Genomic DNA, 282,495 nt, shown 5'->3' with positions numbered 1-282,495 from the left:
AACAGTCATAGTGTAGCCGTAGCCTCTCTCAGCTTATGTTTTTCTTCAGCCCAAAATGAATCATCCTAACTGTGGACAATGCTTTGCATGCAGGCTGATCTGTTCTGATTAAGATTACAAAGTACATATGTGTATTTAGTCTCCTTTAGAAACCAAAAGATTCCAGGGTTTGAGACGTAGGCTTAGAAGACTGCTATATTGAAAGCCAGATTAGTTTGTAGTTAACATGCAGCCTATTATCATGCCATCATTTTGATTGCTAGACTAACTCTGTCACCTAATTCTAATGACCATCATGAAATTTGTCTAAAAATAATCAAAGTTAATACATAGGCTTTACACTGGAACCATGAAGACTAGAAATTTACTTCTAATACAAAACTAAAGTTGGGAGTCTTATGTAGTCACAGGTCTCCAGAAGCTGAGGTTTTAGGGAGAAAACCCAGATATTGTGATACTTTCAATAAAATGGTGAATCTTGGCAAGGCTACACTTGGGGACATATTATTTCCTTTCTACACTCCTCTGTTGCCTGTCCCTCATATGGAAGTTGGGTCAGGTCCCTATATCATAGAATCATAGAACACTAGAACTGAAAGGAACTTCGAGAGGTTATCAAGTCCAGTCCCCTGCCCTCATGGCAGGACCCAGTACTGTCTAGACCAGTGTTTCTCAACCTTTTTTTGCTCATGGCCCCCTTCTGAGCCTCATTCATCATACACCTCAGAAACTTACTGTGGCCTCCTAATGTTCCATTTTTTCCATTTGACCCCCTAGAAGTAAGGCGTGGCCCCTTGGGGAGCCATATGGCCCACGTTGAGAACCACTGGTCTAGTCCATCCCTGATAGATGTCTATCTAATCTGCTCTTAAATACCTCTAGAGATGGAGATTCTACAACCTCCCTAGGCAACTTATTCCAGTGTTTAACCACCCTGGGTATGTCTACACTACCCCGCTAATGTGAACCAGCGGGGTAATGTATGCATACCGCACTTGCAAATGAAGCCCGGGATTTGAATTTCCCGGGCTTCATTTGCATAAGCCGGGCGCCGCCATTTTTAAATCCCGGCTGGTTCGAACCCCGTGCCACGCGGCTACACGCGGCACGAACTAGGTAGTTCGAACTAGGCTTCCTAGTTCGAACTACTGTTACTCCTCATTCCACAAGGAGCATGAAGCCTAGTTCGAACTACCTAGTTCGTGCCGCGTGTAGCCGCGCGGCACGGGGTTCGAACCAGCCGGGATTTAAAAATGGCGGCGCCCGGCTTATGCAAATGAAGCCCGGGAAATTCAAATCCCGGGCTTCATTTGCAAGTGCGGTATGCCTACATTACCCCGCTACTTCGAACTAGCGGGGTAGTGTAGACATACCCCCTGAGAGTTAGGAAGTTTTTCTTAATGTCCACCCTAAACCTTCCTTGCTGCAGTTTAAGCCCATTGCTTCTTGTCCTATCCTCAGAGGCCAAGAAAATCAATTTTCTCCCTCCTCCTTGTGACACCCTTTTAAATACCTGAAAACCACCATCATATCCCCTCTCAGTCTTCTCCTTTCCAAACTAAACAAGCCCAATTCTTTCAGTCTTTCCTCATAGTTCATGTTCTCTAAACCTTTAATCATTCTTGCTACTCTTCTCTGGACCTTCTCCAATTTCTCCACATCTTTCTTGAAATGTGGTACCCAGAACTGGACGCAATACTCCAACTGAGGCCTGATCAGTGCAGAGTAGAGCGGAAGAATGACTTCTTGTGTCTTGCTCCCAACACATCTGTTAATGCATCCCAGAATCATATTTGCTTTTTTTGCAACAGCGTCACACTGTTGACTCATATTTAGCTTGTGGTCCACTATGACCCCTAGATATGGAGGATAGTTCCCACTAGCAACTTTTACTGCTACTGCAATCACATGGAACTGCCAACAGCAGGCTTCAAGAGCCAACTTCTCCTGTTCTTTTCCTATTGCACATGACTTAGCACAACCAGCCTGGCCTTCTTCATCCTCCCACAATAAGGGAATAGTCCCTCTTACTTCCAGTAGCCTGCAACCTAAAGAAAAAAATGTAACACTTAAAAACTTTTCCCACAACAGGTATCAAAGCTAAAGCCACTGCTAGTGTTCTGCCCAGAACCCTGCCCTGCCCCTCAATGCCCTGTGGGTCCCCCCTTCCCAAGTCTAATATGTTTATGCTTTTATCCCAGTGCCACATCATGGTGTGGTGTTGTGCAGATGTCTGTACTCTAAGCTGTCCAAGGTAATTAAAGTCTAACACAGCCTCTTCCCTACAATTGTTTATAAAACTCAGTCACAGTTAAAGACAGCCAGATTGAATTAGCCCAAACAGACAGCTCTGCTGATATCACCCAAGGACGGCGACAAGATGATCTGTGGTAAACAAAAGGAGGATGGAATTGGAAATGGGATAAAATTGGTGTATGGGAAATGAAGCCTAAATGGGTGGTTGAAATAATGAGGGGATGAGCCACTCCAACTGCCTCCCCATTTCCGGGTCCTTAGAAAAAGAGACCCTGGAAGGAATTGTGATGCCAGGAGCAAGATGGTTGGACTGAAAGGAATGACATCATGGCAGTCACCATCTCCTGGGATCCTGGTTAGCAGTGTCATTTCAGATAAATCCAGAGGCTGGGGGAAAACTGCATAAGCATAAAACTTTATATGTGACTAAATTATATCCTGCAAAATCTCCCCTCCCCCCCCGCATACACCTTCCCAACAAAAAAAGGAAGATTTAATGGAGTACACAGACTTAAGAACAGTCTGGAAGGGGACAACTGCCCCCGCCTTGCTTCACAGCAAATGACACCCCAGAATCTTTTTAGGATCAGGCCAGTGAAGGCCCAATACTATTGGGCCTTCACTGGCCTGATCCTAAAAGGCGTTCTGGTTAGACTGAGCCAGAAAGTGAGACCCAGATGACATAGTCACCTCCACCAGCTTTGGCTATGTCTTGACCAACACCTGGAAAGTGAGACTTGAGTTCCTGGCATCACCCCCTCTCTCGTGTCTTTTTCTTTCCTACCTTATATCTTCTTGTCTATCTTTCTCCTTTTTCCTGCTGTTTATAAAGAGTCTGGCTTAGCCAGCCAAGACAACTGCATCTTTTGCAACATTCCTGTGAGCCTATGCCCAGAGAGGCAGCTCAAAGCACAAAATGGGACAGCTCTGATGCAAGTTTGCCAGGTCTTGGAGTGTCTGATAAAACCATATACTATGCCCATGCTTCTCCACCATGACTAGAGATTGCAATTTAAAACTACAAGTGAGCACCAAATGTGTAAGCTGCATTTTCCATCTTTACTGTTCTTTTCTGTCCTGTGAACAGGCACCAGCTTCCTCCTTTCCTCAGCCCCAGACTCTGCTTCCGCTACACCCTTCTTTCAAGCTCCCACCCCACCTTTCCTCTTCCCACCCCCACTCCACCCAAAGCCCCACCCTGCCCCTTTCCACTAAGTTCTGCCCCCATCCCCAAGCACAACCCATCTCCACTCCTCTCCCTCCCCCCAGCACCTCCTGCACACTGCTGACTGCGGAGAGTGGGAGGCACTGGAAGGAGGAGAAGGAATTGATTGGAGGGGCTGCTGGTGGGCAGGAGGTGTTGGGGGCCTGGGGAGGAGCTGGCAGCCTGTGGATGCTGGGCATCCACTAATTTTTTCTTCTGAGTGCTCCAACCCTGGAGCAGCCATGGAGTTGGTGATTATACACCCCTGCTTTGTGTGCACTTGTCTTCAAGGAAGCAGGATCAAACTTAACCACAGCTCCAGCCTCTCTCAAGTAACATTTTCTCTTTTCCTTCCTGAAAGGAGAATTATTACCATCTTAAGCCCCCTTGAATATACTGTCAAATAGGGGTTTGCTTATATACACTCTACATCTAAAGGGAAAAGCAATAAAGTATATTGTTAAGATGAAAGCCTTACTTAATATTTAACACTTAAAATGTGCTTGCTGTCTGGTTCTTTTTCTGTAAGCATAATGAGATAAAAAAATTTAGTGAGTCATTCACCAGGGAACTAAGCAGGCCAAGATTCCCTGTTTTCTAAACCCTGAACCTTGTTTAACTGATTAGTGCTGTAGTGACAGTGACTCTTTGGATCTATTTACTCCACCAAAATTAACTCAAGAGTGGCAGCCTCTGTATATGCTGCTATTGACCCCAATACCCCTACAGAATTGGGATAACCTCTCCTTTACCATGGTCCTGGCTAGGCTCCATCACTGATTCTACAGTCAACTCTTGTCTTAACTCCCTCTGCAAATGTATGCACCACTTCTGGAGATGTTAATTATTCCCCCAGTCAGTAGAAGGCTACCTCTCCACTACAATAGACAGTTAACTTAAGCTAACTGAATAACATAGCTGGAGTCAATGTACATTAAGCTGAGTTACCGCGGGCTCTACACTGGGAAGGGGTGATGGGAGAAACTCTGCTGTTGACTTCCCTTACTCTTCTCATCTGCAGTAGAGTAACAGGATTGATGGGAGAGCAGTCTGTGGTCAATTTGGTGGGCTTTAACTAAACCCACTAAATTGACCGCCAGTGGGTCAATCTCAGAGAACTGATCCAGGCTTTAGTGTAGTTTCAAAGATGTTGGGGCATGATATGGGGAATAAGGTTCTACTCCAGCTCTTGAGTTGTGTATCCAGCAATGGGCTACCAGGGGCTACATTTGCATGGAATAAGCACCCACCTCCTTGGGTAACGGGGCTGGGTAGAAAGAACCATTAGAATAGTAGCATTGTGATATGGAGGTAGAACAAGAGCTGGCTTTGTAGTAAAAATCTGATTGTTCTCACTGACATTGCATAATATTTGAAAAGACAAAAGCAAATATAGAACTACTATGTTATATTGCACTAATATTTAGAACACACATAGCACTTCACATTCACTATTTTTACAAAACTGGGAAAAAGCATTGTTCCCTGTTTTACAGATGGGGAATTCAGGGCACAGTGAGAGTGAGGAGTGTACTCACAGAATTAAGTGATGACACAATCAGGACTTGAACTCAGCTCTCCTAGTTAGAATCCATTTCACTGGCCCGCTCTGGCATACTTGGCTAAAGGCCAATGGAATGCATTTTAACAAAATATTATGTATATTGCTCACTACCAAGTTCTCCGTTTTTTGTTGTTCCACTTCCATATCCTTTGGAGGTGGGGGAGGACATCCAGGACTAATCATTGAACCTCATACTGGTATGGACATAACTTTCCAAGGGCAGACCTGAAACTTCAGCTCAGCACACTTTTACTTAGAACATAAAGCGCTACTGAAGACGTCACTACTAAGTTAACACAACCTTAAAATGTAAATCCCTTAAACCAGCGTTTCCCAAACTATGGGCCGCGGCCCTCACATGGCTGCCGGTAGGGGAGCAGAGCGGGGCGGGCTGGGAGGAGGTGGTGGTGGCGGCGGCGGCGGCGGCGGGAGGAGGGGGGAGGGAGAACCGGCTGCCGGGAAGAAGGGTTGGAGGTAGCGGCGCTGTCCCGTGCAGATCCGGGTGGGCGGGAGGCAGAGGCAGGGTTGGGGGTAGCGGCGCTGTCCCGTGCAGATCCGGGTGGGCGGGAGGCAGAGGCAGGGTTGGGGGTAGCGGCGCTGTCCCGTGCAGATCCGGGTGGGCGGGAGGCAGAAGCAGGGTTGGAGGCAGCGGCGCTGTCCCGTGCAGATCCGGGTGGGCGGGCGGCAGAGGCAGGGTTGGGGGTAGCGGCGCTGTCCCGTGCAGATCCGGGTGGGCGGGCGGCAGAGGCAGGGTTGGGGGTAGCGGCGCTGTCCCGTGCAGATCCGGGTGGGCGGGAGGCAGAAGCAGGGTTGGAGGCAGCGGCGCTGTCCCGTGCAGATCCGGGTGGGCGGGCGGCAGAGGCAGGGTTGGGGGTAGCGGCGCTGTCCCGTGCAGATCCGGGTGGGCGGGAGGCAGAAGCAGGGTTGGGGGTAGCGGCGCTGTCCCGTGCAGATCCGGGTGGGCGGGCGGCAGAGGCAGGGTTGGGGGTAGCGGCGCTGTCCCGTGCAGATCCGGGTGGTGGCCGGCAGAAGCAGGGTTGGAGGCAGCGGGTCTGTCCCGTGGAGATGCGGGGAAAAAGGGCGAGCGGGCGGCGGAAGCAGGGTTGGGGGTAGCGGGACTGTCCTGCGGGGATGGGGGCGGCTGGCGGGGCAGGGAAGCAGGGTTGGGGGCAGCGGGACTGTCCTGCGGAGATGGGGGGGCAGGCGGGGCAGGGAAGCAGGGTTGGGGGTAGCGGGGCTGTCCCGCGGAGATGGGGGGGCAGGCGGGGCAGGGAAGCAGGGTTGGGGGCAGCGGGACTGTCCTGCGGAGATGGGGGGGCAGGCGGGGCAGGGAAGCAGGGTTGGGGGTAGCGGGGCTGTCCTGCGGAGATGGGGGGGCAGGCGGGGCAGGGAAGCAGGGTTGGGGGCAGCGGGACTGTCCTGCGGAGATGGGGGGGCAGGCGGGGCAGGGAAGCAGGGTTGGGGGTAGCGGGGCTGTCCTGCGGAGATGGGGGGGCAGGCGGGGCAGGGAAGCAGGGTTGGGGGCAGCGGGACTGTCCTGCGGAGATGGGGGGCAGGCGGGGCAGGGAAGCAGGGTTGGGGGTAGCGGGGCTGTCCCGCGGAGATGGGGGCCGCTGGCGGGGCAGGGAAGCAGGGTTGGGGGTAGCGGGGCTGTCCCGCGGAGATGGGGGCGGCTGGCGGGGCAGGAAAGCAGGGTTGGGGGTAGCGGGGCTGTCCCGCGGAGATGGGGGCCGCTGGCGGGGCAGGGAAGCAGGGTTGGGGGTAGCGGGGCTGTCCCGCGGAGATGGGGGGGCAGGCGGGGCAGGGAAGCAGGGTTGGGGGTAGCGGGGCTGTCCCGCGGAGATGGGGGGCAGGCGGGGCAGGGAAGCAGGGTTGGGGGTAGCGGGGCTGTCCCGCGGAGATGGGGGCGGCTGGCGGGGCAGGGAAGCAGGGTTGGGGGTAGCGGGGCTGTCCCGCGGAGATGGGGGGGCAGGCGGGCAGGTGACGGAAGCAGGGTTGGGGGCAGCGGGGTTGTTCAGCAGAAATCGGGGAGGGCAGGCGGCGGAACCAGGGCTGGACGGGGCGCGGAGGGGCTGTCCAGGGGAGAACAGGAGGAAGAGGACGGGAGAACCAGCTGCGGGAAGCAGGGCTGGACGGGGGCAGCTGGGCTTGTTGGGGGGGTTGTTGGGGGAGCAGGGCTGACGGGGGAGATTGGTGGGAGGCGGGGGGGGGGGGGGGACCTTTCCACCGGTGGAAGCAGGGCTGGACGGGGGCAGCTAGTCTTGACTGGGAGATGGGAGGAGAAGGGGGAGGGGGCAGGACTGACCTGGGCACATGCAGACCCTACAGACCCTGGCAGAGGAGTGAGTCTGCCTGGGGGTTCCATTTTATCCCCTCCCCCCACATACCTGCCCTCCAGTAGTTGCGAACTGCCTGGCTGGTAGACACACTCAGGCAGCATGAGAACATCGACCAGCCAGGCAGTTCCCAGCTAAGTGCTGATACACCTAATTATAATAAAACATACCTAATTAGAAAATACCAGGCATTTTATATGTTTGGTAATTTCTCAATTTGTTTCTGAGACAAAATCCTCAAATACCAGATTGTCCGGTACAAAACCAGACACCTGGCAACCCTACCCTTCCTTGCACCCTCCCTCCTAGCCCCAATCTGCTCCTGCTCCTGCCTCCTGCAGTGCCCATGTGGCACCCGGTCCCCCAAACCCTGGCCTGGGCTGGACAGAGGATGAAGCTGGTGAAACACTGAAAATTTATTCATTTTTCATTCTTTTTTTTACGTGTGTTTATATTTTTGGGCTGCAAAAAACAGTACTAAAAAAACCAGGTTCCAACTAAAGTAAAAAGTTTGGGAAACCCTGATTTAGCCAGCTTTCTATCCATCTTACAGTCCATTTATCCACTCCATATTCCCTTAACTTGCTGGCAAGAATATTGTGAGTGACTGTATCAAAAGCTTTGCTAATGCTGGCACTGGGGGCTTTGGGTGGACCAGAAACAACTTATTTGAATATTCATCATTTGCTTAATGAATATGCAAATATGCAAATGAATGTTATTGGTCCTCCAAAAGCTCGTGAATGGATTTACTGGTCCCCGTGCCAAAAAGTTTGGGAACCCCTGCCTTAAACAGTAGAAAGGCCTAAATCCATTGACACAGCTAGCAAATTTCAGGCCCTCCAAAACTGCTATGTTTCATGCTGTTGTATGAGCAGAGGAAATGAAGGTTTTCCACATATGAAGACCCAACTTCACTGTAAAATTACAAATATAAAATCACTTGCAAGACTCTCTAATTCTTATATCACACTTCCCATTTTCAAACATTGTTTAGATCCATGGTGTTCAACTAGTTCTAAAGCAGAAGCCACTATAAAAGCTACTGCTATAGTGAACTAGCCACATTCAACTGGCCAAATAGACACACTCAACTGGCCAAATAGTCACATATGACTAGTGGCTAGCATGTTGGACACCACATATATAGATATTAACCATCCTCCGTGAGGATGGTGATGAGCATTACTATTTAGATGGGGAAACTCTAGGTCTACACTACAGCTTTTTCCGATTTTTTTTCGGAAGAGGCTTTTCCGAAATTTGTCCCATCTATACTGGGCCAAATTTTGGAAAATCCCCTTCTTTTGTAAGATCCCTTCTTCCTCATGGAATGAGGAAGAGAGGGCTTCTGAAAGAGTGCGTTTTCACTTCCACAAAAAAAAAAAAAACAGAAGAACAAATGCGTTCCCTGGACATGACAGAGTTTTTCCAGGATACCTCCGGTATCCTGGAAAAATCCTGCAGTGTAGACGTACCCTCAGGGACTCACTCTGGACTCCATATTAAGCCAGAAAAAAAGTAAACTCTTATGGTGCCAAGTATCACACTGATGCACATGGCCTAAAAATGTGGAGCAGAAAGACACTTGCAAGAAGCACAGGTTCAAATCACACAAGGGTCAATTTAGTCTCTTGTTTTTCTGAGTCATCATGGATAAAGGTCCAGTCCTAAAAATCTTTAAGCTGTGTCTAGACTGGTCAGTTTTTCTGAAAAATCAGCTGCTTTTTCAGAAAAACTTGCCAGCTGTCTACACTGGCTGCTTGAATTTCCGCAAAAACACTGACTTCCTACTGTAAGAAATTAGTGCTTCTTGCGCAAAAGGGCCAGAGTAGACAGCTCAGATTTGTTTTCCGCAAAAAAGCCCCGATCGCGAAAACTGCTTTTGCAGAAAAGCATCCGTGCCAATCTAGATGCTCTTTTCTGAAAATGCTTTTAATGGAAAACTTTTCCGTTAAAAACATTTCCAGAAAATCATGCCAGTCTAGACGTAGCCTTATTGTTTAGCCCAGACCTGAAGAAGAGCTTGGTGGAACTTGAAAGTTTGTCTCTTTCACAAACAGAAGTTGGTTCAAAAAACAATATTTCCTGACTGACCTGGTCTCCCTCATTTATTCAGGGGAGTAATCCTTTTGAAATCAGTGGGAGTAGTCACATGGGTGAGGGTATGCAGGGTCAGACCCAAATCAGAGAACCTGGCAGCTTTACTGTGTGTGATGTTTTCTTCGGAGACTTTGAAAACTGAGATCCTATCTGCTTTGCACAAACAGTAAAGATCTTGTATCTCACTTTCCAAGAATGGGTGGGATGTCCTCTACCATAGCCAACTTCCACCTCTCTCACTAGGCACCAGATGCTTTATTGCATTTCAGTGCTGATTGATTAAGAAATTTTATAAATAGTAAAGCTCTTGGGGATAAATACAGCTCTACAAATGTAAAACATAAGAAAATAAGCCCACTGTTTTCCTATTTTCATTTTAAACACAAGAATTTATTTATAGCTGTTTTTAATTAAAGTCAATTTAAATCTTCAGCTGTTAATTAAAACCCCGACTCACAGATTTTAGAGGAGGCAGGGATATCGCAGATTTGAACAGTCTAAAATACAGTAATAAGATTCCTGGTTCTCTTTTTTAATACAGGTTGAACCTCCCAAATCCAGGACTTTCTGGGCAGGCAATATCCATGGTCCAGCAGGGCCACAAATGTTGCTGGACCAAAGAGCCTCAGAGGCCGGAGCAACCCAGGGACTGGGGAACTCCAGCTGGGCCAAGCAGCATCTGGGGAGCCTTCCCCACTCTGGCCAGGGACCCCACAGCATCAACAGGACCAGACAGTGGCTGGAGAGCCCCCAGCATCAGTGTGGCCAGGCAATGGCCAAAGAGCCCCCCCCAACGTCAGCAGGGCCAGAGGATGGCTGTGGAACCCCTAGCATCAGTGGGGTCATGGAGTAGCCAGGGAGTCCGGGTCCCAGCCAGGGAACCCTTGACTGCTGTGGGGGCTGCTGGCAGCTGGGTTGCTCCAGCCAGGAACCCCGGGAAATGCTTGGTGGCAACGGGGCCAGGAAACCCCTTGGCTGAAGTGGGGCTGATGGAGATGCCCATCCCTGGCTGGGGAACCAACAGAATCCCCATCAGCAGTGGAGCTGCCCCTAGCAGGGATGAGATGTCTGGGTGGTCCCGGCTAGGGAAATCCCAGTGGTAGCAGGGCTGCCAGCAGCTAGGTAGCCCCAGCAGGAGCCCTGGGGAACACCCTGTAGCAGTGGGACTAGCAGCAGCCAAGCAGTCCCCACCAGGAGACCTTGGGGCAGCAGGCAGGCAGCTGAATGGGGAGCTGTGCTGGGCCAGCGTTAGCGGGGCCAGCGGCAGGGCAGGGAGACCCAAAGAGAGGAGCCCAGCAGGGGCAGTCCACAGTGGAGCCTGACCTCCCTTAGTCCGGCAAACTCCCTGGTCCAGGACAGCTCAGGTCCCAAGGATGCCAGACCAGGGAGATACAACCTGTATCTCTTTATCCATTGTTGTGACAGCATAGTTCTTGAAATATTATTTAATATTTCAGTATATTGAGGTTTTTAACTATTGTAGAGAAGGTACATAATGATCAGTAATTTGAAATTTACATAGTGACTTAGGACCACAAGTCCTATTGACTATCTAAGGGTATGTCTACACTACCCTCCTAATTCGAACTAGGAGGGTAATGTAGGCATACTGCACTTGCAAATGAAGCCCGGGATTTGAATTTCCCGGGCTTCATTTGCATAAGCCGGGCGCCGCCATTTTTAAATCCCGACTAGTTCGAACCCCGTGCCGCGCGGCTACACGTGGCACGGAGTAGCTAGTTCAGATTAGTCTTCCTAATCCGAACTAGCTGTACTCCTCGGACGGGGTTCGAACTAGCCAGGATTTAAAAATGGCGGCACCCGGCTTATGCAAATGAAGCCCGGGAAATTCAAATCCCGGGCTTCATTTGCAAGTGCGGTATGCCTACATTACCCCGCTAGTTCGAACTAGCGGGGTAGTGTAGACATACCCTAAGTGATTTAGGTGCTTTTCAAAGTCCCATCCCCTTACTGACGAGGACACTCACTTGTGCCAGCCAAGTCTTCTATACCTAAAGACACAGGTTTATTTTTAGCTTTAAAGTTTAAACCATCTATCATCTACTCTTTTATAATACATGAAAGCAACATGATGTTTGATTACATGTGGGGAAAACTGGTTCACAAACTTGAACTAACTTTGTGAAAGCACCTCTGCTCATGTGAGGAAGTGGTTTTGCCCACAACAGCTCATGATACTATATATATATATATATATGTTATTGTCTAAGGTGCTACAGGACTACTCGTTTTTGTGAAGGCAGTACCACTTTAAAAAAAGCATAAGCTTTGATTATTCACAAACAGAGCTGGAAAAAGGGTGGGGAAATTGTCAGTGAATATTTGTTCAGGTTTCAAAGTGAACTGAAATTGATTTTTTACCTTCCACAAATATTCAATCCCCAGTGACAATTAAAAAGACAGATGTTGGAAGGACAGTCTGATCCTTCCTGCTCAGGACAAGCACATTGTCCAGTGCATGCTGGGGAAACCTTGCCCTACTGTATCTCTTCTACAGGCAGAGGACTGGAGTCTCTCAGGTTCTCAAGACTTGATCCAAAGCCCATTGAGATTATTGCTAACGCTCCCGTTGATGTCTATGTGCTTTGGGTCGTGCCCTAAGTCTAGTACTTTACTCACATACCACGTTCAAGATAATGATTTGTAAATCCTTTTAGTGTGTAATTTTTTTAAATGCATTTTGTGTGTTTCAGAGTTTCTGACATTTCCCAGCTGATTTAGGGCTAGACTCTGCTGTCACTTAAATCATTAGCAGAGCTCCCATTGATTTTAATACTGGCAGGATTTAGCCCTTAGTCAAGAAATGTCTCTTCTCCTTGTCCTGTCTACCAAAGATCTGGCTGGTTCCTCCCAGAGGGTGGAGTCTAAAAAGGGGGTGAGAGCGCTTTTCTCCCAGTGCCAGCCTGGGATATGCAGAGCACACTTCAGCTTTTGGATGGTGCAATCATTCCTATCACTTTGGGCAGCCACTGTTATTTCTTTCTCCAGGTTCTTCCAACTCAGCAGGAATTCAAAGTGAGCTAATTTACCACACTAGGGCATTTGTCTATCCCAAAAACCCTTAATGCTTTTCTAATCATAAGACTTTTAATCTTCTATGAGGTGTTTTGCATGAGTCCTGGTGATCAGAATTATTTTACAATACAGCTTTTGGAGAAAATGGCTGTAAACATCCCTGGTCTGGTAGCCGTGATTGTGTTCTATGTGATAACATTGGCAACTGGGATTTGGGCTGCTTGGAAAATCAAAAAGGAAGAGAAAAATGCCAACCAAAGTGAGATTGCCATAGTGGGAGGCAGAAACATGAACGTTTTTGTGGGATTATTCACCACAACCGGTGAGTTTTTTTCTTAATATTATTTCCTGATCCAGTTTATAATCTATTTTAGATCAGTCAGGGTATGTCTACACTACCCCCTAATTCGAACTAGGGGGGTAGTGTAGACATACCCTCAGAGTTTAAGTTCTGTTTTGTATTCTCCTTATATAATTAACTTAAGAAACTGTTCTCAATCTGTATTTGGTTTCAATTTTTTGCCAAGAGGAACTGTTCTTCTATGTGCCTACTTTAATTTTATTGGCATTCTTGGTAGCACACGATATCATGTAAAAAATCCTCCCTCTTTCATCTCATTATATCCTGGAGGCAATGCCCCGTAGGGATTAAGGTTGGGGACTAAGTATCATGGTTTCTGTTCTTGACTCCATCACAGACCTGCTGTGTGATCTGGGGCAAATCCCTTCACCCATTTATGTCTTACTTTCCTGACCTGGGGAATGGGAACAATATCTTAGCTATCTTTGTGAAGTGTTTTGAGATCTTCACAAGAAAGCTGCAATGTGAATGAGTGTTACTATTCGTATAGTAACAAATGTCTGTTTGCCACTGAAACACACCTGCTTCCCCAACCCAAACTGTTGAACATGCTACTCAGTTCTCACACATAAGGCAGGGGACTGGACTTGATAACCTCTTGAGCTCCCTTCCAGTTCTAGTACTCTGATTCTATGGGGTAGCCATGTTAGTCTGAATTTGCAAAAGCGGTGAGGAGTCCTGTGGCACCTTATAGACTAAACGAAGTGTTGGAGCATAAGCTTTCATCGGCAAAGACCCACTTCGTCAGATGCATCTGATAAAGTAGGTCTTTGCCCACGAAAGCTTATGCTCCACCACTTTGGTTAGTCTATAAAGTGCCACAGGACTCCTCGCCACTTTTGTATGATTCTATGATGTCAACCAGACACTAGAAAAGCCACTTGACTGCACCTCCAGAGTTGGCCAGGATGGAGACATACTTAGTCATTTACATTCTGAAAGCACCTCAATCCTTTCCTCCTCACTAATCCTCCGACTGGTCCCATACTGGTTAAATAAGAGCAGCGCCATATCAGTGACCAACATACATTTCTTACCAAAGAATCTTCCTAATAGTTTAATAGTTCCTAAGTGCCTTGTTGACTAGTGATAGACTTGAGAGCTTTGCTGAACTGAGTGATATTCACTCAGCAGCTCTGAAAACCAGTCAGCCTATTTGGGTGCCTAGAATTAGTGGCCCACATTTTGAAAATTCATTCTGTGACATTATTGCCTTGAAGTTTTTCTACCTTTGCTTTTGTCTCATACACTCTCTCCTCTGGCAAGCAATATTATGAGGGCTCTAAAACAAAGGAAAACCATATGATTTCTTCTTTTTTTTCAATTTCCTCCTATTTTTTCCCCCAGCAACTTGGGTTGGAGGTGGCTACATCAACGGGACTTCTGAGATCGTGTACCTCCCTACACGAGGGCTGGCCTGGGTCCTGGCTCCAGTAGGATACGTTCTCGCTTTTATCATTGGTAAAGACAATAATTTGATTCTTAAACATTTTAATTTCTTAGCAGTTTTTAAAACGGGCAAATGTAGCCTTCTTGTGCAGATACCAAGGTAACAGAAGTCTAACTCAACCAGTGGCATAGAAGTGGTTCTGAAAGTTGGCAAAAGCTGGTAGAGACTGGCACTGACTGGATTGTTCACATTAAAATAATTCTGATCTTCGAAGGAGCCTTCGAGGATCCTGGTAAACTCATAGTTTGGCTTAATGACAACCTGAAAGATTTTAGAAATGGGAGAATATTATTGTTGTTTAAATCACCAACATGTACTGTGATTGGTTAATTTTAATATAATAAGGTTGCTCCCCCTTCTTGGACACTGTTTATTTAGGGCGCTGGTCGGGGTGAATTTTATACCATCATGGTTGCCTCTTCCATCATTTCCTGGGGTTACCCGCAAACTATAGGGGCACCCAGCTTTATTCTGTTCCTAGAGCTCCAGGCATAACCTCATTAATTAAGACCTACACTCTTATCCATTCATGGGCTCAAGATGTAACCTAACACTCTGAAGGTTTGCAGGGTCTTTTCCCAGTCATATCCTTACCCTCTATTTCAGGCATGTCCAAAGTCCGGCCCGCGGGCCAATTGCGGCCCGTATTCCGGTTTAATACGGCCCCACAGGTAATTTGGCAATATCTATCTTTTATGGCCCCCAACGAATCCTTATGTATTGAGATGAATACATTGTAAAATCTCAGTTAGTCAGTTGGTCTAAATCAGTTATAACTATATTTGGACACAACATGTATACTTGGTGTTATGTTTCTGTTCATATTTTTTGAACTTAAAAGTTGACGGACAACCTTTATTACCAATAATATGTAATGTACTTTACAATGTTCCTGACATATATTTCAGCTTCCTGGATTTTTTTTTCATTTGGCCTTCAGATATGAAAGGCAGAGTGATTTAACACCTGTTTAGATTTGTCATCCATGTGATGAAATGAAAAGTATGCCGTTTGCAATAAACTTTGCATAAAATAGTTAATTTGCATTTAATTTTAATGGTTCAAAGAATGTCAGGCAAAATGGTCGGCCCACACGCATGTTCACTACATCAAATCTGGCCCCCTTTGAAAAAAGTTTGGACACCCCTGCTCTATTTATTAACAATCACCAAAACAGAATGCACATACTAAGCATCCAGTGCTCACCACTCTCGATGAGGCAGATGAGTTTTTCTTGCTGGCCAGTCAAGATCAAGTCATAAGGGAACTCCAGCCTCTATACAATATGATTGGCAGGGTTTGAGGGGGCTGCTCAGAGCTTGGGCTGTGCCCTGGAGTTGGTTCCAAAGAACTTCCTTTTGGACCTGTTTATTGAGTGAAACTTGAGGCCTGCTTAGTTGTACCTTAACCAATCATTTTACTGAAGTATTACAAAATAATTCTTTGACCAATCCTAACATATTGTGAAACAATTCTTTACCCAATCATGACTCACCACTTTAGCTAATTTACACCTTGCAAAATTACTTATGGGGCAGACAGAAACCATGCAGATAAATAACAGGAGCATGGACTATATAGGCAAAGCAATAGAGATTTCACAACCATAACTGTTAAGTGATTCTTTGCCACATGGAATACTATTAAACAGTTTTCTTTAAATATCTTAACTGTTTCTTTATCTGGTGATAACAGGTACTATTAGGACAGGGTCTCACTCTCAAAAGCCCAATATGACATTATGTTAATGTAATTTAGAAGGAACATGAGGATGTGACGTTCTCTTCCTGGCTTGTGGCAGCTATTCTCCTGTTAGGGCTGCAAAAAAAAAAACCCCCCTCAGATCTTACTCTGGGGCCTCGGGATCTACCCTGATACATTGGGATATGTCTACACTACCCTCCTAATTCGAGGCGTAACGGTAGTTACTAGGAAGCCTAGTTCGAATTACCTAGTTCGTGCCCCGTGTAGCCACGCGGCACAGGGTTCGAACGAGCGGGGATTTAAAAATGGCGGAGCCCCGCTTATGCAAATGAAGCCCGGGAAATTCAAATCCCGGGCTTCATTTGCAATTGCGGTATGCCTACATTACCCTCCTATTTCAAATTAGGAGGGTAGTGTAGACATACCCTTGGGCTGTCATCCTGATCCTAAAAGGAAGCCAGAGGAGACATGACCAGAGAAAAAACTAGATGAAATTACCACCTCTACCAGCTTTGTCTAAATCCAGAACAAACTGGGTTTTGAGATCTGTGTTCCTGCTATTGTCCACCTTCTTCATATATTATTTGCCCTCTCTATCTTGTCTCTTCTCTGGACTATCTTTCTCATTCTACCATCAGTTGAATAAGAGTCTGGCTTAGCCAGCCAAAACAGCTCTACCCACTGATGTGTGCCTGTAACCAGAGAAGTACCTAACACAATGGTCTTAGTCTGCCTGATGTAGGTGTAAGTGTGCCTGGTCTCAAGGTGACAGATAAGACCATGTGTTGGAGCGGTGTTAATCTAGAAGGGAAGTTTCTTTGTTATTCTTGTCTCTCTCCTTTTGTGTGAGTTTATCTGGTACATGGTATGTATCTTTCGGTGTTGTAGCTGCTTTTCCTTCTTTATCTATGTTTTTAATAAAAGATTGAAAGATGGTGCTTTGGTGTGGTCCTTTCCAGGGGCCCACCACCTAACCATATCCATTCCAGTTCCTTCCTTTAATGCACTAAACATTAAAAAGGCCGTAGATCAGTTTTTAAACTAAGAGATGGGGGAAAGCTGATTGATGTGGAGATGCACGTAAATCGGATGGAGACTTCTCTTAGAGAAGAATCCATTGATAGAGATTCTCTAAGCTGTTGTCAGAAAGAGAGGAGGGGAGAGGACAAACCATGGGCCAGAGCAGACAAACAACTGCATATAAAGGAATCCAATGCATCAGGGAAGAGCAGACAAATAAGCAGTGGCAAATTTTTAACGTGCTTCTACGCAAATGCTAGGAGTCTGACTAATAAGATAGGTGAACTAGAGTACCTCGTATTAAAGGAGGAGATTGACATAATAGGCATGTCTGTGGGACACAATCATACTGGGATATAAAATATATTGAAAGGATAGAGCAGGCCAGATGGGTAGTGGAGTGGCACTGTATGTGAAAGATAATGTAGAATCAAATGTAATAAAAATATTAAATGAATCAACATGTTCCATAGAATCTCTATGGATAGTAATTCCATGCTCCAATAATAAGAAATTAGTAGTAGGGATATATTACCGACCACCTGACCAAGACAGCAATACTGACATTGAAATGCTGAGGGAGATTAGAGATGCTACCAAAATAAAGAACTCTATAATAATGGGGGATTTTAATTATCCCCATATTGACTGGGTACATGTCACCTCAGGAAGAGAAGCAGAGATAAAATTTCTCAATGGCTTAAATGACTGCTTCTTGGAGCAGCTGGTGCAGGAACCCACAAGGGGAGAGGCAATTCTCGATTTAGTCCTGAGTGGAGCGCAGGATCAGGTCCAGGAGATAACCATTACAGGTCCGCTTGGGAATAGTGATCATAATATAATAACATTCAACATTCCTGTGGTGGGAAGAACACCTCAGCAGTCCAGCACTCTGGCATTTAATTTCAAAAAGGGGAATTACACAAAAATGAGGAGGTTAGTTAAACAGAAATTAAAAGGCACAATGACTAGAGCCAAATCCCTGCAAGCTGCATGGAAACTTTTTAAAGACACCATAATAGAGGCCCAACTTAAATGTATACCCCAAATTAAAAAACATAGCAAGAGACCTAAAAAAGAGTCACCGTGGCTTAACCACTATGTAAAAGAAGCATGAGGGACAAAAAGTCATCTTTTAAGAAGTGGAAGTCCAATCCTAGTAAGATAAATAGTAAGGAACATAAACACTGTCAAATCAAGTGTAAAAATCTAATAAGAAAAGCAAAAAAAGATTTTGAGGAACAGCTAGCCAAAAACTCAAAAAGCAATAACAAAATGTTTTTTAAGTACATTAGAAGCAGGAAGCCTGCTAAAAAACCTGTGGGTCCCCTAGACGATCGAGATATAAAAAGAGCAATCAAGGACGATAAAGCCATTGCAGATAAACTAAATGATTTCTTTGCTTCAGTCTTCACGGTTGAGGACTTTCGGGAGATTCCCAAATCTGCACCGTCCTTTGTGGGTGATGAATCTGAGGAACTGTACCAGATTGAAGTGTCATTAGAGGACGTTTTGGAACAAATAGAAAAACTTAATGTTAACAAATCTCCGGGACCGGATGCCATTCATCCAAGGGTTCTAAAAGAACTCAAATGGGAAATTGCTGAACTCTTATCTGTGGTTTGTAACCTATCCTTTAAATCGGCTTCCGTACCTAATGACTGGAAGGTAGCCAATGTGACACTAATATTTAAAAAGGGCTCTAGAGGCGATCCTGGCAATTACAGACCGGTAAGTCTAACATCAGTACTGGGCAAATGAGTCAAAACAATAATAAAGAATAAAATTGAGAGGCACGTAGAAGAACATAATTTGTTGGACAAAAGTCAACATGGTTTCTGTAAAGAGAAATCATGTCTTGCTAATCTATTAGAGTTCTTTGAAGGGGTTAACAAACATGCAGACAAGGGGGATCCAGTAGATATAGTATACTTAGATTTTCAGAAAGCCTTTGACAAGGTCCCTCACCAAAGGCTCTTGTGTAAATTACATGGCCATGGGATAAGAGGGAAGGTCCTTTCTTGGATCAAGAACTGGTTAAAAGACAGGAATCAAAAGGTAGGAATAAATGGTAAATTTTTAGAATGGAGAGGGGTAACTAGTGGTGTCCCCCAAAGGTCAGTCCTGGGACCAATCCTTTTCAACTTATTCATAAATGATCTGGAGAAAGGGGTAAGCAGTGAGGTGGTAAAGTTTGCAGATGATATCAAACTGTTTAGGATAGTCAAGACAGAAGCAGACTGTGAGGTACTCCGAAAAGATCTCACCAAACTAAGTGATAGGGCAACAAAATGGCAAATGAAATTTAATGTGGATAAGTATAAAGTAATGCACATCGGGAAAAATAACCCCAACTATACATACAGTATGATGGAGGCTAATTTGGCTACGACAAATCAGGAAAGAGATCTTGGAGTTATTGTGGATACTTCTCTGAAAACTTCCACACACTGTGCAGTGGCGGTCAAAAAGGCAAATAGGGTGCTAGGAATTATTAAGAAAGGGATAGAAAATAAGACACAGAATATCTTACTGCTCCTGTATAAAACTATGGTACGCCCACATCTTGAATACTGTGTACAGATGTGGTCTCCTCACTTCAAAAAAGATATTTTGGCCTTGGAAAGGGTATGAAGAGAGTTTAAAGTGACTGGGACTTTTCAGTTTAGAAAAGAGGAGACTGAGGGGGGATATGATAGAGGTCTATAAAATCATGAGTGGTGTGGAGAGGGCGGATAAAGAAAAGTTATTTATTAGTTCCCATAATAGAAGAACTAGAGGACACCAAATGAAATTAATGGGTAGCAGGTTTAAAACTAATAAAAGAAAGTTCTTCTTCACACAGCGTGTAGTCAACCTGTGGATCTCCTTGCCAGAGGAGGCTGTGAAGGCTAGGACTATAACAGAGTTTAAAGAGAAGCTAGATAATTTCATGGAGGTTAGGTCCATAAAAGGCTATTAGCCAGGGGATAGAAATGGTGTCCCTGGCCTCTGTTTGTCAGAGGCTGGAGAGGGATGGCAGGAGACAAATCGCTTTATCATTGTCTTCGGTCCACCCTCTCTGGGGCACCTGTTGCTGGCCACTGTTGGCAGACAGGCTACTGGGCTAGATTGACCTTTGGTCTGACCCAGTATGGCCGTTCTTATGTTCCATGGGTGTCTCAGCCAAAGACAGAGGCATGAAGGGGGGCCATAGCAGTCCCTTTGCTGCTGCACAGCTGCCACTCAGGGCAGGAAGGAGCAATTTTCTCTCACCTAAAGCACACACAGAAAGGCTGTGTGGGAGGAGCACTTTCAAACAGCTGGGCCCAGACCCATTGGTAGTGTCATGCCCATGCCTGACCCTCCTGTCCCTTCTTTCCATAGTCTATGGGCTGGCCTGAGCATCCTGGAGGACAACTCCAAAGCTGAAACCCTCAAAGTGGGAGTTACCACTCTGAAGAAGCCTTGAGGAATTCAGTCTCTAGTGGCCTTTTCGACCTCTAGAAAACTCTCCATTAACCATACCCTGTTGACATCCCCACTCTGCTCCAGGCCCCACCCCTAATTCACCCTTTCCCTTCGCCTCTACCCCACCTCTTCCCACCCCTGTTCTGCTCCTGCCACACCCCAATTCCATCTCTTCTCTCAAGCCCTCCCATCCACCTCTTCCTGAGCCTGCTCCACACCCCCATTACACCCCTTTCTCCAAGCCCCTGTCCCTCCTCCTATACCAAGTGCACCCCTTTCCCTCTCCTCCTCCTCCCTCCTGGAGCATCCTGAATGCTGCACTGGGAGGGAGGGCTAGGAAATTATTTGCAGGGATGCCAGAGGGCGAGAGGTGCTAGAGGGAGAGAGGACCTTGATGGGTGTTGAGCACCTGCTAATTTATCCTGTGGGTGCTCCAATCCTGGAGCACCCACAGGTAGGTGTCCATGTTCAAAGATAATTTAAAAGACCTCAGAGTCATTGCCTGGTCCATTTTATTTTGCTTCATGGGTAGTAGGGAGTGGACTCACTATGGTAGCATGCGGCTCTGTAGGGACTCCTGAGGAGCAAAGGGTTGGCACAATCCATTGTGCACCTCCCTGTGGAACTCCTGCTGCTGGTTCATCATCTTCCTCAGCAGCAGTTGCCATTGCATCATGTGAACTTGCTCTCAGGTGATCCATTGCTGCTGGAACTGCTGTTGCTGAGTCACTTGCTGCTGCTGCAGCTCCACTAGACACTTACCCCACTGCTCAGGCTCCATCTTGCTCAGAGTTGTTGAGCTCTATCTCCCTCTGTGTTCCCCCTCCTTCCCTGGGAATCAGGCATAAACTGTCTGCATTCTCCACCATTTGCGGTGGGTGGTAGTCTCTTGAGTCCCCATGGTTTGGATTTCTTCCATGACTAATATTCACATATATCCTCTTAGTACCATTATGGACGATCTAAAAAATTCTGGATTGGAGTCAACTTTAAGCTCTTGTCATGTTCGGTTTCTATGTGTGCACACACACATTCAAACACACACACACACACACACCAATGACTTTCTGAGCTTCTAAACTAGTCTTTCATAGAATCATAGAATCATAGAATAATAGGACTGGAAGGGACCTCGAGAGGTCATCGAGTCCAGCCCCCCGCCCTCAAGGCAGGATCAAGCTCCGTCTACACCATCCCTGACAGATGTCTATCTAACCTGTTCTTAAATATCTCCAGAGAGGGAGATTCCACCACCTCCCTTGGCAATTTATTCCAATATTTGACCACCCTGACAGTTAGGAATTTTTTCCTAATGTCCAATCTAAACCTCCCCTGCTGCACTTTAAGCCCATTACTCCTTGTCCTGTCCTCAGAAACCAAGAGGAACAAATTTTCGCCTTCCTCCTTGTGACACCCTTTTAGATATTTGAAAACCGCTATCATGTCCCCCCTTAATCTTCTTTTTTCCAAACTAAACAAGCCCAGTTCATGAAGCCTGGCTTCATAGGTCATGTTCTCTAGACCTTTAATCATTCTTGTCGCTCTTCTCTGTACCCTTTCCAATTTCTCCACATCTTTCTTGAAATGTGGCGCCCAGAACTGGACACAGTACTCCAGCTGAGGCCTAACTAGTGCAGAGTAGAGCGGCAGAATGACTTCACGAGTTTTGCTTACAACACACCTGTTGATACAACCTAGAATCATATTTGCTTTTTTTGCAACAGCATCACACTGTTGACTCATATTCAACTTGTGGTCCACTATGACCCCTAGATCCCTTTCCGCCATGCTCCTTCCTAGACAGTCGCTTCCCATCTTGTATGTATGGAACTGATTGTTCCTTCCTAAGTGGAGCACTTTGCATTTCTCTTTATTAAACCTCATCCTGTTTACCTCTGACCATTTCTCTAACTTGCTAAGGTCATTTTGAATTATGTCCCTATCCTCCAAAGAAGTCGCAACCCCACCCAGTTTGGTATCATCTGCAAACTTAATAAGAGTACTCTCTATCCCAATATCTACATCATTGATGAAGATATTGAATAGTACGGGTCCCAAAACAGACCCTTGAGGAACTCCACTTGTTATCCCTTTCCAGCAGGATTTAGAACCGTTAACAACAACTCTCTGACTACGGTTATCCAGCCAATTATGCACCCACCTTATCGTGGCCCTATCTAAGTTATATTCATCTCTACTCTGAAGAAAAATCAATGTAATTATGGGCTTATAGTAAAAAAACAACAACTTGGTATAGTGCCCTATGAATGTGTTGGGGGAGGAAAGGAGAAATCATCCAATTTTGTATTAGGAAAATGTTAATGAAAGGATATAATATAATGGATTGTTCTTAGTTTCAATGCTGATGTCCTCTAGAAAGATGGAATAGTTCTGACCAGGAGATAATATATGCATAATTAAATGCATAATTAAAATGCATTAAAATAATAAAACTACCATGCAGTTTGCAGCCACCATATTGTTCACTCTGCCTGTTATATCTCTTTTCCTATCCTTTGTCTTTCTTGTCTATTCAGATTAATTATAAGCTCTTTGAGGCCAGGGCTGTATGGCATCTAGCATCTAGCACAATAGGGTCCCATCCTTTTTTTGTTCTTAGGCTGCTTAAAATAATTCACCTTGCCATTTGGTTTTTGCTAGGGGGCCTCTTCTTTGTAAAGCCAATGCGGTCCAAAAGCTATGTGACAATGATGGACCCCCTCCAAGAAACCTATGGGAACACTATGGGAACCCTTCTCTTTCTTCCAACATTGATAGGAGATGTATTTTGGTTTGCAGCTATACTTTCTGCTTTAGGTAAGTATAAATCTTATACATGCACACATTCAGAACAGACTTCGTTTTCCGCTTGCATCATGTAGCTTTTTTTAGAGTAATTAGTCTCTTGATCCTTATAGTGATTATGCAGATACACAGAGAATGCAACTATTAAGCCATAATAGGGAAATAAGCAAAAAATCTGATAATATTGTGCACAAAAGATGCAACTGTAAGGTGGATTATATGAACTACTGCTGCAGAGTATTTGGACTACTAGTGCAGAAAGAATACTGTAGTGTTTTACTTAATATAAGGGTGGGGTTAATTTTGTTCTATTGTTGGTCAGCAGTTCCCCGAGGGCCAGGGTGACATACATCTGGCTACCTTCATGTTATAACATGTTGTGGCCCCATATGACACATTCAGATGTGGCAGAATTTAAGCGTTCATATTTTTATAAAGTAGATTTGTAGCCCTCATATTTGTGAAGGAAACTTTCAATGTGACTTAGGGCAGGGCAAAATTTCCCCATCAAAACAGTTTTGTTCCCAGTGGAAAATTCAGGGTTCAATTAAACAAAAATGGTGATGGAGAGCGAGAGGAAGAGAGGTAGGGAAAAGGAGGACTGAAAAGGAAGAATGACAAAGGGTCGAAATAGCTCTGATGTTAAAGGTAGAATCCTGTCCCCCTCGGTGATGCTGAATGTGATGATAAGGTACTGAACAAATAATGACAAAAACATTTAGCTACTGCATACTTCCACCCAGTGCAACCCTGCCTTTGACATCAGTAGGAAATCGTTAGTCCAATGTGCCCCTCTCTCAGAGCATGATAATAAAGGGAAATTTGCTTTCTCCTCAAAGTGGCAGCTAGCCCAAGTGTATTACAAGCTGCTGGATTCTGAATGCTACAGCACAGGTGTGGTCCCATGAGGGAGAGAAAAGTGGGGACAAAATGACACAATGGAGAAGCAGAGAGGGGAAAGCAGAGAAACAGCCGTGCTCTTAACACAGTGACATTGGTCATTATCATTAGGAAAGAAAGGGGAAGCTGTGGCAGAAGTCTTAATAAGAAAGAGGAGCTGAGGGAGGACAAAAGAGAGACGAAGACGGAAGATGTGAGAAGGGAACAGAAAAGAAGAGTGACAGAGGGGGATACAAAGTGGACAGCTAAAGAAATGAGAAAGGAGGATTGAGGAGGAAATAGGAGAGACAGAGTGAAAGAGGTGGGAACAGGAGCATAAAGATGAGGAAGCAGATGACAGACAGAAAATGAGAGTGACCAGAGAAAGTGACAAAAAAGGAAATAGAAAAATTGAGATGTAGAAAAGTATTACCTTGGGAGATAGAAAAACGGGAACAGTTTGTTGGCATGTTTTTACCAAGAATACTTAGAAAGAGAGTTTTCAGAGACAAGCAATGAAAATAATTAAGGGCCAGGAAAAAATTACCTGTGAAGAGAGAATGAAAAGATTGTTTACCCCAAAGGGGAAGGGAATAAACAAGGACATGATAAAAGCAAACAAAATTAATGAAAGATCTAAAGAAGGTAGGTCTCATAGACTTTAAGGTAGGTTAAGAACTTCTATTCTCCCTCTCCATAATACAGGAGAAATTGAAATTTCAAGACAACAAATGAAATCCTAATAACAGGAAATACTTTTACCCCATGTGCATTTAAGCTGTGGAACTCATTATCACAAGATATCACTGAGGACCAGAGCTTAACCAGAGTTAGAAAATAATTAGATATGAATATCAAATATATCTAGCGTCATGCTCATAAAGAGATTTTTTCCAAAAAATAAACATTTTGAAAGGATAAGCCTCATACTGCAAGACATTAGTCAGCCTCCAACTGGCAGGGTTAAGGACCTTTCCATATGAGCAAGACATTCCACAATTTCAAGTTTTCTTCCATCTTCCTCTCAAGCATCTGGTATGGTATACTTTGAAGTAGGAATAAGAGATCCTCCGGAAAAGGGCTTTTTTCCGGAGGATCGGGGCCAGTGTAGATGCTCTTTTCTGGCTTTTCTAAAAGCCGGAAAAAAGCGGCGGGCATTTTTATTTCAATGCCGCGGGGGATATTTAAATCCCCCGCGGATTTCCCTATTACGACCTGTGAAATTAACATGCCCCTTTCGGAAAAGGGGCCAGTGTAGATGTAGCCAACATGTATTTGTTTGTTAGCCTCTCAGGGCATGTCTACACAGCAGGGCAAAAGTTGAATTAAGCTAAGCAATTTTAGCTACGTCAATTGCATAGCTTAAGTCAAAATAACTTAATTCAGCTTTTGGTGCTGTGCCCACTGCAGGAAGTCAAAGGAAGAACACTCTTCCTTTGACTTCCCTTACTCCTCATGAAATGAGGGCTACAGGAGTCAAAGTAAGAAGTCCTCCAACTCAACATTATTTTGAAATAAAGGCTTGTAGTGTAGATGCGCTCTTTGTTATTTCGGAATAACGCTGCTGTGCAGACATATCCTAAGGTGCCACAGGACTAATATTTGGTTTTAAAACCCACCATGTTATTTAAAATATATTTTTCAACTATATGATAATTTCTGCTCCATTATTTGCATAAAGACTCCTTGCACTGAGTTTTGGCTTGTACCGGGAGTACTGATTGCAGGGTGTGTGTGTGTGCACGTGTGTATAGGTATAAAGCTGTCTTTCTTTGCAGGGGCTACAATGAGTGTGATCTTGGATATCAGAGGCTATTTAGCAATCATCATTTCAGCATCTACTGTTGTACTCTACACTTTACTGGGAGGACTAAATTCAGTTGCCTACACTGATGTGATACAGCTGGTTTTTATGATGGTCAGCCTGGTAAGACCTATACATTTCTGTGATTTTAAAGTGAAGTGTAGACAAGGTAAAGCCTGGTTAAATAACAATGTAAGTAAAACCCTTAAAAAGTAACCTTTGCTCCACAGGACATTGCATACAGAATGTGAAACAGAGACATAAAACCAATCCCATTTTACCCACCATTCCAGTGCAGCCCTTCTAGAGCAGATGGTGGCAACTGTTTAACAGTATATGCCCACACTACACAATGGTTCGGAGAAAAAGAGAAAGCACCAGCTAAAACTGAAACTAGAGAGAGGATGAATGTAGTTCGATTGTACTAATTGCCCCACTGGGAACTGACCCAGTCACTGGGACTAACACTGCTACTATTGTGAAATTGCCATAAAATCCTTAATGACTATGATATATGGTGACAGACTTAGTTTTACATCCCGGGCAGCTCAGAAACCTTGGAATTTGCCTGGGGGGGAGGGGAAAGGAGCTAATTAATGAATTCTCAGAAAACAGCTGAATCCAAACAGAAGGTAATAGTTCAAGTTCATGCTCCTTTGAGAAAAAGCAGCTGACACACACATAGTTCACAAGATTCTGATGGCTTACATCAATGAAAATCTGGAATAATCCCATTGAAAATAAACCTACTCAGTCCAAAACAGGATTTGGCCTCATACATTTTGGGTGTAACTAAGATCAGAGTCTGACCCACATTCTCAAGCTCCAAGGATCTTTCAGTATGTCTAATTAAGACCAATACTCATGGCTACGTCTAGACTGGCATGATTTTCCGCAAATGCTTTTAACGGAAAAGTTTTCCATTAAAAGCATTTGCGGAAAAGAGCATCTAGATGGGCATGGACGCTTTACCACAAAAGCACTTTTTGCGGAAAAGCATCCGTGCAAATCTAGACGCGCTTTTCCGCAAAAAAGCCCCGATAGCCATTTTCGCGATCGGGGCTTTTTTGCGCAAAACAAATCTGAGCTGTCTACACTGGCCCTTTTGCGCAAAAGCTTTGCTCAAAAGGACTTTTGCCCGAACGGGAGCAGCATAGTATTTCCGCAAGACGCACTGATTTCAGACAGTAGGAAGTCAGTGTTCTTGCGGAAATTTGAGTGGCCAGTGTAGACAGTTGGCAAGTTTTTCCTCAAAAGCAGCTTCTTTTGGTTTACTAAAGGAATTACAAAACAGCATAAATCATACGTAAAAACCTTAATGAGGCTTTGAGCAGAGCACAGGGTAAACAATCATTCTTTTATGAGGCTGTAGTGTTATAGTTTTTAGGTTAATTCCTCAAAAGACCAAATTTTCCAAGTCTTTTCAAGATGTTTCCCCAGACCAGAATGTGCATGAGTGCCAGAAACCACTTTAAAGTCAGAATTTATTAGAAAACAATTATTCTTTCTGCAAGGCTGGAACACTGCTTTTTCTGAATGTCAGCATTAAAACAGCAACAGGTTTCTCAGGCAGTATATTGTTTAGACTCATAAATATCTCAGCACTGCCCCCTCCCTTCAAAACAACATTATACAAAAGTACAGTTTTAAAAAATAAATATATTTAATTACATTTAGGCATTAAAAAAACAAAATTCAGCAAACTCTGATGGGGGGGGACAACACATACATTGGAAAATTTAGAAATGATGTTTTCAGGTACCCAAAGTTAGGTGAACATTTAAAGAAAAGACTAAATAATCCTTGCCCCATGGTGCTTAAAAAACAATTCAATTCCATTAGAACATAGAATCATAGAACCATAGACTGGACGGGACGTCAAGAGTTCCTCTAGTTCAGTGCCCTGCACTCATGGCAGGACTAAGTATTATCTGACCATCCCTGGCAGGTGTCTATCTAACCTGCTCTTAAAAATCTCCAATGATGGAGATGCTACAACCTCCCTCGGAAATTTATTTCAGTGGTTAACCATCCTGACAGTTAGGAAGTTTTGCCTAATGTCCAACCTAAACTTCCCTTGCTGCAATTTATGCCCATTGCTTCTTGTCATATCACCAAAAGTTAGGAAGAACATTTTTTCCCCTCCTCGTTTTAACAGCCTTTTAATATTTGAAAACTGTTATCATGTCCTCTCTCAGTTTTCTCTTTTCTAGACTAAACAAACACAGTTTATTTCAATCTTTCTGCATAAGCCATATTTTCTAGACCTTTAACCATTTTTGCTGTTCTTATCTGTACTTTTTCCAATTTTCCACATCTTTCCTGAAATGTGGCACCCATAACAGGACACAATACTCCAATTGAAGCCTAATCAGTGTGGAGGAGAGTGGAAGAATTACTTCTCGTGTCACACTTACAATACTCCTGCTAATGCATCCCAGAATAATGTTTGCTTTTTTGGCAACAATGTTGACTCATATTTAGCTTGTAGTTCACTATTACCACCTCCCCCGCATCCTGATCCTTTTCTGCAGTACTCCTTCCTAGGCAGTCATTTCCAGAACCTCCCTAGGGAGGAGTGGGGACTGGAACAACCCCCCCACACACTTTCTGCCACAGGCCTTGTCCCCACCCACCCGTGCTCTTCCCTCACCCATTCTTCATTTCCCCTCTTTCCCCAAGCCCCACGCCTGCTTTGTCCCATCCCGCCTCTTTCCACGCCATTCTGTAGTGAAGCAAAGCAACCCAGCTGGGAAATGGCGGAATAGAACAGTCTGGGACTGGGTCGTTCCACTTGCGATGGCTCCTGCTGCTGCTAGTGAGTGCGGGGGTGAATCCAGCTCCTGCTTTTGGAGCCAGCCCCTCCTGGTAATCCCCCAGGCCACCTTGCCCTGTGAGCCCCCCCAAGTGCAGGGCCTGGAGCAGCTGCCCCAAACAGTCCACTGGTTTTTTCCCATTTTGTATGTGTGCAACTAATTGTTCCTTCCTACGTGGAGTATTTTGCATTTGTCCTTATTGAACATCATCGTATTTACTTAAGACCATGTCTCCAGTTTGTCCAGACCATTTTGAATTATAAACCTGTCCTCCAAAGCACTCCCAACTTGGTATAATCTGCAAAATGTGTAATTGTACTTTCGGTGCCATTATCTAGCCATTGCAGTGACTTTACTCATGTGAGTGACCCTATTCATTTCAATTAGAGTTGTGCAGTGCTTAAGTGTTTGTAGGACAGGTGCCTGACGTCCCAGTTCTACACTGAATTCTATATGGTGGGATTGCTGCATCCATATGTAGCTCCAGTGGTCCGCAGGCAGGCACAGGGGTCTACGAAGGGTGTGGGTTTCAGAGCACAGTCCTACAAGCACTAAGAACTTAACGCAGGTGAGCAGTCCAATGGACTAATTCACATACATACAGGCTACGTCTAGACTGGCATGATTTTCCGGAAATGCTGTACACAGCCACAGTGTTTGCAGGATGGAGCCTTTTGTGGACATCCAAAACTATCCCCACAGAATGAGCAGGTGACTGTCAGAATGTTGCATTTGAATTTGTAATGAAGGGGTCTGTAACAGGCTTTTCCTTGAAGTTAGATGGGCTGACCTTAAAAGGCTGAAATTAAAACTGTTTAAATCAAAACCAGTATTCAGTGTTAGCAAATTAGAAACCAATCATGATTACAGCTGTGTGTCCACACTGAATACAACAGCACCACTTACTGGAACTCTGAAAGCTCAGATTCTGGCTTGCTGCACATGTTGCTTAAAATAGCTACTCCCTATTTTAGAGACATAGGTTGTGCCTACACAATCTCTGCTTATGACAAGATTAATAAGAGGGAAGAGGATGCATTCCATATGTAGTAAATAAGACACTAAAACTCACACAACCCCATAGCTCCACCCCAAATCCCTTTCACAGAATGTTCCTTCAAGGCTCAACATGGGAGCAACTCACCAATATTGCAAAATATTAACTCCAGGCAGCCTGACTCCCCTCTCTCTGATGCTGGCTGCATGCCAATGTAACTCCATGGAACTAATTCTGGCATACTATGATGTGAGATGCGATTCCATGGGTTTTGGAGCAGCTAAATTTAGGGCACTGCAGTATGTGTTCTATACTACTCCTGGCTCTAGTTTTTCAGATGTAGCAATAGCATCAGCCAGAATCTGGCATCCGTGTATTTTGTTCAGAGCATTTTACTCTAATATAACAGTCAAAATAGCCACAAGGGAATTCAGGCAGAGAGACCCAGAAAGGCCAAAGTGGGGAACTTTAGGCTTCAGTTTCCTTTTCTTAAATGTTGCAAGCCTGCTACGACCCAAAGGATACACTTTATTTGAACTCTGCAAGGCTTAATTCATGCAGTTCTCCCAACTGCTTTTATGGCACAGCATAGGCCCCCTCTGGTGGCTAGATTAACACCAGTCACTTAACTGGCAGCTCAGGCTAAGGTGACCCAGAAGACCAGCTATAAATTAAACAGCTTCCTTCTAAAGGCTTTAGCCATTTAGGCAAGATTGTTTGTGCTCCCAGAATGGATGCTGAAGGTGGGGTGAGGAAGGAGGCAGCTCCAGGAACCTTTGGGCACCACAAACACACACGCACATAGCTAGAAATACCTGCTGTACATGTGTCCAGAGAATGCAAGTATCACCCACATCTGCACCAGTCTCTCCCAAAGTGGCAGGACGAAGAATGCCTTCACCAAATCTACACCAGCCAGGAGAGATGCTCTGTGCAGGGTGGTGTTCTTGAGGCCCAGAGAGTTTATATTTAACATTACAGTACTTAAACAATTAAAGCACAGTAAACAGATCCTGCTATAAGTGAGAGGATCCTGCCATCAGATCCTTGCTCGGCCCCAGAAATCTGGAGCTCTGCCTTCTAAAAAGGGAGGATGGTCTTTGGTCTCTCCTGCCGAACTCCCGGCGTCCTTACAGTACAATCACAGCAGCTTCTGACAAGGAGGGCACTATATGTAGTGGGGAGACTGACAGACTTGTCGGGCCTGGGGCAAAGTAGTGGGGGAGGGGGCAGCTCTGCACTACTAGAAGGGACAAGACCTTGGGCAGAATGGGTGGGGCTGGGGCAGCCAGACCTCAGCTCAGCTCCGCACCACGCCACCATCTCCCTGAGTCGACCCCCACAGCTGCCTGGAATACACCAGGCAGTGATCTGGTGACAACTGAAAGGGCCCGGAGCTCCAGCCACCAGTGCTACAGTATCACTGGTGGTGGCTTGGAGCACAACTAGTCCTTTTGAATTGCCGGACGCTGGGGCAGTAGCCCCCTCTGCTTCCCCTCCTCCCCTGTCAACAGGCCTGAATGGCTACGTCTACACTGCAGCACTATTTCGGTATCCCTCCAGGCTCACTATTCCGACATCCCTGTCAACCTCATTCCATGAGGAGTAAGGGATGTTTTGGAATAGCGATTTATTTAAAAATAAGTGCAGTGTAGACAGTGACAAATCTTGAAATAAGCTATTTTAAAATTGACTCGAAATAAGCTACACAATTTGCATAGCTCAAATTGCGTAGTTTATTTCAAGCTATGGGTGCAGCGTAGACACAACCCAATAGTGCAACGTAACGGGGAATGTACCAGTAACATTCCTCATAGTTATGTATTCTACGAGGCTTGTGTCTTCGTATCGCCACCTCCCCATGGGCCTTATAGCCAAAATTGAGCTCTTAAAAATTTCAGGCAAAAGTAAATCTTCAGTTGTTAAGTATGTTCAGGACAGCAGCTTCATGTGCCAATGAGAAAGAGGGTCAGGACAATGCTCTCTAATTGAGTCAGTCCCATCCAGATTCTTGAAGGGGCGAGGGAGGAGGGAAGTTCTTCCTATAAACTGAGAATGCTCTCTGGGTTATAACAGTGTTAAGTTACCAGTATCTATTTCAGTAGGAAATAGAGGAAATTGCATCCTCATTGCTTACTCATGCTGGAGACTGCATGATTAATATTTCAGCCTCTGGTTTGTTTGAGTCAAATGGGATTGATTCCCTTTGATTTGCCACTGGCTGTTCCCAGCCCCATAGCAATGTATGCCATCAAGAAGCTGGGGTAAACTGCACAGGATATGACTCCATGGGGTCAGGACTAAGCGAGGCTGTGTCTTAGAACAGAGTATGACACCCAGAGGGCCTGTGCAGCAACCTCTCTGCAGGTTTAGGGAAGAGTCCTCTAACATGCTCCCCAATTTAAGGCAGATTGGTTTGTAGCACCCCAGCAATGCAAAACAACTTCCCACATTATAAAACGAAAAGAACAACGCTCCCATGTGAGCTATATAAAAAGAGCTTTTGAAAACAAGACAGAAGTTTAAATGGAAAGGTTAAACAGGACTAGTTTTTTCTCTTCTCAGCCTCAGTCTACGCACACCAGCACCATCCTTAACATTACATTTGAGAGATTAACGGCAATGTCAGATTTCTGTGAATCCCAAGGTTTGGTGGTGGTATGATAAAGCGGGGAAATTTCAGGTTTATAGGGAAAACAGAGAAGTTACAAATGTTGACTGGTGTACGTTAGCCTTTTTTGCTGATAGCTATTTTCATGCTCAACACAGTGGACTTGTGTGCCATTTGCACTGCTGAACTCTGCAACTGAAAGCATCTATTATACTGCTGTTAATGAATTCTATCAAGTACCATGGATTGGCAAACTGGAAACTGAGTATGTTGGAAGATGGCTAGATGAACTTTTGTATGTGGTAAGATCTTTGTTTTCTCCATCCTTTCCTTCTAATAGTTCTCCTGGAGCAGTGTTTCCTAGTTTTATTTGGCCACAGAACCCCTTTTAAAAAAAACCTCAAGGGAAAACTGGTCAACCAAAAAAAAAAGGGAGGAGGAACTGTCAAGCAAAAAGAAAAAAAACCCACCAGCCCGGCTCTAAGCCTGCACCAGCCGGCAGCCTCTTGAAAATGGTGGTCCCAGGAGACCACCAGGCTCACCCGCCCCAAAGACCAGCTCTGGGAGGAAGAGTGATCGGGTTCTCATGGAACCCTTACTTTCACTTTGCAGAACCCTCGGGTCCTGCGGAGCACTATTTGGGAAACACTGTCCTAGAGTATCAGTAAAAACAAAGCATCTTTCTATAAACCCAATAATAGAGATTGAGCATTACACAGTAGAATAGAGCACAGAAAGACACTTTGGAATTTTAGATTTTTTTATGGATGAATCTTTATCATGGTGCATTAATGTCAAGTGAACCTCACCAAGAGCAAACTGAGTTCAGATGGGCCCCAGAAATCAGGATGTGTATCAGAATTACCTGCACCACTTTGACTGTAGAATTGGACTGTCAATTTTAAGAGAATAGGCATTGCAGAGACATGTAATATACATTCCAGCCAGTTTCTCAACTGGCATAGAACCACTGACATCACTAGAGTTTTACAACAACAGAGAACGTGACTCCTCCCACTAACCAAGCTGAAAGTGCCATTAGAAGAACCTTATTCACCATATTGTTGTCTGGCTACTTTAGATCCTAGACAGAACCTAGAAATGCAAAAGAAAAACTATTAAACATCTACTTCTCTTTCATTTCCAACTTGCCAAAAATGTTTGGTTCAGATTCCCTTGAAGGCACCAGACAAAGGTTGTGTTTGTTCTTATTTTGCCAGACCATTTCTCCTGTACTCACTCATTCAACAGCAGGAGTGAATGTGCCAAGGAATCATAGAATTGGAAGGGACTTTAATAGGTCATCAAGTCCAGTCCCCTGCACTGATGGCAGAACTAAGCTGCATCTAGATCATCCCTGACCGATGTTTGTCTAACCTGCTCTTAAATTTCTCTATTGATGGAGATTCCATGGCCAACCCAGGCAATTGATTCTAGTACTTAACCATCCTGCTAGTTAGGAAGTTTTTCCTAATGTCCAACTTAAACTTTCTTTGCTGCAATATAAGCCCATTGCTTTTTGTCCTATCACCAGTAGTTAAGGAGAATATTTTTTCTCCCTCCTCCTTGTAACACTCTTTTAGGGTATGTCTACACTAGCTCAGTAGTTAGAGCTAGGTAGGCAAATGAGGGCAACCGGAGTTGCAAATGAAGCCCGGGATTTAAATATGGCGGAACGAGGAGTAACGGTAGTTCGAATTAGAGATCCTAATTCGAACTACCTACTCTGTGCCGTGTGTAGCCGTGGGCACGGAGTTTGGACTAAGGGGGATTTTAAAATGGCAGCACCTGGGAAGATGCAAATGAAGCCCGGGATATTTAAATCCCGGGCTTCATTTGCCTACCTAGCTCGAACTACCAAGCTAGTGTAGACATACCCTTAGATATTAGCAAACTGCTAACATGTCCCTTCTCAGTCTTCTCTTTTCCAAACTAAACAAACAAGGGCTTATCATTAATTTGAACCTGGAATCACTCAGACCGAAACCAAGATTAATTCCCCTAAACCAATGAGCCAGAATGAAACAGGTGTAAGAAATAAGAAGCAATAATAACACTGAATGATGAACAGGGCTGTGACTTTTGTCCAGCCTCAGCCCATCCTTCTCCAGACAGTTTATTATCCTCAGCTCATGTTTAAATCTTGAATATAAGGTCTTTGGGAGTAGAGCCAGTCTTATTTGTCCTGTGTACTAGGTGCTGTAAAAATAATAAATGATAAATGACAACAGAGGAGTTCTGATGCCAGATACTCTCTGTGGTTGGCAAAGAAACTCCTGATCTTTTTCCCACAAAGACAATGGAACCAGGGCAGTTCTGCTACCGAATGGAGGAAGCCCCACCACAGATGCCCAGTTTTTCAGGGGATCTTTCCTACCTGTAATGGAACGGAATGGGGTAGGAGGGAGGCAAGCCAACAGAGGAATGGAAACCAGGATAATGGATCTGTGACTCTACAGTTCTACAACCATCCTCCCTGCAAAAGGACAGAGTGACAGCCAGAGGGAATATTACAGCCTCAAGACTGCAGTAGCAGCAGTAACCTCTGCTATTGTCTGGACTCAGGGAGGAACTGCCTTCATCAGAATAGCATTTGTCATGAATCAGAAGTGTTGTCAGGGCTGTTCCCCTCTCTGGCAGTCAAGTGCAGAAGGTGGAGGCCTGAAAGAGACCTTAAACACCTTGCCTTTATAGGCTTCTGATAAAAAAAAACCTCCCCAAGGTCACAGATTCCCTGGCTTCCACCAACAAGTATAAAAACAAACAAACAAAAAAAACCTTCTTCTGAAATCCAGGAAGAAGTGCTTGAACATCTTCCAGAGGGATACGCCCCCAAGCTCTTTTACCACAAGAGAGCTTAAAGAAAAACAGAAAACAAAATGCAATCTCTGATAGATGACCTCTTAGTTTTGGGCACACATACACAAACCTCCTGCTACTTTCCACGATGCAAGAATCAAATCATCCCCTTAAAAAAGGTGATTGTTACTAACAAAACAAAAAGATATACTTAATAAAGCATACTTGGTTACTAGGTGTTACAGAGCAACTGAGAAAAAAAAACTAAAACACAGAGAAACAGTATCTCTGGGTGCAGCTTAGATATAGTGAATGGGGAGCTGGGGAAGCACATGGAGAAGTTTAACCAAACAAAAACCAAAGAACAATAACATGGTTGTGACTAAATATACATTTCTCTATCTACTCTCGAGCTGTACTGATGCATACTATCAGGTCCAGTCCATTTCATAGAATCATAGAATACTAGGACTGGAAGGGACCTCAAGAGGTCATCGAGTCCAGTCCCCTGCCCTCATGGCAGGACCAAATACTGTCTAGACCATCCCTGATAGACATTTATCTAACCTACTCTTAAATATCTCCAGAGATGGATATTCCACAACCTCCCTAGGTAATTTATTCCAGTGTTTGAATACCCTGACAGTTAGGAAGTTTTTCCTAATGTCCAACCTAAACCTCCTTTGCTGCAGTTTAAGCCCATTGGCTTCTTGTTCTATCCTCAGAGGCCAAGATGAACAAGTTTTCTCCTTCCTCCTTATGACAGCCTTTTAGATACCTGAAAACTATTATCATGTCCCCCCTCAATCTTCTCTTTTCTAAACTAAACAAACACAATTCTTTCAGCCTTCCTTCATAGGTCATGTTCTCTAGACCTTTAATCATTCTTGTTGCTCTTCTCTGGACTCCCTCCAATTTCTCCACATCCTTCTTGAAATGCGGTGCCCAGAACTGGACACAATACTCCAACTGAGGCCTAACTAGTGCAGAGAAGAGCGGAAGAATGACTTCTCGTGTCTTGCTCACAAACACACCTGCTAATGCATCCCAGAATCATGTTTGCTTTTTTGCAACAGCATCACACTGCTGACTAATGTTCAGCTTGTGGTCTACTATAATCCCTAGATCCCTTTCTGCCGTACGCCTTCCTAGACAGTCGCTTCCCATTCTGTATTTCCATGCCCAATATTCCTTGTAGGCATGGTAGTCTGTCTGATTTAATTCGGCTTCTCCCAGCTTGTAGCTTAAGCTCACACAAAGGAAAAAAGCAGGCAAGTATACCTTTCAATTTAAATTTCAACACCATCTGCCATTGGCTATCCTGGCTTCCTACCAACACCCCCTAGCTACCTGAGTTTAATCCTTTAGTCACCGAATGCTGGCCAGCACTCCTCCTATCCATCACTAGTGTCATTTCAGAAAACTTCAGGGGAGAGGGGGAGAAGTTGTGTCAGCATGTAAAACATAATCTGTGATTATATTATGTCCTACAAAGTTGGGAGGGTGGGGGATAAAGAGAGGAAGACATAATGTAGCATATAGAGCTATGAAAATTCTGGTGCAGGAGAAGACAAATGAAGGTCTATCACAAATGATACTTCAGCCCTTTATATTGATGTATGACTTATTTTAGTCGTTTGCCTTCATTTCAGGCTCTTGGAAGTATTGCATGGCAGATCTATTTCCAAAGAGTTCTCGCAGCTTCCTCATCCAGACAAGCAAGGCTCACTTCTTATTTTGCAGGGTTTGGATGTGTTTTCATGGTCATTCCATCTGTTCTTATTGGTGCAGTAGCTGTCTCTACAGGTAACACGAAAGTTGTTTCTTTCCATTAATATCCTAATGGAGATTCCACCGCCTCCTGAGCTAACCCATTCCAGTGCTTTACCATCCTCCTAGGGAAATAGTTTTTCCTACTATCCAACCTAGACCTCTTCCACTGTAACTTGAGACCATTGTTCCCTGTTCTGTCATCTGTCACCACTGAGATCAGCTTTTCTCCATCCTCTTTGGAACCCCCCTTCAGGAAGTTGAAGGCTGCTACCAAATCCCCCCTCACTCTCCTCTTCTGTAGACTAAATAAACACAAATCCTTTAGCCTCTCCTCATAAGTCATGCACTCCAGCCGCTAATAATTTTTGTTGCCCTCTACTGGACTCTCTTCAGTGTATCCACATATTTTCTGTAATGGGAGGCTCAGAACTGAATGCAATACTCTAGGGCTACGTCTACACTGGCATGATTTTCCGAAAATGCTTTTAACGGAAAAGTTTTCCATTAAAAGCATTTTCGGAAAAGTCACGTCTAGATTGGCAGGCTGCTTTTCCGCAAAAGCACTTTTTGCGGAAAAGCGTCCGTGGCCAATCTAGACGCGGTTTTCTGCAAAAAAGCCTCGATAGCCATTTTTGCGATCGGGGCTTTTTTGCGGAAAACAGTACTATGCTGTCTACACTGGTCCTTTTGCGCAAAAGTATTTCGGAAAAAGACTTTTGCCCAAACGGGAGCAGCATAGTATTTCCGGAAAAGCACTGATGATTTTACATGAGATTGTCAGTGCTTTTCCAGAAATTCAAGCGGCCCATGTAGACAGCTGGCAAGTTTTTCCGCAAAATCACATGATTTTGCGGAAAAACTTGCCAGTCTAGACACAGTCTAGATGTGGCCTCACCAGTGCTGAATAAAGGGGAATAATCACTTCCCTAGGTCTGCTGGCAATGCTCTTACTAATGCACCCCAATATGCCATTAGCTTTGTTGACTACAAGGCCACACTGTTGACTCATAAATGTAAGTGTGCACAGCCACTAAACATCTGTGGCTGGCCCAGATCAGCTGATTTGGGCTCATGAGGCTTAGGCTGTGAATCTAAAACTTACTGTGTAGGCATTCCGGTTTGGGCTGCAGCCCAGGCTCTAGGACCATACAAGGGGGAGAGTATCTCAGACTCTAGGCTCCACGCTAACCTCCAACATCTACAAACCACTTTTGAGCTCCACAGCCTGAGCCCATTGAGTCTGAATCAGCTGACTTGGGTCAGCCATAGTTGGACCAGCCACAGCCATGCTGCAGGTCTTTTATTCCCATGTAGATATATGTACCCTAAGCTGGTGTGCACTGTATTAAAATCACTGCTCTGCTTTACTCTTTTCCAGACGCTTCCTACTTTGCCTCATCTCCTCTTAGACCTTCTGAAATGTCTTAAGCAAACAACTTTGCAGCCTCCCTCTCAAGAGAAAATCATCTTGATCCAGCCCCTGAAGAAGCTCCCCTAAGCTTATGCTTGCCTGGACTTTCTATCCACTCAGGAAAGCATTACAGATATCCCTAAGAACCATTCAAAATCCATGAGTCATGCTCCAACAATCACAGGACTAGTTTAAGAATCATGAGTTTTTTTAAAAAGATTTCTTTGTCTTCTGATTTCTTAACCTTATGGCTTAGGTCACATTTTCAAACTTTGTTCCATGATGATATGGGCTAGAATTGAACCTTAGTTTTTAAATGAAAGTTGAGTTTCCACATGAAGCTGGGGCTTCAAGAAAACCACCCACAAGAATCACAGGAACTGGCCACACTGTGAAAGGCTGCCTCTTGTAGTCTGTTACTTTCCCATCATGCATGCAACCAGGCCTACAGCTCCCAGAATGTCTGGCAACTGTAGTCTAGAATGGACTCACAGCTTCCATTAAAGTGGGGATGGGGAACATGAGGCTCAGGGGCCAGATGTGGCCCCCAGCTTGCCTGGATTTGGCCCCAAGGCTCTGGGCTCTCCCTCAGCATTGGAGAGCCCATGCTAGTGTTCCAGCCCTGCCCCGCCATCCCCACCATCTCTCCGCAGGGCTAGAGCACACAAAATCTACTAGCCTGGGTCCCCCTAGGCTCTGATGTGAGGGGAATATGGAGAATGTCTTTCTCTTTCTCAGTTGGGGGTCGCTTCAGTGAGGGTTGTTGTTTTTTGGAGTTGTTTTTTAGAATCTCACTTGTGTGCAGCCCTTGACTAATGTTTCTGTGGGTCAGTGGCCCCTGACCCAAAAAGGGTTCCTCACTCCTGCCTTAAAGGGACAACCAATCCTGCTATGCTAAGTCTCAGAATTCCTCCTACCCCTAAGCTTTCCATTCTAGAAGATATATTTTCCTCATTAGTTTTCCAGTTATGGTTAAATAGGCAATGTCCTAGTACAAAGGTCCTGGTATTGCTTGTATATAATGAGGGCTAGATCTTCAACTGGTGTAAATCTTTGTAACTCACACCAATTTACAATAGCTGAAGAACTGCCACTCACTTTTTGTGCCACGAGATCAGAAAAAAAGTAAGCTCATTGCAATATTAGGCTTACAGATTAACAGTAACAGAGATTCAAAACTTCAATGTGGCCAATGCTCATGCCCAGAATAGTACTCAAGGTGCTACCTCAGCAAGATAAACTGTAAGAACCTTAAAAAATCTGAGCTTTATTCCCAGTTTTCTCCTGGGTAGTCGTGGACAAATCACTTACTCCCCATGCCTCAGTTTCCCACCTGAAAAATTGGGATATTAGTATTTCTCTACCTCAGAATGATATTGGGATTGGTGAAGTGCTCATGTAACTCACACACCAAGGCTATGTCTACAATCACGGCTTCTTGCGCGAGAAATATGCAAATGAGGCTAAGCGTGAAATATCGCCAAGCCTCATTTGCATACCTAATGAGCCACCATTTTTGCAGAAGAGGCTCTTGCGCCAGAAGGAGCTGTCTACACTGCCCCTTCCTGTGCAAGAAAAACCCTCTTGTGCAATGCCGCTACACTGATTATTTTCAGGAATAATGGCATTGCGCAAGAGGGTTTTTCTTGCGCAAGAAGGGGCAGTGTAGACAGCTCCTTCTGGCACAAGAGCCTCTTCTGCAAATGTATGTAAATGAGGCTAGGCGATATTCCATGCTTAGCCTCATTTGCATATCTCTCCTGAAAGAAGCCACGAGTGTAGACATATTCCTAGTGTGGTTACTGAGCAATGCAAGTGGTACCTAGCCCACAGCAACAGTTAAGCCTAAGAGATGTCTACAGCATGTGTTGTGAGCCAGCTGGCTTTTAGCTCAGTGAGTAGAGGCTCTTATATTCCACTTTAGAGGTCCCAGGTTCAAATCTGCCCGATGGCAATTACACTCAGATACTACATTGATAAGGCCTCAGTATCTATATAAAAAAGTGTTTCTCAAAGTGGTCCACAGACCCTTTCTGAGAAAGCTGCTACTGGGTCGCTCTAGTTTGTTCACTTACCAGCGCCATAGTCTCAGAGCCTCATGGCTCCCATTGGCTGAGGTTCTCTGTTTGCAGCCAAGAGGAGCTGCAGGAAGTGGTGTGGCCCAAGCCGCTGCTTCCCACAGGCTCCCCTTGGCAGCAAATGGGAGCCACGAGGCTCCATGGCTGTGGAGCCGATAAATAAACAAACTGGAGCAGCCCAGTAACTGCTTTCTCAGAGTTGGTCCATGGACTAGGGATGTTAAATTGATTAATCGAATAGTCCAGTAACTTCATGAATTCTTATTGGTTAGTTAACTATTCTATAGTCCCCAAGAGCAGGGCCGGTAGCCAGTGTACTCAGGCCCCACTCCTGAGGAGTTCCCTGCCACTCTGTGCTGCTGCCTCTGATACAGGGACAGCAGTGCAGGGTTGCAGCAGCCCCTGTTTAGGGCCGGTCTGAGCTCCCAGACCCAGCACGAGCCGGATCTGAGCCAAGCTGCTTGCCCACCCAGCTCCTCACACACTTTAAATGCAGAGCTGCAGCAGGGTCAGTCCCAGACCTGTTGCAAGCCAGCAGTGAGCTGGGCTACTGGCCAGACTGCTATCAATTTACTGGCAGGGGATGTGGGGTGGAAATACATGTTGTTTATAGCATTAACCTATATGTTTTTGCTTATCGGTTAATTGGTTAACTGACTACACTATTACATGCCTACCACGGACCACTTTGAGAAACACTGATACAAAACAGTGCCATATAGACAAAAGCTGTCATATCCCTTCTTCTGCTTGTACATCCCCCAAATTGCACTGACTTTTGTTCATTAACTAACTGATTTGGTGAAGTTCTTGTTTTATTACTTTACAAACATCTTCCTTCTATGCTGTGCTTTGAATTATCCCCTCCCCAGATGTATGTTCTGGTGTTTTTCAAGGTTGAATTTCTTTTCTTTTCTTTTCAACATTTTCATAACCCCAAACCACAGACCTCAAACCATACTGAAGCTTAGAATGTTTTGGTAGATTTCAGACAAGTTAGAGCTATTAAAAAGCCCAGGAATGCTCTCAATGCTCCTAATGATCTTTTCCTTCAGTGTTATTGATTGTTTCAGGGAAAAGAAATATGCCTTACTGCACCTTGCAACAAATAAATTTTTTAAAAAAAGGTCAGGATCCGTGTGGAATCTACTGTTAGCTATTTCAACACAGAAGACAGTAAAGGAATGAAAAATTAACAGAGCAAATCCAAAACTCCCTGTTAATTAACATTCTTTTCTTTTGTTAAGACTGGAATCAGACAAGCTATGGTCTGCCAACCCCTAATGAAAGAGGAGAGTCCAGCATGATATTACCCATTGTTCTGCAGTATCTTTGCCCAACATATGTTTCCGTTGCTGGCTTAGGAGCCATTGCTGCTGCTGTCATGTCTTCTGCAGATTCGGCCCTTCTATCAGCCAGCTCCATGCTAGCACACAACATCTACAGAAAAATTCTTAGGAAAAAGGTAAGGAGTCTCTGTGAGCCTCTGACACTATGAATCACATGAGGAAAGCTATGGGATATTTTTAAACTACTCCCCCGTATATTCTCAGGAGATATCTTGAGGGGAATGTTGCTGTAAATTGCTGTCATTGGGCTCTAGAAATGGGTTGGAATTGCTACAGAGGGTAAACTTTGAACTAGTAATTTAGTAAATGACAAGGCTGTGCTTCTATTTCATAGTTCAAATGAAGTCAAAAGAACAGCAAAAAGCCTTTGGGCAAAGCACTTCAAAGCACTCATGCAGCATATTAGAGAGCAGAAGGTGCTTTTTGGCTCCTCTCTGATTACTGTTCCATTTGTTAAAGAGGTTTTGTTTCATTATTAATGACTTCAGAAAGAGAAACCTGGCCTTCCAAACAGACTTCAGATGCTCTTCTGTGACACAGAGGAGGCAAGAAAATTTAAATATTGGAACTAAAACAAGTGACAGAGAAGTTTTCTAGCTGCGGATAGCATGCCAGTGGTGGTGACATGATTTATCTATAAAGCTTGTAAATCATGCTGATATCCTGCTAGTTTAGAGGTAGACTGTAAAGGTAAGCCAGTATATTGAATTTCTTGGGGTATGTACTTTGTTGTTTGATGTCTTGAGATTTTCATTTAAACTCTGGCAAATACATTGTGTTATAACAAAGAAAATACTTAGGAGGCCAAGATTAATACACAAGGTGACTAAATCCTGGAAATCTCTCTATATATTAAAGAAATTTTTTTCTTTGGGACGACAGAGTGATCTCATCATGTCACTTTGCATCCTGCAGCCCCTCCCCCCTCAGTCACCCTGCCTCCTCCTTTCCTTCTTCCTCCCTGCTGCTAACCCAGCATGGATTGGCAACTATGGCTCCCCAGCAGCAGCAGCACTGAAGGTAAGTGGCTGCTGCTGCTGGTGGGTTTGGGGGTGGAAGAGGAAGAAAATTGCAGGGCAGCATGAGGCCCACTGGAGAGGCCCACTAGAGGGGGGGACCGGATTGGGGGACACACTGTCATGTGAGCTGGGGCCGGGGCTAGCTGTACCTCCAGCAGCTGCCATGTAGCGGCTGTCTGAGTTTTACATTGTGGTCCTCCAGCCTGGGCTTCACACACATACATCCTGGTGGGCCAGGAAAAGAGTGAGGGGCTGGAGAAAGCAAGGAGCCTGGGCCTCACCCCCCTCCCTCACAGCGGCCAGGGGAGGAAGGTGAAGGGTCTGGAGAGAGTGAGGAGTCCAGGCCTCGTCCCCCTCCCTCCTGGCAGATGTGGGGAAGGCAAAGGGCTAGGGAGAGTGTGGGGCCTGGGCCTCACCCTCCTCCCTCCCAGCAGCTGAGAGGAGGGCAAGGAGCCCAGGAGAGTGCAGGGCCTCAGCCTCACCCCCACCCAACCCAATGGCCAGGAGGAGGGCGAGGGACCTGGGCCTGGAGGGGAGAGCATGGGGCTTGGTACAGCTGGAGAGTGGGGTGGGGGAAGCTGGAGCTGGAGCAGCAGGGGAGGAGGAGCTGTGAGCCACAAGACCGCCCCCCTCACAGATAGAGAGAGAAAGCCAATTAGGGTTGCCAGATGGTTTAACCAAAAATACTGAACACCCCCCACTCTCCCCCCAAAAAAAACACCAGGGAAAAAATTCTGTCGAGAAAAAAAAGGGGAGACCAAAGTTGCAGAGCAAAAAATTTTTAAAATTTAAAAATTTGGCTGTCCGCCATCTTGTCTCCCTGCTCCGGGCTGAACAGCTCCCCTGTGGAACCTGGTAAGCACCTGGGATTTTCGCCTTCTGGCCGGAAAAATATCATTTTAGGGGTTCGGTATTTTCTGAATTTTTTTTTACCAGACAGGAGGCAAAAATACCGGCCTGTCCGGGTCAATACCAGACACCTGACAAGCCTAAGGTCAGTTCAGCCTTGGCCCAACCCCCCTTGGCCAGAGGGAGAGAGCTGGGCCAGCGGCAGTCTCAGGCCAGCTCAATCCCCCAGCGGCCAGGTGGGAGAGCCCAGGCTGATGTGGCTTCGGGGGGGAGGGGCGGTGGCTGGGGTGGAGAGCCCGGGCAGGCCAGGACTGCCACACCTCGGCCTGGCTCTCCCTAGTGGCCGGGGGGAGGGAGCTGGGGCTACCTACCCCTAGAGCGGGGGAGGGGCTGGCACCACCCCCTATTTCATATTATCAATCTAATTTGTTTAAGATGTATATTTAGGTCTTCAATAACCAGGCTCACCTACGAGGGAGACAAAGGGGGCAGTTGCCCTAGGGTCTGGCAATTCAAAGCGGCCTGGGACTCCCAGCTGACTCATGCAAGTGAGCACTTGCTCACAAAAGTAGTCACACTGAAGTCAGAGTCAATATCTTGAACTGCTAAAATCAAGAGATTGCATGGGACTCTCAAGTTTATTTGTAAACAAAAGTTTTTAGTTCTCCTGGTTACAGAGAACAGTTTGAAAATGTGCAATACATATTGAAGGGTAGAGCATGAGAATGCAAATAAAAAAACATTTTTTTAAGATCTCATGATTTTTAAGTCAGTTTTGTGATTTTGGGAGCCTGATACGTGATTTTTCAAAGCTTAGCGTTGGTAATTGTGTCTGCCAAGGCAAGTACAACCATATTTGGGGTCTGTAATGCTCCACTGAAGTCAGTAGCGAAACTCACCAGGATATTAAATTTGGCCCAAATCATCACTTCCATAGAAGGGTGGGGATGAAAACTGTATGGATCCCTCACTTGAGGAAGTTCTATTTCAAAGAGCAGAACATCGAAGTGCACTACAGAACAGCTATGGAAGTCCAGGAGCCTTACTACGCTACAGAGTGTTTGCAGGCATGGGGACTGACACTGCAGCAATTGATACAGCGGGGATTGAGTTAGTGGGCTTAGTGAAGACCATAGAGCACTCTCCAGTCAACTGTGTTACTCTATCAGAACGAGAAGAGTAAGAAAGTCAACAGGAGAGCACCTCCTATCAATATAGCACGTTGTACATACCATTGATTTACCGTGGCAGGATAAACAAGTCCTATGCCTGCAAACACTCGGCTGTGTAGACAGGCTCCAGGACTCCCTTAGCTGTTCTGTGGCACACTTTGATGGACTGCTGTTTGAAATACCCACTTTAAAGGGTGCATCTGCACAGCATGGCTTAACTCTAAATATGCTGTGTAAATTGAGCAACGTCAATTGTGTAGTTTATTTCGAAATTGGGAGCGTCTAAACAGCACTTATTTTGAAATAGAACACTCTTCCTCTGACTTCCCTTACTCCTCGTACAATGAGGGTTACAGGAGTCAGAGTAAGAAGACCTCCAGCTTGACAGTCTTTTGACATTATTTCAAAATAACTGCCTGCTGTGTAGACACGGACTAAGTTATTTTGAAATAACACTAATTACAGGCAGTCCCCGGGTTACGTACAAGATAGGGACTATAGGTTTGTTCTTAAGTTGAATTTGTATGTAAGTCGGAACTGGCTCCAGATTCAGCTGCTGCCACTGAAACTGACCAGGGGCTGACTACAGGAAGCCAGAGGCAGAGTTGCTCTGCCCCCAGCTTCCTGGAATCAGCCTGATCAGTTTCAACAGCTGCTGAATCTGGAGTCAGGGACAGAACAGCTGGGGCGCTGCCCGGTAGGTTCCCACAGGACCAACCCGGCAGCACCCCAGCTGCTCTACCCGAGGCGTCCCGCAACAAAAGCCTGGTCTGCTGGGGGGGGGCGCAGCAGACCAGGGAGACCCGAGCAAAGCCGCACAGGCGGAGGGACCCCGCTGCCTGTGCGGCTTTGCTCCTGTCTCCCTGGGGTGCTGGGGGGAGTCCCCCCAGCAGACCAGGGAGACCCGAGCAAAGCCACACAGGCGGAGGGACCCTGCTGCCCGTGAGTCCCCCCCAGCACACCAGGGAGACCCGAGCAAAGCTGCACAGGCGGAGGGACCCCACTGCCCGTGTGGCTTTGCTCCTTTGCCCCCAAGCAAAGCCGCACAGGCAGCGGGATGCCGCCTATGCGGCTTTGCTCCTGTCCCCCTGGTCTGCTGGGGGGGTCCAGCAAAACCGCTGGACCCACCCAGCAGACCAGGGACACCCGAGCAAAGCCGCCCAGGAGCAAAGCCGCCCAGGCAGCGGGACCAGGGGAACAGGAGCAAAGCCGCTCAAGCGGGGGGGGGTCCCACTGCCTGGGCGGCTTTGCTCCGGGGCAAACGAGCACAGCCGCCCAGGTGGCGGCTTTGCTCGGGTGTCCCTGGTCTGCTGGGGGGATCCAGCGGCTTTGCTGGACCCCCCCAGCAGACCAGGGAGACCGGGAGAAGCTTTTCTCGCCCTGGAGGACACGGGTGGCGACCCATCGCCCGTGAGCTCCGGGGCGAGAAAAGCCCCGTTCGTAAGTGCGGATCTGACATAAGTCGGATCCGTGTAAGTCGAGGACTGCCTGTATTTCAAAATAATGTTGCTGTGTAGACATACCTTAAGTGATGTACTGGCCTCAATCATTAATCAAAAGTACAGCTAATAAAGCTTCCCCTTTATTTTAAAGACCTGAGGTCTGAGCTTTAGTGCTGAAAGTCCTGAGTTCAAACACTATTGGCAAAGTGGGAGTTGTTACACAAGCACTACTGCTCACTGTTATAACAAACATCTGTTCATAAACCCTGACTTTTGTAACCTTGAGATCTAATTCAGATAGAGGTTAAAAATGAGCCAATGATGATTTCTACAATAATACAATAATCTCTGAACTTACAGGCTACAGAGAAAGAAGTTGTCTGTATAATGAGAGTCTCCATGGTGGTGTTTGGGACAGCAGCCGCAGGCCTGGCTTTCCTTTCTAACTCTGTGTATGACCTGTGGTTCCTGAGTGGGGAGCTGGTCTATGCCCTTCTCTTTCCCCAGCTCTGCTGCGTCCTCTTCATTCCCAACACCAACACATACGGCTCAGCTGCTGGATTCTTCTTCGGGTTCCTGTTAAGGCTGCTGGCAGGGGAGTCTTCCCTGAAAATTCCTCCTGTTATCCACTACCCAGGCTGCTCCCTTGTGGACGGGGTCTACGTTCAGCTGTTCCCATTTAAAACCTTCACCATGCTTCTCACTTTGGGGACTATCGTTGTTGTTTCATACCTGGTGGCGTTTTTGTTTAAGAGAAAAGTGCTCCCTCGCAGATGGGATATTTGCAGCATAATGAAAGAAAGTGAGGCCCCTGTTCCACTTCCTGATATAGAGGAACAAATAGGCTTGCAAATAAATATAGTTTATATTAATCCTATTGAAATACATACTTAATACTGTGTATTTCATAATGCGGGCCAAGTTATTTCTCATTACATGCCAAATTATTTGTTATTGTTGATGATTTAAAATATCCACCTAAAAAGCTGGATGCTTTTTTGCATAACATTGTTTCTTTCATTATACAGAAATGTTTTGTTATTATAAGACTGAATATATGTAATGAAACTGAACCTAAACCCCAACGCCAAACATGTCCACATCTGGGGAGAGTTTGCGATGTAGATCTGAACTTTGGGACCGGTCTCTGTCTTTATAACAGATTGAACCAAATCAGGTGAGCCAAGGGAATACATTTAAAACTAATAAAATCATTTAATTTTTTCACAACCATAGAATTATCTTAAGGAATCGCTGCCACAAACCATCCCCAAGGCTACAAGCTATAAAAAAATTCAGAGAATTAGAAGTTTATAAAGTTAATGAAAGAAATGTGCAGGTCCCTTAAGTAGGATTTTCTTTAAAGAAGGCCATAAATCAACCACCAGACAGCGGGAACAAAGGGGGCAACTGCCCCAGGTCTGGCAATTCAAAAGGGCCCAGGACTCCTAGTTGCTGCTGCTGCTGCTAATGCATCAGCAGTGGTGGCTGGAGCCCCAGGCTCTTTAAATTGATGCCAGAGCACCAGGCAACACACTGGCTACATCTACACTGGCATGATTTTCCGGAAATGCTTTTAACGGAAAAGTTTTCTGTTAAAAGCATTTTCGGAAAAGCACGTCTAGATTGGCAGGATGCTTTTCGGCAAAAGCACTTTTTGCGGAAAAGCGTCCGTGGCCAATCTAGACGCGGTTTCCTGCAAAAAAGCCCCAATCGCCATTTTCGCGATCGGGGCTTTTTTGTGGAAAACAGAACTATGCTGTCTACACTGGCCCTTTTGCACAAAAGTCTTTCGGAAAAAGACTTTTGCCTGAACGGGAGCAGCATAGTATTTCCGGAAAAGCACTGATGATTTTACATGAGGTTGTCAGTGCTTTTCCGGAAATTCAAGTGGCCAGTGTAGACAGCTGGCAAGTTTTTCCCCAAAATCAGATGATTTTGCGGATTAACTTGCCAGTCTAGACACAGCCACTGAGTGGCTATGAGGGTTAGCTAAGGAAGAGAGTGGTGCAGTGTGGGGCTAAACTGAGGGCTGGCTGCTCCAGCCCCACCCATTCTACCTGAGGCTCCGCCCGTTCCGGGAGCACAACGTTGGCTCCCCCGCCTCCTGGCCCAGGGGCCTGGCAAAGCAGTTGGCCCCCCTGTCAAACAGTAACTGATGGGAGTTGATAATGCTATTTCACAGATGTCCATTATGGGATTTTTTACACTTCCTCTCACAAATCTGGTGCTGGCCTTTGTTAGAGATGGGGAACCCTGGTCTCTATGGGCCTCAGCTGTGAGCCCATACCACAATTCTATGTTACCATATGAAAAGCATGTAAAAAGTGGAGCCAAAACAGGCACATGAAGAATATTTTGAAGAGCAGGGATTGTATCCTTTCAGTAAAAATGAGCAGAAGGCTGTCATAGGAGCGATCGCAGCTGCCACCATGTACATTGACAGCCTGAGATTAGTCATTGCTCTTGAGTTTTAAATCAGGCTTGCTGACTGCCTTGGAATGAGTGGCAGTGGTCAATCCATCAGGCCTGCTTGGAATCAGCTGTGCTCATCAGTTGCCCAGAGACCGAGCAGCATCTGCAATTCCTTGTTCCAAACAATGGGGCTCAAATGTCTCAGTTGATTGACCTTCTAAAAGGTTGGCATTATGATTTAGAGACAGGCAAAATAGTCAAGCAATATGTGTGAAATGGCAGTGTAATTAATGCCAGGCAACTGTGGTCTGAATCTCCTCAGTTGAGCCACCTTTTTTAGGCTGTGTTCATGCAACTATTTGGCATATGAATGGCATCATCTTGAAGGAGCCCAGTTTCTAGTTCAGGTTCTGAGAGACCACAAACACTTGGAGAACCTTTGTACATCCTGACACCTAAACCAGCACCAGATCCACTGGTCCCTTTTCTTCACCTGATTCAATTTCATTATGACACATCACTAGGGGTGAGAAACAGAAAATCAGATGCTCTGTCCCAAAAGGATGAACTTGCTGAGTCACACTTGGTACAACCATGGTTACACCTCCTTACGAAAAAGAGGGAGTTAAGATGATTGACAAGCAGGAATAGAGGACAATGAAGTAAATAGCAGTAGCCAAATACAAAATAGCCACTGTAGAGCTGCAGTTGCTTTTCCCTGCCAAATGTAAAGGGCCAACCCAAGAAAGGAAGGCTGAGAAAAGAAAGTCCTTATAAAAGTGCAGTTATGCAGTTGGGAGAGGGGGAATTAGCAGGGATTAGGAAATTCGATTCCTTAGGAAATGAGAAAAGGCTGCTGTATTATACACCTCCCAAATTCCTTGGCCATATGAAATGTGTGACTATTAAACTTTGGTACAAAGAAAAAATGATGTGGCAACATATCCTTGCTGGAGCTGGGACTCTAGTGGGATGCTAGTTGTCGACAGTGTCAGTCAGTAGCACAGTCATGTACTTTTAATTTTATAAATTGAATTTTTGCCCCATTATTGGCCCACTGATTGATACTTACACTTCTATGTAAAAAACAACCTTTGGCCTCTGATGAAGAGCTGTCTTTGGATGTGTTTGTGCTGGGTGAGCATATCAAGCAAAGAAGTCAATTCTCACCTGCAGGTGCACCATTACTGCTCCTCACTTATTTTCACACCAGCCACCACTCATACTCCTTGGCACTGAAGAAGGCATGGGAGCCTACCTGGGTATCGTGGCTGCATAATGTCATGCTTGTCTTGATTTTATTAACAATTCTCTCAAAAAAAGTTTAAGTTGAACAATTAAATAATCAAATCAGGAAATTGCAAAGCTAAGGATGTATAGGTAACATTAATGATGCCCCCTTTTGTACATACATTATCCTACCATGATGAATAACAAGCTTACACCTCATGTTTCAAATAATGCAAAACTGTGTTTAATCCTAGGAATCCCTGAGCTGGGCTGAGCAAATTAAGAAGTAGAGCTGGGCAGGGATGGTATCCCTATCCTCTGTTTGCCAGAAGATAGGAATGGGTGACATGGGATGAATCACTTGATGATAACTGTTCTCTTCATTTCTTCTGGGGCACCTGGCACTGGCCACTGTTGGAAGACAGAGGTTACTGGGCTAGATGGACCTTTGGTCTGACCCAGTATGGCCGTTCTTATGTTGCTTTTTGTTCTTTTAATTTTCTCCAGCAGTGGTATCTGAGACACTATCCGCACTGATGCTGGAGAAAAGCACAATGGGAGTTCATACATCCAGTTGCTGGTCAGGATGCCTGTTTAGAGCTGTTCTTCTTCTAAGGGGGAAAGCCTGTAGCTGTTTTGGAGACTAACTTATACCTGTCGCCATTATCAGCTAGTATATGACTTCACAGGCCTTCAGCCCAGCATTCCTAGCAGGGGTGCTGATACTATTTGTACAGTGGGGGTGCTGAGAGCCACTAAACCAAACTGTCACACTGTATATAACGAAAACCACTTCAAGGAGGTGGTGCCACAGCACCCCTAGCACCAGAACCTAAGGACCCAGGTACACTTATTCTGGGTGGTGCTCCTGCCAGTTTGGGTTAGTTTGCTGCTGGGTATGTGTCGGGAAACTTGCACTGCTGTGGCCTATGCTGATCACCTGTTCTGTGATCAGAGGAATTCAGTCTCTATGGCTGGAATGTCAATCTGCCTTTCGTGAGTATTAAACTCTACAAGAAAAAGAAAATACAAACGAGAACACAAGACTACGTCTGGCCCAGTTCTGGAAACCCTTCATTCATGCAGGTGATCCCATCCGAGTCAATGCAATGACTTGTGAGAGAAAGGAGGGATTATTCTGCCACTCAGTAAGGAGTCCCTGACACACACACACACCCACACCCACAGTCAAAGTGAAAAAGGGTGGCAGTATGGTGCCCTAAGTGATGGGGGTGTTTACAGGTTCCAGGCAGCCGCAAATGTGTAGTAAGCTTAATTTCAGTATAGAAAAGCTCATTTGGATTGTTGTTACTGGTTGAATTACCATAGCACATAGAAGCAGAGTAGGAGCCCATTGCGCTAGATGCTGTACATAGGGGGAAAAAAGACAGACTCTCACTCAAGGAGCTTACAAGCTAAATAACTCATGAACTGCTTTCTTATTAATTTCTGGAGAAAGGGGAAACAAGGACCCAGGAGTGATGAAGACTTACGGCAGATCTACACTATGGGACAATGTCAACCCAAAATATGCAACTCTAGATAGGTGAATACCTTGGCTGGAGTCAACATACCTTAGGTCAGATTACCACAGGGTCTCCACTGCAGGGAGTCAACTGGGGAAACCCTCCTGTTCATTTTCCTTACACTTCCCATTCTGGTGGAGTACCAGAGTTGAGGAGAGAGCAATCTGTAGTTGATTTAGCAGGTCTTTACTTAGACTCGTGAAATTGACCCCAGGGATCAATCGCCGCAGTGCCAATCTCCCAGCGGTAAGTAGAGATGTGCCCTGAGGCATGAAGAGCAGTCACTCATCTCTGTGGCAGAAGGTGTGCTGGAAATTGGGTGGTTCTGCTGAACTCTTTAATCATTCATGCATGGAGGAACAGAGAGGCTCTTGTATGGCCTTGCTCATGTAATTTACATTACTCTGTGAGTTTCTGCACGCTACAGTGAAACAAGCTGGTGCACCTAGAAATAAAAGGGGTGGCAACCTCAACAGAGATTTATCTCTGGAGGTTCTCCAAGGGGAGTTGCATTAAAGGGTGACTGAATCTAGGGCTTAGATGGGGTGGAGAGCAGAGTTAGAGATATGTCAGGACATTACTCTCCTGATAGTCCGTTTCCCTGCCACTGTGATGTATTTCCTCCCAGACAAAGGAACTGGCACAAACTCTACCCTGATCTAATTCCACTGATGTCAGCAGAGTTCCACCAGGGATGAGTGTGGCCCAGTTCTAAAGTGGCGATGGTGAAATAGTGCATAGTAGAGGAGCCGCATTGCTGGCTCCTCTGTAGAACAGCCAATTAGATGCTCATTTCCTGGCTGAGTTACAGCATAGCTCTGTATAGTAGTTTCCCTTCTCATTGCCGCCCTCAGCCAATTGCATCTTAAATCAATACTAGAGGCTCACAGGGTGTGAGCTGTGGAAGAAGCCTGTCGCATATGTGAGTGCTTTGTGTGCAGCCACCAGACCAACCTCAGGCTCCGGCCGAGACAAAGAGAGCGAGAGAACTGGTTTAGTCAGAGCATGCAACTAGCTGAACTGGGTCTGCCCTAAGACCAGTGGCAGCAACCCAGGAGAAGAATGAAAGCAGCCTGATAGCTCCGAGCCAGGCAGACCCTTACAGTCTGTCATGCTGGCCCAGATACCCTGGGTTTGCTTTTCTCTCTAATGAGGTCTCTACAGGGCTGCAGAAGACAAGACATCATACTGGGGATTGTGACCCTCTGCCTGACTGCTGGGTGGGCTCTGCAGAGTAAGTGTCCTGGATGAATTTAATCTGTTTGCTTTGTGCTCTCCCCAACTTCTCTTTCCCTCACCTTCCCTTCTTTTTCCCACTTCCTTTTACTTGTCCCATTCTCTTTCTTTTCCCCTTTCCTCCTTCCCTTTACCCCTCTCTCCTTTCTCTCTGTCTCTGCCAATCTTTGCTTCTGGTCACTCTCAACCCTTTGAGCTGTGTATAAACAGCACAGTTCCTAAATCCTTGAGAGTAGGGGAATGCCTGTGTTGTGGCATATACACCTCCAGACTTGGATGCCACACAGTGGACATGTCTACACTGCAATTAAACTCTGCAGGTAGCCCATGCCAGCTGATTCAGGCTCATGGCACCCAGGTTAAGGGGATGTTTAATTGTAGTGTTGGCATTTCAACTGAGGCTGGACTCTGGGACCCCACAATGGGTGAGGGCAGCTTGAGGAGTAAGTCTACACAGTGCTTGTCCTTAGAAAAGTAGCCAAGGCTGTTCTGACAGCACTTTTCATTCACACGACTGGAGTTTGTGTGTTGTGGGGAATGATATCTACTTTGCTGCTCTTTGCCCAGATGGAGAGAGCACATGCATACAGTAGTGACCCAGCAACACTGGAAACAGGTGTGATTCCTCCCTCTCCAAGCCCCGCACTAAGAAAGGGAAGGCATCTACTAATCCTATTTTCCCTTTATTTTTAAATAAAAGAGAGGCAACAGGAACATTTAGTGCAAACAAACCAAGGCTCAGAGCTCAATTGAGAAATATGACAGTTATCCAAAAGCTAAAATGAGACTTAAAAACACCGAGGGTACATTAAAGAGAGTCATCTGAGCTCATCCCGGATGCAGTACAGTCAGTGAAAATAAATCAGAGGCTGAAAGTGCATATGCCACAACACAGGTATGTATTTTAATCTGGTGTTTCCTGTGTTACTTCCAGTGAGGGGATTAATAGAAGCAGCCAGGATAAACAGAGAGAACATTCAAATTGTAGTTAGGAGTGTCTGCCTCTGACAATGACTAGCTGTGAAACTCTGGGCACTTCACTTAACAGTCCTTTAATTTGCACATTTGTAAAGGTTAAATGTAGCCATAAGCCCTTTGGTAATATTACTAATGGTCAATAACATTTCAAAAGGTTTTTCCTGCACAATGTCCAGATATATGCTCTCATAGCTGCCAGCTTTTCTATAAACTCTTAGTCTTCAGTATGCTGTAAATTTATGTAGCCATGTTATAGTCCAATATATGGTATATTAGTTTCAAGTTTGAATTTCTGCAGATTGAATAATTTGTAGTCCTGCATTTGTAGCTGCAGGAGATAGAGATCCTATTATACGAACAATGGTGTCTTACTATCAGCTCAATCTATTCTTACTAATGTATTGGAGGGATTTTTAATTATTCTCTGCAGCTCAGCTCATGTACTCACAGAATCATCTTGCAGTCATTCACCAGAAAATGGATTAGGGTGTAATGTTTGCTTTTGAGGCTGTAGCAATTCTGTTTGGATTGGGCAGGTTCAAGAGTTCCAAGCTGATTGCATGTTACAATATATTTATATGTTTACTTTTCAGATTGCCAGACTGACTAGGTATATTAGACAAAGATTTTAAAATGTTTGCAATTAATTTTATGGCAGAAAATTCAGTCAAAAAATGCATTCTATGAAAGGAGTATATTTACCTTGCAATTACCATGTTTGGGAGCATACCGTGCGTTTATCGAAGCAAATCCCTTTAAAAAGTAAGGTAAAAGGAAAACATTTGCCATGCACCACAACACATAGACTAAAATGCAGCAATAGAAAATTGATCTTTTAACCACTTTTTTCATGGCACCTAATCTTTTATGGGTAAAAAGTGAAATTGACCCATGTGTAAAGGGGCCTATGAGGAAGGCCTATGTGAGGAGAGCCTTGTATACCCAGAGCAAATGTACATTGTAACACTGCCTTTGTGGTTTTCCCAGTTTACATTGTAACACCGGAAATTCTTGATGATTCCAGATCAAATGTGTTCAGTAAACAAATTCAAAACTGGACCTTTAGCCTTAGCATTGATCTTACAAACCTGTGATCTGAGAATTAAACTGTTTTTAGCATTTTCCACATCACCACCAGTAATAATGATTCCACAGGCAAACACAAGATTGATAGGCCTTGCAGGCATAGCTGAGAGTGGAGGTTGCTGGCAGTTGAACCCATTTATTTTCTTATGTTGGGAGGGGAAATGGAATGTTAAAAGTACATTTTTTCAATTGAGAATTTTATTCTTCTTGTATTTGCTTTTGCTTTGTGATCTCTCCACAAAGCTCCAAACACAGTCCTAAATACAGTTGGGCTACATCTATACTGCAGACTTCTTCCACAGGAAGGCCATTCTTGCACAAAAACTTGCGGAGCGTCTACACTGAACACGCATTCTTGCGCAGATAAATGTACAGTAAAGCAAGAAGGCAATGTGGACGGGCAACAGGTTTCTTCCGCAAGAAACCACTATGGCTAAAATTGCCATCAGAGCTTTCTTGTGCAAGAGAGCATCCACATTGCCATGGATGCTTGTGCGCAAAAACACATCTCTTGTGCAAAAGCACATGGCAATGTGGACATGCTCTTGCGTGATAATTTTTGTGCAGAAACTCTTGTGCAAAACAGCTGTAGCACAAGAAAACTGCAGTGTAGACGTAACCTCAGTCTTTTCTGTAGAGGTCATTTACATTCACTGAAAGGTACCTTTATGCTGCCCTAGTGGCATAAAGTGGCTCTCGTGTAGCTAGGGTTGGGATTTCAGTGTTTTCAAGGGTGTAAATATTTGCACATTTGTATTTTTTTCAACTGAGCATAGCAAAAAGGGCCATGAAAAGGATTTAAAGGAGAGGTGGTCACCAAGAGTTCCTCCGGAAAAGATGTTCTAGTAACAACACAAAAGTTATGATTTATTCTTCCCGGTGTTTTGGGTCAATAACTGAGGATTTCAGTCTCCACACATCCTTCACCAGCACTGTTTTTACTATTATTTGCATACCAAATGTCTGATTTTCAGATTACAGCTGTTTCATCCAAATGTGCTTGCAAAAAAAAGTGCATGCACAATTACTGTGCTTACCCATATAAATCTGGTATTTGTACGTTCAATGGGCCTATTTGATTATAGCTGGGCAAGGTGTGTGCACAACTTCCTGATTTGATCCCACAATCCTGGCAACTGTGTGTGCTTTTGGATTCACCACTGTCATTGAAAATCAAGCCCTAAACCTCTATGCAAATTAGACATAATTACCTGTAAATTATAAGTCTGATAAATAATTGGCTGCCTTTATGTAGTTTATATATTGCTGTTATCTCAAATTATTCATTACACTTTATAATAGTAATGTATAAACAATTTGATAGTAGTGCTTCTGTAGACCTGAAAACATTGTGGGTCACTTGCTAAGTAAGTGTGCACTTAAATCCACAACCATACTTGCTCTTTTGGCCCATGCAATTAACTTACACAGCAAGTTACCCCAGCAATGATAAGTCATTTTTCTATTAAATGCAAGGTTTTAGAGTAAAACCTGTGAAATAATTGTAATTGCCTGTGAAATATGAATGATGTGTATTTATTTGTATTGTTCTATGGCATGAAGTAAATGGTCCAGTTTCATACAATTATATTTATGTTCAGTGTACGTGATCATACTAGTTATACCACTTGGTAGAATTGGCATATCAGAAAGACAAAAAATGGGTGTCTGATATTTGTAATTGGGACAGGACTTTGGAAATTTCAAGAGTGACATTCAGATTTTTAGTTTCAAGAGCCTAGCAAGTATGCTGTAATATGTTCACATTGTAAGGTACTGACTTTCAGTAGAGTGGGGAGGGCTAATGTTGCCCACAGAGCGTGTGGTGTATAGCTATTGGGCTAGTATCCCTTTAACTATCTGGTGAGCATTATTGTGGCTCTTATTGTTGTATGTGTTTCAGAAGCCACCACAGTCCTGTCAGCACAGCAGTATGTATATGTAGCTATGCTTTGCATGTTTGATATATTTAAAAAGCACAGTAAGTTAAACCCCTAGTGCCCATGGGGTTCCTTCCTATAAATTATTGGTAAAGAGTAGGAGACATAACAGAGTGGATAAGGGACTTGCCATTATGATAAATGGGTGATTGCTGTTAAACTCCTTTGGTAGAGTTGAGTGTTTGGGAGCTGAAGAAACAGAGTTTTAATTCAAGGTGAGTAAGTAATTGTGTCAGTTTAAAAAGCTTTTTCTTGGAATCTCCTGGGTTTCATTATTCTTGTGTGTATTTCTCTGTATCTACAGATAGGTACTTCTAAGTGCTGCAGACAGGTGATAGTTGCTATTTTAACTTTGCAGTTTCAGCCAAAGAATATTTTATTCTTCACTTTTTTCAAACTTTATTAATACAAAGCTGTCCATCCAATGCTCCAGACAAATGTGCAATGCTTAACAATTACACAATAATGAACAGGAGCAATGAAGAGAAAAGTAAGTCTCAGGCAAAGCAGGAAATTGAATGTGGTCTTCTACATGGCAAGTGAGTGCCGCAACCCTAGGCTATTTGTGGGGGATGTGGATATGAATCACCTCGCTCTCTTTCCAATGCAAAATAGGATTTTTATTTTTGAAATGTCACAGGATGGGAAAACTTTTTCCTTCTCCACTTTAGTCAGTGTCTCTTTGTAAGTGATCATAGTCTGACTGTACTAATGGAGTCAGAACTACATTCTGACAGCATCCTCTTGATTTGCCGTTGCACAAAGAACAGACACCATTGTCACAATGAAACTATTTTCAATTCACAGAAATTTCCCCATATTATCATTTATAAAGAACAACTGTAGGAAAGTACTTTTCAGCAGTCTGTGGAACGCTGCTAGGAGATCTGCAAAGCCTGTTTGGTACAAGACAAGGGCTACGTCTACACTGGCCCCTTTTCCGGAAGGGGCATGTAAATTTCACCAGTCGTCGTAGGGAAATCCGCGGGGGATTTAAATATCCCCCGCGGCATTTAAATAAAAATGTCTGCCGCTTTTTCCCGGCTTTTAAAAAAGCCGGAAAAGAGCGTCTACACTGGCCCCGATCCTCCGGAAAAAGTGCCCTTTTCCGGAGGGTCTTATTCCTACTTCAAAGTAGGAATAAGAGCCTCTGGAAAAGGGCGCTTTTTCCGGAGGATCGGGGCCAGTCTAGACGCTCTTTTCCGGCTTTTTTAAAAGCCGGAAAAAAGCGGCGGACATTTTTATTTAAATGCCGCGGGGGATATTTAAATCCCCCGCGGATTTCCCTACGACGACTGGTGAAATTTACATGCCCCTTCCGGAAAAGGGGCCAGTGTAGACGTAGCCAAGATGTTTGGCATCTATCTGCCCTTGGTGGGGGCATGTCCTGTTTACTGCAACCCAGTCCAGGTCCACTTTAGGACTTCCATAAGATTTTTTTTAATCTCAACCATCAGTTGGTTTACTTAATATTTTCTTGATATTACTTTGCATATAAACAGAGGCCAGCTATGAGAGAGGAAGCATGGCCTGATGGTTATGGCACCAGCTTGAGACATGGGAGTCTCTGATTCAGCTCTCTGCCCCACCAGTGGCTTCCTATCTGAGTTGTTTAGTTTCTTAGTTCCCCATCTGTACAATGGGGATATTAGCACTGCACTTCTTCCCAGAGATGTGGTGAGGATAAATGCATTAACGCTTATGAAGTGCTCAGCTTCCTTAGTGATGGGGCCCATGTACGAACCACAGATAGCTACCTCAAGGGTTGAATGGGAGGGCTATGAAAGGTGGCATCCCCAAGTGATGTCTCTAATTCAGAAAGTGTCCCACTGTGTGAAAAAGATTCAAAGCCATGGCTCTGCAGGGTATATTTTATGTATGATGACAGTACGTATATTAAATAGCTGATGGCACAACACACAGATGTTGGGATCAAAGCTCACTTTGCTAGGGAATATATAAGAGCCACACCCATTCTGTCTTTTGTGTTCTCTACCGACGCATTCAGTTTTATTACAGCTGGAGTTGAGACAGATTTGCAATGTCTCCTAGCAAATGCTGTACGTGGGCATGACATTCCTGTGGAAATATGTTTCACTTCTGCAAGAATTCTAAGCTAATCCAACAATAAATAGAGTTAATATCATTAATCATGCTGAATTCTTTCACTTTTCTCCTGTAAATAAAGCACATTGCTGTAGGACTTTAATTGCAAACATTTCTTCTTGTAAGTATTACTAGCAGGTCCGGGTTAAAGGATTTTGAGGCCATTGCACTATGGAAATTGTATTTACATGGCAATTGCCTGTCTAGGCAAAACTGCAGTGTGCTGCTCATCTCCTTCTGTTCCCTAGAACACAGGTTCTCAACTAAGGGGGTGCACCCCGCTAGGGGCAGCATTTGACTTTCTGGTGGAGTGTGGCAAGCCTTCTGATAGCTTGGCAGCTATGAAAGAAGTGAAAGGTCCCAGCGCCAGGTCCCAGCGTCACTCATGGGTTTGGCCTGATCACATCGCCACTATGACAGGCAGCAGGGCCAACTCAGAATGAGAGGTATTGCATGTGGGGTCACAGCACCACTCAGGTGTTGGGGGGTGGATGTGCCATGGTCAGTGGCCCCTATGGAAAGAGATCTGTGCAAGGCCACTGAGTGTACATTGGTCAATCTAGGCCTGAATCCTGGCACATTTTTAAAATGTAGGCCCAGATTCTGAACAGTGACTTGTAATTTGGGGTGATCTGAGACAATTCTGCTTAGCTGCAAGGGAAGATAAGTACACAGGTGTCTTGGATAGTTTTTAAAATCTCAGTCTCTATCTGTTTACTCATTTGGGCTCTGCCGTGTCAACCAAAGTTTGTTATTCCTAACAGAGGGACAAATCCTGGCCCCACTGAAGCTAATGAGAGCTAGGGTTGTCATATTTCAGGTTCCCAAAAATGAGGACACGTGGGAGGAGGGTGGGGGAAGAAAGCTGGGAGTGTACAGTCAGCAGTGCAGGAAGGTACCAGTGATGGGGGTACTTACTGGAGGTGGGGGGAAGTGTTGCTCCCTGTCATGGTGGCAGGGCAGCTGGCCCAAGCCCAGGATGCAGTAAAAGCTATCAGTTAGCGACACCGTGTGGGACCCCCTTCCCAGGGGTGGTAACTGGAAGGTTAGATCCGCCATTGTGGCTTGCCGGAGAATGGACCAATCAGTTGTGGATGCATGGGAAGGCCCAATCAGGCAGTGAACCAATCATGGCTCTCTCTGATGTGCAGCTAATCTACTCTGCAGAAAATCCAGATTCCGCTTATTTGAAAACCACTCCAGAATTGAGAGAGCATGCTCAAAAAAGGCTTTGCCCGGAAACCAAGACATATAGTCACTCTGAATGGAGGTCACACACACATACTGCCCTGGTAGAGCTGGCTGGGCACTCCCCAGACTGCTGTGTTTGTGGCCTACTTTCCTGGGCATTCTGTTTTGCAAGTTGCCTGAGTTGAACAGAATCCAGGCATTGCTCCTTGCTGGGGTCTTTAGGTACACTACCTGGGTGCAGATCACCTGTCTAGCACCCCCTCCTGAGAGCTGAGACCACCCAGTCTCACTGCTTAGCCCTTTGACTAATGCTGATCCCTCCAGGTCCCCGGTAATTTAAGCCACACTCCTGTTGCGTGTGTTCTCTGGTTACTCAGGTGTACAATTCTTCAGGACATGTCCTGGGAGAGGCATAAGGATCTTGTGCAAAACAGGGGAGTTGTGCAAAAAAAAGTCCACACTGCTTCTTTTTGCGCAAAAACCTCTTGCACAAAAAGAAATGGCCCCAGAGCCACCAGGCTCTCAGCTCCTTGGCCAGCACCGGGGCTGCTGGGGCTCCTCTGCCCCAAGGCTGCCAGACACCACTGCCCCAGAGCTGCCGGGGCTTTCCTGCTCTGGGGCCACCAGGGCTCAGCTATCTCAGGGCCATTGGGGCTCAACTGTTCTGGGGCCATCAGAGCTCCATGGCCAACCATGGGCTTCTTCCCTGGGCCACTGGAGCTCCATGGCCAGCCCCAGGTCTTCTGGCACTCCATGGCCCTGAGGCTGCAAGGGCGCCATTTCGGGGGAAGGGGGCAGCAGCCATGTGCTCCGGGACGCGGCTTGCTTTTTATCCCGTTCCCTGGACGCTGAAGGAGTGAGGGGCGGGGGTGTGCTTGCATTCTGTGCATTCCTCTCACACCTGGCTGCCAGCCAGGTGTGAGAGAAATGCACGTACTTCCCCCCTCTCCCATAGGCTGTGTCTACACTGGCCACTTATTCCAGAAAATCAGCTGCTTTTCCCGAATAACTTGCCAGCTGTCTACACTGGCCCCTTGAATTTTCAGAAAAGCACTGATGATCTACTGTAAAATCATCAGTGCTTTTCTGGAAAGCTGCTCCCATTCAGGCAAAAGTCCTTTTCCGGAAAACTGTTCTGGAAAAGGGCCAGTGTAGACAGCACAGATTTCTTTTCCGCAAAAAAGCCTCGATTGCGAAAATGATGATCAGGGCTTTTTTGCGGAAAAGCGCATCTACATTGGCACGGATGCTTTTCCGGAAAAAGTGCTTTTCCTGAAAAGCATCCTGCCAATGTAGACGCGCTTTTTCTGGAAATACTTATAACGGAAAACTGTTCCATTTTAAGCATTTCTGGAAAAGGGTGCCAGTGTAGACGTAGCCTTAGTGTCCGGGGAATGGGATGAAAAGCAAGCTGTGACCTGGAGCGCATGGCTGCTGCACTCACTACCCTCCTGAAATGGCGCCCTGGCGAGGCTGCCCCAGGCTCTGGACTCTGTTGCTACAAGCCGGGGCTCTCTTGTGCAGCAACATCCGTGGTCCTGACAGACCACGGATGTTGCTGGACCAGAGAGTCTTAGATCAGAGAGGCTCAACCTGTAGATGGTTAAAATACATGAAATGTGTTCCTAATTTTACTTTCTCATGTCAGCGTTTGCTGTAGTTGCCACTGGGATGTGATTTGATCATGATTGATAGGAGAAATGCCACTGTAATAACAGATGGAAGGAGAGGTGATGCATGAAAATTTCTGAATTAAGGTGTGATGTACACTCTGAAAATCCCAAGAAGTCCTGCTATAGCTGATTCTGTGTTTATGGAGAGGAAGGGTGGGTCAGTGTTAGCCTGTGACACTTGGGACACTCGGGTCCAATTTCCTCCTCTACCCCAGGCTTTCTTTGTGACCTTGGATAAGTCACTTAGTTTTTCAATGCCCCATCTGTAAAGTGGAATAATTTCACTTCCTTACCTCACCAGGGTGTTTTGAGAAAACTACCATAATGGGGCCTTGTTAGTACCTAAGATAGATAAACTGAAAACAAACCAGGAAACAAAAACAACAGCTACTCTGTCCATACTTTTAAATGCAGTCGGACAATATTTAAAAATGTATATATTGAAAGGCAAGATTCCTAAAAGCTAATAGCGACTTTGGCTTGCCAACTCGAGACACCTTTCTGCCTGGGATCCAGCTTTGAGGATGCTGAGTGAGCATCCATACTTAGGCCACACAAAGGTGTCCCCAGTTGAGCATTCAGAGATTGAAGTACACAAAGTCGCTAGTCAGTTAAGAAAATCTGTACCTCTGTTCCTTGTACCATAAAGAAAAAAAAATGCTACTGTTTAAGCCTGGCATTAGCCTAAAATCTGATCTGTTCCTACCAATTAGCCATTGTTATGCTGATCACTCTAAGGTAGGAACTGCCATCGCTGTAAGTCAGGTTCACTGTATAACTGCATCAACACTCACTGCCAACCCTCATTTGTTTTGCAGCACAACAAGGAGTGTCTTTACTTGTCCCACAACCCAATATAAACGCCTCAGTGACACAAAATATTCTCCTCTCTGTTGAATATTCTTGCAAAGGGATAGCCACCGTTGAGTGGAAGCATGTGTCCAGCTGGGGCACCAACAAAATTGTGGAGTGGAAACCAGGGAGTTATACTAACATATCCAGAAGTTACAAAGAGCGAGTGAATACTTATGAAAACGGCTCTATACAGCTTCTGAATGTAGGCGTGAGAGACGCTGGTTATTATGTTGTCACCATAACGGAAGACTTGGGAACCAATGTCTACGGCACCATTATATTAAGTGTTTATGGTATGAACTAGTCAGTAGTTATTTTATTCTACCATTGAAATGTACATGTGCGCTCATGACCAACTTCATCATGTTATGTTTTTCCCCCCTCAGAGATTATCTATGAAGACTTACATTTTGTAGCTGTCTTCTTTGCATTTCTCACTGCTGTGTCTGCAGTTTTAGTGTGCTTCATGTGGTTCTGTAATAAATCTGTGCATCTATTCCAGAATAAGAGACACAAGCTTACAGGTAACTTTCTGTGCATGGACATCATCATGGAAGGTGGTTTCCATGCCTAAATTAAGAACATTGGTCCACTTGTGATTTGGTCCTGGGAGGTGCTGACTTCAATGAGAGTTATTGATCCTCAAGATCAAGCCTCTGCTATAGACCTATTAAAATTGCTAGCTTTTGTTAAAAAGTCCTACTTATAATTAGAAAGCACTGGGAAATGTATTATAGGGAACAACTCTGAATTGGTGGGGAGACCATCAGGCAACCTCCTGGATGTACTAGCTGGGTAACAGCCAAGATGATATGTTACTGGCTTATGCTACAGAGAATAAGCTTTCTTTATCCAGATCCTTTCCAATCCTTCACAAGTTTCAGGCTCTCAACCATCTTCCTTCTCAATACAGACTTTCCAGTAGCTTCTTCCTGTTAGTAAAAAGTCTGTATTTTTGCTTGACAGGACACAATTTAAACCTTTCTATTGTGACCAAGCAGGAAAAAAAATAAAACTTTTACCAGACAAGTGTAATCCAGAGGCACTGAGACCATTGACAAAGTACAGTGAAGGCTGCTCTGCAGCCTTCATTGAGAGCCAGTTGATGTTTAGCTCATGCAATAAAGGAACATGGCTTTAGCCCCTAACGTCAGAGGTTTAGTCCCTCCTGTGGACTCCATTGGCTTTACATAGGTAAAGATCACTTAAGTATCTCAGGCTGTGTAAACTAAATCATCTTTTCTAAAAAACTCTGCTGAAGACAATGAGTTGTCAAGGGGATGAATTTGGGGTTCAGTAGGTCTTTTCCCTCTCTTACTTATATGCCTGTAAGACCCCAAAAAGTTTTCATGAATACATGGCATAATATTTCTGTGACTTCTGTTACAGATGTAAACATTTTCAGAGTGGGCACTGATTATACATTGCACAGCTTTCCCTAAGAGAACATTTACTCAGCCTTTTAGTGGAGGGTCATTTTGTACAAGACATAGTTCATGGGCACAGATGCAGACAGTAGGATATTCGACGCAACAACAAAACAGAGTCTATTGTACTAGATCCAGCTAATGATCCATCAGCTTCAGTAACCCCAAGGGCATTGTCTAACTCAGGGGCACACAAGTATAACGGGCTTTGCCGGAAGACGCAATGCAAATGAAATGAGGATTAGCATTTTCTTGCATTTAATTTGCATAATCTCTTCCAATTCATTTTTGCACAAAAACAAGCAGTGTGGACGTTTAAATTTTGTGCAAAAAACCCTTTTTGTGCAAGATCCTTAAACCTCCCCGGGACATGAATAGGCGCTGCAATGACTGTGCTTGGGGTGGAGGCAGTGTGTCGTCTCCCCTTCCCCTGGCATGTGGCCCTAGCACTTACCAAGATCTTGGTGTGGTCTCCCAATCTAAAATTATTGCCCACCCCTGCTCTAAATAGAGCACAGTGCTGAGAGTTCCCTCATTTTCCCCATCAAAGCATTTGCAATCTTCTGCTATTTTTGCTGGGAGTCCTGAATTCAGAAATTTGCTCAGAGAAGGTCTCCACCTCGGAAACTCACCAGTGTGATGTTCCACCAGAATCAGGGTTTTGTGAACTTCAGAGAAAAGTGCAACCTTTCTCTGTCTGGCCAACTTGGGAATGAATGCTGGTGTCCAGTCAGTCACAACAGCTTACTGGTCTTCTCTTTGAAGTAACTGGTATCACTTATGTTTTAAATATGGTGAAGGACAATGTATGTGGTTAACTGAAATATTTTTAAATACCTTTACTAAATTTTTAAAAACCATTTACAACCCCCCCCCCCCAGTGTCATCATATCTGAGCAAGTTTGTACTAATGTCAAAAGGTTGAAAGGGGCTCTGATACTAAAATTAGGTGAATTGTTAATTTTGGAATGTTGGTCTTTAATTGATTTTCAGATCAATAACTTTATCTTTTTATTTGCAGCAAGAACAGCTGAGGAGATTGAATTGCAAACCATTGAGTGTTAGCCAAAAACTGTTTAATACCAAATAACATTTCTACCTCAAGAGAAAATAATGGTAAAGGCAAGGGAGGGAACCAACAAAAGGTAAAGTTTTTATACAATCTTTTTTAACATGACTGAAAGAGAAACTTTCTGACTTTCCAATAAGACAAACGTCAACTGAAGAGGGAATCAGAACAGTCCCTATGAAGGCTCCTGGAAGTCTGAAGATTTCAGTTCTAACATTTACGCTGGACAAGGTCAAAGTGTACAGAATGCTTACTATGTTAAGCATGAGGACTATTTATAGGCTCTATAATAAGATCGATAGCCTGCATCACTGTCTTTCAAAAAAGAACCAAACCAGCCATATTATTTTGGCTACATAATTATGGTTAATACAAAGAGGACATGATCAGGGTCTTAACAGACACTTCTGTTTTGCTAACGAGGACCCATCTAGTGCAAGTTTCCCATCAAAAAAAGGCAGCAGACCAGACAGCAACGTTGTTCAATTATACATTACTGTATTTATTATTCATTTTTTAAATATAAAGGACAATATACCATAATACTGCACGTTATACTGCTATCTTCAGAAAAAAAATTGCTGAAGCTTCTGAAGATTATTATACTTCATCATGAGACAGAAAAGTGAATGGGAGACAATGACCAGGAGGTTGAAATTCACTCCGGGTCTTTGATTGTTTACATTGTTCCATGATATTAATGTAACTTAACATTTTTACTGTAAGTTAAACAATGAACAATGCAAAGGTACAGAAGATGACAGTCAATCAATAGACTGTGTTTAGAACAGTCAGAAAATGTAAAGATTCTGGGGGGGTGTGGGGGGGTTATCGAAAAGTGACCTAGACCTTAATTAAATGAATTAACGAATTCTGGTCTGTATCTGCGTGCTGCACTTAAGGTTACTTTCAGTCCTCTGGGTGGAATAATGTTGGCTTTTTGAAACAGAAAGCATTACAGTTTGTTTATTTAACAAAGTTTAAAAGCATTAAGCTCTAAATTATCTGTTTTTTGTAAAAAGAGAAGAATACTATGAAATAAACCTTGAAAATTAGACACACTGGATCAATTTGTATCTGAAGTGACATCTATAATCTTAAATACTTTTCTGATCCTTATTATCATAGGAACAAAGCGCCGCATGTTCTTTAATGTATTTATCCGCACAACACTCCTGTGAGGTTGGGAAGCGCTATCACTGCCATTTTATGGATTGAAAAATCAGTGGAAAAAAGGCGCTTTTGAAAATCCCAGGGGGCACCGATCAGTTTCGAAAATCACCTATATACCTTTATAAATCAGGCCTTAAGTAACTTGCCCAAGATCACATAGGAGGGTTGTGGTAGAAAAAGGATTTTAGCCCAGCATTTGAAAGAACTAGATTCATGTTCTAACCACTATACAATCTTTTCTTTTATGTTTGCTTTTATCTTAATATAACTCCCAAAAGAATGTTATAAGTTTCAGGGGAGTGGCTGTGGTCTGCAGAAATAGTACCTGAAACATGTGAAAGAATGCATTCAAAAATGTAGCCTGCTAAGCAACTTAGAAAGCAAAAGTCATTTTGTAACATTATATAGTCCTGTCACCTAGGTTCCCAATTTTCCCAACCAGATGGACTGGACACTATTGCCAAACTGTTTGGTCAGGAAAGTTGGCAACGCTACACTCTCTAAATCCAGACTTGTCCTTATGCTGTGTGGCAGACCTTCAAGCAGCCCCCTAGTGTAATAGAAAGATTGCAGAAGATTCAGGAAGTGGGAATTTTCTCTCTCAGTGTTGAATCAACATGCCAGCATAGTTCTCCTCCCCACTTCATGCTACTTGACATGCCAATTTTGAGATGAACTTTAAGTCTACCCACATGCAGCCATGAAAAATTGCATGGCATTTTCTGTTACCACAGGAAAGGGAGAGGGTAGCTTCACTGTTCTAATCACATGCTAATTCAGATACGGTTAATTGCATTTTAACTGCTGCCTGAAGTTTCAACTGGACTTAGTATTCATCACTTGCTGTTGTGCTTCACTGCATTTCACTAATGAATAATGTGATTCCTAATTTTCCTGAGAGCAGTAATGTCGCACCTTATTATCTATAAAGCAAGAGCCACAGAAGACAATCACTACTGAAGCTTTCACTATTTGTTACTTTAAGGACCTATTTCACAAATATATTCGCATAATCCATACGGGGAAAAAATCACAAGCTCAACAAAATACAAAATGTACATGCATGATATAACTGCTCTACATTTCCGTGTTGATGACATTCCCAAGGCCCCTTCTAAGTAGAGAAGACCAAACCAGGAATAGTTAGAAACTGGACTGCAAATTGTAACCAACAAGAAAGTAACGGTGCCATAAAAGGAAAATACAGATAAACTTGATTCAACTACCTGTGTATGGCAGATTATATTGCATTAATTTCTTCACTGACAACCACTGAGTACATGCCATCTCCAGGGGGCATCATTTCCCTTATCTGCTACAGGAAAGTGTATGAATGTGGACATGCACTTATTACATCAGAGATCTCCTGAAAATGAGAAACATGCCAGAAATTTATTCTTTCAGACAATATCATACATTGGGAAACTCTGTAACTCAGAGGCCACAAATGGCCCAAAAAAGAATTGAATTTTGGTATGTTTGTATAGCATCCTTCCTCAAAAAGTGCTTTACAGTGACTATGTATACATACAGTATAATATTGATACTGTTACAGGGCACAGAACAAGCTACAGTTTTTGTTGTGCAAACATTTTGATTATTTTTGTGGCTTTATCCTTAATGATTTAAGCCGGGGTTCTCAAACTTTGTCATACCGTGACCCCGCTCTAAGTTGCTGCAACCTCACTCTAAGTTGCTTGCAATCCCCCAGAGGGGTCAAGACCCACAGTTTGAGAAATGCGGATTTAAGCCTTTAATGTGAAACTGACCACTTCAGGATCGAAGTGTGTATAGTACTGATGCTGGACATGAGCAAACAAAACTTAAGGGACTTGCATTAGGATACAGGAAATACCAAAATATCATCTCATTGACTGATACTTGCTCCCTAAACAATTTCAAGAAATATTCAACAAATGAATATATGTACAGTAATGCACTATCAAAGGCTATTTAGCATCTGTATCTTTGAGTTACTTCCTCTTAGCATTTTTTAGTATTGTATTTAAATAGGACAATCTGAAGATTTAAAATGCATTATAACAGCATGAAAATGTCTCACTATTTATGATAGTTACTTTTTGCATTTCTTTCAGTTTGATTAATGAAATATTGATTTCATGTCTCTCTCCTCAACTATTCAATTTTGCTTACAGGTGCTAGCCGTCCACTTCCAGATACTAATGCATTAGCTGGATATTGCAACAGGCGAGTTCCAAACAGCAGAGGAATATTTAAAAAATAGTTGCAGTAGTTTATAAAGACAGTAGCATATTTACTGTTACCTTACAAGAAATCTACATTTTAATCCAAATTTAACCTGTATCTTCCTTTATGGAGAGACTCTTTTGTTTTATAAATCTTTTTTTCCCCACATGTACCATCATTGCAAGTAAGGTTTAGCAAAGCTAAACCACCTGGAATTACATCTCACATGCTACTGGTGAAATAATTGAGATATTTATAGCTTTTTGTTTCAATAGTTGGGAGCAATGTTTCCTCTAATCTTTTCCATCCAGGTGTGGATTTTTTTTCATCCATGCACATAATAAAATTTTTGTGTGTACTGAGGTCTGTGCACCATTCGTAGAAACAAAAACCTAGATGTGGGCACTCTGCTAATCAACTGGGTCACATTTACATCTCTCCAGAGTGGCCGCACAAGCACACAGCTTGTAGGGAGTACTGGCGAGGGGTGGGCGGGTGATTTCAGTTGATATATACTAACATGGCTACCCCAGCACATTAGCTGCAAGATTTACTTAGAATATTTCAACCTATGTCTAAGCAATTACGAAACCTTCCATTAAAATGTCCATTTCTAGTAGACTGCTTTGAAAAATCTCAACCTTAATGACTGAATTGCCTATCACTGTGCGGTTAGCTATTAGAAGGAAAGACTACCAAAATTTTCATATTTGGGTGTCTGAAATTAGGTACTTAGCACTGTGATGGGTTTAGTCACAGAGATCTCCTGAGACAGTCACTTCATGGACTGATCATGCCACTGAGCCTGCCTACCTGCCCTCTGAAGTGCCCCACACCCTGTCCTGCTGAGCCAAAACCTCAGGCCTCCTACAGCAAAGACACAGAGGTAAGGGCACAGCCCACAGCAGAGTGACACGGACTAAGGGCAGTTCAACTCTGGAATGGCTCAGCCACAGGAACTTAACACAGCACGCAGGTGCACAGCCCCAGTGGAACCAGAATCCCATCTAAATCTATCTTACTCAGCATAAAAGTTTTATAGAGAGCATGCTCATGAGTTGTTTGTTCACTCTTTTTACTAAGGAAAGAGATGCACAGCTATTGTCTCTGCCAACTGCAGTTATTTACTTCAAGTTAGTAAACAAAAGTGATTTTATTAGATACGAAAAGTAAAATTTAAGTGGTTGCAAGTGATAAATTACTAAGCAAAATAAAAACAACACACACTAGGTGAGCTTAATACATTAAGAAACTTGTTACATGCAATATCTTACCCTAATAGTAGTTCTAATTAATCTTTTCTCACAAGCTAAGCAGCTTCTAGCTTGGGCACAATCCTACTCCCTCTTGTTTTTAATGTTCCCAGTAGTGATCTGGGTGGTAAGCCAAGAGTGTCTTGGACTACGTCTAGATTGGCGTGATTTTCCACAATGCTTTTAATGGAAAAGTTTTTCCGTTAAAAGCATTTGCGGAAAAGAGCATCTAGATTGGCACGGACGCTTTTGCGCAAAAGCGTCCGTGCCAATCTAGACGCAGTTTTGCGCAAGGAAGCCCCGATTGCCATTTTTACCATCGGGTCTTTTTTGTGCAAAACAGTACTGAGCTGTCTACACTGGCCCTCTTGCGCAAAAGCATTTGCGCAAGAGGGCTTTTTCCTGAACGGGAGCAGCATAGTATTTGCGGAAGAACACTGACAATCTTACATCAGATCGTCAGTGTTCTTGCGCAAATTCAAGTGGCCAGTGTAGATAGCTGGCAAGTTTTTCCACAAAAGCAACTGCTTTTGCGGAAAAACTTGCCAGTCTAGACACAGCCTTGGTGTCTGGCAACTGCCAACCCCCTATTGTTTGATTCCCTGCCTATAAATAGATTTTGCCCCAGACAGAAATCCTTTGGCTATGTCTATGCTGCCCTCATTTTGCACAAAAAATATGCAAATGAGGCAAAGCATGGAATATTGCCACACCTCATTTGCATAATTAATGAGGCTCCGTTTTTGCGCAAGAGGCTTTTGCGCAAAAAGGAGCCATGTAGACAGAGCCTTCGCCGCATTTGCATATTTTTTGCGCAAAAAACCTCTTTTGTGCAAGTCATTCTTTTGCATTTTTTCCAGGCAGAATGGCTCTTGCACAAGAAGAGGGGTTTTGCGCAAAAAGATACGCAAATGAGGAAAAGGCTCCATCTACACGGCTCCTTTTTGCGCAAGCCTCTTGTGCCAAAAAAGAGCCTAATTAATTATGCAAATGAGGCACAGCGATATTCCACGCATCGCCTCACTTGCTTATTATTTGCACAAAATGGGGGCAGTGTAGACATAGCCATCATATTTAGTTTCAATCCTTTCCCTTCTCATAGAAAAGTGTGGCATCCAACATGGGTCCCAGCATCAGGAGACCTGACCACATGTCTTGGCAGGCCCGACCACAGTCCAGGCTTACAGGAAGAACAAGGCTATTCACAGATCATTGCCAGGAGTACCAGGCCATTAAGTTCATTAAGTGCCACTAATGGCCTTCATTAAACACATCTAGATACATAAAATTTATACAGGTTGGGCCTCCCTAATCCAGCACCCTCAGGATCTGACCAGTCCTAGAAGAGGGATTTTTGACAGGCTAGAGAAGGTCATTTCTGGCCCCCCAACCACCACCCACCCCAGCTCTGGTCCAGCCTCACCCCACTCCCAGCAGTCCTGCCATCGGGTTCCCAGCACTGCTCCGGCCAGCCTCATTGCCCTGCCTGCCCGCAGGGCTTCCAGCCACCAGCCCTCCATTAGCAAGGCTTCCAATCACTAGCCTTCCAGCCACTAGGTCCTAGAACATCCATGGTTCTGCCAGATCACGAAAGGTGCCAGACCAGAGAGTCCCAGTTAAGAGAGGTTCAATATGTTATTCATATTTCTTAAGTGCAGGACCTGTGACTAGAAAAGTCATTGTTCAGAATCTATCTGACCATGACTGATTTATGGTAATCCTTGAATGAAATCTGCTAGTTGTATCAATTTATCCAGATCACAAACTGTAACTAGGTACATGAGGGACACAATATGAATGCCTATTCATAGTCCCAGTGCAAAGAACTGGGACTAAGCCAATAATTTATAACAAACAAACTGTTAGACTTTTTGCTCTGTTTGGTAGAATGTGAACAGATTGAGGTCTGAAGTTATTCTTCAGTGTTGCTTTAGCTTTGCTATGGGGGAATATGAAAGAGGTAGCATCTCACTGCCCTGCACCAAGAGCTTATGAAGAACAGGATGAGGAATAAATACAGGAATGATATATGCACACAAATAGAATATATACATTCAGTAGATTACAAGCTTTTCAGTGACAAGTTACATGCCACATTTTGCGTAAAGCATATTAAAGTTAGGCACACTCCATAAAGGACATGGAGATGGAACATCACAAGCATTTGTGAAACTAAGGCTGCAGGGAACTCCCATTGATATCTCTGAAAACTCAGCATTTTTGGACAGACTCTTATTAAGGTGTCTAAGCATGGATTTAGGAACCTCTAACTTTGGAAACCCTATCACCAGACTCACTCAATGCCAGGGGTGCCTCCTCCTGGTCACGCTAGAGATTATCTTTCAGGTGCTGCACATGCCTTTGGTCTCTACACCCTTCATTCTCTCACCCTGCAGCCCATCTTGCTCCAGGAGCTGCAATTTCTTCTTCATGACTTGGTCTATGGACAGGTCTCTATGGGTACGTCTAGACTACAGGCTTTTGTTGACAGAGGTTTTGTCGACAGATACTATCAAAAAAGCTTCTGTCGACAAAGAGCGTCTAGACTACATCCAGTTCTGTTGACAAAGCAAGCCGCTTTGTTGACATGAGAGTGTAGACGCAAAGGACAGTGTAGATGCAATAACGCTTTCTGTCGACAGAACTCTGTCGACAAAAAGCATTATTCCTCGTAGAATGAGGTTTACCGCCGTTGACAAAACTGCCGAGTTCTGTCGATGTTATGTCGACAGAACTCGGCGGTAGTGTAGACGAGATATAGGTTTGTCGACAAAAGTCCACTTTTGTTGACAAAACCCTGTAGTCTAGACACACCCTATGATTCCTTCCCTCCCTTCTGCGGAATCAAAGGGTACGTCTATACTACAGGCTTTTGTCGACAGATACAAAGAGTGTCTAGACTACAGCCAGTTCTGTCAACAAAGCAAGCTGCTTTTTCAACAGAAAGTCTAGATGCTCTCTTTTGAAAAAGTAGTGTGGACGCAATAGCACCTTTTCTTGACAGAACTCTGTTGACAAAGGCGTTATTCCTCGTAGACTGAGGTTTACTGCCATCAACAAAACTGCCGCGTTCTGTCAACTTACCATCGACAGAACTCGGCGGTAGTGTAGATGCAGGTATAGTTTTGCCGACAAAAGTCTAAACACACCCAAAGTCTCTTGGGGCAAACTATCCCAGGCACTGTGCTCTCCACTGCTAGTCTGTGCCACTTCCCAGTGGCTGGTAGGGAAACCCCAACCTGCTCTTTACTCCAGGTTCCAGTGCAGGAATCCTTTGAACAGCACAAGATGACTCTCCTAAACCTTACTGCTTTTCCCCAGAGCCTTTCCTGCCTATCCGCCCCCTTTACTCTGGGCTTGCCAACAAACTGTAGACCACACATCTTAGTCCCAAACCTACCTCCCTTCACCTAAGGACTGCAGGGAAGTAGTCTCCTGTCAGCCCCTTCTGCCTGGCTCCCGCTACAGATGCAGCCCGGGCAGTTAATTGGCCCACCTAGCCACTGTAAAATATTCAGACCTCATGTGGGATGTGATCTAGGCTCTCAAGTTGGCTCCTGCATGAGGAAGGCGGAATAAGGGACCACCTGGAGGTGGGGTGGGGAAAAGGGCATTCTCCTGGGGTGCAGCAGTTTGGGGGTTTGAGACCTACCTCTCCTGGGAGCAGCTAGACAGCCAATACTGGCTGCACCGGGGTTGGAGCTGGCTCCTGTATTAGGAAGGCAGGATAAGGGACATGCTTAAGGGAGGGAAGTGAGCTGGATTCCGGAATGGCTTAGGGGAAAAGGTAATTGCCTAGTAGAACTGTGGGTGGTGGGTTCAAGTCTAGCCTCCCCTCTCCTAGAAGCAGCTCTCCTGGAACACAGGCACTCACTAATGGATCTAAAAGTATATTTTTTCACAGCAATTTCAAAAGGCCCCTGGAGAGAGAAACTACAGAAATGGGTTTCATTTACAAGTCTGACACCTTCCTTGAACAGAGGTTTAAACAAAGACTTGCCCTGGATATACTGCTACTTTCCACATCTTGGTGGACATAAAATGCTAAGCACCAGGTACTTAGAATACTTGCAGCCCATTCTATTAGCCTCATTGAGCATGGACACACTAATTGACATTTTTTCTTCTCTCTCTCCCCATCCTCTTTCTCTGTTCTATATTTGCAACCTGGACCCCTTTTACTCCATGCATCTGAAGAAGTAGGTTGTTCCTACAAAAGCTCATGATATCACCTACATGTTTTGTTAGTCTTTAAGGTGCTGCAGGACTATTAGCTATTTAAGTTTTTTTCAGTTTTACCACTAGAAGATAACTGAAATAGTCACTATTACCGCAGAAGTAATATGGTCTAATCCAGTGGTCACCAACCAGATGAGCTTGGAGCCTCCAAGAGGTGGTCCTGATTGGCTTGGCCAAGAGGCTATCAAGTGACAGCACGTCAGCTGCCCCTTCCCCTACTGCTGCCCATCTCCTGACCTAAGCTACCTCTCCCCCTAGGGAGCCTCCTGCTTTCTGGACAGGGCAGAGGAGGGAGAGAAGGGGCACTGATGTCAAGATGCCCCCTTTCCCACTCTGTATCCTTTCTCCACCAAGCAGAGAGGAGGCAAAACAGGACTTGGGATGGAGTTTGCTGGCTGCTTTTGGGAGTGGTGCAGGGCCAGGGCAGGGGTGAGCCTGCCTTAGCCTCACTGCACCACCACCCAAAAGCCACCCGAGGTTAACAGAGCTCAGCTGTAGCCTACATCCCAAACTCCTACCTCAGTCATGAACCCCCTCCTGCAACCCAAGCACCTGCCCTAACCCCATGCACCCCTGAATCCAAACACCCTCTCAGAGCCTGCACCTCGAACCTCCTCTGGCATCCCAACTGCCTGCTCCAAGATCAGCTCAGAACCTCTCACACTCCAGGTCCCTTAATCCAAGACCAGAGCCTGCACCCCACTCCTCTGCCCCAGCCTGATGAAAGTGAGTGAGGATGGAGTGATTCATAGGAGGTACAAATTTATACGAAGGATAAATACCAAAACAAACCACTAGCAATTCAATCTCAGGCAAGATAGATAAGCTTTATCTTTAGTTATGATGCAAACTAATGTACATTTCAATCTCACCCAGAAATGGTGCCTTATTCTTTCCTGTTTGGTTGTAGTGTCACTCAAATCACCCCAAAAAGTTAGCATGACTGAACATGTTACCCAAAGTATCTGCAATGGCAAAGCAGACAAGAACTGCAAACAAAATGACAAGAGATGTTTATCACAACAGTTCCCATTTTCAGCCTTGTCTGGGATTTGCACAATGAGTCCATATAAACAAATTCAGTTTAGAAGAGGGAACTTCTTGTATCTGGCTTCTGATCTAAATATAGAGAAACCCCTTCTTTTTGCCTTCGTTTGGGTGGCAGGGAAGAGGAAAAAAAAGCAAGATCCAAATCACACCTAGGTAGGTTTATTCTAGTTCAAAGACTTGATCCATGATTACTGGTGATAGAAAATTTGCCAGAAAGGCACTAAAGAACATTAATATTATCTGCATTAAAAAGATGCACTTGTTCACACCTTCCGGGTGAACAAACTTCGTTTCTCTTAAACCATTAGAGGAAATGATGTCCAGAAGCCACACCAAAGTAGGATCCAGACCCTCCAATTTGAGGGCACATGTCAGAGACTCACTCCATAAGGATGACCTGAATTATAACTCCTATGAGGCTTTAATAATTCATTACAGGCTTCACTGTCTCTGTCATTGTCTATTTCCATCCAAAAAAATCCACTAATAGTCAGAAGGGGCAAGTCACGGAACATGCTATGGATATTAGGACACCTCCCACAAATGCTCAGTGATAGCATAATATATGCTCTCTAAAGACCAAAATCATCATTTTGCAGAAGAGCTTACAGGCAGTCTTCTAAGGAAAACTGCAATGAGAACAGAGGTTTTTCCATTCAGGAATAAACAGGCTGTTGAGCTGGGAAAAATAGGACAGCCAGTTGGATCTGAATCGCTCAAATATTACCAGATTACAGTTCGTTACCTGGTGTGTCTTTAGAAATTTGTTCATATAAATTAGTCAGGTGTTCTCTCAGTTACTGTCAGTAATCAACAGCAAAGGCAATTTTAGGCATCTTCAATAAAGAGCAGTCTTCAGAACTATATCCCAGCATCACAACATTTTAAGCTACAAAAATAAGATTTTATTTTAATGTCATTTTAAAACTTTCATTGAAAGGGGCATTTAAAAAGATCGTATTTATTTCACATAGCAAGTAACAGTTCTGACAATCACACTGGATACATCTCTATAAAGAGCTGCAAAAGTGAACACTTTTGCACTATTTTCACGTATCTCCGAGGTTGTTTCCCTTTGTTGTGCTGATCGATACCACTACAAAAGAGTGGCAATCCCATGTCCTTGTTAGTATAATGTCAGGCTATTAGCATGGAGTTAGGGCAGCCATGAGGAGCTCCATTTTATATACAAAATTTCGTCCTTCCATTTTATTCCACTGAACTTCCTTGAATGGCCCACGAAGATGGTTCCATTTACTATCTTGTAGCACATCACTTTTCGGGAGGTCTTTGCATTGGCACCGTGGAAACTGCACCATAACTTTGCTGCCACTTTCAGGACCATTACGTACTGCAATGAGCAGAAAATACATAAATAAAAACCCTTTCAGGTTTTTTAATCCATCTTAATAAATACCCCTATGTGCAGTATACTAGCCATACATTTTTCCTTTAGTTACCATATGGAAATTTATTAAACAAGACAAATAATTAAAATATTGTTACTTCTAATGAAGTCTTCTGGCTTGTTCTCAAGGTTTCACATTTCCCCTGAATGTTTTTATTGCTCTTTTGCACATTTTCCTGCTCAGAGCAAACCAAAAGTCAATTGTATTCAGAAAAATTAAAAGAGCACCGGAATCTTAAAACGATTCTCATTCAGCTTTATCCCAAGTCTGTATCTTAGGAACTTAGGTATTTATGTGCCTTCTCAAGAAGATGATTTGACAGATTACACTGTAAGAGTGTACTCATCTTTTAAGAGAGACAATTACAAAGTCCTACAACATTTTTGTTACATGTACTATCAGAGAAATATTTGCATTTCTTTTTTAGCTCTATCTGATGTAGTGAAGGGGCCAAAGCTTTTCAGTGTTGCATTATCAGTGTATGTGGAAGCACAAAGGCTAGGAATAATGAATTTTAATGGCCTCATTATGTGTAATGCAAAGTTACTTTATTTAATTTCATTGCACATAGTAAAACATATCTTAAATATGCAATAATCTATTTCTCTTGTATTTATTACAGAACAAATCAGTATTTTTTAAAAAGGCTTTAAGCCAAAGTGACGAGGAGTCCTGTGGCACCTTATAGACTAACAGATTTATTGGAGCATAAGCTTTCGTGGGCGAAGACCCACTTCGTCAGATGCTTTAAGCAAATTACCCCACGTACTAAACAGCAATGAGTAGCAGACTTGATTGAATTAGTACTTTCCATAGATGTCAATTCCACACAAGAAAAAAAAAAAAAGCTTGTTTATAAAATACTTCATTATATAATAAAGCCATATAGAATCAATCCTTGAGCGTTTTAAGTGCTAGAAAAATCTATAGTTTTCATACCTTTCTATTATAATCATACAAAATTCTACCTGAAATAGCATAGTCTCCACTTGGTGATGCCACAGTTATTGCTGATGCATTGCCAATACTCTCTACTGGTCCCAGACCCACATGATTACTGAAACTTAACACATGCCATCCCATCACTTTAGCCAGCTGCTGAACTGCATGTACTTGATGTTGTGACATCTGAAAGATAACAGAAGATTAGGTTTTTTGTTTATGATCATTTCTTATTGTTCTTGTTCCTATTCTTTTTTCCTGGCCTATATTAGTAAATAAAAAAAATGACTTCCCCTCAATTACCCTCCTCTGCCCCATTTCAGAAGAATTGGTCATTTTATGAAGATACCTCAATGCATACAATAGAAAGTAGAAATCTGCCTTCGTACGTGCCTGTTACTAGCTCATATTGGGGGAGGGGGAGATAAAGATAGATAGATAGATGTATATCTTGTATACACTGACTATCAAACTGTAAGTCTTTAAATGTACTAGGGCCCTGCTTGCTATGCTCGCCACCCCCCTTCTCCAGGGGTCGGCAGCCCCAGCTTTCCCATGGTCCCCCGGGAGGGCCAGGTCCAAGTGTAGCAGCCCTGGCCTGTCCTGGCTTTCCCCACTCCAGCCAGTCTGTCTGTGTGTGCGTGGGGGGGAAGAAGAGTTGGATCACACTGAGGCTGGCCCAGCTCTCTCCCATCCGGCCACCAGGGGGTGGGGCTGGGTTAAGAACAGGGTTGGCCCAGTCCTCTTGGTTTGGCAGGGAGTGGGGAGGAAGTGTAGTACCTAGCACTCTCCATCTGGCCATGAGGGGGAGGCTACATGGCTCCGGCCCCCGGCTGGCCAGGGGCGCTTCTCCCGCTTCCCACGGCAGCACGCACCGCCCGAGCAGCTGGAGTCAGCGCTATGGGGACTTTACTCCACTGCTGCCTTCCTGCGCGGGGGAAGGGGGAAGTCTTGGACAGTGTCAGCCCCAAATGCTCGGGCAGCACACACCTTGATCCTCCGCTCCCCACGGCAGCACACACGACCAGAGCAGCCAGAGCTGGCGCAGTCCCGGACCCCCACCTCCTGCCCTGTGCGCAGGAAGGCAGCAGGGGAACAAAGTCCACAGCACGTGACGGACCGGCGTTTTAGGTACCACGTGAGCTGTTGGGGGAGGTAGGGGAGAATAGCCGGTCCGTCACATGCCGTGGACTTTGTTCCCCTGCTGCTTCCGGGCACTGGCACACAGCTGCAGAACTTGCCCCCGCTCCGCAGGAAGCCCATGCTACCTCCGTTGTCAGTGGAGGTAGCATCAGCGAGTCGTTCATCTTGGGGGCAGTGCCGGTGAGCACAGGGGAGCCAGAGGCCATTGGGGGGAGGAGCAGGGGTGGCTTTGTGAGCTGCACTTTACAGGGGAGGGTGAAGGGAGGGGGGAAGCGAGCTGCATGCGGCTCGCAAGCTGCCCACCCCGATTTAGTTATTAGAAACAAGGAGAAGCCAATGCCATGTAACCAGCCAGGTTTAGTGATGCTAATTAAGGGCATGTTAGCTATTAAGAACTCCACTCTTGATGGGATTTGGCTAGGACAAGTTTGTTTTGCACGAAAATATCTTGGCGTCTCACATGGCTCTCACCAAGTAAGTAGCATCTTATGATCAAGAAAAACATCATGCTTGTTAGATCTGAAGGCTCACATGGTGAGTAGCATAAACTTTGCAGTTAAATGTATATAAATGAACTTCTTTGTTAGTTGTCTGAATTCAAATCCATCTAGCTAAAATGTTATACAGTTCCCATAGTTAAACACAGTCCCATACATAAAACATTTATGAAGAATTTGGTCAATCACAATTTAACCTGCAAAGTGTTGGGAAACTAACACAGCGAGGCACAGGCTATCCAATAAGTTTCTGGACTGCATTGGAGACAACTTTCTGTTTCAGAAGGTTGAAAAAGCTACCAGAGGAGAAGCTGTTCTGGATTTGGTTTTAACAAATAGGGAGGAACTAGTTGAGAACTTGAAAGTGGAAGACAGTATAGGGGACAGTGATCACGAAATAATAGAGTTCATGATCTTAAGGAAAGGTAGAAGGGAGACCAGCACAATTGAGGTAATGGATTTCAGGAAGGCAGATTTTGATAAGCTCAGAGAACTTGTAGGTAAGGTCCCATGGGAAGCAAGACTGAAGGGAAAAACAACTGAGGAGAGTTGGAAGTATTTCAAAGGGACGTTGTTAAGGGCCCAAAAGCAAACAATTCCGCTGTGTAGGAAAGATAGAAAATATGGCAAAAGACCAGCTTGGCTTAACAAGGAGATCTTGCATGATCTCAAAATAAAAAAGGAGTCATATAAAAAATGGAAACTAGGACAACTAACAAAGGATGAATATAGGCAAGCAACACGGGAATGCAGGGGCAAGATTAGAAAGGCAAAGGCACAAAATGAGATCAAACTAGCTACAGGCATAAAGGGAAACAAGAAGACCTTTTATAAATACATTAAAAGCAAGAGGAAGACCAAGGACAGGGTAGGCCCACTGCTTAGTCAGGAGGGAGAAGCAGTAACAGGGAACTTGGAAATGGCGGAGATGCTCAATGACTTCTTTGTTTCGGTCTTCACCGAGAAGTCTGGAGGTGTGCCTAACGTAGTGAATACAAGCAGAGAGAGGGTAAGTTTAGAAGATAGGATACACAAAGAACAAGTTAAAAATCACTTAGGAAACTTAGATGTCAGCAAGTCACCAGGTCCTGATGAAATGCATCCCAGGATACTCAAGGAGCTGATAGAGGAGGTATCTGAGCCTTTAGCTATGATCTTTGAAAAATCATGGCAGACAGGGGAGATTCCAGAAGACTGGAAAAGGGCAAATATTGTGCCCATCTATAAAAAGGGGAATAAGAACAACCCAGGAAACTACAGACCGGTCAGTTTAACGTCTGTCCCAGGGAAGATAATGGAGCAGGTAATTAAGGAAATCCTATGCAAACACTTGGAAGGTAATAAAGTGATAGGGAATAGCCAGCATGGGTTTGTGAAGAACAAGTCATGCCAAACTAATCTGATAGCTTTCTTTGATAAGATAACGAGCCTTGTGGATAAGGGAGAAGCGGTGGATGTTATATACCTAGACTTTAGTAAGGCATTTGATACGGTCTCGCATGATATTCTTATTGATAAACTAGGCAAATATAACTTAGATAGGGCCACGATAAGGTGGTTGCATAATTGGCTGGATAACCGTAGTCAGAGAGTTGTTGTTAACGGTTCTAAATCCTGCTGGAAAGGGATAACAAGTGGAGTTCCTCAAGGGTCTGTTTTGGGACCCGTACTGTTCAATATCTTCATCAACGATGTAGATATTGGGATAGAGAGTACGCTTATTAAGTTTGCAGATGATACCAAACTGGGTGGGGTTGCAACTTCTTTGGAGGATAGGGACATAATTCAAAATGACCGTAGCAAGTTAGAGAAATGGTCAGAGGTAAACAGGATGAAGTTTAATAAAGAGAAATGCAAAGTGCTCCACTTAGGAAGGAACAATCAGTTCCATACATACAAGATGGGAAGCGACTGTCTAGGAAGGAGCATGGCGGAAAGGGATCTAGGGGTCATAGTGGACCACGAGTTGAATATGAGTCAACAGTGTGATGCTGTTGCAAAAAAAGCAAATATGATTCTAGGTTGTATCAACAGGTGTGTTGTAAGCAAAACTCGTGAAGTCATTCTGCCGCTCTACTCTGCACTAGTTAGGCCTCAGCTGGAGTACTGTGTCCAGTTCTGGGCGCCACATTTCAAGAAAGATGTGGAGAAATTGGAAAGGGTACAGAGAAGAGCGACAAGAATGATTAAAGGTTTAGAGAACATGACCTATGAAGCCAGGCTTCATGAACTGGGCTTGTTTAGTTTGGAAAAAAGAAGATTAAGGGGGGACATGATAGCGGTTTTCAAATATCTAAAAGGGTGTCACAAGGAGGAAGGCGAAAATTTGTTCCTCTTGGTTTCTGAGGACAGGACAAGGAGTAATGGGCTTAAAGTGCAGCAGGGGAGGTTTAGATTGGACATTAGGAAAAAATTCCTAACTGTCAGGGTGGTCAAATATTGGAATAAATTGCCAAGGGAGGTGGTGGAATCTCCCTCTCTGGAGATATTTAAGAACAGGTTAGATAGACATCTGTCAGGGATGGTGTAGACGGAGCTTGATCCAGCCTTGAGGGTGGGGGGCTGGACTCGATGACCTCTCGAGGTCCCTTCCAGTCCTATTATTCTATGATTCTATGATTCTAAGTGACTGATATTCTTGTCTGCACATGTAGAATTTCTACCTAGTTTCTGTATCTTTCAGACTTAAACATCATTTTTTTCAAATACAATCATGATACTTATTACTGTTCATCACAATTACCAACAACACAAACACATGCAAGTAAAAAAAAATAAATCAACCCTGAACATGAGTTTACCTGAGAGAGAAGGAAATCCTGTAATTCTTGTTCTTGATGAGACAATGTAATAACTCTTCCATCTCTGTGCACTATCCTGATCTGTTCAACTCCAATGTTCAGCTGTAGCTGAATGGATCTTTTAAAACAAGAATATAGAATCTGTACTTCTACTGAAAAATTATCTGGAAGTTGGCAGTTCACTATGTTAATAAAAGTTCCTAATTAAAAAGAGGTCACTTTTAAGAGAATCTTACACGCATGTGCTAAAGAGCAATCCATAAAGAAGCTACCATGTTGACACTCCCATGATCTTGATTAGAACAATAGGGAAAACACCTTCTATCTGAATGAACAACAAAGCATGAACCTTGTTAGAAGTGGTAATATAGTATTTAGGCCTGCTCATTAGCCTGACATAGAACTTTGGGTTACGTTTGCCTGCTTGACTCTTGACATTATATCTTTAACATAGGTGAACAAGGAACAAAGAGAGTGTGTGTTGCTTCTGCATACAAGATAAGGAGTTTTGTATAATGAGAAAAAATAAGACAGAGCAAAACTGTTATATGATAGGAGTTTGATATATGACTGCCACAACTCCTATCTCAAGATAAGGTCAAGCAACCAGCTGGGAGGAGCGAAGGGAACTGGGGGGAGGGGGGGGGGGGGCTGGGGGAAGAGATAAGGTATAAAAACAATAAAACCAAAGAAAAGGTGGCCTTGGCCAGTGCAAAACCTCACTCCCTGCTCCTCCCATGGGGTAACAAAAGAGGTGGTACCAAAGCCCAGATTCAAAATCCTCCAAAACAGACTATGATCATCAATTGTAAGGGATGGTACAAGGGGCAAGCACTACAGGTATAAATTAAGCTTGTTAAAAAGGAAGAGATTGGGGTGAAGGGGGGGGGAAAGGAAAGTTCTATAGGTATAAACAGCTGGGATTATGCTTATTTGGGAACCCCAATAAATATTGCATTGCCTGCACGTTGGACTTTGGCCTTCCGCTTGCTTGACAAGAAGCAAGAGAGAGCGCAGGGGAGCCCTAACGAACCTTTAAATGTTTCTTGGTAAGTTGCTTATAAAGTATTTTGGTTAGCTAAGATCAGAGATGCAAGTGACATAACATGTATCCTCTCTCCCCCAGCCAACTCTGTTCTTGTCAACATTAATCCCATTCTAGCTAGTAGAGTCCTGTTCTCTGAAGCGCTCCAGGAGCATAAAATCTCAAACAGCAATTCTCTGTCAGATTAAAAGACCAAAACCTGCAGAGGGTGAAGATTAGGTACAAACGACATGGGACTCATCTATGATCTCAATAAATTCATGATCACCCAGTGCAGCACAGAACTGTGGCTTTAACGAGTACGGCATCAGGAATCAAAGGAACTAAACCAGAGTATAATTCTTGATTATTTCACTGCAAGTTTATGTGTAGACATTTAATTCTAAAATACGAATCTCTATTTTGATGCAAGTCTGAGAATAAACACCTGTATTACAGAACTAAATCTCTACACGCAGAATTATACTGAAATAATTGAAGGAGTAAATTACAAGTGATCATTTTAGTTCCAGATTCCCTATTGACAACCCTATAGATTAACAAAGTAGCAGCTCTTGGTTCAGAAATCTAGCAGTTTCTCCAGCCCACTAATGTGGAAATAGAGGAAAGTGTTTTTAGACACTTTTAGTAATGGAGGCCCAACATTTGACTCTTTGCCTAAAGGAATGCTGTTGGTCACCTGAAAAAAAGGAAAAAGGTAATATCTATTTACAAAATTCCTACATTAATGTAACAGTTTTGCTACAGAAGGTAGAGAGCTTTTTAACTTTTGGGGTTCTCTTCTGAAAGCTGTTTGGGCAGAGTGTTGCTTTTAAATCAAGCTCATCTCAATTTATGGAAAATTTAATTTTCTCTTATTCTCTGCAAATACAGGAATATTCCATACCCGAACATACACAGCAAACACACAAATACTGGGCTCATGTTGATCAGCCTGAAGTTGGATTGGATCAAGTACAACATAATATTGTATGCACACAGGCACCCTAGCTACCTTAATAGTTGTCTCAGAGAATACAGATTGGACCTCCCTGGTCCAGAACCCTTGGGACCTGAACGGTCCCGGACCAGTGAGTTTGTCCGACCAGGGGAGGGGTCAGGTCTCCACTGCAGACTGCCCTGCTCTGTGCTCCTCTCCTTGGGGCTCCCTGCCCTGCCAGTGGCTCTGCTAAATGCTGGCCCGGTATAGCTCCCCACTCAGCTGCCCAGGATCTCCTGGGGTTCCTAGTGGAGAGGGGGGGAGCCGGAGGAGAAGAAAGCCCTGCTTGGCTGCTGCCAGCCCCACTGCTGCAGGGTGAGCCCCAGCGCGGAACCCTGGGGAAATCTGGTTACTGCTGTACCTGCTGCCACTGTAGCTTCCCCAGCCATGGCCATCTGGACACACTGCCCTGCTGGCTAGGGATTCTATGGATTGCTTGGCCAGGTTGCCCATCTCCATCAGGCCCACTTCAACCAGAGGGTTCCCTGGTCATGCTGCCACCAGGGATTTCCTGGGGTTTCTGGCATAGTTCCCTGTAGGCTGCGTGTTTGAGTGGCCACGCAGGAAAAATTTAAGACCCACACATCTTGTTAGCAGAACCGTGCAGCAGCATGCCTGCAGCCCTGCACTAATGAGGTACTTCTTGCAGAGAGCTCCTGATGCTATATCTGGAAGTGGGAAAAGATGGGCTTGATGGGGGGAAATAGAGGTGGGGGAGAGTGGAAGCGGCTTTAAAAAAAGCTTTGGCAGGTGGCCAGACAGCTCTGTGTCCCCTTTTCCCTCCCCTCCTCTCCCTCTTCCCTCTCTTGGGCAGCCACATGTTTTGCTGGGCTGCTTTAATAAAAAGCCTTTGCTGCTCCCTCCCCTTTCTCCCCCGGTAACTCCAGTTGCTTGCCTTCTGTTCAGAGTACAAGGCAGGAAGCACCCATAAAAGAGCGCAATCCACATCTAAGAAGGACTGTGCTAACATGGTGCTACAATGCTGAAGCTTGCTGTCCACCCATGTTTTTCAGACACTGCTTAGGTGCAGAAAAAAATAAATAAATGAAAATATGCAAAGGATTTCATGCCTCAATATTTTCACAGAACTGAATTACACCAGCTTTGAAGAATGAAAGATCTATAATATGTAAACAACTGAAATATTAAAAAACCCTGTTTCCTAGATAATAGGGAACAATATGCGGACAAAAAGTGTTCAGAAATGAGCCCATTAAATAACAATCTTTAATTTTAAGCATAAAGTATAACAACTATTTCATGTACGGATACTAATAATAAAATATTTTGTTTGCTATATCAAGAAGCTGGACAATTTTGTTTTGTGCCTCAAAAGAACAGCTACTGAACATTTTGCAGTATTATTTTTTTTTATTTCATATTAAATAAATAGGCATGTACCTTGTTAGCTATCCCTTGTTTAAGTATTTTTTTCTTCTATAATGTTTAAAAAAAATATCTTAGCTGTTTGTTAGTAACTGGTGGGTACCATGGTAGCACACTTCTGCAAAAGCTCACGACCTCAATATTGGTGCACATAACAAAACTCACTCTGCTCATGGATGGAGGGAACACTGGTTCCTGGCCCAGGCCACCTGGCTGCCAATAGCTGGTCACGTGGCTCCATTAATGCCAGGGGTTTCCTGGCCATCCTGACCCCGCTGACACTAGGGGTTCCCCGGCCTGGGGTGGGCCTCCCTGGCCACTGCCTGGTTCCATTAATGCCATGGGTTCCCTGGCCAGGGCAGGAGCTCCCCAGATGCCACCTGGTCCAGCTGGGCCTCCCCAGCCCCTGTATTGCTCTGGCCTCTGGGGCTCTTTGGTCCAGCAACATCTGTGGTCCTCCTAGACCATGGATGTTGCTAGACCAGAGAGTCTGGATTTAGGAGGTTCAACCTGTATTTCAGTTTTCAAACTTACTTGCATATTTGTTCATAACCTTGGGAAGTTATGAGAACTTTGACACTGGATTCATAAACATCATTTATGTTTGACCAGTGGGCCTGAATCTGTGGATCCTCAATACGACTAGCGAGACTGTCAATGGTTCGAGCAGTTCTAAAAGAAACAAAAGAGTAAAACCATAAAGCTCATGATACCATCTACATGTTGTGTTAATCTTTAAGGTGCTGCTAGACTTCATTGTTTTTTAAGTTTTTCCAGTCATCTAGTTAGTGTGCCACCATCTTTTCTCCAAATAAAGACAGGGTAGAGAGAATGTAGCAGTTTGATCTAGCTGGTACTGTACAGTACATTTTTTAAATAACTTTATTTTACAAACTAAGTTTAAGGACACCTAAAGCTACATATATTTGCATTAGAAGGTGAACAGTTTGGGCACACACAAGAAAACAAAACTGTTTTGGTGCCAGAATTGCAAAAGGACGTGTCGCATCTGCTTAAAAGATATACTTTACATGAATTCCTCAAAGATAGTCTTGAATATATATTATGCAGCATACAGATCAACTATGTATGTCTCCACACTTTACTGAGGAAAGTACTATAAAAGATGGAAGCAGTGCTTTTGTTAACGCAGAGACAACTACCTCTGTATTACAAGCATCACGTAGAGCAGTGGTGAGCAAACTGTGGCCTGCAGGCCACATGTGGCACACCAGAGTTCTGTGTGTGACCCATGAAACATTCTGTTTACCGTTGCCTATATGCAGGGTTGGGCGATTCTGCTGGTATCTGTCCGCGTAGGCTTCCCCTCCCCCCCCCCCCCAATCGGTATCACTAAAGTGACATGCACCTATAAAGCAAGGGCATGTGAAGGGAGGTGCATGCTGACTGCATACAACATTGACTGAAAGAACTGTGCACTTCCTCTGCATCCAATCAAAGTGCTGCTGTGGTTCAATCAGCACACCCCACAAATTCTAGGTATGCAAGAGCAGTCAGTCTCCCAGGGTAGGGTAGTTTGCTGTCTCAGTTATAACAATCTTGAGGTCCAGTGAGATGAAGGAGGGCTACTCATTAACAACTCGCTAGCCTAGGTTGCCCATCATTGCTATAGGTGTATTTTAAGGGCAAGTATTGAACTTTCTGTGTTTGTATTCCATGGGTGTCACTGTGGGAGAGAGAGTTATTCATTCCTAATATTCAAGATTAAATAAGTCTCTGGAACAAAAGTAGTAAGTTTTGGGAACATTCTCAAAAATTAATTCAGTCTGTATGGAACACAGGACTATGCAGCACTTTAAAGACTAACAAGATGGTTTATTAGGTGATGAGCTTTCGTGGGCCAGGCCCACTTCCTCAGAACAAATTGTGGAAGAAAATTGGCACGACCATATATATCAAAGGGATACAATACAAAAAAGTGAACACACACAAAAAGGACAAATCAGATTTCAGAACAGAGAGGGAATGAGGGGGGAAGGTTAATGTCTGTGAGCTAATGATATTAGAGGTGTTTACCCATTACAAAGATAGCTTCCCCAATAAACACAATTATCACCTCTAATATCATTAGCTCACAGACATTAACCTTCCCCCCTCATTCCCTCTCTGTTCTGAAATCTGATTTGTCCTTTTTGTGTGTGTTCACTTTTTTGTATTGTATCCCTTTGATATATATGGTCGTGCCAATTTTCTTCCACAATTTGATCTGAGGAAGTGGGTCTGGCTTACGAAAGTTCGTCACCTAATAAACCATCTTTTTAGTCTTTAAAGTGCTTCATAGTCCTGTCTTTTGTTTCAGCTAGACCAGACTAACACGGCTACATCTCTATTACTATTCTGAACACATGAGTGTTAGTTTTTACTATGGCTTTATCAAGAATAGCTTGGATACATACCTGCGCCTCAGAAAGATGTGTTTTGCCTGTTTAATGATCTTTTCCAGAAGCCCTTCATTTGGTTGTAAGGAGCTGATGTCATTTTTATCAAAAGCCTGAGGTCCTGCCATTCTCATTCTCTTATGGCCAAATGGTGCACTAGCTGGATGTGGCATCATTGTAGAGCTTAAAGTTTGCTTGTGGAACTGCAACAAACAATAGTTGTTATAAGAGATGACTGCAAGAAAAACCAACAAATGTCAAGCATGCTCTTCTAATACATCATTGGTTAGCTATATAATACACTGCTTCATGTTTTAAAACAGAGATGGGGAACCTTTTTTGGCTGGGGGCCACTGACCCACTTGAAAAAAAAAATCAGTTGGGGCAGTGTTCCCTGGAAGCTGTGCACTTCTGTGGTTGCTTAGCAGAGATTCAAATACTGCCTAGCCAATCAGCAGAGTGCCCACAGTTAGTTTTTTTGTTTCTATTGGTGGGGCACATTTGCACGTGCCTCGGTGCACATAAAAAGTTTATTCCGCACATGGATGGAAAAGATTAGAGGCAATATTAGTTAGAAACCACTCAAGTGAGAAGCAAAAATAAAAACAAAACCCAACATAAAACCAAGTCTCACTGACATGGCTCCCAACGGGGATTAGGGACTCTGCTCATGCTCCATCCCCAGAGGAGGCAACGGCTCAATTCTTCTCCATGCAGTAGGGTGAGCCAGCACTCACTCTGTATCCCCGGTGGGGTGCCAAGGCTTAGGGCTTCCCCCTTAAGAAGGCCAGCCGGCACATGTGCTCCAGCCAGGCAGAGGTGTCGAAGCTCAGAGACTGGCTGCGCTGCAGGTGAAAGCCCTGAGCCTCGCCATGGGATAGTTCCAAGCCAGCCAGAGACCAGATATGGCCCATGGGCTGTAGGTTCCCCACCCTGGTTTTAAAAGGACAATATTAAAAAGATCATATTTTGGCAAAGAAGTGCTGCATGCTATTTTAACACATATAATCACAGTAAGAAAAGCTGACATGTATTCTTTTATTTCTCCAGTTTTACTGTGTGCATTCACCAGCACTTTATGTACAGTAAGTTTTATATTTCCCTGTGTAGTCTGCTCCTCTGTTTATGTGGTTCTTTTGCACAACAAGGAAGAGAAAACTAAAGGGTGTTGCATTATGCATCGAGAATATTTACACTAATTCTGAGATGCAGAAGGAAATGAGAGATAGACCAGTTGAAAGTCTCTGGATAAAGTTTAAGAGGGAGAAAAAAAAAAAAAGGAGTGACATCAGGAAGGAGGAGGAGGAAGAGGCATTTCTAGAACAAAAATCCAAACCTATTAAATGGGCAGGGCAGAGGACAACCATTTTAGATTTGATTCTGAAGAAAACAGAAAAGGATGCGATACAAAGATGGGAGTGTGACGACAGTGCCAATTAAATCAGAGAGATGTGGCTTATCTCCAACAATGATGAGAAGGCTAGAGTACCTGAATGAGAAATTACCTATTGTAACATGAGAACCATTCCATGCATCTATTTAAACCTTGTTTCAGGATGTCAAATTTGCATGTGAATTCCTACTCAGCATTTTTTGTTTTTGAAGATTTTTTGGCCTGAGAATGGCAACTTGCAAGTCAGAAATTGTGTGTCCAGCAAGGTTAAAATGTGTGCCTGGTTGTGTGCCTCAGTTTCTCTGGGCACTGCACGAATACCTACATGATGATGGGAATTATGGCGTGATAGCCTCCCCCACATACCCAATGATTGATGCCTTTTGTAACCAAAACCCTGAAGGAGTGTGACCATGTGACACCTACTTCTATGGAAGCAGGACAAAAGCAGGAGGAGGGGGCTGGGACTGGCTTGCTGGGTGTGTGAGCTAGTCTTGGTTGGCTTGGGGTTCAGGGTAGGGATCACGGGCCTAGGCTCTGAGCCCCCTCTCCCCAAGATGGATTGTACTGACTGCTTCTGGTTACCGTGCTGAAAAGACTGTCCTATATTGTATCCCTGTTGACTATTAAACCTTCCCTTCTATCTACTGGCTGACAGCTACATCTGACTGTGGATGGGGTGCAGGGCCTCATGACTCCCCCACACTGATGACAGGGCGCACAGCTCCAACCACAACACAGCTTCTTCTAATAAATCAAGAATGTATAGTAAATCTTCAGAATAGTGAAAAAGAGGAGTGAGACTGACCTCAAAGACTCACAATTATGGTAAGTAACTGTTCTTTCTACGTTAAGCATTGTCTTTACGAACTATTCTCCTGAAATGAGCATCCAACTTAGAGGCTACATCTAAAAGTTAGGGATGTTAAATCGGTAAGCATAAGGCTTACTACTATGCTTACCAGTTAACTAGTCCTTGTCAGTGGACACTGGCATCGGTGGCCAGCCACGCCAAGCCGGATCAGCTCCGGTGGGGCTGGGCAGTAGGACCTAAGTTAAAATGGTTAACTGGGTAAGTGCTATCGTTTAACCAGTGAAGCTCTGTAACATCCCTGCAGGGAACAATATCCCATGAATGTTCAAGTGGAATTCCTGATATTAGCTTTCCACATCTACACAATGGAGGCATTTCTTAGACATGCAACAGACATGCCTTATACAGGTGGACAGAAAATCACTGGCCACTGGTGTTATGACATAATGGGACTATGAATGGGAAATAAGAGAACTTCAACGTTCAAATAAAAATGAATTACCTCTCTAATCAGCTGATGCAAATTGTGTTCCAGAACATAGAGATGATCTTCTGGACTCTGTTTTTCAGAAGCAGCTTTTTGGGATTTTTTATCATTAGAAGAGTGACACAAAGAAATAGACAACTGCAAACCTGCATAAAGCAAAATAACTTTCAACTTTTTCATGCTAATAAGTAGAAGTGAGACAGGGCAACTTATTCTTTTTTCTCTTATCCCCTTTCAAAATCATCAGCTTCTCAATCAATGCTGTTTCAGAGAAATTCAAAAAAAAGTCAGACTATGGAAACCAGAAAAGAAAATCTGATTATTCTGCAAATTTGTAATTCAAGCTAATTAATAAATATAATTCCTTATCAAGTAAAGAAAAGGAAAAGTCTCCTAAGAGTTAGACCTGTAGCATACTGGTAAATAAATAATTCTCATATCACCCAGTTCACCATTCATTATTGTTTGACGCAATCCAAAAAAACCTTAGGAAGGTGGAAGTCAAGATCACCCTCAGCAGGGGTGCAGGATTCCCTGGCAACTTTGAGGACAGAGCAAGGGTGGGGAACCTAAGACCCAAGGTCTGCATCTGGCCCCAGCTTGCCTGCACCGAGCCCCTGAAGCTCAGGGCTCTCCACCCAGTATTAGGGAGCCTGTGCTGGCACTCCAGCCCCCTCCCCCGCAGCCCACCCAGGGGGCTGGAGCACAAAATCTACTAGCCTGGGTTCCCTTAGGCACTGGTATGCAAGGGGAACATGGGGAGTATCTTTCTGCCTCTCAGTCAAGGGCTACATTAGCAAGAGGTTGGGTTTTTTTTGCGCTTATCACCTGTGTGCGACCCCCAACTGATCGCTTTCAGAATCCCCATATTGTTCGAGTAGCCTGACTGTAGGATATTAGACTTAGCTCTATTCAAGTACTTACTACAAATCAGCCAGAAGTTTTATAGTTTCCATGCACTGGAGAAGATTGCTAAAGAGCCTCAAAGTCCTATTTCCGTAACATGGTGCACTAGACTACCAACACTTTTGTTGTTAGTACTGCTGCTATTGAAATAAGTGCATCATGTGAATAGTTTTTAAAAAAAGCATTTTAGTCAGAAATGATCAGATTCAGAATGTGGTTTTCAGGGAAGCTGCACCTTTAATCCTATTCTTCATTTGGTAAAAATAAATTAACAAGGAGTCAATTGATCTTGCATAAACATCATACAAATCAAAGTTTAAGTCCGGATTAAAACAGACAATTCTGTGGATTTCATGTTCCATGACAAGAGTCTCTCAAGGTTTCTTACCTGGAAAAGGCTGGGAAATTATCTGGTTTTTCACAACAATGTGAGGGATTTGTGATTTAATTTGAACAGCTTCTCGAGACAGCTGAGCAAATATTTCTTTACATAAGAGAACATTTTGTGCAGCTTCAAGTTTTGTCTGCCAATGTGGAGCACCTGAAAAACATGAACCATACAAATTTTCAAAGAAACAATAAACAGCAACCTATTTTATTAATTCAGATGTCAGCTGTTAGAGAATGACTAAGGCACCAGGTGACCACTGTGAGGAAAATCTAGCCTACTGTTCCCACCTGAACCGAGCCTTGTTATAATATCTCCATTATGTGAATCAACACAAACCCCTACTGAATTGTAATCAAACTTACATGTGCACATTAACTATCTGTATTGCACTAGTACCTACATGGATTTGCTACACAGTGCAGGGCACTGAATGAACAGTTAAGATGACAGTCTGTACCTCAAAGAGATTTCAAACTGAGAAAGTATTTTCAAAACAGTACCTTGAGATTTGCAAAATTAACCCATGCACTTAAACACATAGTGTTTTTGAAAGTCAATTATTAATTTAGAACCCAAAATTTAGGCTCCTATTTTTAAAAATTGTTGGCCAGAGTACCAAATTAAGGCTTTGTCATAAACACAAAGATTGACACGAGACCAAATTAGTGATCTATCTAGTGCAGCATTCTTCAGAAGGTGAAGAATCTCTGTAATGAACACTTGTGGCATAATGTGTAAACAAGTGAAGTTCCTTTCTAAGCCTAAAACTGACTTCTGAAGCAGGAGGTCTCATGTCATAGTTTGAAATTGTGAAGGTCATTATTCACAAGAACATCTAGTCTTTTTAAAATCCTGCTTAATTTTTGGATTCACTGATATCTTATGATAAATTCCCCAGATTCCATAAATGTTATAAAAACATTTCCTCTTACCAGTTTTTAATATATCATCTTTCATTTGGACTGGATGTTATCCTGTGCTTGTATTAGAAGAAAGGGTAACTAGGAGCATCCAATTCACATGATCTACACCACTATCATTTCAATTATATCCTCACTAGACTTAATTCCCAATGCTTTCACACTCTCCTTGCCTCAAATACTTCTTATTGCTCACTTAAAATGCCATGCCTTAAAACATTTAAATCTCAGAAATATGCAAGAATATTCAAGCTGACACTTCAGTTGTCATCAAACAGCTTCTCCCCCATGCACTGACATCAGATCATTCAGGACTTTAAAGTGACATTAACACCATTAATATGCAGCAAATGCAGACCTTAGAGAACTGGAGTAATATGCCCCTTTTATCCAACATTACTAAATAAATGGGCAGCTACTACTGAACAGGTGCACAGAATATAAATTTCCATTTTAGAAAGAACTGAGTAACTTGCAATGTCAATATTTATTACATAAACTATAACTCCAACTTCACTCCTTGAAGACTATTTCATGTAGTTCTCGTTAATCTTTTTGCGCTTCTTCCTGGGCTTAATCCATAAGAAATACAGAAGACTGATGGAATACATTTTGTGTTTCTAATGTATAGATATCATCTAAACACTACATTTACACTAGAACCACAATCTTGTGTGTGTGAAATCATGACTTGTTCTTCATAAACATCACTTTTTTTAACACGCCTTTACATTCCAACACTTTTAATGCATTGTAAATTGCTTTGCAGTCGTTTAAAGGACAAGATTAAAGTAATGCACTGCACCTATCGTAATTTTGAGACATTCAATATTATGAGCTTCTCAACCCCAACTTAATTCGTAAAATACGGGTTGTCCAGTTCATGGAAATAAATGTCACAACCTTGCTCTTAACAGTTTCTTAAATAATTCTGTAAGTGCTCTGAACTGACATCACATTTCAATCCAAATTTTGTCTTGAAATAGAATATTAAATAAAAGGGTTATTAATAATAATTCAGTTTAGGTAAAAACGTAGTTACTCAACTCCATGAACTACAAAAGGCAGTTGATGCACTTCTTTCTCCTTGTTGCTCCTCTCCATCAAAAGCACAAATTAAGAATGTTAAGGACTAGTTGACTATCCACTAAGCAAATGGTCAGCTGTGTGGCGGCTGCCTCTTTGAAACACTTCCTCGGCATTTCAAAGGGGCAGCACTGTGGAGCCTGGGATCAGCTGACTCTGGGTTCTGTGCAGTATTTCCCCAGAAATTCCATTGACTACTTGACTAATCAATTAACCGCAGTTTAGTATCCTTAGCACAAATATCGTCTTAGTTCATCCTGTTGCATTCTTGGAATATTTAAATACATAAAAGTAAAATTTGAGAAAAAGGTTTAAACTGAACCCATATTAAGTGATTTTTCAATTAACCTTGAGTTATATGGTTGACTCTCTTCCTAAAGTTGTTAAAAATGATTTGTTTATTTTAGAAACTAAGTATGTGCATTAGTGGTATTGAAGGAATTTTAATGCCTTCAACAGCAACATATCCATATGTATCTTTTGAAGGGGTTACAAAATGAGGTTTTCAAATGTATTTATCTAAAGAATTTCAGTTGAATCAAGAATGAGAAAATTATTTCCCCTTTGATTATTTTCCGATGCTACTCAAGTTTTTTTCCCATAATATATTATTCCCCAACTTAATGTTAAATGCAGACTCAATCCTTAGGCCTGCAACTTAAAAAATGGAGTATAGCTATACCTGGTTTTGATTTTGGCAGAGGTCTTTTAAAAAGATTAACTGTGCCAAGGTCACCTATGTCTGGAGCTTGCTTTTGAATAGAAACCTGTATAAAAGAAAATGAAAAACAATGTTACTTGTCATGTAATTGGAATACAGAACACAAAAATAGTACAGAAACTATACAACACGTTTGCCAAACCTTTATATAAGCTGATCCTTCTAAATCACTTGGAATCTGAACATCCAAAGGACAGTAATCCTCTGGTATCTTCTTATCCAGATCAATATCTGTGTTCTTTATCACTTCAAATGTGCCATGATGAGGGAAGAGGGACCCTAAAAGGGAAACAGAAAATATTATGAAAACATCTGAAAAATGTCATGAGACAATGTTTTCGTGGATTAGAAGTCTTCTTATCTTTTCATCATACAAAAGATAGACTAGCATTGAACTTTCCCCCAATGAACAATTCAGTAAAATGTCTTCTCCACACTGCAGAACTGTCAACTGAAGAGGCTCTACACATTAATATTAAGAAATGCAGTAGAACAATATGATCTAGGCAATATGGTTTCCATTTTTTTTTCTGGACATGGGGAGTGAAGGAGGTAAGAAAGACTGAGAAGGAAGTTATCGGTTTAAAATGTTATGGTACCTGTGATTTTTCCAATAAGGGATACTGCACCTGAATATTTACTCCCAACTCAAAAATGAGAATGTTTCCACATAATGTTTAAAATTCTAATTTAGGTTAAACAAATCCAATGCACAGATTTTTTAGATGGTACAATAAAGTGGTTCTTCCATATTGCAGTGGTGATGCTTCATTCCCTCTTAGGCTGCGAACACTTACAAAAAGGCTTACCTTCAATCATGTGCAAACATTTCAACATGGACTATGTATGTGTGGAGTTCATCACTTGCTTAACAGAAACATTAGGACAATATAACCTTGTATGAACAACCACAAAACCAACTACCTTTTTTGTAGACACACAACTCTTTCCCAGGCTATAGAATCTTGTACCGTATATTCCGGCGTACAAGACGACCTCTGAAGTTAAAAAACATCCCCCAAAAATCGGGGGTTGTCTTGTACGCCGGATGCCCCGCCGCCGGAGCCCCTCCGCGGCTTTGAAAGCCTCGGGGGAAGCCGGCGGCGGGGCATCCCAGGCGCGCATGGGCTGCCCGCCCGCCGGAGCCCCTCCGCGGCTTTGAAAGCCTCGGGGGAAGCCGGCGGCGGGGCATCCCAGGCGCGCATAGGCTGCCCCCCCGCCGGAGCTCCTCCGCGGCTTTGAAAGCCTCGGGGGAAACCGGCGGGGGGGGCATCCCAGGCGCTCCTGGCGGCTTTGCTCCCGGTGCCTCTGGTCTGCTGGGGACCATCTCCAGCAGACCAGGGACACCGGGAGCAAAGGAGGCGGCGGGGCGCTGGGGTATAAGATGAAACCCTATCTTTTAATTAAAAAGATGGGGGTCGTCTTATACGCCCAGTCGCCCTATACGCCGGAAAATACGGTATGTTTTATTCAATAATATAATCTTATTAATACTGTATAAACCACATTTTAGTACTGTGAAGTCTGTACTTTGCAATATGGGGATTGTATATCAATTCAGAAAATAAAAAAATGACCAATATCTATTTTTTAAATTACAGAACAAATCTACATAATAGAAATACAAGATGAACAAGAACTACTATTCACCTAACGCACCCCAATGCAGGATTGTTCATTAAGAGTACCTTTTCTAGTGCTCTGAATAGTCTACTTTCCATGTACCAAAAGTGGTGCAATTTTATCATTATCTTTGAGATCTCAATACCATAGAATACTAGAACTGGAAGGGACATTGCAAGGTCATCAAGTTCAGTCCCCTACTCTTATGGCAGAGCCAAGCACCATCTAGAATAGATCATCTCTGATAGATGTCCCTCCGACCTGCTTTTAAATAAATAATAATATCAGGAAGTTTCTCTTGGCATTAAATGTCAGTTCTCCTTTTCCTAATTGCTTCACAGAACTCTCAATAGTATTTTGCCACTGCAAATCATTCCTTTCCAACTTTGGCATTTATAATTACTTATCAAAAATTCTGTAGTGAAATATAAGATTCATCCTTGATAACTGGTGACCTGCCATACCTGCACTTCTGTAGCTCAGGTCCCCAAGGATTTTGTCTCCCACTTTCCTCAGTTTCCAGTGCTGTCTCAATCTCAAGAGCTCAGAGTTGAAATCTCGTTGTCGCTTATTTTCCTGGTTTTCTGCAACCGATTTGGATAACCTTTCTGCTCCTTTCAACAGGATTTGGGCTGCTCCAGCTAGTGATTTCTTCTTTGAAATTAACTGTAAAGTTTGAGGGTTCTGGAAATAGGAAAATAAATTCCAGTTTTACACTGTTTAAAAATATATGTTTAATTTTTAAACAAATCTTCTGAGTTATAATTATTGGAAATGGATAGTGACTAAAAATCATCAGCTGAGCTAGTCAGTAACTTAATTTGAAATTAGTTTCATCTGCAGTTATCACATTACTGTGACTGGCGCACCTGTTAGCTGCCTCAAGCAGACACATCATTGAAACTGATGTTCTCTCCCCTAGAAATAGTCCTTCCAGTTCAAAGACAAGATACTGTGGCAGGACAGCATGAGGAGGCTTGCCCAAGGCTATCCCTGTTTTGTGGCTATGTAAGAAGTTTAATAGGATCTTCCGTATTAAATTATTGGTAGATATTTATCAATAAGGTTTGTACCTGCTTTGGGGGAAGTGGATCCTGCACAACTGGATCCAGAGTCATGAATTTTTTATCCTTGACAATGCTGAGAACATCATAGAGCACACACATCTCAGTCAAGGCACTTCTTAAGTTGTTCCTCACTGAATCCCAAGGCCAAAGGGATGGTTGAAACTTTACCAACCCTAAAGCACAAAAACAAAACAAAGGTTTATAGGAGCATTTAGCATATAGAGTGTTTATACTAGACTGGTCCTTAACCTGAAGGCAAAGCATAAACAGTCTGGAAATAATCTGAAAGTGTGCATATAAAATTTATATTTTATGTATGTAGGTCTGAGTATGTTAAATGTTCTCTGTGCCAAAGCCAGAAAAAATAAGAGTCTGTTATAGCCCCAGCAAAAGAGATATAGCTCTTCAGTTCCAGCAGCAGCAGCACATGCTTTTTATTTTGGGGTCTGCAGTGACCAAGCCAAGTCATTTAAGTGGGAGCTTGTTCAAGATCTGAACTGCTTCCAATGCATGGATCAGGTTACACGCTATCAGCCGGCTCGTAGAGACTACGGCAATGACAGGTCACCCAAGCTCGGGTTTTAAGCACCGTGATGGTTTTCTCAGCTACTGAGGGAGGCTACAACGGGGCGGGGGCTGGAACATGGCCCCCAACCTGGTTAAGTGATTTCAGGCGGCCCCCTCGCTAAGGGTCGAACTAGCGCGATGCTCAGCGGGGGCGGCCGCTGGGATCTGGCGCTGCCTCCCTGGAGGCTGGGTCCCAGTAGGGGGCGTTCAACGGGGGGAGGGGGGGGCTCTTCGCTGCCCCCCATCGTTCTCTCTCTCACCCTCCTCATCCTCGGCGTCCCCGGGCGCGATCCAGTCGCGAGGCTGCGCCCCCGGCGGCGGCGGCTCGTCCTCCTCGGAGCCGGAGCCCTGGCTGAAGTCGATGCGCTGCGCCAGGCGCGCCAGGTTCTGGGACATGGAGAGCGGCTGCAGGTAGGTCTCGCTGCCGTCCAGCCCCACCTCCTGCACCTGCTTCTCGCTCGCCGACTCGATGCTGATCCGCACCGCCGGCGCCCCCGACATCTTCCCGGCGCCGCGGGGAGCGCGCAGCCCAAGCGACCCTGACAGGCCCCGCCGAGCCTGCGCTCAAACACTACGGGTAGCAGCCTGGGACACAGCCCGTAGGGGCGTGGCCCTGGGAGCTCGGCTGTTTCCGGAGAGCTCGGCTCCGGGTGGGCGGGGCAGGGGGCGGGGCTAGACGCAGCTGACTGGGGCGGGCGCCCCGCACTCTCCTCCCGCGTTCGCTCCTTTTCCCATGAGAAATCCACGTCCCAGCGCTTATGGACTTGCTGCCCCTGCGCCGCAGGGTCGGGGAGCCCGCGCTAGTTGTGCTGACGGGACCCGGGCTGTGGGTTGGCCTTCTCACATCCCTCCCGCCCCAGGCAGCTGGGGGAGGGGGGGGAATCCATGCGGGCAGCAAGCAGCCCTCTCCAGGGCCATGAAGAAGCAACAATCTCCCCCTCCTCCTTCTGCCTGAGCCTCATAAGTGAGGGGCCCCAGCTGGTTTAACAAAAAATACTGAACTTCCTCCCCCCCCCCCCAAAAAAAAATCAGGAAAAAATTCTGTTGAGTAAAAAAGGAAAACGTGGGAGACTAAAGTTGTTGAGCCCAAAAACCCCAGCATGGCCCCTTTAAGAAATGTTTTGCTTTTGAGGTTTTTTTGGCCTTAACAAGCTGCCCCCCATTTTGCCTCCCTGCACCAGGCCGGACAGCTCCCCTGCGGAACCTGGTAAGCACCAGGGACCATCCCCTCCTGGCCAGGAAAAAAAAAAAAAAATCAGAAAATACCAGACATTTTAGCAAAATGCAGGACAATGTAGCACTTTAAAGACTAACAAGATGGTTATTAGATGATGAGCTTTCGTGGGCCAGACCCACTTCCTCAGACATTTTAGGTGTTCAGTATTTTGTGAAATTTTTTACCAGACAGGAGGCAAAAATACCGGCCTGTCCGGGTCAATACCTGGCAACTCCACACTTAAGCACCTTTGCTAAAGAGCTGCTGGTGTAGCTCTAAACTGAACTCCGCTCTCACACCTCAAGAAGAACTCTGCATATAGCTTGGCTCTTACCCATGCTCCCTGCGCATAGAAGGGAATCTGTGTCACAAAGCACCTGAGACCAGCCCATCTTCACTCCCCCCGGCCGGATTACACTGCTCAGAGTGGGTGGGGGTCAGGCCCTGTGTAGCTACTACCAAGAGCCACCAAGCTGGGAATGACAGGGGAAGCAGCAGAACCTGCTCTGCAAAGCAGAGGCAGACCCCAGGGCGCAATGGCAGGGGGAAGGGCAACCATTGGGAACTCTGAACTCAGGCAGTAGGCACAGGTAGGAAGGTGACTCCCCCATAACCAGGTCTTTGGGTGGCCTAGTGGGAAGAAGCAGAAATTCCACCCTAGTCAGTTTTGGCTGAGAGCCCAAGGAAGGCACCTAAACACAAAGCACCTGCAGGCTTCTCTTCCAGACTACAGCTGCACAGCATGCTTGAACAGCGCCCAGGAGCACGTACAGGGCTTCTCCCCCCCCCCCCCAAGGTGTCACTCCTACATCAGACACAAGGGAATGCAACCTGCTGAGGGCTCCCAGGGCCTATCACGGCCCTGCTTCCCCAGCCACTCCCCCCCCCCTCCCTTCGAGCGCCCAGCTGGAAAAGCAGAAAATGCCAGACATTGCACGTCGGGTATTTTCTGAATTTTTTTTTACTGGACAGAAGGCACAAAAATGGACTGTCCAGTTGAGTATCGGACACCTGGCAACCCTAGGCTCATTTTCACCTTGCCTGGCAGAGCCGTGAGACTCCTACCACAGTAGGAGGAGCCCTAGTTAAGCCACCCCAAGCATGAGCCTCACTACACAAACCAATCCAGTATGCTGGCTAGCCCAAGCTAAACCCCTAATGGCTTCAAGGGCAGGCAGAAAAAGGGTAAGAATACAGGCTGGGGGCAGGGAGGGTTAGTCACTTTGGGCCTTTTATACCAATGGCACATGTCAAAGGAACCATACTAAGGATGTTACGGCCTAATCCAACTATCCAATAAGCAAAAGCTTATCAGATAGAGGCAGGACAGGGGCAGGGAAGGGGGTACTTCAAAGGGGCAGCGTTGCACAGCTGATCCCTGGGCTCAGCTGTATGGCGCTGCCTTTGAAATGCCATAAGAACATAATAAGAACATTAGAAGATCAATAAGATCGGCCATACTGGGTCAGACCAAAGGTCCATCTAGCCCAGTATCCTGTCTACCGACAGTGGCCAGCGCCAGGTGCCCCCAGTGAGGGTGGACCAAAGACAATGATCAAGTGATTTGTCTCCTGCCATCCTTCTCCAGCCTCTGACAGAGGCCAGGGACACCATTTCTAACCCCTGGCTAATAGCCTTTTATGGACTTAACCTCCATGAAATTATCTAGCTTCTCTTTAAACTCTGTTATAGTCCTAGCCTTCACAGCCTCCTCTGGCAAGGAGTTCCACAGGTTGACTACGTGCTGTGTGAAGAACTTTCTTTTATTAGTTTTAAACCTGCTACCCATTAATTTAATTTGGTGTCCTCTAATTCTTCTATTATGGGAACTAATAAATACCTTTTCTTTATTGGCCCTCTCCACACCACTCATGATTTTATAGACCTCTATCATATCCCTCCTCAGTCTCCTCTTTTCTAAACTGAGAAGTCCCAGTTGCTTTAACCTTTCTTCATATGGGACCCGTTCCAAACCCCTAATCATTTTAGTTGCCCTTTTCTGAACCCTTTCCAAGGCCCAAATACCTTTTTTGAGGTGAGGAGACCACATGTGTACACAGTATTTCAAAACAGCGCAGCAAAGAGCTGACCCTGCGTTCCATGAGGTGCTGCTCCTTTGAAACACTGAGGTGCTGTGTCTAAGGGGCAGTGCCACATGGAGCTCAGGGTCAGCAGGGGGGCCTCAGCTGATCCCAGGTTCCCGGAAAATGCCATGCAGAACCTGCCATGGGCTCCGCATGACATTTCAAAGCAGCAGCGCTGCATGGAGCCCAGGTGAGTGGGAGACTGAGTCCCCTGCTGGCCCCAGGGTGCATGAGGGCACTTCCGCTTTGAAATGCGCAAGAGCCCCCATTGGGGACTCTTGTACATTTCAAAGCCTGCATGTCAATTGTAGCCCAGAGTCAGCGGGACTTCCTGCTGGCCCTGGGCTGCACACAGAGTTCTGCATTCCTCCTTTGAAATGTACAAGAGCCCCAATAGGGGCTCTTGTACATTTCAAAGGAGGAATGCAGAAGTACCTATCAACTAGTTGAGTAATCAATGGAAATTCCATTGGCTACTCGATTAGTAAATTACTCACTATTTAACAACCTTAACCCATATGTGGTTATCGCTCCTTCAGCACAGGAGTTAATGCTACACAAAACAGCATTCAATAGAGGCTGCTGCAGGTTTGCTAAAAGATTGTCCACAATTTCTGCTTGAGTGTTTCATCATCTCTCTTTTCAAGTACCTGTGCTATTCCAAGGCCCAGAACATATGTTCTGTATTTTCTTTATATTTCAATTAATGCACCATATGTGTGTTCTACTATATGCATTGCTGTCCATATCAATGGCAGGCTGGAGAGTAGCTGGCTTTAAGGCATATGTATGTTAGTGGTTTATACATATGTCATTTTCAGCACGTAGCTAGGATAAGTCTTGTTATATTTTTTTATTCACAGCTGAGATATCCACTTGACAGCAAGTAAGAGTTTTAATTCAGTAAAACTTTGTTGGCAGGACCAGTGATATTTATATCACTGTGTAAGGGGAAAAGATGCTGCCAAAATGCTCCTGTACTTCATCTTTCAAAACTAGAAACAAACAAGGTGTGATCTATCCGCCTCATTTAACTCCCCTGACTTCAATAAAATTATTCCTGATTAAGACTGGTATGAGAAAAGAATTGAGTACACATGACATAACAGTAACATGAACATTTAGAATCCTAGAAATAGTCCTATGCTTGTTAAGTAGCTAGCTAGCTCCTAAGCACCAGTAACAATAAGCGAAGTCCCTCCTTAAGATGCATTTCCATACCTGTAGGTCCTCTCATGCTCTACAATTTCAATGAGTGTAGTTAGTAAGGATGTAAAATCCTGGTTAAATGTCAGGTTGACCTAACATTTAACAACTAAGTAGAATCCAGCATAGGGCACCTACCCCTAACCCCTCTCTGGGGCTGGCTGCCGGCTCCAGCCTGGCACTGGGGCAGGGGCTGGCTCTGGCTCTGTGGGCTTGCAGCCCTTATGTGGGGCCTGCCGCTGCTGCTGGCTCCCAGCCCCCACCGGAGCAGTCCCTGTCTGTGGGGCACCTGGGCCTGATGTGGACAGACACTCCATTTAGAGTGATGCTTATCAGTTAATCTTTCATATCCTTACCAATTACTAAAGATTCTTGAGTAGCATCTCTTTTCCTCCATTTACAATGTGAAGGTCCTCATTAATTCAGTGATGGCTTTCTATAGCTAGTTACAATTGCTTACTAATATCTGTCTCAAGAAATCAAAATGGAACAAAATAAATCATTAATACAAAGTATTTGGCTAAAATATAGATGCAATTAAATCTGTTTGAAATATTTATCTGAATTCAATCTCAACTTTGAATACCTTTCCTTTAAAAAAAAACACTAATACTGAAATAATTGCCACCTTTTCATATGTTCTTGATATCAATTAAAGGAATGATCAAATCCAAAGATTTCATTTAAAAAAATTAATTGCTATCCTTATACTCCAAACTAAGTATGCATTTGTGGATTTAATCTCTTCCAATCATATGAGATTCCTTGGGTCTATCAATACGAAAGACAAGTTCTGCAGGCAAAAAATATCCCAGATACTGCACACTATCTGGTGTGGTGTCATTATGGTAGTGTCCTCCTTCACCATGGTGACTGAAACAATGGGTGTGCTCCACACGCAGATCAAATCCCTACGACAGAGACAACATATTATAGGAGCACAATTTTTTTTCGAGTAATTCTTCAGTATTTTGCAGTTAATATTGTACTTATCTTCCATGGATCTGAATGTTTTGCAGACAATATGGAGTAACTTGTTACTATCTTTATTTTACAGATTGGTAAACTGAGGCAGAGAGAGTGCTCACCTGAGGCCACAGTGAGTCAGTGATAGAGGTAGGGATAAAGTCTAGAAATGCTGACTCCCAGTTCTGAGATCAAATTTTCTGAAGCCAGGCTCTATTATTTGTGTTGAGGTAGCATTTATAGGCCCGCAAAGATTAGGGCCCCATTGTGCCACTTCACAAAACAAAAGAAAACAAAACAAAAAAACCCAACCCCCACAAAAATACTGTCCCTGGCCCAATTCTGTGGGTAACAGATGGTTACTGACGGGAGAAAGCATAGGTAATAAAATAATCAAGTTAGTGTATAAGCATTTGGCTCTGCACAGTAGCTGCCTAAATGCAGAAGTTCCTTTTGGTGCAATGCTATTTGCTTTTTAGAGATCTAATACAGGATTATATTGCAAAAGTATTAACATGATTAAACCTAATAGTTAGGTTGGTGGCAAGCTCAGACTACTACCTATTAGGCAAAATGCATCGATTTTATTATCAATTATTTGTTTCACCATAATACCTAGGATCCCTCAACACCAGGACTCCACTGTGCTAGACACAGTACCACATGTTTTATAGTGCAGCCAAATTTTGTCTGTTTTCCTTCATGTTGCGTTTTATCACTCTCAAATTGTGAGCTCCCTGGGACACAATTTTTTTTGTAAATAAATTGTGCTTAACACGACAGGTCCTGTTTCTTGATTTCTCTGGGGACTAATTTAATACAAATAATAAGGAACAATCATTACAAACACAGTACCTACATGTAAGATGCTTTCCTTGTGAATATTCCATTAACAGCTACTGATATAGATCCACTCCTACAGTATTCATCACTGGCTTTTGGAAATCTATATGCAATTGAGCACTGGGCCCAAAGGCTGTCAAATACAGACCCAATGGAATAAAAGTTGTCAAGTATCCCGAAATAGCTATCCTGCGTCTTAACAGCAAGCCCGTTATTTCAGGCTTGCTATTCTGATGTCCCTGTAAACCTCATTCCACAAGGAGTAAGGGACATTTGGAATAGCGGGTTATTTCAAAAGTTATGAAATAAACCATTTTGATATAAGATACACAATTTGCATAGCTCAAATGACAGATCTTATTTGGCCTATGGTGCAGTGTAGACGTACCTTGTATGTCCAATTAATGCAAGTTGTTCTGGTTGTTTTGGGATGCAGACACCTATACACTAAGAACTGCACTAGAAACAACCATTTCATTCTTGAAATTGAACATACATCAGCATTCAGTCGTTACTGACCTAGGTTTAATTCAGACCAGTGAAAAGCTTAATTATATTCTGTTACCAATTGCCTAAGCCACCAATTCCAACACCATTCAAATACTTTAATATAAACTACAAATAAATCCCGTTCTTGAACAGAAAAACCATCAATAAATCTGAGACAATCATGACAAGCCAAGTTACAGACAAAAATTACACTTACTGGATCTCTGGAAACTAGTACTGGCTGACAAATCAATGGAGCCTTCATTTCAAAAAATTTGAGCCAATTATTCACTTCCTCATCTGTGTTTAAAGGACAGGCAGAAAATTCTGGGGGCTATAAAACACATTATCAGGTGAATGAAGATACTGGGACGTATACTTTTCTCTAAGTTACTTGCCTTCACTAGCCCTAAATTCTTTTCTGTTCCCCATTTCTCCTTAACCAATAAAAGCATTACTCACAACTGTTTGTTTATTCAGAAACGTAAGTGATTACACCCATGGCTGACTCCATTGCCATTCCTCAGGTACCAAATGGGGAATTCTTAGACTCGGTAACCTGTATGCTCGGGGTAAATTTATCCTCTCCTGTTGGGATCAGAACAGCTAAGTTTGAACACAGTCGAGAATAACAGGATTCTCGCATGTTCTTGTCAATTGATGTAGACAGTTTTTTGCTGAAAACAACATTAGCCAAACTGTAATTACAACTGAAAGGAATATCAAGCTGGATCATGTTTTATTTATCCTTATCCATTTCAGTCATGGAAATCATAACAGAACCTTGATAGTAGTAAGTGTTGTGAACTGTGTTCCCAATGTGAATACAGCTAAAGGCATACATATCTGACACACATATGTTTCAGAAGAGTTAGTGTAAGTGTTTTTCCTACTAGAAGATTTACCCCGGTCCAAACCCAGGCAATATGGGGTAAGGCCACGCGCCCTGGCTGCTGGATTTGTGCTGGTTCTGGCTGGGGGGAGAGGGACTAGGGGGAGGAGGGAGTGGGACACACACCAACTGCTGGCTTTGCCCTGGGGCCAGTCTGCGGGTCAAGTGGGGTGCTCGCCCCGGGTGCATTTTAATCAAAATGGGGCGCAAAGACTCAGTAGGTAAAAATAATACACTGCAAAAGTAAAGGTAAACGTGCTAACCTAAGGGGAGGGGGCACATACCGGTAATTAATATTTTGCCCCAGGTACAAAAATACCTAGTTACGGTGCTGACAGCCTGAGATGGAGGGGGCCGCGTACCCCAGCCATCAGCTATGTCCCAGTGTGGGGGAGGGGCCACAGAGGCCAACTGCCAGCACTCCCCAGAGCCAGTCAGGGAGTGAGGGGATGGGACCGCACAAGCCTCCCACTGGCTCTTTCCAGGACACAGGGAGGGGGAGTGTAGGCCTCCTGTTGGTGCGCCCCAGGTTTGGCCTGGGAGTGATGGGGGCTGTGCTGGCTGCTGACTGGCACTCCCCAGCCAAGGTATCAGCTGCTGCCAGACAGTGGCATCCCTCTGAGATGCTTGCTGCCTCGCTGTGGTCATTCCACAGTCTAACTCCCTCCTACCAGACCCTTTCCTTTCCATTGTATTAGAAACAATCGAATTGCAGGCACATCCCATTGTTCTGGCATAACCAAATCCTGACCTTGCTTTAAGTTAGGATAAGAGGAAGATGTACACCAAATTTGGTGGTCCTAGCTTTTACTGTTCAGGAGGAGTTCTTGAACAAACAGACTTACACACAGACAGATGCACATTTCTAAAATATATAGCTATAGATAGGATTCTCTGTTACTTAAAAAACAAACAAACAAACAAACAAACAAACAATTAAAATTACTAGAGATGGCAAATGTCTTTGTTTTACACAGTATTCTATTGAGGAAACACGCAGACAAGTCCTTATGCTTCCCAATTTATTTCTACAGCTTCATTGCCTCAACAAAAGAGGAATCTTAGGGTCAAGTGATCTACAGTTTTGGTGTTTAAGCAGAATAGTGCTCTATCTGAACTGTCCTGAATGTTTGTTAGAAAAATAAAGAGGCTGAATCAAGAAAAACTTACCATGATATGAATCTTTGCTTTCCCCTTTTGAATGACAAACGTACCTCCCATCCCAACTGGTTTATCTCCGTAGTGTTTTTCTATAATTTGTCTCATGCAGGTCACAAAGTTACACTGCCCAGTTCTTTTATTAGCCTTCACTTCAATGACCTGAAGAGTAGACATACATTTATTATGCCTATCACATGCTGCAATGTTCTGCAAATGTCTATTATTTACATCATATATTTAAAAGAAAAAGAACACCCTTAGTCCTGTAGCACCTTATCCTCCTACATCACGTATTTCACAGCTGCTATGAAACACTCTCAAACTTTCATCCTATAATCTTTAAAGGTTCTCACAAGTGTTGTTTCCTTTGCATTATTAAATATTCAATAAGTTGTTCTGTGCATGTGAGAATGTATTTGCTTTTTTGATTACCTTTATTTAGTCACACAATTGAAACAGAGGTGTAAGCTTACCTCTCAGAGCCAATCAACAGGCTTCAATCGTGTCATAAAGGAACCCTCTCTTTAAAGATAAGAACAATGTTCAATTTTCATGCACCATACAGTTCTTGTTTTTCTGTGGAAACATCTAGTGCCAGGTGTGTTGAGTGAGATGCTTGTCCATCAGGAACTGAACTAAGACCACAAACCCCAATTTACGTAAGTCAGTAAAGAATCAGATGACAATAACGTTCAGTCATTATCAACCTGGGATAGATTACAATGGGTGATTCAAGAGTGAAAGTTTCCATATCCCAGTCCCAATACCTGGGGAATCCATTCCCCTCACATCAACTTCATTGTCTTGTGTAGGACATTCTCTCTCAAGTGATTTTGGCATTAATATTAACCATCAGTACTTCCTGAAAGAAAAGGCAGGCCTGAAACAAAGAAATTTAACTTTAGCTGTCACCTACTGAAGTGAAATTTTATTCAAATATTCACCTTGCCAGGTTGGCCCAGACTGGCATACAGGTTGGCCAGCAGTCCAAATTCACAGTCACTATATTTGTCACTGTACTTCTCCAGCAGGCAACCTCCATCTGCAGGGTTAATCTGAGCGACATAACTCGCATTTACAGCAGGTTTTTGTTCACTCTCAGCTTGAACAACTGGGATAAACTGAAAAGAAGAGCACAGGAAATTGATAAGTTAGTCAGCTGACTTGTTACTAGGTAGATAACATTCCAAGTTAGTGCCCAATCCTGAGAAGAACTACACTAGAAGTTTCACCTCTCAGGATCAGGTCCATATAGATTAGCAAGATGCAAAACTATTTTAATGGAAAATTCTCAATGTAAAATGTACTAAGTGTGAAACACATGCATTAAGAAACTTTATTTAGTGTTTTGGATCCAACACACACACACACACGCACACACGCACACACGCACACAGGTAGTCCCCGACTTACGTGGATCCGGCTTATGTCGGATCCGCAGTTACGAACGGGGCTGCCCCGGAGTACACGGATTGCGGGACCTCGCGGTCCCGCCGCCCATGTACTCAGGGCGAGAAAAGCTGCTGCTCCGCGTCTCTCTGGTCTGCAGACCAGGAAGCCGCGGAGGAAAGCTGCGGAGGGGCTCGGGCAGCGGGGCAGCCCAGGCGCTGCCGGCTTCCCCGAGGCTTTGCAAAGCCGCAGGGGAAGCCGGCAGCGGGACAGCCCAGACGCCCCGCGGCTGTCCTGCTGCCGGCGTCCTCAGAGGCTTTGCTCCCAGTCTCCCTGGTCTCCAGCAGACCAGGGAGACGGGGAGCAAAGCCGCGGAGGACCCAGGCGGTGGGACCGCGGTGCGTCTCGGTCCGCCGCCCGCATCTTCCTGGTCTGCTGGGGTGGGGGGGGGGCGCAGCTAGTACGCCCCCACCCAGCAGACTAGGCTTTTCTCTGGATGCCTGTGGCAGAGCAGCTGAGGCTCTGCTGCTCTGGTCCTGATTCAGCCACTGCTGGTCAGTTTCAGCAGCAGCTGAATCAGGACGCCTGGGGCAGAGCAGATGGGGTGCTGCTCTGGTCTGAGCTGCTCTGGTCCTGATTCAGCCACTGCTGGTCAGTTTCAGCAGCAGCTGAATCAGGACACCTGGGGCAGAGCAGATGGGGTGCTGCTGGGTTGGTCCAGTAGCGCCGAGGAGCGGCGCTACTGGAGCAACCCAGCAGCACCCCAGCTGCTCTGCCCCAGGCGTCCTGATTTAGCCGCTGCTGAAACTGACCAGCGCTGACTACAGGAAGCCCGAGGCAGAGTTGCTCTGCCCCGGGCTTCCTGGAATCAGCTGCTGATCAGTTTCAGCAGCAGCTGACTTGGGGACGCTTGGGGTTCTTAAGTTGATTCTGTATGTAAGTCAGAACTGGCGGTCAGTTTCAGCAGCGGCTGAATCTGGACGCCAGTTCCGACTTACATACAGATTCAACTTAAGAACAAACCTACAGTCCCTATCTTGTACGTAACTCGGGAACTGCCTGTGTGTGTACACACACACACACACACACACACACACACACACACACTAAAACTCTGATGGTCCGGCATCTGACGGTCCGGCACCATCAGGAACCCGGAAGTGCTCCGGGCAGCCGGACCATTGGAGCTGCTCTGCCCCCAGCTTCTCTGATTCAGCCGCTGCTAAAACTGACCGGCTGCTGAATCGGGGAAGCCGGGGGCAGAACAGCTGTAGTGCTGCCCAGTAGGACCCGTAGCACTGCCCCTCAGGGCTGCGGGACCAACCCGGCAGCACCCCAGCTGTCCCTGATTCAGCCGCTGCTGAAACTGACCAGCAGCGGCTGAATCAGGGACTCCTGGGGCAGAGCCGGACTATCGGAAGGGGGGCTATGAGGGGGTCTGGGGTAGCATCCCCCACCCCACCCCACCCCAGACCCCTCATAGCCCCCACTTCTGATAATCTGGCACCTTTAGGTCCCTGGGGGTGCCGGATTATCAGATATGCCGGACTATCAGAAGTTTACTGTATATAACAGAACACTAATTTCTCAATTAATTATTTCTTAATGATGCAACCAATTTAATATATCACAGCAGGAGGCCCAGCTTAGTGATGCTGATCAGCAGTAAGCATTCAGCTTCTGTTATAAAGCACTGAAATGAAAAAGTTTTCAGGTGGCATTTTCAAAACTGCAGAGTTAGACCCAATTTTGAGTGTTCTTAAAAATATCCTCCATGTTGTAGTGAAACAAGGTCTATAATAATTTAAATGGGTAATTTAACTACTTTAAAACAAAATATTTTCCTTTTTTAAAAAATAATAAAAATGTACAGCAATTTTGAAAGTCTCCGAGATACCACATTTACTGCTAAGAGCTACATTTTCTCACTCCTACTGTGTATCAAGCTGTTAAGATGCCACCTTTCAATTAATTTAGTTTTCTTCTTTGTATTTCAGGCACCCGTTAGAAAAAAACTGCTCCCCAGTAAAAAGTTTGGCCAGGCCACTCTTGCTATAGTGGTCCGCAGTACTCCTTGGGAGAAACTGGCCGCACCCTTCCAGCATACCATTGCCTTTAGAAAAGGGAAGGTGTGAAAAGGGGAAGATAGCCTTGGACTCTCCTACCCATCACCTTGGCATGAGAACTGCGGGGCTTACCTGGTCGCATGAAACCTGCACAGTTTCGGCCCAGCCCCTATGACACAGACCCCCACTTGGTGACCGTTGGGCCATATATGGTAATATGCAAGCATGAGAAAGCGATGTGCAGACTTGGGGATAAATACCCATTGCACAGTTCGCTCGAGGAGGTCTTCGCAACACACGTACCACCATGCGTGTGCCTTCCCGTATACTCCAAAGCGCTGCCGGCCTGATCAACTGACCAGCCACCTCCCCCGACTCTCGGGCGTAACCAAGGCCTTCGCAACCGAACCGATAGCTTTGAAATGTTCCACGTGCTGTGTAAGTTGGTATGTATGATTTGATTTTCCTTGTTGTATAGCTTAGTGTTATAGTTATTTTGGTAGTACATAGAGTTTGTAGTTATCGCTGTTATTAGTATAGTTTGATATCTTTAGAGTAGAGACTATTGCCCTTGCTGTTCCCATCCTTATATTTCTGATGCATTCAACTAGAAATCGTAGAATATAATAAATATTGTAAATTCATTACTGACATGGTCAATTAAAAATCTTAGAATAAATACTATATTCATCACTGTCATAAATAAATATCTTTTATTTACTAAAACAGTCCACCTGTTATTTACTAAAACAGTCCTTCCCCCCTTGGGTATGCATCATCGGACCTGTGGTTCTCGCGGCAGCACCTAAGAATATGTTTAGACATGTACTCTTCTTTGTAATTAGACATGGCAATTAGAACACTGGAGTTTTCCACTCACCTCAAATAAAAGTTGCTTTCTCTAACTATTTCAACACGTAGGCAAGATGACCTAAATATTTTTTTAAACTTCTGATCCCTACCTGACCTTAAATTTTAAGTCTTAACAAAATAGAATCATAGAATCATAGAATAATAGGACTGGAAGGGACCTCGAGAGGTCATCGAGTCCAGCCCCCCGCCCTCAAGGCAGGATCAAGCTCCGTCTACACCATCCCTGACAGATGTCTATCTAACCTGTTCTTAAATATCTCCAGAGAGGGAGATTCCACCACCTCCCTTGGCAATTTATTCCAATATTTGACCACCCTGACAGTTAGGAATTTTTTCCTAATGTCCAATCTAAACCTCCCCTGCTGCACTTTAAGCCCATTACTCCTTGTCCTGTTCTCAGAAACCAAGAGGAACAAATTTTCGCCTTCCTCCTTGTGACACCCTTTTAGATATTTGAAAACCGCTATCATGTCCCCCCTTAATCTTCTTTTTTCCAAACTAAACAAGCCCAGTTCATGAAGCCTGGCTTCATAGGTCATGTTCTCTAGACCTTTAATCATTCTTGTCGCTCTTCTCTGTACCCTTTCCAATTTCTCCACATCTTTCTTGAAATGTGGCGCCCAGAACTGGACACAGTACTCCAGCTGAGGCCTAACTAGTGCAGAGTAGAGCGGCAGAATGACTTCACGAGTTTTGCTTACAACACACCTGTTGATACAACCTAGAATCATATTTGCTTTTTTTTGCAACAGCATCACACTGTTATATAATAATAGCATCTTGAATGATAACATATTTTTGTCTCTTGTGAGATTTAAAATGAGGACTAACACTGGGTATTTTAAAGACACCATTCAACAATTTGGTGTGTCTTTTTTTTTTTTTTGCATATTTTTCATCTTCTCTAGTATTAAAAATGTGACCAGATAATAACAAATGTCAATATGGCAACAGCTAGAGCAGAGGTGGGCAAACTTTTTGACCTGAGGTCCACATCTCAGTATGGAAATTGTAGGTGGGCCAGGAATGTTCACAAATTGGTGATTGGGGCACAGAAGGGGCTACAGCTGGGGGTGCAAGGTCTGGGCATGGCAATATGCTAATCTGTGCTTCATTTGCATAGGCGTTTGCGCAAGAGGGATGCAGTGTAGATGTAGCCTTAGTTACAATTCATGTTAAGTTTTTTATCATGGCTTTGGTATGTTATCTTTAGTACAATGCAATTTCTTGTTACTCAAGGCCATGACGTACAACTTTGCCTAGAAACCTGTGGTATGAATGTGAAATATGAATGAGAAATACCCAACGAAAAAGGCAGTTTAGGATCCGTGACCTTTTAAGGCAAACGAAGACCCTGCAAGCAGATAAATTAACTGAGAAGTGGCCAGAAAATCTCTCTCTCTTGGACAAGATTTAACATCACAGCAGAAACCTGCGACCAGCCCAGAGAAGTAAAGCCTCCTGCAGATCCGAAGGGATCTCCTAAGGAACATGGAGGAGTCTCCTGGAAGCTGACACCTAGCTAGCACTCCAGCCAGTGAAATCAAAAGTAATCTTCACTGCACTTGCAGCTTGCCTCCAAACTGCCAGTATGAATGTGATATATATGTAAGAGTACCACTTTACTCTTAAGAATCTGTACCAATAAACAACCCCCAAAACAATACTGCTCCAGCCCACCCTTTGTCCAGGTTTGTTCCTCAGCAGGTCTGAGGAAGAGCAACAATTACCTAAGTAATAAGCACCTCCTGGGACACCTCCTCTTTATTTTGGTTGTAAAGTGTCATTAACTTATGGTGTCACATACAAATAATACTTGACCATTTAATTTTTTTGAGAACTGCTGTGTATTTATACATACTTACAGACCTCAGCATTTACTCCAAGAATCTTAGAGGACCCCGCTCCAGCTCCCAGAATGAAAGCTCCTGGCAACTCTATTTGCTTGGCAACAGTGTTCAAATCATAAACCTATAAAAGAAAGAGACATCCATTCACATGTATACCAGGGATGGGTAGCTTCTCAGGAGCATCCCTCTAAAATTTTATCTGTGTACCTGAAGTATATTAGGACATATTAGGTATATTTACTACCTTGTAACTCATCTCAGCTACATCCCCTGCCATGAGTGGCTGGTATCCTAGGAAGGAGAAGGCATTGCTTTCCTAAACTGCCTGACCTGTCCTCACCCATGCTTAGCCTTGTACCATGCCTGCTGGTCAGCTCTCTGGAGCGCTGAGGTTTGAGCAGGCTGGAGCTATACTGCCGCTGGCTCTCCTGAGCTCTGGGGCAGGTTGGAGCTGCACTGCCCGCTGGCTCTCTGGGACAGGTTGGGGCCATGCCTCCCGCTGGTTCTCTAAAGCTCCAGAGCAGGCCAGGGCTAAGCCATCCGCTGGTTCCCCAGAGCTCCGGGGTGAGGCAGACTGGGGCTGTGCCATCTGCTAGCTCTCCAGGGCCTCGAAAAGGTTGGGGGTGGGGGCGCTACTCTGGGGCAGGGAGGGGGCAAGGGCCAGCAGCCACATTGAAGGAGTGGGGGAGTATGGGAGAGGAAGCTGGATAGGGGCCACCAGGCCACAATGTGGAGGAAGCATGGGGTCTGGGACTGGGGGTGGGGTTGCCTCCCCAAGCCATAGGGTCACCCACCTCCCATATCCACTGCAATTTCTTGATGATTTTATCCAAATATCATTATTTTATTTGCACAAATTGATTTGAATACAATCCTCAAATCCAAACACCATTGACATCTGGTCAAGTTCAAGGTTAATGGCTTGGGCACATCATGCACTGATTTGTGGGATTACAGGATCTTCTTGCACAAGCCTGTCCTGTGTAAGAGCCAAATTACTGATCTTCATGCTAAAGACATTTTTAAAGCAAGAATGCAAATATCCTTAAATAAGGTCACTCAGAATCAGATTCCGGCAGGCCCAATGCTCTGCCAAAAGAAAATACATTTACAAGTATGAATGTGAACTTTACTTTGACCTATGCCAGCACCATACCCAAGCACCCGAGAGTCTGCTTTTACAAATAGTTATAATCAGCATGGAGTGCATGGCTAGATACCAGGGATGGGTAGTATACAATACATACAAATACAGACCATACCCCTAGCCTCAGGTAATTCCCTCCAACATCCCTTGGTGTCTGCTGTCACTGACAGCTTTTGAAGAAACAGTCACACAGGTGAGGATTTGGTCCATGCTTTCAGAATGCCAAACTATTTTTGCAAGTGGAATCTAGAAGCATTCATCAGTCTGTGTTTGCCAGCATACTATTTTAGATTGTGGCTACAGTCAGTGATTCTCAGATTGAGACCACAATGTGTCTCCTGTGGCTCCGCAGCACATATTAAAACACTGTGATTTAATTATTAACCTAAGTTAAACCAATCCAGAAACTTTTACTATGTTATTAACCAATAGTAGTTGATAAAACAATAGTACTTGGTTAGTCATTTTGCTGTAAGAATAATATATACTAAATATTTCCTGTAATTACTGTTTCAATATGATTATATAGCACTATAGTAAATGAAACAATTAATTCACATAACTGTGACTCTTTAGGGTAATATTAATCAATTATTTGTCTCATGAATCATTAATGTCTGAGTATCATTGCTACATACAGTGTTCCCTGTAAACCCAGAAAAGATTCAGGGGTCACCCAGCTGATTAGCAGAGTAGGTGGCCACCCACAGCAAGTAGCATGTGTTCCTACTGGTGATGCATATCTGCATATGCCTCAGGATGGAAAAAATTAGAGGGAACATTGGGTACATAGGCTTCTTTCTTTGGCAAGTGCACTAAAAAGCCAGGATTATAAATTAACTCACTTTATCCTTTTGTACAAGAGGCACAAGGTAAGGAACACCTCCCACATCCACTATTCTAGGCTTCCCGCAGAGTCCTGGAACAAGAACAAAGCAAGTTAGCTTCTCAGGAGCATCCCTCTAAAATTTTATCTGTGTACCTGAAGTATATTAGGACAAAGAAGTTGTTCTTCAAAAGCTTCCTTTAAGTTTCTAGGAAGTATTTTAAATCATAAGTTTTTTCTGTGTGTTAAGATATATTTAAGTTTTCCAAAAACCTAAAAAGCCATTTAAAGTAGGTCTGAATTGGAAGAAAAATGTATGGGTTCAATTCTTAAAGCTAGCCATGCTGTTTCAAAAGTAGTACTGTGCTATAGGCACACAAACACACACAAAGGCTACCAGGCAACCATCGAGGAACACCAGTGTCCAATGAGGCATAGTTTGTAGTGTCATCATGCAAAGACAGCAGAAGGTACAGATACAGTGATGGAAGTTAAAGCAACTGGGACCAAGCTTGTTATTAGAATGAGGTTGAGTAGCAAGACAGTATTTGGCACATACATAGCCCCTTCCATCTGAGGATGTTAAAACCCTTAGCAGACAGTGGTGAGTTTAGCCTGTAAGTTTAACTTGTTTTACAGATGAGAAACAGTGATATGGAACGCGTGAATGACATGCCTTAAATCAGGTCACATCAAGCTAGTGACAGAGTCGGTCGGGTGCAGCTCTCCTACCTCTCAGCCTTAAAGCTTATCCACAAGATCACCCTTCTTCTGTCACCATCTTCGAGAGTTTCAATTATCAAATACTGGCAGAGTCATAACTTACCATTAGAATGGTATATTACCTTTAACAGGAAAGTTGAAAGGATCACGAGTCAAATCAGGGCAGTCTACTACCGACACCTGGACGTCAGCAAAGTTCTCCTTAAGTCCATCCTGCAGGACTAGAATAAAGTAAAAACCATGTGTTAGTGAGAAATTGAAGTTTGGTGAGTAATACACCATATGACACATAGAATCATAGAATCATAGAATAATAGGACTGGAAGGAACCTCGAGAGGTCATCGAGTCCAGCCCCCCGCCCTCAAGGCAGGACCAAGCTCCACCTACACCATCCCTGACAGATGTCTATCTAACCTGTTCTTAAATATCTCCAGAGAGGGAGATTCCACCACCTCCCTTGGCAATTTATTCCAATATTTGACCACCCTGACAGTTAGGAATTTTTTCCTAATGTCCAATCTAAACCTCCCCTGCTGCACTTTAAGCCCATTACTCCTTGTCCTGTCCTCAGAAACCAAGAGGAACAAATTTTCGCCTTCCTCCTTGTGACACCCTTTTAGATATTTGAAAACCGCTATCATGTCCCCCCTTAATCTTCTTTTTTCCAAACTAAACAAGCCCAGTTCATGAAGCCTGGCTTCATAGGTCATGTTCTCTAGACCTTTAATCATTCTTGTCGCTCTTCTCTGTACCCTTTCCAATTTCTCCACATCTTTCTTGAAATGTGGCGCCCAGAACTGGACACAGTACTCCAGCTGAGGCCTAACTAGTGCAGAGTAGAGCGGCAGAATGACTTCACGAGTTTTGCTTACAACACACCTGTTGATACAACCTAGAATCATATTTGCTTTTTTTGCAACAGCATCACACTGTTGACTCATATTCAACTTGTGGTCCACTATGACCCCTAGATCCCTTTCCGCCATGCTCCTTCCTAGACAGTCGCTTCCCATCTTGTATGTATGGAACTGATTGTTCCTTCCTAAGTGGAGCACTTTGCATTTCTCTTTATTAAACCTCATCCTGTTTACCTCTGACCATTTCTCTAACTTGCTAAGGTCATTTTGAATTATGTCCCTATCCTCCAAAGAAGTCGCAACCCCACCCAGTTTGGTATCATCTGCAAACTTAATAAGAGTACTCTCTATCCCAATATCTACATCATTGATGAAGATATTGAATAGATATTGGGATAGAGATATTGGGATGTACTTTAAGATGCTGATTCAGCATGATACATAAGCATGTATGTCACTTCAAGCACATGAGGAATAGGGATGTTAAATTTTGATTAACTGAATGGGATTTCCATCGACTATTTGATTATCTGATAAGAATTAGTGCGTTCGGCTTTTGAAATGTACAAGAGCCTCAGCAGAGGCTCTTGGGCATTTTAAAGGTTGAAATGCTGCGTGTAGCCCGAGGCCAGGAGGGAGTCCCGCTGATCCTGGGCTCTGCCTTGAAATATTCAAGACCCCCCCAGTGGGGACTCTTGTACGTTTCAAAGTTGGAACACCGCAAGGACTCTTGCTGCAAAGGACTCCTTACTGAGGCTTTTGTACATTTCAAAGGTAGCCACCGCTATGCCCCTGCCCCCTTCCACAGAGCTGGAGCTGGGGGAGGGAGGGGCGGATGGAGAACCAGTTTTTATGACGGCTTCTTCCAGCATCCTCTTCTCTTCCCTCCCTTGCTGCCTCTTTTTGATAGAGGCAGCAAGAGGGGGAGGGGGCAATGACTAGTCAATTAGGGTATGTCTACACTACCACCCTACTTCGAACTAGGGTGGTTAACGTAGGCAACCGAAGTTGCAAATGAAGCCCGGGATTTGAATTTACCGGGCGCCGCCATTTTTAAATCCCCGCTAGTTCGGACTCCGTGCCCGCGGCTACATGCGGCACGAACTAGGTAGTTCGGATTAGGCTTCCTATTCCGAACTACCGTTACTCCTCGTTCCACTATCCAATGTGTCGACTATCCAATAAGCTTTTGCTTATCGGATAGTCAACTAGTCGCTTACATCCCTAATGAGGAATTCCGTTAACATATATGAGGCTACTAGCTAGCTCAAAAGTTACACATATATGCTAAATGCCTCACTGAATCAGGGTTTCAGAGAATCCTTCAAACCCTTCTCTGCTATCCTGACATCTTTCTTAAAGACAGAATTTTCTATTTTTTTTCTTTAAAAAAAAAAGCCAAGATTTTTGGAAGGAGGCCTTAAACTAGGCTCTTAAATGAATCCACACTTAGACACCTGCCTCATGTTCAAAAGTACCACACAACCTACAAATAGATATCACAGGACAACAGTTTTCCCCTCATTGTGACTTGAGATGAATTCAAACTAGTGGGTAGAGGAGATGGGGGGGGGGGGGCGAGAGAAGAACAACACTTTTTTTGGTCAGATGTCTGAACAAGATACCCCTCCTATACAGAGCAGAGGGAAGAAATATTGCCAAACAACTCTTGATATAATATTTCATTTTGTTTCATTAACATTTGGTCAAAAGTAAAAGTAAAACAAAGTCACTAGAAAACAAATCCCATAGCAATGGACTGTTCCACCAAAGTAAAAGCAAGAATGATTCTGGCTTTTATGGCATATCTACATGTGCAGCACTGCATCTGGTGAAAACACTTTATAACGATGAGAGAGTGTTCTCCTGTCAGCATAATAAAACCACCTCTGTGACCAGCAGAAATGTGTCAGCAGGAAAAGCTCTCCCATTATGGACAATGGTGTGTTGATGTAACTCATGTCATTGGGGTGGTATTCAAGGTCAAAGTTAACCCATTCCTGGAGTTTGGCTTCACTGATACCTTCTACAGCAGAAGATAAAATGTAACCCATGTTTTCTCCTTAAATCAGGCTGTTTTTAGAGCTTCCTGAAGGATTTCCCTGTCTCTGCTCCTTATCCCCCTGTTCACAGATTCATACCCACCTCTCTTCTGGCCTGGTAGAGTTAAAGCCATTTGCCATAATGAGTCTGCACAATATAGTTAGCAGTAATATGTAATTGGATCAGTAAGGAGGCTCTGAAAGATCTCCACTGAGTCATTCCCCAAAGGCTGATGGGGAGGAAGTGGGGGAAAGCAAGAAAAAGCTTTTGATATTAGGGCCCAGCTATGAAGGAAGAAGAAATTGTTTTCTACTCTACTCCTGCTGCTGATGTAGGAACAAACTCATCCTGCTCACTCCATCATGGTGCTCTCTAATTGCTCCACCCATCTCAATCCGAACCCAATCCTATTGTACCACCTCACCACTCCCTGCCCAGCACTCAGCAATATGGACAGCACTGGTCCAAGAGGCTGTGAGCCTCAGATCTGGGGTCTGAATACGCCCTCTGGCTTGTCTGGATATGGTCCCTGAGGCTAAGGGCCCCCACCCAGCATTGGAAAGCCAGTGCTGGCGCTCCAGCCCCCTCTGCCCCACTGTGGGGCAGAAGCACACAATCTACTAGCCTGGGCTCCCCTAGGCTCTGGTGTGTGAGTGGAATGCGGGGAGTGTCTTTTTCCTTCTCAGTCAGGGGCCATATCTGAGAGGCAAGTTTTTTTGGTTCTCACTTGTGTGCAGCCCCTGACTGATTTTTCTGTGGTAGCAGCTCTCAACTCAAAGAAGGTTCCCCACACTTACTTAGCGGGTAAAAGTAGTACTCCAACTCAGTTAAGGGTTTTTGCCAAGATCTCTATCTTGCAATCTTTTGAAGCTGCAAAGTAATGTGGGACGTGAGTGGTCTAGCAAGAAACTACAGGTAGATTTTGTATTCGAGTTGGAAGAAAACAACTGAGAACCATTGTTATAAGGGATAATAACCCTGCAAAGGAAGAGCTCTGTATTTGTATTATCATTTTATTTTGTTTGTGCAGCTTGGGTTTCAAGGTTGGGCATGTTCTATAAATCTGAAAGAGACATTAAATAAGTACACTGAATTTACTGTTGGGTTCTAACATCAAATGGGGACCACTCCCAGCTAATGAGTTACAGGATCTGTTAGCTGACATCAGAATGTACCTTGGATTTTACTGGGAGAGAAAGTGATGCTGGCTGGGGGCAGAGAGGCTCTCCAACTGCACAAAGAACCTCACACAAGAAATGCAAAATTTTAAAAGCCTGGCAGGAAGTTTGAAAACGCAGCATGCCTTTAGCTCAAACTCAGGTTACAGTAGGTTTGAGACTCAGCCTAAATATTTTGCACGGCTCTTATCAACAGGCACAAGTTTCAATCAATAGAAGGCCAAAACCCCAAAAAACACCCCAAACCCCACCACTACCTTAAATCAAGAGCATCATTCTCCCAACCCTTCTCCACTGGATGTAGTTTAACATGCTGATAGCAGAAGCACTTAGTGTGGTCTGCTAAGTGCTTTGATACTAGAGCTAAGTGAATAATTCTTTTCATTTCAGGCAGCAAATTGAAATATCTAGAATGAAAACTGGTACACATCCAAAACATTCAGTGAGACAGCGGTCCACTTATAACCTTTAGCCCAGTGGCTATAGTACTTACCTCACAAGTGGGCAAATCCCCACACTGGAATCTAGACTTTAATTCAATTTTCCCTCCTCCCAGGTCCTAAACAAGCCTTCCCAGGCCCATACACAGGAATTTCTGTAGGGGAGCTGTGAGCCATGGGAAGGACTGGTGGCTGACCTGCCCCCATGACCCAGCCCCAACTCCACCCTTGCTCCTGGGTGGGAAGTCAGCCCCGGCCTTCCCCTAGCTGGCTGGCTGGAGCACAAGGTAGGGAGGCTGGGGCCACCCACCACTCCTGCCTCACACTTACTTGGAGAACCATTAGGGGGTGCACTTGCACCCTTCGCACCCCCACTGCTGCCCCATGTACGGGCCTGCTTTCATTAATTTCCTGTCTCCCAAACCAGTGACTTAATTAAGAGGCTACAGCGTTGTTCTGCTGTCTTTGTACAATTACTTAATATTCATTGGGCCAAAGGGGAACAGCTTCAATAGGAAAGATTATGAACATCCCACTCCAAAACAATCTGTAGCCTAGTGGCCAGGATACTTCCCCTAGCAGAAGGGACTGAGTTCAAGTCCCTGCTCTGCGTTGGGGACTCAATCCTGTGGTCACTTGTTTGGAAACTAAGTGTCCAATCATTGGGCTGAAGGTTATAAATGGGATGGATGCAAAGACACAGTTTGCTAGTTTAGAATAATTAAAATAGGAAAAACTTTACAAGGTCAAATATAACCTCTGCCCAGTTCTATTTAAGGATGAAGAACACAATACAAAATTTTAAGTTATTTGTTATTTCTTATTGCAACAAAAATTGTATTACTTACCTCTAGAAAGCTCCTCTAGACTTGGGACATGAAGAGCAAACTTCTCAACTTTGGCCATTTTCTATTTCTTTCAGCAAACTGGACAACTGATTTATAAATTCTGTGCTGAAGAGATCAGAGTACACCAGGTCCTGAGACTAACTGATCTGATAAGCAGATTGGTTTATGATTAAAAGACGGCTTGCACAGTTGCATCTTAATTTTTCATATGTAACATTTTTTTCTAATTTTCATTAAGAATACATAATCTAGATTAGACTGACCTTCTTGCTTCAAGTGACAGATTGTGACTATCACATATGTGTTTATAATGCAAATTTCCTCATGTGTTTTGGAATGACAACACACAGAGCATGCAGTTCTAGACAGGATAATGGCTTGAGCCCCAAGCCTGAAACTGGCTTGTGCAATCAGACCCCTGACTTTAACTCTGCATTTGTGCAGGTATTATAAGATTGAGACTTTATTTTCCTATGAAAGCTGAGCTTTAGGAGCTCAATTAGGCAGTCTTCCCCCTGCAGGCTCCTTTTCCTTCCCTACCACAACAGAAGTATTGGCTCAGTGAGAGGTCCAGTTTGATCTCTGGGCAGGCATGAGACCAAGATTCTCCATCCCCTTCCTTCCCCCAAAAATAGAGAACAGAGGTTGCAGTTTTTCTGTTGACAGACATCAGCAGGCATGAGGTACCTTGCCCACAGAAGCCTGGTATAAAACAATTGTCTTGTTAGCAACTACCTGAAGCTAATGTAACCCCCTTTTTCCTCCCCGGGGTTACTCAGGAGCAGGTCACACTCACAGGTGTCCCTGGGTGCCTGATGCTCTTGACATAAAAGGAGATCCTGAGTACCCCAGTGGTGATGTTGTTTAGTTGGGGAAAACCTATCCACCCCCTTGCTGCTGTCCCTTACTCATAAAGGGCATATAATGATGGTGCCTCCACCTGGCTGGCCCTGTAACACACTCACTGGTGTGCCTTGGGAACCTCCAGGAATAAACTTATTCCAACAATAAACTGGATCTAACTCCAGAACAACAATTACAAATCATAAATAATATACATCTAATAGATTGCATTAGAATGAACAACTTTTACTTACCTTAAAGAAACAGGATTTAACAAATTAACAGTGAATAACATCAATTAACAAAGTACACAGAAGTAAAAGGAACTTATCTGGCTGCCATTTGCACTGCCAATATTTATCCCACCCCAGAGTGTGCACACCCCTGGACTCAGAGTCCCAGACTCTTGCTTGTGTGGGCACGCTTGAAGAACTGCAGCTGTAATGGAGATTCTCTGTAGGTAGGGTGTATGTGGGTCCAAGTTATGTAGCAGCTATGGTTCACTGGGTTGAATTCTCTGCCTCTCTTTAAACCCAGAGTTAGTCTGTATCTCTGAGGTCTGTCCCAGGCAGCATTTTCCCAAAGATGCCCAGTTACTCACAGTCTCTTCCTGTGTGCTGGATGTAAAGTAGCTTCTAGCCACAAGTACAGCCCAAGTCACCTCTAGGGCAATCAGAAGCAACCTGCTAGATCCCAGTTCCAAAGGCTAGATCACTGTCCCAGTCTGTAACTATAACATAACTCCTGAATTGGATCAAACTCCTCCACAGCAGCCTGGCTCCCTTTCTGCTCCAAAACCAGAGGGAAGCATCCACAAACTGCTGAGTCTTCCTCCACACGCATGGAGAGACTCCGGATCTCCAAAACAAAAGTCACTTCCTTCCTATTTTTCCCCAGGGCTCATGGGAATTGTAGTCTGTGAGGCTAGATTGCAGCACACAGGGTCTTCCCAGAAAATAAGCTGAGGCACCTTTAGTAAGGGGACTACACTAAGTTTTCAAAAGTGTTGCTCACAGTTCACATGGGGAAAGTAGCCATAGTTTAGTCAGCTCTACAACAGACCACGATCAGGTGATTGAAGCAGGCCACCAGCAAGAACTGGTTAGCATTCAGCTCATAAGTCAATAACATCAATCATTAACTCTGTAGTAACATCTGTCCTTTTGCCCACAAAACAGAAAAAAAGTACCAGGTATTCATAGAGCTTGGAAAAAGTCTACTTGCCTGCTCGCCAACATGGAAGTTTTTCCCAGTAAATATAAGAGCATTAGCCATCCATTTCTGCACAAGTTTTAATTTATTTTTCCCCTGGTCTTTATGATTACCAACATTACTTTTCAAAAGTGAGTTCCACTGAAACTACAGCACAGGGGTATAGCAAAGATCAGGAAGAGGAGAGATTATCATACTTTATGCCAACAATTTCCCAAGGAAAAACCTGCTCACATAAGGGCTGATCCAAAGTTTAGTGAAGTCAATGAAAGACTCTCACTGGCTTTATTGGGCTTTTTAGATCACATGACTTTTCACACAGCACAAGGAAATCAGAAGGAAGCAGAATAGTGATTCTCCACCACCCACATGAAAAAAATATATTCTTCACCTAAACAGAAATAGCAAAACTAAAGCCACTCGCTTTTTTCAGGTTTTTTTTTTCCTGATCAGTGCTTCAGTAACCAAGCCGTTCTGGAGATGACTAGCTGAGGCAGCACAACTGTTATAAGCCGGATATATCTGACTGGCTGGGCTTTTGCTGAGAAGCCAGTTGAAATGTTTTTCTTCCCTATGCTGCAGAAAACAACTGAGGAGTTGTATCTCTTTTAGCTGACACATGATGACTACCTTACTTTCTCAGGTTGGCTGCTGCCAGCTCAATAATTATTAGAGTTGATAAGTAGCATAATACAAAACCAGGAAGGCACTCAGCATGTAAAAATACGTAGCTTGTGTTTGAAGTGGTGGACGGAGAGGAACTCAGTGGCAGAAAGAAAAAAGTGTGTGGGTGGGTGGGTGGGTGGTGGTGGTGGTGGTTAGTCTGAGCAATTAACCAAGAAGATGGCTTTGATATTTTGAATGGACTTGGGAGGCAAGATGGAATTTATCAAGGATAGAAAGCAGGGTGGGGCAAAAGGCAAGACAGTGACAGGCATGGACAAGAGCTGTAGCAGTGTGGATTGAGAAACTGAGGGCAGATCTCAGAAATGTAGGATTCAGTGAGGTGCAGAAGTATTATTGGGAGATGGCAACACTGAAGGAGAGTACATTAGTAATCTGCATGTTCACAGGACTTCATGAAGATGATCAGCTGGGGGAGAGTAGGAACAGAAGAAACAGGTGTTGGAGGGAGTGACATGCTATGTGAAATTGTCTTATGTATACAAATATGCATAGCTCAAAGATGCTTTGGACAAAATACCTCATGTAATGTCTTAATCTGCTGGGTCTGCATATCTTATTTTGGTGTATGTATCACTCTTGTATGTAAAGCTAGAAATGCGAAGTATGGAATGATTTGTTTTTAAATGTGCAAATGAAAGCCATCAAGGGTATTTCCAGTGCTGGGATACTTTAATGACGGGGTGATCAACTTAACGATTTGAGAACAGCCTTCTTTGTTCAACAAGTCTAAGTAGTGGCTGGTTTTAGGAAGACATGTAACCACCCCAATGGGTAGGGTCTGATCAGGTAATTTTCCATGGATTGTGGGAGAGAGAACAAAAAGTTCTGCATAAATTGGAATCAATAAAACAATGGGAAGTTATCTGTCCCTTTGTCTTTGGCTGGCATGGCATGCTCAAGGGCAGTGTTTCCCAAATAGTGTTCCGGGGAATGCCAGCGTTCCGCGAAGTGAAAATAAGGGTTCTGTGAGAAAATTCCATTACAATAACATGTTATTATTTTAAAAAATAATTAATATTAAGCATTTATGAATTTTATTGATAACAATTTTCATTTGTGTTGATCTCATGACCTTGTTTAGCATTTGTTTATTATTATCCTTACTTATTTGTGGTCTACTTATTCAGTTCCATATATAAGACTGCTATTAGAGGTTCCACAAAATTCTTTTGAGTTTAAAAGGGTTCCGTGGCCAAATAAAATTGGGAAACACTGCTCAAGGGAATAGCTGAGGACTCAGAGAGAAAAAAAGATCTTCTCTGGCTTGAGGATTTGCCCCAAACAACACAGTTTTAGGGTAAGCTTTGCAATAAAGCTTTAGTGTGTTAAAACTAGCTATGCATTTTCTTTTATTTTAAATTTGTAATTTACTTTGCTCTGTCTGCTTTCACTTGCAACCACTTAAATCATCTTTGTACTTAATAAAAATTACTTTTATTTACTATCAAGCCCAGTGTAAATAATTGTTACTTGGAGGGGGGCCATCAGTGTGTACATCATCCTTTCATTGTTAAAGCGGGTTTACCTGAACATGCTTTCAACATGTGAGAACTCACACAGTACAAGACTGATTTATTTGGGGGTACTGCTCCCATTTGGGAGTTCGTTTCCTAGGTTCTGTGTCTGCATTCTCCCAAAGTTGAAGTGATTCAATGTCTGCATTGCTCCTGGGGGCAGGGTGATTTTAGCCTATGGCAGTGGTCTCCAACCTTTTTACACCGAAGATCACTTTTTAAACCTCAGAACAGGCGAAGATCTACTGCCCCGCCCCTTCCTTGAAGCCCTGCCCTCTCTATTCTCCTCCTGTCCATCACTTGCTATCCCCAGCCCTTACTTACACACTCTGATAAACACTTTATTTTTAAATTATGCGATATATAAAATTAAAATCACGTGTTTATAGTTATGAAATAAATGGTCTGTTTTTTATTCATGCTATTTAAATCTAAAATGAAGCATTTATAATTATACATTTTGTGGGGACAGAGTTCTGCGGCTGGGGGCAGGGGAGAGAGAACAGGGTGCTGGAAGGGCAGAGGACAAGGTTATGCAGTAGGGAACAGGGTGCCAGTGGGGACAGAGTTCGGGGAGTGGGGATGGGAATGGGAACAGGGGAATGGGGACAGAGTTCTGTAGCTGGGGACAGGGGAATGGGGATAGAGTTCGGGGAGTGGGGACGGGCGTGGAGACAGAGTTCTGTAGCTGGGGACAGGGGAGTGGAGTCTGGGGAGCGGGGACAGGGTGCCAGTGGCAGCAGAGTCACCTGCATCTGCCTCCTCTCAGGATTCTCTCTCCCTCCCCCCACCCCCGCGGGAAGCCAGCACATGCCTCCTCCGGGCCCCCTGCGGCGCAGGGAAACCCCGAGCGTACCTGCCCCGGGGCTAACCCCCGCCTCCCGCAGCAGGGCCTAACCCCCGCAGGAGCCTGCCTCGGGGGGAACCCCCCCCCATTCCGCGGCGGGGCCAAACCCCCGCAGGAGCCTGCCTCGGGGGTAACCCCCCCATTCCGCGGTGGGGCCAACCCCCCGCAGGAGCCTGCACCAGGGGCAACCCCCACCCCTCCCACGGCGGAGCCAAACCCCCCTTCTGCGGCCCGGCCCCTCCCCTCCCACAGCGCGACCAACCTCTGCAGGCACCTGCCCTGGGGCCAAACTCCCCTCCCACGGCGCAGCGCGGCCAACCCCCCTCCTGCAGCATAGCCAACCCCCGCGGGACTGGCTTGGGGAGTCTCTGTGTTAGACATTTACTATGAAGAGGGATAGGGGGAAAAATATCCTGGTTCTTATTTCCAGGGCAGTGATTCTCCAAAGCAAAATACAAAACTCTGAAACACACAGTTCTATTTTACCTTTTTGCTTGCATTCTCTGTATCTCAGCACAGTCACTGATGTGTCGCAAATCATAGATAGACAACTTTGCCAAGGAGCAATAGGATAGTAAATGTAATTTTTTCATAACCATGTCAGTACAGGATTAACAGAAATCCCCAAATGTCAAAAATTTTCTATAACATTAACATATATGCTTACAATTTCAGTAATTTTTAGGACAGATTGAAACCTCTCTAATCCGGCACCCTCGGGATCTAGGGTTGCCAGATGGTCTCCCAAAAAATACCGAACACGCAGGCTAAAAATTTGTTGAGAAAAAACCAAAAACACTGCCACGAACATACATGCTGTGTTTAATACTTATCTTTATTATAAACAATCTTATAAACAGTTTTCATCCTATACTCTATAAACAGTTTTCATCCTATACCATCTCTATGTCAAGAGGCTTAGAAGTAATAGTGCAAATGTGTATGCTATTTTCATTGTTTTCTATTCCTCTAAAGCTAAGGCTATAGGGGTACGTCTACACTACTAAGCTAATTCGAACTAACGGATCCAGACTAAAAAACTAGTTCGAATTAGCGTTTTGCTATTTCGAACTAGCATGTCCACATTAAGTGGACCCTGAACCGGGCTTAAAGATGGCCGGAAGCAGTGCCGGCAGGGCATCAGAGAAGGACTTAGAGCATGGAGATGCTTTCTCAGGCTAGCTGAGGGCTGTGCTTAAAGGGTCCCGACCCCCACCCCAGACAGACAGTTCTCAGGGGTGCCCCGCTTGCAAAGCAGTCCTGGCTTGGAGTGCCTGGAGTACCCACACTGGGCACATCACACCACTCGGCCATCAGCCCGGCTGCACTTGCCGCAGGCTGCCATCTGGGGAGAGGGGGCAATTGGGAGGCTGCAGGAGAGCTTCCACCCCCAGAAGACCGCAGAGCCAGCCCAGTCCTCCCCATCGGGGGCTCGTGCCCCATTCCTCCCTCACCTCATAGACTCATAGACTTTAAGGTCAGAAGGGACCATTATGATCATCTAGTCTGACCCCCTGCACAGTGCAGGCCACAGAATCTCAACCACCCCTCTTAGAATAATCCTCTCACCTATATCAAAGATATTGAAGCATTCAAATACTTTGAAGGACCCAACATGCAGAGAGTCCTTCAGCTGTGATCTGTGCCCAATGCTACAGAGGAAGGCGAAAAACCTCCAGGGCCTCTGCCAATCTACCCTGGAGGAAAATTCCTTCCCGACCCCAAATATGGCAATCAGCTAAACCCTGAGCATGTGGGCAAGACTCACCAGCCAGACACCCAGAAAGTTCCCTATAGCAACTCCTATCATCCCTCCATTGACCTATTTCCAACTGATAATGAATGGTCAATTAGTTACCAAGATCCTGTTATTTCATCCAACCATCCCCTTATCATAGAATCATAGAACTGGAAGAGACCCCAGAAGGTCATCAAGTCCAGCCCCCCGCTCTAGGCAGGACCAATCCCATCTAAATCAACCCGGCCAGGGCTTTGTCAAGCCGAGACTTAAATACCTCTAGGGATGGAGACTCCCTCCTTCCACTTACCCCTCTCTAGCCCCTCTTCTTGATGTACAAAATAAAGGACACGTGTCTTCCAAAATGGAATCTGTCTTTATTGAATAAAACTGGGGGAGACCGGGAAAAGGAGGTGGGAGAGGGGAAGAGAGAGAGTGGGTGAGGGGAGGGCAACTACAATGATGAGGGGTTTGGAACAGGTCCCATATGAAGAGAAGCTAAAGAGACTGGGACTTTTCAGCTTAGAAAAGAGGAGATGGAGGGGGGACAGGATAGAGGTCTCTAAAAGCAGGAGTGGGGTGGAGAGGGTGCATACAGAAAAGTTCTTCATTAGTTCCCATACTAGAAGGACTAGGGGACACCAAAGGAAAGGAATGGGTAGCAGGCTTCAAACTAGTAACAGAAAGTTGTTCTTCACAAAGCAAAGAGTCAACCTGTGGAACTCCTTGCTGCAGGAGGCTGTGAAGGCTACAACTAGAACAGAGTTTAAAGGGAAGTGAGATAAAGTGATGGAGGTTGGGTCCATGGAGTGCTTTTAGCCAGGGGGTAGGAGTGGTGTCCCTGCCCCAAGTTTGTGGAAGGCTGGAGAGGGATGACACGAGACAAATGGCTTGGTCATTGTTTCGGTCCGTCCCCTCCAGGGTCCCTAGGGTTGGCCGCTGTCGGCAGACAGGCTACTGGGCTAGATGGACCTTTGGTCTGACCCAGGATGGCCATTGTAAGCTCAGGGCTCAGGGTCGGGGGTCTCAGTGGACCACCTTGATTTTCATGCACACCTGCTCCCGGGTGGCCAGATTGGCAGCTCTCCTGCCCTAGACGGCCACTGTCTTGTGCCTAGTGCGGAGATCGTGGACGAGGTCCATGATGTCCGCCCTAGCCCAGGTGGGTGCCCGCTTCTTGCGGTCCCGGGCAAGCTCCCGGGAGCCGCCAGCCTGGTCCCGGGAAGAGGGGGAGGGCTGGGGGGCATCGGGTGGGTGGTTCGAGCCGTGCCAGGTGCATGGTCTGCTAGCTGGGTGCTGGCAGGCTTGCACCTGGCACGGACACCGTAGCCAGCCCGTGCCCCTTTAAGGGGTCCGGGGCCGGGAGGGGGGCATAGAGTTTCCCTGGTGTTGGCCAGAGTGGCCACCAGGGAAACCTGGGGAGGGCTAGCCTCCCACTAGTTCGAATTAAGGGGCTACACACCCCTTAATTCGAACTAGTAAGTTCGAACTAGGCTTAATCCTCGTGGAATGAGGATTACCTAGTTCGAACTAAGCGCTCCGTTAGTTCGAATTAAATTCTAACTAACGGAGCGCTAGTGTAGCGCCTATGAAAGTTAGTTCGAACTAACATCCGTTAGTTCGAATTAACTTTCTAGTGTAGACATACCCTAGAAGAATTTATAAGAACTCCTTTTTACACCCTGCAGCTGAAATGATTCTAGAGAACTTCCAGCGACAATGGTGCCATGCCTCCCAGCCACTCCCCCCGCCCCCGCTAGGCTTCTGACATGCCCAGAGCGGCGATCGTGGTCCCACCTCGCAGCTGTGACTCCCAGGCTGGGAGGCGGGGCCATGATTTGCACTGGGAGCCTGTGATTTTGCAGAAGCCTGGCAGGGTCAGGGGCGGATGGGAGTCCCAGCCACTCCCCCTGCCCCTGCCAGACTTCTGCGCAATCAGAGGCTCCTAGCGCCGATCGTGGCCCCGCCTTCCAGCCGTTCCCTCCACCCCCGCCAGGCTTCTGCGCAAGCACAGGCAGGGTGGAGGAAACTTCACGCACTCCCCTCACCCCCAGGCCCTAATTGGCCTTAGGGCGGGGAGCAGCAGGGTATCCCTGGGCCGGATCCAGCCCGCGGAGGCTCTTTTGCCCACCCCTGCTGTACATACATAAGAATGGCCCTCATGGTTCAGAGCAATGGTCCATTTTAGTCCAGCATCCTGTCTTCTGACAGTGACTAATGCCAGGTGCTTCAAAGGAAAGGAAGAAAGCAAGTTATCAAGCGATGCACCCTGTTTTCCCCATTCCCAGCTTCTGACAAATAGAAGTTAGGGACACTTCAGAGCATGGTTTTTCATTCCTGCCCAGCCTAGCTAATAGCCACCGATGAACCTATTCTCCATGAACTTGCCTCGTTCTTTTTTGAACCCTGTTATAGTCTTGGTTTTTACAGCAGCCCCTGGAAACAATTTTCACAGGTTGACTGTGCATTGTGTGAGGCAATACTGTCTTTAGTTTGTTTTAAACCTGCTGCCTATTAATTTTGTTTGGTAATTGTCAAAGGGCCGACTCAACACCATGTGCTTCCAGTCGGTAGCCATGGGAATTAGTTCATCAACTCACTGGATGCCTCCCTCTAGCCGGTGTCTCCCTGTGTTCTCGCTTTTCTCTCTAGTCCAGAGCCGCGCAATTCTTCAACTACAGTGTCCTCTTCAGGACACTGCCCTCCAGGACACCAGTGCTCCTAAGCTGGGGGTATGTGTTTATCCAGTTTTGCACTCCAGGATCCTCTCCTCCCTAGGGGCAGCCAGTTCTCCACCCAGGGAACTCCCAGCTATCTCCCCTCTGGCTGCCGGGGGGCTGGGCTGGGCTGGGCTGGGCTGAGCAGAGGCTGGCCTGGCCCTTTCCCTCTGGGAGCAGGGAAGGAGAAGGGGGTATGGCACCCGGCCCTGTCTCTCTGGCAGTGATGGGGGAGACCACAGGACTCTGGCCGCAAAGGGGAAGGCCATGCAGCTCCCATGTGCCCCTTCCTCCCAGACCACTAGCAACGCTGCATATGTTCTGCGCACCCACCTTGCCCCACCCAGCCCCCGCGAGGCTGCATGGCTCCCGCATGTCCCCTCCCTTACCTGAGCCCCCATGAGGCTGTGAGGCTTCCCCGCACCCTTACCTCACACCCCCTCCCCTACCTTCCACCACCCAAGCCCCCGCAAGGCTGTGAGGCTCCCTCATTACCCCCTCCAAGCCCCTGATAGGTTGCACAGCTCCTGCACCCCCCTTTCCTGTGACTCCTGCACTCCCCCCATTCATGTGCCCGAGAGGTTGCATGGCTCCCATGCATCCCCAGCCCCTCTTCCAAGTCTCCCATGTGCCCCCTCCCCCACCCAAGCCCCCAAGGCTCTTGCGTGCTCCCTTCCCCCACCCAAATCTACCCCCCCCCCCCGGCTCCCATGTGCCTCTCCTTCCCCATCCAGGACAGCGGAGGAGCTACGCGGTTCAGTTTAAATTCTGGCAGCTCCCACCCACGTGGTGGCTGCTGGAGGTTACGCTCAGGGCCGGACGGAGGCATGGGCAAGCCGGGCAGCTGCCCAGGGTGCCAACCGATGGGGGGCGCCTGATGGCAGCTGTAAGGGGCGCGTGGCGTCCCTTACAGCTGCCATCAGGAGCCGTGCGCCCGGCTCCCGCAGTGCTGGCCCCGTGGCGCCGACTAGCAGCGCCCTGCCCCCCACAGCTGCAGGGCCCTGCACCGCCCGGTGCACGCGCCAGCAGCGCTGGCTGGGCCAGGCTGGGTAGCGCATGCACCGTGCACCCCGGGCTGTGCGCTAGCGGCTGTGACTGGCCCATGCATTCGCCAAGTGCCCCGGGGGCGGGCCCTGGGCTGCACACCAGCAGCCGTGGCTGGCGTGCGCAAGCGCCCTGCACCTGGGGGCAGCACCGTGCTCCCAGGCTAAGGGTGCCAAAAGGGCTTGGGCCGGCCCTGGTTACACTCAGGGGCCGGCGTCATGTGGGGAAAGAGTTAACCACTGGCCCGTGTGGCATGGAGCTGATAGGATCATGGAGGGCGGGACGACACAAAGTAGAGCAGCCATGCGACCTCTCTCCGGAGCACTGGGGAGGAGGGAAGCCGCATGCCCCCAGTGCCATGCAGCTCGCGGCTCCCATTGCCTCAGGCCTCGCGGGGGCAAGTTGGAGTATGGGGGAGGCTGCATGGCTTGTGGCTCCCATGGAGCATGCGGGGGAGGGGGAGCCGGGCATGCGGGATGACTTCACTCTGTTGTCCCGCAGGAAAATCCTTTTGAAAGTATAATAAGATAAGATGTCGAAATAACTGCTTGTGTGCTTGTGTTATGGGAAGGAGTAAATAACATTTCCTTATTTACTTTCTCCATACCAGCTGTGATTCAATACATCTTTATCATATCCCCTTAATCATCTTTTCTAAACTAAAAACTCCCAGTCTTATTAATCTCTCCTCATAGAGAAGCTGTTGCAAACCCTAATCATTTTTGTTGCCCTTTTCTGTACCTTTTCCACTTCCAGTATTTCCTTTTTTACTAAGTCAGAATGACCACATTTCCATAACAGTATTCAAGTGTAGGCATTCCATGGATTTATATAGAGGTGATGAGTTATCTTCTGTCTTATTATTTATCCCTTTCCTAATGATTTCCAACATTGTTAGATTTTTGACTGCTGCTGCACGTTGAGTAGATATTGTCAGATAACTATCCACAATATACAGGTCTATGTAGCACTTTAAGACTAACAAGATGGTTTATTAGATGATGAGCTTTCGTGGGCCAGACCCACTCATCATCTAATAAACCATCATCTAATAAGCTCATCATCTAATAAACCATCTTGTTAGTCTTTAAAGTGCTACATAGACCTGTATTTTGTTTCAGCTACACCAGACTAACACGGCTACATTTCTACCATTATCCACAATATAGGGATGTTAAAAATCTGTTAATTGAATAGTAGAGTAACCTCCTGAAATTTTATCGGTTAGTTGACTATTTTATAGTCCCCTGGGGCAGGGCCAGCAGTGCTGGGTGCCAGGTGGGAGCTGGTCTGCAAAGGGAGCCAGTTTAAAAAACAGATCCCCTCACAGACCGGCTGCCTGTTGCCCTGTGCTGCTGCTTCTGAGAAAGAGGCAGCAGCATGGGTCTCAGCTTCTGGACCGGTGTGAGCCAGAACTGAGCTGCCTCCCGATCTAGCTCTTAATACACTTGAAATGCAGAGCTGAAATGGGGATAGGTCCTAGACCCATGGCAAGCCAGGACTGAGCCAGGCTGCTGGCCAGCCTGTTAAAAAATTTACTAGCAGGGAGAGGGAAATGCATGTAGTCTATAGCATTAACCGATAAGCTTTTGCTTATCGGTTAATTGACTATACCAGTGGTCACCAACCTTGGAGCCTCTGACAGGTGATCTCGACTTGTTTGGCCATGAGGCTGTCAAGTGCAGCACTTCAGCTGCCCCTCCCCCCACTGCTGAGCACCTCCTGCTCTTTGCCTTCGAGCTTTTTTCTTTTCCCACCCTGTGTATTCTATCTCCAGCGAATGGATGTGGAGGGCACAGAAGGGTTTGGGATGGACAGAATTTTCTGGCTGCTTTTGAGAATGGTGCGGGGCCAGGCAGGGGTGAGCCTGCCTTTAGCCCCATTGCAACACCACACAGGAGCCACCTGTGGTAAGCAGTTTCCAGCTGGAGCCTACATCCTGAATCCCTCTCCCAGTCACGTACCCTCTCCTACACCCCATCCCCTGCCTCAGCTCAGAGTCCTTTTCACACTCCAAATCCATATGATCAATGCCTGCACCCCAACTCTCTGCCCCTGCCTGATAAAAGGGAGGAATAATGGGGGAGGGAGGGAGCTGGAGCAGGGCCTTGGAGAAGGGGAATGAAGGAGGCGGGACAAAAGTATTTGGGTTTGAGGTAGATCCTGGATTGCACTTCAATTCAAAAAGTGATCTCATCCTTTAAAAGACTGGAAACCACTGGACTATACTATTACATCCCACCACCAGAGGCATGTAGTCTAGACGTACCCTTAGAATGAGAAGGGTAGCCCTGTTCATCTGAATCTGCATAAACAACCAGAAATCCTCTGGCACCTTATAAACTAACAGATTTATTAGAGCACAAGCATTTGTAGCCCTTCTGCCGGGTAGGCCTGGCAGGAACCAGGGCTGGGTTCAATATCTTGGGGTCAATCTCACAAAGAACCGGCTCGAGCCCCCACCCAGTGATCTGGGAAATTCACGCACCCCTGGGCGCCTCTGAGAGGCAATGCTTCCCCACTCGCAAGCACTGAGTCTGAGTGTAGGAAAAGAACATTTAATGAAACAGAGGAAGAATTCATACGGCATTAGCTTGGGGAAAACACCACAAACAGAGTTCATAACCCAAACATGAGCCCCCACCCCGGCCAAGATTCGCCCGAAGTCCACCGACTCCCCAAAAGTCTCTGTCCCCACAAGTCTCTGTGCCACCCAGAGCCCCAAAGTTCACCCGCAGGGTTTCACCTCCCAACCTGGGTAGAAATGGGGGTGGGGAGATAGATAGGGGGCACCTTATACGAAAACTCCGCTACGCTTCACCAGCTGTCTCGTCCCACACCTCTGGACGCTCCGCTGGGCACCTGTCGCCACTTCTCGCCTGCTGCCGCTCCACGCCACGCCACTGGTCGCCGCTCCTCGCCTGCCGCCGCTCCATGCCACGCCGCTAATGGCCGCTCCTCGCCTGCCGCCGCGCCACGCCACTGATGGCTGCTCTTCGCCTGCCGCCGCGCCACGCCACGCCGCTAGTCGCCGCTCCTCGCCTGCTGCCACTCTACTGGTTGCAGTAGGTCTGGCTCTCAGCCAAACCAGTGATTTCAGCTTAGTGATTTCAACTCTCAGCCAAACCAGTGATTTCAGCTCTCAAATGAATCCAGCTTTCACTGGACTAGCAAACAAAAAGACTCCTCAGGGAGTCTGCTTTAGGTCTGTCCTTAAAACAAAGGGGGAAAGGTGCAGGCTGGGCCAGTCTTATAGCTCACACCTGGTAGGTGTGAAGCAGGCTGACACAAGTCCTTTAACCCTTTCCCCCAGCTCTGTCCACTCAACTCTGGAAGGGGGGAGGCTTGTTCTTCCGAGACCTCTTACCATGATGGTGGTGTCTCTCCTGCAAGCACTGGTGGCATGTTTTACAGTTCCCACATTTAGGGGTAGCATGATTAGTGACCCCCACAACAGTCCCAAATTATATACAATTCTCCACATTCCATTCCAACACTGACCCTCCATCAGCCCTGGCTGAATGGAATTTACATAGCCACACCTTGGATTCTCTCCTGAGCAGTATTTACATGTCAACAGTTAACAGTTAATTACCTTGTAGAGCTAAACAACTGTAGTGGGCACACCCACCCCTCCTTTCAGCTGGCTGACAGCAAGCAGCAGTTCAGCCCCTGCTTACACATTCATGGGCAAAAGTGGGTCTTTTAGCCACAAAAACTTGTACTCTAATAAATCTGTTAGTCTAAAAGGTGCCACAGGCCTTCTCCTTATTAGCCCATTTTCTGTAAGCATGGCTTTGGGACCTCCCTCTGCAGTCTATCAGTTTGGTTTGGGTAATTGCAATAATGTTAAAATTAAATGAGTACACTAGCAAGAAATTGTTTTATTTCACTAACTACAAATTTTCTGTTTTCATTTAAAAAAAATTTTAAACAGTCAAAAAATTGCAAAGTGCAAACGTGGAAAAGCCAAGAAAAAAGAGGGGTCGGCCAAACAGTTTTTTGCTTGGGGTGGAAAAAAACAAAGAGCCGGCCCTGACCGCCAAGGCTCTCCCCTGCGAGCGAGCTCCCAGTACTAGTCCCCCTCCTAGCCCCACACAAAATGGCGCTTCCTTCCCGCCCGCAGTCCAGAGGCGCGTTTTTATCTCCCCTCCCACAGACACTGCGTAAGTAACTAGCGCACGCAGCTAATTCCTACAGCTACCAGCCCCTGACACTACACCGGCCAATCACGGCCCGTCTTAGTTACCATTGGCCAATAGGCACGGCGATGCCACCATAGGGGCGTTCCCACCTGCAAACCTTCTCATTGGCTCGCGCCCAATCATAGCCATGAATTGATCCAGCGACTCACCTCCCAAGCGCATGCGTATTGTAAGTTATCTGTCCTAAACCCGCGAGAGGTGACTTCGCGCGTTTTCCTTAGCCACTGGCTAGCGATTGGAGCTACAGCGGATGTGACGACATGGACCCGGACCCAGTGACCGGAAGGAGCCCTTTGAAACGACGGAGGCTGGTGCGCGGCGGGCAGGTGAGGTTGGTAGCAGGGTTGCGGCGGGGCCTTTGCAGTGGCTACGGGGCAGGGAGCTCCCCGCAGATTCGCCCAGCCGTGCCCGGCTCCCTGGTGCTGTTGCGGCGGCAGGCGGGCGTGGGACGTCCCGTTTGGCTTGGCGCGGTGCCGCCGCCCTGGATCCCCTCTCCCCTTGAAAGCTTTATGCGTGTGCCCGGGGCTAGGGGCGGCCGTGCCGGGCGCCTGGCGCCCTCTGTTGAGGGGCTGCTCTGTCTGAAGCGAGAGCCGGCCCAAGCTAGGGGCTGACTGGGCGATAGGCCCGGGCGCCCGATTCTATGGGGCGCCACGCGGTGCGGCCGGGCGGGGCCGCGCATGCGCCGCGCGCCTGGGCCTGAGTTTGCAAGAATGAGCCGCGCGCGCCCGAGGCGGGCCGCGCATGCGCCGCGCGCCTGGAGCTGAGGTTGCAAGAATGGCTTGGGCCGGCTCTGTGTGAAGCCCGCTTGACGGGAAGGCAAGGCGCTAACTCCTCCACGTCCCTCCATTTGCAGAGTCTGCTTGTCCTTTGAGCCCTGATCCTGAGAGGAGACGGAGAGGTAGGTGGAGGCGGAGTCATGGGGTAAAGCTGTGTGTGGCTGCTAGTCTGTAACAAACGTTTGGGAGTGCTCCCCTCCATGCCTTCCTACCTGCCCTAACTACCTTGCACTCCTTGTCCACTAGTGACCTCAGAGTCAAAAAGGCCAATGTAGAGTGGCAGGTTTAGTGGCTTTTGTGATAAATAGGGCTGTCAAGCAATTAAAAAAAACAAATCAGAATCAGTTATACTATTAATGAGGGCATATATAAGCATGGCTATACTGGGTCAGATCAAAGGTCCATCTAGCCCAGTATCCTGACTTCTCAGAGTTTCCAATGCCAAATGCTCCAGGGAGAGTGAACAAAAACAGTCATTTGACAGGTTTTCCATACTACTTATAATTTTTATTGCCCCTTTCTGAACTCTTTCCAATGTTTGCCAATACATCTTTTTTTAGATAAGGCGACCGCATCTGCACACAGTATTCAAGATATGGGTGTACGCTGACTTATATGGGTGTACGCTGATTTATACAGAGGCAATAAAAATATTCTCAGTCCCTTTTTTTAATGATTCCTTATGTTCTGGGTTTTTTTTTTTTTTTTTTTGACTGACGCTGCATGTTGAGTGGATGTTTTCAGAGAACTATCCATAATGACTCCCAAGATCTCTCTCGAGTGCTTATAGCTAAATTTGTCCCCATCATTTTGTATGTTTAGTTTATTTTTCCAGTGTGTGTTACTTTGCATTCATCAATATTAAATTTCATTTGCCATTTTGTTGCTGAACCATCTACTTTACTTTTAATTATCTTGAGCAGTTTTGTGTCCTCTGCAAATTTAGCCACCTGTTTACTCCTTTCTCCAGATGATTTATAAATAGGTTAAATAGGATTGGTCCCAGTACTAACATATGGGGGACACCACTAGTTATCTCTGTCCATTCTGAAAACTGACCATTTATTCCTACCCTTTGTTTCCTGTCTTTTAACTAGTTATCAGTCCATGAGGACCTGCTCTCTCATCCCATGACAACTTACTTTACTTACAAGCCTTTTGTGAGGGACCATGTCAAAGGCTTTCTGGAAATAAGTACACCATATCCACTGGATCCCCCTTGTCCACATTCTTGTTGATCCCCTCAAAGAACTCTAGTCAATTAGTAAGGCATGATTTCCCTTTACAAAAATAATGTTGACTTTTCCCCCCAACAAATTACGTTCATCTACGTGTCTGACAATTCTATTCTTTCCTATAGTTTGAACTGATTTGCCCAGTTCTGACATTAAATTTACTCGTCTGAGATTGCCAGGATCGCCTCTAGAGCCCTTTTTAAATATTGGCATCAAATTAGTTATCGTCTAGTCATTAGGTACAGAAGATGATTTAAGGATAGGTTACAAACTGTTGGGTGAATTCCATCTGGTCTCACTGACTTAAGTTTATCAGTTTATTCCAAAACCACCTCTAATGACATCTCAGTCTGGGACAATTCCTCAGATTTGTCACCAGAAAGAATGGTTCAGGTTTGGAAATCTCTCTAACATCCTCAGCTGTGAAGACCAAAGCCAAGAATTAGTTTAGTTTCCTCCGTAATGACCTTATCAACTTTGAGTGCTCCTTTAGCATTTCAATCATCCAGCGGCCCGACTGGTTCTTTAGCAGGCTTCCTGATTTTCTTAAAAAATATTTGGTTGTTACTTTGAGTTTTTTTGGCTAGCTGTTCTTCATACTTTTTTGGCTTTTCTTATAATATTTTTACACTTAATTTGACAGAGTCTATGCTCCTTACTATCTTTCTCACTAGGATTTAACTTCTACTTTTTAAACAATGCCTCTTTATCTCTTGCTGCTTCTTTTACTTGGTTAAGCCACAGTGGTACTTTTTTTTTCTTACTGTGTTTTTATTTTTTGGGGTATACATTTAAGTTAGGTCTCTATTTTAGGGTCTTTGAAAAGTTTCCGTGCAGATTGCAGGGATTTTACTTTTGGCGGTGTACCTTTTAGTTTCTATTTAACCTCCTCATTTTTGTGTAGTTTTCCTTTCTGAAATTAAATGCCTCGGTGTTGGGCTGCTGTGTTGTTTTTCCCTCCACAGGGAAGTAAAATTTTATTACATTGTCACTATTTTCAAACGGACCCGTTATATTTACTACTTGGACCAGATCCCGTGCTCCACTTAGGACTAAATCAAGAACCTCTCCTTTTGAGGGTTCCAGAACCAGCTGCTCCATATTTTTGGATATTTCTACATTGTCAGACTTCAATTAGAACAGAATTCAAAGTGTACAGGGCTCATTTTGCAAATATTTGTAATCAAAATAAAATGTAAATAAATAAAAAATATTTTTCCATTTATCCTATAAGTACTGTAGTGCAGTCTCTTTATCATGAAAATTGAACTTACAAATGAAGAATTTTTTTACAAAAACTGCATTAAAAAATAAAACAAATTTAAAACTTTAGAACCTACAACTCGATTGAATCTTACTACTTATTTAGCCAATCTCTCAGATACATAATTTAGTTATGTTTGTGGGAAATAGTGCTGCTTCTTTCTCATTAACATTGTCGCATGAAAATAAGAATATGCATTTAAATAGAACTATTATAGTCAGTGCTGCAACTTACATGCCAGATGTGCTCTAGAGAATGTTTCTTTATGCTTCAGCCAACATTCCAGAGTACATGGATCCATGCTACGGATGGGGTTTACTCAGTGATCCAGAGCAGACCAATGCCTGTTCATTTTTATCATCGGAGTAAACTGCAACCAACAGAAGGCTGATTTTCTTTTTTGATCATTTGGATTCTATAGTTTCTGCATTGGAGTGTTGCTCTTAACTTCTTAAAGCCTTTTCACACCTCATCCCTTTCAGATTTTGGACAGCATTTAAGATTCTTAAACCTTAGGTCGAGTGCTATAGCTATTTTTAGAAGTCTTGCATTGGTACTTTAATTGTTTTTTGTCAAATCTGCAGTGAAAGTATTCTTAAAGCATGTGTTGGGTCATTATCCCAGATTTCTGTCTCATGTAATATATGTCAGACTGTGGATAAAACAACACAGGAGATCTAGAGTTCTCCCCCAAGAAGTTGAGGCACAAATTTAATTAAGGCATTTTTGTAAGGAGCTTCATCAATATGGAATTATGTCCTCTGAAATGGTGGCCAAAGCATGAAGGGGCATACAAATGTTTAGCATATATGGCACTTAAATACCTTGCAACATTGGCTACAGAAGTACCATGCAAATGCCTATTCTCACTTTCAGGTGACATTGTGTGGATTTGTAGGCTCGTTACATGTTGTTTTTTAGTCCAGTTTTGTAACCCCTAAAAAGCGTAAGATACATTTTTACAAAAAAGAGATTGCACTACAGTACTTGTATGTGGTGATTTGAAAAATACTGTTCTTTTTGTGATAGGTTTGGTCAGAATGGTCTCCTTGAGACAGTCACCTGATGGGTTGATCATCACAGAGCCTGTGTACCTGCCCTCTGGGGTGCCACACCACCTTGTCCTGCTGAGTCATACGGGGTCAGATCAAAGGTCCATCTAGCCCAGAAAAAGCACAGAGGTGGAGTTACAGAGCAGCTCAGCTCTGGGATGACTCAGTCACAGGGACTAGGGATGTTAAAATGCTTTTAATTAAGCAACTGAAAATTTTAGTAGTTTCACATGGGCGGCAGTCAGCTCCTCGGGAGCCAGTGCAAGTAGGGACCCAGTGTTTAAGCCAACTCCCCGTGTGTACTGAGAACCTGCATATAACCGTGAAGGTTAACTGATGAGCCTAAGCTTATTGATTAACCATGTATGCAGTTACACTTTCACATCCCTGCACAAAACCCGCATGCACAGACTCTATGGGAGTAGGACTTCCAAAAAAATCCATCGTATTCTGCATAAACGTTTTATACAGAACTAACACAAGTTTTTCATTCCCTTTATTAATGGAAGAGAGAGATGCACAACTGTTGTACTACCCCAAGTAATAATTAAAAATGATTTTTTTAAATAAAAAGTAAATTTTAAGTGGTTGCAAGTGATATCCAATCGATTGAAGTAAGTTACTAAGCTATATAAAACAAAGCACACCAGCTAAGTTTAATACTCTATGAAACTTGTTACATGCAGTTTCTTACTCTAACAGTATTTTTAATCATCTTTTTCACAAGCCAGGCAGCCTTCTAGTTTGGGCGCTCTGTTCAATCTTAGGTGTTTCTAGCAGTCACCTTGGAAGTAAGCAGGGGAGTCTTTTGTGTCTGGCAACTGCAAACTCCTCTATTATCTGGTTCCCTTCTAATAAATAGATTTTTCCCAAGGGTCAAAACCCTTAAATAGAGCTTAGAGACCAACAAAAATGTAGAGCTGGGCAGAGGCTAGTTATCAGGTCAAATCTAGCCTCTGTCCAGCTCTATTTAAGGATGAAGAACATGATACAATGTTACCTTCCCCCCCACCTCCTCTCCTCCATTCCCCTTCTGTTCTGAAATTTGGTTTGTCCTTTTCATGTGTTCATTTTTTTTAAATTTGTATTCTTTGGTATATATGGTTGTGACAATTTTCTTCCACTATTTGATCTGAGGAAGTGGGTCTGGCCCACGAAAGCTCATCACCTATTAAACCATCTTGTTAGTCTTTAAAGTGCTACATTGTCCTGTTTTTTGTTTCATGATACAATGTGTTCATCCTTAAAGCAGTGAGTTTCCGTGGGTACAACCCACTTCAGATGAATGTTGCAGTTATTTGACTGAAGGTGAAATAACCTCCATTAAGCATTATACCCTTCACAGTCGAAAGCTGATGATGATTTTGAACTGTAATAGGGATGTAAGCAACTAACGGACTAATGATGAGCGAAAGCTTATCAGATAGTTAGACACACGAGTTGACTATCAGAGGCAGCAAGGGTGGGGAAGAGGAGAGGGAGCTGGCTTAAAAGCCGGTTCCCTCCATCTCCATGGGAGGGAGGCAAGGGCACACTGGCTGTATTCCACCTTTGAAATGTACAAGAGTCTCTGCTGGGGCTCCTGTACATTTAAAAGTGGAAGTGCTGCATGGAGCTCCGGATCAGCGGAGGACTCCCAGTTGGGCCCAGGCTCTATGCAGCTTTTCAATCTTTGAAATGCACCAAGAGCCCCTACTGGGCTCTTGCTACTTTTCAAAGTGGAAGCACTCTTATTGACTAATTGAATAGTTGATGGAAAATATTGACTATTCAATAAGTTAATAAATGTAATTTCAGAATCCCTAAACTGTAATACAAAATAGCTTGATGTTAAAAGAAGAAAACTAGGATACTGAGCAAGCCTTTTGAATGGGCATGTTTTTCCTGAATTGGTTCTTGGATAAAGAAATGTCCTCAAGGCAACTTAATTGTAGTACCAGTGCTCTCAAAAAAACACAACCACCTGGTGATTGTCCTTAACAGTATTTTCTTCTAAGTGTGTGCATATTTTTTTTTATTTTAGAACAAATTGAAAGATCAATGGCTGATACTGATGAAGCCAAGACTTCAGCTTGTGATCACTTTGAAGATTCTCAAGACTTAATGTATATCCCCAAAAAGTCTAATATGCACCAACATGGAACTGCAAGGAATTTATATTCAGGCTTTTCACAGAAAGATTCTAGATGTGAAAAACCTTCACAGAAATCCTACACTGGTGGTAGGTCTTCCAAAGATTTCAACCACTTGACCGCTGTCCCGACCAATGGCTTGCTGAATGACAGTGATTCAGAGAGGTGAGTGTTTGGTTTTTTTCCCTCCCCCTCTTAAGCGACTTGTCTAAAACAGACTATGAATGCCCTACATTTCTTAAGATCCTGAAGTCAGTTGTATGAGACAGTACATAGTTGAAGGCAAGTTATTCTGCTTGCTTATGTTTAGGTCAGTGATGGGCAACTTAGGCTAGTGAGTAAGTTGCATGAGTGGGCCTCAAGATTGTTGTAACCAAGATGGCTTTCTGGGCTAGGGTAGCTTAATACATAGGGAGTCAGGGATGGTAATAGTATCTTGGCTGCTTAGGTTGGACCACAGCTCCCACCCTACATTCCACTTGTGGCACAGAGGCTCTAGGCAGTTGTAATGCATGGTCAGTTGGATACTGGCAGCATGTATCTAGTGTCCAGGGAACCCTTACACTGGGGAGAATGTCTGTGCACAAACAAATGGCACATTGCTCCAGGTTGGCATTCAGCTGCACTGCTGTCCCATCCACTCCCAACAGTGCCCTGTGCACTCTCTTTTTGTGTATAAAAGCCCCACACGTCTCCATCCATTGTGGCATGTAGGTGCCATCCAAGAACACAATTCCCTTAATGGGACACATTCTTCATGCCCGCCCCTCTCTCTACCCCTCTCCCCCCCACCTCTCCTGGGCTTTGGAACGGGACTGTGGCCAACTAATTTCACAAGTCACAAAAGCAGGCTCATATCTGCACAGACTCTTGATGCTACCTTGTCTCTGGAAACGGCTTGGTATGCTAGGGAGCAAGTAATATATGGGATCCCTGAAGCTGGCTGGAAGTGGGGAATTTGCTTTTTGCCTGTGCACCAATAGGGAAGTGCAGTTGTGGTTATTTTCCCCCTTATCTTAAGGTGGCTCACTAACATTTGAGAACCTCAGTGCTAGAGTTAGCAAACAGCTTGGCTTCCATTTCAAGTAGGCATGAATTACAGCAAGTTGGTAATGCAATTTCCAATCAGTATGAAGTGAAATGTAGTATACAGGCTTTCCAAGGAAGGATTTCTTATGTGACCCTAGCCAAGTTGGACCCGCTCTTTGTACTTAAGTTTTCCATCCGTATTACATTTTCCTGCCTCTCGGTGGCAGGGAGGCTTCATGCACATCTAGATCTTTGACATCTTTTCATATTCTTTATGAATATGAACATATGGGTGGCCATACTGGACTCAGTGGACCACACCAGATGTGTCAGAGGGAATAAGCAGAACAGGACAGTTATGAAATGATCCCTCCTGTTCAGTCCCAGCTTTCTGAATATTTGTAGTTTTTATCTACTACACTTTTGAGAATAGAACTCAGTGAATTTTTCAATAAGGAATCGTGTATCATTTGTAGCCACTTTTCTGCCGTGCTGCCTTGTGGTTTCACCTGAAATTTAGAGGCATGCTTACTGATCTCGTGCATTATGGATTTCTAATGCATGCATTAGTGAAGTAACCAAGTCCTGCTTGATTACTTTTTTAAAAAACCTGCTCACCGTGAACTCTTATCATGGTACTAGAAGTTAACTTTGACTACAATATTCTCCCAGTATTAAACAATGTGTGTGAAATTAATCAAAACATTAACTGTGCCTTCAAAAAAGTTAACCATTTACTCTTTTTTATTATTATTATTATAGTGCTCTTTCTGATTCTACGAGCAGCTTGTTCCAGCTGGAATGTAACACAACTCAAAGTGCAACAAGGCATTTGGTAAAGTCTCCAGCAAATACGCTACAAGCAGACATTTCAGTTGTCTCCTCTCTAGATCCTAGGTCTCAGAGTAAATTGGCTACATCCCCAGAGCAACCAAGTCCTGCACTCAATTTGAAAGCAAGTTTTGACTGTCATGAGAGGAGAGAGTATAAAACACAAGCACATCAAAGAGGTAAACGAAAAAAGAGGTACAAGAGCACAGGAAAGCCTGTAGGGAGACCACCACTAACTGCCACACGAGAAGAGCAGGAAAGAAGACTTCTAGACAGAGGCTTTCAATTTCCTTTTGTGGAAAGAGAATATGGAAGGAAACATCCCCCCATGAAAATGATTTTGGCATATGAGGCAAGTTGTGTGTTTTTTTGTTTTTTTTTTTTTAAATTTGGAGTGGTTTCTAGAGGAAGAACAAATTTTCAGTCTTGGCAAAGGAATATTGAAATGGCAGATGTCACAAGGATATCTATTGTGCTTTTGCACTTCTCCACTAATTTTGGTCAGAGTACAGTGATTTCACACTTTGAGTACAACCTAAGATTGCTGTCCAGTAATCTGCATATATACTGTAAATTAGTGCATATAACCCATGGGTTATATACATTTTTACAAACCCTGACCCGCGCTCTCCCGCCCTCCCCCCTTGTCTGCAGTGTATACTCGTCCGCAGGGTATACACATTTATTTTTACTCACCTGGGGGTGAGTGCGCCTGCGTGGGAACTGGGGGGGGGGGGGGGGGTGCGAGTGTGGTTCCCTTCCCGCAGGCAGGCTAAGTCTCCCCCCCCTCCCCCCCCCCCCCCCCGCTCCTAGAAGTGTCTCTCCTCTCCTCTCCTTCCTCCTCTCCTCCCTCCCCCCCCCCCCCCCCCCCGGCACAGTTTAAAATACAAGGTAAAACCAAGTCTTGTATACCCTGCAGGCTATTCACGTGCACGGGGTTTACAAGATTTTTTTTTTACTCAATCGGGGAAAACCGCGGGTTGTGTACACTAATTTACGGTAACTTATTATACTAAATGCTTGAAACTGATCCGCTATATAGCACATTTTAAAACTACAGTAATTACTCGTTTAACACTTCCGATAATCCGGTGTACCGGGAATTACTATAAAGTGGCTGTTACGGGTCTGCCCGGACCCGCACTGCGTCTGGTGGGGGGTGGGCAGCGGGGAACGGCGTGGCAAGCAGCGAACCCTCCACTGCTTTGCAGGGAGGCGTGGGAAGCCCCGCGCAGCCTCTGGCAACAGGCCGGCTGAGGAAACGGAGCCGCCGGCCTGCAAGTGGGGGCAGAGGAGAGGGGGCGAGGCATCTGGGGAGTCCGTTGCTGGCAGCTGCGCGGGGCTTCCCCCGCCTCCCTGCAGTGCGGCGGAGGGTTCGCCACTTGCCGTGCCATTCCCTGCCGACCCCCCTTCGCCGGACGCAGTACGGGTCGCAGCAGACCCATCACAGGGGCATACTCCCAACCAAATACCCTTCCCTCTCCTCTCCTTCCCTTCCCCAGAGCCAAACACCTCTTCTCCCTGCTGTAACCCAGTCCCCTTTCTCTCCCAACCTTATGCCCCAGGCCCAAGGCAGGGCTGGCTGCTAGCAAGTGCAGGCTGGAGCACACATGCGGCTCTCAGCAGTCCGGCTGAGAGAGCGGCTGACTAGAGCACTTCCAAGTTCCAGTTGATGCCAGACAACTGGATGCCGGACAGTTGTTGTTTTACTGTACAGTAGGTTGTCTAATGTTGACGTTGACGATTCAGCACCAACAGAAAATTGACTTCGACACCACCACTTGAAACACAACCTCCACCTTTCCCATTATTTTCAGTGGGAAAATTGACCCCACATAACACGTTTTCGCTTAGCATGATCATTTCTGAAACATATCTAAATGAGGAATTGCTGTATGCTGAAGGGTCTTTTTTATAGTAAATCTTAAATAAACAATATGCATATTATAACAAATCCGTTTTTCTTAGGAAGCAGCTTTACAAGGGTTTTTCCAGTATGTCAGTACGCTCAAATGTGAAGAACATCTAAAAAAGGCTTTAGAAAAAATGAGTGCTAGTGACGATTTAGAAAACGAATGTTTGGCGATGCGGAATCACAAATATGTAGATGATGAAGGACCGATTTCTCCTATTCAAGAGACAAAGTAAGATCACACTTAAATACTCTGGGAAATTAGGACATTTGCTGTCTATCTTCCTTATTTGGCATCAAAGTTTGTAGCTAGAGCAATGAGGGACATCTGCATGTTACATACTTATTTGGAAAATGTGTCCTTACACTTCCCTGCTGCAGATATATTGCATCATCCCACAGGTCAGGAATGGAGTAATTTGGCTAAGCTAGCACTTCTAAGTCAGGTAGAAAGATTGTGGCTAAGGATGTTGTAAGCGAGTAGTCGAATACCTGATAAGTAGGGGTGGAAAACTTTTTTTTTTTATTTAATCAGTGGCTGACCCCCAGGCAAGTAGATTTTGTGTGCTCCAGCCCTATGGTGGGATAGAATCATAGAACACTAGAACTAGAAGGGACCTTGAGAGGTCATAGTGCAGTCCCCTGCCCTCATGGCAGGACCAAGTGGGGGGGGAGCTGAGCCTCAGGGGCTGGATCCAGGCAAGCCAGGGGCTGCAGGTTTCCCATCTCTGTAATACTCCAGACTTACAGAGTAGTCATGTCGACGACTCCTCCCCTGCTGCTTCTGTATTGGAGGCAGCAAGCGGGGAGAGCTGGTGCTGGGAAGAGCAGGCTTGAGACAGGTTCCCCCTGTTGACTCGTCTAAGTGCAGCTTTGCCCCCATCACCCCTCGCGCTGCTGCCTCAAAGAGGAACCTTCCCTCACCTCCCCCTTCCCCTCCATGGACAAGGGCTGCTGGACCCAGCACAAACTGGGACTGAGCAAGCCTGGCTCATGCTGGGTCCGGGACCTACTTGTGCAGAGTTGTAGTTGGGGTAGCTCCCGGAGCACATTCTTCAGTTAACTAATCGTGTAGTTGATACTTTTTTTTTTATTGACCACATGATTAGTCAAATAACTGATTAAGGTCCATAAGTTGTGGCCAAACTGGGCATTCAGTTCAAGTTGTCTGCATTTCATTGTGGAGCTAGACCAAGGGTAGGGAATTTTTTTGGGTTAGGGATGATGGACCTACAGAAAAATCACTTGGGGGCTGCACACAAGTGAGAAGTGCCTCCCCCCCCCCAACCCTTATTGATGTCGCCCATGACTGAGAAGAAGACACTTGCCATGTTCTCCTCGCACACTAGGGCTTGGAGGCGGGAACAGGCTAGTAGATGGTGTTGTGTTCTCAAACCCTGGGGGGGCTGGATCCAGGCAAGCCTCAGGGGCCTGAGGTTCCCCATCCCTGAGCTTAGACAATCATCCACTGTGCATGTTTCTATCAGACTTGGTCTATGAACTTTAAACTCTGGTAACTTAGATTTTTACAGTTTAAATTTAGATTGGGAATTGCTAAAAGTAATTGTTTTGGAGAAACCTGAATAGTGGTGGCTTGGTGTGGACAGAATCCCTGTGTGAGGGGAAGCCTAGATCTAACCACAGCCTTAAAAAGGGGAGAGGGGAAGGCAAGGGCCAATGCACATGGTGAGCTGGCTTAAAAGATGGTTCTCTGTGTGCACTCCTCCTCTTCCCCCCCCCCCCACACATGTAAATCTGTAACTGTTGAAGTTTATAGCTGTTACATGTTTTACCAAAAAAACACATTTTAACATCTGTAGTCGCAAGAGAATTCCATTTAGAGAAGTGCAAAGCTGAGTAGAAAACTTTCTGCAGACTGTTCTGCACAAGTAATGAGAACCAGAGAGCATGTAACTCTGCATGTTAAATATTCTTGGATAGAAGTTACAACTATCGCTTGCACGTGTTGCTCATCTGTAGCAAACTCAATCCTCTCACCTTGTTTGGCCCATGTTTGGCTTCCTCTGTTCTCTAATACAGCTCTAACCGCTCTGTTCTCCTCAGTATGTCATTTGGCTCTTCTTCATGGTGGCTCTATCCACTTTCTCATATCCACTCTGAAGGCCTTCTCAATAGAGATGTAAGTGAGTAGTCGAGTAATCGACTGCTCCCTTCCCCCTCTCCCATCTTGCTTGCCTCGCTGTTCTTAATACATTTTAAAGGTCCAGGACTCAGGATGAGCTGGGACTGCTTAGTCCTAGCACACAGTGGGTCATGGACCTATCACTCTGCAGATTACTTCCCCTTAGTGACTAATCGTGTAGTCGATGCAATTTGTATTGACTCTACACAATTAGCCAAATACCTGCTCCTCAGTATCCTTACTTCTCAACCTGATCCTTCCTGAATATCCTAATCTTCGTAATATCATTGAAAGCTTGTTCTGTATGGCTTCTAATTGTTGTGGGAAGTTTCACTTGAAATCAGACTTTGCCAGGAGTGACATCCTTATGTAGGTGCAAGTACTAATAATACCTAGTGAAATGCAACGTATTTATGGTGGTAAAAATCAGACCACTTTGAGTCTTTGTATTTTGTTACTACATAAGTAATCCGTGTCACTTTTTATTTCAGTGATGATGACCACAACTTGGATCCCGATCAAGAAGATCTTGGTGCCAAAATAGTTGTAAGTAAGCCTTAGTTGACTTGACTCTCCTGTAGCACTCTAAAGCAGGTATACCAAATGAATAATCAATCAGAATTAAACATTTTTGGATTAAATATTTTTCCTGGAACTAGACTGTGGACTACTGTATATACCATATCTGAGCCTGCTTCATGACACAAAGAATTTTGTTGGTCTTTTATGGGGTGACAGACAATCCCTAATTGAGAAATACAGGTATGAGAATTATTAATGGGTAGGTGTTGACAGATGCAGAATGTTTCCCAAAACTACTTGCAAAATCTCGCTCCAGATCTTGTCTTTATAATTGGCTCTTACTCTGATCCATTTTTATATTTTCTATTCGCTTAGGACAACAGCTGTTTCATATTAAGCAGAAAACTTCCAAGTAAGAAAAAATCCAAGACAAAAGCGAAACCTGCAAAACTGAGCAGAGGAAATGGAGATGGAGAGGAAGAAGATTCTGCTGATGTGCCTGGGTCTGTGTAGGAAGTGCTACACAGATCAGAAAACTCTTACATCACGGAAACCCAAAAATTCTGGTTACTGCAACCCTGATTCGGACGCTACGTATCTTCATATGTGGCGGCAGGCATTTACTTCAAACAAACTGTTCAGCATTCACCTTGAACGTTCAGTTATTGCAAGTGATTGACTTACAACCAAGATGTTGTTAGAAGTATAATTGCACTGTTTTTTGGGTGAGTTACAATTTTATCTGTAGACACTGTCAAAAAGTCAATGTTTCAATAAAAACACAGTAATAAAGGAGCTGTTCTTCGTACTGAGCAAAGTAAAACCTCAAAAGCTTTCTATCTGTAGAAAAGGAAAATAAAATGTCAAATTAACGTACCTAAATTGGTTCAGAGATTAATACAGCCTTTTGTCACCCTCCCGGTAGCTTTTTAAAAAGTCTGAACAGCTTTCTGCCTCCATGGAAAACAGTAATAAAATTTGAAATGTGTTAACAAACTTAATGCAAGTGATACACAGCACGTCGCTTTCAGAAGCATTTTGTTCTTTTGTTTTTGTCCATCTTGGACAGAAACAGAACTTTGTGCTAATAATAATGGCTCTTTTGCAACCCACAACTCATAACCAATATGAGTTGTGCTACTTGTAAGAGTGAACAGTAACTGAACACATGGTTACAATATTCTCTATTCAGCATATCTGTCTTTCACTTATCTTTATGAAGTCTTAATCTTCCATGCCTCTGTCCAAATTTTAAGCTAAATGTCAATTATGGAACACAAAATGAATACAAAAACATGCTCCGTGATGATGGATCTACCAAATGTTTAAGGTGTGGAAATGTCATCTCTTAAACTGTGGAATAAATTGGGGTTCCTGAGTGTGTTTTGCACAATGTCAAAGCAGCACTGCAATCTCTCCAGTCCTCCCCGTGCAGCAGCAGTTTGCTTGCTGCTGTGTTCTTAGGGCAGAACATAAGCATTCCAATTATTTGTTCTTGGAGTCACTCAGATTCTTCCCAGAGCTTTGAAAGAGGACAGGGCTCATGCCTGCAGGTCTGCAGAAATCCTAAAACACTGAGCAGATCCATCAGGGTAGGTATGGTGGGATACTGGCAGAGGCTAGTTGTCTCAAATGGCTTTTTGTCAACAATAAAAGGGGGGGGGGAGAGACATCAACAGGTGTGTTGTAAGCAAAACTCGTGAAGTCATTCTGCCGCTCTACTCTGCACTAGTTAGGCCTCAGCTGGAGTACTGTGTCCAGTTCTGGGCGCCACATTTCAAGAAAGATGTGGAGAAATTGGAAAGGGTACAGAGAAGAGCGACAAGAATGATTAAAGGTTTAGAGAACATGACATATGAAGCCAGGCTTCAAGAACTGGGCTTGTTTAGTTTGGAAAAAAGATTAAGGGGGGACATGATAGCGGTTTTCAAATATCTAAAAGGGTGTCACAAGGAGGAAGGAGAAAATTTGTTCCTCTTGGTTTCTGAGGACAGGACAAGGAGTAATGGGCTTAAAGTGCAGCAGGGGAGGTTTAGATTGGACATTAGGAAAAAATTCCTAACTGTCAGGGTGATCAAATATTGGAATAAATTGCCAAGGGAGGTGGTGGAATCATCCTCGCCGGAGATATTTAAGAACAGGTTAGATAGACATCTGTCAGGGATGGTGTAGATGGAGCTTGGTCCTGCCTTGAGGGCGGGGGGCTGGACTCGATGACCTCTTGAGGTCCCTTCCAGTCCTATTATTCTATGATTCTATGAACCACATGAGCAAGCCATTAAGAACAAAAATAAATCAGTTCTGTCCCGTAGGTTTTTCCTCTTCCTTTGGCGCTCAAAATAGCACAACTTGTGGCTTGCTTTTTAACTACTGAATTGAAGTATCTGTAAAATGAAACTGCAAGACCGATTGTAGTATCAAGCTTGCGTCAAGAGTGATCTGAGAACTGCTTAACTTCTTTTTAGGCATGAACTTGGCATACCCCTCCCTCAGCATTGTTTGAAAAATGACCCACTGGATCTGGCAATGGAGTTGTTGTTGGGTAAGGTTTTGCAGTTGCTTTTTATTGTACTTGAGCCACCTGATTTCACATTGCAGTTCACATGATGAATTTATCTGTTCAACTGCTGGATGATTCACAAATGAACTAAATTCTAATTCTGAAGAGAACTGTTTAAAAACAGCTTATTTACAACACTGCTATTGGTTAGAGAAATATTACTCTTTAATACAGAAAACCTGAGACTTCATTTGATTTTTACCTCTGCATTTTAGTTCAATTCGAATAGTTTTGGAGAGAAGGAAACATCTTGAGTTACTGCTGCTTCAAGAGGGTAAGTCGTTCCTTTCTTTGTATTCCTTTTTCCTAATAGTCTTTTAATAAATTGAAACCATAGCTGAATTGCTGTTCAAAAAGATACAAATGGCATGTATTGCAATCTTGTTCTCTTTTTATTTGGTGGGAGGAAGTTGAGTAACTGAAGTAGACTGAAAGCTTCAGAGAAATGACTTATTGAAATTCATCGGTCTGAGATGGGACTTGCCCTTGGAATTCATGAGCACAGTAGGGTTGTTAAAAAGCAGATAATCCTGTAACAGCTGAAAATTGCAGGGCAGCAGCTGGCTTAGGCTGTTGTATCTATCTGAGCTAGCAGGGTGGGCATCTGTGTGTAACCATTAATAGATACCCAAGCTTATTGGTTAATCGGTTAACCACTGCAATGGTTATACTTGTACATCCCTAGTGATAGTTGCATGAAGCTACAATATCTTGGTATCTGGAATTTGTTCTCATGCTGCTGTGCTTGTCCAACTTGATGTTTGACTTTGCTAAAAATTTACTTGGTAAACTTAGTATTCTGAAATCTTTGTCTTCTCCTGCTCATCTCAGACTAATAGCTTACCTGTCAATAACTATATCTAACAGTACAGAGTTAAGGAAATCCCCTATGACCGTGGTCACCAACAGGTAGATCGCGATCTACTGGTCGATCGCGAGGCCTCGACCAGTCGCTCGCGAGGCGTCCTGTCTGCCCTGCCCCCATTTTCCTCCCACCCCCGAGAAGCCCTACTACCTACCTCAAGTGAAAATGGAGATAGTGTCGGCTTCCCGGGGATGGACAGAAGTCCCGCAGTTTAGCGACACTTCCAGCGATTCCAGAAGTGCGGTAGCTGCTCTGCCGGTGTACTGCGGAAGGGAGCATTGGCTCCCTGCACCGCACAGGAGGGGTGAGTCTGCCCCATGGGAGGCGTGCAGGGGGTTTCCCAGCACGCGTGCGCGGGGGGGGGGGGGGGAGGGTGGCACCGGGACAAGCGCGTGCGGGGCTTCTCCGCACAGGGAGGGGTCGGCCCTCTGGGCAGGTGTGTACGCGGGGCTTCCCTGCATGGTGGGGTGGGGCATTTGGTGCTGGGGCAGGCATGTGCACGCGGGGTTTCCCCACGTGGGGGGGCGGGGTGTCGGCCCCTTGGGCAGGCGCGAGCGGAGCTTCCCTGTGCCACATGGGGTCGGCCCTGGGACAGGCATGCACTGTTTTCCCGGGGGAGGGGGGAGGAATCCTGGGAGGAGGGAGATGTAGGGGACTCTCTGCCTCCACTGGCCCCCCACTCCCCAGCCCCCCACTCTCCAGCCAGAGAATGCTGTCCCCAGCCACAGAATGCTGTCCTCACTCCCGTCCCCACTGGCACTCTGTCCCCTGCTGCAGAACCCTGTCCTGTGCCCTCACAGCACCCTGTTCGCTCTCCCCTGCCCACAGCTGCAGACATTTGGCCTGTCTAGATGGGATCAAATGTCAGAAAAACCTTTTTTTGGAAGCCCCCTTATTCCTCGTGGAAGGAGGAATACAGGGGCTATAGAAAGAGCATGTTTGCTCTTCCTCTAAAAAAAGCAAAAGAACAAATGTGTCCCTGGATGCAGAAGAGTTTTTCCGGATATCTCTGGAGTCCTGAAAAAACTCCTGTAGACAGATGGAGGGTTGGGGGTACTAAGCAAGCCATAGGTTTGTGGCTTTATGGGTGTGGGAATTTGGGTTAGGGTATGTGAGGGGCTCAAGGCAGGGGGTTCCAGTGTATGATAGGCTTAGATCTAGAGTGGGGGAGAGGGCGTGCAGGAGTGTTCTGAGTCAGTGGTCACTGACCCACAGAAAAGTCAGTTGAGGGCCACACAAGTGAGATGAATAGCTTTTTCTGAAATAACTTTGCAGTGTAGACACAGCCTGTGACCAAGGGATTTGAATTACATCTGCATCAAAAAAACTGCAGTGAGACTGACTAGAATGAGGGTGGGAAATAATTTTTGGGCCTGGCTGGCCTGGAATGGGTGGTGCCTAATTTGGAAGGGGCGGGGCCAGAATACTTTGGGGGAGCGACAGGGCCTCTGTGGGTTGGATCCGGTCATTTTGCCCAACCCTGGACTAGATGAATTCAGACCACGAATTGTTGTGAACTTATTATCGATGTAGAAGGATGTCTTCATCACAAGTCCCACTTAAGTCAAGGAGTTTTGAAGTGGGTGGCTGAATTTTTTGTCAGCTTGTAAGTCACAGCTGTCAGTAGTGTTTGCAGTCAAAATGTTGTGTGGTGGAGGAGCTTGGTGCTGTAGTGAGGATGGATGATAGGGAAGAAGAAGTTGTGGGATGCATGGCACCCCAATGTGGTCGCCCCTAATGGTGCTTGTCAGGTTCTACAGCAACCTAAGGCTGTGTCTAGACTACATGGCTCCATCGACAGAGCCATGTAGATGAGGGTTGTAGGCAAAAGGAAATGAAGGGGTGATTTAAATAATCACCGCTATATTTAAATTTACATGGCTGCCGCGCTGAGCCGACAAACAGCTGATCAGCTGTTTGTTGGCTCAGCGCGGCAGCCATGTAAATTTAAATGAAGCGGCGATTATTTAAATCGCCCCTTCATTTCCCTTTGCCCAATAAACAAATCTACATGGCTCGGTTGACGGAGCCATGTAGTGTAGACGTACCCTAAATGAATACTAATTCCTACCAAACCACATCTTCCTGTCCTAAAAACACCTCGGAAATTTAATACAAAAAACTTGACAGAGTGGTGGTATGTCACCCCTTGCAGAATGGTGAGTTGATTTAAAACTTCTGAAAATCAGGAAATAAAATGGTTTCTCATTTCCTCGCATCCTTCATTCTGTTTTTTTCAGCAATCCCCCAGTTGTGCCATGAATATTCATAACTGCATTCTCTTCTCCTCCTCTCCCTCCCCCAGGTCTTGAATTTTGCTTAACTCCTTGTTCTGCATTGGGACTATATGCCACCGAGCAATTCTAACTTTGCACTAATGTAGTCTCTCGATACAACTGAAATGCAGACTTTTAGCTGAAATAAATACTGCCAAATGTATAACCAATTAATTACAATCAGCTGTATTTGAACAGTGTATACATAATCCTACTTTCAACAAAAGTGAGACATCCCAAGGAGTATTGTTTTGTAGTTTGTGTTGCCAGCACATGTCTGGTTTTTGTTTTTTGTTGTGGACAAAAACTTGGAGTAAGTGCTAAGAATAAACCCTTCTCTTGCAACCCACAGCTCATCAATATGTGAGCTGTGCTACTTCTGAGAAGAGACAATCTTTGAATATGCTTTACAGTAGAACAGAATTTCTATGAACTGGATAACTCTGCCTGCATCAAGTTCTGTCTAAATATCTAACAAAGGTTTAACTTGTTTTATTGGGAAGCTGGTGAAATACTATTGACGTTAAATATGGAAGTGACAACGCTTTTTGTAAGTCATAGCTGAAAAATGTATGAGCTCTGTATCAGTTTTTTTATAAAGATTTCATTTGATATTCTGATTGCAGAGAACCTGACCTGGGTGCTGTCACTGAAAGGAAGATGATCTTCATACTGAGGGTATGTACTGAGGAAACGTGCGTGTCTTGTACTCAGGAAGGAAACTAAAGAAAATAGCTATATCAAGGGAGGGTAGGTCCGTTAAGGATCATGCTCAAGCCCTTACTTAACTGGACTTAAAGCTGCATTTTAGTTGAAGCAGAATTAAATCCTTATTTTGAAAGGATGCAGTGTCTTACTACAGTCTCTGAGAGAGGGTGGTTTCACTCAAGTAGGTGTCAGCTAATTGTCCCACATTCCACGTGCAATGCATTTCTGCAAACTAGGGTTCTTTCCACTGATGCTAATTTGTATACCATGCCCTACAATGCCTTCTCACAGCCAAGGAGAAAACTGAGGGCTGTGGAGTTGACCAAATATTTTGCCAACTTCAAAATTAGTTTGTCCCCCAATTTGTTTTTAAATGCTAGAATCATTCAACGTATTATGTTACTTCCATTTTTATCAAGGTACTTGCAGTTAATCTTAAATTTTTTTTCTGACCTGGAGTAACTTTAGGCCTGACTAGTTAATAAAAACTGGTTTTGGGTTGAAGCTTCTTATTGAAAACCTTCTTTCTACATCTGTATAGATACATTGAACTAGCTCCCTCTTCATGTACAACCAGCACAAACAATTTCCAAGATGGCAGACTTTCTGCAGAGGTGCAAAGAGTACACAGGCCTTTTTTCTTGTGCAAAGACAGTCTTGTGAAGCTTGGGGAATCAGGCCGGCGGAAGAGTGAAGACTAATTTAGTTGGATAGTTTGATTTTTTTTTTTTCACTGACTACCTTGTATAAAAGGGAGAAGAATCTTGGCTTGTTGGGTGAAACTGCCTCGTTTACACACTAAGAATAGGCACAATTATTTGTTTGTGTCTGAATTGAGCAACGTGGCTACAGAAGTAACAGGTTATGCTTCCATCTCTGTAAAATGAACTACAGTGGTGACAATGAGACCTGTAACAATTTCCTTAAGTTCTTCATCTAACAGAGTAAATTCAAGTAGAGGTCCTGGAAAGCAGTCTGCTAAGTTTAGCCATGTAAATTCTGTAAGAAATTCAGGTACAGGTTAATATCTAATAAATATGGTGCAGCATGTGTATTCTCAAATTCAAGAACTGCAGCTTGGAACTAATGTAAATGGGTAATTGCGAACCACATCCTCCTACTTAATGCAAATTGAGTAATAAGATTACAACCCCTGGCCTCTCTAATTTAAATTCACCACTTAGTTGACATTTGAGTAACAAATGAATTTTCTCATTTTCAGGGAGTCAAAATAACTGGAACATTGGGTCACAAACCATGCTTTTGTGTCTAGGTAAGAAGTGCTGATGTGACTCCTCAAATGAATGGTTAGTACCCTAAAGTGCCACACTACTTTATTAAAAGATAGCTGCAGTGGCACAGGAGCCAAGCAAACAGAGCTGTAAACAGGGGAGTTTGAGTGGGAGTTTTGTTGGAGGGGCAGTGTGCTGGGAGAGAAGCTGAGCCCTGATTAGGGGGCGGAGCTTCTCTGATTAGGGGTCCTATAAAGGTAGCCTTCTAGTCAGGCAGTAGCACAGATAGCTGTAGCGGCACAGAAGCCAAGAAAACAGAGCTTTAAACAGGGGAGTTTGAGTGGGAGTTTGCAAAGGGAGTTTGGATTGTGGGACTTGTTTGGAGTTTGTTTTTGCTGTGGAGAGGGTGTTTTGGTTTGTTTTTGTGTTCACCGGACTAATAGGATTTTGGTGAGAAAGTAGATAAAACACAGAGGCATTAGTGGCCATGGCCCAAGTAGTAGAGAACACAAGGAGGATGATTGGATGTGGTAGCTGCAGTATGTACATGATTCTGGAGGGGGTACCTGAAAGGAGTTTTGTTTGCATGAAGTGCCGCCTGATAGAGCTGATGGAAGAAAAGATCCAAGGACTGGAGATGCAGGTGGAAACTCTGATCGAGTTTAGAAGGAGGTTTGAGGTAGATGATGGGGCAAAGGCATGACGTGGCTGAAGGGGAAAGCTTAGTTGAGCCAGATATGCAGATGGAAGCAGGATCAAGGGCCTCAGAGGGGGGACTGCTGGGCGAAGAAAATGGACAATGGAAACATGTGACTCAGAGGACCAGGCGGAGGAAAAGATGGGTCAGTGAAGGAAAAATAGAGCTCAAGAACAGGTACGTGGAGCTGGAAAATGTAGAAGGGGTACAGCAGGTAGATAATGAAGATGGAAGGGTAAGGAAGAAGAGAAGAGTGGCTAGTCCCATAGATAAAGGGGAAGACTTAATGGAGACAACACCAATAATGAGCATTAGGATTACAAGGGAAAATAGGAATGGCAAGGACTTGCAGCCAGAGGAAGCTAGAGCTAGACCAGAGAATTGCACTATCACTAAGAAAAGGCAGGTCTATGTGATTGGGGACTCCTTATTGAGAAGAATAGATAGGCCTGTAACCAGAGCTGATCCAGAGAATAGAAGGGTGTGCTGTCTGCCAGGTGCTAAGATAAGAGATGTGGAACTGAGGTTGAAGAGAATTATTAAGGGAGCAGGAAGGAATCCATTGATCATCCTTCATGTAGGAACAAATGATACGGCTAGATTCTCCCTGGAACGAATTAAGGGAGACTATGCTAGGCTGGGGAGGATGCTCAAGGAAATTGAGGCTCAGGTGATCTTTAGTGGGATTCTGCCTGTTCCTAGAGAAGGGCAACTAAGATGTGACAGGATTATGATGATCAATAGATGGCTTAGGGGCAGTGGTGCTATAAGGAGGGCTTTGGGATGTATGGTCACTGGGAGGCATTTATGGACAGAGGACTGTTCTCTGGAGATGGACTTCACCTAAGTAGGGAGGGAAATAGACTTCTAGGATGGAGGCTGGCTCAACTTATTGAGAGCTTTAAACTAGGAATTTGGGGGAGACGGTTGGGAGATGCCCAGGTAATCTCTACGCCAGATTTTAACACTGAGAGGGAGGAAAACGAAGTAAGAAAGGCTATAGCTGGGGGTAGGAGAATGAACATGAGGAAGGGTGGGGTGGATACTAGTCTAATAGGTCATATTGGAGGTATAACATCCGTGCCAAATTGGGTAAAGAATGTGAATGAGGCCAAACAGCAAAAATTAAGATGTTTGTACACCAATGCGAGGAGCCTAGGTAACAAAAAGGAGGAACTAGAGCTATTGGTCCAGGAAGTGAAACCAGATAATATAGGAATAACAGAAACATGGTGGAATACTAGGCATGACTAGAGTACAGGTATTGAAGGGTATGTGCTGTTTAGGGAAGACAGAAATAAGGGTAAAGGTGGTGGAGTCGCATTGTATATCAAAGATGAGGTAGATTGTAAAGAAATAAAAAGTGATGGAATGGAGAAGACAGAGTCCGTTTGGGCAAAAATCACATTGGGGAAGAAAACTATCAGATCCTCCCCTGGGATAGTGCTTGGGGTGTGTTATAGACCACCAGGATCCAATTTGGATATGGATAGAGACCTCTTTAATGTTTTTAATGAAGTAAATACTCATGGAAACTGCGTAATCATGGGAGATTTCAACTTTCCAGATATAGACTGGAGAACAAGTGCTAGTAATAATAATAGGGCTCAGATTTTCCTAGATGTGATAGCTGATGAATTCCTGCATCAAGTAGTTGCTGAACCAACAAGGGGGGATGCTATTTTAGATTTGGTTTTGGTGAGTAGCGAGGACCTCATAGATGAAATGGTTGTAGGAGACAACCTTGACTCGAGTGATCATGAACTAATTCAGTTTAAATTAAATGGAAGGATAAACAAAAATAAATCTGAGACTAGGGTTTTTGATTTCAAAAGGGCTTACTTTAGTAAATTAAGGAAATTAGTTAGGGAAGTTGATTCAGCTAAAGAAATTATGGATCTTCAAGTGGAGGAGGCCTGGAATTATTTTAAGTTAAAGTTGCAGAAGCTGTCGGAAGCCTGTATCCCTAGAAAAGGGAAAAAATTTATAGGCAGGTGTGTTAGACCAAGCTGGATGAGCAAGCATCTCAGAGGTGATTAAGAAAAAGCAGAAAGCATATAAGGAGTGGAAAATGGGAGGGATCAGTAAAGAAAGCTACCTTATTGAGGTTCGAGCATGTAGGGATAAAGTGAGCGAGGCTAAAAGTCAGGTAGAGTTGGACCTTGCAAAGGGAATTAAAACTAATAGTAAAAGGTTTTATACCCATATAAATAGGAAAAAAACAAAAAAAGAAGTAGGACCGCTAATTACTAAGGATGGAGTGGAGGTTAAGGATAATCTAGGAATGGCCCAATATTTGAACAAATAATTTGCTTCAGTCTTTAATGAGGCTAATGAAGAGCTTAGGGATAATGGTAAGTTAACAAATGGGACTAAAGATAAGGAGGTAGATATTACCATATCCGAGGTAAAAGCCAAACTTGAACAGCTTAATGGGAGTAAATCAGGGGGCCCAGATAATCTTCATCTAAGAATATTAAAGGAACTGGCACATGAACTTGCAAGTCCATTAGCAAACAATTTTTAATAAATCTCTAAACTCAGCCATTTGACTGGAGAATTGCTAATATAGTTCAGATTTTTAAGAAAGGGGAAAAAAAGCGACCCGGGTAACTATAGGCCTGTTAGTTTGACATCTGTAATATGTAAGATCCTGGAAAAAAATTTGAAGGAGAAAGTAGTTAGAGACATTGAGGCTAATGGCAATTGGGACAAATTACAACATGGCTTTACAAAAGGTAGATCGTGCCAAACCAACCTGATCTCCTTTTTTGAGAAAGTAACAGATTTTTTAGATAAAGGAAATGCAGTGGATCTAATCTACCTCGACTTTAGTAAGGCATTTGATACAGTACCACATGGGGAATTATTGGTTAAATTGGAAAAGATAGGGATTAATATGAAAGTTGAGAGGTAGATAAGCAACTGGTTAAGGGGGAGACTACAGCGGGTCATATTGAAAGGTGAACTGTCAGGTTGGAGGAAGGTTAATAGCGGAGTTCCTCAGGGATCAGTTTTGGGGCCAATTTTATTTAATCTTTTTTATTGCTGATCTTGGCACCAAAAGTGGAAGTGTCCAAATAAAATTTGCGGATGACACAAAGTTGGGAGCTATTGCCAATTCAGAAAAGGATCGGGATATCATACAGGAAGATCTGGATGATCTTGTAAATTGCAGTGATAGCAACAGGATGAAATTTAATAGTGAGAAGTGTAAGGTTATGCATTTAGGGATTAATAACAAGAATTTTAGTTAAGCTGGGGACACATCAGTTGGAAGTAACGGAGGAGGAGAAGGACCTCGGAGTCCTGATTGATTATAGAATGACTGAGCTGCCATTGTGACATGACTGTGAAAAAGGCTAATATGATCTTGGGATGTATTAGGCGAGGTATTTCCAGTAGGGATAAGGAGGGGTTAGTACCATTATACAAGGCATTGGTGAGACCCCATTTGGAATACTGTGTGCAGTTCTGGTGTCCCATGTTTAAGAAGGATGAATTCAAACTGGAACAGGTACAAAGAAGGGCCACTAGGATGATCCGAGGAATGGAAAAACTGTCTTATGAGGGGAGACTCAGGGAGCTTGGCTTGTTTACTTTAACCAAAAGAAGGCTATGGGGAGACATGATTGCACATTTTAAATATATTAGAGGGATAAATACCAGGGAGGGAGAGGAATTATTTAAGTTTAATACCAATGTGGACACAAGAACAAATGGATATAAGCTGGCTAATAGGCAGTTTAGACTTGAGATTAGACGAAGGTTTCTAACCATTAGAGGAGTGAGGTTCTGGAACGGCCTTCCAAGGGAAGTAGTGGGGGCAAAAGATCTATCTGGTTTCAAGATTAAACTAGATGGGTTTATGAAGGGGGTGGTTTGATGAGATAACATGATCTTGGTAACTAATTGACCATTCATTATCAATGGAGGGATGATAGGAGTTACTATAGAGAACTTTCTGGGTGTCTGGCTGATGAGTCTTGCCCACATGCTCAGGGTTTAGCTGATCGCCATATTTGGGGTTGGGAAGGAATTTTCCTCCAGGGTAGATTGGCAGAGGCTCTGGAGGTTTTTCACCTTCCTCTGTAGCATGGGGTACAGATCACAGCTTGAGGATTCTCTGCATCTTGGGGTCTTCAGAGTATTTGAAGGCTTCAATATCTGAGATATAGGTGAGAGGATTATTCTAGGAGGGGTGGGTGAGATTTTGTGGCCTGCACTGTGCAGGGGGTCAGACTAGATGATCATAATGGTCCCTTCTGACCTTTAAAGTCTATGAGTAAAAGTGTGCATGCCATAGGATTAGATTGTGCCAGGGTGTGTGTGCAGCCTCAGATTACAATCTGCACTGTTTGTTGGAAAGTAAAATGCTTCATATTGCAGATTGTACATGGGGCTGTATTCCATTTGTTATTGAAGAGCCATGTAAAACTCACTGTTAATTAGGCCTATTAAACTTGCCACCGGACTTTTTTGGTGCAAGAAGAATACAAGCTTTACTCTCACTTAACTGGCAGCTATTTCTATACTGGTAGAAATAGGTGGAGATGGTATTTCATAAACAAATAATAAACACTTGTTCTGCTCCAGAATGTAGAGACAATGTCGAGGAACTGTTATGATGATTGGCAAAATGTTCAACTGCTCTGAAAAAGAGTGACTGATGACAGCCTTTCTGAACATATTAGTTCTGTGGCTCTTATCCAGCTTGCTCTATTTTAGGGACATGCTCTTGATTGGATGGATTAAGGGTCAGTGGTAGTATCAGATTAAAGGGAAAATGTGTTAGAATCAGAACTATGTTTATTGACACTTTCTGTTTATGGCAGGGTTTTTTTTAAACTTGGCATGAGTGATTTTTCTTCCCTTCCCCAAGGAGAAGACCTGTGATTCTGGAAATGTATGCTGGTATAACCCCATCGTTAAAAAATTGCTGCTTCAAGTATGTTTATTTTTCTGTGGCTATAAAAGTGACCTCTCTTTAGGTGGAGCACACATTTAGAAAGGAAGGCGAGGGGCTACAAAAAAAGCTTCCTCCTCAGGAAATGAGAAGCTGGCCTGCTCATAAGGTAGGAAGTTTTACCCCACCCTCTTTTTAATTATTTTATCACTTATTTACACCCTGCATTTTTTGGCTTTTGTTCTTAGAGAACTTTTTTCTGTCACTTTCTCAATTTGAGACGCATTTCAATCTTAGTAAGTAGTAGTTTAATTTGGTGATAGAATGAATGCTTAGTTTGAGTGCTTTCTCTGCACATGAGTGAAGTTTTGGGTGCTGTGTAGACTTAGTCAGATGAAGACTTTATATCAAATGACGGGAAAAGATCAGAAATGGAAAGAGGCCTTTCTGTTGAAGTTACTCTTCAGAATATCTTATACTAGCAAATATCAGAGGGGTAGCCGTGTTAGTCTGAATCTGCAAAAGCGACGAGGAGTCCTGTGGCACCTTATAGACTAACTGAAGTGTAGGAGCATAAGCTTTCGTGGGCAAAGACCCACTTCGTCAGATGCATGTAGTGGAAATTTCCAGAGGCAGGAATAAATATGCAGGCCAGGATCAGGCTGGAGATGACCAGGTGGATCCAATCAAGGAGGATGAGGCCCACTTCTAGCAGCTGATCTGGAGGTGTGAATTCCAAGAGAGCAGAAGCTGCTTTTGTAGCTTCTGCTCTCTTGGAATTCACACCTCCAGATCAGCTGCTAGAAGTGGGCCTCATCCTCCTTGATTGGATCCACCTGGTCATCTCCAGCCTGATCCTGGCCTGCATATTTATTCCTGCCTCTGGAAATTTCCACTACATGCATCTGACGAAGTGGGTCTTTGCCCACGAAAGCTTATGCTCCTACACTTCAGTTAGTCTATAAGGTGCCACAGGACTCCTTGTCGCTTATACTAGCAAAGTTTGTCCTATATGGATAATTGCAGAAGCTGTAATGGGAAAGGATCCAATATTTATTACAATACAACTGTTGAGGTCTATCCCGATGGAGCCTGTCCTATAGGTTCATATCGTTGGAAATGCCTCATAGAGCAAACCTGTGGTTTCGCTTTACCCATTGAACTATTTGTTAGCTCTTTGGGATAAAACTGCAAGACAGATTTTAATTGTATGTGTGTGTGTGTGTATGTGTATGTGTGTATGTAACTTTCTATGCTTCGACACTAAGCAAAACATTTTCTGTCCTGTAGGCACTAGCTTACCTAACGCTCAACATGGATTGAAAACCTTGTCAGAACGGGAAAATTGCTGGGTATGATTTAGTGAGTGACTTGTGCTGTGCTTGGACTTTGAGATTCAGCAAGTTAATTTCAGTTTCCCCTGTAGCTGAAACTAAAACTAGGTTCTTATGTTCTCTTACTGCAGCTTCAGAAACCGTGAAATCAATTCTTCACCCAGGCTTTGCTGGTGAAACTTGAGTGTTCTTCTAAAAATGGTTTCTAACTTTCATGGTTGCAAAGACGAGACATATCTACATTGTCAGACAATTTGAAACCATAGTTTTGAGGTGTCAATTTCCTGGGCTGCTAATTCAGAAATGAAAATAAGCAACATTAATGAGTTTACTAAACGTTAGCAGAATGAGTATTTCAGACTTAACTTTCTATGACCACTGCCCAAACCCTCATCTTCTGAAGTGTGGTAAACACCAAGATAAAAAATATACAACATATTGAAAATAGAGTGGAGGAAGCATGAAATCCATGTCAAGTAACATGTATTTTCATTGAATCGGAAACAGTTGCTACAGAAGTTCCAGTTCCTTGTGCTGGAGTGTTGCAGAATCCAGGGATCTTGTCTCAGAACCACTGCAGATTGTAGTGACTTAACAGTAGCTAGTTTTAGTTGGTGTCTAACTACTTCTATTATAATTCATAGAAGTTGTTGTTACAAATACTACTGTAACTGCACTGCAAGGTATCTGCATCCAACAGCACTCTTCTGATGGGATGTTCAAAACACAGTGCTATAGCAATTCAGCATTTGGCATCGTTGGTTTTCATGCTGCTGTGTGCTTGTGAAACCTGGTATTACTGTTGACACAAACTTGAGTTATGCTTAGGAATAGAATTTATCCACGTTTAGCTTCCATACAATATAAGAGCCCTCTACAGCTGGTCAGTAAATGCACCATTAACTGTTTTTCTTTTTAAAGGGGACTTAATTCCGCTACTACGCAGACCACATTTCATTGTGATGAAAGAGTAGTTGGAAAGACAGTATCATGACACGAACTCGTTTGGCAGGTAATAGATTTAAAACAGCTGAAATACTTAACTTTCAATTTGGAAAGTATATAATTGGAAACAACTCAGTATGAAAACTCAAAACGCAACAGATTTTAAGAATGTCTGATGTGAAGAAACTGCAATCAAAGGGCTAGAATAAAATAGAAATTCTGCTATGGTGTGCTCTAAGCATCAACGACAAGGCAGTCCTCTAATTGGGCAAAATAATCACATAATTTTGGATTGTTACCTATATCTGAAATTAGAATAATTCTTACATATGTGTTGTTAATTAGTGCCTCTAACTGTGAAGATTAAATAAACTGGTGTCTGCAGGATGGCTGTTCTGGTACACATCTGGGCTTAGCTTCATTTTTAGAGCTTTAAGGTGCCATCCACATTATCGTGGGACAACTCTGGCCTTTTCCGCCACAGGTTTTATGGAATCTGGTTTAATCAGTGGTCATTACCAAGGATACTAGGAAATGCCATTTCTGGTGTGCTGTGGACATGACCATAAAGTAACTCCATCAGATTTTGGCACAGCTACTTTCGTGGCACTAAATCTGTTGGAAACAATATGAGATCAAAGAGCACTTTCAAATCACAATTCCTGTTTTGTGTAAATACTTGGCGAATCTTTTTTTATGTAGGTTTGTTCTGTTCAGAATAGTCAGATTGCAGCAGAAGCTTATCTAAATGAGCTTAAAACCATCTTTCAGACAAAAATCCCTGACTATGGAATACTTCTAATGAAGTAAAAACAGATCTTTATCTGAAGCTCCTCAGTCATCTGAAGAGCAGTTTATCCCAGGACTCTTGCATTTAAATGTAACTGAAGAAAACTGCCTCTGAGTAGTGTTGTTGCCGCCCACCCTCCCCCTGTTTATATTATATCTCTCCCTTAGCTGTATTTTATCACTTTATACTAACCAAATTGTCAACTCTTTAAACCCTTAGGGTGTGTCTAGACTACTTAGTTTTGTTGACAAAAGTGGACTTTTGTCGACAAAACTATACGAGCGTCTACACTACTGCTGAGTTCTGTCGACATAACGTCAACAGAACTCAGCAGTTTTGTTGACGCTGGTATACCTCATTTTACGAGGCATAACACCTTCTGTCGACAGAGTTCTGTCGATAGAAGGTGTTATTGCCTGTAGGGTTGCATCTAGACTACAGAACTCATTGTGTCTGGACGCTCTTTGTCGACAGATACTGTCGACAAAACCCGGTAGTCTAGACGTACCCTTAGTGTCTGACAGTCACTGACACACATTCCAAATGAAGACCAGGAAGTGATTTGGATATGGAAAACTCTCAAACTATATTTTTCCTGGAACTAGACTGTGGACTTCTGTATATGCCATCTCTGAGTCGGCTTCATGACACAAAGAATTTTGTTGGTCTTTAATGGGGTTACAGACAATCCTTAATAGAGAATTATGGGTATGAGAATTATTAATGGTTACGTGTTGGCAGGTGCATAATGATGTTTCCCAAAACTACTTGCGAAATCTCGCTCCAGATCTTGTCTTTATAATTGGCTCTTACTCTGATCCATTTTTAAATCTTCTATTCACTTAAGACCGTGGTCACCAACCAGTAGATCGTGATCTACCGGTAGATCTCAGGGGCTCTAAGAGTAGCTCTTGAGCCGTCTCTGAACTGTGCACCTGCGCAGTACATTAACATTAGATTTCCTCATTTAATGTAGGCGGGGCTTCAAGGAAGGGGCGGGGCAGTAGATCTTCGCTTGTTCTGAGACTTAAAAAGTGATCTTGTGTGTGTAAAGGTTGGAGACCACTGACTTAGGACAACAGCTGTTTCATATTAAACAGAAAACTTCCAAGTAAGGAAAAAATCCAAGACAAAAGCGAAACCTGCAAAACTGAGCAGAGGAAATGGAGATGGAGAGGAAGAAGATTCTGCTGATGTGCCTGGGTCTGTGTAGGAAGTGCTACACAGATCAGAAAACTCTTACATCACGGAAACCCAAAAATTCTGGTTACTGCAACCCTGATTCGGACGCTACGTATCTTCATATGTGGCGGCAGGCATTTACTTCAAACAAACTGTTCAGCATTCACCTTGAACGTTCAGTTATTGCAAGTGATTGACTTACAACCAAGATGTTGTTAGAAGTATAATTGCACTGTTTTTTGGGTGAGTTACAATTTTATCTGTAGACACTGTCAAAAAGTCAATGTTTCAATAAAAACACAGTAATAAAGGAGCTGTTCTTCGTACTGAGCAAAGTAAAACCTCAAAAGCTTTCTATCTGTAGAAAAGGAAAATAAAATGTCAAATTAACGTACCTAAATTGGTTCAGAGATTAATACAGCCTTTTGTCACCCTCCCGGTAGCTTTTTAAAAAGTCTGAACAGCTTTCTGCCTCCATGGAAAACAGTAATAAAATTTGAAATGTGTTAACAAACTTAATGCAAGTGATACACAGCACGTCGCTTTCAGAAGCATTTTGTTCTTTTGTTTTTGTCCATCTTGGACAGAAACAGAACTTTGTGCTAATAATAATGGCTCTTTTGCAACCCACAACTCATAACCAATATGAGTTGTGCTACTTGTAAGAGTGAACAGTAACTGAACACATGGTTACAATATTCTCTATTCAGCATATCTGTCTTTCACTTATCTTTATGAAGTCTTAATCTTCCATGCCTCTGTCCAAATTTTAAGCTAAATGTCAATTATGGAACACAAAATGAATACAAAAACATGCTCCGTGATGATGGATCTACCAAATGTTTAAGGTGTGGAAATGTCATCTCTTAAACTGTGGAATAAATTGGGGTTCCTGAGTGTGTTTTGCACAATGTCAAAGCAGCACTGCAATCTCTCCAGTCCTCCCCGTGCAGCAGCAGTTTGCTTGCTGCTGTGTTCTTAGGGCAGAACATGAGCATTCCAATTATTTGTTCTTGGAGTCACTCAGATTCTTCCCAGAGCTTTGAAAGAGGACAGGGCTCATGCCTGCAGGTCTGCAGAAATCCTAAAACACTGAGCAGATCCATCAGGGTAGGTATGGTGGGATACTGGCAGAGGCTAGTTGTCTCAAATGGCTTTTTGTCAACATTAAATGGGGGGAGGGAGAGACATCTTAGAGCTGGAAGATTTTTGTCACCAAAGCTGAATGTCTTTCCCAATCAAGTCCTATTGCAGCGTAAATGCTCACTGTTTTGCGGATAAAAGGGAATTTTTGGCAACGCTGCCAGTATAGTCTAGGCCTAAATTAATAAATTGTTTATAGTGATGGTCAGAATTCCCAGTCTGGAGTGAGAATATACAAACAAATCACTATCCCACAGCAAACATAATTCCATATGGAGACAGGGATGAGAACTGTGCACTGAAAATCATCTCATTGTGTTGAACCTTAGCAAGTTAGAGAAATGGTCAGAGGTAAACAGGATGAGGTTTAATAAAGAGAAATGCAAAGTGCTCCACTTAGGAAGGAACAATCAGTTCCATACATACAAGATGGGAAGCGACTGTCTAGGAAGGAGCATGGCGGAAAGGGATCTAGGAGTCATAGTGGACCACAAGTTGAATATGAGTCAACAGTGTGATGCTGTTGCAAAAAAAGCAAATATGATTCTAGGTTGTATCAACAGGTGTGTTGTAAGCAAAACTCGTGAAGTCATTCTGCCGCTCTACTCTGCACTAGTTAGGCCTCAGCTGGAGTACTGTGTCCAGTTCTGGGCGCCACATTTCAAGAAAGATGTGGAGAAATTGGAAAGGGTACAGAGAAGAGCGACAAGAATGATTAAAGGTTTAGAGAACATGACCTATGAAGCCAGGCTTCATGAACTGGGCTTGTTTAGTTTGGAAAAAAGAAGATTAAGGGGGGACATGATAGCGGTTTTCAAATATCTAAAAGGGTGTCACAAGGAGGAAGGAGAAAATTTGTTCCTCTTGGTTTCTGAGGACAGGACAAGGAGTAATGGGCTTAAAGTGCAGCAGGGGTGGTTTAGATTGGACATTAGGAAAAAATTCCTAACTGTCAGGGTGGTCAAATATTGGAATAAATTGCCAAGGGAGGTGGTGGAATCTCCCTCTCTGGAGATATTTAAGAACAGGTTAGATAGACATCTGTCAGGGATGGTGTAGATGGAGCTTGATCCTGCCTTGAGGGCGGGGGGCTGGACTCGATGACCTCTTGAAGTCCCTTCCAGTCCTATTATTCTATGATTCTATGAACCACATGAGCAAGCCATTAAAAACAAAAATAAATCAGTTCTGTCCCGTAGGTTTTTCCTCTTCCTTTGGCGCTCAAAATAACACAACTTGTGGCTTGCTTTTTAACTACTGAATTGAAGTATCTGTAAAATGAAACTGCAAGACCGATTGTAGTATCAAGCTTGCGTCAAGAGTGATCTGAGAACTGCTAAACTTCTTTTTAGGCATGAACTTGGCATACCCCTCCCTCAGCATTGTTTGAAAAATGACCCACTGGATCTGGCAATGGAGTTGTTGTTGGGTAAGGTTTTGCAGTTGCTTTTTATTGTACTTGAGCCACCTGATTTCACATTGCAGTTCACATGATGAATTTATCTGTTCAACTGCTGGATGATTCACAAATGAACTAAATTCTAATTCTGAAGAGAACTGTTTAAAAACAGCTTATTTACAACACTGCTATTGGTTAGAGAAATATTACTCTTTAATACAGAAAACCTGAGACTTCATTTGATTTTTACCTCTGCATTTTAGTTCAATTCGAATAGTTTTGGAGAGAAGGAAACATCTTGAGTTACTGCTGCTTCAAGAGGGTAAGTCGTTCCTTTCTTTGTATTCCTTTTTCCTAATAGTCTTTTAATAAATTGAAACCATAGCTGAATTGCTGTTCAAAAGGTACAAATGGCATGTATTGCAATCTTGTTCTCTTTTTATTTGGTGGGAGGAAGTTGAGTAACTGAAGTAGACTGAAAGCTTCAGAGAAATGACTTATTGAAATTCATCGGTCTGAGATGGGACTTGCCCTTGGAATTCATGAGCACAGTAGGGTTGTTAAAAAGCAGATAATCCTGTAACAGCTGAAAATTGCAGGGCAGCAGCTGGCTTAGGCTGTTGTATCTATCTGAGCTAGCAGGGTGGGCATCTGTGTGTAACCATTAATAGATACCCAAGCTTATTGGTTAATCGGTTAACCACTGCAATGGTTATACTTGTACATCCCTAGTGATAGTTGCATGAAGCTACAATATCTTGGTATCTGGAATTTGTTCTCATGCTGCTGTGCTTGTCCAACTTGATGTTTGACTTTGCTAAAAATTTACTTGGTAAACTTAGTATTCTGAAATCTTTGTCTTCTCCTGCTCACCTCAGACTAATAGCTTACCTGTCAATAACTATATCTAACTGTACAGAGTTAAGGAAATCCCCTATGACAACTCTGTTCCTGTTGCTTTGTCCCTCCTCTCCCTAGCCTAGGAAAGGGGCTAGAAACCCACGCTTCATCCCCTGCAGGCCAGATACTGTGGTTGGGCAGTGCCAGTGTAGGTAAGTTAATCATGACCCTTGTTCTGAGGTTGACGGTCAACTAAGCATGCTGATACTAGAGGCGTTAGATTTCTGTTTAAGCTGGTGTATTTCAGGAGGGTGCAAAGGTTGGTGACCTGAATTTGGACCCCTTTGGGCCAAGGGTTCTGGTGCTAAACCCTGGAGAAAAAAATAGTTCCTTTAGAAATATCTAGGGGGCCTTTTGCCGATAGCTTTTCTATAGATGTGACGTGTGCATCATAATTTCCTCATCTTGGGTAAAACTCACACTAATACAGTGGTCTCCAACCTTTTTACACCCAAGATCGCTTTTTAAATGTCAAAAGAAGCCAATATCTACCACCCCATCTTTCCCCCAAGACCCCACCCCTTCCTTGAAGCCCTGCCCTTTATATTCTCCTTCTCTCCATCACTTTCTATCCCCAGCCCTTATACACTCTACACTGCTGCTTTTTTTCTGATTCTTCTGTAGGAGGAGGTTTTTCCAACATTTGGCCTGTCTAGATGGGATCAAATGTCAGAAAAACCTTCTTTCGGAAGCCCCCTTATTTCTCGTGGAAGAAGGAATACAGGGGTTACCGAATGAGCATGTTTGCTCTTCCACTAAATAAAGCGGAAGAACAAATGTGTCCCTGGATACAGAAGAGTTTTTCCGGATATCTCTGGAATCCTGAAAAAACTACTTCAGTCTAGCTGTACCCTCACTGAGTTGAGACAGGATGTGTGGGCTCTGAGGTGGGAATGAGGGATTTGGATGTGGGAAGGGGTGAGAGGTGCAAGCTCTGGGAGCAATTTGCATGCAGGAGGAGGTGAAGGGGATGCTGGCTTGCGGAGGGGGCTCCAGGCTGGGGAGTGTTGAGGTCAGGTGGAGGGTTGGGGGCACTAAGCAAGCCATAGGCTTGTGGCTTTGAGGGTGCAGGAATTTGGGTTAGAGTATGTGAGGGGCTCAAGGCAGGGGGTTCCAGTGTATGATAGGCTCAGATCTAGAGTGGGGGAGAGGGCGTGCAGGAGTGTTCTGAGTCAGTGGTCACTGACCCACAGAAAAGTCAGTTGAGGGCCACACAAGTGAGATGAATAGCTTTTTCTGAAATAACTTTGCTGTGTAGACATAGCCTCAGTGACCAAGGGATTTGAATTACATCTGCATCAAAAAAACTACAGTGAGACTGACTAGAATCAGGGTGGGAAATAATTTTTGGGCCTGGCTGGCCTGGAATCCGTGGTGCCTAATTTGGAAGGGGCGGGGCCAGAATACTTTGGGGGAGCGACAGGGCCTCTGTGGATTGGATCTGGCCATTTTGCCCAACCCTGGACTAGATGAATTCAGACCACAAATTGTTGTGAACTTATTATCGATGTAGAAGGATGTCTTCATCACAAGTCCCACTTAAGTCAAGGAGTTTTGAAGTGGGTGGCTGAATTTTTTGTCAGCTTGTAAGTCACAGCTGTCAGTAGTGTTTGCAGTCAAAATGTTGTGTGGTAGAGGAGCTTGGTGCTGCATTGAGCATGGATGATAGGGAAGGAGAAGATGTTGTGGGATGCATGGCACCCCAATGCGGTTGCCCCTGATGGTGCAACCTAAATGAATACTAATTCCTACCAAACCACATCTTCCTGTCCTAAAAACACCTCGGAAATTCAATACAAAAAACTTGACAGAGTGGTGGTATGTCATCCCTTGCAGAATGGTGAGTTGATTAAAACTTCTGAAAATCAGGAAATAAAATGGTTTCACATTTCCTCGCATCCTTCATTCTGCTTTTTCAGCAATGCCCCAGTTGTGGCATGAATATTCATAATTGCATTCTCTTCTCCTCCTCTCCCTCCCCCAGGTCTTGAATTTTGCTTAACTCCTTGTTCTGCATTGGGACAATATGCCACCGAGCAATTCTAACAATGTAGTCTCTCGATACAACTGAAATGCAGACTTGTAGTTGAAATAAATACTGCCAAATGTATAACCAATTAATTACAATCAGCTGTATTTGAACAGTGTATACATAATCCTACTTTCAACAAAAGTGAGACATCCAAGTTTGTGTTGCCAGCACATCTCTGGTTTTTGTTTTTTGTTGTGGACAAAAACTTGGAGTAAGTGCTAAGAATAAACCCTTCTCTTGCAACCCACAGCTCATCAATATGTGAGCTGTGCTACTTCTGAGAAGGGACAATCTTTGAATATGCTTTACAGTAGAACAGAATTTCTATGAACTAGATAACTCTGCCTGCATCAAGTTCTGTCTAAATATCTAACAAAGGTTTAACTTGTTTTATTTGGAAGCTGGTGAAATACTATTGGCATTAATTATGGAAGTGACAACGCTTATTGTAAGTCGTAGCCATGTAAATTCTATAAGATTCTATAAGAAATTCAGGTACAGGTTAATATCTAATAAATATGGTGCAGCATGTATATTCGCAAATTCAACAAGGGGATTACAAAAACAGCAGCCATTCATGCAACTTTCTAGGAAATGGGGCTTATTGTATTTGGGATGCTTTCTGGAGTCCTGTTGCATGATTTGAAGAAGTTTGATAGCAAGATTTGTTTCTAGGAACTGGATCTCCTGTACCTTCAAAAGATTTGATAATGCATTTTGCACTGTTTAGCTGTTTATTCCAGGATACCGTATTTTCCGGTGTATAAGGCGACTGGGCGTATAAGACGACCCCTTAATTTATTAGTTAAAAGATAGGTTTTCGTCTTATACTCACCGTTTAAGACTACCCCCCCTTAAGAGGCCAACTGGCAGCGCCCCAGCGCCCCTCCGCCTCCCCGGCTTTGCTCCCGGTGTCCTTGGTCTGCTGGAGACGGTCCCCAGCAGATAAGAGGCACCGGGAGCAAAGCCGAAGCGGCGGCGGGGTGCCGCGCCTCTGAGGCTTTGCCAGAGCAAAGCCTCAGAAGCGCGGCACCCCGCCGCCGCTTCGGCTTTGCTCCCGGTGCCTCTTATCTGCTGGGGACCGACTCCAGCAGATCAGGGACATCGGGAGCAAAGCCTCTGAGGACGCCGGCAGCGGGGCAGCCCAGGCGTGCCTGGGCTGCCCCGCTACCGGAGCCCCTCCGCGTCTTTGCTCCGCGTCTTCCTGGTCTCCAGACCAGGGAGACGCGGAGCAGCTTTTCTCGCCCTGGAGTACACGGGCAGTCTGTGTCCTCCGGGGCGAGAAAAGCCCCAGCGTATAAGACGACCCCCGATTTTTGGGGGATGTTTTTTAGCATAAAAAGTCATCTTATACGCCGGAAAATACGGTACTAGGGGGGCAAGATTTATGAGGTAATCTTTTTTGGACCAACTTGGTGGTTGGTGATGAGACAGAGTTCCATGTAAGCTTAAAAGCTTGTCTTTCATCAGTAGCTAAGTTTAGTGGGCAAAGAAATCTCTTATCTAATTGCTTAATGTCAGCATTTGAACTGCAGCTTGGAACTAATGTAAATGGGTAATTGCGAACCACATCCTCCTACTTAATGCAAATTGATTAATAAGATTACAACCCCTGGCCTCTCTAAATTTACCACTTAGCTGACATTTGAGTAACAAATGAATTTTCTCATTTTCAGGGAGTCAAAATAACTGGAACATTGGGTCACAAATCATGCTTTTGTGTCTAGGTAAGAAGTGCTGATGTGACTCCTCAAATGAATGGTTAGTATCCTAAAGTGCCACACTACTTTATTAAAAGTGTGCATGCCAAAGGATTAGATTGTGCCAGGGTGTGTGTGCAGCCTCAGATTACAATCTGCACTGTTTGTTGGAAAGGAAAATGCTTCATATTGCAGATTGTACATGGAGCTGTATTCCATTTGTTTTTGAAGAGCCATGTAAAACTCACTGTTAATTAGGCCTATTAAACTTGTCATCGGACTTTTTTGGTGCAAGAAGAATACAAGCTTTACTCTCACTTAACTGGCAGCTATTTCTATACTGGTAGAAATAGGTGGAGATGGTGTTTCATAAACAAATAATAAACACTTGTTCTGCTCCAGAATGTAGAGACAATGTCGAGGAACTGTTATGATGATTGGCAAAATGTTCAACTGCTCTGAAAAAGAGTGACTGATGACAGCCTTTCTGAACATATTAGTTCTGTGGCTCTTATCCAGCTTGCTCTATTTTAGGGACATGCTCTTGATTGGTGGCTTAAGGGTGTGTTAGAATCAGAACTATGTTTGTGGCATGAGTGATTCCCCTCCTCCCCCCAAAAAAGACGACCTGTGCTTCTTGAAATGTATGCTGGTACAACCCAATTGTTAAAAAATGGCTGCTTCAAATATGTTTATTTTTCTGTGGCTATAAAAGTGACCTCTTTAGGTGGAGCACACATTTAGAAAGGAAGGCGAGGGGTTACAAAAAAGCTTCCTCCTCCAGAAATGAGAAGCTGGCCTGCTCATAAGGTAGGAAGTTTTACCCCACCCTCTTTTTAATTATTTTATCACTTATTTACAACCTGCATTTTTTGGCTTTTGTTCTGAGAGAACTTTTTTCTGTCACTTTCTCAATTTGAGACGCATTTCAATCTTAGTAAGAAGTAGTTTAATTTGGTGATAGAATGAATGCTTAGTTTGAGTGCTTTCTCTGCACATGAGTGAAGTTTTGGGTGCTGTGTAGACTTAGATGAAGACTTTATATCAAATGACGGGAAAAGATCAGAAATGGAAAGAGGCCTTTCTGTTGAAGTTACTCTTCAGGATATCTTACACTAGCAAAGTTTGTCCTATATGGATAATTGCAGAAGCTGTAGTGGGAAAGGATCCAATATTTATTACAATACAACTGTTGAGGTCTATCCCGATGGAGCCTGTCCTATAGGTTCATATCGTTGGAAATGCCTCATAGAGCAAACCTGTGGTTTCGCTTTACCCATTGACCTATTTGTTAGCTCTTTGGGATAAAACTGCAAGACAGATTTTAATTGTATGTGTATGTGTAACTTTCTATGCTTCGACACTAAGCAAAACATTTTCTGTCCTGTAGGCACTAGCTTATCTAACGCTCAACATGGATTGAAAACCTTGTCAGAACGGAAAAATTGCTGGGTATGATTTAGTGAGTGACTTGTGCTGTGCTTGGACTTTATGAGATTCAGCAAGTTAATTTCAGTTTCCCCTGTAGCTGAAACTAAAACTCGGTTCTTATGTTCTCTTACTGCAGCTTCAGAAACCGTGAAATCAATTCTTCACCCAGGCTTTGCTGGTGAAACTTGAGTGTTCTTCTAAAAATGGTTTCTAACTTTCATGGTTGCAAAGACGAGACATATCTACATTGTCAGACAATTTGAAACCATAGTTTTGAGGTGTCAATTTCCTGGGCTGCTAATTCAGAAATGAAAATAAGCAACATTAATGAGTTTACTAAACGTTAGCAGAATGAGTATTTCAGACTTAACTTTCTATGACCACTGCCCAAACCCTCATCTTCTGAAGTGTGGTAAACACCAAGATAAAAAATATACAACATATTGAAAATAGAGTGGAGGAAGCATGAAATCTATGTCAAGTAACATGTATTTTCATTAAATCGGAAACAGTTGCTACAGAAGTTCCAGTTCCTTGTGCTGGAGTGTTGCAGAATCCAGGGATCTTGTCTCAGAACCACTGCAGATTGTAGTGACTTAACAGTAGCTAGTTTTAGTTGGTGTCTAACTACTTCTATTATAATTCATAGAAGTTGTTGTTACAAATACTACTGTAACTGCACTGCAAGGTATCTGCATCCAACAGCACTCTTCTGATGGGATGTTCAAAACACAGTGCTATAGCAATTCAGCATTTGGCATCGTTGGTTTTCATGCTGCTGTGTGCTTGTGAAACCTGGTATTACTGTTGACACAAACTTGAGTTATGCTTAGGAATAGAATTTATCCACGTTTAGATTCCATACAATATAAGAGCCCTCTACAGCTGGTCAGTAAATGCACCATTAACTGTTTTTCTTTTTAAAGGGGACTTAATTCCGCTACTACGCAGACCACATTTCATTGTGACGAAAGAGTAGTTGGAAAGACAGTATCATGACACCAACTCGTTTGGCAGGTAATAGATTTAAAACAGCTGAAATACTTAACTTTCAATTTGGAAAGTATATAATTGGATACAATTCAGTATGAAAACTCAAAACGCAACAGATTTTGAGAATGTCTGATGTGCAGAAACTGCAATCAAAGGGCTAGAATAAAATAGAAATTCTGCTATGGTGTGCTCTAAGCATCAAAGACAAAAGCCAGTCCTCTAATTGGGCAAAATAATCGCTTAATTTTGGATTGTTACCTATATCTGAAATTTAGAATAATTCTTACATATGTGTTTTTTAATTAGTGCCTCTAACTGTGAAGATTAAATAAACTGGTGTCTGCAGGATGGCTGTTCTGGTACACATCTGGGCTTAGCTTCATTTTTAGAGCTTTAAGGTGCTATCTACACCATTGTGTGACAACTCTTGCCTTTTCTGCCACATGTTTTAAATGCTCAAGTATTACTTAGGAATCTGGTTTAATCAGTGGTCATTACCAAGGATACTAGGAAATGCCATTTCTGGTGTGCTGTGGACATGACCATAAAGTAACTCCATCAGATTTTGGCACAGCTACTTTAGTGGCACTAAATCTGTTGGAAACAATATGAGATATGAGCACTTTCAAATCACAATTCCTGTTTTGTGTAAATACTTGGCGAATCTTTTTTTATGTAGGTTTGTTCTGTTCAGAATAGTCAGATTGCAGCAGAAGCTTATGTAAATGAGCTTAAAACCATCTTTCAGACAAAAATCCCTGACTATGGAATATTTCTAATGAAGTAAAAACAGATCTTTATCTGAAGCTCCTCAGTCATCTGAAGAGCAGTTTATCCCAGGACTCTTGCATTTAAATGTAACTGAAGAAAACTGCCTCTGAGTAGTGTTGTTGCCGCCCACCCTCCCGCCGTTTATATTAAGGCATCTCTCCCTTAGCTGTATTTTATTACTTTATACTAACCAAATTGTCAACTCTTTAAACCCTTAGTGTCTGACAGTCACTGACACACATTCCAAATGAAGACCAGGAAGTGACTTGGATATGGAAAACTCTTGAGCTATATTGCAGAGGTAATAATGCATGTCAGCAATTCTGATAACCAACAGTAGGTCTATGCTTAAGGTCATTTCAAAGAGGGTTTGCATGGCTGTGAAACCAGCAGCTCTTAACGCAATGACCTAATATTGAAATCCTCTGCAGGATGCCACAAGCACTCAGTGTGCTCTGTGGCCTATTCCTGAGGAGATATAAGTAATGTAGCCAGGCTATTGATTTAGTGGCACACCCCTTCCTCTTCCACTTCAACATTATAGATCCAATGTGACTGCCAATTCATGGGAAAATATTTGTGCTAGTTTCAGAACTGAATTTCTTCAACCAAGTTTCTGTCTTCAGAACTGGAAGAAACAGTTTAAACAAACTTTAAAATATAATGGAAAGTGGCTTCTGGTGTACATTACTTCAGTTGGCCCTTTTGTCTTTAAGTCCCAGCTGCGCATCCTGTTTTTGGAGCAATCTGTGGAACCTAAAAACCTTGGAAGCTCACCTGGATTAATTTATTTCACATACTTTGCAATTTCAGTGGCTGATCTCTCAACCAAAAGCCAGCTCTGGGTAACCTAGCCATATACTTTCACTGAAGCAAAAGCAGATTTGTATGAAAACGTGTAGATGGTGAGGTTTCAAATATCCACTAATCATTGATTGTGGGAACCTCAAACATGTAGTAGCACCATGGTGAGGCACTGGGAAAGAATATATCTCGTAATTTGACCTCCCTACTTCCAGCACCGGGGCTGTAGTGACTTCTTGAGTAAGCTATATTGAGCCATCCTTTATTCAAGAAGAGTTTCCGTACTTGTCCTCCCTTGTCTTCTATCACAGTTTTACATAGCTTGCCATCAGAATTAGCCTTCTTAAACAGCCGTCACTTAGGCATATAATATTCCTTCATGCTTGATACACCACTACCTACAGTTGCTTTTTAAGAGCGGGTCAACTTTTAAATCACAGCCACTCAATAGGCTGAGTGCAGACCAAATCAGATGCTCTTGAATGGACCCCAAAATCTTATTTACCACTACTGGCTTATTTTGTCTGGAGTGTTTCACATATATTCTCCCACTAACAGTGTTCATTCAACCTACAGTAAACTTCTGATAATCTGGCACCTTTAGGACCCAGGGGGTGCTGGATCATCAGATATGCCGGACTATCAGAAGGGGGAGCTATGATGGGTCTGGGGTGGGTTGGGGGCCGTGCCACCCCAGATCCCTCATAGCCCCCCTTCCAATAGTCCGGTTCCGCCCCAGGCGTCCCCGATTCAGCAGCTGCCGTAGAACCGCCCCTCCGTGCTGTAGGACCAACCCAGCAGCACCCCGGCTGCTCTGCCGCAGGCGTCCCTGAGTTAGCTACTGGTCAGTTTCAGCAGCCGCTGAATCAGAGCAGCTCCAATTGTCCGGCTGTCCCAAGACTTCTGGGTTCCTGATGGTGCCGGACCAATGGAGTTTTACTGTATTTAGTCCATTTCTGATTCCATAAGTATTTTCACCAACCAGCTGCACTGGATAGACTTGATGAGTCTTCCCTGCAACACTGCAGAGGGTGACAGAATTTAAATTCTATTGTATAGATTTAGGACTCAAAGGATGCCTCGTTTACCTGTCACTAACTTGTCTGGAATTAAGCATGCTCCCAGACTAATAAATGTAATGCTTTATTATAGGAAGTAAGTGTAACTTAAGTCTTACATGGTTAATAGTGTATAATAGCTGACATGACTAATTATATATACTGATAGAATACTAACTTGGTATCTTCTGCCTGTTAGATCACCAAACTCAGCAATGCTTCCTGAAGAATATATGCTTAATTTTTTAGGTCTGAGACACCTCCCTAAGCCATGGACAATCTTAATGTCTTGAGATTGCATCTCTTCACTGGATGCTACCCATCACATTTTTTTTAAACCTCATATTTTGGAGGATTTAATAGAATGAGTCAACTTCCAGTTGACAGGAAACTTCAGGATGAACTGCTGCTATATGGACTTGGTTCAGGTGAATGTTGTGAGCCCTGAACTATGATCCTGAAATGTATTTGTGAATAAATGAGAATCATTCAATAAATTACTGTGTGCAAACTGTGGTGTCTCTTATTCAGTGTAGGCACTAAAATGTGAAATGAGTTCTTTAAAATGAAGCATTTGGCCTATCTGCTACCTTCCTTTATTGTTGATCTAGTATTGAGTAAGGCAGCTGTGTGCAGTTAAAAAAATTGCTTACAGGTTAGTCCCTGCATATATACATACATCTCCTCAGATTTTGGAGAATCGCAGCTTTCATTGGCTGTGAAATGCTGTTCACAGTTAATGCAAGCAGTGGGAAGTGTTGCAGATGGCAATTCCCAGCCAGTGTGAGCAGTGATCCTCCAATACTTGTGGAGGTAAACATGGAGGTGGGGGTCCTGCCAGGAGCTAACTCTGCAGATGGGATCCAATTTGATTTGAGTTTGTAGATAAGAGCTGATTTGTGTGGACTTAGCTCAAGCAGCAACTTGCTGAGCTGGGGGAAGAACTATTAGCTTGAACTAAAGATGCTGCATCTTCCATATATTAATGAAGATGACTTTTCAAAATAAGTTGTGTATTTTAATATGAAGCTTTGAATCACACACACAGGAATGTAAGTTGTAAAATGGGATGTTAATGAAACACCCATTTTAACTCCCCATTTTTTCCTGCAGTGTTCATTTGTAAAAATGTTCTGTTGTAAAAAGCTGACCCACTTGTTACTTGTTAGACAAATGTGTTCCACCATATTAGCTCTGAATAATTGGTGAGGAAAAACGTAGTTTGAATGCCTCATGTTAGAATGGAACAGAAGATACATTGATCAAGCAACACTGAGGAAAATTTAACATTAATCCAGCTGAGAGTAGTTCACTCTAGCACTAATTCATTGCAAAACACATTGTAGCTTAAAGACTTACTGCATTTACATCTTAAATGTGGTCTTAGGTAAGTTTCTAACTGGACTTATGGTAGTCTGAGGCTAAAAGCTTTCTAATCCAGCCCTTTTGAAAGTGAAGCAAGTTGTGTTGAGGAAAAGGCTGTAGAATGGACTTTCACAGGTCCAACTTCGTATAATGAGTTGTCTTGCTCTACATAAACTTACAGCATTTTCCTGGAAATAGCTTTCTCCCTTATGTCTAGTTTATTCTAAGGTTCCTTCTCAAAGTCAAGCTGTTTGCTTCAGGGTATTTAGATCACTGGGACAGCAATTGTACATTAGCAAAATTAATTGTAATTGCATGTTCTGCAGAGGTTGAATATAAAGTGTGATGTAGACAGGCAGCTTAAGGTATAATCTCCATTTTGCTAGAAGGAAAATGGCTTACGAAGTTCATAGACTGTCACTAGAGCCTTAACATGTTAAACAGCTGTCAGGAATGGTCCAGTTATTACTTGGGTGTAGATTGCATGACCACTCAGTCCCTACTACAGTGGTCACCAACCAGTAGATCGGAATCTACTGATAGATCTTGGAGCCTCTGACAGGTGATCTTTACTGATTTGGCAAAGAGGCTATTAAGTGCTGGCATTTCAATTGCCCCTCCCACACTGCTGTGCAGGGAAGGGAGAAGAGGGGGTACTGATGTCAAGGGGCCCCTTTCCAACCCTGTGTCCTATCTCCACAGAGCAGAGAGGGGGCACAGCAGGACTTGGGATGGAGTTTTCTGGCTGCTTTTAGGAGTGGGTCAGGGTCAGGGCAGGGAGGAGCCTGCTTTAGCCTCACTGCATCCCCACCCAGGAGCCACCTGAGGTAAGGAGTGTCCAATCGAGCCCACATCCTGAAACCCTACCCCAGTCATAAACTCCCGGCTCCTCCCCCAGCCCCAAGCACCCCTGCATCCAAACACCCTCCCAGAGCCTACACCTAGAACCCCCTCTGATAACCCCAACTGCCTGCCCCATGCTCAGCTCAGAGCCCCTCACATTCCAAATCCCTTAATCCAAGACCACAGCTTGCATCCCTAACCCATTGCCCCTGCCTGGTGAAAGTGAGGGAGGATGAGAGAATGGACGGAGCAGGGGCGGGGTCACAGAGGAGGCAGGGCCAGGGTATTTGAGTTTGAGGTAGATCTTCGATTGCACTTCACTTTTTTTAATTTATCTGAAACTTAAAGGGTGGAGACCACTGCTCTACTATTTTTACACTTCCATGATTCTGTGCCAGAAATGCAGCCTAAGTAACTGCAGCACTTAATATAAGGCTGGCAGCTGTCACCCACAAGTGCACATGAACACACCTATCATTAATTTTTAGCAATGCAGCTGCTGCTGACACTTAATGGAGGGTAGAGGCATATTGCTCTCCTACTGTCCTTCAAAGTGGGTCACAGGTGCCACAGCTACTCTCCCTTCCCAAAGGAAGGGCTGCTAACTGGGTTTAACTGTAAAACTAAGTGGCACAATCAGTAGCTTGCCATGTTTCCATGTGGAGCCTGTTTGATCCCTTCAAAAGGGCTGGCCAGGGAAGGACAGGGCCCTGCAGCACAGGGCTGGGTGACATCACAAGGCTTTGTTGCAGCACTCCCCAGCTTATTGGCCTGGGGAGGTGGTGACTTATGTGTCATCACAATGGTCAGGATAGGGTAAATCACAGATTTGGTGTGGCCTAACTGTAGGACTTTACTACCTGTGGAAAATTCAGGCCCATCTAGGTGAGTACAGGGAGAAATCTTTTCTTGCAGTCTGGCACTTGAAATAGTGAATGGATGATATTGCAACCACTGTTAGAAGTTCTGGCCAGTGCATGGTGAAGGGTGCATTCAGGTTAAATGAAAGTACTAGACTGACAAATAGGCTGTGGGAAATACCAATCCAGGCCTAATGAGCATTTCTGCAAACATAGGGCTAAAATGGGAGAAATGGTTTCTACCTGTAGTCACACAGGGAATGGGGCCTGCCTCTGTGACTCAAAACACTACCGCTGTGTCTACACTGCATAGAACTCTTGTGCTAAAGAGTTTTTGCACAAGCTCACGCCAGTGTAGACGTAGCCTACTTGTTGCTAAACTGTTCTAGAAGAACAATGGGATTCCTTCCACAGGGCAAGCCTCTGGGAAGGTCTCTATTTTGTTTTAAATCCTTATCACTGAAGGATTATTGCTGCAAACTGAAGCTGTAAAGCAGAGGTGGGGGAGCCTGTTGAGTCAGCAGCCTATGACCCTTAGAAAAATCAAGGAGCACAACCAAGCAAAAAAAACCCACCATCACTGACCTGACAATACCTCTTCCCCTCCCTCCCCCCAAAACAGCCCTCTCAGATGTGGCCCTCAGCTCCAAAGTATGAAAAAAGACACCTTCCTTCCATGAAGCATCAGCCCTGGGCAGAGGAGGTTAGATTTTTTTGTGGGCTCTAAAATGAGGGACTGAGTGTGGTGGAGGGTGCTGCTGGGGAGTTGATAGAGGTGCAGGATCTGGGCAGAATGTAAGAGGTGGGAGTGCAGAGTCCAGAGGAGAGTGAGGGTGGGTGTGAAGTCTGGGAGGGTGGATGCAAGTGCAGTGTGAAGTCTGGGAGGGAGGAGATGGGGGGTGCCTATCTGACTCTGCATGTTGTGCTCTCTGTAGCACCCAGAGCCACGTGCTCCCCTTGCTAGGTGGAGCGCCCAGGCTGAATGTGGCCTGCAACTTGCCAAGATCAGGCCCAGGTGGCTTGGAATCTCCCCTCTGCCCCCACCTCAAAGTGGGGAACTGGTGCTCACCCCCCAGCTGCACCACTGGTGAGTGGGTGGGAAGCATCTCCGAATAAGGCAAGCCACAGACCACAGGTTTCTCACTCTTCCTGTAAACAAAGAACAGAATGATCCAGCCAAGCGGTGGCCATACCCAAAACAAGGTTTAAGCTGGCATCACTGCTACAAGGCTTAACCAAGAACTCTTCGATTGTATGATTTGATTCTTTAACGATTTTAACATTCATCCTTTCTTTGTGTCCTATAACCCTTTAGGCTATGTCTATACTCACAGCTTCTTGTGTGAAATATGCAAATGAGACTAAGCATGGAATATTGCCAAGCCTCATTTGCATATCTAATGAGCCACAATTTTTGCAGAAGAGGCTCTTGTGCCAGAAGGAGCTATCTACACTGCCCCTTCTTATGCAAGAAAAACCCTCTTGCGCAATGCAGCTACGCTGATTATTTTCAGGAGTAACAGCATTGCATAAGAGGGGTTTTCTTGCACAAGAAGGGGCAGTGTAGACAGCTCCTGGCACAAGAGCCTCTTATGCAAAAATGGCAGCTCATTAGGTATGAGGCTTGGCCTAATTTTCATATTTATTGCGCAAGATGCCGCAAGTGTAGACATAGCCTTAGATTCTAAATGATGGTCATGGCATGATTTTTGTACAAGAGAGGAGTTCTAAATTGACCTGGGAACACAGCTGGTCCTTTGGTATCAGAAGAATTTTTTTGTGATGATTGGTGTTCATAATCTAGTTTCATCCATTTCAGGAGTGTTGTGGGTGGTGATACAGGAGAACTGGAGTGTGAGAGGGAATTGCTTGTATGACTTCATTAGCCAAAGTGGTGAACCAAGAGTTCTGTGAATGGGTTGGTGTGCCTTATAGTAGAGGAACCTGAGCCACTCGCTTTCTAAGCAGCTCACTGTGAACTGACCCTCAATCTCCCTCCAAGTCCCTTGTTATACCCCTACCCATTTTGCTAGAAGACTGAGCCCATGTAGAGAAGGTAAGAGCCTGAGAGGTTTGGTATCTCTGCAGCCTGATCCACGTGGTGCTGGACACATTGACAGTATAGAAAACACTAGTTTTAGGAGAGAATTTTTTCCCTTACAATCACTGGGAACATTGGGTTTCTATGGTTCGGTTTCCCTTTTCCCTGCTTCCCCCTTATTAGTGGCCCCCGGGGGACTGCAGTTTAGCCCTTGTTTATGGAAACCATAAAAAAGAGTTAGGGCAGGGGAAGTGCTTTGACCATGATTCCCACTGGTGACTGGAAGCCATCCTTTGGGCTATCTGGGGAGGAACTCTTATGCTTCCCAGCCCTCTGAGTCTTAATGCTGATTGGCTGAGCTTGAGGCTTAAGCTCTCCTCTTTCTACTTCCATCAGTTTCATCTTACCATCTAGGGCAGTGGTCTCCAACCTTTTTACACCCAAGATCACTTTGTAAATGACAGAACAAACCAAGATCTACCTGCCCCCCGTTCCTCTCTATTCTCCTCCTCCTCCATCACTTGCTCTCCCCTACCCTTATACTGCTGCTTTCCCCCCCCCAGTTCTTTTGTAGGAAGAGGTTTTTCCAACATTTGACCTGTTTAGACTGGACCAAGTATCAGAAAAAAATTCTTCTTTTGGAAGCCCCCTTATTCCTCGTGGAAAGAGGAATACAGGGGTGACCAAAAGATCATGTTTGCTCTTCCACTAAAAAAAGCAGAAGAACAAATGCATCCCTGGATGCAGATGAGTTTTTCTGGAAAAACTCCTGCAGTCTAGCCTTACCCTGGCTGGGTTGAGGGAGGATGTGTGGGCTCTGGGGTGGAAATGAAGGATTTGGGTGTGGGAATGGGTGAGAGATGCAAGCTCTGGGAGGAAATCTGGATGCAGGAGGAGGTAGAGAAAAGGATGCTGGGTCGGGGAGGGAGCTTCAGGCTGGGCAGTGTTGGGGTCAGATATTGGGTTAGGGTACTAAGCAAGCCACAGGCTTGTGGATATGAGGGTGCAGGAATTTGGGTTGGGGTATGTGACGGGCTCAGGGCAGGGGGTTCCAGTGTATGATAGGTTCAGATCAAGTGTTATGATGCTGTGGGCAGATGGGGGCTTGGCTCCAATTGGGAGTTTGTTGGCCAGGCTTCATTTTTAAATAAAATACTGTGTCAAACGCAAAGGCTGTGTCTACATTGGCACGATTTTGTGCAAAAGCGCCCGCTTTTACGCAAAAACATGCTGCCTGTTTACACTGGTGGGGAGTTCTTGCACAAGAACACTGACGTTCTAATGTGTGAAATCAGTGCTTCTTGTGCAAGAACTCTGATGCTACCGCTCAGGAAAAAGCCCTCTTGCACAACTGTTCTTGCGCAGGAGGCCAGTGTAGACAGGAAACATGAATTTATTGCGCAAGAAAGCCTGATAGCTAAAATGGCCATCGGAGCTTTCTTGCGCAAGAGAGCGTCTACACTGGCACGGATGCTTTTGCGCAAAAGCACATCTCTTGCACAAAAGCACATGCCAGTGTAGACGCGCTCTTGAGCAAATACTTTAACGCAAAAACTCTTGCGCTAAAAGTATTTACGCAAAATCTTGCCAATGTAGCTGTAGCCAAAAAGTTTCTGCATTGTCTTTATTTATGAGAAGGGCAGGGAATCTGTTTTGAGTCAGGGATCGCTAACCCACAGAAAAAGTCAGTTGGGGCCACACAAGTGAGATGCAAAATAAAAACTCCAAAACACCCACAAGCCTCACTAATGTGGCCCCAAGGGACATGGTATTGGGGAAGGGTGCCAGAGGGTACTGGGACAGGGTGCCAATGGGTGCTGGGGCAAGGGCCAGTGGAAAGGGACAGGGTGCTGGGCAGGGCAGGATGCCAGCGGGGGCAGGGAGCAGAGTGTTGGCTTGAGCAGGGAATCCTCAGCATGCGCCTTCCCCCCCTACCCAGAGGAGGAAAGTTCCGGTAAGAGCCTCCTTCCAGGACTTCTCCCCTCTCCCCCGCAAAGGAGGAAAGCCCCAGTGCACATTTCCCCCCAGGGACTCTCCCCCCCCAGCACATGCTTCCACACAGGACTCCTACCTCCTCCCCCACTGAGGGGGGGAGCCCCGGTGCATGCCTCCCTTCCTCTTCCCCCTCCCCGGAGGGAAGCCCTAGTGCACGCTTCCCCCCAGCACACGCTTCCACAGGGACTCTTTCCTCCTCCCCAGCGCACACTTCCCCTCCAGACTCCTACCTCCTCCCCCGCAGAGGAGGGGAGCCCTGGTGTACGCCTCCCCACCCTAGGACTCCTACCTCCTCCCAGTGCACGCTTCCCCCTGGGACTCCTCCCTCCACTTCCGGGCCCAAGCTTGCCCTCAGGACTCCCCTGCTCTGTGGGGGAGGAGGTAGGAGTCCTGGTGTGCGCCTCTCCTCCCCTCCACCTCAGTATGCGTCTTTCTCCGGGACTCCTACCTCCTCCTGGCGCACCACAGACCTGGAGGAGGGGAGCAGGCAGCGCACTTCTGGAAACCCCAGGAGTGGCACGCAGCTGCCGGACTACCCTCACCCCGCGGGAAGCCGGCACTACCTCAATTTTCAGAGGTAGGTAGTGGGGCTTCTTCGGAGTGGAGGGAATTGGGGGGCCCCGAACGCCTCGCGATCAACTGGTCGAGCCCTCCCGATCGACCAGTAAATCACAATTGACAGATTGGTGACCACGGATCTAGAGACTTCAGCAGGATGTGGGTCTGCTCCTGCCCCCAAGAGCCTCTCTTTGTCACCGAGTCCACATGGCCTAGGTGTTTGACAGCCTAGATAAGGCAGCTGATAGTTTCTTTCCCTTCAAATTAGATCCCATATCTTGCCTGGCCAGACACCCCTGAAAGGAACAAGCAACCCCATGACATTCCTCCATTGACCTTCAGTTGTCCATGTGGACAACAGGAGCTGTTTAGCTAAGGTTTTCACTTGGTGCCCATCACCACTGAATCTGAGGGCAAAGTGTCAGTGTCATTTACCACATGGGAAGTAGAGATTTTAGGTATCAAGTAATAGAATAGTTGAGTAACTACATAAAATATCGGGGGGATGCCAGGCAGCAACTGGTCCATGAAAGGAGCGAATTTAAAAACCAGATTCCCATGCAGATTTACTACCTGCTGCCCCATGCTGCTGCACCTAATACAGAGGAAGCAGCATGGGGTGGCAGCAGCTCCTGTGTGCAGGGGATCTGAGCTCCCCACAGACTGAGGCTGCTGCAGGGCAGGGGGGAGGCTGTCCATGGGATGCAGAGTAGCCTCTGTTTTCAGGGAGCGGTTACCTCGGAGACTTCAAGTAAACTAGAGATTATGGCCAATTTGGTGGATTAATAAGGGTAAAGGGAATGTCTCTGTCAGAAGCCAGATTCGGCCTGGTATAACATATCTATCACCACTAGGTTCAACTAATCCCAGAATAAAACAGACAGGTGTGTTCAGGACTAAACCATGTACCGTATTTTCCGGCGTATAGGGCGACTGGGCGTATAAGACGACCCCCTATCTTTTTAATTAAAAGATAGGGTTTCATCTTATACCCCAGCGCCCTTCTGCCTCCTTTGCTCCCGGTGTCCCTGGTCTGCTGGAGATGGTCTGCTCCCGGTGCCTCTGGTCTGCTGGGGACCATCTCCAGCAGACCAGAGGCACCGGGAGCAAAGCCGCCAGGAGCGCCTGGGCTCCCCCCCGCTGGAGCCCCTCCGCGGCTTTGAAAGCCTCGGGGGAAGCCGGTGGGGGGGGGCATCCCAGGCGCGCATGGGCTGCCCGCCCGCCGGAGCCCCTCCGCGGCTTTGAAAGCCTCGGGGGAAGCCGGCGGGGGGGCATCCCAGGCGCGCATGGGCTCCCCGCCCGCCGGAGCCCCTCCGCGGCTTTGAAAGCCTCGGGGGAAGCCGGCGGGGGGGCATCCCAGGCGCGCATGGGCTCCCCCCCCGCCGGAGCTCCTCCGCGGCTTTGAAAGCCTCGGGGGAAGCCGGCGGGGGGGCATCCCAGGCGCGCATGGGCTCCCCCCCGCCGGAGCCCCTCCGCGGCTTTGAAAGCCTCGGGGGAAGCCGGCGGGGGAGCATCCCAGGCGCGCATGGGCTCCCCCCCGCCGGAGCCCCTCCGCGGCTTTGAAAGCCTCGGGGGAAGCCGGCGGGGGAGCATCCCAGGCGCGCATGGGCTCCCCCCCGCCGGAGCCCCTCCGCGGCTTTGAAAGCCTCGGGGGAAGCCGGCGGGGGGGTATCCCAGGCGCGCATGGGCTCCCCCCCCCGCCGGAGGAAGTGAGAACCACTAAAGTTCTCCTCAAGATAGGGTTATAAAGGGTTTAAGGCAGGAAAACTTGGATAGCATGCTGAGTGCAAATATAGGGGACATGCAAAATTCAGCGTGCTGAGTGCACCTGTTGACTGCGTGCGCATCTGAAAAGGTGGAGTGCACAAGTTTAGGGAGGAGTGCAAAGGTTCTCCTCAGGCTGTTTTGGCGGGAAAACCTAACTGTCAAGGGAAAAAAAATGGAACCCAACATAACCTCCATTTTATATCTTAGGTCAGGGTAACAAAGCCTGGACCCTCCATGGACAGAGGCTGCTATGTTGCAGCAGCTGCTCCTGCCCCCCACCTCTGCAGAGGGATGAGCAGGTGGCACTGCGGAGCCAGTACTGGGGGAACTAGCTTTTAAACCAGCCCCCCTCCCCAGCTCTCCCCACCTTGCTCCCTCTAATACAGAGGCAGCAAGGGAGGGAAATGCGAGTAGTCAAGATTAACCGATAAGCCTAGGCTTATTGGTTAATCATATACTCAACTATTCATTTACATCCCTAGTGTGAAGACAATTTCCCTTCTTAACAAAAGCTTGACTTTTTTGTTTTAATTCAATCTAAGGCAGCATGAATGTTGGCAAACAGGGGGTTGTTTCCTCTAGTACTAGTAGAGTTCTAGTACTAGTAGAGTAGATACAATCCCCTTACTATGGGCTCAGTCTTAGTCAAATGTGTTTGGTAGCAGTTTAGTAAGGGGAATAAGCTACATCAGTGTAAGGTACTTTTATGAAGATACTATCAAGGGAAGGGGTGGTTTCTCCACCTCTTGATGTCTTCCACTAAAGACAGAAAGCTGTTCTGGAATATACTTTGATCCAAACCTCACTACTGCACCAGACAGGAAGCCTATGATGTGCAGTGGCATCAGATTCAATGATCAAATGGTCTCTTCTGGCATTAAGTCTATACATCTACATAAAACTGAGTATGGCACATTGAGCAGCTTTTGATGTCTTCATGAGCAGACTGTCTTACTTGCACCTGCTGTCATTGACTCAAGTCACTGTCTCTCAACTTCCTTTGACCAATAAGTTGAGGTGCTGCAAAAGGCCTTTGTGATGTGTCTGTCACATCCACTCCTCTCTTGCAAGGCTTAATGTCCTGCTCTTGGGCCAGCCCCTTTGGATGTCTGAGCTGCTCCCATATTGGACACTGCTTGGACAGCCCCAGGAAGCTGGTCCCAGGCACTAGCCCGGAGCAGCAGGAGCATCTGCAGGAATACCCCTTGGCACCTATATTTTAGGGGTATTTTTAGTGAGTCATGGACAGAACACAGGCTGCTACTTTTTTATTGCCATGACCTCTCCATGACTTTCACTAAATCACAAGACGCCAAGAGAAACCTGGCAGTTTTCTTAGAAAGTTTGTTCCTGTAGTTAGTCATCTAAAAATCTAAGTTAACTTTGAATGTCTGGCTTCATCAAGACAGTCCTATAGTACTTGTTGTTTTCTTTTCAGGGAAGTGTGGTTAAGCATAGCTCCCCTACAGCCTTTCCAGAGTATACTGTTTACCATTCTGTATCACAGGACTCAAGTTTCAGTAAAACACAGTTGGTAAGATTTTCAAAACCAAGAGGCATTAAAGAGTCTAAGTTGAAAATTTCAAAGATAAAAATGGCAGCTTAATTCCCATTGAAATTAACAGTAATAGGCCTAACCACCATTTCCATTTTTGAAATATTCTCCCCTGAAGTGTCATTGAAAGGGTGTTTGCATCCATCATTTTAAATCAATAGGGACTACGCAAATGCGAAAATTGCATCCTTTGATTTTCCAATAAAATAGACACTTGCACATAAATCCCAGGTTTCATTACAAAACTTTATTAAAAAGATTCACCTTACTCTTCACTTTTAAGTGCAGACCTTCCTCAATTAAAAAAGCTTTTGTACAATAATCTAGAGCTGGTTAATCTGAGTCATAATACAAGTAGAAATGGAGTTTAAACTGGCAGACTAAATCTGCAATTAGGGAAGCTTGGGTAGTGGTTATCACTCAAATCTTGGGAATACACTCTAGGTTGCTACATTATTTAAATTATCAATTTTTCACCTATATAAAAACTCAGTACATTAGTTACATAATGGTATTGCTTAATGTGACTCTGGCCTTCTGATACGTTTCTTGGATTGACCTGAGAAAGGAGTCAAGCACTTCTTTTATTCCCAGAAGTCTCTTAAAGGATCTGGTGTTCAAGGAGTCTTTTTGGCTCGTAGTTTTTCCAATGTTTTCTGTAAGCAAAAACAGATGCTTAAGTATCTAGCAAATTGATTTAGATTTGAAGTTCCTAAATAACAGTTGTATGAATAAGTTAAAAGCTTAATAGGGAAGGCATTAAGATTCAATGCAGTATTGAATACATGCCACTACAGCAGATTGGATTAGGCAGACAATGAGATATTTAAAAAATGGTATTCAGAATGCTCAAATACATCAGTGTATATTGGCACCAGGCAATATTATGTAAATAATGGAACAAGCACAGTAAATATTATTATTATTCCCCATTCCAGAAAGTCAGGAAGTACATGCTCTAATTCAGGGGTGGGCAATAATTTTCATTGGGGGCCACACTAAGATTTTGATAAGTGATCAAGGGCTGCAGTTCTATGGAGGACATGGGGGTCAGGGATGGTGGATGGGGTGCAGGAGAGGGAGTTATGATTAAAGATAGAATCATAGAATAATAGGACTGGAAGGGACCTCAAGAGGTCATCGAGTCCAGCCCCCCGCCCTCAAGGCAGGGCCAAGCTCCGTCTACACCATCCCTGACAGATGTCTATCCAACCTGTTCTTAAATATCTCCAGAGAGGGAGATTCCACCACCTCCCTTGGCAATTTATTCCAATATTTGACCACCCTGACAGTTAGGAATTTTTTCCTAATGTCCAATCTAAACCTCCCCTGCTGCACTTTAAGCCCATTACTCCTTGTCCTGTCCTCAGAAACCAAGAGGAACAAATTTTCGCCTTCCTCCTTGTGACACCCTTTTAGATATTTGAAAACCGCTATCATGTCCCCCCTTAATCTTCTTTTTTCCAAACTAAACAAGCCCAGTTCATGAAGCCTGGCTTCATAGGTCATGTTCTCTAAACCTTTAATCATTCTTGTCGCTCTTCTCTGCACCCTTTCCAATTTCTCCACATCTTTCTTGAAATGTGACGCCCGGAACTGGACACAGTACTCCAGCTGAGGCCTTACTAGTGCAGAGTAGAGCGGCAGAATGACTTCACGAGTTTTGCTTACAACACACCTGTTGATACAACCTAGAATCATATTTGCTTTTTTTGCAACAGCATCACACTGTTGACTCATATTCAACTTGTGGTCCACTATGACCCCTAGATCCCTTTCCGCCATGCTCCTTCCTAGACAGTCGCTTCCCATCTTGTATGTATGGAACTGATTGTTCCTTCCTAAGTGGAGCACTTTGCATTTCTCTTTATTAAACCTCATCCTGTTTACCTCTGACCATTTCTCTAACTTGCTAAGGTCATTTTGAATTATGTCCCTATCCTCCAAAGAAGTTGCATCCCCACCCAGTTTGGTATCATCTGCAAACTTAATAAGCGTACTCTCTATCCCAATATCTACGTCATTGATGAAGATATTGAACAGTACGGGTCCCAAAACAGACCCTTGAGGAACTCCACTTGTTATCCCTTTCCAGCAGGATTTAGAACCGTTAACAACAACTCTCTGACTACCGTTATCCAGCCAATTATGCACCCACCTTATCGTGGCCCTATCTTAGTTATATTTGCCTAGTTTATCAATAAGAATATCATGCGAGACCGTATCAAATGCCTTACTAAAGTCTAGGTATATGACATCCACCGCTTCTCCCTTATCCACAAGGCTCGTTATCCTATCAAAGAAAGCTATCAGATTAGTTTGGCATGACTTGTTCTTCACAAACCCATGCTGGCTATTCCCTATCACTTTATTACCTTCCAAGTGTTTGCATATGATTTCCTTAATTACCTGCTCCATTATCTTCCCTGGGACAGACGTTAAACTGACAGGTCTGTAGTTTCCTGGGTTGGTTTTATTCCCCTTTTTATAGATGGGCACAATATTTGCCCTTTTCCAGTCTTCCATGATTTTTCAAAGATCATAGCTAAAGGCTCAGATACCTCCTATCAGCTCCTTGAGTATCCTGGGATGCATTTAATCAGGACCTGGTGACTTGCTGACATCTAACTTTCCTAAGTGCTTTTTAACTTGTTCTTTGTGTATCCTATCTTCTAAACTTACCCTCTCTCTGCTTGTATTCACTACGTTAGGCACACCTCCAGACTTCTCGGTGAAGACCGAAACAGATGTTAAAGACTAGTCGACTATCTGATAAGCAAATGCTTATCGGATAGTCAGTCAACTAATTAACCCCCCAGCAACAAAGGAGGGGGGAAGAGTGGGCACTTCAAAGGGCAGCGCCACACAGCTGCAGCACTGCCCCCTGGTTCAGCTGTGAGGTGCTGCCCCTTTTTGCATTTTGAAGAGGCAGCGCCACCTGGAGCCAGGGGTCAGCTGGTCTGTTGTGCATAGTATCCCTGAGCTGTCCAAATCAAAAACCACAACACATCACTTTACACTTGCAATTCTATTTTTTACTTTTGTTAAGAAAAAATAACATGATTACATGGTCTGGTCTCAGCCTGGACTAAAGCCAATTAATAGTAAGGCCAGTGCCAGAAAACATGTTCTGAAGGCACAGAGGTTCCTGGAATGCACAGGTTACTCTTTGCTAGTTTTCATGCCTTGGAAAACGTGGGGCATTCATCTTCCACCATTTCAGTGGACTGCATTCCAATGAAGGGCAAGGCTCCCTGAAGTAATTATCTAGTTCATTTTCCACAGTATTGTCCTCATCAGTATCCTTTTCAGTGTAACCTTCACCTAGAAAAGTGGTTCCCAAACTTTTCGGCATCACGCCCCCTTTTTGAAAAACCCTCAGACACCCCCCACCCCCCCAGCACAGCAAAACTTGCTGGGGGGGGGGGGGGGAGGAGGAGAGGGAGAAAAAAAAGGAACTGACTGGGGCAGCAAAACTTGATGGGGGAGGGTGGGCTGGGTTGCATTGCCCCTCCCCCCAGGGGGGCACGCCCCTCAGTTTGGGAACCCATGACTTAGAAGCATCAGCATGCCACTTGTCTTTTTCTTTGGCGCTGGCTTTGTTGGCTGATCTGGCTCAGCACCTCTCAGTTCAGCCCCAACACTTGGAAGTTCCTCTGTTTCCAGTCCTAATGCAAGTTCAAACTTTGCCTTGGTAGCATCCTCGACAGCAGATGAAAGAAACTGCATGTACTTATGGCATGGTCCTAACAAGGAGGCAATAAGTACCAGTTAGGCAGTTATGTTAGGGTCACTGGGTGTCATGCAAAGCTCCAGAGAGGGACCAACATCATTTCTGAAGGTATTGACAATTTTATTCTCAGAAACAGAATCACTTTTCAGGTGAGTGTGGAGAAGACTGTTGCAAATTGTGTAAATATTTGAAATTGACTCTGTTCAGCAGACATGACAGTCATGTAGTAAGATGAAGGCCTAAAACAAAGCAGGCTGGCCCCTGCTTATAGAACGTAGCATGAACAGGGCTGAGAGCAAAACACCAATTGGTCCAGGTATAGAACAGGAATTGGTACTGGTCATAACTTGAAAGTACATGGTACCACCAGCTCATTAAAAAAGACCTTGGTAAACACTCCCCACAGATTATCAAGTTTGGTACTTATCAAACAACTTATCAAACTTGGCTACTTTTGGGTGACCTTTCACTAGAATGACAATTGGCTAACTCAAAAGCCATGCTCCTACCAAATTGAGTCCCTACTCTAAAATCACGAAGCTACTCGAACTTCTTAAAGAAAAGGTAACTAGGGTTTTAACATGTCAAAATGATATTTTCCTCTAGTCTCATTCTCAGAAACAGCTGAAAGGTTTTGACTGACAAGTTAATTTTTTTTTTGTTTAGCAAGAGGGTTACACCAGAAAATGAACAATTTCAGCCAAACAGTTATTATAAGCAATTGAAAATGGGTGTCTTATAATAGAAAATCTCAGACAACCTTAACTGATGGTACTACCAACTATGCTTACAATATTTTCAAAAGTTGCTGCAAGTAGTTATTCAAAACGTAAGATCCAAATCTTCAGATGAACTCCAGTTTTTAGCAATACTATGTAGATAGCAGGCTCATCAAAAAAAGGGACTGCACAGATTAGATTGTTCAGTACAATTAGAACTGCTCAAAACAACAGGCATTAAAATAGGGAAATGCTAGGCCAAGAGGTTGAAGATACTTTACCACATGCAGTTACCTTTTGAAACTCTTTGGCCTTTTCCCTGTTTTTAGCATAGGTTTCTTGTCTTGATTTCTCTTCCTTTCTGCTTTTCACTTCAGCTAGTTGATTATAAAGTCTGCCAAACAATAAAAAATGTGTTTATTTCAATTGTAACAACTCAAACAGACCACAGAAAGGGAAAAAGAGTTTGACACTGACTATGTCAAAACTCTTTTCACTAACTTTAACAGAAATAATTTATAATTACGGATAGCGAATGAGCTCAGATGCAGCAACAGTTAGGTCTTGGCCTAACTTTCCCTAGCACGAGAGTTGTTTTGCCATTTTTTTCCCTCTTACATAGATCAGATTAAATAAAGCTACTGCTAGCTAGATAAAAGGTTATGTTTTGTTCATGGAATATGTTGCATTAGATTTTTGGTACAAGGAAAAGTTAGTGTAATAAACGTACAGCCTTGTAATGCTAAAAGTAATGTTTACTGGGAAAATTAAGGACCACATGACAACTGTATAAACAGAAAAAGTTGTGTAAATTGAAGCTTACACATGCATACTGTGTGCATTACAGAACAGTGGCATAGCCAGATTGGGACAGGTAGGTGGGCAATGATGTCGGGGGGAGGGAGGGGGGGGGGGAGAGGGAGGGAGGAAATAAGAGTGATGCCGCCCTCCCCCAAGCTGGCCTTGGAAGAGGGGGAGGGATAGATGATCTGCCCTGGGGTGCTATAAGAATGTGCCCCTCCCAATCCCCACCCATTTTGCCCTCCTTGCTCCGCCTCCCTGACAGGAGGGCCTGGCAGGCAGGGTCAGTACATTGGGACTTGCCCTGATCTGCATGCTGGCGGGAGGGAGGTTAGGTTCCAGGAGTTTGCCCTGGTCTGTGCACCTGGTGCTCCTACTTGGGAGCGGGGTCAGGGCATGGAGGCTTGAAAGCCCACAACCCCGCTTCCTAGCAGGAGCATGAGGTGAGTGGAACAAGGCAAGCCCCCAAACCGTCTCCCCTGGTCCAGCTGGAGCACCAGCTGGAGAAGGGCAAGCCCCTGCGCGCCAGTGGGAGCAGACAGAGGACTAGGGGCAGCTGGGCCTGTATGTTAAGTGGGTGGGCCCTGACCCATTCCTGGGTATATCCCTGTTACATAAGAACACTTAGTGCTGACTGGAGAATAATTAAATTCATATATATGTAACAAAGACAAGTATAAGAGTGCAAGTGAAGGGATAGAGGTAGCACCAAACTGGAGAAATACTTGAGCGGAAACTGGAGGGAGGAAGTAGCCTGACAGATCAGACCAGGGATTGGAGGTGGCGATGTAACCTATAGAACTAACCTGCTTCCTTGCCTATAGATATATACATTTATTATTGCCTTATGGTTTTGATTATAGGTTTATTATAATCAGGGCTTGCTGAGCTGCAGCGAGACCCGCTTGCCAGCCGCGCTGTCCGGCGATCTGCACATGCGCAGATCGTCCGAACCTGGCTCTTCCGAGTTGTAATCTACTCGCCATGGGCAAGTAGATTACATAGATTGTCGAGCCCTGATTATAATGAGTTACAGTAGGTTTATACTGGCAGCTTGGCTGTAACACAAGAGACTTACAGGCCACTTCCTAAAAACTGAGTTAAGGCAAAGTTAGTATTTTTGTCTGGGAGCTTTCATCCAGATAGTACAGTTAACTCACATATATTCGGGGTCTTTCACCTAGATAGATGGCGGTAAGATAGAGCAGTGTTTCTCAACTTTTTAAAATAAAGTACCCCCCTTTTAAAAACAAAATTATAAGTACCTCCAGAGCCAGGCACGCTCAGGTCCCCCGCTCTAACCCACTGCCCCTTCCCCAGAGCCAGGCACAGGAAATACGGTAACCCTACCTTTGAAGGCCCTGCTTCCGCCGCCCGGCCCTGCCTTGGTGGCTTTCTGCAGGGAGCAAGTGGCCCACCAGTGCCAGGCTCACTGTGTATGGCTGTGCACTCCCATCCCATCCCAGCGCCCCTCTAGCATGGCGCTCGGGGGCAACCCTCCCCCCCGCCACTACATCACTGATCCGGGGGGGCAGGGGCGGTTCTTTTTGTGCAAAGCTTATTGTGCCACTTCACCGCCTTTTAGCTCCTCTCCGCAGAGCCACGGCAAGGGGCAACGGGGATAAGTTGTACTGAGCTGCTGGCGGGGGTGGGAGTAATGCATGTCTCCAGGTTCAGTCACCCTCCCTGCTGAAGCACCTCGGGGAGGCTGCCGGAGAGGAAACGAACTAGGAGAGGTGGCCGTGGAAGTGATTTTTTTTCCTTCCCACTCAAACCTGCCCCTCAATTTGGAACTGCCCTGGGTCTCACAGGAGCCGCCCCAGCCTGTGAGTCTGATGTTATAGATTCCCACTGTGGAAGGAAAAGCAGTAAACTGTGGGTTAAAAAGGTGGCCATGTTGCGTTGTTGCTAGATCATGAGGGAGGTCTTGCAGACCCTCAACCACATCTTCAAATTTGCTGCTTAGAGGATTGAGTAGTTGGTGGGTGGCCCTGGTTACGGCACCTCCTCCGAAGTCGTTGTTTCAGCCTGGTGTCTTCATAGGGCCTCTCTGGTCGGTTGTATTGTCCATATGTGTTATATGGGATGTACCATCTGCCTTTGTAATGCGTGTGTACAGCCCAACATGTGAAGTGTGGTTTTTGAATTCTTACTGTTGTGGAGCATTTCATCTGTAGAAGCGGCAAATAATTTTTGCTTGTCAAATGACAAGTCTTCTACTTCGGGCTGAAGTTCTCTGGGGAACTCCGGATAACTGTAGCCAGAAGTTATGCACATCACTACCACCATAGCTGTAGTTCTGGCTGCAGTGTCAGCAACATCCACTGGAGTCTGAAGAGTGGTGCGAGCCATCGCCTGGCCTTCATGGACTTTCGCTTTCAAGATAGGTCTTTTGGACTCAGGAAGATGTGGTATCAGTTCTAACTTCAAATAACTGTCGAAATCATGATTTGCTATGAGAGCAGAATAATTTGATACTCTTAGTTGTAGGGTGGAAGAGGAGTATATTTTCTTGCCAAATAAGTCTAGCTTTTTAAGGTCCTTGTCTGTGTTGCCAGTCCTTTGCTCTTTGCTGTGCCGATTCGACAACTAAAGAGTTTGCTTGTGGATGTGTAAACAGAAAGTCAAGTTTGCTTGTGGATGTGTAAACATTGTCTTTTGGTGGAACGAAGTACTTTGTCAATCTTCTTATTAGTTGGTTGAATGGATGTGGGTGTCTTCCACAGATCCTCTGAAGTTTCCATGATTGCCTCGTCTATTAGTAGGGCAATCTTGCTATGTAATGTAGGATGCAGGTTCTTTAGCAGGTGGTGTTGTTTCTTTTGTACTTCTTGGAGGGAGACATGTTGACTTGTTGCTACTCTTTTGAATAATTCTTGAAATTGTTTGAGGTCATCAATCGCTAGGGTATCTGATGGTATAATCAAGTTGTCTTGTTGGGCACTTAGATTGTCAGAGTGTGTGATATTTATTGAGTGAATGTCTGATTTGTTGTCTGAAATTTGTTCCTCCTCCTCTGCGTGTGTTCCAGGAGGTAGGGCCCTGTGGCTGAGGCAGGCTCCTTCAGGATGGTGTGGAGTGGACTGAGGACCAGTGTCTATATGGGTCCCAGCGATCCCAGGCCCCCATTGTGGTGGGTAAGGTGGGGGTAGATAAGGCCAGTAGGAGTGCCATGGGCTTTGTTGTGGTCCAGCCCTATAGTAGTAAGAGCGAGACCTCCTTGGCGATGCGTACCTCAAAGAATATATCACGTGCCGGTAATCATCAGGTAAGGAAGCACATTGAAAGGACATTGGAGATATAGACCTGGGAGGGGACTCTCTTGCTAAAGACCTCCCAGGTGAGCAGTCAGTGGGAGGCAGGCATGAATGCTGTTGCCGGCTGCGAGTGTCAGATGCTGCCTGGGGCTGTTCTGTAGCAGCCTCATCAGGATGTTTCTCACTGTCTGCTGCCGGTGGCAGTGTGGAGATCTGGGGCGCAGTTGTAGCCAGTGCCGGCTTAGATGTATGGGGTTTCTTGTGTTGTGGTGCTGAGGCTTTAAGCGGTGCCGCCGCTTTCAGTGGTGCCAGAGCTTTCAATAGTGCCACAGTTTGAAGCAGTGCCAGCCGGGTGTTTAGAGTGTTCCTGGGACCGCTTGGAAGCAGTGCACACTGGTCCCGGTGCGGAATGCGAGGATCTTCCCACTGCTTTATTAGCAGGGGTCCTCGTACTGCCATGCGTCTCTCCCCTGCTTTTCAGGGAGGAGGAAGTAGGAGAGAGAGTGAAGGTGAGGCTCTCTGCCTTGTTACAGCTTTGGGTGGCAGGGGGGAGGGTGTGCGTGTTCCTGCTGCGGTTTCCCGTGTTCCTCTGTAGGCTGTAGAGTCTTTTCAAACAAAATCATCCTCAGGCGGAGGTATGCCTGGAATGAGGTGAGGGGGAAATCTCGCTCCCCTGGGGTACAGAGCCCCCAGAAGGGTCCGAGGCTGGAGGTCAAATCAGTGAGGCAGGAAAGAAACCTAAAAGAGAAAACTTTATGATGCATGCATGCAGGCTGTCACTTCCAAGAGTGAAGCAGCCCTGACACACAGATTCAGGGAATCTTTATACAGTATGCTTAGACAGTTCAGTTGTGGATTGTTCTTCTTTAACATATCAAAGTCTCAGCAGAAGTACTCTGAGACTTCTGTTCACCCCAGGAGTGCTAGAAGTAAGTTTTTACAGTACACAAAGCCACATGAGAACTTGAGTGGAGGAGTCTACAAGGCAAACTGTGACAAAGATAAGGGTTTACATGACAAATTGTGACAGACTAGGAGTATCCATGAATTTGAGATGGGAGGCATTGTAAGGGTCTTGATTAGAGCTAATTTGATTTCTCTCTGTTACAGGGAGAGAGGCCTGGAAAACTTTTTAACCCTTACAGCAGTTTTCTTTCAGAGAGTTTTGATTTCCTGCACAGTCCCCCCTTTAGACACAACTGGAGTTATTTGATTTTCCCCACAATTCCCCCCTTTAATACTCCTATTGGAGTATTACTCAAAGTTTATTCTGGACATTCTTAGGTATTCTTCTTTTTGCTGGGATGAATTCTTATCTTAGAGGAAGGTTTTCTTTATCTGCTGGGTAAATGACCCTTTGCCCATTCCCTGGATTTAACCTTACTTTACGATAGCAGGTATTTTCTGGGATCCACCCAGATCTTTACCAGTGCCAAATTTGTTTTCAAAACATAAGGGAAACATAGTCCCTGATGGATGTAATGCTTGAGTTAGGGGAATTCCTGAGGCAATCAGGTTTTTTTATGCCAAATTTGCCTGTTCCCCCCCCATGACTATGTACTTCTGGCACAGTGTTATCATTCTGGGCATCTACCCACTCCCGCTCTCCTGTAGAGTACTGACTACCAGTAGATCTGAATTTTAGGGGTCTGGTCCACAGGGAGGCAGGAGTTGGGATAAACTGTAATGGTAAAAGGCCTTCAGAGCCTATTATAAGCTGTTCACATATCCAACAGTCACTTGTATTGGTGAGGGACACAACCTTTTGCAGGGCTTCCCAAAAAGGGTGGGGAAAGTTATATACTAAGGCTATTCTGACTACTAAAAGAAGGAAAACAATCCTCATCCTAGTATAGTATCTTAAATTTCTAAAGTAGAAAGGATAATAATAATATAGTAATTATCTAGCAACTAGCAAAGCAGTCTTTTAACTAAACTTAATCAGTTAGTATTGTTTGGCTTGCCTCTGCAGGCACTCTTCGAGATTTCGTAGTCTCTTAGTTCACTCAATACTGGAATGGATTTCCCTTTGTGAGAGCTACAGGGCTCCAGGCTCACCTGTAGGTCTTTGCTGGTACAGTCCTACCTCTCAGGTTGTACCTCGAAGCTCCTGGTGGAGGCCGGTTTGGTAACAGTCTGGTTTGAGAGTCTGCCGCCTCGGTCCGCTGAACCTCGTCCTCAGGTGATTCCTCCAGGGAGGGGTCCTGGGTGACGGGGTCAATCAGCTCTGTTGGATCTGCAGTTCGGCATACATGACTTGCGTGGATCCACGAGGGGCGCTCCTTCACCTTTACTGCTGTGTGGGTGATGAGCAGCGATTGGAACGGTCCTTTCCACCGGGCTGTCAGGGAATTCTTTTTGCGATGTTCCTTCACGAACACGTAGTCGCCTGGTTGGATGTTGTGGCATGGCACATCAGTAGGTGCTGGGAGGGCTTCCTTTACCTGCAGGTGCAAGCTCTCCTAACCGTCATTTTATGTCTAGATTTCTTCTTTCTGTGTGGCTGCTAGCCTGTGGGCCTCCTGCAACATTAAACTGCTTACAAATCACACATGAATTAGATATTCTTGAGACAGCTTCTAGGTGCATGCCTGGGGCGTACCATTGTTTTGGGATTTGTGAGGCCACCCCCCTTTTGCTCATGTGTGTCATTTGATGAGACACCTGAGCAAGCTGCCGTGTGAGAGATTTTTGGGGCGACTGGGCGGCCATCAGGTGCACCCATTATCCCAGCTGGGGATAAGGAGCAGCCTGCTTTCTCCCAAAGGTTTTTCTCTGCAGGTTGAGCAGCTTGCTATAGTTCTATCAGGTCCTGCAAAGAAACAGGGAGAGAAAGAGAGACCAGAATCTGAAAGGGAGCCAGAGGTCCATGTGCTGCTGCACGTCTGGCTACTGCATCAGCATTCCCATTACCCAGAGAAACAGGATCAGTGGCACCTGTGTGGGCCGGGCAATGGGTAATAGAAAGGGATGTGGGTAGCTGAATAGCATCAAGGAGTTGGGAGATAAGGGGACCATGTGAGATAGCAGAGCCAGAAGAGGTAAGGAAACCTCGTTGTTTCCAAATTTGTCCTGTGGCATGACAGAGAAAGCATAGTTTGAATCAGTATAAATGGCAGCAGACTGTCCGGAAGCTAAAAGGCAAGCACGAATTAAAGCGATAAGCTCAGCAGCCTGAGCTGATTTGATTCCTGGAAGAGAAAAAAACCTCTAAAACATTATTATCTGAGACCACTGCATATCCAGCTTTTTAGTTTACCAACTGCATTTCTTTTACATGAGCTATCAGTATACAATACAAGAACTGCATTTTCCAGCAGTTGACTACCAAATCTTGGGGAGGCTTTACACAGTGCTCAAGCAATTCTTCACAGTTATGGGTATGTGCTTTACCATTAGAGGGTAAAGGAGAAAAAGTAGCTGGGTTAAGTACATTACATCTTTGAATTACCACATTTGGGGAAGAGAGGATAACATTCTCATACAGGGTTTGTCTCTGAACAGATATGTGCTGGGTGCGGTATCACTGTAAGAGAGCAGAGACAGCATGAGGGACCTGTAAGATAATGCTGTGGCCTAATGTGACAGGTTGGGCCTTTTTAAAGTAATTCAGCAGCAGCTGCAACTGCCCTCAGACAAAGTGGGAACCCACGGGCTACTGAGTCCAGTGTTGCAGAAAAATAAGCTACTGGACGAGGTGTGGGCCCAAGGGGCTGACAGAGAACTCCAGCTGCAATTCCATCCTGTTCATGACAAAACAGAGTAAAAGGCTTGCTATAATTAGGTAAGCCTAGAACAGGTGGCTCTGAGAGAAGAGTTTTAAGGTAAAGGAAAGCAGATTCACATTCTGGGGACCAGGTCACTGGGTCAGGAGCTAAGATTAAGAGTAGAATAGTAAGGGGTTTGGTGAGTTCAGAAAAGTTAGGAATCCATTGTCTGCAATATCCTGCTGCACCCAGAAATTTGTATACCTGACTTTGGTGAAAGGGTGAGGAATGAAAAAAATTTGAGATTCGCTCAGGTGTTAACTGGCGGCCATCTCCTAAAAGTAAATGTTCCAAGTACTGAACTCTTTGTTTTACAAATTGCAATTTGGCTTTGGAAGCCTTGTGACCCTTTTTAGCAAGACACTTTAACACATAGAGGTATCAGTTTTACATCTTTCCTCAGTTTTACTAGCAATTAACACATCATTAACATACTGAACTAACACAGAACTGCAGGGAAGAGAGAGAGAATTAAGGTCAGCTTTTTAAAAACTGAGAAAACAGAGTAGGGCTTTTACAATAACTTTACAAAAACATGTCCAGGTTAATTGATGACCCTGAAAGGAAAAGGCAAAGAGAAACTGGGAATTCTTATGCACTGGAATAGAAAAGAAGGCAGAACATAAATCTATTACAGAAAACCAGGTTAGGTACTACTGGAAATCTAGGGATTACAAACTTATTAATGGCTCTTAAGTCTTCTACAAATCTATAGATTTGCTTTTTCACAGGTAGTATAGGTGTATTACATGGTGAAGTTGTATAAACAAGTATCCCTTTTTCAAGGAGGGAAGAGATTACAGGCTTAATGCCCTCTTGTGCCTCCCTAGCCAATGGATACTGGAGTACCCTTGGGAAAGGCTTGTTGTGTCTGTATGTTGTTTGCACTGGTGTTGCAGAGGCTAGCAACCCCACTTCATTCACAATGGGCTGCCCACAATGTCTCTGGGACTTCTGAGAGGTCCAGGAGGGGTGTATGTCCTGAGGTCTCATCAGATTCCTCTGAGAGTAGTAATGCCATCAAATTTGGAGCCTGATAGGGGGGAAGGTCAACAAATATCCCTTCCTCTCTACAGAGAAGGTTTGCACCCAATTTACACAACAAGTCACGTCCCATAAGGTTTACAAGAGAACAGGGAGATAACAGGAAAGAATGTTCAGCTGACAAGGGTCCAAAGCGGGTTGGGGGTGCAGATGGCACATCTGGGGAATCAAGCTGTTTCTTTAGAGTAGCCAATTCTTGCTGCAGCTTTTCAATAGAATCTTTTTTTCTAGCCATAATGCTCTGATTTTTTTTTACTGCCACATCCTCCCAGAGGCACCAATATTCCATCTGGTTAGGATGTTTTTCCTCGAGGAAAACTCTAAGATAAGCAAGTTCTAGTTGTCATTTATTCTGGGAATTCCCCTGAGTATAGCCATTCCAAATGCTCAATAATTCCTTAAGTCTCCTTAGTTTCAAACCTGCAGGCAATACCTAGCTGACTGATCATCTGAGACAAGGGAGTCCCAGGCTGTGAGAAACCTTTTCCCTCAGTAGGAGACAGACTTGAGGGAGCAATCTTATCCATTTTAGCACTGTCTTGTCCAAGGACAGCGCAGGAGCCCAACAGTACTACCCTCTCCAAGGATAGTACAGGCGTCCAGCAACACTACCCTCTCCAAGGATAGTGTGGGAGTCCACACAAACTGTCAGCTTCACTCACACTCCTTATGTGCCGGGGGAAACTGCCCTTGCTTTCAGCAGCTGTGCAGTGACACTGACAGCACTGGTGCGGCTGCAGTTCCCCTCCGGACTTCACTCACTCAAAACCATGTGCTTGGACTCGCCACCAATCAGTCAGAAACAACAACAACAACAACAAAATCCAACCCCTATTTGGCTATACCCAGTGTTTTCATTTTAAGTTTCCCTCAAGCCTCTTAACAAAAAAATTTTAAGTAAAAGATGACTCTTACCGCCAGCCGGTCCAGCTGGTGACGAGAACAGGGAGGCGGACTGGGGGATTTTAAATGGATCCCTTACCCTCCAGATGCGCGCTGTAGTCCGTTCCCATTCCCCGTCATCAGCCTTTCCAACTGGAGTTCCAAGCCATCCCACCCCTGACACCAAATTGAGGGGGAAATCTCGCTCCCCTGGGGTACAGAGCCCCCAGAAGGGTCCGAGGCTGGAGGTCAAATCAGTGAGGCAGGAAAGAAACCTAAAAGAGAAAACTTTATGATGCATGCATGCAGGCTGTCACTTCCAAGAGTGAAGCAGCCCTGACACACAGATTCAGGGAATCTTTATACAGTATGCTTAGACAGTTCAGTTGTGGATTGTTCTTCTTTAACATATCAAAGTCTCAGCAGAAGTACTCTGAGACTTCTGTTCACCCCAGGAGTGCTAGAAGTAAGTTTTTACAGTACACAAAGCCACATGAGAACTTGAGTGGAGGAGTCTACAAGGCAAACTGTGACAAAGATAAGGGTTTACATGACAAATTGTGACAGACTAGGAGTATCCATGAATTTGAGATGGGAGGCATTGTAAGGGTCTTGATTAGAGCTAATTTGATTTCTCTCTGTTACAGGGAGAGAGGCCTGGAAAACTTTTTAACCCTTACAGCAGTTTTCTTTCAGAGAGTTTTGATTTCCTGCACAGTCCCCCCTTTAGACACAACTGGAGTTATTTGATTTTCCCCACAGAGGCATACCTGGGAGGTTGACAAATGCCTTTGATGTTGACTGCAGAGCATCCAGACTACTGAGCTGAGCCGACAAACAGCGGATTGGCTCAGTACGGCAGCCATGTAAATTTAAATGAAGCGGCGATTAATTAAATTGCCACTTCATTTTCCTATGCCGGGTAGTCTAATCTACATGCCTCTGTCACTAGAGGCATGTAGTCTAGACGTACCCCTAGTGTGGAGCACCCACGGGGACACTACACAAAGAACAACTTAGCAGGTACATTGTTATTTAGAAAAACCCAAAATAACTGGTTGAGACCAGACTGAATAACTGAGTAGGACAGAAACAATAAATGTGATAGACAACCACAAAAGGCCCATGGTAACAAACTGACATATATAATAAGTTGAGATCAATGATATACAGACCTATTGGAAAAAGATACTTTATTAGTAAGGGGAGGAAATACAAATAAAGAAAAAAGAACACACCCCCTACAGAATATACATCAAACATAGCATCAGAGTAACATATGATAAAAGTGGCATCCCAGCCTAGGTATTGTAGTAGGAGATGCAGTCCTTAGGGAAGTGCCAGAATGATGGCCGCAGGTGATGATGAAGATGATGGCTAACACTTCAGGTTATTCTAGAAGGAATAATGTGAGTATATGTATAGAAATATAGATGTACATTCCCTATTTATCTTAGGGAATTGGGTGGTTTGTGACTGTGCTAAATGTATGAAGAGACTATATTTGAAAATATAGAATAGTTCCTATAGTGCAGTGTTTACCAACCAGCAGATCGGGATCTACTGGTAGATCTTGAAGCCTCTGACAGCTGATCCTGACTGGTTTGGCCAAGAGGCTATCGAGGTGCTGGCACTTCAACTGCCTCTCCCGCCTATTTCTGTGCACCTCCTGCCCTTTGCCTTGGAGCTGCCTCCCCCCACCTCCGAGAGCCTCCTGCTCGCTGTGCAGGGCAGGGGAGGAAGAAAAGGGGTGCTGATGTCAAGATGCCCCCTCTTCCACCCTGTATCCTATCTCCACAGAGCAGGACAAGGGGGAATAGGATTTGGGAGGGAGTTTGCTGGCTGCTTTTGGGATGGTACCACAATCCAGGAGCTACCTGAGGTAAGAGGTGCCCAGTTGGAGCCCACATCTTGAAACCCTACCCGTGTCACGATCCCCCTTCTGCACCCCCAGTCCCTACCCTAGCCCTAAGTTCCCAGTATCCAAACATTCTCCCAGAGCCTGCACCTAGAACGCCCCGACACCCCAACTGCCTGCCCCAAGCTCAGCTCAGAGCCCCCTCTCACACTCCAAATCCTTTAATCCAAGACCAGAGAATGCAACCCAATCCGCTATCCCAGCCTGGTGAAAGGGAGGGAGGGAAGATGGAGTGAGCAGGGGCAGGGCCTTGGAGAAGGGGCATGAAGGAGGCAGTGTAAGGGGGTATTTGGGTTTGAGGTAGATCTTGGCTTGCACTTAAATTCAAAAGTGATCTCATGCTTGAAAAGGCTGGAGACAACTGCTATAGTGTGTGTGTTCCATTTGTACACTTCAGGGTTCCCAACCATAGAAAAACTGCATACCGGGCCTGATCCTGGGACAAAGGACCTGTCAACCCTAAAGGTGGTAACTGGAAATTCATAAGCAATCTTTGATCAGGCAACAGTGATGATCACCATAAAATACAGGAGAACTTCTTGGTAGCTCAGAATTTGGTAACTTGGGTCTCTATTTTATCTTACTCATCATCTATACCTGAAGTTTTATAAATAAAGGTGAAAATGATTAAGCCTGAATTGGATAGATTCAGACTCAGATTTTAAGGTCAGAAGAGACCAGCATGATCTTCTAGTCAGAACTACTGAGCCATTAGAAGCCACAAAACCGTGCCCCCTTTCCCCTGTAATAGGCCCATGACTGAGTTACTGAAGTCCTCAAAACCTGATGTCAAGACTTCCAGTTACGGGGAAGCTACCATTTACTCTAGGTCATTTGCTGGTTTGAACTATGTCCCACATTGCGGAAGGCAGCAAAAAAATCCCAGTGTCTCTGGCAATCAGGCACAAAGACAAATTCCTTCTTTATACCAGTTTCCTACCACGCAACTCCCAACAACAAAAAGCACAAAACCTTTTTCTCATGAGTCTCCATGAGAATTCATTTAATTTTTGTCTACGGGTCTGGGAAATAAATAAGAGATTAATCTAGATAACCACTGCTAAAATTAAGGCTCTATATTACTGCAAGTAGTATTATTTCAGAAACAGAAGTAGTTTACATTAGTCTAATTTATCCTAACTATATTCACACAATACCTTAAAGTGCGCTGCTGTATTTCAACATCATCAGACCTTTTCTCCTCTGGAGAGCAAACTTTCACTTCCCCCACTTTCTTCAACTGATTGACAACTGTACCTTTGTATTAAACAAAATAGTCTTTAAAACTTTAAAAATGAAACTAGGAGGCCAAAGATCAGATCATACAGATCAGTGACAATGAAGTAAATAGTGGAAGTATGCACTATATAATTTTTAGCAGGACAAGTTTATGCCTTCTACAAAATTGTTTTTCATGATTGACAGATATCAGTTTAAAAAAAAAAGCCCAATGAACACTAGTCTCAAAAGGTAGTAAGATCTGAAACAAAAACAACAGAGATTAAATCACATTTCCTATTTCAGAGAAAACAAGTTTGAAAAACAAAAGGCTGGCAGAATGGATTCTATGGGGCAGACTTTCTTCTTTTGAGATCCAGGCAGGGAAAAAATGTGAAAACCCTGTGACAGAATATCCTAATCTTCAAGAGCAAAGATCCAAGAACAACAGAATCCATCCTGTTTTACAGAATAATTACAGGAAGAATCCATAATGCTTTATTCTACTTCCAAATGAAACGTACCAGAAGTAGGAGAATGCTCCTTCAGCATATGAAATCTTTTAGCCTTTTCCCTTTGAAACAACATATCTTGAGGTTTTTCAGAGTGTCTCTCTTTATTTTTTATTTCTTCCACTCTTTTAGAGGACTTCTGGATAAAGTTTTTTTTTCTCTTTAAAAACGATTCTTGTAAAGTACACGGTGTGGATGTGAACTCTAACAACATGACTGTGAAGGAGGAGGAAAGGTCAGTCTCAGCACTTCTGATTTTATCACTGATAAGATAATCACCTGCAGAAACCTATTAATATAGATAACCATCCTAAAAATGAGCTTTACTATTTTCATGGATTGAACCAGGTTGGAGAATTAAGAAATTTACTAAAACAGTAATTCAGATGTACAGTTCCTACATTTATAATAAAGCTAACCATCACGTATATATAACTGTATATTTTCTACATCTGTTATTACATCTTATTATAAACACTAGGGTCCAAACTACAAACACTCAAAAGCACCAGGCAGAGTTTGTCCAATTCCGTCTTTCATACTGCTTATAGTTCTAATACCTAGCTTGTCAGAGGATACTTATTTTAATAATTACCCAAAGTGTACTAGACACCCTTCATTAGAGGACTACACGATTAACTGATAAACCTGGGATTATTAGCTAATCCTGCTTACTACACACATTCCCACCCTCTCTCTCGTTGCCTCTGTGCCCCCTCTTTGCTGCTGTCCATGTGCTGGCTCTGTGAACCCACCTGCTTCCACTTGCAGCCTCCTACAGAGGGTGAAGGGGGCAGGAGGGGAGGCTGCCTATTAGAGGCAGCAGCATGCGGGTAGAGTCGGGGCGGTGGCAGGGGAGGCTGCTCTGGCATCCCATGGAGAGAGCTCCCCATGGACAGGGGCTGCTGCTGTGCAAAAGCTTCTGTCCATGGGGCACTTGGACACCTCCCCCTCAAGACAGAGGTTGCTGCCACCCTGCGCTGCTGTCTCTATATCAGAAGCAGCAGTGCGGGGCAGCAGCCAGTCTGTGCAGGAAGCCGATTTTTAAACCAGCTCCCCTTGCAGACCATCTCCCGCCTGCTACTCTGTGCTACTGCCTCTGACAGAGAGGCAGTAGTGCGAGGTGGCAGGGGACTCCCCGGGAGTGGAGCTGGAAGCGGAGCAAGGAGTGCACTGACTGCCAGTCCTGCTTCCAGGGACTATCTAATAGTTCTGTAACTGCTAAAATTTGATGCAGTTACACAACTAGGGATGTAAAAGAGTAGTCAAATACTCTTATTGGGTAGTAAAAGCCCAGGCTTATCGCGTAGTCGAGTTGACTATATCAGAGGCATCAAGGGGGGCAGGGAAGCAGGAGCTGGTGCTGGGGGAGCCAGCTTAAAAGCTGGTTCTCCACAGCATCGTCCCCGTGGTATGGGGAAGAAAGGGGCATGGGAGGCAGAGCCACAGCATGGGAGCTAGTGCGAGTCAGGACTGAAACTCGCGCCAGGTGCAAACCTACTCTCACTCTGCAGTTTAATGAGTAGGAGCTGGACTGCCTGCATGCCCAGCTCCTACTACGTTTAAACTGCAGAGCTGCAGTGGCCCGTTACTGACTAATCATGTGCTGGATACAAATTATATCAAGTAAACGATTACTCATTTACTTGATACTTGACATCCTTGTACATGAAAGGTAGGGATGTTAGATAGTGTGTGATTGAATGTACAGAAGTTACACACGAGTACCTGCAGATTGGTGTAACAGAGACTGATCCTCATTAGGAGTCTGAGCTATTGCAGAGCAGTCAGGAAGCATGGAAACCGAGTTATCTGCTTCTGGGTTTAAAGGCAAAAATTCTCTCCCCTGTTCCAAGACAGAAGAATGGATTGGTAAAATGTACTTAGAACACGCATCTATTTTAGTGAAGTAATATTAATGCAGCTCTATTTTTGTCAAAGAGCAAACAATTAAGGAGTGAATGGAATTACATCTTTCATTATTAGCACAGATGCAAGAAAAATTATTTAGCACACAACAGCCAGGCTCTTGGCACTAAAAGCCATTTTATTAAATAAAATTAACAAAAAAGCTGTGCCTTCCCCACGAAGTTCAAATTTCTTATTTTTGCTTTTAGGACTCTGCAGTTTCCCCTCATTTACTTTGCTTTTCTTCCTGTTTGCTTTTCTTCCTGTTCCATCTCTAGCTCCCTTATGCTATCTCAGAGTATGTCTAGACTACATCCCTCTGTCGCCAGAGGGATGTAAATTAGACATACCAACATTGAAAATGAAGCGGGGATTTAAATATCCTGCGCTTCATTTGAATAAAAATGGCCGCCACATTTTGCCAAGTCAGCATTTTGTCTGCAAAAAGCAGCTGTCAAGACAGGGATTGGGCGACAAAGAAAGCCTTTGTTGGCCGATCCTGTAAACCTCGTTTTATGAGGCATAAGGGATCAGTTAACAAAGGCTTTCTTTGTCGCCCGATCCGTCTTGACAGCCGCTTTTTGCAGACAAAATGCTGACCCGGCAAAACGCGGCGACCATTTTTATTCAAATCAAGCCTGGAATATTTAAATCCCCGCTTCATTTGCAATGTCGGTATGTCTAATTTACATCCCTCTGGCGACAGAGGGATGTAGTCTAGACATACCCTCACACAGTTTTTTCTCCTTCTATTCTCAGATGTTATTTCACAATGCTGCCACAACTGCCTATTTCTCAAACTCTTCCAGAATCTAATTGCTTCTTGAAAGCCACCTTCATGACCCAGGAGCTATGCCCTTCGTAACTGAATTATTGTCACAATTCCTGGAATAAGGATATTAATTTGAATGTAGGTGACCTTCTATACAAGTGCTCCTTTATAATACTAGCTGGCACCAACTATACTGCCATCATCCACATAGTCTTGAGACAAGGTATCTTCTTTGAATAAATTACCTTCTTATCATCCACTGTCAGAATGGTTTAATCCTAACTGGCATTATTTGTCGAGTTTGGCAATGGCAAGGGACAATTTGTGGGCAACATATGAGCATCTGATAAGGACAGAATGATGTAGGTCAAAGAAAACCCAACTTTATCATTAGCATCCTCATGGACATTTTGAGAGCTATTGAAAAATCCTGAGGGTAGAACAGTTGCTACAGTAGCTCAAATCATTTTGTTTCCTACATTAGACTAAGACAGCCTGAAGTCAGAACTGAAACAGCATACTCACGCCAATTGGTTTAATCATTCACTACCCACAGGCATTTGAGGACCTCATTCATTTAATCTGAGCAAAAAAGAGACACCAAAGGATACTACAAGTTCAAATATCAGAGGGGTAGCCGTGTTAGTCTGCACGCATCTGATGAAGTGGGTCTTTGCCCACAAAAGCTTATGCTCCAACACTTCAGTTAGTCTATAAGGTGCCACAGGACTCCTCGCCACTTTTACAGGTTCAAACACTCTTAACAGGGATTCTCTGGTCCAGCAATGTTTTCGGCATGGATGCTGCAAGACCAGAGAGTCCCGGTGAAGGGCCAGCAGTAAGGATCCCTGTGGGGCCGACAGTGCAGTGGGCTGTCTAGCGCATGGCACTGCCTGGGGGAGCCCCAGTGCCAGTCTGCCTGGCAGAGTCAAGACAGCGAAGGCTGCCCAGCAGGTCGACAGGGCCAGCAGGATGTGGGGAGCTGGCTGGGAGGCCAGCGGCCAGTGGCAGGAATCCAAAAATGACCTCTTCTGGTACAGCAAAATCCCTTATCTGGGACCAGTCGGGTCCCGAGGGTGCCAGAGACAGGAAGGTACAACCTATATAATAGAAGACTACAGCAGTAATGCAATTCGCCCACCTTCTTCTGTCTACCTGAGAACTGCAGATAACTCTGAAGCATGCATCTATCCAATACCGGGATTCCCTTTCTCTAGTAAGATAAAAGGATTTTTGCTTTTCCCATCAAGTCGTCCAGGAATGGGTTACTGCTTAGCCTTAATATTAATGTCAGGACATTTCTGTTCCCCTGACAATTTGAACTTTGGAGTACTCCATCTCAACTGAGCTACAGAGGTCTAAGTGAAGGAAACGAAATGAGTTTCAGTTCTCTGCATTAGTCCAATCTACCAGCTTTGGCATTACCACTGAAGGGCTCAAACATCTGCAAATCAGAAAAACTCAAAACATGCTAAAGATCTGAAATACTATTATATCCTTTAAAATGTTTAAGTTTCTTCTTATACTTACTAAATCAAAAAATATCAGCAGTACCAGGCTCAAAATGATTAGAGAATCAAGATTTACCTCAGAACAACTTTTAAGTTCAGTCTGACCAGAATATGCCAGACTATCCAACTTTTTTTTTCTTTTTTTCTCTTGGCTAATGTGTTCACAGTCTGATTCTGCAATACTGACGTCATTTGAGCTTAACAGCGTCAGTTCAGGTTCTTCCATAATACCTTGCCCTGACTCTGTCTCCTAGAAAACACAGAAGACAGCATTAAGGTAAAAATCAGTATTTCTTGAACAGCAACATTTGTTAGCCTGCCAAAAGAAAAGGGCTGTTCAACATATAGATAAGAAAATCTGCTCCACGCAGTGAAAGAAATACCTCAGACAAAATGGTCTCCCCACTTTTTTAAATATAGTCAGAACTCCAAAGGAAACCAATCCAACTTAAATATTTATTTGCCATTGTACAAAGCCTCCCTTCCACACCTCTCCTAAACTGGAACGTAAGTTACATAAGAACGGCCTTACTGAGTCAGACAAAGTTTCATCTTCTGATAGTGGCCAATGCCAGGTGCCCCAGAGAGAATGAACAGAACAGGTAATGATTAAGTAATCCATTACCAGCCCTGATAAGCAGTGGCTAGAGATCCCATCCCTGCCCATCCTGGCTAATATCTATTGATGGGATGATTCTTCATGAATGTATCTAGTTCTTTTTTAACCTGTTAAAGTTTTTGCCTTTACAACCTTCTTTGGCAGGAAGTTCTACAGGTTGACTGTGTGTTGTGTGAAGAAATACTTCCTTTGTTTGTTTTAAACATGCTGTTTATTAATTTGTTTTTGATGACCTCTAGTTCTTGTGTTATAAAGACTAAATAACATTTCCTTATTTACTTTCTCTGAATCAGTCATGATTTTATAGACCTCTATCATATCTCTCCTTAGTTGTTTCTTTTCCAAACTGAAAAGTCCCCGTTTTATTAATCTCTCCTCATAAGGCAGCTGTCATTACCCCCTAATAATTTTGTTGCCCTTTTCTGAACCTTTTCCAAGTCCACTATTCGTTTTTGAGATGAGGGGACCACATTTATACAGTATTCAAGATGTGGGCGTGCTATGGATAAGATGCAATAAGATATTTTCTGTATTATGTATCCCTTTCTTAAAGATTCCTAACACTGTTTGTTTTGACTGCCATTGTACATTGAGTGGATGTTTTCAGAGAAATATCCACAATAACCCCAAGATCTGTCTCTTGAGTGTGGTAATAGCTAATTCAGATATCATTTTATTATATATTTGGGATTATGTTTTCCAATATATATTTGCATTTATCAACACTGAATTGTATCTGCCACTTCGTTGCCTAATCACTCAGTTTTGTGAGATCCCTTTGAAGCTCTTTGTTTCAGTCACATCCCGAAAGCTAGTTTTTGGAAAACAAAAGTAGTTTTTGTTTGATCCTTATGGGAACAACATTTATAGCACAGCTTTGTTATTTTCTTACAATACTAAATTAAACATTTTAACTGTATCACCCTTTACCATAATTGCTAATCCCTTCTCAATTAAAATCTAGATCTAAAATGACTAGGATCAGTATAATTTCAGATTAAATTATACAAGTTTTGAGAAGTCAAACACTAAAACTGTAAAGTGAACTTTGTAAAATTTTCAAATGACAGTCTAAAGAAGTTTGAAACAACTGGCTGAAATCTGCATGGCATTTAACTTGCTAACAATTACTTTGTGAAATCTTTACTTTACTCACCCAGACTGGCACACGACTTTGTGAAGTATGAGAGCCTGAACTTATTGTAATCACTGAATGAGAATTTTGATTTTGGGGTGTTTCTGGCAAACAATTTTGCAGTACAGCTACTTGCGAAGGGCTGCCCAAAATTTTTGACTCCATTTCTGTAGGCATTCTAGAGGATATCTGTACTTCTAGAATGCTTTGCTCTTCATTCAATATATTTATACTGCATTGCGAATGGTCCCCTTCTACAATCCTATTTGCTTCATTTCTAAGAACTGGGGTTTCAGTAAGCTGAGTGTGCTTAGTGGATGCCACAACAGGTAATTCTTCAAAGCACAAGTTCTTTTCTCTCAGTTCCACAACTTCTTTTACTGAACGTTCAGTCAAGAGAATCTCATTTTCTGTAGCCTGTGTTGTAATTAGTTGGTGAAATGAATCCTGTTCTGCCAGTGAACTTGAAGTTGGACTCTGCAGATTTTCTACTGAAGACTGAAGATTAGTGTTCTCTATATTTCTCATTAGCTCCTCATACTGGTCTCCAACAAGTGAAATGTAGGCCCCATTCTGTGATTTTTTAATTTTAGAATTTTGTTCAGATACAATGCAAAGACCTGTGGGTTGTTCAGTACTCTGGCTGTGCTCATTCAGGGTAGATTCCAAGTGAAGAGGGTGAAAAGATTCTTCAGAACCTGCTAGAAAAACCAGACTATCAGAAAAGTCTAACTACACACTATTTTCAAAAAGAAGCCATAGTGTAGAAAGTAGCTATTTATGCATTTCAACAGAGAGTTAAGACAAGCATAGTAAAATAGCCATAATGTTTTAAATACAGTAATTTAATTCCAGTACATAATGTTCACATGTATTAATATATTATGGTGTTTTATGTCAATATGGTGTATCAGAATTAAATTCTTTCTACATAGCCAAATATCCAAATAGTATTAAACATGAAAGTACAATTTAAAAATACTTGTTACATAAGTATGTTATACAGAAGAATTTTGGTTTCTTTTAAACACTATCTCTAATAGCTTTATATATTTCTTGACATAGTAACATGTCTTTTTCCCTGAATGTTTAGAACCATACCCTCCACTGGTATAAACTGGCACAGCACCACTGAAGTCAAGGAAGCTGCACTGATTTATACCAAGCAGAGAATTTGGCCTTTGGAGGCCATTATTAATGAGAAATCCTTAGCATTTAGGCCTCTCAAAAGAAAAAAAATATTGGTGCTGTATACATTAACAGATGAAAGCATCCAAATCAGAACAGGGCCTGAAGTTTTCCATAAAGACCAATTACAGCAGGTGGGTTACTCCCATTTCAATTTCCCTTAAGATCTGTACACACAAAACAGATTATATTTAGGGGGCATTTAGATATTACAACAATGGAATTATGTCTCATAAGGGTTTTTTATTCTATTTTTTTTAACTGAGAATATTTGGAAGTTAACAGAAACATTCTTTCAAATCCGTGTCTCAAAGTGGTAACGTTAAGACATAACTGATAAACAGATTCACATCATACAAACAGATTTTGTGATACGCAGATGACGTTCAAAATATTTCCTTATAGCCAAATCCTGCAAGCCTTTACACAAGCAAAATATCTATAGTTTTACTTGTACAAGGAGTCATCTCACAGTGAACAGAAATAGCAAAAAAACTGAAGGTCACAGGAAAAACTAATACTTTCAGATTAGTCATTGATTAAAAAGAGACTTCAGATAATAGATTAAAAATTGATCAGCTTTAAAAATGGCCACAGTAATGCAGGTCACAATTTTATTTGTTGTATTTTCAGTACTTTGAAATAATTGGTTTTGGAGAGAGAGACTTTATTAGAATTAAACAAAATTAATGATTTAAGCTAAAATTACAAAATTTAAATTCAATCCTTCAATAATTTCATTATGTCTAGCTATTGAGCATCATACATTCTGCATCTGGAGCTCTGTAATACCTAAAGACAGCAAGGTTAGACAGACAGTATGGATGTCCACAGCTTTTAAAGTGAACAGTATATTTTTCCTATTGTTTGAGAGCACTGTATCAGTAAATAAGCAATGCACATTACAGAGTGGCCTGAATATAAAAATTACATATTTCCTTTGAGAACATATGTACCAAAGTCAGTGAATTTTAATCACTGGGAAGGCAAAGAACTGAACTGTGCAATTCCTGGGAATATTACCCAAAGCAGAAAAACTGAAAAAACTCATCTGTGGACCCTCTGCTGTTTAACAATACTATGTGGGCACAGAATAAACAACTGAGCTATGACATTATAAAAAGATGGCGTATATAACTAACAGCTAGCACTGTCACACTAACTTCAAAAGAACAATTGCAGGTGACCAAACTACAAATATTAGTGTTTAGACATTAAAAACAGATCCATACCTAGAGTAACATGTTCCTTAATTGATTCCTCTGCTTGTGATGTAGTATTGTTTAGCTTGTTTCTATTGAGACAAGAATGCAGATTGTAACTTGTTTTCAAGCTAGAGGTTGTGGCTTGAGGAAATTCAGGCGTGTCTTGACTTTGAGTTGAGATGGCTAAACTCTTGTGGCATAAGAATCACAGTAAAGAGTTTTGTTATTGATCATGATTAAATATTCTCAGAAATAAGAGAAAAATTGCAACAGTAATTTTTAACTTTTCTTTCCATCACAAATAGCAAATTATTTAGCTATGAACTGCACTGTCAATTTTAGATAAAAACACAAACTGCCCATTATATATCCTATAAATGTCAAAAGATTAAGTTTCTAATCACAAAACACTGTAACCTTATATAAACCGCATGGCAAAACATTCCCATATTTCAAAACTTTGTGTAATACCTTGCTGAAGTCTCTGCTGTCTTGAGAAATCCTATGCTGAAAAAGGGATGAGGTGGTACCATAGTCAGGACTTGGTTCCAAAGGCTGAAAAAGCTGACGTTGAAAGTTAGGGAAATGTCTTTCCATATCAGAAAAACTGAGTCCAACTGCGGGAGCTTTTAAAAAAAAAAAAAAAAAGTGGAAAATTTATTATTTAAAAAAAAATCAAACCTGGCATCTATACCTCAGGTGCTATAAAGGTAATGCATAAAACTTAAATGTATAAGTATATAAATAGTTTTTGCAAAGTAGTTTGTGTTAAAACAGGCTGCGTATATCACTGTCTCTCTGAAGTGATGCATGTACATACCATATCAATAGAAACTGTGCTGAGTCAACTGAAAGTAAAAACTTAGATTGTTTTCAAGTACTCCAGGACGGTGACAAACTAAAATGCTGAAGTTAAACACTTGGTAGTAATGAGGGATGTAAGCAACTAGTCAACTACCCGATAAGCAAATGCTTATCGAGTAGTAGAGTGGCTAGTTGCTCCCCTTTCACTCTCCCTGCTGCCTCCATCAGAGAGAAGGATCAGGGGGATGGAGAGAGTGGGAAGGAGCACAAGCCAGTGGAGGGGAAAGCCAGTTTAAAAGCCACTAAAGGCATGTTCTTGTTAAACTCCTTTGCACGGTATATTTTTAGGTCTTGTATTCAGTCTCCATATTCTAAACAGGTTATTATTACCATGGAAAGATGTACTCTTTTCAGGTAACCAGTTCCAATCTTTTGTGTATTTGTCTATGATCTGCTGAATTTGACTTCTGTTAGAGATAAAATTCTCTTCTGCAGACAGATGACATTCAGAAACTTCAGAAGAATTCTCATGCCTCTGCTGAGCAGTGGTAGGTGTTGAAGCTGAAGAGTCCCAAGGGCTGCTTGCTGTTTCTCTCAATATCCTATCCTCTGCACTATTGGAAGACAATCCTGGAAGATAATTCATAAGTCTATAACACCCAGTTTTGAAAATAAGCTAATGAAGTGAACTTGTCTGAAAAAATTTGTGAGACAGCATAAAACCCTGAAACAATGTAAACTGAAGATTTTTTTTAAAACAATTGTCTGCTATCACAATTCTTTCACATGCAAAACTTAATCAGCAATTTATATTAATCTACATAATGCTTGATGAAGCTTGGTAACTTTAAAGAACCAAACACACTCTCTCAGGTACATAGATGCTGTGGCACTGTGGGCCATCTGAGAGACTCTCAGTTTTTTAATGTATCCTTTATGTAGTGGTGTCAGTTTGCTATTTAAAAAAAAAACCACAAACGTCAAATATTTTGAACAATTTTAATCAGAAAACTATATTCAAAAAGAGTAAAAGAATGCTATGTCTCATAATGCTAACTCAATAGTCACATCCATATCCCTGTTTTGTATTTACTAACCTATCATATCCTGAATATTCAGGAAAATATCTGAAGTATATTGTTCACATTCACATTAACTCAAGACTGTGAAATTTCTTCCCCAAAAGAGATTTCCTCAGAAAATTATGTACATACTTACTGTGTGCTGATTAGCAACATCTGAAATGTTAAACATTTTTGTTCTGAATAAACATCAGTTGCCATTTGCCAAAACTACCATTGCTGTAGTTAACATACTACAGTAAAACTCCATTAGTCCGGCATCCAATGCTCCAGGACTCCTGATGGTCCAGCACCATCAGGAACCCGGAAGTGCTGGGGCAGCCGGACAGGCTTCCCCCATTCAGCTGCTGCTGAAACTGACCAGCAGCTCAATCGGGGAAGCCGGGAGCAGAGCAGCTGGGGTGCTGCAGGGTTGGTCTCATAGCGCTGCCCCTTGGGGCTGCGGGACCAACCCGGCAGCACCCCAGCTGCTCTGCCCCAGGGGTCCTCGATTCAGCTGCTGCTGAAACAGATCAGCAGCTGATTCCAGGAAGCCCAGGGCAGAGCAGCTCTGCCCCGGGCTTCCTGGAATCAGCCGCTGATCTGTTTCAGCAGCGGCTGAATCGGGGACCGCTGGGGCAGAGCAGCTGGGGTCCTGCCGGGTTGGTCCCGCAGCCCCGAGGGGCAGCGCTATGGGATCAACCGGGCGGTACCCCAGCTGCTCTGTCCCAGACGTCCCCAAGAGCAGCTGGAATGCTGCTGGGTTGGTGCCATAGCGCCGCCCCTTGACACTGCGGGACCAACCCGCAGCTGCTCTATTGCAGGCATCTGCGATTCAGCTGCTGCTGAAACTCACCAGCAGCAGCTGAATCAGGGGCGCCTGAGGCAGAGCCAGACTATCGTAAGGGGGGGCTATGAGGGGTCTGGGGTGGCATCCCCTCCCACCCCACTCCAGACCCCTCATAGCCCCCCCTTCTGATAGTCCGGCATATCTGATAATCTGGCACCCCCTGGGTCCTAAAGGTGCCGGATTATCGGAAGTTTACTGTAATATGTTTAGCTTAATAGATTTGAAAACAAAATAAAGCGACAGCCTTAGAACAGGCATTATGAGTGTTTATGCTCTATTTCAGAGGGCAAAACTAACAAGGCTTAAGTCAAGTTTCACATTAATCTTCTTTTAAAAGACCTCACTAATGTTAGAGTATTAGATTCATTTTCCTTTACAACATTGTAAATAAAATCCAGTTAATCAAAAATATTTACCAGTATTAGCAGGGCTTAAATCTAACTTTTCACTGGGTAAAAAACTGCCACTAGAAATTGTTGTTGAAGACAAATAACCAACGACTGCCTCTCGTTCCTGCAGAGCAAAGCTGGTTGACCATCCTTTAGAAAGTGTTACCTAGGGTCAAGAAAATATGTCTGTATGCAGTGCTACAGTCCAGACAAACAAAAATTAAAATACAAACACTTAATTTTGAGCTCAGTTCAAGTGTAGAAACCTTCATGATTTGAACAGTCAGGCAAAACGAAGGTTCATCATTGCTCAGTAGAAAAATCTCACACACACGCTCAGTAGAAAAATCACACACACACACACACACACACACACACACACCCCTCTACCCCATATTGCTTCCCAGAACTGTACGGAGATCATACACCATGTAAATCAGGTAATCTACTGGTGCTCAGATTTGGCTATTTCTCATCATAGATCTGCTTGAGTAACAACAGTGCAGATCTCAGAGGAATGTAAGTGCAGTATAGGAAAGCATGTTTATTTTATAGATGACTTGCAGAGTTAGACTCATGGGTTTGAGCCTTTTTTGGTTCTGTGTTTCATATACATGAATTAAAAGGGACAAATTATTTGAATAGTTCAAAGACTTTGCTGCTGTCTTTTTAAAGTGTTAAAAAAACAGGTTTCAATGACAAAATTAGGGCTGTCAAGAAATTAAAAAAATTAATTGCGCGATTAATTGTGTATGCTGCCCTTTTGAAGCGCTGCCACAACGTTCCAAAGGGGCAGTGCTGAAGAAGCCTGGGATCAGCTGGAGTCCTCAGCTGACCCCAGGCCACGTTGTGCTGCCCCTTTGAAATGCCTGAGTGGCACTTCAAAGGGGCAGTGCCACACAGCTGACCCCAAGCACTGCCCCTTTGAAATGCTGCGGTGCATCAAAGGGGCAGCTCTGCTCAGAGCCCGGGGTCAGATGGGGACTCCAGCTGATCCCAGGCTCCTATTGTGCTGCCCCTTGGAAACGCCCTGGCAGCGCTTCAAAGAGGGCAGCGCTGCTGAAACACCTGCAATTAACGAATTACAAAAATTAACATGTTAACTGTGTTCTCTGTTAACTGTAGGTGTTAATGCGTGTTGACAGCCCTACTAAAAATCCTCTATATTCACACTACTTCTCCAGTAGTCTATGAAAACTTTCAGAAAATAAATAATAAACAAGACCTGAAATTCTACTGAAAAAGGAGCAAAAATGTATGCATGTTTTATACATCATAAAGCAACAAAATTATGGCATAAATAACTCCTTCCTTGCACATAACACTTTGTACCTTCAATTTCATATTTAAAATTAATAAGAAAGGTTTAAGAAATAATAAGTCAATAGAATTTAAGTTAGTATAGTTATTTTAAAGACATGATACATGAATTTCTAATATAACTAACCGTACTATCAGGTATACATGATGGCCCAGAATCTGTAATTACTCCCCTTCCACCATCAGCAGCACAAACTGGTAAATCTTGACTCATGACAACAGACTCCTTGGGGAAGGCTAAATACAAAAAATATTGCAAAAGTAAATCAAGACCAGGGAACAGCTACAAATCCAATATTACCAAATTTTAACACTAGATGGCTACAATACATTAGTCTTGCTGCCACAGTTCCTATAGAACAAGGCTATTCAACTATGGAAGCCCTGGGAGCCACAATGATACTTACAGCACATGCGGAGGGTGACAACTTAAGTGTGGTTGCATGTACATGCAAATATATATATATGGATATATATGTGCAAAAACCTTTTCACACTGATAGGCATGAACACACAACATACAGGCCCCAGTTAAGTCAGTTCTGCTGATAATAAAATGCAATATTTACTCATTTCCACCCATGTGACAGCACTTTTGATGAGCAATGACAGTCCAGGAATTTAACTACTAAAACACATATCAACCCAAATTGCACCATAAATCCAAACTGCATCGTGGGCCGCAAACAAACAGGCTGCAGGCCGCATGTGGCCTATAGGCCACATTTTGAATAGCCCTGCTATAGAACTTGTTTATTTGTGTCCATGTCTACTACTTCTTTATCACTTTTAAAAGACTATCTGCTCTACTGTGTTACTTTCAAGAACAGTAACTGCACTGATAAATACAGGGTGGGTTTTCTTAGCTGGCTTTTTCACCGGTTGCTAGGGATATGTTCTCTTCTGCAAAATATTATCTGAAGAACTTAATCAGCGGGGGAATCAGCAGGGGAAGTGTACCATCAAGAGTGAGAAGAAAAAAACCGTTACCCCCTTGGGGTATGTAGAGGTCTTCCAGGGAGTACCTCAACTCATCTAGAGATTTGTCTAGTTTCAGAAAAGGCGACATGAAAAATATTAGCAAAGTTAGTACAAACTAAAATTTCATTTTTTTATTAAATGGTAAAAATAAGAAAGGAAGCAACTTTTCAACAACAGTGTACTGTGACACTTCCATGTTTATGTCTGATTTTGTAAGCTAGTAGCTTTACGTGAAGCAAAATGTGGGGGGATATACATGACAAATAAGCCTCTTGAAAAAGATGGCAGGCTGGAAAGGTTGATAACCACTGAATTAAAAGATCAAGAGCTCTCCATTTAAGGCCTACTAGTGAACAGACTCTCAGCTCACCTCCTATATCTCTACAGTAAGAAGCGGATGATAAATGTTGGTGGAGTAATAAATAATAGGGAAAAGGCAGTAATACAAAGTCATCTGAAACGCCTGGTAATCTGGGCTCATTTAAAAAAAATGTGATAATGTAGCCAAATGCAAAGTTCTACATGTAGGAACAAGGCGTGCATGCAAGATCTATAGAATGAAGGAATATATTCTAAAAAAGCAGTGACTCTGAAACAGGATTTAGGGGTCAATAGGAGTTCCCAGTGTGATGCTGTAGCAGAAAGGACTAATGCAATTCTTTGATAATTAAACAGAGAAACAGTAATGAGATGATTTTACCTCTGTTTATAGCACTGAGGAGACAGATACTGAAAGACAGTGTACAATTTTCATGTCCATATTTTCAACTAGATGTTGAAAAATTGAACAGGGTACAGAAATGAGCCACAAAAATTATTCAATGTGCCTTACAGTGAGATATGAGTTCAAACTACTTAGTTCATGAAAAAGAGAGACATGATTTGATCACAGTGTATCTGTGCCCTTTACAAAGAGAAAACACCAGGTGCTGAAGAGTTCTTCAATCTAGCAAAGAAATGCATAATAAAAAAAAGGCTTAGAGCCAAAGCCAGACAAATTCAAACTAGGAGCCAGGCAAAAACAATTTTAACAGTGATGGCAATTATCCATAGGAACAAACACCAAGGAAAAGGATAGGAGTCTTCCTCTTGAGATCTTCAAATTAAGACAGGATGCTTTTATAGATAGCATGCTTTAACTAAACACAAGTTATGCTCTGCCCCCTACTCAATGTGCTCTTGTGGGGGCTAGGCTCCCAAAACTGGAATTTTCTGGTCCAGCAACATCCATGGTACAGCAGGACCACAGATGTTCCTTCATCAGAGAACCCCAGTAGCTTATTGGCAGGAAGGCAATTCAGGAGGGGCCACGCTGAAGCAGTGGGAGGGGGCAGGAGCTGGCAGCAGCCCCCGACAGCCTGCAGCACTGGGACCGGGTCAGGGCAGTCCCTGACAGTGCAGGATCAGGCCGGCGACAACTTGTGGAAACGGGACCAAGGCTGGGTCTGGCAGTAGCCCCCAGTAGCGTGGGGCTAGAGCCCTGGACAGCCCACAGAAGCGAGGCCATAGTCTGTGGGCTGCCACAGGGCAGGAGCCAAGGCTCTCGGCAGCCCGCAGCAGAGGGTCCCTGTCTGGGGCTGGAGGAAGCCCCAAGAGCATGGGGCCTGAGCCCTGGACAACCCATGGAAGTGGGGCCAGAGCCCGCAGGCTGCTGCGGGGCTGGATCTGGAGCCTGAGCCCTTGGCAGTCTGACCAGAGCCAGCCCCCGGCAGACTGTGATACCATGGGGCGGGAGCCCCATATGGCAGCGTGGGCTTCTGGAGCTTGGTAGGTGGTCCAGCTGGTGCAGCACAAGCGGGGTCAGCGATACAGCAAGGATTGGAGGGAGTCCTTCCTCCCATATCTGGCAAAGTTGGTGCCTGGGGGCTATGGCCAGGACCCATCTCTACTCCAGCAAATTCCCTGGAGGGTGCTGGATCAGAGATGCCCAACCTGAAGTAATGTTAATATCACAAGAATAAGCATGCATAACAATGAATAAATCTTTCACATACTGAGCAAAATTAATTGCTGATCTCAGAGTCAAAGAGAAATTTATCTTGAACTCATTGCTTAGTTATAGTACTAGAATTAAGAACAGTATGTAGAAGATGGCAACAGAAATTTTAAGAGCACTAGTTTAATTGATTTAACTCACTCAAGAACCAATGGTCTCCCACACCCTCTGGCATCTTCAAAGGATTCTTATATTCCAATATGCTGACTATTTCACTGTAGCAATGAATTCAAGTACTTTTGCAAAATTAAAGCTAGATTACATCTTATTTATTTACTGGAAGTACTGCTGACATGAACTAGGGCAGGGACCCATTTTAGGTCAGGGGCCTTTGAAGCAAAGACAACCAACCAACCAACCAACCAACCCGTGGCCCCAGACTGAGAAAGAGAAAAACATTCCCCACTGGAGATGTTAAATTGAGGTTCATTGACTAGTCAAGTAGTCAATGGAACTTCCATGGTGCTTCAGCATTTTAAAGGGGCAAGTGCCGCACATGGATCAGCTGTGCAGTGGCTGTCCCGGGGTTTCAAAGAAGCAGCACCGCACAGCTGATCCAGGCTCAGCTGTGTGGCTCTGCCGCTTTGAAGTACCACTCCCCACCCCTTTGTTGTCTCTATCTCAGAGGTGTGGAAGCAGGCTCTTTGCTGGCCAGGCCTCTTGTGCGTATTGCCATCCAAGCAAAAGGTCAACTTCCCCTTGATGAAAACCCTTACACTATGTAACTTAAGGGTCAGCGACGAACAGGAACCAAAACCAGACATAAAAAGTTCATGTAAAGTTCATGCTGGTTGTGCTGACTGTGCCATGCCCGATAAGGCAGAAAAGGAAAAACAGGAAACCATCTCACCCCCTTACTCCTGTCACTTATCAGACAGGGTCTGCTAGCCTATCACAAAAAGCGCGCAAAAGCTCTCTATAAAACAGCTTCCCCTCCTGTATCAAATTGAGGAATCCCGAATAAACATTGGATGGCGGAATATGAGCCAGGTCCGAGGACTGATCACCCGAGGGCCACCTCCCGCTCACCGAACCAAACGAGTTCCTGTAGAGCGTAACGTATACCAAACATAACGAATACCAAATATGTTGTTGTTGTAGTTTGTGTGTCTGTTAAATGTAAGTATTGTTATCTGAAATTGTTTAGAGGTATTGTTAAGTAGTAGTGTTAAAAGTTTTAGATAAATGATTAGTCTTATAAGTAAGACTGATGTAAATGTAAGTGTTAATAAACCCTAGTCCCTTGTTAACAACTATTGGGATTTAGAGAAACCTCAAGGAATTTTCTTCACTGTATTGCATTTTGCTTATTGGACATTCTAATAATTATTTGGTGCCTACGTATGTAAGAAATTGATAAAATCATAATTTATACGTAGAAGTCCTTTAATAAAAGTTTAAAAGATATTTAGTAATAGTTTGCCTGTTCCTGCGCCTTCCTGGGACTAGCCACATTTCCGAGCCTTTTACTTTAAACCACAAGAGGCAGCAAGGGGGGGGAAGAGGAGAGAATCGACTAGTCAACATCCCTATTCCCCACATTCCCCTCACACATCAGAGCCTAGAGCGGCCTAGGCTAGTAGATTGTGTGCCCCAACCCCAGAGAGGGAAATAGGGGAGGCTGCCAAGGGGCTGCAGTGCCATTTGCAGGGTCCCCAATGCTTGGGGACCAGATTCAGGCAAGCCAGGGGGCACAACACCTTTCATAAACTAATAATAAGAATTTGAATTAACATTTCCAAGACAATACCATGTTTCAAGCAAGGTTCCTAAACTGAACACCAATGTGACAATGCAACCTGCAATAATGCCTCTCTGTGCAGGTATTTCGGATTAAAGTGGATAGCTAAGCAAAATTGGTCCCTGACAAGAAACAATGTTCGGTTAGCAGCTCTGATAGGAATGTGAATGTGGATGTAAAATAATCACATCTGGAACAACGTTAACAGAATTGTTTGGAATTGGGAGGTGACCAGAAGAATATGGAATGGTGCTTAATGCTGAAAAATTTAAGACATTTTTATATAAAATCTAGTTACTACTTTAAATCAAAATACTTTACAAAAACACAACTATTTATAAATATCTATACCATAAAAACACAGAATTGGATGACCTCTCAAGGTTCCTTTAAGTCCCTGCAGTCATGGCGGGGCTGAGCACCCTCTAGTCAGACCATTCCTGACAAGTGTTAGTCTAACAGTACTTGCTCTTAAAATCTCCAAAGATGGAGATTCAACAACCTACCGAGGCAATTTATCAGGCTTACCTACCCTGACAAAGTTTTTCCTAATGTACACCTTAAACCTGCTTTGCTACAATTTAAGTCCATTGCTTCTTGCCTTACCAGGAGTTAAGGAGGATAATTATTCCTCCCTCATCCTTGTAACACCCTTTTAGGATACGTGAAAGCTGTTAAGTCCCCTCTTAGTCTACTAGTCTTCTCTTTTCCAGGCTAAAACCCCCCAATTCTTTCAATCTTGCCTCAGAAGTCATGTTTTCTATACCTGTAGTCATTTTTGTTGCTATTCTCTGGATCTTCTCCAATTTCTCCACATCTTTCCTGACATGTGGTGCCCAGAACTGGACACAATATGCCATGAGAAGCCCAATTAGAGCAGAGAGGAAGAATTGCTTCTCATGTCTTGCTTATAAGCACTCTTGCAAATGAAACCCAGAATTATGTTTGCTTTTTCTGCAAGTGTCACACTGTTGACTGATATTTACTTCTGGTCCACTATGTTCCCTAAATCCCCTTCTGCAATACTCCCTCCTAGATAGCCACTTACCATTTTGTACGTGTTAAACTGATTATTCCTTCCTAAATGGAGTATTTTGCATTTGTCCTTACTGAATTTCATCCTACTTATCTTCAAGCATTTCTCTAGTTTGTCCACATCATTTTTTAATTTTAATCTTATCCTCCCAAAGCACCAGAACCTCCCTCTCCAGCATAGTATCATCCATAAAACTTAGTAAGTGTACTTTCTATGCCATTACTGAAATCACTGATGAAGATACTGAACAGAACTGAACCCAGAACAGTTCAGGCAACAGTTATCCAACGCGTTATGCACCCACTTTATAACAGCACCATGTAGGTTGCCTAGCCTAGTTTGTTAAGGAAGTCATGCAAGACTGTATCAAAAGCCTTAATAAAGTCTAGATATACCACATCTACTGTTTTCCCTTTATACACAAGGCTTGTTACCCTGCCAAAGAAAACTACAGTAAAACTCCAATTGTCCGGCATCCAGTGGTCCGGCACTCCTGATAGTCCAGCACCAACTGGAACCAGGAAGTGCTATGGCCAGCCTGACAACTGGAGCTGCTCTGCCTCTGGCTTCCCCAAGTCTGGTCAGTTTCAGCAGCGGCTGACCTGGGAAAGCCGGGGGCAGAGCAGCTGGAGTGCTGCCGCGTTGGTCCCGCAGCGCCGACCCTCACCTGAGCGGCGCTGTGGGACAAACCTGGCAGCACTCCAGCTGCTCTGCCTCCGGCTTCCCCAAGTCAGCCGCTGCTGAAACTGACCAGCGGCTAACTTGGGAAAGCCGGGGGCAGAGCAGCTGGGGTGCTGCCAGGTTGGTCCCGCAGCACCGCCCTCTCCCATGCTGCTCAGTTCCCTGACAACCCCTTCCTGCTGCCGATCTCTCATAGCCCCCCTTCCGGTACTCCGGCGTATCTGATAATCCGGCACCCCTTGGGTCCTAAAGGTGCCGGATTATTGAAAGTTTACTGTATCAAATTGGTTTAACTGTTACAATTTGTTCTTTAAAAGTGGATGTTGACTAATACTTATCTTATTACCGCCTACATATTTGCAAATGGATTCTTTAATTATTTGCTCCATTATCTTTCCAGGTATCAAATTTAAACTTACGGGTATATAACTTCCTGGGTTGGCTTTATTTCCCTTTTTATAGATGAACACTATTGATATGTCTACACTACGGGATAAGATCGAATTTAGATATGCAACTTCAGGTACGCAATTGATGTAGCTGAAGTTGAAGTACCTTAATTCGACTTTTGGCACTGTCCACGCTACTGGAAATCAAAGAGAGCCCTTTGACAGCCCTTACTCCTTGTGGAAGCAGGACTACCGGCATCAACTTGAGTGCTAGTCTCAGTTTGAATTAGCGGGTCTTCACTAGACCCGCTAATTCAAACCCTGGAAGATAGACAGCAGCAGCTTCAATCTTCTCTGTAGTGTAGACGTAACTTATATTTGACCTTCTGGAATCTTTCCTGGGTTCCATGATTTTGCAGAGATAATACCCAATGGCTCAGACACCTCCTTAGTCAACTCTTTGAGTGTTGTAGGATGCATTTCATCAGGCTCTGGTGACTCAGATACCTAACTTGTTCTTTCCCTACTTTAGCTTCTGAACCTAACCCATTTTCATTGGCATATACTATATTAGTTGTTCCCTCATCACCAACCTCCTTGATAAAAACAAACAAGTTATTAAGCATGTCTGTCATTTCCACATTTTCTGTTGTTTTTTTCTCTTCATTGACTAACCACGTACAAATTCAGATTTTTATGTAAAGTGACTATAGTCAAAATCTAAATAAAACCAGAGTTATTCAAAGGAAAATATTATATGGCTGGCCAGGATACCAAACTCAGTTTTGAAATTCAGGACCAAAAGGATGAAAGCATCTAAGACTACAATTAAAAGAGGCGCAGAGGGGAAAAAGCTGCACAATATATTGTTCTTCAATAATTACCACCCATTCCACAAGTTGTTTAGTTTTGTGAGACATCACCATAATATAGGGGAATAAATAAGAAAAGCTCTCAAATATAATCTGTAAGAGTGATTATTCCATTTACATATATGTGGAATTAAGCTTCAGTGGCTTTATATTTACACATGCAATGTGTGTATATGAAACCTCTGATAATTGCATCAGACCCACTGTACATCTTCTAACAAATCAGTTCAGACATAGTTCAAGTGCTGTATATTTCACATATTAAAATGATAATTGCATATACCTTTAAAAAAGATGGAGTGTCTTACCTGGGCCATGTGAACTACCTGCATCCACCATCAGTCCTTCATGCCATGAATTAATTAGCCCAGTATTGTATTTTGGGTTATCATTAGAACCTTGTTCTTTGCAATTTGTGATGGGTAAGTCTCTTTCTTCATGAACAGATTCATTGTTGCACACGCCAGACACTAGCTCTTCCGCAGATGAAATGAGAGAAGCTTCTTCACCAACTGAATCTGTTTTATCTGAATTTGTAAATGTTTTTATTTACTAATGGTAAGAGGTAATGTTTCAGCTTTCATAAAAAGACATGCTGCATTGAATTGTGCATATTGTACTACAGAAATACAGTAATGAATTTATAAACTGTTCCATTTCAATTGAACTGTACAAGCACACGCTAAAATGCATTTAATTTAAAATGATACTGTGAACTTGAACGCAAGTCAGTTTAAAAAAAAATAAAACTAATTTACTGAGTCCCTCTGTCCATTTGTGGGGTTTTAGAACCAGGTTTCCATACTTTTGAAAGACGTAAGCAATTAAGGACGCTCTCTCACTTTCAAGGGAAACAACAGTGAAATGGACTTGTCTACAATGTGCTGTCAAATGTTCAAAATATTATTTCCTATCAAAAACGTATGACTGGAAAGGACCTTGAGAGATCATCAGCCTAGTTCCCTACACTGTGGAAAGACCAGGCATTACATGTGTCAAAAGATGATTCTAGGTTTATTTAACTTGTTCTTAAAAAGCTCAATGATGGAAATTCCACAACATCCAAAGGTGAATTGTTCCACTGTACCCCTACAGTTTTTCCTAAGGTCTAACCTAACTCTACCCTACTGCAAAAGTAAAGCCTATTTGTCCAGTAGGCTAGGCTGGGGAAGGGACAGCCTTTCCAAACTGCCAGGCATGACCCTGGGAGGGGTATACAAATAACCAAGTCCTTGAAATTAAACTGCATGCAATTTGCCTTTTAAGTCTGTATGTAGATTGTAATTGATTCAAGGAAGGGAATAGTTAACTAGTTATAAATACTACAGCATATTTTTTGCTACTATATAAATAATAATATCTGAACCTCCAAGCTACAGCTGAGACCACTAATTCATCCTCAACTATCTCAAAGTCTTATAGGAAAGCAATGTCTAGGCTGCATGCTTCTTGCGCAAGAAGCTTTTTGCAGAAGAGACCTCCTGCAAAAACTTCTTGCGCAAGAGTGTGTCCACACTGCAAAAGCTCATCAGAAAGGGATATGCTTTTGTGCAAGAGAGCGTGCAGACTGCATGGATACTCTCTCGCAAGAAAGATCTAATTGCCATTAACAGAATGGCCACTAGGGCACCGGTGCGTCTTTCGATAGGCTGTTTTTGCGCAAAAAACCTGTTTCCTGTCCCCACACACCTTTTTGCGCAAGAACTCTTACACAAAAAGGAGTTATTTCCTCATAGAAAGAGGAATACTTATGTCACAAAACCCCTCTGTTCTACTGATTAACTGTAAATTTTCTTGCATAAAAACGCGCTTGAAGAGTGGACACTCCGTGAGTTTTTGTGCAAAATCTCTGCAGTGTAGACATAGCCAAAAATGCTAATTTCTTACTTCAAAAATTGTATTTCAGGCAAAACAGAATATCTAGTTAGGGATGGTTTTTTTTTTTTTTTTTTTTTTTTAACCTGTAAAAGAAATTTTGCCACTCGTTGGTGTATCTAGCTCTGGTATTACACTTAGTTCATGTTGTTCCAAATCTAGCCCTAACTTGATTTTAGCTGGAGGTGGTTTTGAAGTTTGCCATCGCTGTTCTCTTCTCAGAATTCTTTGAGACTCTTCTGTAATATAAAAAGAATGTTCTGCAGTTTATATTTTTGCAACATACTATAAGCAGTTAAAGATTCAATTTAAGGGAAAGGAAAAAAAAATAGTGAGCAGCAGTATTATAATATAAATGTCCTCACCAATTTGCTCAGCTTGATTGATGCTTTGCGAAAGCAATCTATTTTTGACATAGTTGTTCATATCACAACAATTAACTTCTTGAGATTTACTTTCTGCATCTTTGAAAGGGTAAGTCGTCAGACTGAAATGGTCAGAATTATGTGTTTCTGTCATCTTTCTGTATGTGACAGATTCTTCTGTCTTAAAAAAAGAAGTAACAGTGGCTAAAGATTATTTTCACACCCATTTTACTAAAATTCTATTTTTCCTATGTGTCTCATACACTATACATGAGCTCTTTCCAGAAGAACCAAAAGCGCAAATCAGCAAAACACCTAAACACGTGAATACTTGTTAGCAGTTAATTAGTTGCATATTTAAATATTTCGTTCACTTGGGCCAGAATATTCTGTTTCTTGCTGGATCAAGTCCTGAAATGATATTTCTATTTACTTCTCAGTTACTAATGGTAGGAATTTTAGTTCTCTAAAGACTGCAAAAATGAAAGGCAGAGAGCCAAAGCAGCATGAAGGGAATCTTTGCGATGCCTACTATTCTCGACCAGTTGAAATAAAACAAGGCAAAGATGTTTTGGTATATCCAGCTTCCATAGAGAGACTCGCTTAACCCAATGATACTGTGGACTATACTGGACAGAGCTGAGCAAACAACAAAGTTTTGGTTCACTGTCTGAACCAAAACATGTAGAAAAAGAGTTCATTTGGAAACCAAAACTGAATTTATTTTAGATTCTTTCTTAAACAAAACGGCTATGTCTAGACTGGCATGATTTTCTGCAAATGCTTTTAACGGAAAAGTTTTTCCGTTAAAAGCATTTGTGGAAAAGAGCGTCTAGATTGGCACGGACGCTTTTGTGCAAAAGCACTTTTTGCAGAAAAGCGTCCGTGCTAATCTAGACGCTGTTTTTTTGCGCAAGAAAGCCCCGATCGTCATTTTCACCATCGGGGCTTTTTTGCGCAAAACAGTTTTTAGCTGTCTACACCGGCCCTCTTGCGCAAAAGCATTTGCGCAAGAGGGTTTTTTCCCCGAGCAGGGGCAGCATAGTATTTGCGGAAGAACACTGACAATCTTACATTAGATCGTTAGTGTTCTTGTGGAAATTCATTCATAATTGGAAAGCACGACTGCTGTTCAGAAATAATTTAACAAAACAAAAATCAGATAAGAAATTTAAAAATCAATTTTCCCTGTTTACAGATTTAAAACCAATCTGTGCTTTTTATGAGTTAGTTATCTGACAGAAGTGTTTATTAGACCTTTGGGCTACGTCTAGACTGGCATGATTTTCCGCAAATGCTTTTAACGGAAAAGTTTTCTGTTAAAAGCATTTGCGGAAAAGAGCGTCTAGATTGGCATAGACCCTTTTCCGCAAAAGCACTTTTTGCGGAAAAGTGTCTGTGCCAATCTAGACGCTGTTTTTTTGCGCAAGAAAGCCCCGATGGTCATTTTCGCGATCGGGGTTTTTTTTGCGCAAAACAGTTTTTAGCTGTCTACACTGGCCCTCTTGCGCAAAAGCATTTGCGCAAGAGGGCTTTTGCCCGAACGGGAGCAGCATAGCATTTCCTCAAGAAGCACTGATTTCAGACAGAAGGAAGTCAGTGTTCTTGCAGAAATTCAAGCGGCCAGTGTAGATAGCTGGCCAGTGTAGACTGTTGCTTTTGCAGAAAAACTTGCCAGTCTAGACGCAGCCTTAATGCTAGAGCCACCATTTAAAGACGGTAAAGATAAACAAAAATGCCTGTAAATATTCCAAAAACTAACTCCTTCCATGAATACAACATTCAGAGTTCCGGCTAGAGACAAGATTAGCACAATTTCTGTGCTATTTGACAGGGAGAGGCTCTTGTGGCTCATCTAAGAGAACCAATGATTGCAGATCACAAAAGGTCACAGTTCTCTAGTTTGAACGTCAGTTTCCGGAAAGGACAAATGCGTACCCTCAAAGTCTGCATACTACATGGTGAAATCTGCTAACTGACAAAGTTCACTCTCTAGCCTGGACACCTACTAGCGGACAACTCATATTACATTTACAAAACATACCCGCTTACTAAGAAAATCCTGCAAAGCTTCCTGTTGTTTCTGCATCTGTTCCTTTAATTTAGCCTGCTTATGTAAAAGCAATTCTTCCTGCAGTCTCTGCCTAGAAAGAAGAGCATCTCTTTGTACATCCAGTTGTTCTTGCAGTTCTTTCAAATGATCTTGCTGAGCTTGGATGCTCTCTGAAGAAGCCAGTACTTTTGCTCTCAACTTTAATATATTGGAATAATTTAACAAAGATGCACCTCCACTTTTGGGCGCAAAAGACTCTTGGCTTGCCCCAGTCTCAGATTCATCAGGAGATAATGAAGTAAGGTGTTGAAAAAATTGGGGGATAGACTGTTCAAAGGTTGTCTTTATGCTGCTCTTTGCAGGTACCTGCCGGTATTCTGAAGAATCAAATGAGGCAGTCTGAGCTATTGGAGGCCCCTCTGCTGCTAGCATATCAAGTGTGGTAAGATGAGACTGTTTTTGTGTTTCCCTCTCTCTTGGTGAGTTTAGCATTTCTTGAGACATTACTGACTTTTTATCAAGGTACAGGGTTCCTGAAGGCTCAGATGGCTCTTCTGTGGGCAAAGCTGATGTGACCTGTTTTATCTGTGCCTCTGTTTTCATCATACCTGAAGTATCTTGTGAGGTCATCATGACTGACCCTGGAAGTTCTCTCATCTGATTATTAGAAGTACCCAACATTTCCATCTGTTCTTGGGAAGGGTAACTCTGTTGGGGCAACTGAAATTGCCTTTGATCCAACTGAGACACATCTATAGGTCGTAACTGTCCAGGAGAGCCCATAATATGCCTTTGCTCATCATCTCTCTGTTCAAATGGTTTTTCTAACACAAAATGTGTTCTTGGATGTGTGGTTAATGGCTGAGCATATTCTTGTACTTGAACTTGTACAGATGACTGACTAGCTGATGGATGATCTTTATGAAGTACTGCAGGGCCATGCATTTGTAAAACTGATTCATGGGTAGTAGGTTTTAAGTTAACAAATCTTGACTGCAATGTAACTGCAGAGCTTAATGGCATAGAAATAGACGGATATCTTTGCTTCAACTTATTCTGATATTCCTGCAACTGTTTTCTGGCTTCTTCAACTGACTGTTTGTGCAATCTAAACAGAACAAAAACATTTATTCCCTGTGTAGCATGAAGACAGTTTTCATTATTCAAACAGCCTTCAATTACACAATCCACCCAAGATGCTAATGTTACATGCGGAAGATACCTGTTTTGCTGTAGAAGACATCGTTGATAGTTATGAATCATCTGTATATGATTTTCCTCTTTAAAACTGCTAGTTTCAGGCACCACAGTAGTTTCAGTCTAACAGGAAAAAAATCGTTTAAGTGGGAAAATTCAAACATGTATAAACATGTTAAATAAGATGAATACTAAGCAGCAAGTTCTCACTCTCTCTCAAAGCAGCAGAAGCCATTCTGTACTAGTGTACGTTTGGAATCTATAAAATTTTAGCCTGAGGCTGCGGAGATGGAGTGCAGTTCCGAGAACAGTTGGCCTAAGGCTACATTTTCTCCTGCCAGACTGATATTATATTCTAGCGCATACTGTAGATTTCAGATTTAATGATGCCAACAGTGATCTGCAGCTTATTTCAGAGAGGTACAAGAATCCAGCCACAGACTAGGGGACCAATCATCCAAGATGGCTCCATGTAAAAGGAGACTAGGGGCCTAGAAAGATGGCGCCTCAAGATAAGTTATGAGCAACAATTAAACCATACACTCTCCATATTCTCACTTATGTAACTGTCCTTCAGAAGTGATGCTAGGGGCTTCTGTGTAATCAAAAAGGCAGGGTTTTTGTAAAGAACAGTTTCCCTTTCCCCATGCATTAATGATATGGCTCACAGCACAAATCATAGAATCATAGGCTGGACGAGATCTCAGGAGGTCGAGTCCAACTCCCTGCCCAAAGCAGGACCAATCCTAACTAATTCATCCCAGCCAAAGCTTTGTTAAGCTTGGACTTAGAAACCTCTAGGGATGGAGATTCTACCACCTCCCCAGGTAACCCACTCCAGTATTTCACCATCCTCCTTGTTAAATGGTTTTTCCTAGTGCTTTTTTTGTGATGGTACTGCCCACGCAGTACCAGCACCTCCAGTCAGAGCTTACTTGGAAAGAACGGAACGTGTTTGGGTTTTTTTTGCTCAACCTTTCCCCTAGAGTACCAGCACCTTTTTTAACAAAACAAAACAAGCACTGTTTTTTCCCCTAATATCCAATCTAGACTGCCCCCCCACACTGCAACTTGAAACCATTGCTCCTCATTCTGTCATGTCACTACTGAGAACAGACTCTCCCCATCCTCTTTGGAACCTTCCTTCAGGTAGCAAAAGATTGCTATCAAATCCCCCATACTCTTCTCTTCTGCAGACTAAACAAACCCAAATCCCTCAGCCTCTCCTCATAGGCAGGGCTCGACGATTGCAGCGAAAGCCACTCGCCAGCCCCGCACTGCGTATGCCCCGCATTGTGCATGCGCGTGCTGGCGGCGGCGAACGGGGCACAGGGCTGAAATCTACTCGCCCATAGTGAGTAGATTCAATACTTTGTCGAGCTATGCTCAGAGGTCATGCACTTTAACCCCCTAATTTTCATTGCCCTTCACTGGACTCTCCAATGCACCCACATCCTTTCTGTAATGGGGGCCTGAAATTGGACACAATACTCCAAATGTGGCCTCACCAGTGCTGAATCAAGGGGAATAATCACTTCTCTAGATATGCTGGCAATGGCCCTCCTAATGCTCCCTAATATGCCACTATCCCTCTTGGTCACAAGGGCATACTGTTGACTCATATCCAGCTTCTCATTTACTGTAATCCCTAGGACCTTTTTTGCCGAACTGCTGTTTAGCCAGTCGGACCCCAGCCTGTAACAGTGCTTTGGATTCCTCTGTCCCAAGTGCAGGACTCTGAACTTGTCCTTTTTGAACCTCATTAGATTTCTTTTGGCTCAATCCTCCAATTTGTCTAGGTCACGCTGGACCCTACTCCTACTCTCCAACATACGTACCTCTCCCCCTAGCTTAGTGTCATCTGCAAACTTGGTGAGGGTGCAATCCATCCCCTCATCCAGGTCATTAATAAAGATGTTGAATAAAACCCTAGAACCCACCCTTGGGGCACACTGCTTAATACCGACTGCCAACCAGACATTGAGCTGTTGATTATTACCCATTGAGTCAAACAATCAGCTATATGACCTGAGGTTTTGTGCATAATTTTTTTCTAGACCATATGATAAATGTCCTAAAATCCCAAAGAAATAATCTAATACCCAAAGTCTGTGCATGTCAAGTAAATCACTGTTTACACATTAGCACAATTGCATTTTGGAGCTAGGAAACCGTGCCTCCTGGCACACAACTTGAAAATAAAGTTTAAACAATTACTTCAGTTTAGTAATGGCAATCAGCTCTCTGAATTTTGATAAAGTGTTCTTACTTTACCTTGTGTTCCATTTGCCTATGTTGATTCACAAGCAGATCAGGACTCAGCTGTGAGTCTTGAGCTATCGCCTCTTGTTCTTTTTTCTTTATTTCCTCCTGGTGAGCCTGCATTTGGACCTTCAGAAACTCTGCCTCCAACTGTATTCTCTTTTCTTCAATTTGTTTCAGCAAAATTAGCTGCTGCTGTTTTTGTTGCTCTATTTGCTGTAGCTATCAGAGACATACTACAGTGATTTTCCAGAATTAAATGACAGAACCATAAGACAGTTAATTCTTACATCCTAAATAGGCAATCTCTATTGCACAAGACCTCTAAAAGTAGCCTCAAAGTTTACAGTATAGTTTTACTTGATTTTGACTAGAGAACAGATTCTTGTGTGTGGTGGTTGCTTACATAAAATTTCACTGCACAGAACTATATTACATATTGCTTACAACAGTTGCTATTAAATTAATACAATTAATAAAATATAAGTGTTTTATTCATTTCAGTTCTATTGGCGATTTGGGAGAGGGCAGTGTCCCCATTGCGGAACTAAATTCAGAACAAGTACTTTGCTGTTGTATAGTGCTTTTCATCAAAGATTGTCTACACCCTGCTAACATTAGTTTAAGTCTCATAATACCTTTGAAGTAGCTAAATGGTGCACAGCATAAATTGCACTTCAAATTCCTAGAGAGGAAAAATAAGCTACTAGGAGGGATTTGTGTTATGCACCAGTCACTGTAGTACCTAAGCATGATAACGGTTCAAAATCCTTTGGAATAGGTAATGAAGAATACAGGATCTATTTGAAATTGTTGCCAGGCCACAAGATTTTTAATGACCACTGTCACATTCTAGACCAGTGAAGGGCTGCATCACCATCAACTGCTCTGCAAGTGTAGGCACCTCACAATGCTTTGCTGTTATAGCTCACAAACAACATAGAAATCACACCCTGAATATCTGTGTATAGCTGCAGTTCCAGTCCAGCGATTCTGACCCCTGCAGTCTATCAGCAAAATACATGGCATGTTCAGACTTCAGCAGCCTTGGTTACTACTGACAGGATGGCTCCAATACACTCCCCATTCTGAATTTTCCAAGCATGTGTAATCTGCACTTCTGAGTCCTCTCTTTGGCAGTTTAGATATTTCCCTATCAGGGGTCAATATGCAAGAATTCACTACTCTAACAGTTCAATTCAAACACAACAATGGATTTGTTCTGATTAAAAAAATAAAATAAGATTATGTAACTACAAAGAGAGATTTTTAAAGGAGTACAAGTATAGGGTATTCAAGTCATCAATTGTTACAAAAGAACTAAAGATAAATCTGTTTAAAGATATGAAATCTTAAATAACACTTGGTTCTAGGTAAAACTCTTATCACGTGTTGTTACTGCTGACCAAATTCTTAGGTCAGGACTGCCCCCTTCCCTAAGACAAAAGGAAAAAATATGTAGCACTTTAAAGACTAACAAGATCGTTTATTAGGTGATTCTGTCTGTGAAAGTTTTTTCATATGGCTGATGGATTTCCATTCCAAATGGCTAAATGTAGTTGCATGTTGAAAAGTAATAGAGAGGTAGCTGTATCAGTCTGATCTTGGTAAAACAAAAGGAAAAAATATGTAGCACTTGAAAGACTAACAATATAGTTTTTTAGGTGATCACCTAAAAAACTATATTGTTAGTCTTTCAAGTGCTACATATTTTTCCCTTTCGTTTTACCAAAATCAGATGGACATGGCTACCTCTCTATTACCCTTCTCTAATGGCTGGCTTCTTTGTCACCTTAGGTGAAAGAGATAGACACAGAGAGATAACCTTGTGTGCTTTTGCCTCTCACCACTTAGTAGTCCAATCACCCTTTGAAATCAATTTTCAAGAGTGTTACACCTCTAAATAAAATTCCTTGTAGCTATGGAATCTCCTGATGAAAGATATTCCATGTTGTTGTTTGCTAGAATGGAGATTGATATGTTCCTGCTCTTCTTGCTTGACAAAGAATGTTCACTTGATCAATGACTGCCCATCAATTTTGATGACTCCTGGCAGCAGGAGTCAGTTTTTCCTTTGTCTTTTAGAAACCAGTTCACATATAAGGTGAACACACATTCCTTTGTTTAGAACAGGCATGTTTAACAATTTTTGCCTACTCAAGGCTGTATGGGTTTGAACATGTACAGTCATCATCACATGGGGGAATTCCTAACTTTACATGTAACATTGTTAATACCTCCCAAGGCATGTTTTGAACAAAGATTATTACTAGTGTATATGATGTGAATACAGGGACACTTTCCAGACCGACAGAATGTGGTATATAAGTTATACCTATCACATTTATCAGCTTCTGTACCAGATACCTGGAAGATAGCTAACGTGACAAATTTCTGAACTAGGATCTGGAGGGGATTGTGGCAATTACAGGTGAACAGGTTGAAACCATAGTAAAAAACAGAATAAATCAGACAAACAATGTTAGGGAAGAGTTGACAGTTTTTTGTAAGGGGATATCAGGCCTCACAAATCTCTTAAAATTCTTTGAGAGGGCAAATAAACGTGTGGACAAGGATGATCCAGTAGATACAGCAACTTAAGATTTTCAAAAATCATTTACAAGATCCCTCTCCTGAAGCCTCTTCAGCAAAGTAAGCAGCCATGGGATAAGAGGGAAGGTTTTAGGTACCCAATGAATCAGTCACTGATTAAAAGACAAGAAGCAAAGGGTAGTTTTCTAGAGTGGAGGTAAATATTGGTGTTCTCCAGGGATCTGTATTGGGACTGTGTTGTTTAACATCTTCATAAATGATCTGGAAAAGGGCTAATCAGTGAGGTGGCACAGTTGGCAGATCGAAAATTACTCTAGATTTTTAAGTTCAAAACATTACAAAGGGATTTCATAAAACGTGGTGACTGGGCAACAAATTAGCAGATGTAATCCAATGTTGATAAATGCAAAGTAACGTACACTAGAAAACAATCACAATTTTCAGAGGCTGTCAAAAAAGCTGACAATGTAAGGAACCATTAGGAAATGGACAGATAAAATGACAGAAAATATAATGGCAAACTATGAATCCATAGTACATCCACACCCTGAATACTGCATGTAGTTCTGGTCGATCCAGCTCACAAAAGATATATTACAACAGGAAGAGGTTTAAAAAAAAGGGGGGGGGCAACAAAAATGAGTGGGAATATGAACCACTTCCATATGAGTAGAGATTAAAAGGACTGAAACTGTTCATCTTAGAAAAAAGATGAAAAAGAGGGATGGAGAATATGAGAGGGATCTGTAAAACCATGAATGGTGTGAAGAAAGGGACTAAGTGTTATTTACCCTTTCATATTACACCAGAAGCAAGGGTCATCCAATGAATTATGTAGCAGGTTTAAAAGCCAAACATAAGCAAGTGCTTTTTCACATAACACACATTCAACCTACAGAACTTGCTGCCAGAGGATGTTGAAGTCCAAAAGTTTAACTGGATTAAAAAGAATCAGATAAGCTCACAGCAGATAGATCAATCAATGTCTGTTAATCAAGATGGCCACAGAAAATCCTATGCCCTGGGCATCCCAAAACCTTGGACTGCAAGAAGCTGGGACTAAACAACAAGGGGACAATATTGCTTGATAAATTGTTCTGTTCCTTGCATTTCCTCTGAAACTTTTAGCACTGGCCACCAGTGTTCCCTCTAATCTACGTGGGAGCACAGCCCCACCTAGTCAGAGGCTCAGGGCTGCATGCATGGAGCTGACTGACTGGGCAGGGCTGATTAGTAAAAGCACATTTTAAAAGATCCGGAAAAAATACCTGTTTTTGTCTCTCTACTTCCATTCTTGATTTGGTTGCTTGTTCCTGAGGATGGATTAGGACTGAATTTCCAGCTATAACAGTATGCTTCATTTCTAGAGATTCTGAAAAATACATACAGTAAAACTCCAATACAGGCAGTCCCCAGGTAACGTACAAGATAGGGACTGTAGTTTGTTCTTAAGTTGAATTTGTATGTAAGTTGGAACTGGTACATATTGTAGGGGAAACTCTAGCCAAACATTTCTCCAGAGCTCAGTTTTATTCTCCCACACCTCACTCCCCTCAGTCCTTTATTCTCAAGCTGAGGTGTCTGCTGAGAAAAGCCGCTCTGCGTCTCCCTGGTCTGCTGGGGGCGGCGCTAGCTTTGCGTCTCCCTCATCTGCTGGGGGGAAGCAGCTAGTGTGGTGTTGCCTCACTCCGTTTGTGAGTAGGGATCCGATGTAAGTCGGATCCATGTAACCCGGGGACTGCCTGTAGTTCGGCACCTCCGATACGCCAGCATCAAAATGGCAAGCGCTCCCGGCCAGCTGACTGAAAAGCTAGATGTTCAGCGCACATGCAGTCTGTACCAGAGCATAATGTTGGGGTGGAGGGGCTGGGGGGGGGCGGCAGGGGGATCAGGTTACAGTAGGGAGAAGTTTTGCTAGAGGGAAGGGGAAAGGGGGAGGGGGGGATTAGGTCCTGGCCAGATGACTGAAAAGCCATGCAGCTGTACCGGGACCTCCTAATATTCTGGCATATCCAATAATCCGGCACCACCTAGGTCTCAAAGTGAGTGTGTGAGAGTGTGTGAGTGTGTACGCGCAACAGGTAGCATTCATGAATAATACTCCTATCAGAACTTGCCAGTACACTGTACTGGCCAGAACACCGAACTCATAACTAAATTAGTACTTACAAATATGATAGGATCAACCCAATGTGTTAAGCCAAGGGCAACTTTCCCTAATTGAGTCTAAGGAAAACACCCTCGAGCCTCACTGGCTCTTGAGAAGGTGGGAAGCAGTACTTCCCACCCAGATATCCCTGGATCTTGTGGAGGGTCCCACTTTTATACTGGTTGTAGTTTAAACAGCAATCTCTAAGATGAAGAGCGGTTCCCCTCTCCCCTTTCCCCCAAATGTGCAAACATGCAACCACTGACATTTTCAGCAGTTACATAATTACGTGAATAAATGCATTTAACTAAGGATGTGATAGTGTATATGACTAAACGATTAACCAATGAACCTGGGCTCATCAGTTAACCGTCAGTTACATGCAAGGCCTTCCCCCCCACCCTGTAGCTGACTCTCTATCAGAGGCAGCAGCATGGGGGGAGGAAGAGCAAATGGGAGCTGGCACTCGCGGGGAGCTGGCTTTTAGCAGGGGAAGAGGGGAGGAGGCTTTGTGGGAGCCAGTGTCAGTGGGGAGATGGCTTAAAACCCAGCTCCTATGGAGTCGCCTCCCCCTGTGAATAAACATGTAACAGCTGTGACATTTTCAGCAGTTACACGTTTACAAAAAATTAAAAAGTTTTAAAACACCCCTAATTTTAACATTCCTAAGTACCACTAACTCTCAGTATTAATGAGTAAGTTTCCTGTCCCCTTCTAGCAACTGTATTGCTCACAACTCACAAATAAAGTAATAAATCACCACACACAGATATGCCTTAATAATAAAGCCATCCCCAGAATGTTAACAATGGCATTACAGCAAATGCATTCACAAGTATAATTAAAATTTATTATGTTAAAAGTTACTTAATACATTAAATAATTCAAATACTTGTGACTGAACTGCCTAATAGTTAGACTCTTAAGAACCAATCACATGCACTATTCCAGTGACATCCCAGAAGCAAAAAGGAGATAAACAAATGGCTACAAAATAATTACAAAACAAGCAATAATCCCAATCTGTTTCATGTTAAAGGTAATTCAAAAGATATTGAATCCAGATTCAGGAACAGGTGTCCTTTTTATTTATTGGTACTTAGTATAAAGCATGTCAAGATACAAGGAGTCCTGTGGCACCTTATAGACTAACTGAAGTGTAGGAGCATAAGCTTTCGTGGGCAAGACCCACTTCCTCAGATGCAGGTAGTGGAAATTTCCAGAGGCAGGAATAAATATGCAGGCCAGGATCAGGCTGGAGATGACGAGGTGGATCCAATCAAGGAGGATGAGGCCCACTTCTAGCAGCTGATCTGGAGGTGTGAATTCCAAGAGAGCAGAAGCTGCTTTTGTAGTTAGCAAGCCATTCACAGTCTTTGTTTAATCCAGAGTTGATTGTGTCAAACTTAAAGATGAACTGTAGCTCAGCAGTTTCTCTTTGAAGTCTGGTCCTGAAGTTTTTTTGCTGCAGGATGGCTACTTTTAGATCTGCAATTGTGTGTCCAGGAAGACTGAAGTGTTCCCCTACAGGTTTTTGTATGTTGCCATTCCTAATATCAGATTTGTGTCCATTGATTCTTTTACGTAGGGACTGTCCAGTTTGGCCGATGTATATAGCAGTGGGGCATTGTTGGCACATGATGGCATATATTACGTTGGTAGATGTGCAGGAGAATGTACCAGTGACGGTATGGCTGATCTGGTTAGGTCCTGTGATGGTGTTGCTGGTGTATATATGTGGGCAGACTTGGCACCGAGGTTTGTTGCAAGGATTGGTTCCTGAGTTCGAGTTATTATGGTGCGGTGTGTAGTTGCTGGTGAGAATATGCTTCAGGTTGGCGGGTTGTCTGTGGGCAAGGACCGGCCTACCTCCCAAGGCCTGTGAAAGCGAGGGATCATTGTCCAGGATGGGTTGTAGATCACTAATGATGCGTTGGAGAGGTTTTAGCTGGGGACTGTAAGTGATGGCCAGTGGTGTTCTGTTGGTTTCTTTCTTGGGCTTGTCCCGTAGCAGGAGGCTTCTGGGTACATGTCTGGCTCTCTCAATCTGTCTCCTCACTTCCTCGTGTGGGTATCGCAGTTTACAGAATGCTTGTTGAAGGTCTTGTAGGTGTAGGTCTCTGTCTGAGGGGTTGGAGCATATGCGGTTGTACCTCAGTGCTTGGCTGTAAACAATGGATCGTGTGGTATGTCCGGGATGGAAACTGGAGGCATGCAGGTAAGTATAGCGGTCGGTAGGTTTTCGGTATAGGGTGGTATTGATATGACCGTCACTTATTTGTATCGTGGTGTCCAGGAAATGGACCTCCCGGGTAGATTGGTCCATGCTGAGGTTGATGGTGGGGTGGAAGCTGTTGAAATCATGGTGAAATTCTTCCAGAGTCTCCTTCCCGTGGGTCCAGATGATGATGTCATCGATGTAGCGTAGGTAGAGAAGGGGTGTAAGTGGACGAGAGCTGAGGAAGCGTTGTTCTAGGTCAGCCATAAAAATGTTGGCGTATTGTGGGGCCATGTGGGTGCCCATAGCAGTGCCACTGGTCTGGAGGTATGTGTTGTCACCAAATCTGAAATAGTTGTGTGTGAGGATAAATTCACAGAGTTCAGCCACCAGTTGTGCTGTGGCATCATCAGGAATGCTGTTCCTGACAGCTTGTACTCCATCTGCATGTGGGATGTTTGTGTAGAGAGCCTCTAGATCCATGGTGGCGAGGATGGTGTTTTCTGGAAGATCACCTATGCATTGTAGTTTTCTCAGGAAATCCGTAGTGTCACGAAGGTAACTGGGAGTGCTGGTGGCGTAGGGTCTGAGCAGAGAGTCCACATAGCCAAACAGTCCTTCAGTAAGAGTGCCAATGCCCGAGATGATGGGGCGTCCGGGATTTCCAGGTTTGTGGATCTTGGGTAATAGATAGAACAACCCTGGTCGGGGCTTTAAAGGTGTGTCGATTTGTTCCTGTGTTTGTTTAGGGAGTGTCCTGAGCAGATGGTGCAGTTTCTTAGTGTATTCCTTAGTGGGATCTGAGGAAAGAGGCCTGTAGAATTTGGTATTGGAGAGTTGTCTGGCAGCCTCCTTTAGGTAGTCAGGCCTGTTCATGATGACAACAGCACCTCCTTTGTCAGCCTCTTTGATTATAATGTCAGAGTTGTTCCGGAGGCTGTGTGTTCCGGATGGCATTGCATTCTGCACAACTGAGGTTACCAGGCAAGCGATGCTGTTTTGGCAACATACAAAAACCTGTAGGGGAACACTTCAATCTTCCTGGACACACAATTGCAGATCTAAAAGTAGCCATCCTGCAGCAAAAAAACTTCAGGACCAGACTTCAAAGAGAAACTGCTGAGCTACAGTTCATCTTTAAGTTTGACACAATCAACTCTGGATTAAACAAAGACTGTGAATGGCTTGCTAACTACAAAAGCAGCTTCTGCTCTCTTGGAATTCACACCTCCAGATCAGCTGCTAGAAGTGGGCCTCATCCTCCTTGATTGGATCCACCTCGTCATCTCCAGCCTGATCCTGGCCTGCATATTTATTCCTGCCTCTGGAAATTTCCACTACCTGCATCTGACGAAGTGGGTCTTTGCCCACGAAAGCTTATGCTCCTGCACTTCAGTTAGTCTATAAGGTGCCACAGGACTCCTTGTCGCTTTTGCAGATTCAGACTAACACGGCTACCCCTCTGATACATGTCAAGATACTGTGTTTAGCCTCCAAGGAACTTTTTTTTTTAAATTCAGAAATAGATCAGTGGTGACATATTCAAAAAATGTAAGTCTCATCAAAAATCAAAAGCCATAAGCCAATCAAAAAATCTTAAGCCAATTCACTTACCTATTTTTTACCCCAAACCCCTCAAAAAGCAACAGAACAAAGCAACATTTTATGCCTTTCAATAACTTTTTATGGGAAAATCAAAATTCACAGGTTTGCCCAGCCAGGCTCTCTTTGCTCTAAAAGTACATTTAATTTTAATTGTGAAGCTACACAATACTTACCCATGTCTTGAGAAACTGAATCAGCATGTTGTTCATGACCAGGTTCTGAATCACATAATCGTCTCTCTTCACTAGCAAGTGTTCCTGATTCAATTGTCTCAATTTCACTTTGAACCTCTGCTTCACATTTTGAAGTCCACTGGTCTTTTTGGCTCCGGATCTTATTTAGCAATTTTTTTAAGACCAGTTTTGATTGTGTTTGAGACACCATTCCTACTTCATGATCTAGGAGGAACACAGACCCCAAACACTTATAGGTATAAAAATAAGACAAAACAAGGTACATATTGAATTCTGTTACTTCTCACATTACAAAGTCATTGACCTTAAGGAAAATCATTCTAGTAAGACAATTGGCCAAATCTGTCTTTTACAAATGGATTCAGTAGACACAATAACTCACCTTCCTGACAGGTAATAAAGACAGGTTCTCAAAATAGATATCTTAAAGCACTGTTTCAAAATAGTTATAATGTGCATGTATTACAGTCAACATGCAATTTCACTAGTTAGATTTACAAATCCTGCAACTGCTTAGGATAGTCCTCAGAGCAATGGTGGACAACCTGCGCCCCATCAGGATTCTGTGTGGCCAATGAGACCATTGCCCACATGCAGGGTGGCCATATTCTGCTGATTGCCGTCCATATTTTTTTTTCCGGTACTGGTATTACTAAAGTGAAAGAAAGCAAGGTGTGTGCTGATTGCACACAACATGAACTGTGAGAGCCGTGCCCTCCCTTTGCAACCAAAGTGTTGCTACAGTTCAATTGGCACACCCCACAAATTCTAGATATGCAAGCACAGTTAGTGAAACTATCCTATCCCAGGAGACTGTCTTGGTTATGACAATCTTGCAGCTCACTGAGATGACAACCTATTCCCTAACCTAGGTTGCCCATTATTGCCTCAGAATAAAGTATTGCTCAACACAATTCACAGTACTGAAACACAAAAATAGAAACTTCACTTTTTCATTTGAAGTTTATATTTATTATATGACAATCCATGGAATAGAAAGTATCAAAAACTGCTAATGACGTAAATATTTCATATCTATAATATTAAATATCTGTAAGCTACAAAAAATACTTGAATTTAATAAATAGTTAACATACATTCAAATTACTAAAAGCTATGGTTCCAAAGCAATTCTAACTCATGCCATTTCCATATATATACAGGTTGGACCTCTCTGGTCTGGCACCCTCAAGACCTGACCAGTCCCAAACAAGGGAATTTGCCAGCCCCAATGGGCCCCGAGTCCAATAGGGCTCCCAGATGCTAGCCTTCCTGCCACTGGGCTCTCAGCCAGGACTCCCTGGTCCAGGAACATCAGTGATTTGGACCAAAAGTCCCAGGTTTGGAAAAATCAGTATTTCTAGGACTTAAAATTAATTAAAAAGATATGACGAAATCATGGTCTCTGGTATTTAATGTACTTTAAACTCACTACTACATATTCCCAAATTTCTGTACAAAAACAATACCTCTCCTTTTCCTGTACAGCCAAAAGATTTAAGTAATTAAGTATATCCAATACAAGAGTTAAACTTGGAAGTTTCTTACTCTCCGATTCACTAAAGTGCTGGTCTTCCTTTTCCGCTACCTCATCCAATTTTGATTGAGTCTCACATGCAGAATCTGGCTCCAGTGAGATATTCAGGTCCTCATCTTGAGACCGATCAGAGGGAATTGGCAAAGGCTGTGGCTCTAGGTGCAAAATCATGTCCCCTTTCATTTCTAAAAAAAGAAATAAAGCAATGTGAAAGAGAGTCATCTATTCCATCTGTAATCTAAATAAAACCACTTTAATACTTATGATTCAGATCACCACATGAGAAACTCCTGCAGAATTCCAAATTAAATGGTTTAAAAAAAAAACCCACACAACCACCCAACGAAACTAAGGGCTTATCTAGACCCGTGGTCCCCAACGCGGTACCCGCGGGCGCCATGGCGCCCGCCGGGGGATTTCTGGGCGCCCGCTGAAACATCTGGGCTGGCCCCGCCCCCGGCGCGCGGCACATGCATGGTGCCAGCTCCAGGCGCGGGACACACGGGCGGCCCCTCCCCTGGGCGCGCGGCACATGCGCAGGGCCGGCCCGGGGCACGTGGACAGCCCCGGGGAACATGTGCGGTGCCGGCCTGGGGCGCGAGGCTCGTGGGCGGCCCCGGGTGCGCGGCCCATGCGGGGTGCGTTGCCGGCCCCTGCCCCGCGGCACATGCGCAGTGCTGCCCCCGGGCACGCGGCTCGTGGGTGGCCCCGCCCCCGGGCGCACAGCTCGTGCGTGGCCCCGCCCCCGCGCGCCCGGCAGCCATGCAACGTTGGGGACCACTGATCTAGACTATGCTGGAGTGTCGAAAGAGGATATGCAAATTCCCCAGGAATTTGCATATCTTCTTTCAATCTCACTTTTGAAAGCAGTTTAGCTGTGGCTTTTTCGGCGATCCCCGCCCCCTTTGCTGAAAAGCCACTCTCTCAAAAAATGAGGCTTACAAGGCTTTTCGAGGGGGGTGAGGGTGGGGGGGTCACTGAAAAAGCCGCATCTAAACTACTTTCACTTTCGAAAGCTTTGCTTTCTAAAGTGAGATTTAAGAAGATATGCAAATTCCCACCGAATTTGCATATCCTCTTTTGACACTCTAGCATAGTCTAGATTAGCCCCAGGAATTCTGTTTGATTCTGTCAAGACACCTAATTTGCACCTCCCACTACAAAGATGTTTTAATAATGTATGCTGACAGTGGCTAACGATCTTTCAAAATAGCTTACTCCTGTCTCCAGTATACATATCTTCAAAGGCAAACTCCAGCTCCCTCTGCCAGTCTTCTTTAATTTCCATGCGTCTGTATGCAGGTTCAAACAGCTGTGGTGGCATCTTTGCCACAATGTGTCTTCTGCGTGCCAGGTCCATATTCTGCCTCTGTTCAAGTTCTTTCATTAATGTTTCTCGCTCCTTTAAGTAACAAAGTCATCAATTAACAGTTTAGCATTCACATCCAGTCTGACATTAAAACTAATAAAACACTTTCATTTAGCTACCGCAAGATTTTTTTAATATTTCATACTAGAATACAAAATTCCTGAGTTTAAATATATGCACATATACACCTCTTAAAGTAGATCACTAAATATCTTACACTTATTTATTAATGACTCTCTTCATGCCAACAACACTGAAAGGTCAGCTATAATGTTCATAAAATGTACGCGTAGACCTACTTTCCCTACTTAAGTTTTCTATTCTGCAGAACAAAACACAGGGCCCTTATTAAATTGCTGACCTGCAAAGGCTTTTTATAAAGACCGGGCTAGTAGTCTCTTTGCAATGTCATAATGTATAAAAGTTCTGAAAATCTGTTATTTTAAACGTTTTCAGTCTATTTTATAACTCAGAAATACCAGCAAAATCAATTCTGGTCTTCCCTAGTTTTTCTTGATGACATGTTGGAGTCTTAGACGAGATGTTATATACATTATTAGTTCACACACCATGTCTGAGAGATTGGATGTACTGAATTACCCCTCCCCCAAAAAACGCTAGTTATGTTAACCAAGTGTTAAACAAAAACCAGGGAGTTACAGTGACTAAAATCCATTCCTTTCTTAAAAACTCAAATTTCACTTCTGTCCTGTCATGTAACTTTTCTAATTATCGAGTCACCATCAAGATCTTTATACTAAGCAGAACCAAAATTGCTAATCCAAAATAGAGAAAAAGGTTTTAAGAAAACTTTTCATCCTTTTTAAATTATGAAAAAACAAGAGTACTGAGTCAATAAAAGATGTAGCTACACAGAATCTAAGAAAAAGATGAAGTCTTTTATGACTCAAATTGGGTAGCCAATCGCAGTGGCTCCAAAAAATTAGTGGACACTTGCAAATGTTGGGCTTAATTTGTGTCTGCCTTCACTCATCATTAGTAAAATGAAGATAAGATCCACCCGTCCTAGAACTGTTACAAACATAACTTGTTTAATCTTTCTTAAGAGCTCAGATACTTTGGTAATAAGCATCACAAAACAGCTGTGAGGCAATTAACAATTCTGTATTCACTGCAACAGTGGATTATACAATAAATAAGGCATGGGTCCATTTACTGAAAGGTGATAATAAAAATATCGAATTTCTGCTTCATCCCTATGTACTTAAGGAGGAACAGAGGTTCTGTGGGGGAAAAAGTAGTATGTAATTGGGCATTCTGCAACAAGGGAGAACTGAATTACAAACTCATAGGATTCTCAGTGGAAAACACCCAGCCAACAGAACTTTTTCAAAAAACACACTTCTCAGGACCAAATAGGGCAGTAGTGCTCAATTTAAAATACATGGTGGGGATGCTTATTTTTAGTGTGAGAATATTACTCTATTTTTAAAGGTTGGGTTCCCCCCCCCCCTTCCCCAGTTTGATGTTTGTTCCTTGTCAAGTTCTCTGACTTCACTTGGACTGGCCATGAATTTTTTGTGACTGGGACTTTATTGTATTTTGTCTGAAATGTCCTGTAATGTTATTTTTATCACTACATTTTGTGTACTATATCTATCTATCTAGGTAAAAATAAATATATAATACATGGCTCTTTACACTCTACCCACAGCTATTTTGGCTCTTAGTCTCTAACTGGTTGGCCACCCCTGACTTAGGCACTTTTGAAAACATTACCCTTCATTAAAACTCAATCCAGAGTTGCAGAAAATCAGTATAACAATTTTATGAAAATTAAATTCAAAAAGTTAAAAAATGTTAATGTCACTAAATGAACCAGAATAGCTCTTAAGAGCATGATGAGAAATGTGGGTTCTGAAATGCTTAAGCTTTGCATCTGCAAAATTGTACCTGATCGCTCTATTAACTTAGAGCCCTTTAAGCAGTTTATTCTCACAGAAGGACTTGAATTAAAAAACCCTTAACTTAAAGAGGCAGCAGTTCTCACAATCAAGCCAAGTAGTTTTGGAGCAAAGAACTTAAAAAGCATATCAGCAGAATTTGTAAGCTTTGCAAAATTAATGGCTCGAATTCTCTTTGATTTAAAAAAAAAAAAAAAAAAAAAAATCAATCTCAGACATTATTTGCTATGTATATGTTTGTATGTGCGCAATGTTGGGGGAAAAAAAGGCAATTTAAAAATAAAATTTCCATTTCTACTTCTTATACACTCATAGTGGTTTCAACATTCCTTTTCCAGTGTTTGCAATTGAAGATCTCCCATATAACTGCAAATGTTTTTACTGTTTCCCAGGGCTTGTTTTCCAGTGTTGAAAACTTGCTATATTGGGTTTTGTAAAATGTGGGCTTTATTTACAAAACCTGAACTATCTGCAGCATCCTTTTAATTCTCAAATCCCTGTGAGATCTGCTGTTTTACCTTTTGAACTTTCTACTTGCAAGGCTGAGCAACATGAGAACAATTGTATTTTAAGGATATTCCTTTTGAAAACATCCATTATTTCAAGGTATTTCGGGAAGTCCGCATGTTTTAATTCAAGTCAATTAATTTAGATTTCAGTTTACGATACAGGTTGAACCTCTCTAGTCTGGCAGCCTTGCAACCTAATTGGTACTAAACCAGAGAATTTGCTGAACCATTAGAGGTCAATATTATCTAGTATCATTACCAACACTTCCACAGCTTACGGGGCTCCTAGAAGACATTCAGGAGTACATTAGAACTAAACAATAGCACAGTACTGTGGCTGTAAACAAACTTTATGGGACTGTGGAGAACTTGGCCACACCCTCAATAAGTCAACGTCCGCTAACTAAAAATCATGCCAGGTCACGGATATTGCTGGACCAGACAGCACTAAACTAGAAAGTTTCATCCAGTAGTCAGTTCATTTTTATTGCTGGTGATTTTGACATTTATGAAGAATCATATTTCTATTTTGCTTACTTGTACCAAATGGACCATCTTCAAGGCATGACTTCCTCTCAGATGTGCTTTTTCAAGTTGTTCTCGCCTCTCTCGCTCTTCCTCTTTTTGTAGCTCATCCAACCACTTTGCTTTCTCTTCAGCTACTAATCGAGCATCTGGCTGGTAGTCAATTAGTAACAATTCAAACACCATAAATAATTGTGAAGACTCAAATGCAGCTGACAAATTAGTAATTCTGTAGTCAATTCTGTAGTTATTCAGCCAGACTACTTTAAAAAGTAGTTATGAATGGCTATTCACAATTTAAAACGTATACAGCTCTCAACTGAAGCAGTTCAAAATTGTTCTTATAAGTCTGAAAAAGGCACCTGTATGTAGTGACATCAATAATTCTTTCATTTTGAGATGTCAAGTTGTTCTAGTATCAAGTACAGGTTGTACCTCTCTTAACCAAGATTTTCTGGTCTGGAAACCACAGAGGTCTGTTTCCTGGACCACAGAAACTCAGCTGAGAGCCAGGGAGCAGAGGTGTGAGTGGCACAGCAGGGACCTCTGGCCCCTGTGGCCAAGTGGTAGTTGGGGCCCAGCAGTGGTAGCCGTGGAACTCTGGCCCCGGTGTTCGGGGACTGCAGTAGCAGCCACAGAGCTCAGGGATGGCAGCGGCAGAGCTCCGACGGTGAGCTCCAGCAGCCGTCGCACTCCAGCACCTGCTAAAGAGCTCTGATGGCAACCAGAGAGCTCTATCCCCAGCTGTGGAGCTCCAACTCCAGTGGCAGTCATGGCCAAGCAGGCAGCAATGGGGCTAGGCTGGAGCCCTAGATTGAGGCAGCAGGACAACACAGGCCATGTTGGGAGGGATCTCTCCTGGTCTGGCAAATCCCCTCATTCGGGACTGGTCAGGGTCCTGCCTGGACGAAGGAGGTCAAACCTGCACTACAAATTGTACCTCTCTTTTCCGGCACCCTCGGGACCTGACCCGTCCTGAACAAGGGGATTTGCCAAATGAGGAAAGGTCCTTCCCAACATGGCCCATGCTGCCCCCGGCTAGGACCCCAGCCAAACCCCGTTGCTCCCTACCAGCCACAGCTCCCCAGGCTAGAGCTCTGTGGCAGCAGCAGATTTTAGGACCCCTTGCTACCGCTGAGCAGAAGGGGCCAGAACTCCCTGCTGTGCTCCCCCCTTCCCTCAACGTGGGGATACTGGTTGAGTTGCCCATTCTTCCCCACTCCTGCCCTGAGGTCTGACCTCCTTATACCTGGACCCTGTGGTCCAAGAATATCCATGGTCCTGCTGGACCAGAGCTGGCCCTACCATGAGGCGAACTGAAGCAACTACCTCAATGCCAGACTGTGGGGAGCGCCACTGGGACCAAGAGTGTAGAAAAGGGGAAGTTACTCACCTTGTGTAGTAACGATGGTTCTTCGAGATGTGCCCCGTGGGTGCTCCACTCTAGGTGTCGGGTCCGTCCCGGCGCCACTGATCGGAAGATTTCAGAGCCATACCGGGCCGGGCCGCGCATGCTCTCTGCGCTGCTGGTCGTTCGCGCCCTTTCCAACGATCGCGGCTCGGCCCCCCCGCCAGTTCCTCTCACCGCTCGGTCTCTGGAAGAGAAAGACAGAAAACAACCCGGAGCGGGGAGGAGGGCGGGACGTGGAGCACCCACGGGGCACATCTCGAAGAACCATCGTTACTACACAAGGTGAGTAACTTCCCCTTCTTCTTCGAGTGGCCCCGTGGGTGCTCCACTCTAGGTGACTATAAAGCAGTAGTCGGAACTAAAAGCGCTCCGGGTTACTTAGGATCTACTGTTGAAAGGACAGCGGAAGCTACTGAATGGTCCGCCCCCCATTTCTGAACTATAGCATAATGCCTCATAAATGTCGAGCTGGAAGCCCAAGTGGCTGCCCTGCAGATATCGGCTAAAGGAACTCCTCTGGCAAAGGCTGTAGATGTCGCCACTGCTCTAGTCGAGTGTGCTCGCGGCTGCGAAGACAAGGGTTTATCCCGAATGGAGTGGCATGTGGTAATGCACAGAGTGATAAGCTTGGCAATGCGCTGAGTGGAAAGTGCAGTACCCTTAGATCGGTTCGCTGTCGATATTAGAAGTCTATCTGTTCGTCTCCACTGACGGGTTCTGTCTATGTAAAATGAAAGAGCCCGCCTAACGTCCAGTGTATGTAGCAGGGCTTCCCTCGTTGAGGAGTGCGGCTTAGGGTAAAAGGAAGGAAGGACGATCGGTTCATTGATATGAAAAGATGAAGCTACTTTGGGTATGAACGCTGGGTGTAGACGTAACGTTACCAAGTCCTTCGAGAAAGAAGTAAAGGGGGGGTTTGCCATTATCGCCCCTAACTCACTAACTCTACGAGCTGAAGTCATAGCGAGCAAGAAGACGGTCTTCATGGTTAGCATCTGTAAAGATACAGACGCCAGAGGCTCGAATGGGGGATACATAATTGTATCGAGAACCAGGTCGAGGTTCCACGACGGAGGAGGCGGCCTTCGAGGTGGGCTCATATTGGCTAGACCTTTTAGGAATCGTTTTAACATCGGGTGAGAGAACACCGAATAACCCTGTATCGGGTGATGGAAGGCACTGATGGCTGCTAGGTGAACTCTGAGGGATGCCAGAGAAAGCTTAGCATTTCGGAGATGAAGGATGTACTCGAGGATGTGTTGTGGAGGAGCAGTCAATGGTTGAACGTTATTCTGGAGACACCAGAGAGAGTATCTACGCCATTTTGCCAGGTAAGTATTTCGCGTAGATGTCCTCCTGCTATGTATCAATATGGACCTGACCTGGCTTGAACAGAGGTTTTCATCTAGCGTAAGCCAGTTAGGAGCCACGCTGTCAAGTGCAATGTTTCTAGTTTGGGGTGAAGAAGAGCCCCCCGATCTTGAGAGAGGAGGTCTCGATACAAGGGCAGAGGCCATGGCTTTCGAAGTGACATCCTGTGTAGGAATGGGTACCATGCCTGCCTCGGCCAGGCTGGTGCTATTAAAATTACTGTCGCCCTCTCCGTCCTGATTTTCTCTATCACTCTGGGAATGAGGACTGTTGGTGGAAAAGCGTACAGTAGCGACTTTTTCCAATCGGTCAGGAGCGCATCGCCGAGGGATCCTTTGCCGATCCCCGCCCTGGAGCAGAAGAGGCGGCACTTTTTGTTGACAGACGTCGCAAAAAGGTCTACCAGGGGTGTTCCCCATCTGCAGAAGATTCCCTGGAGTACGTCCAGCCTCAGCTCCCACTCGTGGTCCGTGGGAAAGCATCTGCTGAGGGAATCGGCAATGACATTGGCTATGCCAGGTAAGTATGACGCTGTTATGCTTATGTTGTTCTGTATGCACCAGTTCCAATATCGTACCGCTTCTGCGCATAGGGAACGTGATCTTGCCCCTCCCTGCCTGTTTATATAGTACATCGCCGCTACGTTGTCTGTCAGCACCCTGACTGTTTTGCCTCTCAGACTGGGGAGGAAGTGTCTGCATGCCAAAAAGATCGCCCTCAACTCTAGCTGGTTGATATGAAGACGCCTCTCGGTGTGAGACCATTGCCCCTGGATGCGCTCTCCGTTCATGTGAGCACCCCATCCGATGAGTGAAGCGTCCGATGTTAATTGAACCGATGGCTGAGGTTGGTGAAACGGTACTCCCGTGAGGATGTTTAATGGGCTCGTCCACCATCGGAGGGACCTGTGTACGTGGGATGGAGGAGTAACCAACTTGCGTATGTCGTGTCTCATGGGGACATACACCGTTGACAGCCAGTGCTGTAAGTTCCTTAAATGGAGACGTGCATGCGGGACTACAAAGGTGGCCGCCGCCATGTGGCCGAGCAATCGCAGGCAAGTATGTGCTGAGATTGTTGTGGTCTTTTGGAGAAGATTGACCAGGTCTTTTATTGCCTGGAATCTGTCCGTGGGCAGGTATGCTCTCGCCGTGCGGGATTCGAGAACCGCTCCTATGAACTTTATGTTTTGAGTTGGAATAAGCGTGGATTTTTGTTCGTTTATTATCAACCCGAGTGAGTTGAAAGTCTCTATGACTTTTGAAAGCATTTGAGTTGTCTCTTGTGCCGTCCTTCCCTTTATGAGACAGTCGTCCAGGTAAGGGAATATGATGACTCCGAGACGACGAAGATGGGCGGCGACCACGGCAAGCGTCTTTGAAAAGACTCTTGGAGCTGAAGCCAGCCCGAACGGGAGGACACAGTATTGAAAGTGCTCGTTGTTTATAACAAATCGCAGGAAACGTCTGTGCGCCGGGTGTATGGCCACATGAAAGTAGGCGTCTTGGAGGTCGAGGGCTACGAACCAGTCGTCGGTGTCTAGAGAAGGGATTATTGTAGTCAGAGTTACCATCTTGAACCGCTGCTTTCGCAGATAACGGTTTAACTCCCGTAGATCGAGTATGGGTCTCCAACCCCCTGTTTTCTTTTGAGTCAGGAAGTACCTTGAATAAAATCCTTTTCCCCTGAATTGGTCTGGGACCCTTTCTATTGCCCCGATTTCCAACAGGCGATAGGCCTCCTGTTTTAGGAGGGCCTCGTGAGAAGGGTCCCTGAAAAGGGACGGGGTGGGAGGGGTAGGAGGAGGGAGGGATGTAAATGGGATGGTGAGTCCGAATTTTATCACTTCCAACACCCATCTGTCCGATGATATGGCCACCCACTGATGGTAGTAGGGTCGCAACCGATGTTTGAAGATGGGAGTGGTGCCTCTGACTGTTACCGGAACGACCGGCGTGCCCTTGACCTGAAAGTCAAACTTGCTGCTTGGGTGCTCCTGCGTTATTCACCCTGGGTGGCTGAGGGCGTCTGCGCTGTGTCCTTTGCTTGGACCGGTTCTGATCGTATGGACGGTTTTGTTGTCTGCGGAACTGGTAATCGTAACGTCTTTGGAATGGGAAATAGCGTTTACGACGGAAAGGTGGAACATACATCCCGAGGGTACGTAAGGTAGCCCGGGAATCTTTACCCGTGTGGAGCACCTCGTCCGTCTTCTCCGCAAACAGCTTGATTCTGTCGAACGGAAGATCCTCGACCTTAGACTGTAATTCTTTCGGTACGGCAGCGGTCGCAAGCCATGAAGCTCTTCTCATGGAAACTGCTGTTGCGATTGATCGAGCCGCTGTGTCCGCCACATCCATGGCGATTTGCAAGCCTGCTCTGGCACATGCGTAGCCTTCTTGCAGTATAGCTCGGAGAAGTACTTTGTCCGTTTCGGAAATTCGCTGAGCAATTTCTGACAATTTTGCAATGTTGTCAAAACTATGATTGGAGAGCAACGCTGAGTAATTTGCAATCCGGAGGAGAAGAGTTGAAGAGGAGTACACTTTCCTGCCGAATATGTCCAATCTCTTTGCGTCCTTGTCTGCTGCCGAGTTTCTTACTTGCGGGTTCTTAGCTCTCTGAAGAGCTGCATCCACAACCAACGAGTTTGGCTGAGGGTGAGTGAAAAGGAACTCAGCACCCTTAGAAGATATGAAGTATCTCTTTTCTGCTCGCTTGCAGGATGGAGTAGTGGAAGCCGGCGTCTTCCAAATTTCTGTGGCTGGTTCCAGGATAGCCTCGTCCAGCGGTAAAGCCACCTTAGATTGCTGTCTAGGGTGTAAATTCTTCAGTAACTTGTATTGCTTCACGTTCACGTCCGCTAACTGAACCTCCTGTGATTGTGCTACCCTTTTAAAGAGGTCCTGAAACTCTCTGGTGTCATCTGGTGGTGAGGAGTCCATAGCAAAAATCGCGTCGTCGGGGAAAGAAGACTGGGCATCCTGCGACGAAGCTTGTGGAGGCCGATCATCTGTGTCCGATATCTGGCCCTCTTCAGGCTCCGACAGGACCGAAATTGAGGTGGCACTAGGAGGTGGTCTGGGTGACTGCGAGCGCCGATGCTCAGAGGCCGGTTGTGAATGGCGCCTGTAAGATGATTGACGGCAACAACAGGAACACGAGTGGGACGGTGATCTGTCCTGCCTACCCGTGTAATAACCCCTGTGGTAACGATAAACAGAATCAGGGGATGGTCTCCTGGATGCATATCTGCTACCATGTCTAGTATGGTGAGACCTTGGAGGAGAGTAACTCGGAGAACGAGATGTGTTTCTGTAATAGTGGGAAGATCTTCGTTGCGGGGACCGTGAGGACCTATGTCTTGGGTAGTAAGGTACTCTCCCCGATCCCGAGTACTGAGGTGGGGAAGGGTATGTTGAATGCACAGGAGAGGGAGACAAGGAATGATCCCTAGGGATCGACTTCCCAGATGCCCGTGCATGGGCTGATGAATGCCCTTTAGCACTTGCAGAGTGTCTTGCTGTGCTGCGATAAACCTCCCTAACAGATGGGGAGCGTGACTCATGAGAAGAAGGAGAGGCTGTTTGCAGCCTAGCTGATTGCGATGACTCTCTCGGTGCCGATGCAGATGACTCCTGCGGCACCGGGTGTGTTGCGGGGCCGCTGACAGGTTCCGGTGCCGGCTGCCTTGACGGAACCGGGTCCTCGGTCTGCGGTGCCGGGTTCTCCCGGTGCCGTCTGTCTGGTGCCGAAGGAGCGCGTTCCCGCGGAACGGCAAGCGGCACCGCTTCGTTGACCGCTTGGGCAGCCGACTCCGTTGCTGACCCCAGCATGTCCCGCCGTTCCGGGGACGATGACTTATCCGGCGGCGCTGTTAGCCGAGGCCGCTTACTCCCCGAAGGAGTCGGATCCCGCTCGTGCTCCCTATGGAGAGGGGAGACTGGCGGTGGGGCAGACGCAGTGCGATGCTTGCCCTGTTTTGCAGAGCGCGGCTGGGAAATTGACTTAGCCGCGGAGCGGCTGTTGTCCGATCCCCGGTCTCCCTGATTCACCGGGGGAAGAGGGACCGCTGGCAGGGATCGGGCAGGGGAGGCTTTTTTCTTTTTCGCTCCGGCTGCTGCAGGAGATATTGCCCTTCTTTTTGGGGTTTGTGAGGACTCCTGTTGCAGAGGGTTTGATGGCTGAAGAGCCTTGTCGCAGAGCAGGAGTTTGAGGCGGAGATCCCTGTCTCGTCTTGCCCTCGGAGTCAATTTAGAACAGTGGGCACACTTGCTTGGTATATGAGACTCCCCCAAGCAACGAAAACAGAGACTATGCCCATCAGACGCAGGCATTGCCTCTTTACATTGTCCGCACCGCTTAAAGCCGGGTGATCCGGACATGGCGGTGAAACTGACCAGTAAAAAGCGCTTCAGCGCGCAACTGACTAACTATGTTCTGTTTCCTTTCTAATTAACTAACAAAGACTAATAACTAACTAAACTACAGGAAAAATCAAACTATTTACAGACTATGGTTTTTTTTTTTTTTTTTTTTTTTTTTAGGAGCACAAGGCAAGCGACCGCAGAGAGATCGCCTTTTCCGTCAGCAACCGAGGACGGTTGAGAGGAACTGGCGGGGGGGCCGAGCCGCGATCGTTGGAAAGGGCGCGAACGACCAGCAGCGCAGAGAGCATGCGCGGCCCGGCCCGGTATGGCTCTGAAATCTTCCGATCAGTGGCGCCGGGACGGACCCGACACCTAGAGTGGAGCACCCACGGGGCCACTCGAAGAAGAACTGTGTCTGCTGCTGGTGCATATGTAGGTAGCAGAGCAGTACCATGAGAGGAGTAGAACAGGAAGAAGGCAGAATTGAAACCTTTCAAAGTTTTGGCCCAAGTGAGGAAGTATGGGGATATCATTTGAGCTCCCCGCCTCAGGTGCAAAAATGTTGTGGGCCGGCCCTGAATGGTGCTGGACCACAGAGTCCTGGTTAAGGAAGGTACAAAGGTACAACCTGGTAAGGGAGGTACAATTCCTTATACAATGTTTAAGGTAGATTGATAACACCAAAAAACAACCAGGATTTTTCATTCAATGCAAGATATAAAACTGAATGTAATGACATACATTTGATGTTATTCTAGACTGCTTATTTTTTCTGTTGTAAAATACAAAACTACGTTTTTACAGAAACATATGGAAAATATATCCTTGTGAGTTTTGCTAAGCAAGAACCTTCTGAAATCTGGCTGCTAAAAGCTGAAGAAAGTTACAGGCAGTCCCCGGGTTACGTACAAGATAGGGACTATAGGTTTGTTCTTAAGTTGAATTTGTACGTAACTCGGAACTAGCTCCAGATTCAGCCGCTGCTGCTGAAACTGACCAGGGGCTGACTACAGGAAGCCGGAGGCAGAGTTGCTCTGCCCCCAGCTTCCTGGAATCAGCCACTGATCAGTTTCAACAGCAGCTGACTCTGGAGCCTCGGACAGAACAACTGGGGCGCTGCCGGGTAGGTCCCCCCAGGACCAACCCGGAAACACCCCAGCTGCTCTACCCCAGGCGTTCACAACAAAAGCCTGGTCTGCTGGGGGGGGGAGGGCGCACTAGCTGCGCCCCCCTCCCCCTCCAAGCAGACCAGGGAGACCCGGAGCAAAGCCTTGGAGGCGGGGACTCCACCGCCTCTGCGGCTTTGCTCCGGGTCTCCCTGGTCTGCTCGGGGTGTCCCTGGTCTGCTGGGAGGGGTCCCCAGCAGACCAGGTACACCCCGAGCAAAGCCTTGGAGGCGGCGCGATCCCGCGCCTCCAAAGCTTTGCTCCGGAGCAAAGCCTTGGAGGCGGGGACCCCGCCGCCTCTGCGGCTTTGCTCCGGGTGTCCCTGGTCTGCTCGGGGTGTCCCTGGTCTGCTGGGAGGGGTCCCCAGCAGACCAGGTACACCCCGAGCAAAGCCTTGGAGGCGGCGCGGTCCCGCGCCTCCAAAGCTTTGCTCCGGAGCAAAGCCTTGGAGGCGGGGACCCCGCCGCCTCTGCGGCTTTGCTCCGGGTGTCCCTGGTCTGCTGGGAGGGGTCCCCAGCAGACCAGGGACACCCGGAGCAGCTTTTCTCGCCCCGGAGGACGCGGTGGCGGGACCATTGCGCGTCTGGGTGGTCCCGCCGCCCGCGAGTTCCGGGGCGAGAAAAACCCCGTTCGTAAGTGCGGATCCGACTTATGTAACTCGGGGACTGCCTGTATATGACTACTCGTGGCCCATAAACAAGGATACATAGGTAGCAACAAATGGAGGAACATTAGCAACAAATGGAGGAATAAGTTTCACACATGAAACAAACTCTGATGAATCTGCTCTTAGTCTTCAGGACATTATCCTTCATACATTTAACAATCCTGGGTAATTTTAGATAAGCAAGTAGTCCTACCAAACATAATAGGCTATTCAAGTGAGTAAGTATTTGCAGAATTGGAGCCTGAATACAAACACATAATTAGTATGCATGTCTTTCTTTTAATTATGCTATACTAATTCTTAGATTTTTTTAAACTTAGATTTTTGTGAAACTAATATCCGTTGCTGCCGATTTCAAATCCATAGATACAATGCAACGAAACTGCTATAGGCAAGTGTATACCATAGACATATTTGACATCAGTCACCTGTGTTGTGTCCATTTCTCTATCCACATAAGGTTCAAAAAGATGGTGATGAGTAACAGAAAAACTGTCAGCATTATAGACTTTTACTGTAGGCATTCTTTTCACTTCAAAGTCCTAAAAAGCAGAAAGTACAAATAACCAGTTACTTTACAGTAGCACTGTTTTCCATTGAGTTAAATGGAGCATAAATAAACAATTTGCAGAGATCTCCCAACTTTTATTATTAACTAACAAACCACATTCAACAAGAGGCATAACAGGAGGGCTTAGTGACTGAGAGCAAACTCCTCACCAAATGTCATTAATCTTAAGGTACGGCTCCAATTTTCAATAGTGTTACCTTAAAAAGTGTTTTGTTTTTATGTACCAACAGAGACCCGATTTACAGCAGCTGCCAAAATGATGGACAACCATACCTTCAACAAAGAGCAAAAAGTAAAATCTCAACCACACTCTTTAAAAATGGCAAAATATCTTTTGATGGTAGCAGAAGTTCTAGAAGTTCTGTTCAAGAAGAGACATTACTTATATTAGCAAATGTCTATGCTGCTCCTGCAAAATATGTGCAAAGTGGTGGTGGAGGAGGAGCGCTGTGTTAGCAAGACTTTACTGAAACAAATCTTCAAACTTTGTTTCAGAACTTCTCTGAGCTTTTTAAAACAAGTGCCTAATGAACATACATGTAACCAGGGCTTGACGAACCACGGCAAAAGCCACTCGCCAGCCCCACACTGCACATGCGCAAGAGCTGCATTGAGCATGCACATGCCGCCGGTAAACGAGGTGCCGGGCTGAAATCTACTTGCCAAAGGCGAGTAGATTCAACAGACTGTCAAGTCCTGCATATAACTTAAGAACGGCCATAGTGGGTCAAACCAAAGGTCCATCTAGTCCACTATCCTGTCTGCTGTCAGTGGCCAATACCAGATGCCCCAGAGGATGGGATCACAACAGGTAATCATCATGTGATCCCTCTCCTGTCATCCATTTCCAGGCAAACAGAGGCTAGGATGGGTAGGAATGGTGTCCCTAGCCAATAGCCATTGATGGACCTAACCTCTATGAATTTATCTAGCACTTTTCTGAAGTGCATTAAAGTCCTAGTCTTTACAATATCCTCTGGAGAGCAGTTCCACAGGTTGACTATGTGCTGTGTGAAAACTTTGTTTTAAATCTGCAGCCTATTAATTTCATTTGCTCACCCTTAGTTCTTATATTATGAGAATAAGTAAATAACTTTTCCTTAGTCACTTTTTCCAAAACAGTCGTGATTTTATAGACCCTATCATATCCCTTCTTTCTAAGCTGAAAAGTCCAAGTCTTTTTAAGCTCTCTTCATATAGGACCCGTTCCAAACCCCAATCACTTTTGTTACCCTTTTTTGAACCTTTTCCAATGCCAATATATCTTTTTTGAGATGAGGTGACCACATCTGTTTGCAGTATTCAAGATGTGGGCATACCATGGTTTTATGTAGAGGCAATAAGATATTCTGTCTTATTCTCTGTCCCATTTTTTATTATTTCTAACAGTCTATTTGCTTTTTTTGTCTGCTGCTGAACATTGAGTGGATGTTTTCAGAGAACTATCCACAATGATTCCAAGATCTCTCTCGAGTAGTTGTAGCTCAATTAGTCCCCATTATATTGTATGTATAATTGGAATTGTTGTTTCCAATGTGCATTACTTTACATTTATCAACATTAATTATCATTTGCCATTTTGTTGCCCAATCACTTAGTTTGGTAATGGATTGGTGTATAACGTGAAGAAAGTGGCATCAGCCCACCAAAGCAAGATTTCCCTCCTGCAGATGTTAGTGTCCCATAGATGTTATGTAAGAGGATGGGAGTCATGCTTCTAAGATATGACAAACAAATGCAGCAGAGGTAAAGACTGGCCTTTATCCCCATTGAAAACTTCAACACATTCAACTCATATCTCATCCATATATACCCTATAACTCTGCTCTTGGGGTCCTTTTTACGCCTCAGCGCCACTCTTGCCCCACAAATGTACTGTCTGCTCCATATGCATCTAACTCATGTCTCCTTCAGAGTTCCCCATTCCAAAACCAGGAAGTCAGATGCCATGCCACCTCTACATAGGATTTCTCCAGTCCTCTATACCCATCTCTATATCTTTTTAGATTTTCTCTGCGCCTCAATCCATGGTTCTCCATTTTGGCACAGCCCAGCAATTTGAACAGCAAGATAGCCAACATATATTGCATTATAAGTGTTGCCCTTGTAATCCTATCTTTTACCTCCCCACAGCTCCACGAAGTGTCCTCCCACCACCAAGGGCTCAGGGGTAGACTTAGCATACTCCCCAATCAGGGTCCATGGGTGGGGAAGCACGGAAGTATCCTGGCCCTGCCCCTTCTGCCCAAAGCTCCACCCCTTCTGGGGAGGCCCAGGGCCACTTCAAAAATTTCTGGTCACAAATTATTGTCCACTCCTGCTGTAAGATTAGGGTTCTAGTTTTTACTCACTTGTCTAAAGCACCAGTTTTAACAGAATGAATGGTACTAGCATATATTCTGTACTCTACATTTCACAAATTTAACACAGAAAATAAGAAAACCGCTGAAAAAAAAAAATCTAACAGACTCCTCAAGCTCTGAGTTATAGGCTCAAAATAAAGTACCCCACTGGGACGGTGTATGAATTTGAAAGAAGAGCATTAAAACTCTGACTTATATTGTCTTAGTAGTAGTAAAGATTGACAGAGCTCATTAATTAAGAAAACCACATCACCTAAAAACAAATTAAAAAAGAAAACCTAGAGACAAGGAATATGTTTGTACATTAAATTAATTCTTTAATTTCCCCTCTGAATAGTCTTTGGTGCACTGCTGCAACTTACAACGTGCAAATAGTGAATTCAGATGTTATGCTTCCAGGAGACAGTCTAAAGCCACAGTAATGCTTATATTTTACTCTGAAATTATTGCCATCCCTGCATATTGGATGCTCACCTCAAAAGGATGAGGTGGAGGTGGTGGTAGGCTTGCAATTTTGGCAGCTCTCTCTTTTTCCATGTACAATGCATGCTTACGTGCATTTGTTCGCCTTAGGAGAGAAGAGAATGGTTGGATGAAAAAAAGCATTCTAACAGGAATATTAGCACTGTGTAAAAATCAAAGGTAAACCTAAAAACATATTTTAATTAATATTTGTATGTATCCTTACTCTCAAGGGGCTAGTGAACAGAAGAAATAATTTTATCACAGTGAACGGGAAACTAAAAATGAAAGAAAGCACTGACTAATCAATTTCTTGAATTAATGCAGATATTCAAAAAGGGATCAGAATCGCAGAGAGCACAACCTTCCGAACAAAATCAACTTCCCACCTGCCTTTCAAATAGTTTTCCTGAATATCACAGGGTTGCACGTGTCACTACAGTCATCCCACTTTCACTTTTCACATGTACACAAACTTACCTACAATGCTTTCTCTCTCCTCCAGTAGTACTATCTTCTAAAGTAGGGCTGGGTAAAATATGGCCGGGGGCTGGATCCGGCCCACAGACCACCTGCTGGGACCCTCAGATACATGGTGGGTTTAAAGCACAGTGCAGCAGCTCTCTGCTCTGGAAAAAGGAGGAGGCTGTGTGTGATCTCCATGCGCTAGCTCAGTCTTCAGCTCCTTCTGGCCAGAAACAGCTAGCCAATAGGAACTGACCCCAGCCAATCTCTTAGCTCTTATTGTTTGGAAACAATCAGCTAATAGGAGCTGAGAGATTGGCCTGGGTGATGGGGGCAGCACAAGACTCTTCCCCCTTCAGGAGCTGAGAGCCACAGAGGGAACAGCCTGCGGCTGGCTATGTCTAGACTACATCCCTCTTTTGAAAGAGGGATGAAAATCAGACATATCGAAATTGCAAATGAAGCCAGGATTTGAATTTCCTGCATTCCATTTGCATAATCGTGTCACAGCGTTTTTTCAGAAAAATGAAGTTTACAGGATCTTTCAAAAAAGGCTTTTCTTTTCAAAAGAACTGCATCTAGACTGCGGTTTCACTTTCAAAATAGCATTTTTCGAAAAAACGCCGTGATGCGATTATGCAAATGAAGCACAGGAAAGTCAAATCCTGGCTTCATTTGCAATTTCGATATCTCTAATTTACATCCCTCTCTCAAAAGAGGGATGTAGTTGAGATGTACCCTGAGTGATCTGGGGTTGCAGCAGGCAGGGATCCCAGCCTGGCTTGGGGGTGCTGGCCAGGAGATGCTTAGGTAAGCGCCTCCTAGCCAGAGCCTGCCTCTGACACCCATGCCACTCCCAGACCCCAATTCCTTCCCCTTAGTCACCATCCAAACCTTCTGCACTCCCCTGCCCTAGGTCACAACTCCCTCCCAGGCTCTGTATCCCCTCCTATACCCCTCCTCCAGGCCAGAATCCTCTCCTGCACCGAAAGACACTCCCAGACCCTGTACTCCAACCACCTGACCAGGGTCATAACTCCTTCTTTCACCCAAACTCCCTCTCAAACCTCACACTGTCTCCTGCACCCTAGTCCCTTACCCCATGCATCCTTCTGTACCCAGCCTCCATCCTAGACCCCACATCTCCTCCACAGAAAAGTGCAGCCCTTGACCACTTTCCAAAACCTTAGAGTGGCCTCCCACCAAAAATTATTGCCCATATCTGTTCTAAAGCATATTATTTATTTTTTCATATCCAACCAAGTTTGAACTCATCCTTTGAGAACACAAAGCATGACAGCTAGTGACATACATAGTGGTGGATTTTATGAAATAGGTATGTGTCCCTCATGAACTGAACCAAGATCAATTAATTTAATATATGTCCCTGAATTGCTGTCAGCTACTCAAGTAGGTGGAAATCAGTGAGAAGAGTACAAGGCCCTTCATCCCACAGATAGTCTCTTGAGCCATTTAGTGCTTTTGACCATTTTATTCCTCTGTTTCTCAAGCTACAATTCTTACCAAACTCCATAACATCAGCTAGCACTACATGGAATTCCTAAACTACAAACAAATCCAAACAAGAAGTCTCAGTGTTCCAGCATTTCACTCTTTATGCACTATAGTCTGTACTTTTAAGAAAAATTACAACTAAATACCATGTTTGCTCTTTCAACAATTTTTCTTTTTGAGTTTTCTGTTGTTTCAGGGCTTCTTTATGTCTCTTCTCTGCTCTTTGTTTCCTTTCCTCTGCTTGCTTTGCCAGAGCCACCAAATCAGGTTCCTTTACAATAAAATGTAATGAATGTTATAATAAACACTTTGCCCAGATTCTAATTACTTATAATACTATTAACATGATAATTCAAGTATTGCTGCTGACAAACAGCAACTTATATGACTGCATTAAACACAATGACAAATTTCCATGCTACAAGAATCAAAATCCTCAGGATAATCATTTCCCCTTATACCAGGCGTTCCCAAACTTTTTGACATGGGGACCAGTAAATCCATTCACAAGCTTTTGGAGGACTGGTAACATTCATATGCATATTCATTAAGCAAATGATAAATATGCAAATAAGTTATATCTGGTCCTCCGAAAGCCCCCAGTCCCAGCTTTAGCAAAGCTTTTGATACGGTCACCCACAATATTCTTGCCAGCAAGTTAAGGGAATATGGATTGGATAAATGGACTGTAAGATGGATAGAAAGCTGGCTAGACCAGGGTTTCCCAAACTTTTTATTTTAGTTGGAACCCTTTTTTCAGTACTCGTTGCAGCCCAAAAATATAAATGCATATTAAAAAAAAAGAATGAAAAATGAATAAATTTCACTATTTCACCCGGCTACATCCTCCACCCAGCCTGGGCCAGGGCTTGGGGTACCCGGCGCCGCATGAGCACTCCGGGAGCCTGGAACATTCGGCTGCATCTTTCGCCCAGCCCAGGCCTAGAGGACTTGATGCTGCATGGGCACTCCGGGAGGCGGGAGCAGGACCAAATTGGGGGCAGAGTATCTAGCTAGGAGGGAGCATGCAAGGAGGGCACTTGGGTAGGAGTTGGACATCCCTGGTCTGGCACCCTCTGGACCGGATTCATCCCAGATGAGGGATTTTAGGGACCAGGGCAGATCATTTCAGGGCTCCTGGTTCCCCCCTACCCCACTAGGCTTCTTTGTGCCTCCCTCCCCTGCAACCCAACTGAGCTGCCCACCCCTGCTGGTTCCCTGCACATCCCCCAAAACCATCCCCACAATCCAAGGGAGTGCAGCACCACTTCTCTGCAGCTCAGCTGAGCTGCCCTTCTGTTCCCTATGCCTTCCTCCATCCACCTCAGCCCAGTTGAGCCCCGTACTGGTTCTCTACATGCCTCCCCCACAGCACAGCTGAGCCCCGTTTCCCTGCACCTTCCCCCAAACCGCACAGACATGCTGAGGCCAGCACTGATTCCCTGCCCCTCCCTCCCTTGAGTCCAGTGCTGGGTTTCCAGCACCTCCCTCCTCCCGCAGCCCAGGTAAGCCCAGCGCCCTGCACCTCCCACCGCCGCAGCCCAGCCTGGCGTCATCCCCCCCCCCCCACTGTTGTGCCCGGGAGCAACTGGCCCCCCGCTCTCCCCTCACTATGCCTCTGCCGGGATCCCGGAACAGCCGGCTGCATCCTCCGCCCAGTGTGGCGTCCCCCCCCCCCCCGCACTGTGGTGCCCGGGGGCAATTGCCCCCTCCCCCCCCCAGCTCTCCTCTCACTATGCATATGCCGGGATCCCGGAACAGCCGGCTGCATCCTCCGCCCAGCGTGGCCCAGGGGTTGGGGGACCTGGCGCTGCACAGGCACTCCGGGAGCCTGGAACACCCTGGCAGTCATGCTAAGGCCCGGTATTTTTTCCCGGCAGACCGGTACTGGGCTGCGGCCCATAGTTTGGGAAACGCTGCCTTACACTCTTCATTATACAAATAAAGAAGGAAGACAGTAAATACTAACAAATTTGCCATGCATTCCCTCCCTCTATTCCATGAAACAGTTTGAAAAGTTAAGCATTCCTCTGCATTTATTCTCTGACTGCTAGCTTCATATATTGGAAGCAAGAATTGTTCAAAGTACTAATTTCATAGTAGTGTACAAACATTTCAAAGAAACATCACCATGATTTATCAACAATATTTTGGCAAAAGCTCATTATAATACCACATCCTTTTTGTGCTGTTGCCAGTTACTAGGATATATCAAATGTAACTCTACCCTTTGCAATTAGTTGCCTCCTCTTATTACAGTACTATGCATTTCCACAGTACATTCCACCTATGATATTAAAACACTTCAGAGTCATAATTATGTCTCAACACCAGGTGAAGTAGCATGATCCCCTTTCTATAGGTGGAGAAACTGAGGCAAAGGTCATGCAGGAAATCTGTAGCAGAGCTAGGTCTCCTGACTTACTTATTATACGCCAACACAGAAACTAGACATTTGCAGCTGACATGTACTAGCTGACTTGGGCCCAGAGAGTTTCCCTGCGGAGTTGGTTAGGGTATAGAAGTCTATCTATATATTTTAGAAATGTGCACCTGTGTATCTGTCTGTTCATCTGAGAGTCCATTTGTTCAAGAACTCCTCTTACCATTTAGCTAGAACCAGCAATTTAGTATGCAGCTTTCTTTTCTCCTAACTTAAATCAAGGTCAGCACTGAATTTTTGTAAAAATGTTCATACACATTCACATGCCTGTTTCAAAAAACACGTGACAGTGTATAACCATTTTTTTGGTATGTGTTTAGAATGACTGCCTTTACACAAGAAGCAAACAAGTTATCCCAAATGCATACCAATAAAACTTTTACACTGCCATTCACTATCATGTATCTCGTTCATAGCATGTTTTAGGCAAACTTCAGAAGAAATGTGTCTTACAGATGACATTTCTGAGTCAAACCAGTTGTCCATTTTGTCTGACAGTGACCTACACCAGGTCACAAGAAAACATTATTGGTCTACAGGGTAAAACCTGCCAATAAGAGAAATTACTTCCTAAAACGCATCTATTAGTGGCTGTTTTGAGCTCTCAGGACTGATGATTTTTACCCCTTATAAAACAATGTAGTTGTAAATAAATGCCCATAAAAACTTTTATGATTTCACACACCATGGCTTATCTCATGAATACATATTTGTTAAAAAGGTGTATGTCAATATTTTTGCAAAGTTTTCAAGTGACTTTTTTTAATGTATTACTTCAGGCACTAAAAGTGTAAGGTCAGAAGTGTCAGGGAAGCAATAATATTGATAATTTTAGTTCAATACTTTCTAAGAACCTCGATTGTGACAATATTACATGATCTATTTACTTACGTTTTCCTTTGCCTGTCTATGTCCTTCTCCCACAGCCCTTAAACTTGATAGATACAGTTTTTCCAAGGCTTTAATCTTCTGATTTTGTGCTTTCCACCACTCTGCTTTGAGTTCCTCTGCCAACTGATGTAGCTGCTCATCTCTCCTCTGTTTCACTTCTTGTCTTATCTGCAATGCAATGTGCCTCTCCTGCTCTCTCACCTGAGCAAGTAAATTATATTTTACAAGTGATTTATCTGTTTATTTTTTAGCAGACCTTTAATCAACTTGCTAGTGACTCTTTCAGTCTCAACCAATATATTGATTATTCAGATCAATCTCATTGGATTCTGAGTATAATTTATGTGTAAGTTTCTATATTCTCCTTCTTCCAAAGTAAAAATCTTAAATAAAGGTTTAAGACTATTCATATACTACAGTTGAACAATCATTAACAGCCATAATTCAATTATGCATTTAATATCCTTCTCTTGATACCAGAAAAAAGTCACCTCAGTCAACAGAGAATTAGGAAGAGGAAAGCAAACAAATCTCACAAGTTATTACAACATATCCCTGCCAAATCAGTGAGTTCTGACGAATGTATATTTGAAAGATTACTATTTGTAAACAGGAAAAAGTCTCTGCCCAAAGACCATACAATCTAAATAGTGAATGTACAAGGAAATAGGAAATGCAGCATTTTTACCCCAGAAAGTTAGGGGGGGTGTAAAGGTAATTAGAAGGCAGGTTGTGAAGAACTTTAAAAAGCGAGATGCTCACATTTCCTATCAAAAGGAACCAATAATGCCATTTAAAGAGGCGCCAAGCACAGCAGAAGCTGAAGTAGACAATTAAATAGCATTGAATGCAGGAAGCCAATGGGAATCCAGGAAGCCAATGACAGGAAGATTGCAGTAGTTGAAGGGCATAAATACAAGTAGGACTGCAGTAGGTATGGAGAAAGAGGTAGATTTTAAATATCTTACCTAGGCAAGAATTATAGGATTTATCAACCACATGGATGGAAAGAGAAGAGTCCACAATTTCATATTAAGGCACAAAGCTATGTATATGAAGAATCATAGAAACCCCACCCCTCACAAGGTGACCAAAGAAAAAAAGAAGTTTAAGTGGAAAGTGAAGTTCAGTTTAATCATGTTTAGTTCGATTTTTCTGTCCACTGACCCAAAAAAGGTTCCCCGCTCCTTTTCTAGATGATGCACTGCTAAATCAGTCAGGAGCCACACACAAGGGGGTGGGGACCCTCACTGACGTGGCCCCCAACTGAGGAGAAAGACCCTACCCAGATTCCCCTTGTCCACCTGAGCTAAGGGGGCCCAGCCTAATAGATCTTGTGTGCTCCAGCCTTGCGTTGGGGCAGCAGGGGAGCTGGAGCACCAGTGCAACCTTGCCAATGCTGGGGAGGTTCTGAACCTCGGGGGCCAGACCTAGGCAAGTAGGGGGCCGCAACCAGCCTCCAGGCCTGAGGTTCCCTACCCCTGATCTAGAAGGAATGTCTAAAAGGCAGTCAAGGATGTATGTTTGCATGGAAGTAATACCTCAAGAGCAAAGAGACATATGAAGAGATTAGGGATGTTAACTACTGGTTATTTAGTCGAGTAGGCACTTCTGCATTCCTCCAGCGAGGGCTCGTGTACATTTCAAAGGAGGAATGCGGAACTCAGCATGCAGCCCAGTGGCAGCGGGAAGTCAAGCTGGCGAGTCAGCTTAGAAGGATACAAAAGTCCCCAGAGGGGGTTCTTGTGCATTTAAAAGTGGAAGCGCAGCACGGAGTCTGGGGTCAGCGGGCTCAAGGCTCAGAGCCACACCAGCACTGGAGAGCTTACGCTGGCACTCCAGCTCCTCTGCTGCGCCACTTCAGGGCTAACCCCGGGCTCCATGTTGTGCTGCCGATTTGAAATGCCACACAATGCCTGGGGTCAGCGGGGGACCACGGGTTCCTTGCGCCATTTCCCCAGAATCCATGGGTAGCTAGGGAATCTCCAGCTGATCTCAGGTTCTGTGGAAATGCCACACGGAGCCCAGGATCAGCTGGGGAGTCCCCAGCTGAGCCCGGGCTCCACATGGCGCTGCCGCCTTGAAGTACCCCTTCTTCGCTGCCTCTATCTGATAGAGGCAGCAGGGGGGAGGGGAACAACTAGCCAGCTGCCTATCCAATAAATATTTGCTTGTCAACTAGTCCTTAAGATCCTTACAAGAGATGCCCCTGAACAATCACATCTGAAAATAGATGTGTAGAAGATGGGGATGTGAAAGTGTAACCATGCTCACTGATAACCGATGTGCTTGAGCTCATCTATTAACCTTCAGAGATACATGCAAATTCCCAGTCTGCCTGCCCTCCTGCCCCATGCTGCTGCCTCCGTATCAGAGGCAGCAGCGCGGGAACACCGGATCCCCATGTGCTCCGGCTCCTGGGCAGTTGAGTGTCACCCCACATGTAATAGGGATGTTATAGCTGTTAAAACTATTAACCAATAAGACCGGGCTTACACCCCCTCCTGATTGCTGCTTCTGTATCAGGGGAGGAAAAGCTGGGAGGCGGTGCCTGTGAGAAGCCAGCTTTCAAGCCAGCTCTCCACACATGCTGGTTCCCGCAGAGCCACTTGCCCACCCCTACTGCCTCCCACAGAGGCAGCAGTGAGGGCTAGTTCTTGGGAGGAGCTGGCTGAATAGCCCGTTTCCCATGAGCTTGGGTCCCACACGAACAGAGCGGCTGCAACCCCACACTGCTGCCTCTGTATCAAAGAGCGGTGCGGGGTGGCATGCAGGATCTGGTCTGCATGGGGAGTCAGTTTTTAAACAGGATCCCCTCCTGGACTATCTCCACCTGTCATCCCATGCTGCTGCCTGTGACACAGAGGCAGCAGTACTGGGTGGCAGGGGGCTCCCTGGGAGTGGGGTTGAAAGTGCACTGGCTGCCAGCCCTGCCCCCTCCCTGGGGGCAGGTATTTTAGTAACTATGTAATGGTTAAAAATTATTGCAGCTACACGATTTTTAAAATAATTGATATCTAACTTCCCTAACGTGTAACTGCTGAAAAATATCAACAGTTAAACATTTTAACATCCCTAGTAGAGGAAAGAAAGGATCAAGGATAAAACCCCAAGGAGCATGAACAGAGCACTAAAGAGAGAAACCACTGCAAAACATGGAAGGAATTGATAATGAACGCATTTGACAAACTTACTCCGCAAAACAAAGACAATGTGTTACCAAACTACAAATTTTGCTGTTTAATAGTACATTTAAAGAAGTAGAATGTAGATTGTTTTTCTAAACAAAAAGTACAGCTGACAATGCAGACATACCTGTTGCAACCTTAATCTTCGTCGTCTTTCATATTCTTCTTTCAAAAGTAAAGCTTCTTCGTTAGGACTAAGCCTCAGTCTCCCACCTTTTGCCACTTTTCTTTTCATTTTTGCATACACTGAATATTTGTCTTCTATATCACTAAGCTGCTCAAGCTAAGTAAGAGCAAAGGAGATGATTCAACAACAAAATGGCAAATGAAATTTAATATTGATAAATGCAAAGTAACATACACTGGAAAAATACACTGTACATACAAAATGATGGGGACAAATTTAGTTATAATCACTCAAGAGAGTGATCTTGGAGTCATTATGGATATTTCTCTGAAAACATCCACTCAATGTGCAATGGCAGTCAAAAAAAACTAACAGAATATAAGGAATCATTAAAAAAGGGACTGAATATCTTTATTGCCTCTGCATAATACAAGGTACACCCACATCTTGAATACTGCATACAGATGTGGTCGCCTTATTCCAAAAATATGTATTGTCATACAATGGAAAGAGTTCAGAAAGGGGCAATAAAAATTATAAGTAGTATGGAAAACCTGTCAAATGGGGAGAGATTAATGTGACTTTACAGCATAGAAAAGAGGAGGCTAAGGGGGATATGATAGAGGTCTATAAAATCATGGCTAGTGTGAAGAAAGTACATAAAAAAGGTATTTACTTGTTCCCATAACATAAGAATTAAGGGGGTCACCAAATGAAATTAACAAGTGGAAGCTTTAAAAGAAACAAATGGCAGTTTTTCTTCACATAGCACATAGTGGAACATGTGAAGTTTTTCTTCACATAGCACATAATCTGTGGAACTTCTTGCCAGAGGATACTGTAAAGACCAGGATCCTGAACAAGGTTCCCAAAAAAATTAGATAAACTCATGGGCTATGTCTAGATTGCATCCCTTTTTCGTAAAAGGGATGCAAATTAGACGTATCACAATTGCTAATGAGGTGGGGATTTAATCTCCCCAACTTCATTAGCATAAAAATGGCTGCCGCTTTTTTCAGCACGGAGCTTTGCTGGAAAAAAGTGCCAGTTTAGACACGGATCTTTCAGAAAATAAAGCCTTTTCCGAAAGATCCCTTATCCCTCTTAAAATATCACTAAAGGCTTTCTTTTCCAAAAGATCCACGTCTAGACTGGCGCTTTTTTCCAGCAAAGTTCCGTGCCCAAAAAAAGCGGCAGCCATTTTTATGCTAATGAAGCAGGGAAGATTTAAATCCCCACTTCATTAGCAACTGTGATAAGTTTAATTTGCATCCCTTTTACGAAAAAGGGATGCAATCGAGACGTAGCCATGGAGGTTAAGTCCATCAATGCTTGCTAGCCTGGATGGGTAGAAACAGTGTCCCTAGCCTCTGTTTGTCAGAGGCTGGAAATAAATGACAGGAGAGTGATCACTTGATGACTGTTTTTGTTCACTCTCCCTGGCATTTGGCATTGGCAATTCTCAGAAGACAGGATACTGGGCTAGATGGACCTTTGATCTGACCCAGTATAGCCATGCTTATGTATGCCCTCATTGATAGTACAATTAATTTTGATTCGTTTTTTAATTGCTTGACAGCCCTATTTATCACTCAAGCCACTAAACCTGCCACTCTACACTGGCCTTTTTGACTCTGAGGTCACTAGTGGACAAGGAGTGCAAGGTAGTTAGGGCAGGTAGGAAGGCATGGAGGGGAGCACTCCCAAACGTTTGTTACAGACTAGCAGCCACACACAGCTTTACCCCATGACTCCGCCTCCACCTACCTCTCCGTCTCCTCTCAGGATCAGGGCTCAAAGGACAAGCAGACTCTGCAAATGGAGGGACGTGGAGGAGTTAGCGCCTTGCCTTCCCGTCAAGCGGGCTTCACACAGAGCAGCCCCTCGACAGAGGGCGCCGGGCGCGCGGCACAGCCGCCCCGGGCACACGCATAAAGCTTTCAAGGGGAGAGGGAATCCAGGGCGGCGGCACCGCGCCAAGCCAAACGGGACGTCCCACGCCCGCCTGCCGCCGCAACAGCACCAGGGAGCCGGGCACGGCTGGGCGAATCTGCGGGGAGCTAACACGCGCCACTCCCTGCCGCAACCCTGCTACCAACCTCACCTGCCCGCCGCGCACCAGCCTCCGTCGTTTCAAACGGCTTCTTCCGGCCACTGGGCCGAGGCCTATGTCGTCACATCCGCTATAGCTCGAATCGCCCGCCAGTGACTAAGGGAAACGCGCGAAGCCAACCGCCTGCGGGTTTAGAACAGATAACTTACAATACGCATGCGCCAGGAAGGAGCTCAGCGACTGGTTCAACACACGAACCAGTGATTGGGCGCGAGCCAATGAGAAGGTTTGCAGGTGGGAACGCCCCTATGGTGGCATCGCCGTGCCTATTGGCCAATGGTAACTAAGACGGGCCGTGATTGGCCGGTGTAGTGTCAGGGGCTGGTAGCTGTAGGAATTAGCTGCGTGCGCTAGTTACTTACGCAGTGTCTGTGGGAGGGGAGATAAAAACGCGCCTCTGGACTGCGGGCGGGAAGGAAGGAAGCGCCATTTTGTGTGGGGCTAGGAGGGGGACTAGTACTGGGAGCTCGCTCGCAGGGGAGAGCCTTGGCGGTTACGGGTGGCGGTGCCAGAGCTAGAACAGAGACAGTGGGCGGGAGAGAGTGAAGGGAAAACGCGGATATAATGAAATTATTAGTCAAGGCGCTTAGGCTCTGGAGACGGGGGACTCTAGGCTTGTCCTGGCCTTCCAGATGGGGAAAATAAATCTCCCAGGATAGCTTCAGTCACAGGGGGCAACCCTCACAGACGATATTTAAAAAACAAAGCCTTTTAAAATTCTTCCAAGCCTGCCAACTGGGTAGCTGTCCCTGGTTGTGCTAGTTCGTGCAAGGGCTAGAGCTGAGGGTGGCGCCCATATGAGCTACCCTGGAGTATTGCAGAAAGTAAAGGGGAAATAAAAGCTTTAATTGAAGGAAGAGTGGACCCTTAGCAGAAATATTCTACAATGTTAGCTATGGTGAAAAATAATAATATAGAAGTCTCTGAGAACTAGAAAAGGTGGGAGGAAGATGGGGATTTGACATTAACTGAAACCTGTACAAAGAAACTTCAAAAAGTTATAGCTAAAAGCAAAAACTCTGCATTGGACTAGGATGACATATGTAATGAAATGTTAAAATATCTGAAAATACTTCCAAAACTGTACAACAGTATACAGGGAAAAGGTGAGCTGCCAGTGGAGTGAAAACATGATTTGTAGGACCACTGTGGAAACCCCATATGCTGCGCATAAAACATGATGCTGATGGGTTAATTGTCCTTACAGCATATCTGGATGAAACCATGGAAAGAATGTTGACCCAAAGATTAGTAACAGAGGGAAATGTACTTGTAGAGAACATGGAAAGCGAAGAGAGGAAGGAGTACAGTTGATTAGATATTAAAGATGGGGGGAAAAGCATGAGAAATAACTAGCTTTCCTAGATATTGAAAAAGCATGTGATGTGCCCTAGTGAGAAGGCTTATTGTATAAAATAGCATCCATTGTCCTAAAGAGAGCACTATGTAGGTTAAAAAAGGATTTTGAAAGTAAAAACTATGCATATTATAGTAGAGGAAAATCTACCATAGCATAGAGAAATAAACAATACTCCATAAAGCAGTGTAATTAGCCTTACCGTATTGACCTCCAGAAAAGGAGTACAGGAATAGGCATTTCCTTGTTTGACAGTGACCATACTATATGGGCAAAAAACACAAACCAGGCCCTGACTGAGGAGAGAATAAAAGCCGCTCTTAGGAAAAGTGGAGAATGAGGAAATGTAGGGCTTTACATTTTGAGTTCACAAAAGTAAAGGATTGATAGTCACTGAAAGAAAGATTACTCTGTATGAACCACAAATAGTAATAGTTAAAAGCTACTCATTCTTGGCTGTGACATTTAATATCAAACTACCATTGATTTTTTTCCATTCCCTTTATCTACAATATTTTCGATTTACTTAAAAGTGTTTCTGGAATCACCAGGGGCTCAGATAAGAGTAATGCAGAGTAGAGAGCTAGTGATAGAATGTACAGATAAGAATTTTCTAGCTTGCTTCTTAACTGTAATTTTAGGGAAATGGGAGTTACTTGTCAAGTGTCTAAATTCCTGATAGAAGGAAGAGATGTTACATGTGGATTGTAGCTAGGATTGAGGATGATGTCAAAAATATACTTGGTTAAATAACTATTCAGTAGGAAAAGGGGTGTGGGAAACCAGCCATTTACAACTATACAGACAACACTTAAAGGTGGGACACTTCCAGATGTAATCAAAATGGGCTGGCAATCTTCATTAAACTATAAATTTATCTCCCTATTGGTGCTATGATTGTCAAAGGTTTGGAAATGGAGCAGCTACTTGTAAGGAAATAGTACATGTAGATAGGAATGTTAAATCTAAAATAAACAGCTAATCGAGTAGCTGATGGAATTTCCATTGACTACTCCATTAGTTGTGGGATGGGGTGCTCGCAATGTCATCTGCGCCTCTGCATTTTAAATGTAGTAAGAGCCATCCAAGGCAGAGGTGCAGTGGGGAACTCAGGGTGAGTGGGGACTGCTTGAGTCCCTTTCTGCTTGCCCTGGGTTCCTGCTGCACCACCTCTGCTTTTGAAATGTAGCACAAGCCCAAGCTTTTAAGCCAGCTCCCCCTAGCACCAGCTCCTGCTCCTGCCCTTGCCTCCTCTGTTGAGGTCCCGTCTCCCCCCTCCCCCCATGAAGGGGAGGACACGGGGCAGTGCACCACCACCATGTAGGAAGGAATAGGGTGCGTGGCCCCAGCCTCTCCAACCCTGGAGTATAGAGAAGGCAGGTGCTGGGGGCAACAATACGCTGCCCCCAGAACACCTACAGCAGGTGTTTTGGGTGTGGAGTGTGGGCAGGGCCATGCCTGATGGTTTGGGAAGACTATGCCTTCCCCCGCCTATACTACCAGATGCCCAAGATTGCTTTTGCCAACTCAGGGTATGTCTACACTACAGAGTTTTGTCGGAAAAATGGTCTCAAATATGCCAAGAGCCACCCCCTATGAGGCCACCCTCTGCCCCAACAGCAGGACTGTGTGAGGGTGGGATGGCACAACTCCCCAGGGATGGGGCTTCTCCCCCACCCCCAGCGCCCAACTCCCCTTTCCTGAGGAACCCCCTGTTCCAGGACTCCCCTCACCCCCGACTCGCCATGCAGGGACTGCAGCCCCAGAGTGTCTTATCTCCATAAGGAGGGGTCCGATGGTGGATTTCCTTGTGCCAAACTGGTTGCCCACCAACGGGTAGCTGTCTGTGGTGGCGAGCTTCCAGAGGGCTATTGTGACCCGCTTCTCTGGGGAATGGTAGGCCACAGGTGGGTGTTTTGTCCCTGGAGGGTGGGGGTGAGCCAGGGTCACAGGTCCAAAAAGGTGGTCTGCATGTGGAAGTTTTGGAGCCACTGCTAGTCATCCCACCACTCCATGCTGTCTGAACTGGTGTCGAGCCTCCAAAAATGCTTTGCCACGGTGGTTTGTGGTTGCCAGAGTATAGCTCCCGCACTCATGGAGAGGGTCCCCAAAATGAGCTCAGTCAGGACCAGGAAGGCAGCTGGCACAAACTGCTGCAAAAACACAGCATGGCCATATGGAGCCGTCGCATGCCCAGGGGCAGCTTTGGCTCCATGGCACAAAGAACAAAGCTGTGGTGTCCAAAAAATAACAGGGCAACCACAACAGGCACTTGTATTAAATGTGTTGGTGTGAATGTGTTCCTTCCATACTTACAATTGCAGAAAAGGGGTGTTTCCACCTCGTATCCATTTTTCAAAAGCCGTAGGGCTGGGTTTTAAACCCTTCTCCTAGGACCCTCTTGTTATAAATGACTTTGTGTTTTTTTAAGGGTTTTTGTCTCTATTTGCCACTGATTTTTGTTTCTTGCAATCGAGGGCTGTTGCACCTCTATCTTTTTTGAGGTGTTTTCTTGCAGACCCGTGCAATAGTCCAGGACTAGATCTTTCAAACTGTCAAAGTTGATCTTTTCACAGTTTGCTACGTTTAGGGTAATTCCTTTGACTTTCATACAGGCCTTTCCTCCCGACAGCTTATACCCGTAGGTTTTCGGGCCTGCCGACACAAACTCAGTGATGTGTTGATCTGACGGGATCTCGCTTGTGAGGTCCCCTAAATAATCCCCCAGAGGGGGATTCCGGTCACCTTCCCTTTTCACAAATATCACTGAGTCAGTGTCGTGGTATAGGCACCGCTCTTGCAACCCATCTAGGAGACTATATAATTCTAAGCGGGCATAAGCGGTGGTGAAACAGGCTATGAAAACATTGGTATTGCCAGAGACAGAGTACCGGTCTTTTGCGTGCTTCCAAGACACGGATGCTGTTTCATCGTCGATAAACTCGCAGGATGAAACCTCGTAATTGGGGGAAAACAGGTACCGAAAGAGTTCGTCAGGGTCTCTTACGATGCTGGTGTTGGGTAGGTTTGTTCTTTGGCTGAATTTACCCCACAGAGAATTTAAAAACAGTTTAGCAATTTGGCGTTTAGCTGGGTTCGACCTGATCTCGTGTTGGCGTAAACGCACGCCTTCTTTTTGGTAAAAATCGTTAACGTACTTATTTTGTTTTTGTTCGTCTGTGCACCAGCTGGGATACCTTGAAGCCTCTTGTTTCTGACGGAGGTGTAATTTTATATACTCTGAAAAGAGTTTGTCAGATTTGTCACTGAAATGCCAGATTTCACAGATTTTAGCCACTGTATACCCCTTTGCTATGGCCACAGTCAATTCCACCGTGCACCATGTCCCCAGGATAGCTCTCTCCTCATCAGTATGGGTGCACGTCTCCCGCTGCTCGGTTTCCGCACATGTTTGGCATAGCGGGAACATAAGCTTGCCACCCACTCTGACAGGTAACAATGGGAAAAAGAGTCCTCGCGGGGGGTACACCTTAACTTTTGCAATTCCAAAATAATTTGCAAGGGGTCCAAAGTTGTCATAAACTATATCGGGGTGTCCAATAGGGTATTCTTTGGTTTTGTTTACGAAAGGGTACAGGCTGGTAAAATCATAATAGGGGATTTCTTCCCCGGGGTTAGGCTTGTAATATAGGCGGATAGCGTTTGTCCTCCCCCCGAAAAGAGCATCCCTAGGCCTGAGAGGCTGGGGTAACTGGGCTCGGTTTAAAAAGCCTGCAAGCTCCCTGTCTGTTTCTTTCATCACTTCCCACTTGTGCTCCCAGAGAGTCCTCACTACAAAACCAAGTCGTTTTAGATAGTCAGTCTTAAGCTGCGTCTTTGTCAGCCGACGGGCAGGGCAGTGTGTGTGTGTATGCTTCCGAGAAAAGGTTTAACGTCCGTGTCTTTACTGCTAGTACCGGGGTCCCGTCGCAGAGGGTGGCCAGCAGGCCAACAGACGCCCCGTTATATAGGAAGAGCTTATTACACCTTAGATTTTAACTGCTAGAACACAAAGTTCCTTCGCAGCGGGCAGCCTGGGAAAGGCTGGAAAGGTGCCCCAACGGATCTTGTCACCTGGGAGTGACACAGATCCAAACGCCCAAGCTCTCCCTATGTCTGTCCCTTTATGACCGGCTGAAGTTCTTTTAAATTGTGCTTGGTTCTGTTACAGCAACTGAAGGAGTCAGGTTAAAACTTAAACAGTTACAGGTTTATTAAAAGACTTATAAAAGGATATGGTTACAATGGCTATTGCTCTATTTGTTAAATGCTAACAAATACAGATTTTAAAAATGATCACAGGAAAAAGGTAAAGATAGAAAATAGAAATAATGGTACCAAGTGACAGCTTAATCTTTAAAGAGCTCTAAGTCTATGTATATATATACTTAAGCAAAGGACCACATCCAGGTACAATTTTTACCCCTTTCTGTGCCTGTCGACTCCAGCGTGTCAGGCCAGGGCCGGTCTCTCAATTCCTAGGAAAGACGAATACGAGGTGGGCGTCCCCTTGGAACCTCGGGAGATCAAACATCTAACCCGACCAGCAGATAGATGGTAGATTGACACTCAGAGAAAATGCGCTGCTGGACCTATCTTTATACCCCTGGGGGCCCGTATTCTCTTTCTTATCTAAGATGCCGAATTGTACTGGTCCGTTTTGTGGCACCAGTTCTTACAAGCAAGTTTCAAGTTAATTTACACTTGCAAGAGAGATAACGAAATTGTGAGCACTAGACATTTTTTTTTTACTGGGCGAGAGATTCCTCCCCCCTGCGGATGGATGTGTGTTCATATCAATATGGGTTTCAGTCAAGGGCACTCCTTGGCAGCCTCTTGGTCAGCAATTGGCATATCTCTGTTTACAGCCATTCACGGTCACACAGCCTGGGCTTTCTGCTCTGTGTGCCCTGTATGCTCCAGGCAAGCAAAAATGGATGTTACAAGGGGGTTCCTGTCTGGCTACAGTCTTGTAATAAAGAAACCCAAAAGTTGTCGCTGTCATAGGGTTTTGTGCTTTTTCACAATAACAGGTGACACAGCCATGGAAAAAACACCCGTTAAACTCAAAGGCCGTGCGTACCCCGTCAACATTGGCATAACCGTCTAAAAAGTAGGGGCCTACCTGTAGTTCCCCACCCTGTAAAGCATGCCGTATTTGTATATTTTCTTTGTAAGAGGTATACAGCAGCCACTGAATAGATGGGGTCGAATATCTCTTTTTCTGCCGGTGGTAATTGTCTGGAGGGAGAAGAGCTACCGTGTTAGGCTCCAAAAGCATAAACCTGTACATCGCCATGCAGACGGAGGCCAGCGTGATGTACTGGAAAGGATCGATATACAGGTTTATCTCAGTGAATTTACCAGGGCCTCTCTCTGCTACATCCCCCATCTTTGTCATGTTCATAATCTCTTTTCTATATAGAATACAAGCCTGTCTCAAAATGTTAACATCCTGTTGACAGTAATACGCGAGCTCTTTCTGCAAGTCAAACGTCTCATAGCTGTGGTCCCGATACCAGTCGAGAAACTCTGCTTTTTCCCTGGGCATCATACTGTCTACACCATAGTGTCCCACACCGGGCATAGGCCCCACGTAATTTTGGTTTTCTAAAGTGTTAAAAAAATGTGGAAAATACCCTTTGCACCCTTCAAACCCCATCGCCTGCAGTAGCTTGCTAAGCTTCATGGGCAAGAAGTTTAAAGAGTCTATAAAACGAATGTCTAGGGCCTTAACTTTCACACACATTAGTTTACTACCCTGAGTGATCAGTTCTAGGCACATCTTTTCCTTCAGTAGCTGTCTCACGACAAAGTACGCATCGTAACCTTTGGAATTGTGCGCTATGAATGTGTAGTCACGGAACTCTTTGCCAATAAAGGTCTTAACGAACATAGAAAGACACTCGCTACCCTTAAATTCCCAGGATTTTTCTGGCTTTAGGGCCATAGCAAAAATGTAATTGGGAGTGTGCAACCCCGTCTCCTGCGTGCATTCAAAATCATAAAAAAAATATACTTTTCTGAGGCTTCGGGCTTTCTAAGGCTGTCCATAAAACAGAAATGATTGTCAATGTTGCCAACAAGCAAGCCCTTACACTGCTTACAGCGCCGCCCTTTACAGCGGTGCCGCTTGTCCACGTAAGACTGACACACATCACACAAAGTTTTAGACAGGCATTCAACTTGTTTTTTCGATGCGCAGTCTATGTGTCTGACTAAGCACTCTTTGGCTCGACAAAATAGTCTACAGCTAGGACACCGCAGCGGCACGCCCACGCTGTCTGAGCACGTTCCGCTCAAGCAGAGGCGGCAACAATACCTGCAAGAGTGGTCATGAGTGTACACTGTGGCAAAACTCACAATAATTTTTCGCTCTGAACAACTTTTTCACATCCAGAACTCCATAGTAATGCTCATCTCCGCCAAGCGCCACGCGCCCGGCGCTCCCCCCGCCAAGCGCCGCGCGCCATGTGCCCGGGGCCAGGTCAGCCCTGAGCACCTGGCGGGGCATGCAAATGCCCCCGCGGGCGACATGGCGCCCACGGGCACCATGTTGGGGACCACGGACCTACAGCAATAACAGTATTTAATAAGCTTTCCAAACACAGTTCAGCACGTAGGCCCCGGAGCTTGCAGTTTATACCCTCTGGAGTCTAAGTCAAACAGTCATGGTGCCGCTGGGCTGGCGCATCTATGACACAACCCTCACAGTCCTCAAAAAGCTTTTCCCTAAGACAGTGACTAAGGACGGTATAAAAACCAACGCGTACAATAGAGCGCATAACTTTTTTACGCTTATGATGTGGCACTGGCTCAACTAGGTCAATGCACAGCCACCTCCTGAATTCTTCCTGGCCGTCATCCTTGGCATTCTCTTCAATGCTTTGTATCGGTGTTGAGCAAAAACAAGGTGGGCCGGTTCGTCTTCCTCGTCCGATGCAATGCTGTCCCGGGTCTGACGGTCAGCTAGAAAGGCATCGTCAAGCTGTCAAAAGATTTCCAGAAAGAAATAATGTAAGACGCTCTGGTCATTTTTTTTTTTTTAAAGTTTACAAAATCCCGGTTTCCTAACCCCATGATGCCCCAACTTCGATCTTTCATTTACCTGTTTGGCTTCTTTTCCATGCGTCTTGTCCGAGTCCTGGGAGCCATGGCCCATGCACCTTCTTCCTCCAGGCCATCTAGCTTGTCGGGCTGCATCGTGAGCGGTTGGGTTTCGGCGTCAGATATTGGTGTATCCATCAGCGGCTGGGCCAAAGGGCTCCCTTCAACTTCTCCTTCCTCCTCGGAACTGTCGCTGATGTAGCGCTTTCTTCTCGGCACCAAAACAGAGTTGGTGAAAGAAGCCATGTTTCCACTCAGCGTTTGCACGCTCTCTGAAACACTCACTCTTGGAAGAAGATGGCCTCTTTTGTGTGGCGCTAGAACTTATGGGGAAGTGCTATGCTCTGATTGGTAAAGGGTGTCACGGGAAGCTCTTAGAGGGGTCACACGATCCGCCTCCGGTCTGGTCAACGGGTCCCAGAACTGCACCCCCCCGATTGGTCAAAGCGATTCGAGGGGCGGTCCTACAGGGAAAAAAACCCTCCTGATTGATAGAGGGAGGAGGGGCAAGTTCTTAGAGGGGTCACATGACCCACTGCTGGGCGGGTCATCCGGTCCCAGAACTGCCCCCCGATTGGTCAAAGGGGTTCGCGGGGCGGTCCTACAGGGGAAAAACCCTTCCTGATTGGTTGAGGGAGGCGGGGCGAGTCCTTAGAGGGGTCACACGACACCCCTTACTTCTGGTCACCTGCCCCTCTTGACCCCGGATGTATTACCCCCAAGGGTGGGACTTCCGGTGACAGGGGACAGGCCTAACGGGGGTCACATGACACCCGGTCACCTGTCCCTCTTGACCCGGATGTACTACTCTCCAGGGGCGGGACTTCCAGTGACAGGGGAGACGGGACTTCCGGGGCCAGGGGCGGGGCTAACGTTTGATTGATGGTAGGGCCCTTATACTACTCCCCTACCCCATAGAGAGCTAGCATATATAGCGTTCAGTCACTGTAGCTGGCCGCATACTACCAATGTCTAGCTTCCCAGCCAGGTATATGAGGTGCAAGCTGGAAACAGAAGCTGGCACAGACAGAGCACATTGTGCTCCAGCAATCCCCAGTGAAGCAATGGATGTGATAATTTAGAGCTCATACTGGCCAGTATTACAGTTGGCTCTCTCCCCCTCTCTTGTTCCCATTCAAGGTAGCAGGAGCTCTTTGTTCTATTTCTCTGTGCTTCATTCCCCGAGCACTCATCCAGGTCAGATGTCTCTTAGGACCTGAGTTGCCACCAGCT

At 44.3% G+C, this 282,495-nt stretch overlaps 6 protein-coding genes, 4 long non-coding RNA genes and 17 other non-coding genes across 84 annotated transcripts in view; 21 read left to right on the top strand and 6 right to left on the bottom strand.

Moving 5' to 3' along the window:
- The first annotated feature begins 5,958 nt into the window (after nt 1-5,958).
- On the top strand, nt 5,959-47,526 carry LOC102452024 (high-affinity choline transporter 1-like). 2 transcript variants are annotated; one of them, XM_075919359.1, is made up of 9 exons: nt 5,959-6,074; nt 12,632-12,821; nt 14,208-14,321; nt 23,146-23,301; nt 25,947-26,095; nt 32,555-32,698; nt 36,848-37,001; nt 41,705-41,922; nt 46,649-47,526. In XM_075919359.1, exons 2-9 carry the CDS (start codon nt 12,644-12,646, stop codon nt 47,180-47,182), a joined length of 1,647 nt encoding a protein of 548 aa, XP_075775474.1. In that variant the 5' UTR covers nt 5,959-6,074; nt 12,632-12,643; the 3' UTR covers nt 47,183-47,526. The 2 variants fall into 2 exon arrangements, with proteins under 2 accessions (XP_075775474.1, XP_075775473.1); XM_075919358.1 differs by lacking the exon at nt 5,959-6,074 and having other exon boundaries at nt 12,115-12,821.
- A 4,566-nt stretch (nt 47,527-52,092) lies between these two features.
- VSTM5 (V-set and transmembrane domain containing 5) lies at nt 52,093-65,487 on the top strand. The gene is made up of 4 exons (XM_006134400.4): nt 52,093-52,693; nt 62,488-62,817; nt 62,911-63,048; nt 64,973-65,487. The coding sequence occupies exons 1-4, from the start codon at nt 52,609-52,611 to the stop codon at nt 65,014-65,016; spliced, it is 597 nt and encodes a 198-aa protein (XP_006134462.1). The 5' UTR covers nt 52,093-52,608; the 3' UTR covers nt 65,017-65,487.
- Nucleotides 65,488-75,086: 9,599 nt separating this feature from the next.
- On the bottom strand, nt 75,087-98,536 carry MED17 (mediator complex subunit 17). Its single transcript, XM_075919304.1, has 12 exons — nt 97,780-98,536; nt 96,959-97,125; nt 96,350-96,569; nt 94,405-94,541; nt 94,224-94,308; nt 91,533-91,685; nt 90,254-90,384; nt 87,563-87,747; nt 85,680-85,817; nt 81,736-81,853; nt 77,321-77,480; nt 75,087-76,294 (listed from the first exon to the last, which is right to left on the bottom strand). The coding sequence occupies exons 1-12, from the start codon at nt 98,018-98,020 to the stop codon at nt 76,089-76,091; spliced, it is 1,941 nt and encodes a 646-aa protein (XP_075775419.1). The 5' UTR covers nt 98,021-98,536; the 3' UTR covers nt 75,087-76,088.
- Nucleotides 98,537-101,657: 3,121 nt separating this feature from the next.
- Nucleotides 101,658-135,713, bottom strand: C1H11orf54 (chromosome 1 C11orf54 homolog). Of its 5 annotated transcripts, none has more exons than XM_006134395.4 (9): nt 135,574-135,713; nt 120,618-120,763; nt 115,373-115,471; nt 114,547-114,620; nt 112,574-112,675; nt 107,321-107,497; nt 106,386-106,535; nt 104,541-104,657; nt 101,658-102,936 (listed from the first exon to the last, which is right to left on the bottom strand). In XM_006134395.4, exons 2-9 carry the CDS (start codon nt 120,673-120,675, stop codon nt 102,763-102,765), a joined length of 951 nt encoding a protein of 316 aa, XP_006134457.1. In that variant the 5' UTR covers nt 120,676-120,763; nt 135,574-135,713; the 3' UTR covers nt 101,658-102,762. The 5 variants fall into 5 exon arrangements, with proteins under 5 accessions (XP_006134457.1, XP_075775471.1, XP_075775472.1 ...); XM_075919356.1 differs by lacking the exon at nt 135,574-135,713 and adding an exon at nt 122,685-122,846; XM_075919357.1 differs by lacking the exon at nt 135,574-135,713 and adding an exon at nt 121,715-122,504 and having other exon boundaries at nt 120,618-120,722.
- LOC142826548 (uncharacterized) lies at nt 103,080-112,354 on the top strand. Its single transcript, XR_012900750.1, has 3 exons — nt 103,080-103,141; nt 109,763-110,277; nt 111,944-112,354. It is a non-coding gene; the product is annotated as an uncharacterized LOC142826548 (long non-coding RNA).
- On the top strand, nt 135,617-178,557 carry TAF1D (TATA-box binding protein associated factor, RNA polymerase I subunit D). Of its 50 annotated transcripts, none has more exons than XM_075919332.1 (25): nt 135,628-135,750; nt 136,278-136,322; nt 141,775-142,048; nt 143,675-144,095; nt 145,712-145,887; nt 148,290-148,344; nt 148,696-149,045; nt 150,786-150,862; nt 151,096-151,154; nt 154,648-154,699; nt 155,952-156,002; nt 161,650-161,733; nt 162,855-162,916; nt 163,406-163,495; nt 163,820-163,910; nt 165,688-166,058; nt 168,311-168,387; nt 168,621-168,679; nt 169,336-169,409; nt 172,966-173,050; nt 173,717-173,799; nt 174,380-174,451; nt 174,933-175,437; nt 176,403-176,485; nt 178,296-178,557. In XM_075919332.1, the coding sequence occupies exons 3-7, from the start codon at nt 141,792-141,794 to the stop codon at nt 148,831-148,833; spliced, it is 1,047 nt and encodes a 348-aa protein (XP_075775447.1). In that variant the 5' UTR covers nt 135,628-135,750; nt 136,278-136,322; nt 141,775-141,791; the 3' UTR covers nt 148,834-149,045; nt 150,786-150,862; nt 151,096-151,154; nt 154,648-154,699; nt 155,952-156,002; nt 161,650-161,733; nt 162,855-162,916; nt 163,406-163,495; nt 163,820-163,910; nt 165,688-166,058; nt 168,311-168,387; nt 168,621-168,679; nt 169,336-169,409; nt 172,966-173,050; nt 173,717-173,799; nt 174,380-174,451; nt 174,933-175,437; nt 176,403-176,485; nt 178,296-178,557. The 50 variants fall into 50 exon arrangements, with proteins under 50 accessions (XP_075775434.1, XP_075775436.1, XP_075775447.1 ...); XM_075919330.1 differs by having other exon boundaries at nt 162,855-162,926; XM_075919336.1 differs by adding an exon at nt 175,720-175,811 and having other exon boundaries at nt 162,855-163,910; nt 174,933-175,022; nt 175,347-175,437.
- LOC112547647 (small nucleolar RNA SNORA40) lies at nt 149,353-149,478 on the top strand. The gene has a single exon (XR_003091423.1). It is a non-coding gene; the product is annotated as a small nucleolar RNA SNORA40 (small nucleolar RNA).
- LOC142826620 (small nucleolar RNA SNORD5) lies at nt 150,918-150,989 on the top strand. The gene has a single exon (XR_012900854.1). It is a non-coding gene; the product is annotated as a small nucleolar RNA SNORD5 (small nucleolar RNA).
- Nucleotides 154,290-154,415, top strand: LOC112547646 (small nucleolar RNA SNORA40). The gene has a single exon (XR_003091422.2). It is a non-coding gene; the product is annotated as a small nucleolar RNA SNORA40 (small nucleolar RNA).
- On the top strand, nt 155,513-155,649 carry LOC112547645 (small nucleolar RNA SNORA1). Its single transcript, XR_003091421.1, has one exon. It is a non-coding gene; the product is annotated as a small nucleolar RNA SNORA1 (small nucleolar RNA).
- Nucleotides 161,278-161,349, top strand: LOC112545899 (small nucleolar RNA Z40). The gene has a single exon (XR_003089487.1). It is a non-coding gene; the product is annotated as a small nucleolar RNA Z40 (small nucleolar RNA).
- On the top strand, nt 162,634-162,765 carry LOC142826629 (small nucleolar RNA SNORA18). Its single transcript, XR_012900862.1, has one exon. It is a non-coding gene; the product is annotated as a small nucleolar RNA SNORA18 (small nucleolar RNA).
- On the top strand, nt 163,571-163,711 carry LOC112545907 (small nucleolar RNA SNORA8). The gene has a single exon (XR_003089496.1). It is a non-coding gene; the product is annotated as a small nucleolar RNA SNORA8 (small nucleolar RNA).
- On the top strand, nt 164,353-164,473 carry LOC112545900 (small nucleolar RNA SNORA32). The gene has a single exon (XR_003089498.1). It is a non-coding gene; the product is annotated as a small nucleolar RNA SNORA32 (small nucleolar RNA).
- On the top strand, nt 166,366-166,491 carry LOC112545905 (small nucleolar RNA SNORA40). Its single transcript, XR_003089494.1, has one exon. It is a non-coding gene; the product is annotated as a small nucleolar RNA SNORA40 (small nucleolar RNA).
- On the top strand, nt 168,443-168,514 carry LOC112543724 (small nucleolar RNA SNORD5). The gene has a single exon (XR_003086940.1). It is a non-coding gene; the product is annotated as a small nucleolar RNA SNORD5 (small nucleolar RNA).
- Nucleotides 169,696-170,062, bottom strand: LOC142826550 (uncharacterized). The gene is made up of 2 exons (XR_012900751.1): nt 169,937-170,062; nt 169,696-169,872 (listed from the first exon to the last, which is right to left on the bottom strand). It is a non-coding gene; the product is annotated as an uncharacterized LOC142826550 (long non-coding RNA).
- LOC112545904 (small nucleolar RNA SNORA40) lies at nt 171,456-171,581 on the top strand. The gene has a single exon (XR_003089493.1). It is a non-coding gene; the product is annotated as a small nucleolar RNA SNORA40 (small nucleolar RNA).
- Nucleotides 173,415-173,486, top strand: LOC142826626 (small nucleolar RNA Z40). The gene has a single exon (XR_012900859.1). It is a non-coding gene; the product is annotated as a small nucleolar RNA Z40 (small nucleolar RNA).
- LOC112545902 (small nucleolar RNA SNORA18) lies at nt 174,181-174,312 on the top strand. Its single transcript, XR_003089490.2, has one exon. It is a non-coding gene; the product is annotated as a small nucleolar RNA SNORA18 (small nucleolar RNA).
- LOC142826628 (small nucleolar RNA SNORA8) lies at nt 175,098-175,238 on the top strand. The gene has a single exon (XR_012900860.1). It is a non-coding gene; the product is annotated as a small nucleolar RNA SNORA8 (small nucleolar RNA).
- Nucleotides 175,902-176,022, top strand: LOC112543721 (small nucleolar RNA SNORA32). Its single transcript, XR_003086938.1, has one exon. It is a non-coding gene; the product is annotated as a small nucleolar RNA SNORA32 (small nucleolar RNA).
- Nucleotides 176,536-176,668, top strand: LOC112545908 (small nucleolar RNA SNORA25). The gene has a single exon (XR_003089497.1). It is a non-coding gene; the product is annotated as a small nucleolar RNA SNORA25 (small nucleolar RNA).
- Nucleotides 178,558-189,257: 10,700 nt separating the features above from the next.
- On the bottom strand, nt 189,258-272,930 carry CEP295 (centrosomal protein 295). 4 transcript variants are annotated; one of them, XM_075919300.1, is made up of 30 exons: nt 272,790-272,929; nt 272,453-272,497; nt 270,686-270,841; nt 267,371-267,571; nt 264,183-264,307; nt 262,069-262,162; nt 259,089-259,202; nt 249,688-249,828; nt 246,566-246,749; nt 245,359-245,532; nt 243,790-244,014; nt 238,913-239,016; nt 235,104-235,313; nt 232,855-232,952; nt 231,624-232,740; nt 229,580-229,760; nt 229,301-229,453; nt 227,648-227,866; nt 219,771-219,880; nt 218,351-218,489; nt 216,414-216,653; nt 215,691-215,845; nt 215,247-215,409; nt 212,848-213,527; nt 211,149-211,322; nt 208,610-208,727; nt 206,894-207,097; nt 206,309-206,408; nt 193,777-193,876; nt 189,258-189,686 (listed from the first exon to the last, which is right to left on the bottom strand). In XM_075919300.1, exons 3-30 carry the CDS (start codon nt 270,791-270,793, stop codon nt 189,648-189,650), a joined length of 5,670 nt encoding a protein of 1,889 aa, XP_075775415.1. In that variant the 5' UTR covers nt 270,794-270,841; nt 272,453-272,497; nt 272,790-272,929; the 3' UTR covers nt 189,258-189,647. The 4 variants fall into 4 exon arrangements, with proteins under 4 accessions (XP_075775415.1, XP_075775416.1, XP_075775417.1 ...); XM_075919301.1 differs by having other exon boundaries at nt 212,848-213,524; XM_075919302.1 differs by lacking the exon at nt 216,414-216,653 and having other exon boundaries at nt 272,790-272,930.
- LOC142826547 (uncharacterized) lies at nt 194,421-245,365 on the top strand. The gene is made up of 4 exons (XR_012900749.1): nt 194,421-198,191; nt 203,998-207,116; nt 231,995-232,074; nt 244,974-245,365. It is a non-coding gene; the product is annotated as an uncharacterized LOC142826547 (long non-coding RNA).
- LOC112544604 (small nucleolar RNA U2-19) lies at nt 218,725-218,807 on the bottom strand. The gene has a single exon (XR_003087945.1). It is a non-coding gene; the product is annotated as a small nucleolar RNA U2-19 (small nucleolar RNA).
- Nucleotides 272,931-282,132: 9,202 nt separating the features above from the next.
- LOC142826544 (uncharacterized) overlaps nt 282,133-282,495 on the bottom strand; it is a 3,821-nt gene continuing 3,458 nt past the window's right edge. The window contains exon 3 of the long non-coding RNA XR_012900744.1: nt 282,133-282,495. This exon is cut by the window's right edge and continues 39 nt beyond it. This is a non-coding gene — a long non-coding RNA (uncharacterized LOC142826544).

This window comes from Pelodiscus sinensis, chromosome 1 (assembly GCF_049634645.1).
Source record: "Pelodiscus sinensis isolate JC-2024 chromosome 1, ASM4963464v1, whole genome shotgun sequence".
In the NCBI taxonomy this organism is placed as follows: Eukaryota; Metazoa; Chordata; order Testudines; family Trionychidae; genus Pelodiscus; species Pelodiscus sinensis.
This window is presented reverse-complemented; position numbering and strand designations above follow the sequence as displayed.

What these genes read in the sequence shown, in the direction of transcription:
- LOC102452024 (XM_075919358.1), top strand. Translation starts at nt 12,596, where the DNA reads ATGAGTCCTGGTGATCAGAATTATTTTACAATACAGCTTTTGGAGAAA. An exon ending in GGGATTATTCACCACAACCG is followed by an intron (nt 12,822 to 14,207) that starts GTGAGTTTTTTT and finishes TTTTTCCCCCAG; the next exon opens with CAACTTGGGTTGGAGGTGGC. An exon ending in TAGATGAACTTTTGTATGTG is followed by an intron (nt 32,699 to 36,847) that starts GTAAGATCTTTG and finishes CCTTCATTTCAG; the next exon opens with GCTCTTGGAAGTATTGCATG.
- VSTM5 (XM_006134400.4), top strand. Translation starts at nt 52,609, where the DNA reads ATGAGGTCTCTACAGGGCTGCAGAAGACAAGACATCATACTGGGGATT. An exon ending in CATTATATTAAGTGTTTATG is followed by an intron (nt 62,818 to 62,910) that starts GTATGAACTAGT and finishes TTCCCCCCTCAG; the next exon opens with AGATTATCTATGAAGACTTA. An exon ending in TAAGAGACACAAGCTTACAG is followed by an intron (nt 63,049 to 64,972) that starts GTAACTTTCTGT and finishes TTTTATTTGCAG; the next exon opens with CAAGAACAGCTGAGGAGATT.
- MED17 (XM_075919304.1), bottom strand. Translation starts at nt 98,020, where the DNA reads ATGTCGGGGGCGCCGGCGGTGCGGATCAGCATCGAGTCGGCGAGCGAG. An exon ending in TCTGCCAAAATCAAAACCAG is followed by an intron (nt 91,686 to 94,223) that starts GTATAGCTATAC and finishes CATGTTTTTCAG; the next exon opens with GTGCTCCACATTGGCAGACA. An exon ending in GGTTATGAACAAATATGCAA is followed by an intron (nt 81,854 to 85,679) that starts GTAAGTTTGAAA and finishes TTGTTTTAAAAG; the next exon opens with ATCCATTCAGCTACAGCTGA.
- C1H11orf54 (XM_006134395.4), bottom strand. Translation starts at nt 120,675, where the DNA reads ATGGCCAAAGTTGAGAAGTTTGCTCTTCATGTCCCAAGTCTAGAGGAG. An exon ending in TCTAGAGGAGCTTTCTAGAG is followed by an intron (nt 115,472 to 120,617) that starts GTAAGTAATACA and finishes ACTTTATTCTAG; the next exon opens with TCCTGCAGGATGGACTTAAG. An exon ending in TTTCAACTTTCCTGTTAAAG is followed by an intron (nt 114,621 to 115,372) that starts GTAATATACCAT and finishes TTCTTGTTCCAG; the next exon opens with GACTCTGCGGGAAGCCTAGA.
- TAF1D (XM_075919319.1), top strand. Translation starts at nt 141,792, where the DNA reads ATGGCTGATACTGATGAAGCCAAGACTTCAGCTTGTGATCACTTTGAA. An exon ending in AATGACAGTGATTCAGAGAG is followed by an intron (nt 142,049 to 143,674) that starts GTGAGTGTTTGG and finishes TTATTATTATAG; the next exon opens with TGCTCTTTCTGATTCTACGA. An exon ending in GATTTTGGCATATGAGGCAA is followed by an intron (nt 144,100 to 145,715) that starts GTTGTGTGTTTT and finishes TTTCTTAGGAAG; the next exon opens with CAGCTTTACAAGGGTTTTTC.
- CEP295 (XM_075919300.1), bottom strand. Translation starts at nt 270,793, where the DNA reads ATGAAAAGAAAAGTGGCAAAAGGTGGGAGACTGAGGCTTAGTCCTAAC. An exon ending in TTCAGTTTCTCAAGACATGG is followed by an intron (nt 239,017 to 243,789) that starts GTAAGTATTGTG and finishes TGTATTTTTCAG; the next exon opens with AATCTCTAGAAATGAAGCAT. An exon ending in TAAGGAACATGTTACTCTAG is followed by an intron (nt 213,528 to 215,246) that starts GTATGGATCTGT and finishes TGGTTTTTCTAG; the next exon opens with CAGGTTCTGAAGAATCTTTT.